This window comes from Sciurus carolinensis, chromosome 5, assembly GCF_902686445.1.
Source record: "Sciurus carolinensis chromosome 5, mSciCar1.2, whole genome shotgun sequence".
NCBI lineage: Eukaryota > Metazoa > Chordata > Mammalia > Rodentia > Sciuridae > Sciurus > Sciurus carolinensis.
Genome location: NC_062217.1, coordinates 157,940,045 through 158,200,990, shown reverse-complemented (window position 1 = coordinate 158,200,990; position 260,946 = coordinate 157,940,045). Strand labels below are relative to the sequence as shown.

At 43.6% G+C, this 260,946-nt stretch overlaps 2 protein-coding genes, 3 long non-coding RNA genes and 3 other non-coding genes across 8 annotated transcripts in view; 4 read left to right on the top strand and 4 right to left on the bottom strand.

Moving 5' to 3' along the window:
• The first annotated feature begins 12,205 nt into the window (after window positions 1-12,205).
• On the top strand, window positions 12,206-14,830 carry LOC124985482 (uncharacterized). The gene is made up of 3 exons (XR_007108865.1): window positions 12,206-12,875; window positions 13,367-13,534; window positions 13,861-14,830. It is a non-coding gene; the product is annotated as an uncharacterized LOC124985482 (long non-coding RNA).
• A 12,171-nt stretch (window positions 14,831-27,001) lies between these two features.
• Rbm20 (RNA binding motif protein 20) lies at window positions 27,002-204,746 on the bottom strand. Its single transcript, XM_047552872.1, has 14 exons — window positions 204,152-204,746; window positions 79,172-80,258; window positions 77,663-77,724; window positions 75,963-76,054; window positions 75,538-75,626; window positions 63,926-64,066; window positions 61,750-61,881; window positions 53,360-53,439; window positions 51,030-51,696; window positions 44,813-44,917; window positions 43,059-43,719; window positions 41,383-41,517; window positions 34,255-34,376; window positions 27,002-29,982 (listed from the first exon to the last, which is right to left on the bottom strand). The coding sequence occupies exons 1-14, from the start codon at window positions 204,325-204,327 to the stop codon at window positions 29,872-29,874; spliced, it is 3,660 nt and encodes a 1,219-aa protein (XP_047408828.1). The 5' UTR covers window positions 204,328-204,746; the 3' UTR covers window positions 27,002-29,871.
• Trnaa-ugc (transfer RNA alanine (anticodon UGC)) lies at window positions 64,700-64,774 on the bottom strand. The gene has a single exon. It is a non-coding gene; the product is annotated as a tRNA-Ala (tRNA).
• On the top strand, window positions 73,658-75,196 carry LOC124984817 (uncharacterized). The gene is made up of 3 exons (XR_007108751.1): window positions 73,658-73,763; window positions 73,907-74,040; window positions 74,745-75,196. It is a non-coding gene; the product is annotated as an uncharacterized LOC124984817 (long non-coding RNA).
• On the top strand, window positions 89,979-90,085 carry LOC124985984 (U6 spliceosomal RNA). Its single transcript, XR_007108914.1, has one exon. It is a non-coding gene; the product is annotated as a U6 spliceosomal RNA (small nuclear RNA).
• Window positions 204,747-207,256: 2,510 nt separating the features above from the next.
• LOC124985411 (uncharacterized) lies at window positions 207,257-214,573 on the top strand. Its single transcript, XR_007108853.1, has 4 exons — window positions 207,257-207,398; window positions 208,056-208,159; window positions 210,937-211,124; window positions 213,786-214,573. It is a non-coding gene; the product is annotated as an uncharacterized LOC124985411 (long non-coding RNA).
• Window positions 214,574-217,365: 2,792 nt separating this feature from the next.
• On the bottom strand, window positions 217,366-217,442 carry Trnas-uga (transfer RNA serine (anticodon UGA)). Its single transcript has one exon. It is a non-coding gene; the product is annotated as a tRNA-Ser (tRNA).
• Window positions 217,443-240,676: 23,234 nt separating this feature from the next.
• Window positions 240,677-260,946, bottom strand: part of Smc3 (structural maintenance of chromosomes 3) — a 31,450-nt gene continuing 11,180 nt past the window's right edge. The window contains exons 8-29 of the mRNA XM_047553482.1: window positions 260,416-260,533; window positions 259,319-259,494; window positions 258,979-259,059; window positions 258,367-258,531; window positions 257,936-258,057; window positions 256,808-257,021; window positions 253,839-253,942; window positions 253,560-253,659; window positions 252,996-253,156; window positions 252,486-252,627; window positions 251,104-251,254; window positions 248,686-248,838; window positions 247,598-247,749; window positions 246,320-246,478; window positions 245,510-245,617; window positions 244,981-245,089; window positions 243,819-244,066; window positions 243,520-243,732; window positions 243,031-243,222; window positions 242,696-242,873; window positions 241,677-241,783; window positions 240,677-241,083 (exon numbers count right to left, since the gene is read on the bottom strand). Coding sequence (XP_047409438.1) covers window positions 241,012-241,083; window positions 241,677-241,783; window positions 242,696-242,873; window positions 243,031-243,222; window positions 243,520-243,732; window positions 243,819-244,066; window positions 244,981-245,089; window positions 245,510-245,617; window positions 246,320-246,478; window positions 247,598-247,749; window positions 248,686-248,838; window positions 251,104-251,254; window positions 252,486-252,627; window positions 252,996-253,156; window positions 253,560-253,659; window positions 253,839-253,942; window positions 256,808-257,021; window positions 257,936-258,057; window positions 258,367-258,531; window positions 258,979-259,059; window positions 259,319-259,494; window positions 260,416-260,533 — 3,225 coding nt within the window. The 3' untranslated portion in view covers window positions 240,677-241,011. The remainder of the gene's footprint in view (window positions 241,084-241,676; window positions 241,784-242,695; window positions 242,874-243,030; window positions 243,223-243,519; window positions 243,733-243,818; window positions 244,067-244,980; window positions 245,090-245,509; window positions 245,618-246,319; window positions 246,479-247,597; window positions 247,750-248,685; window positions 248,839-251,103; window positions 251,255-252,485; window positions 252,628-252,995; window positions 253,157-253,559; window positions 253,660-253,838; window positions 253,943-256,807; window positions 257,022-257,935; window positions 258,058-258,366; window positions 258,532-258,978; window positions 259,060-259,318; window positions 259,495-260,415; window positions 260,534-260,946) is intronic.

Below are 260,946 nucleotides of genomic sequence, written 5' to 3'. Positions count from 1 at the left end.
TGGGCCTCCTGAGGGTCCCTGACTCCATTTCTGGGCAGCCTCAGGGGAATAACCCCAACCTCTCCAGTTCCTTCTCCCAGCGGCCCTTGCTCACGCCTTGGCTCCTACTCTGTGCAGTCCCCGCGCTAAGAAGTTTCTCTTAACGAATACCCACGACCCTTTGAGATAGAAATAGTTCCCATTTCACAGATAAAGTGACAAAAACTCTTTGAAGTCAGTTTACAAACTAGGCAGGCTGCTGGGGTTCAAATGCACACATTCGGAATTCCAAGGCTGGGGCTCTCAACCATGCCTGCAATTTCTGTACTGTAACAGTCTCCTGTGACTGTTCTCTGTGACTTTTCCTCCTTCCTGCCTTCTCTTTGTCTTTTCTTTTCCTCATTCTTTCTAGGTCGCTATCTCCTGAGGGAATGTCCAGAACCTTAAGCTGTCTTTCTGCTCTCTGGACTCGGCCACAGTCTCGGGCCGGATTTTCCCATTGTCTAAGGAGCAATATTTGAGTGTTGTGTTGGTCTCTCCAGAACCTAACTTCCTCCTCCCCCACCAGCTGGCTCCTTCTCCTGATTTACCCTTTTCTACCCGTCTCACTGCCTACATATCACCTCTAATGCTATTATTGCACAAAGAAACATCCTTCACTAGTTTCTCATCACCTTCTGGAGTATCAGAACCTCAGCCAAACATTCAAGGCCCCACAGCGTGACTTAAAGGCTTTCTGGCCATGTCTCTCCACGCTCTTCCCAGTACATTCCCACCTTTACCGCAACCCACTTGGATCACTCACTGCTTCATATGCTTCCCCATCTCCTTTATCATATCACCTTGAAATGCCCCTGTTCTTACTCCATCTCTGCCTGGTGCAATCCTGCCCATGCCTCATGGCCCTGCTCAGTCTTTATTTTGCCGCTTGGTTTACCTGATCTGTTTTCCTGTCCCCTGATTTCACCCAGTACTGGAGGCACTGATCACATTTTACCTAGCATTATTTTATGAGTCCCTGTCCTAGCTCTTCTCTCCCTAACAAGAATGTAACCTTGATGAGGACAAGATCTGTCTCACTCGTTATTGTTGTGGTGCCTAAGAAAATGCCTCATACACTTGCTGCACCCATACAATGAATACACCTTGATATATGAGTTCACAGAGGTTCTCAGCCATTGGTTGTCACCCCATCTATTAGGCAGGGACCTCAGAATTAGCCTCATGAGTCAACGTTCACGTTTTAAAATCAGAGCTTCCCAGACACTCAGTTTTATTTTATTGTTTTATTGTTTTTGTTTTTTCATCATCTGCAGTCCTCCTTTCCCTTCTCAGTCTCCTTTCCATTGAGAGGCACTTAAAAAAAAAAAAAAAAAAAAAAAAAAAAAAAAAACCTCTCTCTTTCTCCATATTTTTCCTTCTCACTTGATTTTAGTTCTTGACCCTTTCCTTCCTCCTCCCTCCAAACAACCTCCTCTTTAACTCCTGCTGGATGCTTTCATTTACTCGTTCATGCTCATTTAGCTCATTTATTAAGCACCAGTGTCATAACCATGCTGTGCTAGGCAGATGTCCTAATATCCATTACAAAAGAATGGGATATAGTTACCATTTTTAAAGAGCATCCCAAATACTCTCCTTTTTAGCAAATCACCCCCAAAAGAACTCATAAGGGAGTAAAAGGTTCACATCCTTTTTGCCTATCATCTCAAACACTACTCACGATGTCTGGCATCCCAGGACCCATCTTAGGGTGCAAATGACCACTTTGGACCAGATAGGAAATGGGGTTCTGGTTTCAGTTCCCCCACTAACTTTCTGTAAAACTTCAGCCCCTCTCAGAATCTCTGTTTCTGCACTAGTCCAATTCAGAATTGGAGTTCAATCAGTAGTTCCCACAGTAGTTTCCAAAGAACACAAATTTTGCAGAACTTTAATAGATATTATGCAAAAAATGGGAGAGGGATTGTTCCATGGTCAAAACCTTGGAAAGAACCTCTTTGAACAAACTTAAAACTCTCTTTCCCCCCAACTCTTCACAATATCTTTAATAAACTATGCACCTTTAGATTCTTGGAGGACGGGGTAGGAAACTTAATCACATTTCCCAGTTCATTTGAACACAGAATCATTCTTTTTCCCTCAAGATACCCCAGAATTGGTTTTACTTAGAAACCAGCTTGGGAAATATAGATGACAGCAACTGTCACCAACATTCCTTCCAGCTGTGTTGAACCCTGGTCACCTATGCCTTTGTAACTAAACATAAAAAAAGGATAAAAATAAAAGAACAAGCTGAAAATGGAAACATGTCCAACTGCCAAGAATTTTGGCCTACCAAGTCAATCCACAAATATTTATTGTGTGCCTATTCTATGAAAAGCCCAGAGTTGATCCAGCTGTGTTCTTGGAAAAAGACATTATTCTGTCTTAGGATAGGTAATACCTGAAACCAAGCGCTGCCCAGGTTCTGGGTCACAATATACATTTTCATTTCACATTATAATCATGCATGAACAGGCTTTCCATTACTTGTAGCCCTGAGTCCGTGGGCTTAATGTTAATTTAACTGTTGGATAAGAGAGTTCTTCCCTTTACCTCATTCTGTTCAGAATGATGGAATTGCAATTTCATTTCCTTGCAGAATGACTTATTCCAAGGACTAAGGAGAAAAAGGGCCACCACAGTTACCCAGGATGAGAGAGCTGTTCAGAGGTGGCAACAGGTGTACCTCATCTTTCCTATGCACCTCAGGTTCAAGCACTGTCAGGATGTGTAGAAGAAAAGAGTATTTGGCTTGTTAGAGTGTGTGGGATCAACGGTAGAAGATAGTTCTATTTTTTGCCTCGGGAGTTATTGATTTTTCCCCTAATTGTATTGCTTTGAGCATTTTACTTTTATTTTGTGAACCAGTTGAATAAGTCAATGTTCTAGACTATCAAAGACAGAATTACCCACTGCAGGGGGGATTTGGGAAGCCATTCGTTTCTGCATTCTGGGATGCTGAGCAGGGTACTTAGGTGGCATGCAGAAGTTCTGTGAACAGGAGTCAAGAGATGAGTTTGCACTGGTGGCAGGAGAGGATTCTGTGAGCTATGGACAGAAAAGTACTGTCACTCTCAAGAAGGGGCTTTCTCTGGATGCAGAGCTCATCCCAAAGCTGGGAATGATGGATGACTGTTGTAAGGTTTGGAGTGCTAATGAGTTAATGTAGGTAAAACACTTGGAAATACACAGATGAAAGGCAAAAGATAAGCACCTAGAATTACTAGTATTACCCTTGGAACTCTCTCCAGTCTTCATGCTTTGAGCAAAGCCTCATTTTGAGAACTCTGATTCTTAGTAAGCACTGTTCGTGTGTTCTCATGAGCCTGAGAAGAGGCCATTTTTCTGAGGACCAATGTAGGTCAAGCCCACTTCCTTCCAAAGAACTTTGAGATGCTGCTGCCATTTACAATAACTTCATCTACCTGAACTGACATCCTTCTTCCTTTTGTCAAACCAAGACCTGGATTTTAGGAATTCCTATAAGGCAGAAATTGTTCTTTAGCACAAATGGTAAAAGTCAGTGAAATGTGCTTTGAAGAGAGAGCTGCAAAAAGAATTCTAATGAGAGTTAGCATTTGCGTTTTAAGGCTTACTGAGCGCTTTCACGTACACTTTCATCACCTCTCTGTGAAGTGGACAAGACTGTGCATGCTTTAAACATGAGGGAAATGAGGCTTAAGCAGGTCGCTGGGAACCATAGAACTTTTATGCTAAAAGGAAATTTGGGGATTCTCTAGTTCAAATTCTTCATGTTACAAATGAAGGAATAGAGACCCAGACAAATGCAGTGTGCTGCCCAAACCCACACAACTAGTCACAGTATCAGAGTCACAAGGGCAAATGCCATTTCAGTGTACCAGCCTTGTAGGGATCCTGTAGACAGGGGGAATCCAGACCTTTGGGCACCCAGGCTGAATTCTTTCTGTCACTCAGCCTTCAGTCTTCTGAACACAAATCAAATATCTGCACCCTTTTCTGGTTCAGAGCTTCCTAGGATCAGATGAATCCATTTAAGGTCCTGGAAGTAAGAATGAGGGACAGAAGGAGATGGAGAGAATTTATATGTTAAGAAACTATTCGTAGGGCATTTTCAAGAGTCTCTTTCCTGGAGTAAAGAGCATGGAGTATGTGAATCATAGCACAAAGAAGTACATGCAATATTTTAAAATAGTACCAAGAGGTATTGAAAGAGTAATAAGATCTTACTTCCCCAATCAGGTTTTGAGTGGTTTTCTTGGTGCATTTGTCTTTTGTGGGTTTTATCCCCTGCCAAAGCACTCCTGCTACTTAAGGATTTAGAAACAAGTTCAATTAGGGTAGAAGAACTCCAGTAAGACATCTGTCCTCAAAAAGCCCATAAATTTTTACCACATCTCCTATACCTGGCCTGAGTTCTAAGCCTGTGCAAACTCCAGGCTTCTCAGACTTTTGCAATCATGGACCAATTCAACCCTGCACTTTTCAGTGTTTCATATAACTGCCACACCCTACGTTTAATTATGATTAGTTGTGCTCCTCCAATTGCATCGTAGGGGGCTTTATTTGCATTCTTCTGGAACACTGGGTCCTTGGCTAGGCTTCACACATCTCAGACTGAACCTTCTCTTCTCCAAAGAGCCCTGGATGCACTTAACAACCTTTATGTCCTCTTCCCCTCTGTGTTTGCAGTTTCTGCTTGCCTCCCAAATGCCTTTCAGAGTCAGAGCCTAGGGATCATGGGATAGAAATGAGGGCCTTTCATTCTGGAACATAAGAGAAATCAGTGAACTGTGATTAAGAGAGGCAACTCTATAAGGAAACATAGAGAAGGCTGGAGAAGGGTGAGGAGTGGGCTCAAGAGATAAAAGCTGGTTAGAAGGGAACACACAAAGAAAAAGAAGCTAACAGATTGAACCTATATTTATTTTGATAAAAAAGAAATATAATGGTGGCGATATGAACTGGGAAAGCCAAGAGAGATTTTTGTTTGTGTGTTTTTTTGTTAAATGTTTATAATAAGAATGCAGTCATCCCCATGAAAAAAGGGCCTGAGAGATGACCTAGTGTGGCCAACTTGTTCAGATTATAACCGAAACTGAGGTCCGGAGAGCGGGGACAGTCTGGCTGCAGGCAAGTTACAGTTAGAGCCATAGTACCTGATCCCATTATCTGTAGCCACCTTCCTTTTTCCAAATGATTCTCTGCTTGTGCCTTGTCCTTCTGTCCCCGTTCTCTTTTTTTCCTTTCTTCTTTCTTCCTTCCTTCCTTTCTTTTCCTCCTCCTCCTCTTCTCCTGCTCCTCCTCCTCCTCCTTTTTTTCTTTCCACAAAGCTAGCAGGGTAGCTTTCAGAAAAAAAAAAAAAAAAACTAAGACTGGCACTTTTAAAACGCAGCTCCAGGAAATCCCTAAGTTCTGTAACTGAGCACAAACAAGGACATGATTGGCAACTCGTCAGCACAATAGACAAAGCCAACAACAACAGGAACTAGCAGGCCATCCTCCAAAAACCAAGAATCCAAAAGAAAGGAAAACAAATAACTGCTGAGGGGCAAGTGACAGTTTTACCACCATTTCTTGTGTTTTGTCTTTGTGTGTGTGTGTTGTTGTTGTCGTTTTCAGAAAGTTCTCTGAGAGCAATGAATCTAGGTTGGCAATTTATTGATGGCTTCAAAGGGCATATGAATACCCTAAAATTTTATCAATTTTTATTACAGATATGCATCTGATCTCATAACAGGTCCACAACTGTTTTTCGTAAGACGCCAAAAAGAGTCCTGTCCCCAGAGAGATCAGGAACTTCTAGAAAATAGCATAGTATTGCATTTGAGTCCATGTTTAGAGTAAGCATTTTACCAGGAGAAGCCACCAGACTTTCTTTTTTGTGTCAAATCAGATGTAAAATTGGAGTGTGTTCAAAGTAACCCCACAACAGCAAAACAAAATAAAATTGATTTTTAGGACTGTAGTGGACCTAAAAAGAGATGGAAATGCCATCTCACCGATACCTCATGGTCAGGTATGGCATTATGGTTGACTTCAATAGGTCAGAAATAAAAGTTGAATCTCCCCAAATTTCCTAAACAAAAGTCATAGCTCCATCACCATCATTAAAAATCTTTGAACTTATTAAAGAAAGAAAGCATGGTATGATGTCTCTCACAATATGCTCCACAGATGTTCTGCCACAAAAAGGTACTAGGAGGAATTAAGTTTAGGAAAACTGCTTATCATCTTTTTACATGTCACAAGTAAACCCATGTGATTTTCTTGAACCCCATGTTTGCTGAACTTACTTGACCATGGCACTCTTTTGTGCTTGTTTATCAATATCTTTTAAAGTACCTTGGGAAACACTGAATCAGTAGAGTAGGATCTGGTCTAGAAAGCCAGAGGCACAGTTTTCAATCCTTATTAATTGGATGTGTGGCCTCAGATCTTTTAACTACTCTGAAGCTGTAGAACCTGAAAGGTCTCCCAGGTGCTTTCTGGGATCGTGAGGTCTGGGTTGGTTGCTGGTCTAAGATTCTGCTTATAGCCATTTGCTAGGATTACACTTATTTTCATTCAGCAAGCTGTGTGGTACAATGATTTTGCTTATGAGTTACCTTCTCTTAAGAACCCTTTGGAGAGACAAGCAAATGTCGAGGCACTAGAACCAAATGGAATCACCACTGTAAAGCTGGGTCAGTATTATTCACTGTAATGAATATATGTAGGAGGCCCAAAACCATAGTCTTCAGCAAATGCAGGTTGCTAACTGTTGGCCAGGGCATTGATGGAACTGGTTTTTACAAACTATACAAGCTCTTTGAAACCAGCAAGATTTTACGAGGCATGATCACATGATCTTAAAGAGCAAATGCTTCTTTTCAAAAGACCAAAGTTATTCTGAGAGGAATTGTTACTGTCTGGGAGAATTCCCCATCTCAGAGGAAAGGAGTGCTGACCACACCTCACTCTCAAAGGTGTTTCAGTGAGTAATAATAGCCCTAACTGTGGCTTTCTCAGGGAATACTAGAGGCCTGGGAAGACTTGAAGTACCACCTGTGAACTGTCTTGAGCTCTTGCATAATCAGAGGGGACGTAGCCTAGGGTGATGCATTAAGACTATACATGCTTTTTGCATCCTAGGCACAGGAAGCTCTATAAAATTTCTGCAGGCATGAGGAAGACCTTTAAAAGCAGAGGCCCTAAGGCTGCAGGGAACAGGGCCATAGATAAGTTGGTACTTGTCCTATGGGAGGACTTTTTCCCAGTCACCACTATAGCAATATATGTGACCTTGTTTCTAGGTGAGGCCACATGTTCAGGTGTGCAACTTCCTACCTCCTTTAAGGAATCTTTCAAAAACAAACCCATCTTATCGTCCCTTTGCTCCTTGGTGCCTCATGAAATCTAAACAGTTTAGCAAAGCATACCTATGTCTTCCCAGATGAACTTTGCCCTATGTTGAAAGCCTGGGCTCAACAAATGAAGTACTAGTTTTGAGCAAGTTACTTCACATTCTCTGATCCTCAGTTTCCGTGCCTGTAAAATAGAAATAAATACAATCTTTGTTGCACTAGGGCTGTTGTTTAAATTAAATGAAATAATGTTGGTAAAGTACTTAGCAAGATATTTAATACCATATTTTAAGTACCTAATAAGTATACTTTGATTGCTATTGATATTATTTTTACTAATTGAATTCTGACTGATCCTTCACAGGAGGCAAAATACCTCCTGTGAGAAGTTTTCTCCAGACCAGGGTAGAGTGAAAAGTCTCCCGTTATTTGCCTGTCTGTTCTCAGGCTGGTCTCCCAGACTCAGTTTTTTTTTTTCCGCATTGACTCCCCATTGGCCTGAAAGGCAAAGCCCTGCTCTGCAACAGGCACCTGGTAGGTTCTTGTCAATAAATGTTTGGTGAAAGAATAAAGGAACTAATAAAATTTCTGTTTTCTGTGCAAGAGCCTGCCTGGGCTGTCCTTGGAGTTTCACTTCCTGGTTTAGCTCAGCAGATGCCTGTCTGTCATTTGCTGGGCCTGCAGGGAGCTGCTCAAGAGAATAAAATAAACCACAACCAGCAGCCTTCGGGGCTCACAGCTGAAGCCCGACCTCGTTGTGAACGTGCCAGAAGGGGAACTGTGGCAGTGCACGAGGGCCCCCCAGGAATGGCAGGAAGCTGGAGTTTCCCTGCCACGCTGGATCCTGGGCAGAGCATGCAGACTCCGCCAGATGTCTGGGGCTGAGGCAGGATTAATGCCTCTGCCTCAGCCCAGGGGTCAGGCTTCTATCCTCGCTGAGCCTGCTTCACTGGGGTGAGGCCTGGTTCAGAGGAAGAGCTGATAAAAATAAAACCAGAATGGCAATGAGCTGTGCAGGAAGTGGCAGGTCTGAGAGCCAGAGCAGAGCACAGCTATTTGGGTGACATACCACAAGAAAAGCTGCCTGAAGATCAGACCATAGGACAGAACCCTGACTCTATTTGCATTTGGGGGTTTCTTCTTTCAGGAGTCAAGCCCGCAATGCCTGTGGTTGTCAGGCAGTTTAGGCCCAGGTTTGGCCTCTGCGCTAACAGGTGGGTTGGGGTAAACAAATGGCCTCTCTGAACCTTGTTTTCTTGTCTAGGAGTCATAGACAAAAAACTATCTAAAGGATTAAGTGTCTACATAATAAATACGTTTCTTCCTTTCTTTGCTATTGAGCACTATGGAGGATAAGAAGGAAGTTCTCCACAACCTTAGTATAGGCTTAAGATGCACCACACACATATATACACAACACATACATACACATACCACACACAACCCATGTACACACACCCTACACAGTCACGCACCACACACATACACACACATTCCCCATGCACATACTAAGTTGAGAACCTTCGTGAAGCAACAACTCTATATGTTATTTCGTTGGCTGCTCCCTAACTAGAAACAGATCATCTTCCCCCAACTGTTTCTGGGCCAGAGTTCCTCTAAATGTGGATCTACTCATGGTGATTTCATTTTCTTTTCTCAGTCCATAATCATTTGACACATTGCCTGGGTGTTCTCTGCAGTCCTGGCCTTTGGTTAATTCATAAATCTAGGAACTGAGGGAATGCTTATAAAAATTCATAGAGATTCCACCATTTATTAAGTGACTACTGTTTGTCCAGCACACCCTACATCTGCCTGTCCTTGTTACACCCAGCAAGAGACTGCTATTAACCTTCTCATACAACAAATGAGGAAATGGAGACTCAGAAAGTTCAAAACTTTGTCCAAGGTCTCTCAAGAGTAATGGGCAGGGTTGGGATTTGAATGGCAATGGTCTATTGGCCTGAGATATCTACTGCCCACTGCAGCCTACAGACATAAGACCCAGTTCAAGTCCTGGAGAAATTCCTCGTCCACTGCTCTGAGGACCACCCAGGCAGTTGCTCTCACAGGTTTTCACTCAGGTTCTGCTTGCCCAAGGGTCCGCTCCTTCCTTTTGCCCTCTTGGAGCAGAGCCCCACTGGCAGAAGCCTGGAGGCCTCCACTTCCCCTGCCCCCAGCAGTATGACCAACACAAACTCCTGACTGGAAAACACCAGGCCCTCTGGACAAGGGCTCTGTGTGATGCTCTAGTACCTGCCTGGTGTCTCTTCTGTGAAAAGCCCCAGCTGGGGTAGCTGGGCTGCCAGGCCTCAGACAGGCAGAGTTCATAAACAGCTTCTCCAGTGGTCCAGCCATGAAAGACTAGAGCCAGCTGCTGCCTGCCTCAGCGCCTACAGTGTCCCAGGCTTGGCCAGCTACAACCATTTTCTGGAAATCCAGCAGGGAGCCCGATCTTCAAGGGCTGAGGCTGTGAGCTCATTCACAGGAGAAAGTGGGCTTTGGTGTCAGTGAGAGCTAGGTTTAAATTCTAGCTCTTCCACCTTCTACCAGTCTGGTTTTAGGAAAGTTGCTTCTGCTGCCCAGACCCCTGCTTCTTTAGCTATAAATGAAGTTAACAACATCTACTGTCCCTAACTTAGTGCTATCTCCTTGTCTCTGAAAAGGAAGAATTGGACCTCATGACCCTGAGGCTTCTATCCTAAATGCTGTCTGTGCAGGCCAGAGTGAAAGTGTCATCCTATTTCTGGGTTCAGTGGGGAAGTTGAATGCCTCCTTGTGAGCTCAGTCCTCTGGAAGGTTTCCTTGTTTACCTCAAAAATTTTATTAAGCACCCCACAACTCACCCCATACTTGAGGCCTCAGGGTACAAAGATAACCAAGCAATAGGCCCCGCCCGTAAGGAACACACAAGAATGATAAGACCCATAAAAATAAGTATTGTATGCAGTGGAAAGTGATAAATGCTTTAGGAGGGGCACAGATAAAAGGCTACAAAGGTTAAGAATAGAGAAAGGGTCATTCTTAGCTGGGGAGACAGGGAAAGTGGTGGTCAGTCCATGAAGGGTCTTCAATGGTAGTGTAAACATTAGAGGGCCAACTCTTGGCAGATCCGAACCAGGGGGGTTGGAGCCTTTTGTTAGTCTTCTGGAGAACATGGACTATAAAATTTCTAAAAGGGAAATATCAGTTTCCACCATTTTCCCAAGGGCCTTATTCCCTGAATGAAACATTTCAGCATTTGCATAAAATGTGTAGTGGTCCCAGGCTGCCCCTTCTTCCTGGCTGTGAGTGTTCTGCAGTCTGATGCCCATCCTCACTTTCCTCTGCCCTCTCACCCAGCCCTCTCCCTGCATGAAAGACATGAGAATAAGGCAGGTGGAGCAGGAGATAGGTGTCCAGATCAAGGAAATAGTCCTACCTCCACAGACAGAGGGCCCTGGGACCTTTGTTGCCCTGCCAGCTTGCCTTGGCCCAGATCTCACCATTCTGGGAAGGAGTCAGCCTCTTGAGGAAAGGAAGGATGTATCAGTGTCAGTTGGCTCAAGTCACCTGATCTTTGTGTGTGTGTGTGTGTGTGTGTGTGTGTGTGTTCAGGACTAGGTGTTTTGCAGCAGCTGATTTCAATCTGGGTCAGAATTGTGTAGCCCTCAGCACGCTGCTATCTAGAGAAGATTAGCTTGAACAGTCTCCTGCAGGCCTCAACTGCAATAAACTAACAGTCTTGATATAAACACAGCTATTTGCCAAACTAATTCCTGATGATGAAGGGACCTACTTCATTAGCAAAGAAGATCCAGGTGGGTTGTGGAGTTGGTTAGACCTCCCAGACAGACAAGGGTCTGAGTCTGGTCTTCCCAGGAGGGGTCCTGGGAAGATGGGTCCCAGCCAAGCTTTTGGCTCATAAGGCCAAACCTTATGGAACCACAAAATGGAAGACACACGTGTTTTAGTGCTTGTTCTGTCCCTCATTTGCCATGAGCCCTTGAGTCAAGTCATTGTGTCTCATGGGCTTGCATTTCTTTATCTGCAAAGTGGGACAAGAGCCATAAATAAGCAGAAGAAACGACTCATCTCATCTGTCCTATCTCTCCTTTGCTCAGAGAAAAGACCCTTAGATCTTCTCCTGGAGCCCAAGTTTTCTCAGTTCATGGAGTGAGGGTATGCTTGGTTTCCTGGCTTCCTAGCCTACCAGTAGATGACAATCATTGATTAGCAGGGAGTTTGTCTGCTCGAGATAAGCACACTGATTACCAATGGAAACACACAAGCAAACAGGAAAGCAAGGGAAGGAAAAGAAAAAACATGGGGGAGAAACAAGATCTTTAAAAGTCACAGGGGCCAGTTAGTCCTAGGGCAAACTGTTTGTTCATATCAACAACTCCAGAGACCATCATGCCCAGGAGCCTAGTGTGATAATTGATATAAGGGCTTTCCCAGCTCTCTGTAGTTACAGTTTAGCAAGGCAGAACTTTACAGAATATTATTTTAGGAAAAGATTTTTCAAGTTAAAGATGTTTGGGGGCTTACATGGGGGAACTCTCCAACATGCTGAACTTCTAGATATCAGAATATACCTAAGTCTTCCATGAGTGCTCTGGAAGTCAAGGTTATTATGCCAGTTCTCCTGCATATCAGAGTTTGGCCCATAGATCAAATTAAACAATGAGATGCAGGTACTACTGAAAAGGCTTAAAACATTATCCAAATTATCCACTGGGACAGTGATGGGTAATTACATTGGTCTCAGATTGCTTTTGAAAACTGTTTAGCAATGATCCTAATGAATATGCTTGTTGATGAGTTGCCCTAGGATGTAAATTCATTTTGCCTTTACTTGTGTTTAGACTGTGAACTTCCAGCAACATTTGTGGGCATGTGGCATACCAATGATGCGGGAGAAGGAAGAGGAGGAATTTCCAAATACAGATTCCTGAAATACACACACACACACACACACACACACACACACACACACACACATATATATATATATATATATATCCCTAAAAGTATTTGTAGAAAGCACAGGAGACTAATTATGTAACATCAGGATGGAAAGATTGCTTAAGCAAGACAGGAAACCCAGAGGCCATAAAGAAAAAAACCGACTGTTTGAATACTGGAACATTTTGAACTTCTGAATGATGAAATATTTGAAACTTTTAACAGAGGAAGGATGAAGATGCCTCAAGTCAAGCACAGACCCCTGGAACCCCGTACCTGCTTCAGACTCTGACTCCTACTCCATCCCTGGGTGTTTCAAAACACATGGTCTTGTCTCTCTGCTGACAGATGTCCATGCTTAATGTACAAAAAGTGCCTACGAATAAGAACAACTTGAACATCCCAACAGAAAAATAGACAAGGAATATAAACAAAGAATTCAGAGAAGAAAGGCAGATGGCTAACAAGCATAAAAAGATGTTTGACTTCACTGTTGTCAGAAAAATGCAAACATTAAAAAATTAATAGAGCCCAGTACTCACAAAGATATATGGAAGAGTACTCTCATAAACCATGAATGTAAGTATCCATCAGCACAACTTTAGGAGTGAAGTAATTTGGCAGAATCTACTAGAATGTACATACTTTTTGACCCAGAAATCTCACATTCAAGGAATTGAAATCATAACACAGATTCATAAACATACATGTCCTTTGCAGCAAGATTTGTAGTAGAAAAAAATCGAGCCAAGCTAAAGAAAAACATCAGTATGTTGTGTTAATTACCATATACCTATGCTAGAAAATACTATTTGGTCACTGAAAAGAGTGATATTTTATATGTGTTGACTTGATACGTACGATATGTTGTTGAATAGGAATAAAGCAGGACACGTGCAGTAATATTAGATCTGTAAAAATGTGCATGGGGATGCATACTTATCTGTGTCAGTATAAACCTTGGGAAAAGTCTGGAAGTATTGAACCAAGGTATTAATAATTCACATCTGGATCAGGGGATTTGTTCGATGAAGAAGACTGACTTCTCTGTTTACATATGTTTTTAATAGATTCGATCACTATCTCCATTTTATGTGGAAGTTTACTGAGGCTTATAGATGTTATCACTCGCCCAGGTCAAATAACGAAGCTGCTACTGAGTAGCAGAACCAGGACTGCAGTTGAAGTCCACCTGGTCCCTAAGCCCGTGGTCCTTCCAATTGCCATGCTGCTCCCAGGTAGGTTCACAGAAATAGCTTACGTTATGGGATTCCACCTGGGCTTTTATGGACCCGGGACAGACAGGAATCGGGCTATGACAGTCCCAGAACCATTTCTTGGGTGGTTTCTGTTAACAGAAGAGGAAGTGGTAAGCTGCAGGGATGTTCTGGGGAGGTGCTTTGCTTCCAACCTAGGCCTCTGTTTTGGGATCCTCAGAATTCTATTTCAGGTCCTGGGGGTGGGGAGTGGCCACTGAGGCACCCAGCTTGTCTCTCTGGGCTGTTGCTTTTTGAGAAAAGGTCACATGGTCTAGGTGTGATTTACTTCCTACCTGTCACCCTAGAAGTCAAAGGGGGACTTGGAGCATCAACCAGCATCATTGCCTCAGACGGAAGGTGGTCCAGCTTCACCGACAGGATCGCCTCTGTGTTCCCCTTGTGCCATATCCTCAACTGCAGGGTGTGAAAAAGGTGATGTGCCTATGGCCTTATCCACGATATTCTGAGAGAAGCAAAGAGGTGTTCCTGGACTCTTCTGCTGATGATCATGGCCCCAAGAAAAGACAAATTCCTAATCTAAAGGAGGGAAGTCAAGACTGTGACCTCCTTCCCCTTCCAAGAGGACCATCCCTGCATCCTTGCAGAGCTGAGAAGTCCTTGAGCCCTGTTGTCCTCTACAGGGAGTGGAGAAAAGGCCACAGCACAGAATGTTTTGCTCTGGGCCCCGTCTCCTTGTTTTTCATGTGCTGGTGCTGTTTTGGCTAATTCCCTGGCCTCCTGCCTGAACCAATATAACAGCGCCACCCTATCCTGGTTGACATCCCGGACTTGGCTTCTCCTCTGTGGTCTCATGGTGCTCACCTGATGCTGTCTTCCTTATACACCCTTCCGGAATTTCTCAGTCAGGGCCCTTCTGGATAGCCCTGTCCTGCCTGACAAACTGACACTGAAAATTCCAAAGCTCTCAGGGGTCACTTTGACTCAACATCCTATCCCCCTGCACACACGAGCTGGTCAACTTATAATGACCCACCTCTGGATCATAAATTCCCTGTGAGGGCACTGACCATGTCTGCTTTGTCCACCAGTGGTAGGGCCTTGTACATAGATGTTTCCCATAAGACTCTGGTGACTAAATGAATACTGGATGAATCCACTTAGATTCCCTTCTCCCCTGCCACATATGACAGCTTACATCTTTGCAGATAATCCGCTTGAGTAGTTTTTCTGTAAGTAACCAGCTAATAAATATTTTAAGCTCATAGGCAAGAAGCAAATTCTAGGTTCTTATATAGGTACTTGAAAGGCAAAAGAGAAAACAAATATCTACAAAATTTTTATTGATGAAATTCAAAATATAATAATAATAATTGAGTACAGTTTGTTGGTAATATAGGTCTCCTAATGGTAAGAATAAAATTCCTTTTTGAGGAATAACATTTGGCTTAATTGAGATTCAAAGTGTCTCCTATCGTTAAAATCTATTGCAAGTGTTCATCTGTTAGTACTGATGTGTGACAGGATTTTATATGTTTCATCTTTGAAAATGACAGTTGAATTTCACATAATTTGCACATGTCATAAAATCTTTTTTTAAAAAAATGATCGCAGCTTGCAGGCAGTGTAAAAACAGGCAGTGGCTGGTTTCGGTTTCAGGTTGTTAGTTTATCAAGGTTGCAGGCTAACAGAGAGCAGGGTCTTGGTATTCTTCCTCTTGCCTCTGTCCCCCATATTTGTGCTTTGTAAAACCTTAGGGCTTCAGAGACTCTTTCACTCCCTTTCTTAGTGCCTCTTCCTGAGTTTGTCAGCTCCAGAGAAGCGCTCCCGGGGCTTCGTTATTGCTCAACTGCCTCAGATCAGAGTGGAGGCAGACTGCTGTAGGCCCTTCCTTTCCCAAAGCTGGCGTTACCTCTTTGTCAACTGCACAAAAACCACTGGGAAGGACTTGCTTGTGGTTCTTCTCCAGCCCAAACCACACAGAGAGAGGAGGCCTCCAAAAGGCTGGGTTAATGGGAACCAGTTGTGCTTGCCCGGCCTGCACACAGAGGGAACGAATTCAAATGCCTAAAATCTCTGTACATCCTGAAAAATGTATCATTTGGGGAAGGCAACTGACCACAGCTCAGAATGCAATGCGGGCAAAATGACATAAATAATGCACTGCGAGGACCTCACTTTTTGTAGATGTAGGGAGTACTAAGGAGATCAGGGACTTGAGAGAGCATCAATCATTCATTGACTCATTCATTTATTCAACAGATCTTTCAAGGGTCTGTGATGTGCTGGGCTTATATCAGGTCCTGGCACACTGCAGAAAATAAAGCAGATACAGTCTCTGCGCTTGCATTCCCCCCTCTTGGATACCCAAACCCACAAATGTCCAAGTCTCTTAGGTAAATAGCATGGTATTTGCCCATACGCTCTACACACACTCCCACGTACTTTAAGTCATCTCTAAATTACTCATAGTAACTAATACAATGTAAATGTTATGTAAATAGTTGCTATATCATATTCTTTAGGGAACCATGACAGGAAAAAAGGTCTGTACATATTCAGTACAGAAACAATCTTTATTCCACATGTTTTTGATCTATGACTGGTTGAAACTGTGGATGTAGAACCCATGGGAATGAAGGACTCTTGGGTAGTCAAGAGAATTTGCTGGAGCCCAGCACTCTATGGCATATTATCAGTATTCCCTGAATTTAAATGATTATACCAGGAACTAGTTGGGGATAAAAAGAACTAAATAAAGTAACCCAGGCAACTTTACAGTGAGACATTAGAACGTTTATTGTGCAGATTTCCATTGAGAATCTCCAAGAGAGGATATAAGAATGCAGCCTCCCCAAGCTTATTTAACTGTGACATCCTTTCACGAGTTGTGTCTTGTGGCACTGGAGTCACATGGAACATAGTTGGGAGCACAGCTCTCAGGGTCACTGAACAGGTCTAGTGAGATCACTCACAGACACCATGTTCATGGTACCCTGCTGCTGTACGAGGAGTGAATTTGACTTTGTCACTAAAGGGAAGCACAGGTTCACAAGACCCTGTAAGCCTCAAGACCTGTTGGGTCCCAATTCCAGAGTCAAGCCTGACCAAGATAGGAAACAGTCACACCACACCACCGTTGAAAGGAGCCACAGCTCCTTGCCTCTCAGCTCTTTCCCACAGAACAGGGAAGGTGCCAGTATTTATCTCCGTGTGATTCTGAAAATAGTTTTGACCTTGTGCAGAGATCTAAAGACTACTATCTTCACTGATGCACAGCTAGCAAATCTTGGAATGAGAGTGTGTCTTTTTTAATGGTTCTGGTAGAATCATGGGGAAGACTTTGGTGGGCCCATTTGGGCCATGCTCCTCTCCCTGAATCAATCACTGTGACCGAGAGGATAAAGTACTCTGATCAGATCTGGATCCTATTGACACCTGTCTGAGAAGGATGGGACAGATCATTACAATCCAATCAGAGGGACTGGGTTCCTGTAGTTAGCAGTGATTTCCTCATAGGAAGACTAGTGAAGAAATACTGCACAGGCAAAAACAAATGATAAGTGACTCATTAGGGTAAAAGAAGTCGAAAATAAGGCTTGGGGCAAGGACTGCACCCATTCTTGAGGGGTCCTGAGACCAGAACCAAGCAGGAAGGGGATTAAGGCTAAGAAGAAGGTTCTCAGGCAGGAGCATGTCCCTGAGGGCACCAGCTTCTGGAACCAGTTTGACAGCATTTTAACTCAACTCTGCAGGCAGAGCCAGGCCACCAGTTCCCAGATGGGTCAGACTGTGTGTGTGTTCACAGAGGTAGACATTTCCTTCTACGATTCCTTTCAAGGATGGTGGGGTATGAAGGTTTCTATGTTTCCTATCTGGGTCAGGCCTGACTCAGGAATTGAACCAAGTGGGTCTTCAGAGATGGTTGGTGGGGCAAGGAAAAGGAAATTCAGAAGTCAGAGCTGGGAATAAGAATGACTGTCCAGACCATCCATCAGTTTATAAAAATGAGTCAAGTCACACCAGGCACAGTAGTAGTAGTAGTAGTAGTAGTAGTAGTAGTAGTAGTAGCAGTAGTATTTTGGTACTGGGGATTGAACGTGTGGGTACCTTACCACTGAGCTATACCCCCAGTCCTTTTTTTAAAATTTTGAGACAGGGTCTCACTAAGTTAGCGAGACTGAAGTTCTTGCTAAGTTGGCATGGCCGGCCTCTACTTTGCAATTCTTCTGCCTCAGCCTCCTGAGACATTGGAATTAGGAACAGGCCTGAGCCACTGCTCCAAGCTCAGCTACCCCAATTTTTTTTTTTTTTTTGCATTTTTAAAAAAAATTATTTATTTTGATTCATTGAACACAAATGGGGTACAACTGTTGTTTCTCTGGTTGTACACGAAGTAGAGTCACACCATTTGTGTAATCACACATGTACATAGGGTAATGATGTTTGTCTCATTTGTCTCATTCTGTTATTTTTCCTTTCCCCCACTCCCTCCCCACCCCTCTCACAATAGCTAGATTGTGGAACCAACCTAGATGCCCTTCAATTGATGAATGGGTGAAAGAAACTGTGGTACACATACACAATGGAATATTGCTCAGCCATAAAGAAGAATAAAATTATGGCATTTGCAGGTAAGTGGATGCAGTTGGAGAATATCAGGTTAAGTGAGATAAGCCAATCCCAAAAAAAGGCCAAATGATCTCTGATAAGTGGATGATGATACATAAGGGGGTGGGAGGGAGGCAAGAGTGGAGGAAGGATGGATTGTATAGAGGTACCCCACTTTTAGAATGGCATTCACTCAAATGCATTTCTACCTAAGTTTTCTCACTTTTACCATTTTCGACTCTGCATCTTCTACTCTCTTACCTTCAGAATCACTGATGTGATCCACTAATTTGAACTTTTGGGAGCAGTCTCCTCTGGTGATCCAAACTTCTCCCTCTTGAAATACTCCCTTGGGTTTCCTTGATGTCATAATTTCCCAGGTTTTCTCCTGACTTTCTGACTGCTTCTTCTTAGATGCCTTTACGATCCCTTAAATGATGGCAGTCTTTGGAGATTCTTTCACAAAACCTCCTTTCGTCCCTTTAGGCAGTCTGATCTGTCCCATGCTCTCAATTTGTACCACACTTCTTTCTTTCTTAGAACCATTGCAAACCGATCCCACTACTGCATGCACACATGCATCCTTTGTGTGCGAAGTTTCTTCTATACTTTTCTCAGGAGCCTGGGATCTTCAAAGCAATTTGTACATCATTGGCACCAATGCCATCATAAACCCAAACATACACAGGGGAACTGAAACCAAGTCATTGTGACCACCCAGATGTCCAGCAAGTGGTGTGGGTGTGGGGGATGGGTGGGGGTGTGCATGTGAGCCTGTTTTTCTATCCATCTCTCAGATTGTCATTTAAATGGGGGAAAAAAAATCTGTGAAGACTTTCGGAAAGACTTGGCTGCAGCTTTTAGAAAATGTGGTTGCCTCCGTACAGTTTAATTGAGTAAAAGAGTCCCTCCTATGTGCCTGACACAGAGAGCAGGCATCGTCAGAGTTCATAGTGAAAATGGGTGGGGAGAAAGGGACTGATACAGACACACCTGTAGTCAGAATCAACTTCAGAGTCCCACAGAGTCCAGTCCCAGACCATTGTTGCATCTTAAAGAATCTAAACTAAAAGTACTGTATTCATACATTTTAATACATACAATGATTTTTTTTTCACATTTTAACATTGATGAAACCAGGATGCATCTAACAAATGAGTCATGTGTTAGGGTTTGACTGATGGTGTAATTTTTCCCCTTCATTGTTCAAAATATAAAGAAGAGATTTATACTTGATGCTCTTTGATTAGATGAAAAATATTACTTGGATTCCTCAAAGAACATGAAGTGAGATCAGATTTGTCATTCACAACAATGCCCTGTTTCTGTTTAATACCTTAAGGGTGCCCCAAAATCTCTCTCTATCCCTATCCCTTCTCTCCCCACCAAAATGCACAAAATCCTCCCTGCAGTCCAGAGGGGGTGGGTGGGGAGATCTTTCTTCCTCTCCCTCCTGTTGTCTCTCCCTTGATTCCTGTGTCTCTCTGGAGTTCATTTCTGACACTGTAATGGACACCTCCCAGCCCAACTCCTCAGTTTCTTCTCCCACCCTGATGGTGGCCTGCTCTACTTAACGGGAAAGAAAGAGAAGGAAACACTTGGTAGGTAGAATGTTCTTTAGCAAGGAAGGTGGGAAGGAGAGAGGCTTTGAACATTCCCGCAGGAATAGTAGTTGTGCCCCGAGTGAGGACACAGGAGGCTGGAGGTGGATGCACCCTTCTGCAGCAAGGCCCAGGTGCCCAGGGAGTGTTTTCTACCAGGGACATCCCAGGAAGGCTCAGAAGATAAAATCTCCAGCTCTCCAGGCATCGTGCACACTCACACACATACCCATGGGCACAAACACACGAGCATGTGCGTGCGCTTGAACAATAGACCAAGGCCTTCCTCTGCTACCTCATATCACACCAGAAGGAAGCAAGGCAGGTCCAGAATGGCTGCTCCTTTTCTAGGGATGAAGATGCCCAGGAAAGGGAGAGGGAGGTGGCAGCATCAGGTCTCCCAGCAAATCAGAGGAAGAGGCAGGACAGAAACCTGACTCCTGTGTTCTGACCAGGCTGGCTCAGATGGGAAAAATGGCTGCCTAGAGCTTGGAGGAAGGGGGTGGTCTTGTCCCAGAGCAGAAGGACCTTGTTAGCTTGGCTGGCTTGAGGCCAGAGCACCAGAGGAGCTGAGTCCCGCTCTATCCCTACTCCCCCACAAAAAAAGTCACAAAAGGCAGACAGCATGTGAGAAGAGTGGCCTCGTGGGATGAAGACGACCTTATAACTCTGGGGAGGGGTGGGACTGGAAGGAGGAAGAGGAGGCAGAAAAGTGGCCTCTGGGGAGATCATGCTTACCAGGATGTAAAGAAAATAAGGGAAAAGCTGGGAGGATGAGTCTGTAGAGGAGGTAAGAGAGGAAGCCCCAGTCTGTCGCCTAGCTGCATTCTGGAGTTTGGGTCCTCAGCCTCCAAGGTCTCCAGGGGCCGGCTGGAATCTCAGGGATCTTGTGATGGGAGAAGGACCTCTGGGAGAACCTGAAGGTCCCTGATGATGGGACTGGGCTGTAGTCTGGTTGACCAGCTCCCTCCTCTCCGAGATGCACATGTTCCTGTGCCAGCATCAAGGAAGAAGCCAGTCCAAGGCACGCTGAGTGTGCCCTGCCCTTCTGCTGGAGGCTGGGCGGTGGGACTGTAAAGAAAGGGCGTGGCTGTGCACAGGAGCTCAGAAGGGAATCCTGCATCAACACAGGTGCAGAAGTCCTGTCTGATCTGCAAATCCAAACCCAGAGCAGACCCGCCAAGGCTGGCTGCACCCTAGGAATGGTCCAAGCAGCTCAGAGGTCAGAGCCTGTGGGAAAAATGGGGAAAGGTTTTCTTTGGCAAGATTTGCAGAGCCAAGGTAGAGGGGCAGAAGCCCTGAGTCTAAGAGTCCTATGTCCCTATTGGCTTTCAGATCTGGGCCCCTTCTGAACTGCAGAGGCTCCTTTTTTGTCTCTGCTTTCTGCTGATTCCTGGCTGTAGTCTGTGTCACTGGGAACAGGTCAGGTTTAATTATTAATCATCTGACCAAATCAATCAATCTAGACCAAGGTCTCTCTCTTCCAGGGCTCTTCCACTTAATGGTCCAATTCCCTCTTCCCTCCCCAGTGCCTTCTAGATTCTAGAAAAGGATGCCAGGAGCCTTCCTGCAGCCCCTGGATCTGTGTGGGCATCAGGCAGGCAGGTTTCCAAGGTGCAGGGTGAACCAAGGCCATCTACCCAGTGTTGACACAACTGTCATAAACCTGCTTTGTTCCCAGCTCTGCCTGAGAAGGTCCTGGAGAACCGGGTGGGCCTGGCTAGGTGGGGATGCCAAGTGAGGACAGACTGGTTCGGGGAAGGGATGATGGGGAGGCCCAGACAGATGAGGCCGGCAGAGGAAGCCCAGCTCCGTGGCCGCAGAAGAATCTAACTGTTCAAAGTCTGAGTTTGACGCCCAGTGTCAGAGTCAACTCCCAGCCTGGGTTGGGGGACCTGGGGAGGGAGGATAGGCAGGGGCAAGACGGTTGTGGGGTCTGGCACTCCTCCCTGGACTGCGGCAGCTCCTGCAACCAGCCAGCTGGATCAGTCCTCATGGTACCTGGTGACCGGGCGGAGACCTGGGACTGAGGCTCCTGTTACTCCGCCAGTCCCAAGGATGGGTGAGGGGCTGTTTCGTTCTTCAACTCACATCCACTGATACTGGCCCTGTGGTGCGCACAGTGGAGCAGGACGTGCTCCCTGCCCTCGTGGACTCAGCGAGTGCTGAGCGAGGCAAACAAGGCAACGTGATAAGAGCTATAAAACAGAAGCCTCTGCATGTGTGTCCAGGGGAAGGGTCAGAGGGTCCCAGGACACGGCCAGGAGCAGGAACACCTGGGGGAGGCCACAGAGGATCAAGGAAAGCTTCGTAAAGAAGGTAGCATTTTACAACACTAAAGTCAGAGTCTCCAAGTAGTGGAAAGGGGAAGGACGTTCCAGGCAGTGGGAAACCCACATGCAAACCCAAGGAACTGAGAAAGGCCAGTTTGGGGACCAAGGAAACATAAGCATGGCTGAGCCACAGGCAGAGGCTGGCAAAGGGATGGCGATGCTGGGGGCGGGGCTGACAGCCAAGCTAAGGCATGTGAGGCGCACATGAGGCCAAGACGGAGAGACCAGGGTAGCCGGCCCTGACGAAGCTGCTCCACAGAGCCGTTTGAGTGCTCCTGATGGCAGACACCAGCTGGGCGTGGGAGGATGGTCACAAGGACCACATTTCCCACACGCTGTGGCTCCTAGTACTGGGGTTATAGAGCTCGGAAGTGACCACCCCAGCCCCACTTTTGACGGACAGTGAGTCTCCTCCCCTGTCTTTCTTCAGCTCCAACAACCTCAGGCAAGCACAGAGCACATATCAGAGGTACAGATGAGAAGACCGAGGTGCCCAGGGGTAGACATTGCCCCAGCCTCAGAGTGAGTTCATGGTGATTTGTCTCAGGGACTCAAGGGTCCTGATTCCCTGCAGTGACCTATGCCTAAGCCAGAAAGCTCTGTCCCGCCTAGGCTTGCAGACAATGAGGGTGAGAGACCTCGTGGGAAAACAAGGCTGCCCTCTGCACCTCTCCTCCCCGCCAGCCCCAGGGTACCTTATCAGACAGGTGCGAGAGGCAGTTCCCAGGCTGACCTGAGGGAAGCACACTTCCCAGACAGGCGACGTTCCCTCTTGGTGGCTGCCATCCTTTGAGGGGAGGGGGAACCCAAGAGTAAATGCTGGGGAATAGTCAGGACATAGTCAGGCAGAATCCCTTCCCCTCATACCCTCTCCCCCAGCCAAGCTCTCGGGTGTGGCAGGACAGGGCAGTCAGACGGTGGGAATGACAGTAGCCTCCCCCTTGTTCTAAGGACATTAGTTCTCAGAAGTTCAGTCACTTAACGGGAGAGACTTGAAAATGAGTTTGAGAACAAAACAAACAAGCCCACAAACTCAAGCCAGTACATACTCTCAGATGGGCTGGGTAGGCATGAGCCTTTAGACACTGAGAGGCGTCACCCTGACATCAGCCATCTCCTCACACAGATGAGGAACCCTCCTATTGTCCCCTCCAGAGGCATCTCCATGTGCTTTTCTCCAAAGTTGGGCTGTCAGGTACCTAAGGACTTTTTCAGATCATTAGTGCCTCAGTACCTCTACCCATACACGTACCATCCCACAGAATTCTTCTAGAATATAGATTCAGGAAGAACAATCTCCCCAGGTAAACTGGAATGCTGCCTCCATTCTAACAAGAGAGTCATGCAAGAGAACATGGTTTCTCTTTTTGCCTTGGCTCCCAGGAAGCTCATTTCCTTGGCCACTACTCTATCAGCCCATACAGATTACATATTTGCTACTTCCAAACTTCTTCCAGTCTTATCTACAACTTTTCTGTTGGCTTAATCTGATACATCATCTCATTTCCTTGTAAAAGAGATGGCAGGTAAAAAACAATCAAGTTTCACACAGGAAGGTCAAAAGTAAAAACTACTAGCTGGCATTCTGGGGTCTTGGGAAATCCCCTTTTGATCACACTCCTCTACCCCCAAATCCTCAGAGAGCAGACATCCGGGGTGCTTTCCTTTTCTCCCCTACCCGAAGCAGGAGGAAGTTGAGCAGCCCCCTGGGGGCCCTCCTTCCTCTTTTCCCCAGAGACCCTGCTCCCCAGGCAAAATCTCCAGAGGAAAGAGTGGGAAGAAACGCTGGCCCCTTTGTTCTTTCTTCCTATTTCTCTAGTGGCTGAAGGCCTTTCTCCATCTATGTTCTAGAGAAAGAAGGTATTGGGGAGATCAGTTTCTAGAATTTAATAATTATGATATCTGCCACAGGTTCCTTGAAGTGTAGCTCAATTAGGATGTTTTCAGTCCACCCAGACCCTAAGGGCTTCAGGGAGATGCAGAAACAGAGGAAAGCCCTGGCCTAGACAGGCAGGTGGGACTAGTGGTGGACAGCATGGTTTGAGTCATTGAGTGGTGGACCTGGGTTTTCCTTTTTTTGTTTTATTTTGTGGTACTGGGGATTAAACCCAAGGGTACTCTACCACTGAGCTATATCCCCAGTCTCCCACCTTGTCTTAATATGCTTTATTTTGAAATAGGGTCTCGCTCAGTTGCTGAGGCCAGCCTTGAACTTGTGATCCTCCTGAGCTGCTGAGATTACAGGCGTGTACTTATGCACTGGGCATAGGCCTGGGTTTGAATCCAACTCTGCTGCTTACTGCCTGTCTGTCCCTTCGCAAACCACTCTGTCTCCAACTTTGGAGGAAAGCACAGTGGAGATGCCTCTGGAGGGGGCATTAGGAGGGTTTCTCGTTTGTGTGAGGAGGTGGCTGATGTCAAGAGTGATGCCTCTCAGTGTCCAAAGGCTCATGCCTACCCAGCCCATCTGAGCCTCATTTTCCCCAGATATGAAATGGGAAGGCCAGCAGCACCTGCCTCTCAGCTTGTCAAGAAGTCAACGGACAATGTCCCTGCAGAGTACACACTGGGTAAGTCACGTGGACGGGCTCAGTAATCAGCAAGGCTAATGCTGGTCCTAAGAGTAGCTCACGGAGGGCAGGAGAGAAAATGCAAGTGAATCTCAGCGTCCCCGATGCGGTGACGTGGCTTTGGCCACGCCACTGTTTCCCATCACTGCAGTCTCCCCAGTAGGACTGCAGGCACTGGGCAGTTCTCTGTCCACAGGGGCAGACCTCTCACCAGATCTCCAGGAATCTTCTTAAGGACCTCCGCACTTTCAGCCATTAACAAAGACAAAGGGAGTAAAGACTGGCTGTCCTGAGTGGAGTAACTAAAAACATCCTCCACATGCCGCAAACCCAGTCTCATGACCACCCCCTCCTCCTCTGCTAGCTCCCATCTCCATCTGCCACGGGTAGGCTGATCTCCTTTTTCTTCCCCTGCGTCCACTGTATCGAGCCTTTTTACACTAGAATTCCCTCTACCCTGAATGGTCTCCATTCATATGGTCTCTGGCACCCCACAACCAGTAAAATAAGTGCCCCTTCTATCCCAGGAGCCTCTGAGGAAATCCTTGCTTGACATCTACGGTAGCATGGTTCACAGTGTGATTGGTGAACTCCACCTGCGCTGAATCTCCCCCAGAGTCTTGCTAAAATGCACATATCTAGGCCCTTCCCATGACCAGAGTCTTCACAGGAGAGGGTCAGGAATCTATATTTCTAGCAAGCTTTCCAGGTGATTCTAAAGCATGAGCCCAGATGTCCCACCATTACCTAGGAGGAATACTTGATATTATTATTCAAAAGGTAACAGGTCTCAAGCTAGATAGGGCCAAGTTTTGTATTCAGGTGACCTGACCCAGTGGGGCACTGTAAGCAGCAACCCCAGTGTCCAGGCCATGACAGAGCAGGGGCAGTCTGGAGCTGACCTCTGGGGGGAGGTGTGGGAACAGGGAGTGGAGGGAGGGGGCTGTCAGGGTTCCACCCGAGGGGTCTGGCTCAGAACCAGCCTGCGAGTCCCACCGGCACATCAGAGAGCAGAGGGGAACATCCCTCTGTTGTTCCCTCAGGCATGGGGAACAACTGCTCAGCTCCAGGGGCTGCCATCTGGTAGGGTACAGCGTGGACCGTGCTCTCCAGAATCGGGCCACCTAGAGCAACGTGCTGCCATGAGGCCCCTGGGCATCCTGCATCCCAAACTCAGGGCAGCAGGTCGGCTCTAGGCCCATCCCCTACTTCTGCCAGCTAAGCAGCTGACAGCAGCTGCAGGGAAGGATGCTTCTTTGGTTGAGAACTGGAGGCTTCAGCTCTGCCAGAGGATGGCCACCATGGGGTAGGGATGAGGCAGGGGCGGAGGTGGAGCAACAGGCTCAACAGGAACTTTCTTCAGGTCAGCAATCTGCTCTTGGTAATTATAGTAAGCCTCACTCTGCCCTCTGGGTCCATCTGCCCAGCCCCTTCCCACTGACTCTGGGGCACTCAGGGAAAGGCCTAGAGAAGGATCTAGGTCTTCTGAAGGAGTGGCCAACTGAGCCCAGCAGATTGGCCTTATTTTGCTAAAAGAAATAGTTGAGCTGTGCTGGGTGGCACAGTCCTGTAATCCCAGTGGCTCAGGAGGCTGAGGCAGGAGGGTCATGAGTTCAAAGGCAGCCTCAGCAATGGCAAGGTGCTAAGCAACTCGGAGAGACCCTGTCTCTAAATAAAAAGATACGAAACAGGGCTGGGGATGGATGTGGCTCAGTTGTTGAGTGCTCCTGAGATCAATCCCAGTACCAAAAAAAAGCGAGAACTTAAGAACTTCGGACATGTGGAGGGTTGATGCTCACGGCACAGACTGCAAAGGTAGGTAAGATTTGGTGCCTTACAGAGTATCAGATGCTCTCACCATAATTATCTAACCCTGGAGGGGTCATTGCCCCTTTTACACCTAAGGAAGCAGCCTTAGGAAGTCACAAGGCTAACAGTGGCCGAACGTGGCCTCTGCTTGGCCCACTGTGTCCACCACAGTGCTGACGACCAGATCTTCAGTGTCATGGGTCATGGAACCACCAGAGGTGGCCTGACTATGGTGCAGAACAGCTGGGTTCAGTCACTGGAAGCTGGGGTTCACTGGGTTTGTAAGAGGACAAGAGATTGTTCACCTGAGCTCTAAAAGGGACAGAAGCCTCTCACTTCTTCAGGCTCATTCCCTAGAGCTTTGCCCCTGAGAATCTCTGATTTTCTCTGATTTCCTAACCAGAGCTCTAAATGGAAACTGTTTTGTCCTTTCTCTTCAAGTCTTTAAATATTCATGAATCAGATAGAGACCAGATCCCAACTTTTGCGCCGAGTGAGCTACCCCCAGCCAAATGCTGAAGGACACCCACATGACCCGCATGACACACGGTCACTCACTTTTAAGCTTTCAAATTCGCTTTATTAAAATCTTTTCCCCCTTTTGTAAAAACAAACACCTTGCGGTCAGTTATACAAATCAGGAAAAACGGTGACAATTTATAAGACACTCAACAAATTTCCAATACTTTACAAGTTCAAACTTTAACTAGTGTTTTTGTTTTTCTCATAAACTCACAAAACAAACTGGTCCAGTTCAAGTATAATCTAACAGATCACTACCTCGGACTGTCCAAGAATGGAAACCCTGATATTAATGGCTGCTGCTCACACCAAGTTCAACAAATTCTTTGGGAGTATTATCTGGATGTATTTTATTCCAGGGGTTAACAATGAAAAGAAAATGACCCAGGTCTTCTGTTGTATTAACCCAGGGCACAAATGAATCTGTTGCTCAAGGTAGCACCCTCTCTTGAGCAACCCTTTCAAGGAGACACTTTGAAATGGTTGACAAAAACACTGAAGAAAAGCTTTACAAAAGAAATCGTTATTTTCCTGGTTGCCTTTAATACTGCATTGTGTGTGACATACATAGGAATAAAAAGTGCAAATTATAGGGTCGGTGATGGGCCATGCCAATGGAATTGTATAAAAATAAATAGAAATAAATATGTATATATGTATATATATACGTACAAGTACAGAATCTCAGATGATTTTAAACTGAAGGTTCTGATTGAATGCAGGGACACTCTCCTCTCTCCCTCTTGGGGGTTGTCCCCAACTTTCCAATATGAAGGTCAGTCTACCAGCAAGGAGCCATTGCATTGTACAGGGACCTGCAATCTGGATTTCCACAGAACACTGCCAGGGGTGGGGGGACCTAATGCAGTCTGCTCCCACTTTGCTGGGGGTGAAGCGTCCAGCCTCTCTAATAATGGTGCGCAGCTCCAGCCTCTGATGGAGGAGGTAGGCTTTTCCCAGCAAGATTCAGTGAAGAGGCCAAACTGCTGCTCCCAGAATCCTCTCCAGTGGGAATAAAGACGCACAGGGTCAATGGTTTTCTGAGAAATGGAGGAGACAGCTGGTATTCAGAATGTTGTGGGGTGAGCCAGGGGTACAGTCTGGGCTGAGCCACAGTCTTCGGATCTTTTCTGTTTGAGATACCAACCTTCCTGAGGCCTCCTGTGGTCTGCTGGTGGGCTCTGGTTTCTTGCTTCTTCTAATCTCTCCTCACCACTCCTGTCCAAACTGGTCTGTTTTCCTCTGGTAAGCGCCTTGACTCTTCTCTCTTCACTCAGGGACTGTGTGCCTCAAGGTTTACACATGATCCGCTTACGATTCTACATTTGTTTCTTCTGTGCCTCAGTTTCCTCACTGGTAAAATGTTGGCATTGAACTAGATCATCTTTTCACCTTTCTTGCATTCATGGAGAAGACAGCATGTGCAGAATAAGGGGGGAAAACCCCACATAATCCCTGCCCAGTCTCCCTGCCCATGTGGAGGAATGGAAACAATAGGAAGCTCCCAGAGGAGAGACATCCATCTTCCTTGTTCCCCGCCCAGGGGACTAAGCCTTGGAGGCACCTTCAGGGGAGTAACTCAGCTCCTGGAAATAGCACTGTTCCCTTCTTCCTGGGCTCCACTCGTGGCATTAGCAGAGTATCATTTCTTCCAGCACCTTTGTCCTAAATCCTTCTACTAGAATATCAGGCTGAGACCCTGCAGCCCATCTGGGGCCTGAAGGCACTGACCCCACTGGGAATAAGGGCTCTTCTGTTCCTATAACATTCTGACATCAAAGTCTGCACATCTGGTCAGCCCAGAGCAGCACTCCACCTTCTGCCTGGTTGGAAAGAACCCACCTTACAAATACCTGGCAAACCTCAAAGCCACTCTTCAGTCCTGTGGCCTTCTCTTAGCTCCCTGCTACTGAGGGATCATTTTAAAACCTCCCCACTGTGAGGTCCTTGGACCCCTGAGTGCAGGCACCCAGGGTGAGTCAAGGACAGTCGCCTGGTTTTTGCATCTCTCCAGCCAATGCCACACAGCAGAGGCCAGCATTCAACCAGAGCCCACACCAGCTGCTGTTCAGCTAGAGGGAAAAGACACTTCTGTCCTCAATTTTAGTTAAAATGAATCTATACCAAAATCACTGTCCCGAATAGAATAAATCCCGACACCTCCTGAAATCAAGAGGTGGGATGTAACTTTGGAATCAATCAGAGCTTTAACAACGCAGGGCTCTTTTCTTCATAAAATCAATCTGCTTTTACTTTAAGGCATTTCGGTCGGGTGGATTGCTAGAATCACTGCGAGGAGAAAGTTATTTAAAATAGGAACTTTTCAAAAACATGGGGTCCAGCTGAAAGAAGCCGTTAATGGAGCCACTCTCTGCTTCTGTCAATGGATTCTCTCTAGAGGCCCCTTGAGGACTGGGCTCCCTCCCCGGCTCCAGCACCCAAGGGACACACAGATGCCAGACTGAGACGCTGCTACAGATTCACAGAAGTAGCTCTCCTGACCCAGGGGTCTCCATTAAGCCTCTTCCTTGCATGACTCAGTCTGGCCTGACCTGTTCTATCCTATCAAGAATTTAAACACTCTGAAAATCCCTGAGAAGTCGGATTTTATGAAAAGAAAATGATTCTTGGCACAGAAGGAAGGAGATGGGGAGGGAGCAAGAGGAAGAGAGAAAAGCAAAGTTGAAAGATTATGAGAGAGAAACCGGGGTCCAGAGGGAGAGAGCTGAGGGTGACTTGGCTCACGGAGACACTTCAGGGGTTTTTAATGAGCCCCAGGCAACGTGCCCTGCCTGGTTTTCCTTCCTCTTTGCTTCCGTCCTGTCCATCCGGGAGGCTCCCCCTCTGCAGGACTCCTCTCCCCGCTTTCGGAGGCAGAGGCGGTGGCGGCAGCAGCAGCAGCAGCAGCAACATCAGAGCCTTTTCCTTTCAAAGTGAGGCACAATTCCACTGTCCTCAGGCCTGGGGCTGCCTGCCCCCTCTGACTCCTTCAGGCCCTCCTCGGCCAGCTGGGACAAGTATTTCTGTGGTGAGAGACAGGGACAAAGGAGGCAGAGAGATGTCAGTGGTGGCCTGCTGGGAGAGGAGAGAAAGGGGTGTGCCCAGGGCCCCTCTCCTAACTTCTGTACCCAGTGAGTGGACCACCCTCTACTCTTGCCAGTTACTTGTGGGTTACAGGACCCCATTATGTTAGTTTACAAATAATATGAATCTCTTAGGGAAAAAGGAGGAAGTGTAGATACAAACAATAGGAACCACTGCCACTTTCTAACTGCTTGGCTTGTATAAACTCAATCCTCGCGACAATTCTATCTGCCATCCTGAAAGAGACCAGTGTCCAGGCGGCACGTCCACATGTAAAAGGCAGAGGGAGGGAAGCTGGAGGGTGGGACAAGACCAGCACTAGCCCAGCCTGACACTGGAGACTCCCAACAACCTGTTTCCTGTCAGGGCAGGCTAGTGGGGGAGGGGGGAGGTCCTGGAGGTCTGTGATGGATTGAAATGGGCCCATCTGCTCTGCAGCTGGAGGCCACCTCCACGGCTCACAAGGCACTCACAGTTAATGCTCTGGCCAAACATGAAGAACCAGCTGGGGCTGCCCTTGGATATCTGGAGTCCATGCAGAGACACAGGAATAGGAGAGACCTGGGAACCCAGCTGGGTCCTCTGACTGTGTCAGGGCAGCAAGGACAGGAGAAGGAGGTCTGAATTAGAGGTCAGAAAGGGTTGGTCCAGCACAGATGTTAAATGTTTAGGCTGTGCCATCTGGTGACCTGGGTTCAAATCCAGGCAAGTGACTGAAGATCCCCGACATCTGTGAAGTGCAGGTGACAGTGGGAACCTCACACAGGGCTGCTGTAAAGTCCCTGAGACAACACAAAGCATTTAGCATGGCGCCAGGCACAGAGTGAGCGCTCAGGAATATCAGTCTTTCTCATTAGCAAGGCTAATGATCCGGGGCAGTCCCTCATCTTCTCTCAGCCTCAGGCTCCTAATCTGTTAAGTGGGAGCAGTGGTGTTTTCCCCACCTCTCCCCTGGGATGAGGCTGTGGGTTTTGGAGATGGGTGCAGCCTGACAGGGAGAGGGGCTACTGCAGGTGTCGGTGGGCCTGGCTGCTGCTGGGGAGCCGGGTTTCTCCTCTGCCTCAGCCCAGGAAGGGGACATGGCCAATGGATGAGAAGGATGCATGTGGGCCGGCTCCCCTCCAGGTTCTGGAGCCAAGCCCATGTCCACTTTCTGTTTGGTGCAGACTCCACCTGCCATTCCCCATCACTTCTGGAGGATTCTCACAGTGCGCAGTGGGGCACAGCAGGGGCTGCTCGGAGAGTATGGAGGCTCCTTCCACCTGCTCTCTGCTCCCACCATGATCCCGACCCCTGCCTCAAGGCCTCCTGGTGGGTGTTAACTTTACAAGTTGCCTGACTTAGGTGTCAGCCAGCACCTCTGCTTGGGTCTGAATTCTTCACTTTTCACATGTGCAATCTGGAGCGGGATGGGTGGGGCTGTATGGACATAGGCATTCTGTCAAGGCCCCTGACAGAAACCCTAGCTGGGAGGCCTCTGATGGAGGCTTCCGGCTCTTGACAGGTGCTCCAGGGAAACCTGAACTGTGGCTGCTCCGCATGAGGGGCTTAGCCAGTGTCTGCACCTGTTGGCATCTGGGGACCACAGGAGTGGCTCTGGCCAGCTAGGGGAGGGGAGTCGGCCTGGGGTTTGGCACAGAGGCACAGAACACAGTGCAGTCTACTGCCCTGAAAACAAAACAAACAACCAAAAATAAAAACAAAAAACGAAAAACAGGCCCTGGTAAGTCTGAACTCTCCCGAACTTTCTGAGGGACAGTGAACTGCTTGGTCTCCTTGGGGGCTACCCAATCCCACTGAGAATGCTGGATAAAATAAAAGATTCTCACATCAAGGTGTCAAAACTTGCTGGAAAGATTATTTAAAATGCCCAGCCTAGAGGCAATGAATCACCCAGAGGTGGCAGGTGGGATCCAAGAAGGTGTGTTTTTAAAAGATGCCAGCAGGGACAAAGACTATGGTTTGGGAAAACCAGGACCAGATGATCTCCCTGACCCTCCAGCTCCGCTATTTTGTAGGTTTCGTTGTGCTGTTGAAAGGACAGCAATGTCTTCAGGCTGGACAGCTGTCCTTGGTTGGCTCTGTGGGTCCCAGTCTGAATCTCCTTCTCTGGCTGAGACAGGTTTCTCCCCCGACCTCCCAGGAGAGGTTGGCCTTGGTCAGAGCAGCTGCTCTGCTTTCCAGAGGGAAATCAAGAGGCTTAAGTGGCCTGCATTTGGGCACAGCCAATGACAGTGACTTACAAGTGTTGACTCAGGTCATGAAGTTACCTGTCTCAGTTTCCAAGACCAGTTAATAGAGCAAAAAGAAGAAAGTGATTAAGAATCAGGCAATCTGGTCCTAGGCCCTGTCACTTACTATCTGCCTGGCCTTTGACAAATCATAGGCTTCTCTATGATCCTATATCCTTATTATAAAATGAGAGTCAAACCACATCTGAGTTTTTAAATTTTTTGGTACTGGGTATTGAACCCAAGGGCACTTTACCTGAGCTACATTCCTAGATTTGAGGTTTTTTTTTTTTTTTTTTTTTAATTTTGAGACAGGGTCTTGCTAAGTTGCTGAGGGTCTAAGTGGCTGAGACTGGCCTGGAACTTGCGATTCTCCTGCCTCAGCCTCCTGATCTGCTGGGGTTACAGGCAAGCACTACCACACCCAGCTGAATCTCTCAACATGGAATGCAGATTCTATCATTTGGGGAAATTTCTCTAATTACATATTCCTGTCTTCCTCCTGTCCCTAACTCAACTCAGCATCTGACCTGTACATGTATTAGTACACGTTCCTTCAAAATATTGTCCAGGTGATTCCTGTTCACATCCCTGGTTAAGAACAACCAGGTCAGTAACTCTAACAATTTAACTGAAACAGTAATGCCTGGCTTGAACTAGGGTGCAGACGCTGTGGGGACTTCTCGAGTTGAGCTTGTGGAGCAAACCACTGGCTTGCTGCTTGTTTTTTTTTTTTTTTGGTTTGTTTGTTTTTTTGTGGTGTTGGGAATCAAACCCAGGGCCTTGTGCTTGCAATGAAAGCACTCTACCAACTGAGCTATCTCCCCAGTCCCTGGCTTGCTGCTTATAGTAAAACTGGGAAGTGCCTTGAGATGCTCACACCTGGCTATCATATGCCTGTCTCTGTTATGTTGCTAAAACCCAGCCTGTACCAGAAGTTAATCACGAAATCCACATTCAAATATCCTCTATCTTAGGTAGGTCTATAGTACAGAATACACTATCACAGTTCATTGATTTTTTAAAAAATAAATTAACATCTCTGAAATCACAATGCATTTTACAGTTGATGGAGTTTACTATTGAATTCTCAGCATAGCATTTTCTAGTTGGTATCAAAAAATGGTGTCTTGGGTTGAAGATGTAGCTCAATGGTAAAGTGGGTGCTTGCTATGCTCGAGACCCTGTATTCAAACACCAGTGCTACACAAATGAACAAAAACAGTGTCTTATGAATGATGGCAGATTAAATGGGATGAAATATATACAGTATATTTTTATATGTGATTTTTCATATACTATATCCACATTTATTTTATTTGTTGTTTGTCTCCTATACTAAAATGGAAGCTCCAGGAGGACAGGGATTTGTCTGTTTTGTGATTATATCCCCAGTGCCTAGGACAGTGTCTGGTACATAATCTACCTGTAGTTATTATTTGCTATCTGGATGAACATTTAACTGGAACACAATCATGATTTTTATTCTAGCAAATAGGGCTACCTGCACAGAGGAAGAGAAACAGAAACATACCACCATAGTTCATTGATATTAAGACACCTTAAGGTCAGACCAGGTGCAGCGGAGTTGGACCCTCCAGGTCTGGTGGGAAGGGTCAGCCCCAACCCGGGAAGGAGAACTCAGGCTCTTCTGTCTAGCTGGGGAGGAGATATTTAAAAAGCAAGCCCAAAGGGAGGGATGTAAGTTCTAAAGGTGAGACAGATGCTCTGGAGCCCACAGGAGGCAGCCACTACGTGGCACAGCTGGGCCAGGCATTGTCCACATGGTAGAAGGACATAGAAACTCATGGAAGTAGACTTGAACGGTGCGCTTGGGGAATACAAGTCTCTGTGCCTCAAGTTCGCCTCATGGGTTGGGGCTCGGATCAGAGGCAAGCAAGGCCGAAGACTCAGGATGCCGGGCCTCAGCACAGACTGGGGGACCCCACAGAGTGCTGAGCCAGTTAGGCTGGCAGTTACCTGTAAGTTCCTGTAGTGGACAGCGCTGCGACAGTGGCTCACCTTCGCCGCCTCCTCACTCGTGTAAAACAGCCCACACAGCTTGCAGTAAAATCCAGTCCTGGGAACCACGAACTCCACGCCTGGGGGAGAAGTGGGAGGAACAGGCAGGCGTTAGGAAAGCCAGCGGTGGGAGTCCCTGGGGTCCTGTCAGCCGCCAGAGGAACCGGGAGCCAGGAGCTCCACCCTGCTTGCTATTGACTTTGGCTGGTTCCCTAGCTTCTCCAAGCCTTACCTCAGTCTCCTCATTTGCAAAACAGTCATGAAGAGGCCAGCCCCTGCTTCCCTCACAGGTGGCTGTGCTCCTTGGGCTGGTGAGCACTTGGCAATTACACGCTCTGCATCTTGCCTCTGGGAATCTAGGTCCAGACTCCCCTACATAACTTGCTTTCAGGGAAAGAGGGAGGAAGGGCGGTTCTGACATTTCATTGCCTTTGGACTTCATTTCTCCACACTGGACCCTTCTCTGAAGCTACTGTGACTGGGATTTTGAAAAAAAGTCCTCTCGACTTCATTTATTCCAGAATTATGTTCATTAAAGAAAAAAATGCTTAAATAATTAAAAGTGAAGGGAAGAAGGTCACCCCAAATCACTCCAACTCAGTTTCCTTCCATGTGATTTATCTTCATGTAGGGCGTTTTACTTTCTACTTGTTTGGGGTTTTTTTTGGGCAGTTTTAATCACACTCCACATGCAATCCTGTAGTCTCCTGTTTTCACTGACAAGTGTATCTTACACACTTTCCCATTTTCCTCCCATCTTTATATCTGATCCATCACTTAACAGCATTTCCTTTGTGATTTTTTAAAATGTAAGTTCCAGAATTCTGGGAGGCCTTTTGATACAGAAGACCTCTCTCCCCCAACCCCGCCCCCAGTCGCAGTGAAGTGACAGTGTCACTCCCGGAGGATTCAGTTTTGAAGCACTGGTGGCTAGTCCAGCTCTGCGAAGGTGTTTGGCGGGTCTTGGTTCCCCTCTTGAAGACGTGGTCAGTGGCGTGCAGGGAGCCCAGATCCGAGAGGGCCCGGGCCAGCTGCTCAGAGCCCATGCAAATGGACGAGTCAGCTGAACCGCTCCCGGGGCCCAGGGTCCTCTCCTGAAAGCCAGGGCACCTGCTGACGTGAAGCTCCATCAGGAAGCAGGGGTGAGGGCTGTGACCAGCAGGACCCCAGGGAACTAAACCAGAGGGGCCAAGGCTCAGGCACTCGGGTCCCACCTGCAGGTTGGGGGCAGGCCCCCCTAAGTGTGAGCAGACACCACGGCTCCTCTGCTGAGGTGGGCAGAGCGTGGCGATCAGGTCACCCTGGGCAGAAGGGAGAGAGGGGACACAGCAAGTCCTCACAGGGCGTTGACAAGGGAGGGGATGACCAGGTCTCCACTAATGAGAGCCTTGAGTCCACCTCCTGGCCACAGCCCCGGCTCCTCCTCCGCCTCACTTTCCTCCTCTTGCCTTCTGGGGACTGAGCTAAGTGCCTAGGAGACCCTGTCACAGAGAAACAGCCCAGACTTGTAATTAGAACTTTTTCCATCTCACACAGCCCCTTATTAGAGTCAAGGGGCAGCCCTGGCGGAGGAGCGGAGCGCGGGAGGGCGCGGGAGGGCGCGGGAGGCCCTGGCTGCCTGCAGCTGCCTTGACACGGCTGCCTCCCCGGCCTGGGTTTTCTCTAACTGCCACGTCGCCGGCAGGCGAGCCCTCAGAGTCAACAGCGGCAGTGACGGGTGTCACTCGGGTCCAGCTGCCCGGCGGGGGCTGAATGTCCTTTCCATTCCCCCCCCCCCCGTCCCCCGAGGGCAGAAGACGGACATTTGGCCTTTTCGGGGCCACTAGTCCCTTCACCCAAACAAGATCCTGCTGTCGCTGGGGAAGGAGCTTTAAGCAAGGCCAGCCTCCTTCCCCTGCAACAGTTTTGGGCTGACTGCTGCTCCATGGGAGCTGGGACCCCCACAATCCAAGAGAACAGCCACCAACAGAGGGCTTGGATCAGTCACGCCCTCTGTCCCAGCCCAGGCCCCGCAGGCCGACAGGGTGGTCCCAGGAACAGAGTCCTGCAGTTTCCTCAAGCCCTGTCCTGGGACCCCCAGAAGGGGTGCAGCTGCCTCAGGCTTCCCACAGAGCCCGAGGCAGGAACTGAGCGGCCAGCTGCTGTGCCTTGCAACCTGAGCTGCACAGCTACCATCTATGGGGTTCTGGGTGAGATCTCACTTCAACAAAGGCTTCCACTGCCAAAAGAGAAAGAGAAAAGAAAAGAAAAAAAAGACTTGGAAGAAACCACAGCATAGTGGAGAGAATATGACACAGAGAGTCAGATAAGCCTAGTTCTTTTACTTACGCTGTGTGACCTGGGGCATATTAATTAACCTCTCTGAGCTTGGTTTCCTTATCTGTAAAATAGGCATAATAATACCACAAATGATACCATGGGGAAAAACACCTGTCATTGTTCATGGTGCTGAAAAGCGTATTCGTTTGTACACATATTTCCAAACTATTTCTTCCCGAAAGCCAAGTGCCTAACTATTGGGCCTCTTGCCTGCCCCTGCTCTCCCCAAGGCCACTAGAGAACCGGCCCTACAGTTTGCATCGACTTTCTTTTCTGGCCCCGCCCAGTGGTTGGGTCAGTTCCTACAGTTCAAGGACAGGGAAAGAGGATCTAGGGCGGGAGAATCCCCAAAAGGCTGGTGGCCCACTTATGATGCAGTGGCCACACCACTGCTTCAAGAGGCCTCTAGGGTGTGGGAACATGAGGCGGCAGCACCGGGAAACACTGCCGTGGCCCTGACGAGCTCTGGAGCCGCTCGTCCTCCCACTTTCCAGCCTCTATTAAGTACAATCATTAAAGCTGCATTTGCCTTCTAATAATAGCTCCTGGCACGGGTAATTATGACTGTGTCATCCTAGCAAAGCCCGGTGTGCAGGGAGGGGGAAGCTCGCTTTTTGCCAGCAGTGCTGTTTGGTCCTGGTAGGAGCAGGCCTTGGCAGGCCCCGGCTGCCTGGGTCACACAGAGCCAGCCCGGATCACATGAGCAGCGCCCTTCCCCACCGTGCCCGCCCTAGCACCTGGCAACAGGCCTGTCCTCCCTTTCCTCCCAGTGGGATGCCCAGTTCTTGGCACCCCTCATTTTACCTCCCTACTTTACTCAAAGTCTGAAAATGATGTCACCTCCCTGGACATTTCTTTGCAGGCAGGGACCTGTCTTGGAGGTGGAAGGGTTCACAGCCCGTAAGGAGCATAGTAGGTCTCAAAGAATAAACAGTAACAATAGACAAGCCTTAGTAAGTACCTCCTCCTGGAAGGCACCAAACCCCACACATATCCGTTCCTTCAGTCCTCAAAATAACTCTGCATGGCTGGTTTCTATTACTGTGATTTATAGGGGAAGAAACCCAAGTGGAGAGGTGAAATGAGTTACTCTTTGTCACCCAGCCATCAGGTAGTAGGATCTGAACCCAGGGACTCAGACACCGAAGTCTGTGCTCTTAACTTCTGCACTGTGCTGTTGGCCTGGAGGACGGGAGGGCAGGGTGGACAGAGACCAGACATCCTGAGTTTGAAATTGAACTTGCTGTACGAACTTGAGAAAGTCTCCAGATTTTAGTAATCTCACCTCTTAAACAAAGAAAAATAGAATCATGTCCTTTCCAGTGAGCTAAGGGGCCTCTACGCTAACCCAAGGCAATCTGTCCAAACTGAAAACAACCCAAACTAGGTAAATGAATCAACAGAATGTGATGTATCCACATCCAACCCCAACAACAGAAAGAAACAAACCATCGACATGCCCAACTATGTATGTAGATGCCCCAACTATGTATGTAGATGCATCTTCTTTTTTTTTTTTTTAATTTTTTTAGTTGTCAAGGGATCTTTTATTCAATTTTATTTATTTATATGTGGTGCTGAGTATCGAACTCAGGGTCTCACACATGCCAGACAAGCGATCTACTGCTGAGCCACAGCCCCAGCCCTAGATGCATGCATCTTCTTATTAGGGGAAATAAAAGAAGTTGGGCAAACCCGACAATATACTCTAGGGTTTCCTTTATATAAAACCCTAGCCAGGCACGGTGGCACACGCCTGTAATCCCAGTGGCTCTGGAGGCTGAGGCAGGAGGATGGCAAGTTCAAAGTCAGCCTCAGCAAAAAAGTGAGGCGCTAAGCAACTCAGTGAGACCCTGTCTCTAAATAAAATACAAAATAGGACTGGGGATGTGGCTCAGTGGTTGAGTGCCCCTGAGCACAATCCCCAGTACCCACCCCCCCCAAAAAAAAGCTCTAGAAAATGTGACCAAATATTTAGGGACAGAAAGCAGATCAGAGGCTGCCTGAGGATTGAGATGTGAGGAGGGAACCTCAGGAAATTTGGGGGTGATGAACATGTCCAGTACCTTGACTGTGGTGATGGTCTCGCAGGTACATGTATGCATCAAAACTGATCACACTGTACCCTTCAAATATGTGCACGCCACTGTGTCAATTATGCCTCAATATAGCAATTTAAAAAAACGGGATACCATTTTCCTCATAACAGGCTGGCAAAGATTGAAAGTTACAAACACCAAAGTTGGCAAGGAGGTGGGGAACAGGAACTCTCCTTCAAGGTAGCAGTGAAAACTGATACCATCTTTTTGAAGTGCAATTTTGTGACAATTATAAAAATTTTAAATGCAAATGCAGATGGCCCCACAGTTCCCCACCCACCTGCTAGCACCCTGGCCCATAGCAATGCTGGCTGGCACACAAAGGTGACCTAAGAAGACATCTGCAAGACAACAGGGACAGGGGTAAGAACATACTTCTAGAATTTTGAATCCTGACTCCAGTCTTTGCCAATCATTAGTTTTGTGAGTCTGCATCCCAGATTTCTGAACTATAAAGAAGGGATAAAGATGCCACCTGCCTCACGGGGGTTATGAGCAGTCTAAGTGAAATAATACATGCCAAGTCCTGGAATGCCGTCTACTAGGTAAGCGAGGACAATAAAAATAGCAATTACAGTGTTTCATCATGGAAAGAACCAACATGGAAGACAACTGAAGCGCTCACCAGTGGAGGGAAGAATCGACAATCTGTGGTACGGTTTTTAGGATGGCATATTTGCAGCAGTTAAAAAGAATATGTTGGGCTGGGGGTATAGCTCAGGTGGTAGAGTGCTTGCCTAGCATGCACAAGGCCCAGGGTTCAATCCGCAGCACCACCGAAAAAAAAATAGAATATGTCCTCTGTGTACCAACTCACAGAGATCTCTAAGACCTGCAGTTAAGTGAAGAAAGCAAATCATAGAACATCAGGTGGATAGTGTGATCCTATTTTCAGTGGGCAAGACACTGGCTACCTGCAGGCTGGGGAGAGGCTGAGAGATGAGCTAAGGCCTTTAACACTAGTTTCATGTGGTTCTCCTTGTTTGAATTTGTTTCAATAATCCTTTACAAATTTTGTAATGAAAAACAAAAATAAAAAGACAAGAATTATAAGGCAGCAGAATTCACCTTTAAATTTTTGCTTGTGTTGATTGAATTTCAAGTTCTCGGGTGACACAAGACTGGGGGTACACTCTTGGTTGGTTGCCCCACAGTGCCCAGTTGGGTGTCAGGTTGTCCAGTGCGTACTGACTGGATGACTGAGTGGACTGTGGTCTCTGAGGCAGGCGTGGCAAGGGTTTTCCAGGTTTAAAATATCTAGGAGCATCATGATTCATTCTAATGTCTGCCTTTTTCTTCTTATTTTTTAAGTTTTTGCTTTGGAAGATGGTATGCCACAAATTTATCCCTTAAAGAAAAAAATCTGACTCTTCACAAGTGTACAGTACACTTGGTGCAAAGAATCAGTCAAAGTTCTTTGTTTCTTTTTAAAGAAGAAAACGAGAAACGTGGATGGAAGGGGTGAGCCCCCCACGGATGAGCCCTTCCCAAATGGGGGACATGTGTTTGTCGGTGCCATTGGCTTATCACGCTTCCTGGCGACACTTCCCCAGTGACATCTTCCCAATCTCTCCCTCCAAGCAGCTGCTGTTCCTCCTCCTTTCCAACCTGTCAGGGTTAATGCAAAGACTCGAAGATGATTAGGCTGGAGTGAGTCACTGGTGGCAGCAGGGAACACAGGGAACTTTCTTTTTCTTTCTTCCTTCCTTCCTATTTTTTCCCTACTCCGCCCCACCAGGACTGAACCCAAGGGCACTGTATCACTGAGTTCCCAGCCCTTTTTATTATTTTGAGATAGCTTCTTGCTAAGATGCCAGGCTGGCCTCCAATTTGTGATCCTCCTGCCTCAGCCTCCCAAGTTACCAGGATTATTGGTGTGTATCACCATGCCTGGACCAGGGAACTTTTTAAAAGTATCTTTCCTCTTACTGTGAGCTGCTACTTAACTCCCCTTTTTAAAAATATGTCCTAGGTGGTTCTATTATCACACTTCCTCCTGCCCTGTCCCCATATCCACCCTTGAAAAACCACTGATCAAGTCCAATTCCATGTTAACAGATGAGAAAACTTGGGCTCAGGGGGTATGAATTGTCTGAAGGCACATCATCACCCATATATGGAACAGGAAAGACAAGGACCTAGGTCTGTCTGTGTTCAAACCTCCTTTTATCAGCCGTCTACTCTGTCCCAATCACAGTCTAGTCAACATCACTGAAGGTCTCAGACAGGCTGGTCCTTCAAAGAGAAAAATTGTAGCAGTACTCCGGGAAGGTCAGGGACAAGGAGAAGATAGCAGCAGAGGAGCTGTATTTCTGTTAATTGTGTGGAGGCTGCTGAGCCTCTCATCCCTGCCTGATTAGGGACTGAACTTAGCCTCTCTGGAGGTCAAGAATAAAGCATTCTCTGACAGGGAAAACAGGGCTCTCTGAGCTCTGAGTCCCTGCACGGTGCTGTTCCAAGCCTGGTTCCATGGAGTATCTGCTCTACCACGGACACCTGAACTTGCAAGAAGTCTTAAAGGAACATTTTGCCCATCTGGGTTATGGCACCATACTTAAAATGACAAGGACAAAATGACAGAAAGCCCTGGGGTGTTGGGGGTGGGGTCGACACGGAACTGTCATATCCTGGAGCCAAATTTCAGGAAAGACTGTGCAATTTCACCTACCCAGAGGAATACTAAGTTCACTGAACACGTCTTCTGGCTCCCAGGAAGGCAGAAGAAGAGGCTCTTTCAGCTCCACTTCAGGGTAGTCCGGTGATCTCACGTCCCGCGATTTCACTTCCACGTACCTGGGGTTTTCTGCAAAACATGAGCCAAGCCAAAGGACTAATGAAACACAGCATGCCTCAGAGAGTCCCTGTAATTCTGTCCCCTGTACTGTGTGATTGGGAACTGTCCCTTGGACTGCTAAATCACATGAGGCAGGGCTGCTGACTGCTAATTAGAACCAAAGCGCTGTAATTAAGAGCATTTTCCACTGCCAAAAGAATGCCACACACGTAACACTCGGCAAGTCTTCACGCTCGTCCCGGGGGATGGGCTGCTGTGGCCTTTGGCTGGGGTGATCCACATCCCCTCCACCCACAGTGTCCCCCAAATCAGAATCGCTCCATCTCTGCAGGCACAGGAATTGGGGAAGGGATCTGCTGACATCCACTGAGGCTGGGACAACAGGTAACACCATTCTCCCCCCAGGCTTGCGAAGCGGTGTTATTAAACGTGAACTCCAAACACTGGGTACGCTAATGAACCACGGACACTGGAGCATGAGACCTAGGCCGCAAAACAAAAGGGGCTGGATCGAAGAGGTGAAAATGTCAGCACCCCTTTATTCCCGCCTCCTCTCCACAGTCTGGGTCTCCTCGTTCCTCTAGCCACAAACAGGCAGCTTGCAGCAGAGTTTCCATGGAGACTCAGATCCCAGCAGGTGAAAAACAGCTCAGGTCAGCTTGACATGGAGGAGGAAAGTCCCATCCCCCAGGTCCCGACAGCTTGGGCCACCCACAGGGTCTGGGTTGAATTGTTTATTTTTCAGCCTTTCCTCTGTGTTTTCTGCCCCATGACCCTCACTTCAACCTTGTTACACCGTGAGCGTTCTGTAAAACGAATCTCTAGTTATTTTCACTATGAGACTCTCCAGGGCTACTCTCCTTCCCTCCCCCGCAGAGCCCTTGATAGATCTCGGTTTCCACTTGGCAGAGGAGCAGGGGCTTAGCCTATTTTAAACTCTCTGTTTCATGATGTCACAGTGCCCAGCATAGACACAACATCACCTCCGGTGGAGGCAGAGTCCCTCCTGGGACGAAGCTCTTATCGCAGTCAGACCCTGGGGGGAAAATGGGTCTGAGATAGTAAGAAGGAGAACAGCCATACCCCTCATCAGGCCCTGTTCCTTCCCTGTCCCCTCCTTGCTCTCTCTTCTCCCACAGTCCCTTTCCCATCACAGAGAAAACAGCCAGGGGAGTCCCCCACATGCAGACGGGAGCGGCTGGCTGATCCCAAGGAACCCAAACCCCTTTTGCTCAGAATTCAAGCTAACTTTAGATGTCCAAGCCCATCTAGGCTCCCACAAAGGCAGAGTGATTTAGCCTGTCTGAGTTTGCTTCCCAGAGCACATGCCGCCACCTATCTGATTTCCTTTACAGCATTTGCCTGAAAGCTCCTAACAGTTTAACTAGGCTTTTAGAATTTTGCTTCCGTTAGTAAATGACTTTCTGCATTGGCTTCAAGGCGAGTTGAAAGCTCACTTGGTTTTGATCCAGCCTGCACATGCCCATCCTTCTTGAGGGAAGCAATGGTCCGATCCACCCAACCGCCCAGGAGAAAGGGGAGGTAGTTACCCTCGGTCAACACTCCTTGGCAAGGCTGGCTTTGGAGGTCGGTCTCAGGAGTGGGGCTGGTTTTCTCCTCCAGGAGGCTGCCTTCCCCAGCCCCATCTTCGGGGGTCCCCCTGGCCTTGCAGTCATCAAGAACTGGGCTCTGCTGTCGGGCCCTCTCCTCGGCTGGCTGGGGGGAAGACATTTGCTGGGCTGTAGGGGCCAGACAAACATCTGAGCTCTGCGCTCCCTTTGCCTCCTTCTCGTAGCAATCCGAATCCTCCAGTGAGAGGCCTGTCTCCCGTTCAGCTGGCTTCCGCTCAGCGTCCAGATTTAGGCCAGGCATTTCCACGTCCGTGTCACTGGGACAGCTCGTGGAAGCCGAAGGCAGTTGTCTGGACAGCTTGGGGCTGATTTCTGCAGCCCCGTTCCCTACGGTCTTGACTTCCTCCCCGGTGAAATCCTCGGCCAAGTCCAGATCTAAGGTGGTGGTCACACAGGGACACACTTCAGGGCAGATTTTGTCTCTCTGGGCAATAGGTATAATTTCTTCCAGCTCCGGGATGTCTGGCTCCATGATAAAATCTTCTTCTTCCCCTACCTCGTCCACTGTGACGAGCTCCTCCATATTCGTGGGGTACCAGTTCTCCCCCTCTGCCTCACTTCCACTCTCCCAGTCTTGCTCCTGTGTAAGAACGTAGAACGGAGGTCAGAGAGTGGCTGGGTATCCAACCGGAGGACACAAACCTTGGCCATAAGGACACCTCAAACCAGAAAGATCCTCAGCATTCTTCCTTCTACCTGGGAAGGATTACTGGGTAATGAGAAGCTGTGAACCACTTGAGTCCCACATCACCGACTTGTGCCGAGGATGAGACTCAAAAATGGCATACCATTTGGAATAAATGCTTCATGCTTGATCTACCATGTTGAAAACAAGACAAAGAATTTCAATTCCTAGTTCATAACAGATGCTTGATAAACAGGTTTTGAATGAATGAATACATTATAAATGCTAAATGCCTGCTGGAGCTAACTCCTTGTCTGTGGGGACACCATTAAAAGTAACTGTGGCAAAGTCTCACAAAATTCCTCCAAGCAGCTTTTCACAGGAAGGCCACCATCTCAGTAGCCAGAGCAACTTCCACCCTCACCCTCGACCCCTCCTAAGGTTTTCCTCCCTGCAGCCCATGAACTCAGCAGACAGATTTGGGGGATCAGCTTCTCCTGCCTGGAGAGGCACAAAGCCAGCCATGTTCCAAGAACTTTTTTTTTTTTTTTTTTTCCGGCTGTGGAAGCCCCAACCCAGAAGGACTCTAACTGGTTTTCCTTTTTAATTAAATAAAATGGCCATCACAAGCACAGTAAGTGTCCTGCTGTTCCCAGGGCCTGGGCCTGCCGAGGTCAGGACCCCAGCTCGAGTACCTGAGGCGGCGTCTCCCTACCTCCTAAGGGACCTGCTTATTTTGAGAGACTGGCTCTGAAGCTGAGTCTTTTTTGGGGCACATGTTCTCTCTCAGGAGCACGGCCAAGTTGCTGGAGAGCGAAGCGGAGCCCAGGCAAGTCAGTAAAGATCTTCTCAATAAAGATAATCCAAAGATCCCAGGCAAAGCCACCCACTCCAAGAAAAGGTGAGGGGACTAGGTCACTCATGGAACCAACAGTGGGGTCTCAGACACATTTGATAGAGCTGGTCATTGCCAAGCAGGGTGGGGACTCTCATGCCTCCTGGCTGAAGCACAGATGTGACTACACTGCTAGTATCTGGACAAATTTACCTTCTTTGTCCTTGTGTTTTCTGGATCAGAGGACTCTGTCTCTTTCTCCTGTCTGCCCACTGACTGGGGGCTTCCTTCCATGCCCTCCTGCTCCTCTTTTCCAGCCTTACCGAGGGAAGAACAGAACAAACAGAATCGACCGTGAGCAGAGGCAGGGCAAGAGGGGGCACCAGGAGAAGAGTGCCACCGAGCGAGCGCAGCTGGCCGCTGCAGATGCACCTCACGCCCATCACTTCCTCTTTCTTTACAGAACCCCTCAAACACAGCTGTTGTCATCACCCTATTCCACGGAGGAGGAAACTGAGGCTCAGAGAGGTTAAGTAACTTGCTCACAACAGACAGAGGCAGAGAAATGTCTTTAAAAAAAAAAAACCACAATACCTTTGTTTTATTTATTTGTTTTTATGTGGTGCTGAGGATGGAACCCAGTGCCTCACACGTGCTAGGCAAGAGCTCCACCACTAAGCCACAACCCCAGCCCAGAGAAAAGTCTTAAAGTCTGGTCTGACGTCTTTGTAAACTGCATATTTTCTGCAGTGAGGGTAAGTTGAAGAAAACAAGGGTGAACTGAGTTCGGGTGACCATCCTGGTGACATCTTCCCAATAGACCCATCCTGCCCATAAAAATATCACAAGTGGCCACTTGTGGGCAGGAAGGGCTGTCACCCAGCCGGTGCCTCTCACCTCCTTTGCCCTGTCTCTGTTCTATAACCTTAGCCAAGCTCACACTCCCTTTCTAGTCTCCCTCCTTCCATTCCTTCCCCATTTAAGGTCCTCACAGTAGTGTCCATGAATGAGAAACAGAACACCTGAAAGCAGCTGTTTGGCTTGAGAATTTAGGCTTCCAGCCTTGTACAAGGGTCAATCATCGATAATCCACAGGCCACATTTGAACTGCTGCCCATACGTGAGCTAAGAGGGGATATTATAAGGTTGAACAGTTTCATTTTAAACAGTTATATAAGTACCCACATAAAATCCTGTTTTGCCTTTTGGCCCACACAGAATATCTACCATCTGATCCTTTGTAGAAAAAGCATGCCAATCCCTGCTTTAGAAGTTTCTCCCATGACTTAAACTTTGACTACTCCTGGGACTTCCTGGGGGCAAACTGCATTTTCTTGACATTTTTGGCTGAGACTGGTTCAAAGTAAATGACTCCAGCTCTAATTACTTACAACCAGACACGCCCCCTTGGGCCGACAAGGAGTCAGCTGGGGCAGGAGCCCAGGGCTGACTGGTTTAACCTGTTACAACCAGACAGGAACAGATCTTCAAATTGTCAAGCCCTTGTTCTTCTCAGTGTTTGGAGACACAGATTCCACCAAAAGCTTCAGCTCAAGTCTTCTGACCCAAGTATGAAGTGGCTACAGATGACCTTTTCAGCCATGGGAAGCCACAGCCTCTACCATACGGTGACCACTTTTCTTTATCTCCCTTAATACATTATTCATGGCCCTCCCTTGCCAAAATAAATAGCCCTTATCCTTCACAAGCAGTTCTCACAGAAACACACTCCTAAAAGCAACAGTCAAGCTGGGAGAGGCAGGGAACCTGGCTGGAAGTCCCCAAAGAGGGAGATCCCTGCTTCTCCCTGTAGGTAAAGGAGCAAGGTGGTGCCATCTCAGACTTCCCTCTGCCCTAGGGTCACTTCCAGGTGAGAGACAAATGCAGTCCATGCACCCAACTGCCCACACTGGTTAAAGACTAAGATATTAGGTTCTAACAGTTCCCAAGAGGGCTCTGCCCCGGACTGTTGCTAAACTATCTCCTGACTGGTCTCCCACTTCTGCTCTGAGCATCCCCCAGATCTATTTTCCTGTAAGGCAATCAAGAATGACCATTCTAAGATGCAACAACTATCATATCTTCACTTCCTTGACAAAACGTTTCATTTGCTTCCCGTCACTTTAGGATAAAGGCAAACATCTCGAATCTGCCTACAAGGTGCATGATGCCGTTGCTGTGGACAAATCAGCCTCCCCTCCCTGACCGTCTCTACGCCAGCAACACTGGCTTCTAGCCACACAGGGAGCCATGGCATAGGCTGTTCCCACTGTCCAACCTCCTTCCTTTTCACCAAGGAAATACTTACCATGCCTGCACATCCCCACAGGCACATCCTGATCCAGGGACGCCTCGGATTCCTTATAGGTACTAACAGTGCCACAGACCTCTCTCCTCGGCACTTCACAGTGATACTCTTCTGTTTATTTGAGGAATGACTTCATTAACAAGTCCTTCTACTAGATGACTGAGTTAGGAGATCAGGAGTCAGTTCCGCTTCACACACAATTAGTGACCGTGGATACTGGTCAATACAAAACAGATCTGACAGAAGGGGTTGAGGTGAATAAGAAACCTGCACCTGCCTCAGAGCGTGCTAGGGTCTCTGTACTGAGTGGTTTTTCCATTTATTCCTCTTACGGATTGTTTATACTAGGGGTTGCATTCTGAGGATCTCTGGGCTGCAGGTGATCCACAGACATGTTTTCGTCTATACAGTTTGGAAAGCATGGGAAATTTTATACAGATATCTGGACTTGGGTCTTGCTCCAAGAAAAAGAGATCTAATAGTAGGAGGCAGGCATTCCTAAATGACAATTATAGACTAGAGCTGAGCAGCTGCTGGCTGCCCCCCGACAGACAGGCACCAGAGATGGTCTGATCGTTTCCAATTGGCCCCATTTTTCCATCCTTTCTGGTCCTGCCTGGCTTCTCTAACCTGGGTGTCTGGGTCCAGTGAAATGGAAGACTTCTTTCCCATGCTTTTTAAAATCAGAGACATGGTTTCTTTCCTTCCTCCTAGGGTGCTGTGGTCAGGGCTAGGTTTCATGTGTGGACTGGGCCACTGAGAACACTGAGTAAGTGCACACTTGGGCTTCTCCACCACAGACACTTTCTCCAGAGATCTCTGAAGACCTCTGCTGAGCACACCCTCATTAAAGTGCTACAGCAGCCTTGTGATCATGTCCATTTTACAATCAAAAACAACGAGGAAGAGAACAGGGTGTGCCCTGGTTCTCAGAAGCCAGGTCTTTACTGTCAGAGTCTTGGCTCCTTCATTCATTCTTTCAACAGTGCTTATCAAATGCCTCCTCTGTGCCAAGTCCTATGCCATGAAACAGGACACAGCTGTGAACACAACAGACTAAGATTCCTGCCTCATGGAGATTACACTTGGGGGTGAGGGGTGAGGATAGATGCTAAATAAAATAAAGAGGCTAAGTAATTAGCACTACCCAAAATAGGAAATTGGAAAAGGGAGAGAAGTGGGTTGATGTGTTGAGACTTTATGCAGTGGTAAGGGATAAATTACAACCAAGAATAAAGACAGAGGAGGTGGGGAAAAGCCCAGGTGGAGTCTGGGGTGGTCACCTCCTTGGCAGGGAGATCGTGTGCAAAGGCCCAGGGGGGAGAGGAACCTGGTAGAAATGCAGAAAGGACATGTCCTCAGCCTGTCCCTATTGTCCTCATTTTGAAGTTCAGTCATTTCTTATTAACTGACTTCTGGGACAGTCCTGTACAGATCTGGGTTTTTCTCAAGTTCATAATATGGAGTTTGAAAAGAGTATAGAAAACATTTTGTTCTACTGTTATTCCAACACACAGCGTTGGGTTGCCTGGCTCCAAACCCACAGAAACAATCTACTGGGGACCCTGACAAATACTTAATGACTCCCCTCTGAGGGCTACAGAGACAAAATCAACTAGAAGTATAGAATTAGGAAAACTTGGGCTTTTCTGGGAATCTTTCTGGCTCTTGGGATGACTCAGTGTGTGTGTCCCTTAAATGGATAATAATATGCAATGAAGCAGGGCAGGAAAAATCAGGTTTCCAAAGAAGAGTCTCAGAAGTGTGGGTAGGCATGCAAGGGGGCAGCTCTACCCCTTTGCCAAGGGCACATATGAGGCCTGAGCTTACACTCCTGCCAACTCCTGCTCTCTGCTACTCTGAGCCTTTTGTTGAGGCACTGACCCATCCACCAGCACCCTGAACGCTTCCAAGACAATTCAGCTATACTTTAGTGTCCATGGGGATGTGTCCAGAACTCCCTTCCTGCACCAACATCTGCAGCTGTTCGAGTTCCTTTCATAAAATGGCACAGAATTTATGTATGACCTAGACACATCCTCTCGTGTACTTGAAATTGTCTCTAGATTACTTATAACACCTAATGCCATGTAAATGTTACTGTGAATAGTTGTCACACTGTATTGCTTAGGGAATAACAAGAAGAAAATAAGTCTGTATATGTTTAGTACAGACTTAACATTTTTCTGTCAAAGGTTTCAATCCACAGTTGGTTGAATCTACAGATCCAGAACCTGCAGATTACAAGACTGATGGTACACTCTTGTTAAAAACATCTGCTGGTCGACTAGGTCCTCCAGATTCGTTTCAAGACCTTAGCAAGACACACAATATCCTTCATGAACCCACTCTATCCATTTTCCTAATCTCATCTCCTGTTCCTCCCCTTGCTGAGTCAGTCAGGAAAACATGTGACCACTTTAAATCAGGCAAAAAATTTACTAGGTATCCTTTCAATAGAACACTGGGCATTTGTCTAGCACATTCTTCCAGGGTATCTGATTCTCCAGGGGTTAGCACCTTTCTTGTCTTGAGCTGAGCTATTTCACAACTTTGTAAGTTGCAGAAAATTGATCAAGATACGAATAATTCTTGTTCAGAGAGATGCAAATGGATTTTACCTGACAGAGATGCAACTGATTCCCCATCCTCTGTGGAAGAGGCTAGTTTTACATCATTTGCAAATTTGTTTCAGCATTCCTGATTGCTTATATGCTTGCCAGCTCTTTGGAGTCTCCTTTGGGCTGACTTTTACCTCTTATGGGTCCCTCAGTAATGAATGAATTGAATAAAATCTTTAGCATGTGTTCACTATATGTTTACACCAGAGTTATGATTTTACTTTTTAAAAAACAATCATCTTAATATGCCCTAAAGATGTAACCACATGGAGTATCTCCAGGTTCTTAAAGATAGTCTTTCATTTTCACTTTTGCCCTTACTACTGCTTCTTCCAGGAACCCCAAGCTGCTTTTTGTCCACATTTAATACCCAGCCCAAATATCACCTTCTCTGTGCAATTTTCCTCTTCTCCCTGGGCAGAGTTGATTGCCCAAACAGCCACTCGTTCACTATAAATTCCAAGACAGGTTCTGTTGTATGCAAATTATTTTATAGGTCTGTCCCTACCATTAAACCTTCCATTCTGCATAACACAGGCTATGTCCTATTCATCTTTGAATTCCCTGTGCCTAGCATACCACCTGGCAAGATGGCGCTGCACCCCTGTGTGTGGGAATGAAGAATGAAGTATCCAAAAGTGACCTCCTGGTGTTTGTGGAGTTGAGAATTGGGTGCCTTATTTGGACTTAGTAGTTGTTACGAACTCCTGAGTCAGGGTGGCCAGAAGACATGCATGGAGGATTTTAAAAAATCAGGTTGCTTATCAGTACCTTAAAAGTAGAAGGTACTGGCAAGAAGGAAGCATAAGCCAACTCAGAATACAAACCCGGTACCCAGAGTCCTGCCCATGACCCCCACCCTCTGTGACGACGAAAGCAGTGTGGCAGGGCATAAGTCTTCTTGACACCTGGATGGAAGTGCCAGCCAGTTGCCATGCATTTTCATTAAAATGGAACTAAAACCTTGTGGGCAGTGTCTCCAGAAAGATACCACACCCTGGGTACCCAGTATAATTTAGTGGGTAGTGACTCCTTCTCATATACCACTCTCATCAGAACTCCAAGATTGGCAGATGCTTTTGGCAGCAGAGAGGACAAAGTGGACCAAAGATCTAATCTCCTTTGGCAGACTCTGTGGATTCAAACACTCAGGGTCACTCTACCCAGACAAATAGGACTACAGAAGGTCTTTACCCTACGTCCCTCCCTAGCTTCCTGAAAAGGAAACAAAGTGTCATGGGCTTGGGAGCCAGGTTGTCCATAACGATTCTGGCTCTGTCTTTCACAATGAAAGTCCTTGGGTAAATAATGTAGTTCTCTGTGCCTCAGTTTCCTCATTTGCAGTATCAATGATACCAACCTCTCCAGGTTGCTGTGAGCATTAAGTGACTTAATTGAGAGCACATGTAGAGCAGAGTGCCCGGCAAGCTCACTCATTCAGTAAATGCTCAGAATCGTTACATTCTCCTCCCCTTACCAAGTGAAGAGATGGCATCATTACCTCATTCTCCGCCATTTTGCTTTCTTTTCTTTCATCAGCTCCTTCTTGGTCTCTGTCGGGTCTCTTGGTTTTATTCTTCTCATTCTGCTTGGATGTGGCACTCTCAGGGGCCCTAGTGACCTTGGGCCCCAGCCCATCTTCCTTGCCAGAGTCATCAGGGTAGAGGTGTCTGCTTTCCCGCAACCTGGCCTCATCTTTCCTCCTGGACCTCCCAGGGGCGTCCTGCTGCTTGAGGTACTTGTCCAACTTGGCCTTGGGCTCTTTCCTGTAGTAGCCATCTTCCCGACTTTTGTAGCTGGATGCAGAGTGGAGGGGGTTGGGGGACCCAGACCTCAGGTACTTTTCCCGGTGGCCCCTCCCTCCTTCAAGTCGCTCATCCAACTCAGCTTTGTCCAGCTGTCGGGGATAGTGTTTGCGATCATGTGCCCATGTGTCCGTCCTGTCCCTCTTGTCCTCCCCGTTCTCCCTCCAGGGGACTGGGTCTCGCTCCTCCTCCCTCCTGGCAAAGGGAGAGTGCTCCCACGAGTCCCGGCCATTGCCCCAGTCCCCTCGGGAAGGGACTGGAGGACTGTGAGAAGAGCTGCAGGAGGTGAAGCTTGGAGTGTGGGACCTTGGGGAGAGTGACCGGCTCACAGGACTGCGAGACCGAGGACGTTCTGGGCCATATCTGTGAGGGAGCAAAGGAGCAGGATTTAGAATTTGCATGCTCCCCACCCCATCCCACCCCAACCCACCCTGACATACTCAGTCTGTCTCACAGATATACTGGGCATAACCCTACCCAGCTGGACACTCTTCAGTCACAACTGCCCAGAACCACAGGACATGGTCCAGGAGAAAGACCTGTCCTGCCTACTGGCTTCTTTGAGGTGGGACTTTCCCTAAGGGTGGTATTGGCCACTCTCTACCCTTTGCTCATTCTGTTCCTGGGAAGAATAATTAGATTGGTTTAGTTCAGTCGTATCCTTTATCTTCTTGGAAGTGAGCTATGCTCAGAGACTCAGGGACTCTCCTCCTGGGGCTATGGATGTGGGGACCAGGGGTCCAGGCTGTCTTGGTCCAGCCTGAGTAAAGCTGCCTAACCCTAGTGTTCAATTAGTCAATCTCTTTATAAGACTTGAAGCCACCCCTCTACTTGGCCTCTATCAGAATACAGGTGACCTCTTGGCTTCTACTTTTCTCGTTTGGTGCTCATCTTAATTTGTTAAGATCCTGGGTGTGAGAGAAGCATACTAATTGTTAGCAAGTGGCAGGGCGTAAGGGGGAGCCCAGAGATTTCAAAAACAAAGAATTAAGCAGGCTTTAAGGGTTGAAAGAGACCCCAAAACCAGGACCTTCTTGTACTCGAGATGAAGAAACTGAAACCCAGATCAGGATCCCAAAATGCCTGACCCCCCTCCACTCTATCTCAGAAGTGCAGGCCACATGATGTGGTCTTACATGTTGGTTACAAACCCGAATTTTTAAAAATGCACAAACATTCTAAGCATGAACACTTAACACACATACACATACCCACATACACTCTGAAGCCTGGTATCAAGCAGACCAACCGAGCCACATGTCTGCTATCCTAAAAGGATGGGCATTTTTCATTTGGTTCTCAAATGTAGGACAACCACACCGCCCTTACTGGCCAGGGGACACATGTGTGTCTTCCTAGGACCAGGCTGCCTTGACCATCGTGGGAGACAGCCTGGGCTCTGACCTCCACAGTGAGGTCAGAACACCATCTGTGGCATCCCTGGGTAAGAACTATGGGCTGTGCTGGCCTCGTGCCCCCTCCTGCCTGTTTCCCATCTTGGTTCTCTTCAGGGCTGTCTTTACAAGGGAGCGACCCTCGTCAGCTTGTAGCTGTACCTTGATCTGGTCACCAACTTCAATTGGAAGAAATGACTTGGAAAACCGCATGCATCCTATGTTCAGAGTAAGTGTGCAAGAAGCTGGGTGTCTTGAGACCATCTGTATTCTTTTCATTTGTCTACATTCAGCTCATAAAAAAACAAGAGCTGGCTCTAAACAGAAACCACACACACCACATGTATGCTCAAACTGTTCTAGGGGAGAACAGACTTGCCTCAAAGGGCCACGTATTAACAGACCCTTTTTTCTATTCCTTTCCAACAAAGGAAAAATGGCCGAGCTTTTGCATTCCCTTGAGGTTAACCTGAGCAGCCCTTCTGGACTGGTGCTTTCCATCAGGAACACGGACAGGTAGGATCCAGAAGGGAGGTGGATGGGGCAGAAGCAAGGATAGGGCTTGGTGTGACTCAAATCCCAACTGCAATGTTCCAACTGCCTAGAACCTGCCCTGAGACCCGAAGCCTCACCTGTCTGCTTCCCGGAACATGTCCCTCTCCCTCTGGGAGTGGATGTCCTGGATGATAGCGGCCACAGTTTTTCCAGGTTTCTGGGCAAAGTTAGAGAGATCACCATTAGATCAGAGGTGGCCTCACCAAAGCCAGAAGGCAGCAGCAGTGACTCTGATACAGTCTACCAAAGGGGGGAAAGTGCCTTTCATTAGAGAGAAAAAAAGGCCTAATCCAAGTGATGAGGAGGGTGAGCATCATACCAAATGAGGTAGGTCAGAGGTCCTGAGAGCGTGGCATCCATGGAGCTGGGGATAAAAGGAACCTGAGTTCATTGCCCACGTGCTAAGGACAAGCAGGGTCCCTTAATCCCCACCTCTTTCCTCCCAAATTAAAAATAAAAATTAAAAAAAAACTTAAAACATGAGGGAGGGAGGAAAAGGAGGGACATTATAAACTTGGAAAGAGATCTGAAGGTCACTGGATGCAGCCTCCGCCTTTTATATGTGTATAAACAGACTGGGGTCGAGGCAGATTCTGCCCTTCGTAACTCCAGGACCACTATTCACACTGTTTCCCATGCAGATGGTGACTCCCAGAGTTGAGCTGGGTTCAGGGTCAGAGAGTTCAAGAATCTGAACTTGACAACAGACACTTTACCTCCAAGTTCCTTTCCATGACGCATGACCCCTTCCCTGCCTTATTCTCATGTGTTCGTACATAGAAATCATCTGGTATTCAAGGTAAACTTGTGAGGTGAACATGGAGAGCTGTTTGGAGCCTTTCACAGCTGAAAATGCCAGGCACCCCAAGGCTCAGCCCTTTCCAGAGTCACTGTGTGCTAGCTGTGCCAGAACAGGACCAAACCAGCCCCCCAATCTTAACCAAAGCCCTTTCCTAAATCCTGGATAGACAAACAATAACAAAATAACAAAAAGTTAAATGCTTTCAAAATATAAACTTATGAGCACCAAAGAAAGGGCAGAAGCATTTCTCAAAAGACTAAAGAATTCATCCATTTAATAAACAGGTATTGAGCAAGGTGACTTTTAGGGTATATAAGTTATGTTTCAATAAAACTCATATAAAAAAAAAAAACCAGGACAAAAACCCCTCAGTCTACAATGTCAAAATGTGATAAACATTTTTATTGAGAAATTTAATCAGTTACTTTCTTTTTTTTTTTCTGGACTGGGGATTGAGCACAGGGGTGTTCTAGCACCATGCTGTATCCCCAGTCCTTTTTATTTTTTGAGACAGGGTTTTACTAAGTTGCTGAGGCTGGCCTTGAACTTGTGATCCTCTTCTTGCCTCAGTCGCCTGAGTAGCTGGGATTTCAGGTATGCACTGTGGTGCCCAGGATCTCAAGTATTCCTTTTCTCCTCATGTACTTCTACAAAACCATAAAAGTCATTCAAAATCAGGTACCATCATGTATCTCATAGTACAAATGGGAAAGCCAGGTTCAGAGATGTGATGTGGCTGGAACTAGGATCCAGTGAGTACTCTAAGTGGATAAGCTGCTAGCCTGTGTCACTGTGGAAGTTGAAGGCCAGGCTGGGAAACACACAGAGTAGGTGAGAATGAAGAGCGAGCTGCCCATGGTTTCAGGGTGAGAGGTCAATGCTAGGACACAGGGAACAGATATGGAATGTTCAATTCAGGGGGGGATCTCTTATCAGCTCAAGATGCAAAAGGAAAGAAAGTGGAAGAGAAGGCAATTGGCCCTACCACGTGAAGACACAGGAGGTCAAGAAACCAGTCAATTCCTGTACAACAGCAGGTCTAAGAACTTAGCACTAGTTGGGACAGCCACCCCAAAAGGCACCTTGTAGCTTTGGTGAATGGCCCCTCTATGTACAACTATAGCTATAAAAGTTGACCCTTTATGAGCATATGAAAAGTGCCACTTCCACTAACTAGGTCACCCAGAATGCATACAGTCAACCAGCACCTCACCCTCTTGAACTGGGCCACACACAGGGACCAGGGATGAGCAAGTGAAGAGGCTGGGGCTGCTGTCCTGGGCTGAGAAGGCTGCTACCCAAGCGGCTTCCTGTCTCCCTCCACCCCACCACCCGACTTGAGACCACCGGTTCTTCAGCCTGAGTAATTGGTCACTCCCTTGCTGTAGAAGAAGGAGGTGACTGTATTTAATGTGGATTCCACTGAGTGGGTCTCCTCCTGCCTGTCTACCTTGAACCTTACAATGGAAGCCAGCTACTGTATCATCAAGGGAAAAGCCAGCTGGGATGCTAATCCACAGAAAGACCCACTACAGTGCTGCCCTCACGCGGGCCAACACTTAAGGAGCAGGGGAGCTTGAGAAAGTTGGTGGGAGTCATCAGGACCAAGTCCATGTGATGAGATCTGCCATTACTCCAGAGGACACATCCTGGGTCCCAAATCTGATGTTCACACTACCAAGTTAGAATAGCAGGCAAAGGCCAAAGAATGTACTCCAAACTGGGTAAAATGTACGTTACGATTTTTCAGAATATAAAAGTAAAAATTCCCTGAGGTGGTTAGATGGGGGACTTTTGTCCAAGGTCCCAACTATCTTCTGCTCTTTTGGAACCTCAAATCTTCCCGATCATTCCTTCAAGTCCAGACACAGGAGGTCACAAGGACTCATATGGAACAGGTGCCCCATAATACCAGCTCTGAGAAGAATGACTGGAGAGTCAGAGGGATGGAGATGCAGAAAATTAACTGGCAGAGACAGAATGCAAATAGGACATGCTGGGGCTAGTGATTACAGGCATTGTGTCCCCTTCTGAGGATCAGAGGGTCAGTTCCACTATTAGAAGTGATAATGGCAAATTGTTTGGCACTCTCTGGTCCAAACACCCTGCCAGCTGCTATCTGAGAAGGGGACAGAAATGACCAAAGATTTTCAAATAACAGAATTGACTTCTCAAAGCTCCAAGAAAAGCCTGTCAACCTTTCTTTCAGGGCAGCTTCTGCATTCTGTGGTTAAAGGTGTAAAGAAGGCAGATGGAACAAAGTTGTCAACACCTCAGAAAAGTCAAAAGGGAGGGAACAGAATAGGCCTATGATGAAACTTGGGGTAACTTTTTATTGTGGTAAATTTTGAACACAGAAAATAGAGTGAATGGTAGATGGAGCTCTATAAATCCCCTCCCCATCTTCAACAAATCTGTTCAATCTTTTTGCATCTGTACCCCCACTTACATGCCCCCCCAATTATTCTGAAGCAAATCCCAGGTGTCGCTTCTTTTCATCCATTCTTTGATGATACTGATGCAGTCCAACAACCACACAGGGGCCACCCACGGGGCTCACAATCAACACGTCTTGCTGCTTCTAAGACAGGGTGGTTGATTCCAAGTCCCATGTCGTGCCACAAAAATGCTGGCCCACTGAGAGGGAGACACCATGACTTGAAATCTCAACCCAGAAAGAGCAGCCCCGGCCCTGCCTTCCACTGGCTGGGTGACCTGGGGTCAAGACTGGTTGCCTGTGGGAGACTCACTTTCTCCACCTGTAAAGGTGGGATAATGAGGCCCATCTGCCATCCACCAAAAGCAGCGTGGCAGGCTGCACCCACGAGAGTTGTGGAGTGCTTGGCAACATAAGAGGAGCTGCTGGGCAGTTTTATGTCTTCAGACGGCTCCGCAACTGTGGTTCATACCCCCAGCGTCTTGGGAAGATGCTGAGATCATCCAGATGAGCCAGAGTCCATCAGAGCCAAGTCCTACGGAGGCAGCCCCAATTGTTTCTGGCGTTACTGGACATCCCAGCCTCTCCATTTCCTCTCACCCGACTCCTGCCTAGAAACTCCCTAAGTAGGGTCTCCTTGGAAACTTCTCCTTCTTTATGTTCCTAAATCATGCCAGCATTTACCACTGAACTTCTAGTAGCCCCCATGCTTGTGGACTTACCTTTAAATCTTGTATCATTTTACACAAGAATAACTACTCTCCCAGTTAGATAGTAAGCCCTCTCCCACCCAGGACCGTGTCTCAGATCCATCACAGCTGTTAGTGCCATGTGCACAGAGAAGACCCTCAACTGTCAATTTCCCAATTTAATCTTCTCAACTGAGAGCATCGCGGGCCACTCATAGGTCTGCTTCTCATGACCAGAGGCCCTCTGCAGCCAGGAGGCTGGCAAGACCAGTGACTCTGAAACCAGGCCCTCTGCCTGCAGAACCCTAGGACTGTCAGTCCCACCCCAAACCTACTGAATGAGAATCTGGGCATGAGGACCCCAACACTCCCTCGGCACCTCTCAGATGCAGTAAGTAGAAGACAGTGGTTTAAATTCTACCTTGGAGACATTATGACTTTATACTTATTGAAGAAGTCTCCAGAGAACAACGCAGAAAGATTCCAGTCATCCTGTCCTGGTCTGCAGCAAGGCTGACACTCTTTAGAGGCTGTCTTTCTTATTCATTCTATGGGTACCTGATTTATGGAAAGCTCTACTCTAAATCCCCTGAGGAACAGAATCCCTGTCCAAAGAGAGTATGGAGAAAGAAGATATGGGCATAGGAAACAGCACTCAAAAGAGATGAAAAATACTTTAAAACCTATTCTTTCCCTCCTGGCACTTTGCCTCATGAGCAAAAGGCAAAGTTAGAGCAGAACCATGAATCAAAATTTGCCCCCACCTCTACCTACCCTGGTGGGGCAGGATGTGGTAACCCCTTTGACTCAGACACAAGGATGTGGCGTTTTGCCATCTGCCTGCCCAGTAGCCATTCTCCCTCCTCTGGTAGGAGCTGTTCCAACACCATCTCACTCCAGAGGTCTGCGTAGGTCCATCCCTGGCTCTGAGGATGTAGCAGGAGATGCAGCCGATTCAAGTATGGCCTTCTCCAGGCCACAGAATAGGCTAAGGGACAGGCACATGCACTAAGCTAAAGAAATCGGAGTGACTCTTAGGACTTTTTTTTTTTTTTCTGTGGTGCTGGGGATTGAACCCAGGGCCTTGTGCTTGCCAGGCAACACTCTACCACCTGAGCTATCTCCCCAGCCTGACTCTTAGGACTTTTATGGGAGCTACTAGGAAAATCCCTGACTCTCTCTTGTTGAAGGACATGGGGACATGAGGAGCCAGAGCTGCTGAAGGCACTGAGGCTATCATGCCATCTAGAGGAGAGAGACTGGGGCTGCTAAGGGCCATCCCAGGAGGCACCCAAAAACCAAAGCCAGGACAGCAAGAGGCAGAGAAAAAAAAAAATCAAGTTCTAATGATCTCATGAGGGTCCTGAATCCACCCATACCTGCAGCCAAGAGCTATTCCTGGACTTTTACTTTACATGAGCCAATAAAGTCCTTGTTTTACTAAGTCCATAGACTTAATTGGAATGAGTTTCTGCTGCTACTTACAGGGAGAATTCTAGCTGATTCATGTCAACAGAGGAGCATAAGGAAAGCATTACTATGTAGTTGAAATGCTCTCATGTAAATTATCCCATGAGACTGTCACATTGACCCTGAGAAGCCGTGTAACAGCGTGGGGAGAAAAGTCCTACTGAAGATCAGAAAATAATGTGCTCCAGATCCTTGATACTTCAGGTGTGCTTCGAGGACCAGGAACATCAGCATCTCCTGAGAGCTTATTAGAAATACACAATCACAGCTCTGCCCCAGATCTGCTTAGTTAGAAATGCATTTTGACACGAACAGCAGGCGATGTGCATGCACCTTGGAGTATAAAACGTTCCATTAGAATGCTATTTTTGCAGTTTCCTGGATGGATGACTGTAAGCAAATTACCTTATTTCTCTCTCTCTTTTTTCTCATGTGGACAATGGAGATCATAACAACATAATATAACAATGAAGACAGAGTGCAAAACCAAAACAATGCTAGGTTTTAATCATGCTTCTTCCAGTAACTGTGATCTTGGGCAAGTTACTGAACTTCTATTAGCCTCAGTTTCCTCATCTATAAAATTGAGATAATAATACCTGACTGACAGGGTTGACGTCAAGATTAAGTAGATAATGTATGCAAAGTGCTTGGTTCATCACCTGCCCCAGAGTACCAGGACTCAATTAAAGGTATATGTTATTGTTGTACTCTTGTAATTACTGTTATTATCCACCCAGCATACTTCATAGGGTAGGGTGAGGTGAGGCCCAAAAGAAGATGTATGAAAAAATTTTTTTTGCTTAAAACCAAGGAAGTCAAGGTATAGTAAATTCCTGATCTGGATGCTGAGGTTCACAGAGGTTATGCAACTTATTTAAGCTCATTAGAGTGGGAAGGAGCAGAGCTTGGGTTGGCACCTCCACCCTCCAATCTGGCATAGGTCACATGGCTATCTATGGTTCCTTGTTTCCATGTCTTTCCTCCTGCCAGACTGAGCTTTCTGCAAGCTTGCTCCCTCTATGTCCATGGCATCTGGCCTAGTTCCTGCCCATAATAGGCACTCATTGAACATCTGCTGAATGCAAACTTGAACCATTTGACCTCTTTAACCCATAGTTTTTGCATCACCCCAACCTAAACTATCTCTCTTGGTAAAGTGCCTTTGTACTTTAAGAAGCTGATTACTGCTGTTCTAATTAGAAACTTGTGATGACATCTCATTTGGACACCAAAGCTCCTCCGGGAACATAGTGCACAAACTCAATTCCAGCTTTCAAGGAAGAAGCCAGGAGAACAGGAGCTGGCATGGTACAGAACAGGGCGGGATCTTCTACTTGTCTGATGCTTTCATTAGGAAAAAAAAAAAAATAGCAGATTCTGCCTGAAGCAGAACTGTTGGCAAAGAAACTTCAGAGGCAATAATGCAAGCAAAGCAGAATCAGGACTTGGGAGACAGGTTGACATGTTCTCCATTTACATATGTAGACTTGTTGGAATGCTAGTCCTAGCTAGACACTACTAAGCCTTTGTCTTTTGATGTCAACCTTGAAGATGAAGGGCAGATTAAGGACTGTGAGTCTTGAACAAAATAGATCCTAAGTAAACATGGAATGAACTGGAAAAATTCCTATTAAATGGGACAATAGAAAGCACAAACTCGGAGAGTAGATTGAAACACAAATACGGCATTAATTACAATAAATCCAAATGGACTAAATGCTCCAGTTAAAAGAACTCCTGTCAATCAATTAGAAGACAATGCAAAAGAAAAGTATGGGTAGATGGCTTTAAAACAACAACAGCAACAAACCAAAAACAAACAAAAACTTCCCACCAAGAAGATCCAGATGGAATAGTCAATAAACATATGAAAAAGTGCTCAACCCCAACCAGTCGTCAGGAAAATAAAAATAATGGTAAACTTTACACTGTCCCCAGACAGGCAAAAACTATGTACATGTGTATCAGAATTACACTTTTAAGAAGGATATCAACATTGTCCCTAATATCCTAAAACTAGAAACAAGTCAAATGTCCATCGAAGTAGAATGGATAAACAAACTGTACAGCCATAGACAGAAACATATATACCAGTGAAAATACACAACATACCCAGTGACAAGGAGGACATAATGTTAAATGAAAGAAGCAAAATCTGAAACAAAGTGCACAGTATGATTTCATTCATATAAAGCTTAAAAACAGACAAAACTTCAACTTCTCACCATTGATCACTGTTTAGGGAGTCATGAATGGGAAGTAGAACTAGAGAGAAAGCACAGAAATAATTATTATTGTCCAAGTCGGGGTGAAGAGGGAAGTCCCCAGCATGAGGAGGGACTCTCAGGGGCTTCTGGGTACTGACCATATTCCTTCTTGACTTTGGTGGTGCTTTCATGGGATTTAGGCAATTTCCCCAAATATTACTTTTTACATTTTATATATAAAATTATCGTCTCTGCTGATATTTATTTTACTTCTCAATAAAACAAGAAAGAAAGGAAAAAAAACAAGAAAGAAAGAAATGCAGAATAAGCTAAAACAAAATTGGAGCACGGTTTGGAAATATTTCAACTCATCCCCGTGTTCTTCCAGTGGTCAGGTTAGTCAAGCGCTACTGAGAAAGACTTCTGTGGGGCTTAGGACACAAATATGGAAGAGGGAGGAAGCAATAAGAGACCAAGGTGGCGTCAGAGGAAGAACAGTTACTGAGGGCCTGTGTACTCAGAGCAGAAGCTGTCTTCAGGGTTTATGCCTACCTCCCCCCACCAAAAGGCAGCCAACCACCTTTCCCACTGACTTCCTCCCTCAAGACTTCCTTCGTAAACATCTTCCCCTGTAAAATCATCCTTTGCCCATGTAGTCTCAGGCAGCCCTTTGCATTTGGCACTTACCTCAATGAACACTTTTCTTGCTGCCTTTCCAAGTGATATCCTCAGAGTAGTGAGTAATTTTTTAATCTCTTCCTGTACTCTCCTTCCAACAGCACTTAGGTCAGTGCCAGGCAAGAAGGAGAAAGTCAACTGCTGTTTGTTGAATGACTGAATGAATGAGAGGGTGCCTTACCTTCAGCTGCAATTCCTTATATCTCTTGGACATCCGAATGAGCAACTTTTCACCATTGATCACAGCAGATTTTTCTTGATAATACTGGACCATGGCCTGGGCAGCTTCTGTGTAAGCCATCTCTAAAAAGGCCTAGAAGAAATGGAAGGACATACATTGAACTTGACTTCACTGGTCTTGAACAAATTTCAGTATGTGGTATGAGTCCATGTAAATGAAGTTCAAGAACAGGCCAAACGGATAATGACAGAAGTTAGAACTGAGCTTCCTTTTGGAGTGGGGGTGGGGAGATGACTGGAAAGGGGCATAAGGAAAACCTTCTGATGTTCTGAAAATGTCCTGTGTTTTGGCTTGGGTATTAATTACATGGATGTACATATGTAAAAAGAATGAATGGAGTTGTACACTTAAGACTAGTGTACTTTATGCACTTGAGAACATCTATTTTATAACTCAATAAAAAGAAAAAATCAGTATAAGGAAGAATTCTCTTTGATCTCATCTGTTCAAAGAGACCTTTTTATTAACTTTACCCAAAGAGTTCATTAGAAGATGGCCCCCTCTCCTGATCTCCATGGTTACCAAATTATTATTAATTATGTATGTCTGTCCTGGACTACATCACGCCACGGAAGCCCCTCTGGGGTGGGAGGGCCCATTAACTCGGAGCTCCTGGTTTGGGGGCTGTTGCCCATGTGGCTTGGGCTGCTTGTTGGTGATGAGGAGGGCAGGAGATGGAGGCACACGCCACAGTTGTTTGAGCTCTCGCTCTTCTTACAGAGAAAGAAATATATTCCAAACCTTGGGCCTCGCAAGCCCTTGGGCTTGAAGGAAGGCTGGGGCACAGGGAGTTCGAGAAAGGAAAAGACCCAACCACGTTTCCACAGCACCTTTCCTCTATTTGTTCTGATGAAACATGGAGAAGAAAGCCCCTTTCCACTCAGTTTGTGTCTATGGAGTTTCTAAATAAACTGTTTCCATAGACCTGCCAGTTCCCTCCACTAGCTGCTGTAGCAAGTTTGCTGCTGAAGTTTCTTAGATATGTTTGGTTTGTACTGATTCTGGCCCCTCTATGTTGAGAGGGAAAGATGGTTTTCTCCCATTTTCTGAACTGAATGGGACGCAAACTCATTGACCTTCCTTCTCTCCCAGTTGTTGGCTAATCTCAAATGCCTGGTTTTCTTCCAAGTTGTCACAATCTATGACAGAAGTGTGTGCAACTAAGAAGTCAAGATTCTTTGGAGTTTATTTCAAATTCTGCACTTGGTTTTCTAAGGGCTTCTTGCTTAATATAAACATGTTAGTGTCTGCCTGCCACTAGTAAACCAGGAATAATACTAAAGTAGACAATCTCACTGTATTAATGTTGCAAGCTAAATTTTGTACATTTACCCAAAATAGAATTCCGGAGCAGTGGAAACAGAGACTCAGTGGTCTATGCCCAGGTTGAAGGAAGGAGGCCCTGAGAATCTGCTGTGGCTTTAAGTCTCCACAGTTCATGCCTTAGTTGGGAAAATAATTTTCTTCTCTACCTGTTCCTTGGATTCATAAAGCAAAAATTTTTATTAAAATAAAATAGAAAATATTCTGACTTTTGACCACTCCATGTATAGCACCCCACCCCCACCACTCTGACTTTAAAAATGAAGACAAACATATTCAGTCCCCAAGGGCTCAGTCAATTCCCACAGGTTAAGCATTCTTAGTTCTTTAGACTTAGGAGGCTTCTAATGATTCCCTCCTGCTCTCCTGCTGAGACCCAAGGGCCTCATATAGAACAGAGGACGGTTCTTGGCTGACTCCAAACCTGAGCCATCAGATGTGATGAGCCTAGATGAGGCTGTAGCATACGCTCAGAGGATTGGCAACACGGATGATCAAGTCCACAATCCCTATTCTGGGGCCAATTAGCTTTTCTGTGTTACTGAGCACCTCATCCCAAAGCACCTCCCCCTCCCTCTAGGCGACTCACAAAGGCCTGCACTCATCACAAGAAGGGCGGTGAAACATCAGGAAACAAAACAGCCCCACAGATAAATTCTGCTGTGCCAACAGGAGCCAGCTGTGAATTGCCTCTTCACGTTAAGAATAGGCTTTTTTAAAAAAGAAAAGTATACAGTGCCCTTTCACCAGTTAGACCATCCCGTCCCCCCAGAGTGAAAGTCCCCAGGTCTACCTGGTTAGTCGACTTCATGAGGATGTAATTAGTGACCTTTCCAAAGGGCAGCCCCAGGTTAATGACATCATTCTCGGTACAGCTTCCTTCAGGGAGATTGCAGATGTGCACCACACGGCCAGCACCTTTCCGCTGTGCAAACTGATGGAAAAAGAACAGTGGCTCATCTTCAACGGGCATTTCCTTCGCCTCCTCTATTCCAGACAGTCCTAATGGTTATCCTCCCCCAAATAATGATCGGAAAACAATCATTTGCAAAATCAATGCAGAAAAGGAATTCACTTGCAGGCACACATAAAGTGTCAATTCTATTCCCTTTCTTTACAAAAAGAATTCACATTCCTAAGGAGCAAGAACACCCAGGGCTGGTGAGGATACAAGGAAATGAGCGTATCCATATGTGGCTGGTGAGGGAGTGTGTCTCCAATCTTTTGAAAATACACTTTCTCCATGATCCTACCATCCCAATTTTGGAAATCTATCTTACAGAAATTAAAATGTCAATATAGACTTGTGTATAAAAACTTTTACTGTAGTACTTTATGGGGTGGTAAAAAATTTTGGAAACATCCTACATGTCCAACAATAGGGGAATATTTGAGTGCATGATGACTCAAGCATACAATGGAAAACACAGACCCATAAAAAGAAAGAAATGTGCTCATATGGAATAATTTTTAAGACAGCTTGTTAAGTAATAGGTTGCTAATTAGTATGCACACTATGAGCCTATTTGTGTGTGTGTGTGTGTGTGTGTGTGCGTGTGTGTACGCACGAGAACACACTGGGGATTGAACCCAGGGTCTTGTGCTTGCAAGGCAAATGCTCTACCAACTGAGCTATATCCCCAGCCCTCCAGGTCTTTTTATTTTTTATTTTGGGACAGGGTCTTTCTAAGTTGCCCAGGCTGGCATCAAAGTTGTCATCCTCCTGCCTCAACCTCCTGAGTAGCTGGAATGACAAGCAAATGCTGTCATGCCTGGCTCTACGATGTCATTTTTGTAAAACAAAACCGTATAAGAACAAGATAAAGAAAGAATTATAGAATGTTGATAATTGTTGGAAGTGGTTAGTTAACAGGGGCTCGCTATAAGTCTCTATTGTTTTCTATGTCTGAAACTTTTTTGCAATGAAAACATTTTAAAGGCTCTCGCCACAGACAAAGGCATGGAGTATACTTATCAACCTGTCAGTGCTGGTCATCTTCAGAGGAGCAGAACAGGAAGGTAGCAGGGGACATGTATTGAGTCTGTTTCATATACGCCTCAAATTATTTGACACAATTTAAAAATTTTCCAATAAAGAAAAAGGACATAGAAAGGTTTGTGGGAACCTAATATGTATGCATAGACATTTGCAGCAACAATCTGTGGTTTAGGGCATTGGTTTTCAAGACTTTTTTTTTGCCTTGGAATCTTTTCTTCAAATAAAATTCTATATTCCAGTCCAATATATTCAATAAATAAAAGGGCAGCTGTTCTGGTCAAACTTTGGGGTCTAGCACCCTACTACCTTGCCCCAGGCACCTCTAAGGCACAGAACTTGGAAGCCAAGGCCTGTACCTAAATCAAAGCTCGTAGAGGAGAGAAGTGTGTTCCTTAGGCCTGGTGAAACCTTAATCAGCCTGGAATCCCCTGAAGGTTCAAGAATTAGTAACCATAAGCCAATTCAATGTGGAAGAGAAGCATACAATTTTCCAAACCTATAACATATTCTAATGGCATAGCCTACATTTGCAGTCACAATTTTCTATAATAAAGTGAACTTCAACATCTCATTACACTTGATGTGAATCTGACTCTGCCAAAGTAATAGACAGGCATGTTTGAGGTCTCATTCCCATCAAGTGTGAGTAATTCTACCACGAAAAGCCCTCCCTTGTCTCACAGGGCTGAGGATAACTGGAGTCAATGAGAATTTCCATTCATGGTTCAGTCCTGAATTGGAGAAGCCCAATTGCCCCTTTCAGACTTCCCCCGTGATAGCATCCCAATGTCAAGCACCTTCCCAAAGGGGAATAAGAATTCAGTGTGTGGCATAGGCACATCCCCTCCCCAGAACATCCCTCCGTCTTCATGAAGTGCAATGGACTCTCAGAAAGCTGAAAAATTGAGTCTAAGTCTGGGTAGCAAAGAATGCGTCCTTTCTGCAGGGACGATGGGAGAAGGGCTGTCAAGGGCAGGATCTCTGCCTTCCATTAGGGTGAGCCATTGACATAAAGACACAGACCCAGCTGAGCTTTCAAGCACAGGCCAGTGGCTGGTTCTCTGAGTTTATCAGCAGGAGGGCTGGGGCTGGGCGAGCTGCCTGGTCTCTTAGCGGGGCACGTTTCTGCCCCATGTGACTTTGCTGTGGTTGGTCTGGGCAACGTGTGCTTGGACAACAGCACAGACACACAGGGCAGTTCTGAGCCAATCCCTCTCCTGGCCTGTCTAGTTGCCTAGTGACCAGGCACTAGGGCCAGCACTTCTCTCATTGTCTCCTCCAGCCTAAAAGGAGGACTCAAGAGGCCTTTATCTGAGCACAGCAGAATAAACAGGAATTCACCTCCCAGAGAATAAACACCCTCCCAGCTGCCAGTCACCAAAGGAGACAGGAGATGTAGTCATGCTGCAGATGTTGTTGCCAAAAGCACTAAAATGAACAGGCATCAATCAAGGGTTTCACTCAAACTTTAAAGATATACTCCCCTCTCTGCAAGGTTCTAGTCTGAACTAGAAAGTGAGTCTGACTGATTCCTGTGTTGTAATTTAGTAAGATAACCATGAGATTTTTAGCATTCTTCCAGTTAATTATATTAATTTGGAGCTTCCCACTTCGCGAAATGCAGATGGGTTTTAGGTACACTTGGATTCCCTCAGGCAGTGGGCCAACTACCTCGAGTGCCCAAGAGCAGCTTCTGCAGTTTATCATTTTCTAAGTGAGCCATGAAATGTAAACCTTGAGAATCTCAAATATTGAGAACCACTGGATTAACTGTTATGTGTTGTGTCTGCTTCAGGGGATGGGATAAAGTCTATCCAATTAGAGAAATTATTTTTGTATGTTAAGTTCTTTTGTCAATATTTTACTTAGTAAAGTTCAACCTAACTTTTTTTTTTCTATCATTCATATAAAATATCCTTCTGTTGTTAAATTCAATTTAGGTTCAGGACCATGTTTGGGTCATAAAAAAAACTGTAGGGTAATAGGTAATTATCATGCTAATCCTGAAATAATTTTATACAAATATGGTTATTGTTTACCCTATGCCCTATGGGAGATCTGAATGAGAAGGGAGAAAAGGAGAAGGAAGCAGGAGTGAGGTCCCTGGGTAGCACCTCTAGGGTAAAGTTCATTCCCAGCGGGCACTGATAATCCTAAGTGCTTTTGAGAAAGTGGTATGACAGAATTATGTAGTAATTCCCAACCTGAGTTCTCTAAAGCATTTCTGAAATTAATAATACAGTAGTAGTATCCCTTGTCCACAGGGAATATGTTCCAAGACCCTCAGTGGATACCTCAAACCAGAGTACAAAAATGCTGTTTTCCCCCATACGTACATATGATTAAGATTAAATTTATAAATTAGGCACAAAAAAAGATTAACAATTACTAATAACAAAATAGAACAATTATAACAATATGCTATAGTAAAAATTATGAATTTATAATAAAACTTTTGAATTGTTTATTTCTGGAATTTTCCACTTAATATTCAGACCAGGGTTGACCTTGGGTATTGAAACCACAGACAGCTAAACCAAGGACAAAAAGGAACTATCATATTGCAGTGGTGTCGGGGGCTAGATAATATTTTTGACATTCAAAAAGCTAAATGATGTCAGATTTTGAGTTCCTTTACGCTCTTTATTTAGCAAATTTGTTTCAAATCAAACTAAATTTGGCCCAAGGATGCCTCTATACTTTGGGACCTTACTTAACACCGCACAACCTAACTTACTATATAAACTCACAGAAAGTCCAACTTAGGAGTATACTTTTGCAACAAATAGCTGAATTTCAACCAATCACAGCAGCTGAACTTCAGTCAATCAAAGGTGGTCAACCAATTGGAACAAGTTCAAATAAAGCAAATGGCTAGTGATAACCAATCCAACTGTGCCTTCCTCACTTCTATTTCCTGTCCATGAATGCTGCCTGCCCACCTGGTGGAGTACAGCTCTCTAAACCCATCCTGATTCTGAGGGCTTCCTGATTTCTGAATCGCTCTTTGCTCAGTTAAATCCTGTTAAATTTAAGTCATTCAAAGTTTTTCTTTTAACACGGTTTAGATCTTAGGCTGATTGGTGTGTCTGTATCTTTGATTAGTAAAAGTGGGTAACTAGTTAATTACTCATTAATATACGTACTTGACAGGTAAAATCTTTCCAAATAGTAGATAGGACAGGGGCAGCTTGGGGTAGGAGTAAATAATAAAAGGGACTTTGGGCTATAAAAAGCATGGGACTTCCTGACATAAGTGGAAAGAACCCAAGCCTGGAAAACAGAGGACCTGGGTTCCAGTCCCAACCCAGCTACTGATCAGGTGCATGACGAGTTTCCCTTTCTGGGCCTTAGTTTCCAATGTCTGACATGAGGCAGGTGCCTATATGTCTAAAGTCTTTTCCAGATGTAAAGGACTGTGTTAATAGTTTCAAGTTCTAAAATTTTACTCCTCCCAGAAGCCTTGAAGGCTAAGCCCTAAGACACAGGATAATGATACCTTTCCCCGTGGGTGCTCAGCATAAACAGGAAAGCCCTGCTCTCCACCTCCGTCCCAGCGAGTGTGCTGTTTACCCTCTCTGTGTATGAGCTCGGCTGTTCAGCTGCACATCCACTTACAAGCTTGTTCACTTTTCAGGCATGCCTGTCTGTGCTGGTAGTGATCTCATCTTTCCAGCACTGAAGATAAGCTCTAAGTTTATCTTCTTGTTTGTGAGCTCTGCTGCTCTCTGAATCTGCTGCCATGGTACCAGAAAGAGTTGAGATGATAGATACATTGAGATGAACTAAACACTCAGGCCTGGTGCTTCTCTGACCACAGAACCACACAAGGCACCAGGGGCAGGGCAGTGGGGGATCAGACAGACCCAAGTCTGTGTCTCTGCTGCCCAGTTACTGAAGGCCAGCATAGGCCAATTACTGAATTTCTACAGATCTGAGTTTGCTTGCCTCTAAAACTTATTCCATAAAACTTATTCCATGGGCCTGTTGAGAAAAGGAAACACCACGAGGCAAGTTAGATGCCTTGGTGCAATGCCTGGTATCAGCAGGCTCCCATGAACACACACTGATCTCCTTTTCTCCAGCAATTAAACGATGAGCCACGATGATGATCCTAGATTGGGGGAAAATATTGCTATAATTACGTAAGAGAAAGTTCATGTTCTTAGGAAATTCACACCGACATAGAGTTCAAGAGGTCCATTATCTCCAACTTACTCTAAAATAATGACTCAGGAAAAAATGCACAGCTGCCTAAGAGTGACAGGAAGAGCGAGCCATGTTTAGGGGATGGGCAAAACGTGAATCTGGGCAGAAGTTATATGGGAGTTCCTTAAACCTGCTTTGTAACTTTTCTATAAATTTAAAATGTATTAAAAGTTACCAAAAGTACATTTCAAAAGATGAGTAGGTGGATTTAAAGAGAATGGGAAGAGCTCACCGACTTGAATTTTCGGTGTGCGCACTGACCGGCTCAGTCCACAACCCCCGGCTTGCTCTGCCTGCTGAGGGCTCAGTCCACATCTCCTGTCTTGCTCTGTCTGCTGAGCTCCCAGGAGGCACGAATGCAACAGGTGCATTTGAAACTCTCCAGCCCAAGGTCAGATCTCTAAAAGAGCTAAAGTGTCAGGGTTGTAACCAAAGCCCTAATTACCAACCTAGAGGGAAAATCATCCTTTCCCAGCTGGCAGAGGCTTCGGCCTGCCTGCAGGCCCACACTAACCTCGAATGCCCCCCATGGGATCACAGTCCTGGGCTGTGCATTTTCACTTGCTGGGGCTGCTCGTTTAAAACCAGATGCTGCTTCTAATGGTTCATATGGCTGAGTCCCAGACCTCCCAGCTCACCCACAAATCTTCTATAGCTAGGCGAAATGTGAAAGAGCAAACAGACTTGAATATGACGATTCTGAGACCTTACAAAATACCCTTTGGTGCAAGTAGGAACAGGTTTTGCATACGAGTTCAAAGAAGAGGCCCAGTTTAAATAACTCAGAGTTTCAATCAGGATGTGGCTAGGGCAAAGGCCTGTCAGGTGAGAGAAGCCTCTCAATGTGATTCCTAGAACTTTGGAGCACAGATTCAACCTTCAGTAAGCGATATTTGCGCCTCAGTCCCTTCTCTTTGGGTGACCTCATTTCATGTGGCAGAGTCTGCAGACCTCTGCTGGTTGTGTGCTAAACACCTATGGACAGACACAGGGCAAGTGTTACTCCTCATGATGTTGTTCTGAAGGTGAGATTGCAGATGGAAATGGGCATGCATTTCATTGCTATGGATCTTAGTTTAACTTAGAGGCCTTTATTGACACTTTCAAATATTTTATAGAGCAGATTAGCTTTGACTTAGAGTGAATTCACTTTACTGGTGCCAGACTTGCCTGTGATCTTGGGTGGTTCACATGCTGGCAACTTTATCCCCGTAAACTTTGCAGTCATGGGATTAAAACTGGAGGTCAACCGCCCTACAGCCAAAACTGGATGGGAGGACACTGAAGCCTGGGAGAAGATGAGGAACTGAAATCTGTGGTCAATTTAATAGTGGTAGATTTGTGATTAAAACTCAGGACTCAATGAAAACTCTATCGATCACAGGCTTAATGAATTAAGGTAAACATATAATAATGACGTTATAAATAAAAGAAGACTTTATGTTCTGATATGGGAAGGTACTGGAAATCAATTAAAATATATAGTAAGTACTCATGTTAAGTGAAAAACACCAAGTTGCATAGTAGATTATATGGCATTATCTGACTTGTGCAAAAAATATACTTTTACTCATTCAACATGTATACATCCATCAGCTAAAGTTATATGTAGTTATAGCAAAAGATATTTATCTTCAATTTTCTCAGCAAAGTAGGAGTTTGTTTTTTATATTTGTTAATGTTAGAACTATTATATATATATATATATATTTTTTTTTTTTTTAATCTTGTTTGATTACTTTTTTTCCCCAAAACAAAAGCTATTCAATTCACAAGATGGCCACTCACAGAGATGGGAGAGCAAGGGTTGAATCCACCTCTTGTGTTACTTCTGTTTGTTTTTGCAGTCCTGATTAAACCCAGGATTGCTCTACCACTAAGTTATATCCCCAACCCTTTTTATTTTTCATTTTGAGACAGGATCTCACTCAGTTGCTAAGGCTGGCCTCAAACTTGAGATCCTCCAGCCTCAGCCTCCCAAGTAGCTGAAATTACCCCTCCCATGTGGCTGGAAAATGCATAAAATGGCCCCTACTGAGGGGTCAGAAGCCATGGCAGCTGGAATGGTGGGACAGGGAGAGGGCGCAGGTAGAACAGGCCACATTGTTTACAACTACTCATGCTCAAGAAGTCAGGATATTAGAGTACTCTGAGCCATAAACTCAGAAGGACAGATAGATATTCTAGAGACAGCCAGCGTAGAAGGGACAAGCTATGACTTAAACCTTTGGTCTTCCACAAAGATTTGTTTCCCTGAGTCTCAGTTTCCTTTTTCATACAAGTCCCCAGAGTGCACAGACTGGTGAGAAAGAAATAACAAAAACCATGTGTTTTGTTCAAGGCCAGAGAGGCCCATTCATGGCACCTGCACTAAATAAACTCCAAGGTGGCTGTGAAAACGGGGAGACAGTTTTATGGGGACAGTCACCGGCAAAACACACCTTAGGCCGGCACAAGAAAACTATTTACAACCTGAGAAGGCCCCAACAGCACCTCCCAGAAACCTGATTACGCTGTTTATGACTACTCAGGAGGCCAAGGAGAAGGAGCCTCAGCTCTGTCAGATGGCGGCAGCTTAAGTGAAAGGGAACACCCATCTCCGAGACCCTGGAGGGAGGGGCTAGGGACAGACACAAATACCCTGTCATCAGCAAACACAGCACACTAGTGTCACTCCACTGTCAAAAATAAACATGGAGCTGGGCACAGTGATGCATGCCTTTAGTCCCAGTGGCTTAAGAAGCTGAGACAGGAGGCTCGCTAGTTCAAAGCCAGTCTCAGCAACTTAGTGAGGTCCTAAGCAACTTACCGAGATCCTGTCTCTAAATAAAATACGAAAAAGGGCTGGGGATGTGGCTCAGTGGTTAAATGCCCCTGAATTCAATCCCCCAGTACCAAACAAACAAACAAGCAAACAAACATGTAGAACCAGGCACAGTGGCACATGCCTGTAATCCTAGCAACTGGGGAGGCTGAGGCAAGAAGATTGCAAGTTCAAGGACAATCTCAGCAACTTAGCAAGGCACGAATCCATTGAATATGGAAAATGAAAAATTCCAAGAGAGTGTGACCTGGGAAAAGGGAGTGAAAAAGAAAACCCTACATTGATAGCTTTCATCCCTTTCAAGATAAATCCTTTTCAGATGCTGGCCACTGGCTGGGAGAAAGTGCTTCATCAAACCTAGAATGAGAGTCTCTAGGACACACCTCTTCCAAAATGAATCCTCTCCAGGTGCTGACCACCAAACCCCAACTCCAAAACCCAAATTCCTGAATGCCCAAATGGACACATTCACTAAATCACCTCTCAGGATAACCTATATAAGCTCAAACTCCTCCTTTGACCAGGGGCTCATTTCCCACCAGGAAAGTGGGTCCATCAGAACCACAACTCCATTCCTGAATAAAGGTTTTTGGCTGATTCATGAATTTTGTGTTTGCCCTGGTCTTTCTGTGCTAACATAAGCAACTTGGTGAGACCCTGTCTCAAAACAAATAATAAAAAGGGCTGGGGGTATGGCTCAGTGGTTAAGTGCTCCTGTACCAAACCCCCCCCCCCAAATCCCCAGTACCAAAATAATAACAACAACAACAACCAAAACAAGAAATAAACATAGAGAGAAATGTTCGGACTCCAGCAGAACAAGTCAAGTTTAAATTCCGCCCAGCTGTTGCCGGAAGAGCTGGGTGGTGGTAGCAGATGTTTTTGGTGGTCAGTTCAGATTCAGGGCAGTTCAGATATGCTCTACAGGCTCAGTCCTGAAGCCCTGTGTGTCTTGGTTCTCCTGCTTAAAAACAGGGTGCTTCAGAAGCAGTAACTGCTGTTTGCTCCATGGACGACAGTGATCCCACAGAGGCAGATTCCTGGAGGCACTTGATTTTACCCAACAAAATGTATTTCTGAAAAGATGGCCCATGAATGGTATTCAGCAAAAGAACCTGGTGCAAAACTGGGACACGCCTGTAGGGGATAATGCACCAAAGCCCTCGCGAGATCTCTGACGGGGGTTTCCCTCTCCTCTCTAAGGCCTTCTTTTCTGTTTGAATTTCCACCATAAGCATAAAATTTGTATGCAGGAAAAGCCAGGCTCTTGGCACTCACTGGAGCCTGGCAAAGTGCCCTTTGGAAACAGCATAGTCATTCTTTGATGCCTGCTTGTCTTTGAAGATCAGTATTCGTACAAAGAAAAAAAATCAATAATCTATCTGAGGAACTCTCTTCCTGTTTAAAGGAGTGCTGAAAAAATGTTTTTGAGTTGCTGATTAATCAGCTCTTCATTTCTCAACTTGTCTTCAAATGTTAATATGTTTGCATTTCAGGTTTTCCAGAAGAGAGATATAGGTGCCTTCAATTTCATTTGGCAAAAATGGCTAACAAGGTTCCAGAATCCAACAGAAGGGTGTAAATGAACATCAGCCCCTGGTAAGGCAGGAACTGGCTGGGGCAGCCTTTGTTCTTGTCCCCCAGATGTCTTTGGGAAGGTTCACATGACCAGCAAGATTTCAGAGAACATATAATGATAAAGTCAGTCAAATAATGCTTTTCCCCTTACATGGATTTTATAGAAAACACCTTCAAACGCCTGAGTTCATCTTGGGAATGCTGTCCCAGTACAGAAGAATCTGGATGCCTCACATGACTGGCCTCTTTATCTTGCTCCACAGTTGCTGAGGCCAGGGAAATCCCTGCCAGCCCCAAGGTAAGCTCAGATCCTCCTAAGCAGCTTATGGGGTGAGAGAGGGGAGAAGGGGGGGTGCTTACTAGGGAGAAGAACCACTGTGGGCAAACACTGTCTTTTCCACTGAGCTACATCCTTAGTCCCTCCAGTTCCCTTTATAAGGGACTCAGCTGATGCCAACTCTATGTCTTTGCCCAGACCTCTAGAAGTGGTCCATGTACAAGCTCTGGTCCCTGGGCCACCTGTCACCCAGCACAGCCCTCCCTATCTCAGTCACAGTCCCTTCTACCTCAGTGCCTGGTGTAGGGGTCCCAGAGCAGCATGTGGGCACAGGTGCCTCTGTGACCCATAGGGCCTGGAAACAGGCCTGGGAGTCAGGGAACATGTTGCTAGGGGTCTGTCCTCAGAGACACAGGATGGGCCTCCCTGAAACCAGCACTCCACGCTCCCTGGGACTGACCCAAAGCTGCCACTGATCTGGACATGGCTCTGAGTGGTGAGGACGCAGAGGGAAACCATCAAATTCCCTTTCATGAAAATATGGGCTTCCTGACAGGTGTCATCTCGAAGCACTTCTCCCACACAACGTCACAAAAACAGATCCGGACAGACAGACACCTGGGCCCGGGTAGGCCTCACATTTGGTGATGAAGCTCCCTCCTCCCCACTTACCCGCCTGGGTCTAGAAGCTACACTTCACAGCCTGCTCTTTCCCTGTTTTGCAGGAATGCCCCAACACGTGGCGGGAACAGCACGTGGAGGCCTGCTGCAGAGCGCTTGTGCACAAGAAGAGAGAAAGGCTGCAGCTTTGCTCCACAGAAATTGAAAAACGCAGGCAGAGGGGAGAACACTGGACCAAGCGCCCGCTAGCTGGGTGCAGCCACGCATGGTTTGCTTTGAAGCCAGTTTGGCCTCATGTCCCACCAGCCTTTGGTGTGCCAGGGGGGAGGCTGCACATAGCAGGAAAACCCGTGACGTGTAAGAAAGGGAGTCGTCACAACCAGCGGGCAAAGGAAGGATGAGGCTTTAGGGATTTGGGGTACTAAGTGCATGTTACGTAGAGAGAAGAACAAAACCAAAGCCAGAAAACAGAAATCATTAGACAGCACCCACCATTTCCCCGAGGGCTCCGCAAACATGATTAGTACAGGGCCCCTGCTGTCTCTTTTTGGCTCAAGTTTCAGAATTACCCTCACATAGGGAATGATCCACTTCAATAAAAATCAGAAATTATTTTAAAATTAAAAAATAAAGAAAGCTCAGACCTTGTTTTCTAAACCAGTGCTAAATGCTAGAAAGTCAGTGAGTGCCTTTGATTTGATGAATTTTGTCAGCTTTTTCATCCATGTTTTGATACTAGCTGGACTAAGTGAAGCAGCTCTTGACTCTGTCTAGGGAGGCTTTTCCGAAGGACACAAAGTCTCATCCTCAGAGTTGCATCCCAGCCTCCTCTGCACCTCTAGGCCCAGATGTAGCAAGTAAAGCAAATGACAATGGAGAAAAGGCTTCTGTACTCACATTTGTCCCTGAAGGAAATGCAGGATTTGACTGAGCAAATGACCTTGCCGGAATGGCTGCATACGATGTTCCAAGATTGGAGGCATAATCTAAATAATAAGTGACACAAGCCAGGTGAGAACTTTAGAGTCATGGTAGGGACATACATGGGTTGAGAAAACTGAAAATTAGCTTAACATATTTATTAGTGACTGACATGATTATATCTCTGGGCGTGTTGTAATCAGCAATACTGTAAGTGTGAAATAGCTCAGAGAATACTGATGGGGGAGACAGCAGACCCGTTGCATGTTGGTGGCTTGGGATCTGTTTGCTTTATAAATGCATAGGAAGGACACTTCAGAGAAGTTCTGGTTCTTAAGGACAGGACATAACGAGGCTGCAGGAGCTGACTTCTGCAAACTGACCTGTAGGGCTATGCTCACCTTCATTCCCAGCGGGGCTATAAACAGCTGTGCTATTGGGGGAGCCACACAGCGTTCCCTCTGCCGAAGCCAGTACACACCGGATGTCAGCACTGGAGAGGGGTGAGAGGGTAAGTCAGTTTCTCAATAAATTAAATGAAAATTTACCATATGCCCCCAAAATTACACTCCTGGGTATGGATCCTAAATAGTTGAAAACAGGTCCTCACACAAACACTTGTTCATAGCAGCAGTATTCACAACAGCAGACCATAGAAACAACCCAAACACCCATCAAAAGATGAATGGTTAAGCAAAATGTTATATTTATATACGCGTAGTGGAATATGATTCAACCATAAAATGTTCATATGTGTGGATGAACCTTCAAAATATTATGCTAAGTTTAAAAAGCTAGTCACAAAAGGTCACGTAGGATTCCATTTACACTCCGAGAGGCTAATCCTTAGAGACAGAAAGCAGGGGCTGGTCCAGGGGGCCAGGGGAGAGCAGGGGGCAACGGCAGAGATTGCCTAACGGGGATGAGGTTTCCTTTGCGGGTAATGAATATGTTCTGGAACTAGATAGTGGTAATGTCTGCATAGCCTTCTAAATGTGCTAAATGCCACTGAATTGTAACTTTATTTTAAATTGTGATAAACCACGACATTAAATTGACCATCTTCACTATTTTGAAGCAAATGGTCAGTGGCATAAAACATGTCCAGTGCTGTTGTGGGGCCATCCATCTCCAGGACTCTTCATCTTGCAAAAGAGAAACTCTGTGTCCATGAAAGACTGACTCTCAGCCTCCCACGCTCTGGCAACCACCATCTGTTTTCTATCTCCATGAGTCCATCTTCTCTAAATGCCTCATACAAGTGAAATTATGCAGTATATGTCCTTTTCCAACTGGCTTATTTCATTTTGTACATCGTCCTCAAAGTTCAAGCATGCTGTACCATGTGTCAGAATTTCCTTTCTTTTCAAGGCTGAGTAATATTCCTTCGTGTGCATAGACCACATATTATTTACCCATTCATCTGTTGCAGCTGCTCCTGGCCTTTGGCTGCTATGAATCATAAGGTGAGATCTTTAAATGCACACATTTCAAACCACGGAACCCACTTGTCTCTTCTACACCCTGGAGTCTGAGCACATCACTGCTTTGCTCAACCCTCCGATGGCTCCAAGCACACTCACAGCAGCCCTGAGTCTTCACAGTGACTGAGGGCTCTAGCCTGGGCTCTGCTACTTCCCTGGCTTCTCTCTCTGCCTTTCTGTCCTGGTCACATTGGATGCTGTCTGGCATCCCAGGTCCACCCCAGCTTCAGGACCTTCACACCTGCTGTCCAGTCTGCCAGGAATGTGTTTCCCCCAGACAGCCCCAGGCTCATTCCGTCCTCTCCCGAGGTGTCCTCAGTGAAGTCTCTTCCAAATGCCCTCTAGAAATGCAAGGACCAGCCCCTTGTGCCCACATGAACGCACACACACTTCCCACTCCTGCCCCAGCGCTGCTTCTGCCTAGCCTTTACCACCAGGAATGCTAACTTATTGTTCATTTTGTGTCTCCCCTGCATTAAGCGGAAGCTCCTTGCAGACAGAGACTTTGCCTATTTCTCTGTGGTTTCCCTTGCACCCAGCACAGAGCACAACAGACAACAGGCGTTACCAATCTTGTTGAGCACATGCATGAATCTAATCTCCGGAAGAGCACTTACTTTTCAGAGAAAAGCAGGCATTTCTGAGCATGCAGCTTCCCCTTCACATGCAGCTCCCAGTCCTAGGCCAGAAGGAAAGAAAAATGACTAAAGTAGAATTGCATCCATGGGGAGGCAGAGGGTGAGTGCAGAGTAATCATCAGGCAGGGAACACTAAGTTCCCAGAGGCTGGACCAACCCTGCAGACTCACCTCTTCCTCTGCCTCCTCCTCCCCCTGCTCCTGCCTCCCCACTCTGCCCTCGCTCCAGGGCCCTGGTCCGTACATCCCACGCCCATCTTGGACAACAACCCAAACTTGAAAATCAGACTTCTTCTTCCCCTTTCAGTGAACCCTGGAACCCACCTGCTGCACCTTCTGTTCTTGCAGAGAGACCACTCCTATTTCTGTAGCCAGCTGGGAGATTCTGGCCAGTGGACTCACCAGTAATAAGACCTCAGAAGAGGCTCAGTCCTTGGGCATCTCCAGAGTTAGCCAATCCCCTCCCCAGGCTGGAGGTGAAAGGGTATGTCCCACCGAGTCACAGGGATGCTCATGGATGATCTGACCCAGGCAGAGGAGAGTAACACCCTGTGATATGATTCCCACTAAGGAGGGACTTCATTATGTTCTGCAACTGGGTGAGAAATGGGAGACAGGACAGTCCAGCACCTAAGAGGTGCAGGCCTGGGGCAGGTCAGACACATTTTTGGGTTTGGTTTCTGCAGTGCTGGGGATCAAACTCAGGACCCACCACTGAGTTACATGCCACGTTTGAATCTCTACTCTGCCACTTTCTAGCTGGGAGGTCTGGGACGAGTCATTTCATCTCTCTGTGCCTCCGTTTTCTCATTTGTGAAGTGAGGATAATCCCAGGAGCGACCTCATAGAGTTATCCCGGCACACAGAAAGGGTTTAATATGTGAGTTATTATAATCATCATTGCTTTGGAATATATCACTGCATCATCAATACATTTTTGGGGGGGAAATTATACTATAATAGACTTTTGTTTGTAGCGGTATGAAGCATCTTAAAACCAGTGGGAAGGTGTCTTGAGGCTCTCTCCATATTGCAAATTTTGCAGCTGAGGTCCCCTACAATAATTTGTCTAAGTCCCATCTGAGAATTGCTCCCGCTCATGACCCTAAATTCCACCTTTTCTTCTCCTTTCAAACTCAATCCAACACATGTACTTGAGGAGTGGTGGCTTGTAGGCCCACCACAGAAGAAAAGCCCTCCTCAGGGAGGCAGGAAGCCAGTCCCTGAGCCCTTCTCTGCAAACCTGGTTGGGGTCATTCCATCCCCTGGGTCTCAGCTTGCTCACCTATAAATGGGCATTAAAGTAAGGCCGGGCCTCTGACATACTTGTGAAATTCCTTTGGGTTTTAATACTTCTGATTTTAATCAAGGGTGCTGACAAGGCTCTGTTCCCTAGACCCCAAATGTTCGCTCTCTGGGCCAGCTGGATGATGGTGGGAGCCAGAGCGGGCTCCCGGTTGTGGCTCCCAGCCTGCCCTGGACAACTCACCTTCAAGTCAAACACCTTCTTGTCGCACATGCTACAGATGTGTGGCAGATGGAGGGGCGCCACGCCGTGGAAGTCATTCAGCTCGTGAGCCTGCAGGGGCCGCACAGACAGCATGGCCTGCTCCTCCTTGGCTCTCCGCCGGGCACCGCTGAAACCCTGCTTGCTGTTGTTGAGTCGACCCCCAAAGGAAGGGGGGGTCCTGTCTGAGGTGGGTTCCTCGGGGTCGTACAGTTCATAGGGCTGGCTGGGGGGTGGAGGCCACAGGCTGGGACCTGCTGTGAGGTCGGGTTTGTTCTGGCCAGAGAACCCAGGAGGGCTCTCCCACTGGCTGCTTGCACCCTGCAGCAGGGCCCCTACCTCGCCTTTCATGCCCCCGGTCTGCTCGGCTGGGAATCCACCTGCCACGTGGGACCCTTGGGCGTTGGGTCCATAGAAATCTTTGGGAAAGGCGGCTTGGCCATCTTGCCCTGTGTGGCCATAATGCCCTTCATAGGTCACACTGCCCGAGGCAGAGGCTGAGGCTGGCAGGAAGCCGGGCTGACCGTCTGCTTCGGAGCCGAAAGCCTGGCCAGTGCTAGCTTTACCATACTCGTAGAATCCCGTGGTGGCCGGAGCGGCCCCGGCCTTGCCGAGGCCCAAGATGACTGCTGGCTGGGCAGGGGTCTGAGGCATCACTCCGCTGAAAGGATGCATCACCATGGCACTGGGGGGCTGGCTGGGGAGGCTCACGGAGGCTCCTGGGCCTCGTGTCTGGCTGGGGGGCGAGAAGGCAATCGCACTCGAGGGAAACCGAGCGCTGGGTACGGCCCCAGCATGTTGGGGCACTGCAGTGTGGCTGTGGGGAGCACCGAGCACGGACGGATGCCTCAGCTGGCTGAAGAGAGGCTGGGACATGGCCACCTTGGAGAGGACCTGGTTCAGCACGGTGGCAGCCGCAGTATTGTTGGTGACAGCCGTCTGTGCCAACTTCAGCCGGTGGAGGGTGAGCTGTGCCTGCAGTTGGGCCAGCTGGAGACTGGCAGGCGAAGGCAGCAGAGGGTTCGGGTTTCGCACAGAGAAGGGCTGCTTGTCCAGGAGCTTGGCGGCGCTGCAGGAAGACGAGAGGCCTGATGCACGGCTGGTTTCGGGGAAGGGGCAGGGAGCTGTTTTTGCTTCTCTTTGGTCCCCCTCCCACATAAATAAGGCCCTTCCATGTGAGTGTCACAGACAAGTGAGTTGAAAACACCTGGGCTCACAAATTTTAAAAAGCCATAACTCCAATGGGAAAATTATGTGACAGAATGTTCCATCTCCCCGTTAATTAGAAATACAAATTAAAACCACTAGAAACAAATATTTACCTAGCAAAACAGCCAATATTAAAAATAATGATGACAATGATAATAATAATAATGATAATAATAATGATAATGATGATAATAATAATAGCGCCCAGTGCTGGAGAGATTAAGTGGAAGTGATACCTTTTTTTTGGCACTGGGGGTTGAACCTAGAGCCGTATGCATGCGAGGCAAGTGCTCTCCACCACTGAATCACTGAGCTACAGCCCCAGCCTGGGGAGATGAAATGAAATAGACACAATATCGGTGCTAGTCTGAACTCATATCACTTTGGTAAAAGGTAGTCTGGCAAAATGCATTCATCACACTAATATTTTTTACCCAAAATTCAATTCTATAAAACTATCCTAAGACAAAATACCCGAAGATGTTTAACATTACATTGTTTGAGAGTTCAAAGTTGAAAATGACAAGCATCCAATAGTGGGAAAATGGGGTTTGAGTTGAGTAAATTATATCTACATAATGAAATATTAAGTAATCATTTTCCAAAGACATTTAAATTTCTACATTATTATGTAAAATTTAAGACATCTTTAAAAAGTCTATTTGACCAGACTCAGTGGCTCATGCCTGTAATCCCAGTGACTCAGAGGCTGAAGCAGGAGGTTTACAAGTTTAAGGCCAATCTCAGCAACTTAGCAAGACTCTGTCTAAAATTTTTTTTCAAAATTTTACAATAAGGACTGGGGATGTAGCTCAGTGGTAAAGTGCCCCTGATTCAATCCCCAATCCAAAAAAAAAAAAGTATATCCAGTATCAAGCCTAAGACAGAAAACATTCCAACATGCTAAACCCCTTTAGGGCCCTGCTCTCCCCAACCCAACCTGCCCCATCATTGCCAATAATAAGCACTGTCTTGAATCTTTTAGGTAAAGTCACTGGTTACAAAAACAAAAAATTAAAAAAAAAAAAAACACTTAATGACATGAGAAAATCCATATGCTCCAATGTTAAGTGAAAAAAAGCAGGTTTCAGATTTGCATGCAGAGTGAATTGTATGTCTATCGGTGCCAAACTTATTTTCATCCTTGTCCTCATTTCACATCCAAGAATAACAACCCAGCTCTGAAACCCAACTAGCATAAGCAACAACCCAAAAAATTACAAGTGAAAAATCTAAATTTGAGGTAGCAGGCAGTAGTCAGCTCCCACAGAAACTTATGGGGCAGGAGTTAGGGCAGGGGTGGTGTTCTGCCTGACATGGGCCAATCGCGTGGCCTGTGTTGGTTGCTTATGGTGTTTTGTGGACCCAATGAGGACACATAGTCTGGAAACGAGATAGACTTTGCCAGAAAGTCTGAGATGTGTGATTACCAGAGTCAAGGCTCTGGGGTCTTAAGGATCCCTTGTGTGAAGGGGGTATAATCAAGAAATGTGCTCGAGATTTGATGAACTGGACTCCTAAGACATCTGAATGGGAAGAACAGGCCTGTGAAATCTGAAATCATGACTGCCACAGACAGTCCAGGCCATACCGTCAGCATACTTATGAATGGTAGAGGGGGCAGCAAGTCCCCAGCTGGGACGGTTTACTCTCCTCTGTCTCCGGCACTATGCAACAAAAGTCCAATGACAATGAAGCTAAAAGAGAGAGAGATCGACTGGGGTAGACCGAGGTGACGTGTGGCAAGCGGGTGGCACGTCACAGCTTTCCCTTTGGAGATAGGCCTGTTGCAGCTCTTCCACATTAGAGTCGAAGTCGGCTTCTGCTCAGTTTTGCGCTTGGCATTGGAGGTGGTGTGGAGGTGGTGGGAGGAAGGGGAGTAGGCAACACTGATCACATTTATTATGATGCAACTGTGTGGCCAGTGCTTAGCCTGTGTCACCTCATTTGGTCATTTTCACCCCAATTCTGCAGAGAGAGAACCTACAGCTTGGTGGGATTCAGTGACCTCTTTACTGAACACTCACTATCGGTTGAGGGTGGTGAGGATTGTAGGATTCAAATTCCAAAGAGCTTTTGAAAAGAAGAGAAGCATCAGGCAATTAGAGTACACAGCTTCTGGGCCCCTTTGATAATCCTCGTCGGCTGTTTCCTGTCTTGTTTGAAGTGAGTTCTCAGAACATCAGACACACCCACATTCAAATACAAGTACAAGACACATCTCAGAGCCATGTAAACATGATGCTATAGTTTGGATGTGAAGCGTTCCCCAAAGGCTTGGTACCCAATGCAGCAGTGTTCAGAGTTGGGGCTTTGGGGAAGCGAGGGGCTCTTGAGGGCTCTGACCTCATCATTTGATAACTGAACAGACTTCTGGGAGGTTGTGGAAGGTGGGACTTGGCTGGAGCAATGAGGTCACTGGGGGCATGTCCTGGAAGAGTATTTCTTGTCCCCTGCCACACACACACACTCTTTTCCCCTCTCCCTCCTTCTTCATCTTCCTCTTCTACTTCCCTGCCACTATGCAGTGGGCAGCTTTCCTCTGCCACATCCTTCTGCCATGATGTCCTGCCTCAGTTCAGGCCCAAAGCAACAGAGTTGACCAAGCCTGAAGAACTGACACCTCTGAAATCATGAGCCGAAATAAATCGTTCCTACTTTAAATTGCTTTTCTCAGGTATTTTTCACAGTGACAAAAAGCTGATTAACACAAATGATCTTGTTGTTCTTTCCCATTTGTGTGAAAAATCAAAAACTTGCTGTGAAGTTGTTAAAGAAACACCCAGCCAGCAGACCTGCTGAGCTCCAAGGGCAGAACAGGCTGGCGTTTTAAGATACTGGGAAGGTCAACATTAAAGGTAGTTATAGACCTTTTCTTTTTTCCAGGGAGATGGAGTTGCCCTGTTATAGCCAAGCTCTGGGGACTTTAGTGTGGCCCAGCACAAATCTTGGCAGCAATGAGTAGGAAGGTACTAATTGCCTACACAGATAAGAATACAAAAGAAGAGGATGGTCAAGTTTGGTGATAGATTCTAACTTGTGTAGCATTAGGTAGCTCCGCTTTAGAAGAGCAATTAAGCTTAACTCAAAACCCTGCCTACACAGGGCCAACTCTTCCTACCAAGTTTGTCCATCACACAGACTGTCCTTACTAACAAGGCGATAATGAGGTGCCAATTTGGTTTCCATGACCAGAGTAAGACAAGGTTGGTTATGTTTTTTCCAGAGAAGTCAGCTGTATTTCTCTACTTGCATTCTGAGCTGAAAGGAGCTCTTGCTGGAGACTCCTCTTCACCTTTAGAAAGCCACGGGAGGAAGAGCTATGTTCCCAATCAGGAAAGCTGACCACGCTGGGCCTATGTAGGTCAGTGACAGAAACGAGTGCTTTTCAGAGTATGCGCAGGTTGCAGGAACTTACCACTCAGATCCAATGTGAAGCAAGAGGACTAGGTGGCATTGCCTAGTCCAATACCTATTGTCCCAAACTATATTCAACCTTCACAAGAAGTGATTTTCTATGAATCATAGCTGAACACCTCTTTTGAACTAAAATCTTCATTAGGAAATGACACATCCTATTAAAGAAAAAGAAAGACAAAAACCTAAAACTCTTAGCTTGCAAGAGTTAACAACCTGAAATTTCAATGCATCTAGTGAAAGAGAATAATCCTTATGAACTGTTTTGCTGTTTTGTTTGAAGTGAGTTCCCAGAACATCAGGCCCACCCACACTCAAATACAAGTACAAAACACATCTCGGAGCCAGATAAAAATTACTTTGTTACCCTTTCCCATATGTGTGAAAAATTAAGCTCCACAAAAGAAGGGATATGTTGGAGATAACTTAGGTTTTTCAGCATGCTATCTCCCACTTGGAGGACACTCTGAGTCTGCCAGGGACAGAATGAAGAAGGAAGGAAATGGCCGTGGCTTTGATGAGATGTGGACATCTCATGTGAGTACACATTTCTGTGAAAAAAGGCCCTTGAATAGTTCAAAAAGGAGAATCTAAATAAACCCAGAGAGCAAATGGATTTTGCTGTTGTACAGCTAAGCATGTGAATAGGTAGATGGTCACCCACCTAGGCTACCTAATTTCCCATTCCAGCACAGGAATTTAAATACTCTTCTCCCTAAGTCCAGGTTTTGGAATTGAATAGATAATATAGTTACAATCCACTGAAGATATTCACCTTCTAAATTCACAGCCTGTGACTATTACCTTACATGGTAAAGAGGACTGTGCAGCTGTGATCAAATTAAGGCTCTCGAAATGAGAGAAGGTTATCCTGAAATTATCTAGATATGCCCCATGTAATTGCCAGTCCTTAAAAGGTGGAGTGAGAGAAAGAAGGTGTGGAGGTCAAAAACAGGGAGGATGCTCCCCTGCTGGATTTGAAGGTGGAGGAGGGGCTATGAACAAAGGAATCCAGGCTGCTTCTGGAAACGAGAAGAAGCAAGAAAGCAGTCTTCTCTGGAGCCTCCAGAAAGAACTGGCACTGATTCCCGCCCCCCCCCCCCAGCCACGGCCCCGACTTTAGTCCACCAAGACTTTAGTCCACTTCAGACTTCCAGAACTGTAAGAAAATTAATTTGGTGATAATAAGCTACTAAATGTGTGGCAGGGCACTGCAATGACAATGGGAAATTAATGCAATCTCCAAAGATACTTAGATGCCAAAGAGGCTTCACTCAGAGCAGCGGGGGTCAGAGGCACTGACTGGATCTGGTGGGTATGATCTTATTTCCCCAGGGGCCTTGGGGAGCACAAACCGCCTGTGTGGGCATCCCAAGACCTCCGGGAACTTGGCCAGGAGCCAATTCTACACAAGCAGATAAAACCTAGAGGTCTCTTCCTTTGAAAGTCAACTTTCTTTATTCAGCTGGAGCAGTTGCAACTAGGGGAAGCTTAGAATTGCAGGCTCTTGGGGATCAACTCATCCAACCTCCTCATTAACACATAGGGAAAACAATTTGTCCCAAGCCACACAGCTGGCTGGTAGCAAAACCCTAAGGAGAACCCGGTTCATCCAACTCAGCATCCAGTGCCCAGGAGAACAGCTTTTGCCTCTAAAAGGCCTAGCAAAGTCACAGGACTGTCTATCTCCTCACTCGACGATCAGGCCCACCCATACTGATTTGTGCTTTGTCCTGCCACTCAGAGAGGTACTAAGGCACTCACTGAGCACTGGGGAAATGCAAAGATGCTGGCTCTCTCTAGAATCCCCCTAAGCTCCAGAGTCTATGACAGCAGGGATGCCCCCGAGGGTATATGGGGAGGGGGGAAATTCTGTGCACATTTCCTCTTCCAAGCCTCACATTGCAGTCATGTAGTCAAGCCTGGGAGCTGCAGAGGAAGAAGAATAGCACAGTGAATTACAAAGCTGGACACCAGGCACGGAGTGAGAAATCTGTTTCACAGCCACCCCAAGGCTGATCCACACTCGCACATCAAACAGTACACTGTGGGTGCACTAATCCAGCCAGGCCCTGGTTAAGGCTGGCTGCCCGGGGCTGAGCTTTCATTTCTTTTTTTGTTTGTTTGTTTGTTTGTTTGTTTGTTTGAGTTTTGTTACAAAGAATTAACAGTGTATAATTAGTTTAAAACTCTGGTTCTCTATTTGCTTAGAAAGATTTTTTTTTAATATTTAAATTAAAGCAGCATTTCTCTCAAGAGTCTTAAAGATAAAATATAACATAAAGGAGAATGCTGGAATGTTTGAGAGAGGCAGATGAAAACTGTTTCTAGGGGTTTCATTCCATTGTGTGGAAAGGACACGAATCTACTGATTCCAGCAGGAGGGCACAGCAGCTGTCTGGGCTCCACAGTGCTCCTGGTTGATCCCAAATTTCTTGTGCCTTTTATTTGCAGTCCCATGCATTCATATTTGACCACAAGGAGGGGGAAAAAGTGTCTTCGGTTTGTGGCAGAGTGCTGGAAATTCAGGTGGATTTTTGTTATGTCCTTCATTCTGTTCTAAAAAGAAGGGACGTGTCCCCAAGATACAGGCAGAGAAACCATCAGAGGGCCAAAAGGATGCTCAGGAGTTTGCCCGTTCCTGCATGAATGGAGTATCTATCCTGGGCTGTGCAAACCTGCCAATACCTGAAGATGGAGAAGGAGAAGCCTCTCCAATACCATAGGAGAGGCAGAACATAATGCACAGGTGAACTGAGGCAAGCTGAGGCAGGACACAGAGGAGGGGGTTCACAGCGCAGAAGCTTTAGGGAAACTTAACAAAAGAAAGAGAGCAATTCAAGGGCTGTTCCTGAATGCTGAACAAAGACCTATCAACACTGGGCTTGTTAACTCAGCCACAGATGTGAGGATGCATCGGGATTCGTGATTGGCAGCTGGAGGGTGAACTGTGGTCACAGACCTGGGCCTCCATCCACCTGTTTCGGGATGTGAGATTGGGGGAAAGTTGCCTAATTTTTCCAGCCCTCTGTCAGGGACCAAGAAGTTCTCATTCTGAGAACATTCTGACCTTTACAATAAGCAGCAGCGCCCCTCCCCCACTCCTGGCTGATAATTCTGACAGTATGGCGCCTATGGCGCCCACGGCTTCTCTTCCGGGACTACACTTTCCCGCCGGCGCGAACTTCACCTTCCCGCCAGCGCGAATTTGCACCCTATCAGGAACCCAGCAGAAGAATACAACCAACCAGGCTGCACCTCGTCATACCCCTCATTCCCTCAGCATAAATACCCGTGAGAACAATAAAAATTTGCAGCTTGATCAGAATTCCTGTCTTGCTGTCTCTCCCTGCGTCTCTTGTCCCTTCATTCCTTCTCTCTTAGGTTTGCCGTCCGCGTTGATGTCCCGCGGGTTGGGACAGCCCTCAGAATTTTCTCATCTGTAAAATGGGAATAGAAAGCCCCATGCAACGAGTCTCAGACCCAGGCAGTCAGAGTACCACACCCTGCTGGCCACAGTGGTTAGTTCAGGAGGGTCACTCCTTGAAATTTCACTGGAGCTATCAGGAAAAAGATACTCTGTCCTGCCTGGTTGCTAAATCAGTTGTTAAGCCTCCACTTAAGGAGAGCCTGCTTGAGAATAAAGCCGGCTGAGAAGACACTGGCTGCGAGACAGGGTACAGGCAGCTGCTGGGTGGCCTCAGGGAGCACCCTGCCCTGGCTTTCCCTGGATCCATTCTGGTCTCTTCTGCACATGAACCAAGACATTTCCTTCATTCGCTTAACAGAAGGAATAATGCTAAAAGAATGCCAACCTACTTCAACCACCTGCATGAAACTCCCACAGTTCCCGATTCCTCTGCAGGGCCCACACTGACTCCCACAAGATTCCCTGACTCTCTCCTCCAGGAAGTGGACTCACTACAAGGACCATGGGAAGCTAGAGCAGGAACTTTGGTATGAGCATCTGCCAACCAGAGAGCCCTGCTTCCTGAAGGTTCAGGAAACAGAATGTTCCTCCACCCTGCAGATAAGAGCCCCACCTCAGGGTCACAAGGCCAGGGAGAAAACAGTGTGGGAGGAGAGGGTGTGGGCTGGGGACAGCCTTTCACAGGTTCAGAGCTCCAGCTCTGGACACTCAGGTGCCCCTGTGAGCAAGAGAAACAGCACCTTCATCCTCACGGTGGGGGTGTGGGGGTGGTTCATCACCCTCCACACCTAACAGATCACTTTTGCTGCACTAAGAACTGATTTTGCATTGGTTATCCCTCATGGAGAAAAAGATCTTTAATAAAAAATACAACGGTTCTTCGGTCTTCTCAGTTGGGGCACAGGGGAGTATACAGGGAGTGCCTAGGGGCTGTGGGCAGTCCTGAATGAATTAGAGATAGGACTGGGCTCTCCTCTCAACGCCTCAACTTTCTGCTTGTCAGCTGTGTGACACTGGGCAAGAGACTATATCTTTGAGCATCAGGGTGCCCGTTTATAGAATGAGGATCTTAGCAGTACAGTTGTCAGAGTGCTCTGTAGACTGCTGGGTGCCAGAGATGTAGGGTGTAACATTCTGTGAAAGATTAGTGGACAGAAGACATATTCTGTGTGATCAGACACACATTTTCCTTTCAGAAAATATCCCTCTATACAGGAAGTGGTATTTATCACTCACACTCTTGAAGGTAACCTCATTGACACTATTATGGTTTAGATATGAGATGTCCCCCAAAAGCTCACATGTGAGATAATGCATGAAAGTTTAGAGGTAAAATGATTGGGTTACGAGAGCCCTGACATACCCAGTGCATTAATCTACTAATAAGGACTGAGGCATGCCTTCGGGGTATATATTTTGTTCCTGGTGAGTGGGACACATTCTCTCTCTCTCTCTCTCTCTCTCTCTCTCTCTCTCTCTCTCTCTCTCTCTCTCTCTCTCTGCTTTCTAGTGGCCATGTCCTGAGCTGCTTTCCTCTTGCCACGAGGTTCTGCCTCACCTCCAGCCCAGAGCAATGGAGTTGGCTGATAACCTGAGCCCCCAAATAAACTTTTCTTCCTCTCATTGTTCTTGTCAGGCCTTTTGATCACAGTGGTACAAACATGGACTAAAAAAATCAGCAAGGTTCAGGGTACAATAAGTTAACATCTGTTCAGTCATGTCAATGGGAGTACCCATCATTTCAATGTGATTCTTCTGTGCATCACAGCTGGAAGAGAAGGGACATTGCCCAGAGGCTAAAAGCACATTTCAGGGTTAGTACCAACCTGGGTACAAATTCTAATTGACTATTGAAAAGCTGGTGGCTGTGGGCCAATCCTTCTCTTCAGTGTCATCGTGGTTAGAAGGCAGTTGTCTACATCTAAGCTAGGGGCTCACTGTGAGTGCTGAGTGACAGGGGTGCATAAATTGTTCAGCACAGCTCCTAGCACACAGCAAGCAACCGCTGCTCTATTATTTTGACCGTTGTCATTATCATTGCCATTACCATTAGTCATCACCCCATCATTGTTACCCGCAGGCGGGCTGCAGGTGCGCTCTGCCAAGGCAGATGAATCTTCCTCGGAGATAGAAATGGATGACCAGCAATACAAAGCAATGAAAACGTGAAGAGAAGAGGAAAGAAGGTCAGAGGCAGAGGGCTGCTGAGAGAGGAGAGAGCAGGGCTGGGGCTGGCGCTTGAGGGGAGCAGAGTCGTAACAGCTGCTTTGTGAACCAGACCAGGAGTCAACAGGACACAGCTGAAGTTCCGAATTATGAGCATTTGCAGACTCAGTCACTAGCTGTTCCCTGGGTGATGTGCAGCCACCCAAAAGCAGAAGCCAAGAACCACGGCCTAGAATATGGCAGTGTCTAAACCAACCTGACCAAGCCTCCTGCAATACACACCACGGCTTCCCAGGTGACCAGCTCAGGAATTTAAATCCACTCCCAGTTTAATTCAGTTCACTTTCCTGCCTCAGAAATGAATATTCCATTTCTTCCCTTGTGCTAATATATAAAATATAATCCCAGTGAGAGGATTCATAACCAGGCAAGAGAATGTTTTCCAGGTTTTCTCACGTGGCCAAATCAAATAAAGCACCAAGCTCAGGGTCAGGTCTGTGCTGGGCCCTGCCCTTCCACGGTCTGCTGGGAGCTGAGTGTCTTCTAGAGCCTAGTTTCTCAACTGTGGTCCTCACTTTGGCAGCACAGATACTTAAACTGGAACAGTGCAGAGAAGATTAGCAGGGTCCCTGTGCAAGGGTGACACAAATTCGTGAGACACTTTTCCTTTTTCTACAGCACAGAATAGTTCACAATAATCTATTAGTTTAAGAAGAACTACAAGAGAGGAACTTAGAGTCCCCAAACAAAAAGAAGTGATAAAAAGATGGAAATGCTAATTGCCCCATATGATCAATACACAATGTTTACATGTATTGAAATATTGCACCGGACCCCATAAATATGTAGTTATTATGTGTTAATGAAAAGGAACCGAATCCTCAGCTCTACTGTAGGGCTCTCAGAAGGTAAGATATGAATTGCAGGGGTAGTCCCTACATGCCAGGTTACAAAGACCATAAACACAGGGGACCTAAAGTTCAAAGTTAGGCTAATTGTCACAGATTTTAAGAGCAAGAAGGCATATTAGAGATCATTTAATTTAACCCACTCGTTCTACAAAGGAAAAAGTGAAAGCCAGTGGAATTGGGGTCATACATGAGTCAGCCCAAGTCACCCACCTGGATAGAGGAGCTAGGATGGGGACCCAGGGCTGATACAGTGGCTAATGGTGGGACAAGTCCCCAACACCCAAGGCGGGGGCTCTTCTCCTTTGTGGGGAGAGCGGATGGCATGCTTTTTGATGGCGCCCTCTTCACTGGTAACAATAGTGCTGCCGGATCGTCACTGGCTGGGCCTCTGTGACTAATTTTGAGATTACCGGGTCAATGCTGCTAACCCGTGTTTGGACCTTTGCCATGACATTACCATACGATGATTCATGTCACCGTGACAGCTCTTGGAATGATTCATAACAGCAATAATAATCCTGCCATCTCTCTTTTGTTTGGTGTTTTTTATTTGGTGCGTTGATAAGTGTTTCATCTCATTCGTTTTCTGATCTCCAGAACAACTACATGGGTAGTTAAGTCAAATACGATCATTTCTCATTTACGTTGAGACCGAGACCCAAAAAGTGGGATGAACCACTTGAGGTCATCCAGCCCTGAGTCTCTCATAACTGGCTACTTAATCCAGGTACAAGGCTGAGAGTCTTTTCACTGTGAGGCCAATGGTTATTTCCTCTGTTTACACATTTGCTAACCGGAGCTTCCAAAACTACATTGGTGCTCCATCCCAGGTGCTCCATACTACTTTATCAGGTAGAGTGTGATTCCCAGAGCCAGAGCAAGGCAGGCACGAAAAACAGCCAGTGGTTTTGTAACCGAGAGGAGGGGGCCTACCTTTCCTGCTAGAGTTATTAGAAGAATCAGAACATGCAAAATAAAACCAAACAATGCGTCCAGTGCACACGTTCAGCCAGACGGTGACAAGAGAGGCTTGAAGCAAAGAGAGGACAGAGTCAGTCTCACCACCAGGAACCTCATGCTAGTCCTTCTTCTCTTTCTCTTCCTTCCACACTGCTTTTCTTTCTTTAAAATATCATTTATTCACATAATTACTCAATAAATGTGAGTTAAGTGAAAAAAAAATCATTTATTTCATAAAATGATGGTTTTAGAGATGGGGATTTACTTTTAATGTTAAAAAATAGCAGGAGTATAACAAAAACCTATGAACTCATTGCCCAATACCCCAAACATATGCTGCCATAAATGTCATTTTTGACTCAGAAATTTTTTACCAAAACAATTATACAGATAAAGTCTCCATTGTAACTGAGTCCGGTCTAATTCCACTTCCATCTCCCCAGAGACATCCGTGTATAGTATGTATGTCTATCATTCTGTACATCTGTCTACCTACATACAGAAAAACTAATAAAAATAACAGACTTTTCCTATATACATGTGTGCTCATAAAACAGCATGTGGGACTGGTTTCAACAAAATTTATCCTTAAGAAACAAAGGCTTATTCTCCCAAGGGCAACACAATGAAGTGAAAAATTGGTGAGCGAGATCAGAAGACCCAGTTCTGGTCCTACGGTCATGACAGATGTCCTGCGGGACAGTAGATCAATCTACTTCCTGGATCTCAGGGAAGGTTTTTTTTTTTTGTAAAATGAGAAAGCGGGATGAAAGACTTTCTGAGGTCTCTTCCATCTTTGAAATCTGACGACTGTAAGGTTCAATTTCCTCATCTGTCAAGCGGAGACAGTAACGTCCGTCCTGCTCACTGCTGCACAGGACTGTTGTGAAGGTCTAGCACGATCTGCAGGTGCTCTGCGAAGTGTGTGATGATAATAATTATCATTATTCACACGAATTAAGATGTTTTTAAGCTCCTAGGAAAACTTTTTAAAGCAAGCCTTGTTATACACATCTGGTTGGGATGTCTGTGTTACAGGCCAACCAGTGGGTAGTGATTTAATTTCCCATCCCTGTCATCTTGGGCAGGCAGTTCAGCACAGCTCTCTTAACTCCATCCATGAAGGTTCAGTGAACAAAATACCAAAGCTCCTCATTGTACAAATCTCATGACACATTGTACAAATCTCGAAGACACTTCCAGATGGATCCATAGCTTTCAGAGTACAATGAATTTGAACCACTAAGAGCTGGAGTTGGTTTACCTTGAAACACATTTCTTCAGAAAACCCACATTGGCCAGAACTTCCCTGGCTTTGTGTGGGTTAAATTTGAGGGAGCTGGTTTGACCTCTGGGGTTAGAGCAGATCTTTCCATTTTCTGAGTAACATAAGATGGGGTGAATTCTCTACTGAAAAACTTTTCTGGGGAACATCTGAATCTTTGAGATGGAAAGATGAGCTTTTGGGACTGTGTATTTAATAACTATGACACAAAGTTCTCTAAAATGCCAAATTGCTCATGTTTGTACACATGAATGAGATTTAGGGGTTGACAGAGCCTATTGTCCCATGGAAGACAACACACACACACGGGCATTAAGGTCCCTGTATGCACTGGCCCCTCTCTGCACAACTTTCACCAGGAGAACCCCCACCCTTCAAAAGGCAGTTCATAAGTCACCTCCCTCATGCAGCCTTGCCTGACTCCTGGCCCCATCCAGTGGGCACTGGTGGTCCCCTGTATGAGCCCCAGAAACCCCGGCCATTGTGCCAGCCTCGACTCGACTCTCTCTCATAATTGGCTACTTAATCACTTGACTGGCCTCTCAACTGTCCCATGATCTTTTGAAAGCAGAATCTCCATGTTCCGCACCAGGTCAGAGTCTGGCACCTGGTAGATACGTAGAACCAATGCCAACCCTGTCCATGTACGCCCTTGTTCCATGTGCATCCACACGTAGGATATTAGTTGTGTATCATTCTCAATTTGTCTTCCTGGCTAAGCGTTCCCTGTGTGCTGCTACAAAGCTTGGAAGGATGAAGTTCTGCAGAGAATGCGGATTAGATTCAGTCTTTGAACACCGGCAAAATATGTAAATACCGCCAACTACAGCAAGTATATAATTCTAAAACATCCAATAAACAGACTTGTTGTCACATTTTCCCTCTTAGCCAAATCTGAAGAAAATACCACTTCAGTGTGTGATCTGAGCAAATGTGTCTAATCCACATGATTCTGAGAGGAAACACATGCTCCGGAAATTCTCCCTAGGTCCTCTGAATTTTCTTTTCAGTAGTGTATCCTGCCGAGACACTAATTCAAACCAATTTTAAACCAAAATACCATTTTAGATTAATTTCAAAGAATAGAAATTCTCAAACTAGCTGTTCTTTTCCTAGAGTTCCCTGTTAACCTAGGCATTTAACTGATGTGATTAAAGCCAAATACTAGGTAGGAATCCAAATGAAACTGAAGAGGCAAGACAGGCTAATGAAAGGAGAGAGGGGCACTTTTTTGGTTCTCAGTAGACCTATTTCTTATAAAGGCTCTGGTATCAACAGCTATGAATCTTATGAAGGTATGCCCTGTAGATCTTAGTTTTCTCACCTGCAAGATGGGAGGGTCAGATGAGACAACACTGAAGGTTTCTTCAGGCCTTGTGATTTTAAGATAGCAAGGGTTTTCTTTAAGCAGTTATTTATGGCACACGGAGATGTCAGGATGATATGGAAAGAGGTACAGAGACGATTTCAGACTGAGTGATCTTCGTTTCTAGCCCCTGTTCTTCCTCTGGTCCTGGGTGATTTGGGGAGAAGTACTTATCTCCATGTAATTGAATTGTGTGGCTGTAAATGCATGAAGAGACAGAGGGACCCTCAAATTTTGGAAGCCACCAACTTCTGAGGGTTTATGACCAGTGTCTGACCCCAGAGCTCTGGGGTAGGGCCTGAGGATCTGCATTTATAACCAGTCAGGTAACACCCATGCTGCACTCTGTGAACTGCTGAACCACGTCACCTTGAAAAACTTTTCAACTCTAAGAATCCATGGCGAGTTGTACCATGACTTTGGTAACACCTACATTTTTAATGAGCTACTTCCATCTCCTAGCCACCCGGTACACCAGGAAGGGGCTTCTCTCCCCTTGCAGGTTTCAGACACTGCAAAGTGATTTCAAGGGCACGGGTAATTAATCTTATAACCACCTTCTTTTGTGAGACTCAATCAAACATCTGAGCCAACATCTGAATAAAAACACTCAATGTTCAGAAAACCTTAGGCAACTTAGTTGCTTGATGGGCTCCGCATTTTTGGATCAGGTTTCTTGAACCAGAAGAAAGCACAGCTCCATTCACACCTAGTTTACTAATGCTGAGGAAGAGGGTCAGCCTCCAGAGAGCCAAATATTCTTTAGTTGAGCACCATCATTGTAAGGAAAAGGTCCATTCCCACACCCATTCTGTACAGCGTAGGCTAAAAAGCAAACATAGAAGACTATTTAAAATTGTTGTTTTGTGGGGCTGGGGAGATAGCTCAGTTGGTAGTGCTTGCCTTGTAAGCACAAGGCCCTGGGTTCGATCCCCAGCACCCAAAAAAAAAAAAAACTGTTGTTTTGTTTTTGGCGCTGGGGATTGAACCCCGAGGTGCTTTACCACTGAGACTCATCCCCAGTCCTTTTTTATTTTTTATTTTGTGACAGGTCTCACTATGTTGTTTAGGGCCTTGCTGAGTTGCTGAGGCTGGCCTCCAACTTGTGATACTACTGCTTCAGCTTCCCACCACGCCTGGCACAAGACTTTTTGGTGAAGTTACTCATATCACCACATCTCAAACTTGGTGGCACTTCAGAAATAATTGGGGAGTTTTAAAAAATGTCAATGCTTGAGTTACACCTCCAAAGAGTCTGATTCAAACAGGGTATTGGGATTTTTTAAATAGCTCCCTATTGTGAAGCAACGTTCAAGAATCACCAATCTATAAAGAAATAGAGTCCATCTGTTCTTTATTACTTGGTGTCCCTCAAGTCATTTGGACATTCCAAACAGTGTGATCATTTGTATTAAATTACCCTTAAGAATAAACACTAAAATCTTTACAAGTCCACAGGGGGTCACAAAGAGAATGGGCAATCAATAAATATTTCTTAGCTAAGTCTGACGTACCTTTTATACTATTCCATAAAAAAAAAATTTAGAGGGGTACATGCTTGAAATCCCAGTGATTTGGGAGGCTGAGGCAGGAGGACCACAAGTTTGAGGTCAGTCTCAGCAACTTAGTGAGACCCTGCCTCAAAAGAAAAATAAAAAAGGGCTGCAGCTGTAGCTCAGTGGTAAAGTGCCTTGGAGTTCAAACCCCCAGTACCACCAAAAACAAAACAAAACAAAAAAACAAAAAAAATTGTGACAAGACATCCCCCAGAGGACAAATATAGTTTCTGCTGCAGAAAGTCAGGTGAGGTTTGCTGAAGAGGAACTTTTCCTTCTAAATTATAAGTGCTTTGAGAATATTATCCACATCCTAAAATCTTTCAAACTCCCAAGTGCCTGCTTGGTTCAGTGCTGGGCAAATTAGAGGCACTGAACAAACAGTTGTTCAAATGACTTAAATTTCTGACTGTCTTTAAGCTTATGGGAATGTAGATCTTAGCAGAATGTGCTGTTTCATCATAAAGTGTAAGGCATACGTTTCTCTTGGTATTGGGAATATGCAGGGTTTAGTTTAGTTCCCTTACATTCCTTAGACTAAATGAGAACATTAGGGTTGCAACTTTATAAAATGAACTGCATAAATACTCCTTGGGAAAGCATCCATTTCCCAAAGTGAACGGAAGTTTCCGGGGCCTTAAGACACACCTTTCTGACTACAGCCAGCAAAACCCAGGTACCACCTATGGCAGAGAACACATGTAAATTACTTCTGGCTTTTGCCTCTCCCTTATAAAGCTGTGGCCCTGTGAAAGTGACAGCAGAGTGCAGATAAAAGACAACACAGCAGGCCTTAGAGCGACAGCCCATCTCCATTTCATTTGCACGTGCCACTCTCAATATTTTCCCCGAACACCACAAACTAAACCTGTGGTTAACATCCAAGCAGACTGAGAACTGCCTGGGCTGAGGCCAGGGAGGGTAAAACTTGAAGTCTGATTTTTCCCTTGAAACTGCTCTCCAGCACTTGCTCTGCCACCCCATGCATTGCTAATTAGGAGCAGCCAAGGCCTGACATGAACACAGTCCTCTATGGTAAAATTGATTATTATATTACTATGGAAAGTAAGGAAGTCATTTTGTTCAAAATATCAAATTCCACAAAATCATACATGGCAGCTGTTAGTGTATGCATGTGGGGGAAGGGCAAGTGTGTGAAAATACCAACTCTCTCCCTTCAGTTTTCTGACATCTTTGCAAAGATGTGAAAAAAAAAATAGGCAGGAAAAGCAAGAAAAGATTCTAATGCATAGAAGGCAGAGACCAATAGCAAAGCTACATGATGGATTTTTTTTTTTGTAAGACTAAAAAATTCCCATGGTACAAGATACATCACAGGTCCCATTTTATGAGTGTGGACTTGCTTTTACATACATGCAAGCAGAAAACCAGTATTCCTCTACTGCGGGTGTGGAAGCTACTTTTAATTGCATCAGATAAAAAAACGAGGTGAGTCATATTTGGTTGTGCTTGAGGCTGCTGCTGCTAACAGATCATCACTTCTGGGTCCAAATATGTCCTCTAACCTCACTACCGAAGTTTATATGCTTACTTGTTTGCTTGGGGACTATTAAAATAGTTTTGCTTTAAAGTGTTAACTTTTCTTAAAGATACCTAAGAGTTGCTGAAATTCACATTGCAGCCAACTTCAGAGGTGCTTAGAAGCAGCTAGCATTGTCCCTTGGCAAAATCTCCCCTGCTCATGGCTTCTAACCCCGGCACTCCTCCCGCTTCAGAATGAGCCTGATCCTGCACTCAACAGACACGAGACACTTCTTGCCTTTACGTTCATTTTCCCATTGTCAAAAAATTCCAGCAGTGAATACAAAACACCCCAACCCTAAGAGACCCCCATTGTTCCTAAGATTTCGGAATTCTGAATGCGTCCCCTTCCTGTCCCTCCGATCTGGTGATAACGCAATCGCAATCTGTTTTTCCAGTAGCTGCGCGACTTTTCTTTAAGAAAGAGTTTAGTAAGTGGCGTAAAAAGAGCATACAGACTTACTGACATCGGGATCGCGGATTTCACTGGGGTCATGAGGTACTGTTTGAGGTCACATGTTAAACAGCCGTTGTGAATCATTTATGAAAATTCTTTTAAACAGGAGGGGGTGGAGGTACAGACAAAACGCACACTCATGCCCGAACGCTTAGCGCCAAGAATATGGTCAGACGTGCCACCTGGACTAAAGAATAAAAAGAACCCCTTGGTTTTCCCTCGGGCTGGGGCGAGGTAGGGTGACGTCATGCAACCTTACCTTTCTGAAACAGACCAGGGCACCTGGCACGAAGTGCTGACCTGCGGCCACCGAAGCCGGGAGTCATTTTGAGTGTTGCGCGTGTACCTCCCTAGAAAATTCCAACCACATTCTACCAGCTTCCCGCATGCCAATCATGAAGAGCCTCCACTTAGACTCTCACGAGTCTGGGAAGGGGCAGAGGAGTGGGGGATGTAAGCCAAGGAGCGAAGGAAAGAGAAAGAGCGGTCCCAGCCACTGCATACCGGTCTGGAAGGGGAGTCACATGCCACCGGGAGCCATTCCTGCTGCATTACACATGCTGAGTGTAAATGGCCAACAATATCAGTCGATGTTTATGCCACATGTTCTCAGCCTCTTCACATATCAGCACCCAAGCCAGCTCTATGCAGAGAGGTCTCCCGAGAACAACCGCCTCTGCAAGGAGGCTTAGGCTAATTGTGCTGGCCATTTTTAGGAAAATTCCAAAGCTTCCTGGCCTGGTTTACTTCCCCGTTTGTTGTTGTTGTTGTTGTTGTTAAAGGTTTATTTTTAGTTTGCTTGCTTGTTTGTAACTCTGGATTACACAGGTGACAATGAGGTCCCGAAGGTACCCACCGGAACCTTCAGCAATGGAGCCACATCAGACAGACTCCCAAGGAGCCTACCTCCTGCACCCCCTCCCCTCTCTCTTGCTTATTTTTGTGGAACAGGATATGAAGTGAGAGAAGCCATCGCTTCACCTGCCTGGTGGTAACTCAACATCTGTCAAGAGGAAAAATGTTCTCCTTTCCTCTAAGCAGCGGCTGGGGTGATAGTGCGCCCTTGGGAATGCCAGAGACATTTTGGTTGTCAGAACCTAAAGCGGGGGCTTATAACTGGCATCTACTGGGCAGAGACAAGGAGCACCCAAAATATCAATAGTGCTGTGGTTCAGAAACTGCTCTAAGGCTAAGGACTTCAACCAGTGTTAGAGAAAACACAAAAGAAAGAAACAACAAGAGGGAAGGGGAGGGGAAAGGAGGAGAAGAAAGAAAGTTAAAGCTTAAAAGAAAGAAAGGAAAAAAAAAAAAAAGACAAGAAGCTCCTCCCTGTGAAGAAGTTACTAAGGCCCAGGGGTCAAAGGATGGGTCTGACCTTTTTTCACAGTTTAATTACTTACAAGTCTTCCCAGGAGCCACCAGTTTTTGGTTTTGGTTTTTTTGGTTTTTTTTTTTTTTTTACTTTTCCCTTTCCAAAATGCATACTTAAGCGATCAAACCACTTTTACATGATTTTCTTTCTTTCTTCCTTTTTTAGGTACTAGAGATTGAACTCAGGGCCACTCAATCACTGAGCCACGTCCCCAGTCCTATTTTGTATTTTATTTTGAGACACGGTCTCACTGAGTTGCTTAGCACCTCACTTTAGCTGAGGCTGGCTTTGAACTCGTGATCCTCCTGCCTCAGCCTCCTGGAGCTGCTGGGATTACAGGCGTGTGCCACTGTACCTGGCTCACTTTTGTGTGATTTTCTAAATCACAATCTGCTGTCGTAGGTACCTCATTGCTAGGTCATGTAAAGCCATCATCATCCCAATTGGGACAATGCAAAGTTCATCTGCAATGCCTGGCATTTGTTATAATCCCCTTCCAAAATGATTCCACAGAGTATGTTTTTTAAAAAGTAAAAACTCCCCAAGAGCTTATAAACAACTCAGTGATGAAAGCTTACTAGGTTCTCCTACTCTGAGACGCTTGTGAGGAATGGGGGTAGAGGGTGGGGGTGGCCCATCTCCCACCCTCACCTGCTGGGACGCAGTGTGTGATGCTTCCACAGCCTACTGCAAAACCAAAGTGAAAGCGACTCAGATCTGACTGGACAGCCCTTTTCCAGCTGCCCTGGAGGACCTGCGCCCCCACCAGCGCTCCCAGGAGAGCCCAACGGCTCCACAGCCCAATTCAGTCACAGCCCACAGGCTGCCCCAGGCTCAGCTGGCTCTCAGTCACAAACTCAGTCCCAGACACCCTAAGGTGCCAGTCCCAGATCCCGACCTGCAGGACCTAGCCACCCTGGCCACAGCTTCCCTTCTGCCCAGGCCTTGGTCCCTCCCTGATCTACTCGGTTTCCCCAGGGCACAAGGCTCCACTCCAGACTGCGATGGGACATTCTGCCCTCTCTATCTACGCTTATTCTTCATGCCCAGGACTTCCTTGGGATGAGAATTTACTGAAAAGAGTTCCTCCACACACATCCCCAAACCAGAACCCAAGGCTGTGTGCCCACCTGCCCCTCATGGGAGAAGAAGTGGTGTGTAGTGGTTATGAAAAAAGGCCGTGAGGTCAGCCAGCCATAGCTGGCCACAGTAAAGGGGACTGAGGACCACGCCCACCTCCAGGATTGTGAGAGAAGGTACACATCCAACACAGCACAGAAACTTGTGCAGTCAGGGGTGTAACATGATATGCCGAATGTGAACTTTCATTTTATTAAAATAAAAGCAGCCCTGATACATGGCCCATAGTGTGATTCCTGAAGTGTGAACTTGTAATCACATGCAATGCTTGGAATGAGCCCTTCTAGTAGTATGGTCTTAGCTCTTACCCAGAGACTAACCAGGTGACATCTGGCAATGAAGAAGCCTAAACTGAAATTCAATTTAACAGAATAAGCACATGTTGAGTACCTACTGTATACCAGCACTGTGCTATGCAAGAAGGGAGGGAGGGACAAGAGCACAGTTGTGCCAGGCACTATGCTATCTGCTTCACTCAGCTCTCGGTCTTCGAGTCTTAAACAATTAAGGTCACTATCTACACTTTACAGAAGAGCACACTGAGGCTCCAGATGACCCAGTATCTTGTCTAAAGAGCCGAGCTAGTGTGTGGTCATCTGAAACAAGTTCTGTTTGATTCTGAAACACCTCCCAGTGTGCTAGGTGAGTCATAAATGTAAATGATACACTTACAGTAAAATGAACCAACTGCCTGGAGTAAGGTGTGCTCAGAGTACAAGAGCGGGCCCAGATACAGGCAAGACCCAGTGCAAACAAAAATGCAGGGCACTGGCCCAAAACCTGCTAGGAATTTTTAGAAGTCTACAGCAGAGCATTAAACCAATGGAGCACGTGGGCCGCCTAAGTGTGGGCCCTTGTGGAAATGCACACCCAGAGGCCAGTCCTGAGCCCGACAGAAGAACTCGGTCAGATTGGAGGGACCACACTGTCCACCTACCCTGAGAGCAGCAAGAAAGGGAGCAGCACAGCCTGAGGTCTTGCAGATGACCAAGCCAGTCTGTCCCTATTCCCTTCAGCTATTTCTCCTACCCGCTCCAGACCTAGGACTAGGGCAAGAGGTACAACCCGGACTGGGAGGAGCAGGAGGCACAGATGGCCCAAGAGAACCCTGCAGTGTGCTATGATGCTATGGGTCTCTCCAGCTGCTGCAGTGCAAGGGGAGGACCTCTAGGGACATATCCTGTAGTGGGTGGTGCCATAATCCCCAAACAAAGGTGGCAAGGTGGTAAATTTGCCAATGTATGGAAGGACACTCTGGCAGGGGTACACAGTCCACTTTGGGGGAGATAACCAGTGAGCACAACAGATGCTCAGCTTGGAGCTGTGAGATGAGGCTGGGCCTATCGTACACTCACTGTGTGACCCCAGCCAGTTACCTAGACCTTGTGAGTCAAGATGCCCAAGTGCCAAGCCGTGAGAACCTAGGGCTATGTCACAAAGACGTTACAAAGCAAGTCTGCTATCCCCATACGACTTCATATTAAATAAAAAACCAGTGTGCATAACTTTGTATATATAATGGTTAAAGTCCTACCACCCTTTGGTAGGAAACACTTCTAGAGAACACATCAAAAGGTTAACAGGGACAGTGTGTCTAGATGGTAGAACTGGAGGTGATTCCTTTCTCCTTTTGTAATTTTTCCAACTTTTCTTTAATAAACCTGTCTGGTTTCCAATTTAAAAATAACTTTTTATAAGGCAGAATAATTCAGCTGGACTAAGACCACCCCATCCCATGGGACTTATGGGGTCCTCAATTAGACCCTGCAGATTCAAGTGTCTCACAGCCGCTTCCCACCAGGGGGATTTCTCTCCCAGAAACTACATACAAAAAAGTGAAGGAGGCGCACACAGCAGTGAGCGCCCACGTGGGGCACTGCCACGTTTGTCCCCACAGGAAGGCCAAAGCGTGTGATGCAAGTGGGTTTTCCCACTTCTGTTCCGGGAAGGCCTCTGCAGAAGGGGGCAGACGCAGACTTCTGCTTGCAGAAGCACATCATTCAGGGATCACAGAGGTTCATTGTATAACCTTGGACTCCTCCACCAGAGGGGTCAAGATCGTCAGTACGGAGAGGGCTATTTGGTACCTGCTACAGCCCGAGGGCCATAGCCTCTGTCCTTTCCTCTTGCACCGCCCTCCCTCCCTGCCGCCCTCACCACTGGTCTGAGTGAATTGCAGAGAGTCAGCCAGGACCAAGGAGAAAAGGGAGGGTGGTCATTCGACCCGTGGAGGTGGGCTCAGTCCTGAGGTCTCCAATTTAACATTTCGATCCTCTCTGCTGGGTTTTGCATGACTTTGAGGGAGGTGCTGGGTCATCTTTTCTTTGGGGTATGCAAGCACAAAGGAGGAGTGGCCAGTGAAGACGGCGTGCCAGTCCAGGATTAGGGGCTGCGTAGCAGGGCCCCTCTAATCCGCAGCACGCTGAGCCAGGGTTGGCTATCTGACCTCTCTTTTCTCCTGGGAATCTTGTGGAGCTGAACCTCCACCCACGCTGGATGGGCAGAGCTGGTCCCTGCCATGGCTCTCCCTCCTCCTCCCACTGCTAGGACCCGCCAGTGGCTGCCTGGAATAGCCCAGACCTTGGCCAAGAATTATAGAAGCTTCCAGGGCCTGAGAAATCTCAATTCATGTGTGGCATGTGTGGAAACCACTGGAAATAACCCTGGGGCGTCTCCCCTCCCCTTTCCTTCCCTCCCCTCGCCTCTCTTCTTTCCTGTGCAACGCAAAGTGGTAACTCAAGGTAAAACTATCTTTAAAACTCGGGCTGACTGTGCTATCTTTATCAATGAGGGGAAAAAGAAAATCCAGAAAAGATGAGGCCCCAGGGATGGACAGGAGGCAGCAAGCTGAATAAGGAGTGACCCCTCAACAGAGCCATGGTAGAGGCCCTAGCCTCTTGGTACAAGAAACTACAAGTAAAGAACAAAGACAGGATTCGTTCCCAGAATGAACAAGCTGGGCCTGTGGAAAGGCTGCATCCTGCACAAAGGCCAGCCACAGCCCGCTAGAGTCGAGAGTGGTGAGTCAGACGATGTGGGCATGAGCCCATCGGGGGAAAGGAAATTGGTTCTTTGTTGAGCAGGGTTTTCGTTCCCATCTGGCTAAGTGTTATTCCTCTGTAGGTTCTCCTGGGGCCCACAAAACAGAAGCAGGAAGCATCAGTGAATTCTGCAGATTTGCCCTTTAAAGACTGAATGTAGCTTCTAGACATAAATCTCACACTCGGGCTATGTTGTGACCATTTTCTCAGGACCTCTGCACAAGCTCTTCTCTCTAGCTGAGCTGCACTAAGGGCATTACTTACTAGACACAGGTAGCAATTTAAATTATTAACGTTAAATAAAATTTAGAACTCAGTTCCTCCATTTCACCAGTCACATTTCAAGTGTTTAACAGTCACATGTGACTGGAAGCTACCACTTTGAATAGCAGGGAACATAACATTTTCAGCATTCTCAGAGTTCCATTGGACAGGACTGCTTCAGAGCTTCACATGACTGACAACCTCAGTTGTCACTGTCGCCTTCTCAAAGAGGCCACCTTGCACCTAGGAATCTAAGGCAGGACATTGAGTCACTCTCTGCCACCTTCCCTTAACCAACCTTGATCACCATGAAATTACCTTGTTTTTAAATTCTGGGCTTTATTACCTGCCCCTCCCTGGAGTGAATGCTTCAGAACAGAGGACCTCACCTGTCTTTTCTACTGCTATGTGCCCAGTGTAGAACAGTAACGCGTTCCTCCACGTGCACAGCAAAACAGGCAGTGGAACGGGATGGCTGGACATTGTTGAATAAGTGGTTCCCAGCACTCTGGGATTACAGGATGCCAGTCACTCCAAGCAGCTGTAGCTTGGTTCCCATGGACCAAAATAAGATACATCCGAGAGTGGGTCCCATCAGCAGCATCTGGGGAGCCTGAGCATGGAGGACCTGCTGAAGTAGTAGCAGAGTAGCTGAAAACAACTTTGTCCACTCTCCCCCGAGAACCCCGTTGCCTTTTGCTTCTCTGTCATCAGTCCACAGCACCGTGTCCAGCACTGTGCCCCGTCTTCCTTCTCTGCTTTTGTAAACGATCAAGACAGCCTCTCGCACAGTAGGAGACGTTCCCCACAGGGTGTCAGTTTTCCTCCACATGTGTACACAAAAACAACTGGATGGCCAGGATCCTAGGTTAGAGGCGCTGGTATTTCCGTACTTTGCATAGTCTAGGGCTGCTTTCTTTTTTTTTTTTTTTTTTTGTGGTGCTGGGGATCGAACCCAGGGCACTTTACCAACTGAGCTATCTCCCCAGCCCTCTAGGACTGCTTTCTGATGCCCCCTTGGGAAGAGAAGGAATCACTCCACTGCAACTTTGTTTTATTACTGACTTCAATTAAAAGTTGAATGGCAAGTGTAGGACAGTCAGCAAAACATGACCCCGTGGCCGAGCACCAGAGTATAAGGATATAAAAGCTGGAAAACAGATCATGTGAAATGTTTTACTGATCTTTCTTAACACGTTGAGTATAAAAGTCACCTTTGTTTGGGATCAAAATATTCAGCCAGGACATCAGAAAAACAGGGCATAGAAGCTGGGTGTGGTGGTGCACGCCTATAATCCCAAGTACTGGGAAGGTTAAGGCGGGAGGATGGGAAGTTCAAGGCCAGCCTCAGAAACTTAATGAGGCCCGCAGCAACTGGGTGAGAGCCTGTCTCAAAATAAATAATAAAAAGCACTGGGGATGTAGTTCAGGGGTGAAGTGCACCTGTGTTCAATTCCCACTAAGAAGAGGAGGGGAAATAGGGAATGGAAAAGCAACATGTGCTTGGGAGGAAAGTAATAAACAAATAGAAAGCAAAATAAAAGGAGGTGGACTCTGTGCTCTGAACAGTAGGAAGGGACCCTCTCTGTTAAGGAAAATGTGGGGCTGGAGGCGACAACCCTGCAGCTTGCCAAGAAAGGGGGACAGCTATGTAGAAGCTTTTTGGCAATATACCTTGCAATTCTTACTGAGGAAGCACATCTGAACCTAAGCTGGCTTCCCCTTAATGAGCACACAGCAATTTTCTGCCCAGGGTTTAACTGAAGTCTTTGTAGCATTAATTAGTAAATGCACCAGTCTCACTTGTGTAGCGACACTGCGGAACATCGAGTTTCAAGAGAGCTGGCAAGGAGATGCATCTTTCACCCCAAAGTTTTATGAACTCAAATTCCAATATACATTCTGAAATGATTTCCAGGAAATCAGGTCCGCTGCAATCTGCAACTCATGGATCAACCATAAGATTGCACAAACTCCGGCGACAGGCAGCAAGACTGGTTCCCACTGTCATTTTGTCTTCTGCTGAGTCTTAAGCCACCTCCATTCCTTCACCAAATGACAGTCCCCCTCTGGGAGGGAAGGAGGCTGGACACTGAGGGGTGAGGAGGGAAGAGACACCAGAAGCCAGATCGGCACATCAACCCCATAAGCAACAGGATGACAAACATCCAGCAAAGTCACCCTCACAACCATCCCGAGCAGCTCTGCTAATCTCAGTCCTCTCTCAGCCCACCACACAGGAGTTCCCCCCACACAGGACAAGGCTGAACTCTCCAAGGGCAAGGTCCCCACCCCACCCGCAGGGCGCTTCCCACACAGAACTCTGGCACATGTTTTCTGAATCTGCCAATGATTTATAGGCTTTTCCTCACCTTGAAGATATTTTCAGAGATTTTCATCTAAGTTTGGGATATGAAGACCAAGTGGTCAGAAATTCAGTCTTGACATTTGGGATTTAAAGTTTTTAAATCTTGATCCAACACCAACTGGTCAAAACGTGACATTGTGGGTAGGCCAAAGACGGGACTCACAAACCTGAGTGGCCCAAACTTATCCACTGACACATCCTAAGCCACGGTCAGCTAGGAATCGTCCTTCACTGTCACAGACACACGTTGCAGCATTAAGGACCAGGGATGGGAGAAGAAGCCGCTGACTAATGCTGTCTCCATAGCCCGAATCGAAGCCAGCTGCCCTCATAGCCACCCTTGGAGAGGCTGGACCTCAGCCACTGCAGGGCAACTCAGGACCAGCCGGGCGGCTGGGAAGCGGCTAACTGTAGTTTTCCTTAGGTGGTCATTTTTTTTTTTTTTTTTTTTTTTTTTTTTTTGAGGCAAACATGAAACTTATTGACCAACCAATTAAAGTTATCCCTTGGGAAAAGAATAAATGGGACCAAGCAAAATGGGCTTTTCGATTTCATTATGTTCATGTTAATGTTTCATAATGTTAGTGGGCGGCCAGCAAAAGTCTCACACACCCTCCCCGCAAAAGTCCGCACCCCATCAGTCTCCCATATGGCTACTAATCTCTTCACACAAATAAAAACTTGTGATCCTACATTCCCTTGATCTTTCTGCACTTGAAGTTTCTGAATTTCCTAAGGACAAATAGAGTTGTTAAACACACAAGCATAATTTTATACAATAAAAATGTAATAGGTTTTTCCCATAAGGGCAGGTTGGGTAGGTTGGGTTATTTGGATCCCAAATCCTCTGGGTGAAAACAGCTATGGCTATGTCACCTTAAAAGCTCTGAAGGGCTGTAAAGCTAGCACAGTCCCGCCAGGGCAGTTTGAGGGGAAGTATGAATCCAGACACTAGTGGAGCCTTTGAGTACAAGGCCCAGAGCACACCCAACATGAACACTCTCACAGGGGACCTTTACCTCACTAAGCTGGGTCTGAAAGGCTACACCCTCACAGTTAGAATAAACCAGAATCAACCTGGCACTTCCTGTCCCTCCCAACCCCAAAGCCCAGGGAGAAAACTAAACAGAGCAGGAAAAGAAAAAGGAAGCGGGTAGAATACCCCTGGAAGATCTGGGGATGGATAGTACAGCTGTGACTTCTGTTCGTAGGGACTTCAAAAAAACAGACTCTCAAAGAGGAGAGTACGCTTACCCCAAGGATCCAGGAGCTCCAGAGATAATTTCTTATGGCCAATAACTAGCGAAGTGGTAAGCATCTAAGGGAATGATTAATCAGGAGTCCTTAAAAATAAGCAATGTGAGTGAGGACCAGTGTAAAGAAGAGGGGCAGACACAGAGCTGGACCGGCTTCCCATACGGACTTACTGGGTTCATCTGTGGTCACCACATGAAAAGGTAAACGATAAGCATGGCAGTGTCTGCAGGGAACAAGAAACTCTTAAAAAAAATCTTAGATTTTGAAGAGAATAAAATGGAACTTTGAGAAAGGAACCACTGAATTACAAATAAAAATCTTAATTGAAGTGTTTGGCTAAAGACGAAAACTGAGAGATAAATTAGAACTAGAGGTCAGATCATAGGAAACTCCTGAATACAGCATCAAATAGCAAAAATATGAAAGGCTTAGAACATGCAGGACATAGTAAGAAGGTCCAACACACATTTCACAGGGGTCCCAGTAGAAAACAATGGGGATGGGACTGAGATAATATCAAAGCAATAATTCCTGGGAATTTTTCAGAACCATTGAAAGACACAAGAGCTGAAAGAACACAGAATCCCAAGCAGAATAAACATAAAGGAATGAACACTTAGGCACATGAGAGCTGCCAGTGATCACAGTGAACAAAACTAAAAGAAAAGCTTAAGGGAAAAATATTTATTACCTTTAAGGAATGACAGACAGAAAAATGGCATTTCAACATCAAAAACAGGAGCCAAGGGACAGCTGAATATCTCTAAAATGCTGAAAGAAAATAATGACTAACTTCTACACTGATGCAGAAAGATGAATAATGGCTTCTGAAGATATCCAGGTCATGGTCCCTGGAACCCGTGGATGTTTCCTTATATGACATGGAAATAAAAAAGGACTCTGAAGATGTGTTAAGCTGAGGATCTTGGGATGGGGAGGTCACCCTGGACTATCTGAGTGGACCCTAAGTGCAATCACAGTGTTATTTCAAGAGGGAAGTTGAGGGAGACTTGACGCAGAGGAGAAGGTGATGTGATGGAAGGGAGACGTCTGAAGATGGTGTGCTGGCTGCTGGCTCTGAGGAAGAAGCAGGAGCCTCCAGTCAAGGCATGTAAGGAAAGCCGCTCTAGAGGTTGGAAAAGGCAGGGACTCCCCTCCGGGACCTGCCGAGGGAGCAAAGCTCTACAAATATCTCCATCTTAGCATGATGAAACGGACTGGGTTTCTGTTCTACAGAACCACAGGAGAAGTTGCCAAGTTTGTGGCAACTGGTTGCAGAAACTGTAGGAACCTAAGACAACTGTCAAAAGTACCCTTCCACATTGAAGGTGAAGTCTAGGAGTGTTCAGGCATACAGAACCTGAGAGAGTTCATCCTCAGTAAAAGAGACTCTAAAGGTTGCGCTTCAGGCAGAAAGCATCCCATCACACGTGGAAGGTGAAACACGAAGAGGAAGGAAGAGCGAAGAGTAAGAAATGCAGCAGGCGAGGTACGAATGCCCAGCGTGCAGAACCATGCATTTTGCGGTGCTCTCTAAAGTGCAGCATTAAAACACACAGCAAGGAGAGAGAGTAAGTTGGGAGAGGTTAAAGGTTTTTAGAGTGTTCCAATAACCTGGTATTACAAAACAGAAAATGAAAGTTTTTATGCACTCTAGATGCTTATGATATGCATAATTTCTGGAGAAGAGAGAGTGTGTAACTTTCTAACTAGCAGAGGGGAACATAGGTAGTAAAACTACAGAGAAAAGCAAGGACTCTACCACAAAACTGCAAAAGGAGGCTGGGATGGATCAGGGGCTCAGTGGGGCTTCTGGGCACCAGGGGCTTCCCATTCGTGGACCAGTGATAGTTCCTAGATGTTTGCTTTATTTGCTAAACTCTACATAGCTGCTGTATTTTTTGATGCATGTGTATCACTTTACAATGGAAAATAGGATTGAGAACAACCACGCATATATGTATCCCTTTCAGTTACATTCTATGTCCAGACTCTTTGTCTCAGTGTTTAGTAAATTAAAAATCCATAGATATGGTCATACAAAAACCTGCACATGGATGTTTATAACAACTTTGTTCATAATGGCCAAAACTTGAAAGCAACTCAGATGCTTTTCATTAGGTGAGTGGATAAATAAACTGTGGTGCATCCAGACAATGAAATATTATTCAGCATTAAAAAGAAAGGAGCTGTCAAGCATGCAAAGACAGGGAGGAACTTTGAATGCATAGGACTAAGTGAAAGCAAACAATCTGAAAAGATTACATACCGTCACATTACTATGTGACATTCTGGAAAAGGCAAAACAGTGAAAATGGCCAGGGGTTGGTGGGAAAGGGATGAGTAAGGGAAGCACAGTGAAAATATTCTGCACAATTGTAAATGATAGCTACATGTCAGTATGTATTTGTCCAAGTCCACAGAATGTACAGCATCAGGAGTGACCTCTGCTGTAAACTACAAGGGTAAATATGTGTTGATGCAGGTTCACCAATTTTAAGAAAAGTACCACTCTGGGGGAAGATGTCGATAAACAGGAAGACTGCATGTGTGGGGATATATGGAAAACCTCTCTACCTTCTTCTCAATTTGGCTGTGAACCTAAAACTGCTCTAAAAAAAACAAAAATGGCCTTAAGGAAAAAAAAAGCTTGCACAGCTGTAGTCCCGGCAGCTCAGGAAGCCAAGGCAGGAGATTTCAAGTTCAAAGTCAGTGACTTGTGAGGCCCTTAGCAACTTAGCAAGACCTTGTCTCTAAATAAAAATAAATAAATTAGTTAAAAAGAATGGGAATGTGGCTCAGTGGTTAAGTACCCCTGGATTCGATTCTCAGTTTCAAAAAAAGAAAGAAAAAAGTATTTGCTGTGGGGGATCATTTGCTCTCTCCCTCTCTCCCAATCTCCTTTCCAAAAGCCAACATCAAAAGCGTTTGTACTTTTGTACTTTATTTGTACTTTGCAGTTTTAATGCTTTCACCAAGTAAACGCTGTATTTAAACAACAACAAAAAAAAAATCCATAGACAGGTTCTCCAGAGACTAACTCATGCAGCTTCTAATAAGTGAATTATGATTACACCCAGTTTATGGATGATGCAACTCAAATCTAATGAAGTTAAACAATTGATCCAAAGTCAGAGTGACTGCATCTAAATTGAGAATAACTTTCATGTCCATTTCTCAACAAAAAAAGCAAATTTAATTTTTACACTCCACCCCCAACCACATACACACCCTTTATATATCACAAACATCGGAAAGATTTCCCATTGTTGGTCTGCTGTACTGACATGACATAGTCCCAGAACTAAGCCTGCAACCTTTTGCCTGACTAGTCTGCATATTTAAGAAAAACTGCCCATGGCCACAAATGTGTAAGCGCCTGTAATTAGCAGTACCCTTGCAAGACTCTCCCTTAATATTGATGCAACCATACAATTCAAGTGGCACCACAGGAGGGATGGAAAATACAGGACCCATAATCAGGCCTGGACTTGAATGTGGCTTCCCAGGGAGATGTTTGCCAAAAAAGATGCTGCTGAAACAGCGAAAAAGTACGTATTACACCACAGGGACAGCAGCATGCTAGAGAGGAACACTCATTGCCCCAGCCCACGGAAGGGAGGAAGCCCACACAACTTTCCCTGCTGGGGGTCACGGTGGAGGAGGGGAAGCACTAACAGTGGCAGTGGCTTAAGAAATAGGTCTGCACAGAGCTTTTAAGAAACCAACTTCATCTTAATACAAATAAATTTAAAAAGCAACTTCATTTGTTACTAATTTTCTGTATCATCTAACAAAATAAAACAACTGGCATAAAGCACAAGTTTTTCAACACTGGTCAGTGAAAACCTAGAAATTGCACACTTGCCTCTGGCAAACATCTGCATTTCCCAGGTCCCCCTGACTCTCGACTTCCGCTGCACAAACTCTATCGTTTCTGTGGACTTGCTCGACCTTAGTTGAATGGTTACTGTTTTGATGTATGTCAACAAACTGGTAATGGAGCTAAAAAGGTACCAAGTCAAATCACTGCCTGTGTTTCAGGAACCACAGTTTTCAATCAGTGTGGCCATCTTCACTAATATTATCCAAGTCACAGAGAGCCACAGGGAGTTCATTAGGCATCCCTAGAACATATCCTGCAAAACAATACGGTGACAACTGCATGAAGCCCGTAATTTTTCAAACCACCTTGCAGGGAAAAAAGAAAAACAAACAAACAAACAAAAAACAGAAGATGCCAAGAAGAGATAGCAAATGAAATGAAGAAATGTCTCTTCTCCCAAGAAAGAGAAGACAGAGGAAAAGATTAGAGTTAAACCATGACAGAAAGAAAAGAAATTTCTTGTAGAACACGCAATGGAAAGAGTAAGTTGAATGAAGGCAGCATGTTTATTTATACCCCGATCTGATCCTTCCTCTCCAATTAGATTCTCAGTAGAGTCTTTTAAAGTTCATTCCCATGGCACAGAGGTACCATTAAAGAGAATGTTCTGTCTTCCAGCTCTGATTCTCTTGTCATCCTTTGTGCAGACAGATTTTGTAGAGACATCCTGTGCAGTTTGAAGGATCTGTCCGCACACATGTGATTTAAGATCACTCAGATCCTGGACATACTCCCTGCTGGATCAACAGCAGTGAAAACTATAATCAAATACTCAATCGCAGTGAAAGCCATACTGCCCTCTTCTCTTTGTCTTCAAATCTCTCTCTCTCTGCAGGTCAAGAGGAAATGACTCCCTACATTTCACTTTTCTCATTGGGTGAATCCCATTTCACTGATGAAAAAACTCAGGCAAGCCTGTAGGTGAGGCAGGACTGCAACATCCCTTCTTCAAATCAGCAGCCCGAGAGGACCACCTTGATCAAAACCCCTGTCCTCCCTAGAGACCCATCACACCCTTCCTCCTCCTCATCCCATCAGACCCAGATATATTTCTTGGTTTTTTAAATCAGGCCACTTGATTGCAGAGCAATAATGAAGACCAACAAAGCTGGTCAATATGAGCAGACGCTGTCCCAGCGGATCAAGATTCTCTGCCACTCAGTTGTGAGCATCCTTATCACTACGAGGTGCCCAGATTCACCTGTCAAGGGAAACAGCAAGGTCTGGAACTTAAATGAAGTCAGGCAGGGCCTGTGAATTAAGAGGTTGGGTGAGTAAGACTTTAGTGCCCCAAGATCACTTCCCTGGCCTGAACAGAGCTGTGTGCTTGTTCAGCGCCCTTCCCAGGTCTTCTCCCTTCTCCGCTCCACTAGTAGTTTCCACTTCTCCCACAGAAGGAAAAGAGAGCCCGCCAGGCAGGGGGACCTGTGCGTGGAATCAGTCATCTCTCGTCTAGAATTCCAGAGCAAGAAGTCCCCGGGGTGCCACTTGGGAATGATCATGCTAAGACCAGCATCTGTCTTTGGAACTGCCTGGCAATTTCCCTGACACAACCATGGCTCCCCTGTGGCATGCTGAGGCTGGTGGTTGCCTTGTGCTTCCTTGAAAAAAAATTTTAAATACAAAAATATTGAGGGCTGAGGGTGTAGCTCAGTGGTAGAGTGCTTGTCTAGCATGCCCAAGGCCTTGAGATGGCACCTAGCACCACAAAAGAAAAAAATAAAATAAAAATTTAGAGTATATCAAATGCTTGTGCATCTACCATTCAGAATTAACTAATGCTAACGTTTTGTCATTTTCAATATTATGGATAAGAGAGGTGTCCTCGCCCCATCCTTCCCCCTTCCTCTCTTCCAGAGTCAGCATCTATGTGTATACTTCTAGCCATAATATCATACTGTGCAACCACAAATAATGACATTTTAACTAAGTCAAATTTATCAATCTTTCCATTCTGAATTGAGTTTTTAAAATATTTTCTAAGAAATGTCTTTAAATTTTACATTGACACATAATTGTACATGTTCTTGGGGTACGGTGATGTTTGGCATATGTATACTATGTGCAATGATCAGACAAGGGTAATTAGGATGTCTATCACATCAAATATTTATCCATTCAAAACGCCTCCCTACTAGTTGATTTGTAAAATACCACCAGTTACTATGGTTACCCTGCTGTCCTATAGAGCACTAGAATTTAATCCTAGTTTTGTGCCATTAACCAACCTTTCTCTATCTCCTCTTTGCCACCTCCCCTCCCTGTCTCTGGTAACCTTGGTTCTATTCTCAACTTTTATGAGGTCAGCTTTTTTGGCTTCCACATACGAGTGAAAACATGTGGCATTTGTCTTTCTGTGCCTGGCTTTCATTTAACACAATGTCTTGCCGTCTTATCCATCTTGCCACAAATGACAGGGTTTCGTTCTTTTCTATGGATGAATAATATTCCATTGTGCGTAGATACCACATTTTTTTCCAATCATAAGAAATTCTTTTTGACTCCTGAGGTCATAAAAAATATTCCACTGGGGCTATCTTCTAAAGATATTAAAGATTTGATTTTCACATTTTGGTTTAACTGAGACTTATCTTTGTATACATTGTGAGATATAAATCTAGTATTTTTCTATAGAAATCCAGTTTTCTCAAAATGAGTCACTGAGGAGGTCAACCTTTCTCACTGGTTGATAATGCACAACTACTGTATGCTTAATTCACAATGATTATTTTCCAGTTCTCAAATTTTTTTTTCCTGATCTCCTTACTGTTTTTCCCCCAAGAAGCATCAGATCTATTAATGTATCTTATTCTTCCAAATGAATTTTAGAATTGGTTTGGGTAATGGCAAGAGAAATCCTATTGGCATTTTAATTGAAATTGTCTTAAATGAGATGCTTTCATGTTATGAGTTATCCCATCTATGAACATATTATCCATGAATTACACGGTCTGAAAATTTAATGAGTTTTTCCATTAAAGTCTTATGTTTTATTTCATTTACTTCTAGGTATCCTACGGTTTAGTTGCTATTGTGAATAGTATCTTTTTCTATACAACCTTTCCTATAGGTTATTGCTATTCTATAGAAATGATATTACTTTTTGTAGTTGACACCATATCCTGTCTTTCTGCTTACTTCTTTTATTATATGTAATCCTTTGAAAGTTTCTGGATTTTGAAAATATACAATCATGTCTTCGTATAACAAGAACTTTGTCTCTTATTTTCCATCCTCTTGCTTCATTTATTTTTCTTGTCTTGTTGTATTGGCAGGGCCCTCAAGCACAATGTTGAAAGCAGTGGTGATATGGATTCTGACCTTATTTCTGACTCTAATTGGGAATGCTTCTCAGGTTTTCCCAGTGAGCACGATGCTGGTCATAGGGTATCCTTCTTATGTTCTTATATCACATCTTCCCAACTAGTAAACTTCATCATAGCAAGGTTTAAATCTCATATCTCTTCCCATCCACTGTAGCACAATACTCACCACCTGCTGGGTTCACAATAAATGTTTGTTTATATAATCCTAAACTCCATTACTGTAGTGCTGCTTGTATTGACACTTCCTGATTTTCTGACCCCGGCAAATGTGGTAGATGCTGGGGAACCATTAGGCCTGAGGGTTGTAGGATGAGTGCTGAATACTCTTCAAGTCTGTGTGTATGTGGTGGGGGGTGCATTGTAGAGATGGTAGTGCATTTAGCTGTGCTCTGGGATTTCATGAAGAAACAGAAGGATTCTGGTTTTTAAAAAGTGAATTCTGGGGCTGGGGTTGCAGCTCAGTGGTAGAGCGCTTACCTAGCATGTGTGAGGCACAGGGTACAATTCTCAGCACCCCACAAAATAAATAAAAAATAAAAAAGTCCATCGATGACTTAAAAAAAAAAAGGAATTTAAAGAAAAGTGAATTCTGCCAGGGTTGGGGATTTGATATAACCTGAGACTGGTGATCCTTCATTGCCCTCCTTGTTTATCCCAAATGAACACGGATTATCTGGAGAGATTAACTGGTCCCCACATGGGTCACTGACTTTCAGATATAGAGGATCTGCTCCTTTGTGCAGAGCAGCGACTTCAGAGGCTAGAGGCCGCTGCTTACTCAGCTCAGCTGGAAAGATGCCACACACTCCGGCTTCTCAGAGAGAATGCAATTCCTGGAATGTGGCCAGCACAATCCCCCAGAGGCCGTGCACACAAAACCACCAGGAACTCCATTCAGTCCCGAGGAGAAAATGCCTGCGTGACAGAAAGCAAAGCGCCGCCCAGGCTCCCTTCTTAGGCTCAAGCCTCCCCTGGCAGCTGGCTCCCTTTAGCAAGGGTGGAAACTTTGGCTGAGGTGGAAAAACACACTGGCTACTGGCCAGCTGTAGCTCACCTGCCTAAGGTGTGCAGGAGAGGAAATGGCGGGGCCAGGACTCAGAGGCACTGTCACCCCCACCTGAAACTCTCCTCCGCCTTGTCCAAGCACACAGCCAGGAAGAGGGGAAAAGGAGTTATGCTGCACACCAGGGTAAAATCAGAACAAGTGGAGGCAGTTTCCAATCCTCAGTTGCAGAACGTGCACAGGTCAAGTGCAGGGGCCCGTGGCACAGGGAGAACATACTCCCCTGGAAGTCAGAAGACCCGGGCTCAAGCCTCAGCCCTGCCAGCACTTTCCTTATTGTCACAAGCAACCCTTCAGCCTCTAAGTACCTCATCATGGGGACAATTACTATAGTCCAGAGTCCTCTTCCAGCATGGGCCAGATGTAAGAGACAGTCTGGTTAGTTCCTGAAAAGTCCCAAGGTCCCTGCAGGGAGTTTGCACTAAGACTAAATATGGAAAATCCCTGATGGTTGGCTGGAAGGACTGAGAGCAAGCTGTGAAAATGGGAAAAGCCATTAGCCGGGCTTTATGGAGGCACATAAAGCCTTCCCTTGTTGTGTCATAAAAAGTCGTTTATCACTTACAACCAGTCTCAAGACATACCCAGACCAGTGCAGGACAGGGCAGGCAGAGTCTCCATCGCTTCCTCATTATTCCCACTGCCACAGCCCTGCTCAACATTTCTGCCTGGATTATTCCAGCAGCTTTCCAATCTGTCTCCTAATACCCCTTTCTCACCACTCCCAACCCAAATGAAGTTCCATGAAGCCACCAGAGCTGTCTTCCCAAAAAGCAAGGTGGAACACGTCACTCCTCTGCTCAAAACCATCAGTGGCTCCCACTTGCCAGGGAGTAGTCCAGACTTCTCAGAAAGGCACTCAGCCATGCTAGCCTCCCCTCGCCCTCATCTATCTGCAGGTCTTACATGTCAGTCACCCGCCACCTACATTTACCCAGACACATATGCACCCTTCGGTCCCTGAATCCAGGTCATGTTGGCCCTCTTCCTGTATCACTAGTGTCACAGCCTAGTATCAGAATTTGCTGCACGTATGCCCCTCTTCTCCAGCAGACAAGCATCCTAGGGGGGTGAACCATGTTTTCTTCTTCTGCTCCTGCCCCACAGAGTCTTTTACAGCAGATTTTCAGAATATAAAATGAAGGCTGAACAACAAAGAACAACCATGAAAGTATTAAAAAATAGTGAAAGAAGCCATCTACAAAAGGCCATCTACTTATGACTTCGTTTGTATGAAATATACTGAGTAGGCAAACCCATTGAGACAGAAAGCAGACTAGTGGTTACCGGGGGAGGGGAAGGAGGGAGTGATTGGTGAGTACAGGATCTTCTTTGCAAGTGACAAGTTTCTGAAACCAGCCAGCACTGATGGTTGCACAATACCATGGATGTACTTACTAGCATGGACCCGAATGCTGCAAGACGGGTTAAAATGGTTAATTTTATGATATGGGCATTTTATACACACACACTAAACCCAAAACCCAAAATAGAGGCAGAAAAAATATAAGTAACTAATCTAGGGGTATACAGCTCGTAAGTGTAATTAGAAATATCCAGGTTATCACTGCAATTTTAAGGCAACAGAGAGCTACCTTCCATGTCTACATGCTGCCCAAGGACGGTACATTCTTCCCAATACCTCTGGAGTGACCCAGGCCTCATAGCCCTTGTTTCTAGAAACACTCATTAATACCTGGCCCAAGAGCATAGCTGCCATATGTCGTTCACTGGCTGCCTGGAGTGTGCTGGTTTCAACTCCAAGGTCAGCTAGGTTGTGAGCCTGGAGGCCACGGCCTGTGTCACCGCCTCTCTGGGTTTGCTGACCAGACTGGTGTGGTAGATTCAAAAAAGCAATGTTGAATGATGTTGACACTTTTCACAGTTTTAACTAGCATTTTAGCTGGAAAGTTCTCATGGTCTTTTGGTCGGCAAAACATAACAGTCTCCTTTTGCCAGTGATTCAATCTCAGGAAATTCCTTCTTCCCACAGACGGACTAAACCCACTGCGGCCCATTGTTTTCTCATTGATGAAGGAAAAGTTAACACCGCTTTCTCCACGTATCTGCAAGAGAAAGTGTCATTTCTCCACTTCAAACACTACATGAACATTAAAAGGTATTATAAACTGCATTATCATAGAGCAAGTTAGTAAATAAAAGCACATGAAACTACAGCTTAAAGAGTTTAAAACATGTCAAGTATAAAAGAAGTTTCATTTCACTCGAAAAAATTGTTTTTCTTTTTAATCTATTTAAGAATTAGCAAGGGATGCCTAGATTAAAAAATCTAGCTTTGGGGGACTGGAATTGTGGCTCAGAGGTAGAGCACTTGCCTAGTACATGTGAGGTACTAGGTTCGATCCTCAGTGCCACATAGAAATAAGTAAAAGAAAGGTGATAGCGAGGGGCGGTGGAGGCACTAAGCAACTCAGTGAGACCCTGTCTCTAAATAAAATACAAAATAGGGTTGGAGATGTGGCTCTGTGGTTGAGTGCCCCTGAGTTCAATCCCTGGTGCCAAAAAAAGAGAAAAGTATTGTGTCCATCTACAACTAAAAAAAAAAAAATTTTTTTTTTAAATCTAGCTTTGGGTCTACTACTTACTTATCCCTGGAAGTAAGTTTTCCTCTCCACAGATGAGGATAAAAATGCCTTCCTGTGAGCCTCGGAGGAGTGCTGTAAGATGTAATCAAGACAAGCAAAGTGTCCTATCAAGGGACAAGCCCTGGATATAGGGGAGACACTTGACCAGGCTCTCAGAAAGGCTGCACACAGATGTACCTGTGCATCCTGAGCACCAGGCCTCTATTCCACGGCTAACCCGCCTGACCAGCAGGTATTCTGTGTCCAGAGCGTTCTGCAGAAGAGCCCCGAGAATCTAAAGGAGTGAGAAGCCAGTGCCACTTGGCCAGAACAGTCAGAAAAGCTTTTCACATCAACATTCAACTCTTCTTTCACACAATAATGAAAATACCAGCAACGCACACCAGGCAGGACTTATTTTTGACAGATGTTTTTCATTTTTGTTGTTTTGTTTTTGCTTTCTATTCCAAAATCATTATAGACTCACATGAAGCTGCAAAAATAGTACAAAGAGGGCCCAGCTTCCCCCAATGGCTGGCACCTTGTCCAGAGCATTTGCTCCCATTTTCCCCCATTTCTCTTTCCATGGGTTTGGCTACCACAGCTTTAGTCTTCTGCAATCTGAAAATATGGAGTGGTAAGTTCCTGTAGTAAACAATTCACAACGTTTGAATTGTGCCATTCTGAGTAGCATGATGAAATCCTGCCCAGATCGTGAATTGTACGGTATATCCACACGGTATATACTACCTGCCTGTTCGTCACCTCATAGCAGCCTCACTTATCAGATCAGCTATGGTGGTATGCAGTGCTTGTGTTCAAGTAGCCCTTATTTTACCTAATAAGGGCCTTAAAAGGCAAGAGTAGTGACGCAGGCAATTTTATCACTATTTGATTAGTAGCTGCTGTTGATCTCTTACTGTGCCTGCTAATAAACTTGATCAAAGGTATGTATGTCTAGGGGGAAAAAAAGCATGTATAGGGTTTAGCGTTGTCCATGGTTTCAGATATCTACTGTGGGTTTGGAAAGTATCCCCCATGGATAAGGGGGACTACTGTAAATAAACTGGATTATCCAAACCAAGAAATTGTGATTAATACCATAAAATGAACTAAACTACAGACCTTAATTAGTGCATGTGCTGCTTTTTAAGTTGACAAAGGACAACAGTGATGCAGAAGGTAAAGAAAGCCCTAGTATAGAATTATTTACACCATGACCATGAAATCAATACAATATGATTTCGATAGGCAGTTTATGAGTAAGCCAGCATTGCTTTATTGCAATGAATATTTCTTTGTGATTGTTCCCACTGTGATCGGATGATATTTGCAGTAGAAACGGCAAGATTCCCGTGGCTTTTATGGGCATATCCAGGTAGAATTGGTGCAGGCCTTGAAAGACTCCTGGTCGCCTGAGCAATGCCACCATCTGGTGGCCAGGCCAGGAACTAAGAAAGGCCTAGACAGTGGGCAGCTCTCCACTTGTGGGCCTGGAGAGATGAGTTGAGTCACCTTTAAATCTATGCCAGGAGCTGTCCTGAATATTGTAATAAAAAATGTTTTGTATTGAGAATAACCACTCCCCGGCAGATTAAAAATAAATTTTCCGAAGTCCCTCCCATGAAGAGGTGAGTCCATTTCCCCATCCTTTGAATCTAGGCTGGGCTCCTGGCCGGCCTTGAAACAGAATGCACAGGAAGTGATGCTGTGCTACTGCCAAGCCTCCCCCTAGGGGGCCCTGGAGCTTCCTCTGCTGCCTCTGGACTCTGCTGCCTTGTGAACAAGCCCGGGCTGGTCTCTTTTGGAGAATAACACTCACATGGAGAGAAAGGGCAGGGGGCAGCTATCTCAGCCACTTCTTCTGAGGTCCCAGCCCTGTGGGTGAGGCCAGCAGTCTCTGAGAATCTGCTTCCCAAAGTGTCAACGAGTGAGCCCAGACAAGATCAGCTGACGCCAACCCAAGTTGTAACCCACAGGATCTTGAGAAATAATAAATTGCCATTGGGGCATGGCTCATAATGTAGCAGTAGACAGCTGATACACACTCTCAAATTTACGTTTAAAAAAAAACTGTTCTGGATTACAAGCTGAAGTTTATTCTCACTATTTCAGATTAGGGGGAGGGGCACGGCACACATGGATTCTTCCAGGTGGTGAATCTTAACTGTGGCTCACGTGTCGAATGGGGCATGCTCTGATGTCATCTCCAGCCCTTGCCACATGTTACCATCCATTCATTCATCGCACTAACTAAACATGTTGAAAGTCAGGTACTAAACACTAAGGACTTGACATTGAATTAGATACGACTGCCCTTGAGGTCACGGCTATTGGCAAAGATGGGAGAGCAAATGCATCACAACGACAAAGTGTTGTTAGATTAGAACAGAGGAGTGACCTCCCTGTGGAGTAAGGGGGAGGGGTCATACTAGTCAGGACTCAATGGAGGAAAGAGAAACCACTCCGGATTTCCTTAGAACAAAGGGAATATAATCCAAGGAATATTTTGCACAGGCAAAAAGCCAAACAAACACCCGTAGGGACAAGAGTAGGAGCAGAGCCCTGGGAAATGCTCAGCCATTGCCAGAGACTCAGCCACAGAGAAGAGAGCATGGAACACCCAGCAACCCCCTTCCTCCGCTCCCATCTCCTGCCATTGTCCAGCACTGGTCAAACCCAGGAGCCTAGAAAGAGTCTGCAGGGAGAGGCTTCATGACCCAGGCAAGGCAGGAGTCGCCTTCCGGGATGAACAGATTATTCCGGACACCTGGCCATTCTTCTACCTCCCTTCCCCTTCCTTCTCCATCCCCACCCCCAGAGCAGGAGGAGTCTTCATCCCGGCATAATTATGGATGTGCCAAGAAAGAGGTCAAAGCCACCACAGCACAGGTGACTTCTTTTGTACACACATGGGTCTTTCTCAAAGAAGAATCTTACCAAACATTTGAATAAGGAACTTGAAATTATATGAGGTGAATGACAGAGCATCTGTCTATGAGCCAAGATGTTATCCAGAGGTGAGACCATGGAAGACCCTGGGCTCCCCCTCTGAACAGTAAGGGCCCTGAGCTGATGGAGGGGGCTAAGAACTCTTGTGGGTCTCACATCCTGTGACAAGGCTGTGAAGGAGAATCCTGAGTACCTCATCAGCCCCGTGAAGCCTGGAGACCCTGGCTGGAGGGTGGACAGGAGCCCCAAGGGTTCAAATCCTGGCTTTGCTTCTTGCTATCCCTGGCCTTTATTTCCTAATCAGTAAAATGGAGTAATAATTCCTCATTTACAGGGTTGTGAGGAGGATGGCATTTCAAAACCCACTGAACACCTCCTGGATGCACAGTGTAGTCCCTGGACCAGAAGCATCAGCACCACCTTGGAACTGTTTAGAACCGAAACTTCTGGAGCTTCACCAGAAGAGTTGGGAATCCTGGAAGAGCCCTGGTGTTGTGTCTGAACAGCCCTCTGAGGGATTCTGATGTCTGCTGAAGTCTGAGAACCAACAGTCTAACTCAAACACAAAGAGCTCTCAATACATAGCAACTGTTATTACTATTTTTACAACTTCAAGGAATAAGTTTGGAAAAGACAACATTTCACACATCACCAACAGCTATAGTCACGTGAGATGAGCTGGAATTTGAAGACACTCAACACTGTAAGTTCCAGTACCAATCGTGAGTGACTGAAGATGCACCCATCATCTTCCACACAAGGCCAAGACCAGCCCCACGGCCCAGATGACCTCACGCACCGACTCCAGCTGAAACAGGCTGCCCAGGGCTGTTAACCATTCTACCTACTCAGGATGAGATTTACCTCTGCACTGCAGAGGAGTCTGGAAATACCGCAAATGGGAGGAAGGAAAAAGACATGGGTTTTCAAGAAAGAGAGGAAGAAGCTACCAAAGCCAGGAAGACATACATATTCAGCTCTAGCAAAGTGGAAGTGAAAATCTGGTAGAGAAAGATCTCTACCCAGAGACTAGGGGACAAGAAGGTTGAGAAAAGAGGAAGAAGCAAATGAGAACAGGTACCTAAGAGGCACGTGGTGCCCAAAGAAAGCACAGAACATGGGGGGATACAATGGCTTCCTGCTTCAGAGAAGCAGGAAGAAATGGAAACCAACACATCAGAAACTGAGTAACTAGGATAGCATTCTTGAACTGCCGCTTTCCTGCCGACGGTGGAGAAGGAGCATCCTGAGGCTGGTCTGCACCAGGAGGAGCAGCTCCCCGACTCCATCAACCAGCTGAGGTTATGCTCACGTGTCCTCAGACGGCTCAGCTGCCACTAGATGGGAGTATTTTACTAAACTGGGTGGGAGATGCTTTTTGATGTTGCTTTGCTGTCACACCATTTGGACACAGGAAGGCAGAGGTTCCTATTCAGGCAACTGCTTTCAACACCCATATAAACAGCAACTAGGAGAGTGGGAATGTGTGAGAGCAATGCTGGCACCGTCAGGAAGAAGCACTGCAGCTTCTGAGGAGCAGGAACAACATCTTGCCTTTGCTTTAGCATTGGGAAGACGGTGAGATCAAGGCCATGCCTTCAATTGTCCTGGCCACCAGCTTCTCTGGTCCACATGCTGGCTACTGGGTTTTACAATGAAACAGGAAAGAACCAATGTGAATTCACCGCCCTCACTAGAAATATCACTAAGCCCCTGTAACAATGGATCCTCTCCTTTTCTTGGTACAAGCGTACATATCTTCAGAGTTCTACCTCAATAGCTGCATGTACAATCGCAGTATATTTGAAATGAAATAAAGACTGATTTTTAAAAATCCCAAACTTCAGCAGCCACCAGAATTATCCAGAGGGTTTGTTCTAACACAACATTGCCAGCATCACCCCCAGAGTTCCAATCCAGCAAGTCTGGAGCAAGGTCCAGGATTTGCATTCCAATCAAATTCCAGGTGCTGCTGCTGCTGGCCCAGGACCACCCTTTGAGAACCAGTGTTCTAAGGCAATAACTTTCTCCCAGTTCTTTGAATTTCCTCCCCTGGAGAGTCAAAGGGTCCAGAGTGCCACCTTCAAGACCCCCCAGAGTGGCATATCACGGTCATAGGAGCCTCTGGCATCCTGCAAGCCTACCATGGGCCTGGTACTATTTCATTTACCCATCCTTATCCTCCCGCCTGCATTTTCTCTTTATGAAGAGGTATCTGAGGCTCAGAGGGGTGAAGTAATTTTCCCAAAATTATCCAGTATGCAAGTGGAAGACCTGGGGATCAAATTTAGGAAACATGACACGGAGTCACATTAAGAGCATGAGTCCTATGCACTTAATCTCTCTGCTCTTTCTCGTAATGAAAAGAGGCCCAGAGCCCTCACTAGTGGTCCCTGACAAATCTCTCAGGCAAAGAGAAGCTGATTCCTCCATAATGGAAGACTAACACCTCAAGTCATGCAGGCAACGGGTGGGTGTGCAAACTCCAGGTCAGGAGGCTGGGACAAGGTGGGAAGAGGGACAGGCTTTGGAGTAAAGCTGAGCAGAGTGCAAAACCTGGTTAGTTCCACTAGCACCCTCTGCTCCTAGCAAGCCACTCACCCTCCCGGCACCTTGGTTTAATGACAAGCAAAACGAAGTCATTTACCCCACTACAGATGGAGAGCATTAAGTGTGGGCTTATAGGTGAAAGCCTCTATTTATCCCATAAGCCTTTCTTTCCTTGACATTTGGTAATATACATACAGTACAAAATTTGCCATGTTATCATAAGCTTTTAAAAAGACTCTGGAAATGCAGTTGTCTTAGCTCTCTAAACGGAGTTATCATGAAACATCAGGTTCTCAGAACCTTCCCAGGCTTTAGCTGCTCTGAGAGTGACACTTGTGTCACAGCAAGGAAGTGTCAAGCAGTTCACGTGGTGGACCCCAGAGACAGCCCCAGGCCTGCTCTCAGATAACACATCCTTCCCAGGTCCAAGCTCATCAGAGAGTGAACCTTTCACAGTAGGAGGTGAAGAATGAGGCTAGAGAAGAATGGAAATGAATATTTTTCTGTTCCTGGTATGGGCCTTTGATCAAGAACCAGAGGAGTCTGGTTTCTACAAAGGCAGCTTTAGGGGGCTTAAGACATTAACAGAACTTCGAAGCTATTACCCAGGTGCTTTTGAAATAGAAAACACTGAGAAGAGCTATCAAAATACAGTTACTAGAATACCTTTGGGCAAACAGCTTAGTACTTGAACTTGTATATGAAGTTAGGTTCTTTTTTCTTTCAATATGTCATTTGTAAAGGAAAGAAGCAGTGTTAGGAGAAAATAAAACTTCTGCACAAGAAGTTTATGGATGATGAAAAAAATACCCAGTTTAATCGACTTCTTACCTTTAACGGCCCCAGAAAAAAATCCAGGTGAACACACTGAAAGTCCAGGCCCCACCTTCAAGATCAGGTTCAGGTGAAGATCAAGGTCAAAGGGTTCATGCTGCTAAAGATCCTGAGACTTCAGTGGCTTATGCAGCCAAGTTCTCTGTCTTCTTCTCTTAGGGTGGTGGGCCTAGAAAGTTTGTATACATGAGATTCAGGGAAGAGCCTCCAGCCTGGCAGCTAAGAAAGGAACAGCCCAGTGAGCCAACAGGTGGGCCCAGGAGTGGATGGTACAGAAGGTTTCTGAGATGAGGAAGTACACATGGGAATGTCATACCAGAGCCAGCAGAATCCCATGGCAAGTAGCAGAATATCAGAGCACAAAGGAACTTGGACTTCCTCCTAGAAACGTCTAAACTACAAGAAAGAATGGAGCACTCACTGGGCAGCAGAACTTCATGAGTGGATGTACCAGGGAGAAGGGAGGTGATGGAGAATAAGGAGGCCAGGGTGACACATGGGTCCCTGGTCTTTGAGTTGATCGTGAAGTTATGTGGAACATGAAGACAGAAAACAAGAGGATGAGTTCAAAGAAAGACATTCAAAGTTTGTGGTGCCAGGAGACCTAGTATGGAAACAGATGGTGGTCCCAGGATGCCCACTTCTGACACAGGGAAGATGGCAGACCTGAATTCCTTATCTGTGCTGTGTTATATCCATAGAAGGTTTCTTCTCTTACCTATAACCACACTAAAGTATGCCAAATACTTCTGCTTTTTAGCTTATCCATAGGAGCTTCTGGTCTGGGAAGGGACAGAAGAGATCCCAGATGTAAAGCAGTAGACAAAGGCAAGGATGAAGAATGTGGAAACAAAAGCTGGAGGAAGTGTTGGGAGTAGCTGAGGGAAACTCGGCCTGACCAGGGATAGGGTTGCCATCTTGAATAGCCAAGAAGACAAGGAAAGTCAGGTTGGGTACCACAGAATCAAAAGGACAAATGCAGATAGCAAGATAGGGAAGGATCTGCACCCTGGATAATAAAAGCACGTATCCCTGGACAGAAGTAACCAACATAAGGAATCTCTATGAATATTTCTCCCAAGCTGGGTTCATTTGGCTTCAGCAACCACCCTGGGAGCTCACAAGAGCTAATGTGGATGTTCTTGCATCTGCTGAACAATGCTCTCTCAATGAATGTATTTACATGTTTTCACACAAATGAAGATGTCGTATCTGGACCAGGTGTGGTGGCAAACACTTGTAATCCCAAGTACTCAGGAAGCTAAGGCAAAAGGATTACAACTTCAATAACTTTGTAAGACCCTCTCTCAAAATAAAAATAAAAAGGGCTGGGGATGTAGTTTAGTGGTAAAGCACCCCAATACCAGAAAAAAATATAGGTGATATCTGTGACCTCCCTCCTGAGAAAGGGAATGGATGAAGGTAAGAAAGAACCAAGTTACCTTAGCCAGGGAAGGAGTCTTTTGTCTATTTGCAGGGAAGGTCAAAGTGAACACAAATTGGCTTTCCTCATTCAGGCTAAGCCCTGGTGGGAGAGGAAGATGTGGAAGGGACAGGAAAGAAGGTGGGCTCATTTCTCTGGCAGATCTATAACCTAGCTCTGTTGATAGGCAGTTCCCCACACTGGGCCCCCACAAGCTCCTCTGTCCTTCCCTCCCAGCTGGGCCTTGGCCACCCTTCTCTTTCTTGTCCTTGTCCATGAGACACTCAGACTAAGCTGCCACTAACCCAGTAGCACAATTAGGGTTTGGCTGATATTAAAACCCCCCCAATCTCCAAAAAAAAAATTTTTTTTGTCTTTGTACCACACAGATTCACACCTACACTCCACAGTCCCACCAGAAACAAAAGCATCCTAATCTTCCAAGGTCAGCGCTGCTCCATCCCAATTCACGGAGAAGGTCATCAAATCCACACCTAAACAGCAGATTTCTACAAAACTCTAAATGGGCTTCTTTTCAGAGCCACAGTGGGGTCTGTGACCAGACTTCCTCCCTCAGCATTGGTCTTCCTGATGAACCTGTTTGAACTCAGCATTTGGGCGGGAAATGCTAAGCTGCCTGGCATCCAAGTTCCCAGACATGTCTGCATTGCTGAGGATCAGGGAAGGCTGCAGCAGGACTGGGCACTCGGAAAGGGAGGGAGAAGGGACAGAACAGCTGGGGCGGGGAATTCCCAGTGAGGCAGGAGATCCAGCCAGGCAGGGCCACTGGGTACAACTTTCTCATGTTTGTGGGGTACATTAATCATGCAGGTGGCTCGGAAGCCTCACACTATCACAACCACCCCACTCCGAGGCTAGTGTTTGATCTGCTTGCTCTCAGTTCACTTTCACAGTTCAACCCCCAGTACCAGATTATTAATCCCCATCAGAGTTGCCAAAAACCACAGCCCCAGGAGGTCACCGCTGCCACAGCCCCAGGAGGTCACCACTGGGGTACTCAATCAATGCTGCCGCTCTTTCCTGCCTTACTCTCCCCCACACCCCCTCAGGCCTCAAGCGAGTTCTGTCTGCAAAGGACTGGAAAGTTGGCTCCCAATTCCCAAATTCTAGACTTTCTCTCCTCTTTATGCCCTAACGTAAAATTCTCTGCAGGGTCAAGAAATCCAACAAAATAATTCGGTTTTGGGAGAAGACTGGGGATGGATGCCAGCGTCAGAAGGGAATGTTGTCTGTTTTGTTCACTACTCAGTCCCCCACACTTAGGATGGAGCTCGGCACGGGTTGACAGGCAGTGTGTGCCCGATAAATGTGTGTGGGAAAAACGCCCTCCCAGACTGCAGGAAGTTTTCATGGTTTCCTATTCAAATCTCATCCTAAAGAGAAGCCTGCAAGAGCTCTCAACGGTACCAAAGCCACTACATACACAGTCTTACCTGGGTATGTGCAGTCCTCAGTCCTCAGGGGACCAGGTCCCCTCAACCCACACAAAGCTGTCTGTCATCTCAGTGGGGTGAGGTCTCGGTATATTAAAAATCTTCCTGAAGTAAGAGTTTGAAGGGATTGTTGTAATGGATCCAAGCTAAGATTTCACCTTCCTGACTTTCAGGATAAAATTATCTCACCCATAGGTTAAAAAAGGTACATAAGCTACAACATCAAATTCAACACAGATGCAAATTCAGTTTTAATGAGGAGGAAGAGACTGAGCACAAAGAATCATTTCCAAGGACACCTGAACTTGGATGAAGATTCAAGTCACATCTGAAAGTGAGCAACTTAAAGGTTCCAAATTGGTGTGAGCTCCTGGAGCTAACTCTGAGTTCATGTCCACACCAATGTGGCTCTGTCGTGGTTCTCAGTTTTCTTGTTCCAGTCCTTTCTCTACTCCAGTTTCTTTTCCTACAACCTCACCTCCCTTTTCTTCAACATCTGAAGAGTGGATCTTCACCTAAGGAAGCACACACCAGCTTCTCCAAGGATAGAAATGAAATCCTCTTTATCGCACTCTATAACATTCTAAAAACCAAATCCATCAAGAAGATGTTTTTATTTTTATAATTTTGTGGTGCTGGGGATCAAATCCTGGGCCTTGTGCACACTAAGCATGCATTCTACCATTAAGCCACATCCCCAGCCCTAAGACATGTTTAACTTAGCATAACTCTTTTGCCCAAAGATGAATAATTCAAAACAGAATGTCAACCATCAGTGGACGATGAATATTATTTCTTCAGTGGGTGGAAGGGAGGGCTGCTTTCATTTTTACAAAAAAGGAAGAAATGGATCTAATTAATATGATTTAACAGATACTCCCAGGTATGCTGAAAAGATACGGGAAAGGCAGGCATTAGTCAACATTACTCCCACACATGCTAGCCAAGTCAAGTCACCTGTGGGCATCTGTGAGAACTTTGTTTTGAGAAAGGCCCCCAAGAAGAGCAACCGAATTTCTGGGGATAAAATTTGTCCATTACCTTGCTTTAGAGGCGATAATCTTTAAAGTGAGAGTGAAAGTAGCTGAGAAAGCAGTTCCTGGACATTCTGCAAAGTCACAGGGAAGTGCCGAGTCATGCAAGTGAGGGAAATCTGTGGCCAGAGCGAAGCCAGTATTTCTCAGGCTAAACAGAAACCACCAGCAAGATCCCCAGGGATCCCGAAAGGGGCTACACCCCTGCTTTGCCATGAACTTGATCAAGGCTCATGACACCAAGAAGCAAGCCCTGCATGGACAAATCTATTTATAGTAACCACAAATCATGGTGTCTGCCTCCTCTCTGTGTCTGGAGATCATTTATCCTAAGGTAGCATCCTCCAGAAACACCGGCCAGGGTAGATGTTTGGATGTCACATTGACAATCCCTCCAGCCGCACACCTGGCTCTGTGCTTTGTGGCTTTGCCTCCTCATCTTGGTCAGCCCCACAATCCAAGCAAGAGGTGAGGGGTGGGAAGGGGTCACTGATTCTGCCCTAGAAGAAATGTCAGGGTTGGGGACAGGGATGGACAAAATTGAGATACCATGAACGAGCTCTGGAGCTAGGACAGAAAGAGGTCCCCATTTGGCGGTGGCTGCAGGTATGTTTCAGAGTCTTACAAGTTTCTCTCCTGCGGCATTTTTCAGCGAGGGATGATTCTGAGACAGAGATGAGGAGGGAAGAGAGCAAAGAGTCTTGACAGAAGTAGGATGCCCAGCAGGGAGCGGGGTGCCCGGAGGAATTGATTCTATAGGGAAAATACTGATAGGAGTCAAAGGAGATTTTCTGAGCCTGGTATTCCAGACAATTCTAATGATGAGCTCAGTCATTACCAATTCCAGTCCCAATTCTGCTGCCTGGAAAGGTTTCCTAGTATCCCCAGGGTCTGCTATGAGGAACTGGTTCTGTGCTAGGTGATCCCAGGTTTCCAGTAGGGTCTCAAGACCTCTGAATTCAGAAGACTGAGTTCTCATCTTGATGTTGTCTCAGTCGTTTTTTCTTTTTATTTCTGGATAAAGGGGGGGGGTTACTGGGGATTGAACACAGGGGTGCTTAACCATTGAGCTACATCTCCAGCCCTTTTCATTTTTAACTTTGAGACAGAGTCTGGCTAAGTTGTTGAGGCTGGCCTCAAACTTGTAATCCTCCTGCCTCAGCCTCCCAAGTCACTGAGATTACAGATGTGCACCTGTCTTGTCTCAGTCTTCTTACAGCAGGAAAAAGAGCCAGTTTCCCTTCAGAAATTCTGCTCAGCAATCCAGCAATGGGGTGTCAATACCAGCATAGATGGACTTCGAGTGTCAGGGGCTCCATTTAGCTCTGAAGGCCCTATGTTCCAGGATGCAAAAACTGAAGTTTATGAAAGAAAAAAGTATTTAGGAAATGATTTCAGGACCTGCCAAAAATGAACCTGACTTCTGGGGACATAGCAATGACCTGAATGTGCCCTCCAAAATTCAGTTTTGCCTTCATCAATCCGGATTGCTAGGCAAGTAATGTTACCTTTATCTAGTAGAGAAAGGAAGAGCTTCCCCCAAATTCTTAAATGAAATCTGAGAGAGTAGAATAAGGAAAGAGATGCCTGTTTTCACAGGAAATAACTCTTATAGAAGCGATCACAGAAGTATCTGGAAAGAACTATGGCCAATGGTAGGTCTGAAAAAGAAGGTTAATGCTCACCTCTCGAACAGAAAGAACAGGGAAGAGCAGGAAAAGGACAGGGAAAAGCAGAGGTCACAACCATTCGAAAGACGAGCACACCAAAATTGCAGTATAGAAATATTGAAGGCTTCTGAGTATAAGAAATACACTGGAGAAGACGACCAGACTGGAGGGAAAAGAAGATCAGAATTAGAAATGAAGAATTAATTCAGGCCGAAACTGGCAGTTTTGAGATATGTAGTTCTTTTAGAATTAAAATGGGTGAGAAGAATGAGAAGAAACGGCTGGGTGTGAGTCGCACACAGGAGCAGGATGGCTTTACACATGCGATCCAGAGGCATCCAAGGTCAAGTGCAAAGGGTGAGAATTCTAAAAGGTCAGATGACTATCTTGCATCTTACTACCATTGTATATTGAGGGGAGAAAGGCTGGCATTTTGCAAATCAAGATGAAGAGAACACCTACTCAATGGAAAACTAAGGAAAACTCTCGCAAGAAGCCGCTTCTCTGAAGCGGACAAAGACAGGTAGCTTTTCCTTGCAAGCATTCTAAGCTAACATAAGAATTCTATTCATTATACACTCTTGGAATATCCTCAGGTGACCTAGCCTACAGACAAAGGGGGAAGAAGAGCGTTTTACAAATGTATAACGTAAAGGACTGCCGGAAGTCATTTTAAGGACCCAGGTGAAGGTGAGGGAACACGTAGAAGATGATAGAGTCGTAACTAGAGCAGGCTCATTATATGAATTCAGCTAACTGGGGTGAATTCCTGAATTTTTCAGAAAATATGGGATTTGGCGGAGGGAAACCATGGCCTATTGTACAAGCATAAGACAATATGGATAGAAAAGCCCTATTCTAATGGGAATTCCAAATACAATTCAGCACCTCCCTTCATCCATCCATCCTTTATTCCCCAGACCATAGGAGTTGCCTGTCTTCCTTCTTTTCTTCTTCTCAAGGAAAGGAATCAAGCAGAGGAAACCGCAGCTCCTTTGATTGCTCTCTGGCTTGCTTGTATTTTGTTTGAATTTGAGGGCAGGGCTGGGGGGCATGAGAGGGAAGGAGTCTCCCAACACAGAAGGACCAGCAGCCTAATATGGAGAGAGCTGGCCTCATGCAGAGTTAACAAGGGTGAAGATTACCTTTCATACTAAGAAAGCATGACACTAAACAGCCTCCGACCTCAAACTTACCCAGTCACTGAATGACACCCTGGAAATCACTACCAGAAACAGTGCCATGCAAGCATGCCGGTTACTCAGGGCTAATGGGGGACCCAGCACACAGGTTTCCACTGGGGCATGCCTTAGAGGGGTCTGACCCTACATGCCTGCTCGAAGCAGGATGGCAGCCTGGAGAGGGAGTAGAGATCAGAAAGGATTGTTTCCCCACAAGACAGCGCTTACACTGGCCATGCTCCACCCCACCATGATGAGCTTTGGACAGGAGGATGTGCTGACACGGTCTGAGGGCTGACCACAGGCGACACTCTGCTCATTTTACAAACAAGGTTCCAGCAGCTTAAAGCCTGTCAAGGCCACAGATGTCAAGAGCAGAGCCAGCAGGAGAGCCGCACTGTCTGAATCCCCTCAGGGCAAGGCTGCCTGCCTCTCCCGGGGTGGAGGAGTCCCCAGGACCAGCCCCGGAGCTGCGCCCATTCTGCTGGAGGGGCTGCAGAACTGATGGGGGTTCTGGGGTTGGACACGCAGGGAAAGGGGACGGGGAGGGCCAAGTCAGGATTAACGAGGCCAAAATCGGGAGCCTTCGATTTCACGTTCTTAACTCCTTCCCACAGGTTTTGCCTAGGTGCCACTGTGCTGATGCACCATCAGAAGGCAAGCCGAGCCCTTCTCGTGTGTTCTAAGCAGCCAAGGAGCCAACGTGGGAACCGCTCTTCCAGCAGCACACAGAGCTCCTGGCCAGCACAGGCAGGCCTCTGGAACTCCAAACTAGTCTGGAAAAGGAGAGGCAGTGACATCAATATCCCCAAAGAGGGAAAGTCAGGAGATTGCCTCTCAGTATTACAGCATCCTATTAGGGTATAGATGGGTAAGAGCCCCCTCAGGCCTTCCCACACTGCAGTCAGGACACAAAGGCAGTGATCCTAAAGCGAAGGATGACTGGGAATCAGTGGAGCCTCTACGAGATCCCACCTGGCTGCTGTTAGCATAGCGAGTGGCAGTGGCCTGCAGGAGAAATAGATGTTAATCAGACTGTGTGAAGCTGGTGTTATTAAACGCTTTCAACAACAAGGTAAATGAGGGGGTGTGAACCTCAACAGGAAGCGGCTGGAATCTGAGAAGTGCAGGAGTTCACTGGGTGAGGAGGAGAGACAGGAAGGGCAGCAGAGGGGGCCCAGGCACCAGGAACTGAAGGCAGAGACGCCCCCAGACAGGAGGGAGCTTGAGGAACAACCAATATGTAGAGATTTAATCCACTGGCAATCATCTTTGAAGAATCAATGATTGTGCTGCAAATGGCTCTGTGTTGGAGACCTTCTCAATCCGCATCTCCTACACACCTAGCTAGCAAGATGCTCCAAGTGGCTGCCATCGAGTTACAACATGGTAATGACAGTGAGCCTGGGCACTGTGAGGTCCCACGTCCCCCATCGCCTAACAGTCCCTTGCACCGCTTATCCCATGTGATTCTGTCTTTTTGGGCAGGGGGACGGTAAGAGGATCTCCCGAATTCGCACAGCCTGCATGTGGCCAGGACCATATCTGAGCAGGGACCAGGCCCAGTTGGTTCAAGGTTGTCACTCAGGAAGTCAGCCAGAGGATGGAAAGACGCCCGGGGACAACATCTTTACCCCTAGTGTCAGTCTTGAGATGTGGTGACTCTGCTAGCCTCCCATGGCATCACCTGCCTCACCTGTAAAGCAGGATAATGACCTTGTCTGTCAACCTCGTTGTGGGATTCAGACCAACGTGTGTGCCCGACAGGTTTAAAACATGAACGTGAGGCTTTGTCATCTGGCAAAAGCTCACCCTGATATTAACTTCCCATAGGCAAGGTGCGTGCCACCTTCCCAAGACCATAGACATAATCAACAAGTAGAAAGAGAAAGAAAATTGAAGCTACATCCCTCACCTTGACCCTGGGGCACAAAACTGAGCACTAGCAGAAATTTCCCTAAAGTCCACTATGCATCTGAGGCACACTGTCCCTCTCCAGGAAAGAACTAAGCTTCCCCAAAGAGAGGCTTGGCCTTTGGCCTCCCTCAGCTCTGAAAGGGGTCCTTTAAGTCCTTGGATCACCCTGTCTAATAGTCAGGACTATCTGTCCTGCAGATCGTCTAACAGAGTGGTTTATGATAGGGCCCTGAGCCAAGCAGTACCAGTGTGGTGAACCCAGAGACTAGAGACCAGGTGTGAAAACTTTCCCCAAGGCCAGGTGAGCTTCCTGGTTGGTAATGCTACATGTGTGTGGTCACACACTGTTTCCAGAAGCTAGCACTTTGCACAATGCCCCAGGAAAGGACAACCAGACACTCCATGCATGGAACTCACCTCTGCCCTTCTTTCCTCAGCTTATGTTAACCTGTATCAGTTCACTGTGATAAATCATAATTGTGATTACAAGAGCTTCTAGTATATTGTGTCTTTCTAACAAATGACACACCTGAGTAGACCCCTAAGTATAGACCCCTAAGTTTGCAACTGATGTTGGATGATCTTGAACTCTGAACTCTGTGGTTCCTCTTCAAAATCATTTAGTCCTCACATAGATGCAAGGAAGCAGGTGTCATTCCCACCTCAGACAGGGAAACTGAGCAACTTAGCAACTTAAAGAAGCCATCACGAACCATGATCCCATATTCAGTGGGTAGGAGAAAGGGCTCAATCTCAAGTTGTGGCATCCGTGACATTCTTACCTGGCCACTCAGTGGTCCTGCCTCCATCTGAGACCACATCTCAGGCTGTCTGAGAGTGGCAGACGAAGTGAGTAGAGGGTCTTCTGTCTATGTGGACCCATGCAAGGGGAACATGATGGGGGATCTTAGCAGGTGCTTTAGTAAGGGAAAAATAGGATGGCATATAGATGCTGGGAGGCATCGTGAACCAGCTCCAGCTTTCAGATAAGCCACCTAGGACAGAGACACCCACAGCAGCCCTGAAACCCAAACCTCAGTCCTTTCATGGTCAAAGAGAAACCAGCCATCCGGAGCGGGAGGTTGGACAGCAGTGATGCAATGCCTCCCGGGACAGGACATTCTGCTGAGAAGCCGGTCAAGGGGCTGCGTCAGGGGTGGGGGGAGGGGAGATGCCCAGGGAGAGAGTCCAGGCAGGAGGGGCAGATGGGGTGGCCAACAGCACATCTGTCCAGGAGACAGGCATCGCGTCTGTCTGCCCCGCACCACTGCCTGCCAGGATGGGGGGTGGGCAGGAAGGAGGCTGCACACGCAGCAGATTCCACCCCCGCCCAGAGACCAAGCTGTGGCTGTCAATCCTGCCTCCCATCTCCCAGAACCTGGCATGGCCAATGTCCTCAGCCGCCTACGCACACGCCACCCCAGCTCTGTGCCATAAAATTAGTTTTACAAGAGTATGGGATTTAACACTGCCCCCCCAACCAGCTTTGTGAACTCTGCAACCCCCAAATATGAAGTCAGGCAAGAAAACATGCCTAAAGTACAAGTTTTTATATTTACATATATATATATATATATATATATATATATATATACACACACACACACACATACATACATATATATATATATGTATATATATACATATATATATATATGTATATATATTTTAAGTGTGTATATATATGTATATATATTTTGTATATATATTTATATATATATATATATTTTGTATATATATATATATTTTTTGTATATATATATGTATATATATTTTAAGTGTGTATATATATGTATATATATTTTAAGTCTACTTCTATGTAATTGCTTTCTATTTTATTTTAGAAACGTACACAAGAAGAAACAAATTGCTATTTTATTTTAGAAATGTACACAAGAACAAAAGAAACATCTGGTCAACTAGATTACCTTGCTTTTGCTTTCCTTAAGAGTTCATAAATCTGGTTATAAAGGACTTAAGCAAATGAGTTTTTAAAATTTAATTGATACATATTTATTGCACATGTTTAATATTTATGGGGTACAGTGTGGTTTTCCACTCATGTGTATACTGCATAAAGATTAAATCAGGGTAATTAGCATTCCCATCACTTCAAACATTTATCATTTCTTTGTGTTGGGAACATTCAAAATCTTCTTTTAAGTTCTTTTGAAATATACAGTCAATTGTTGTTGCCCTTCTATGCTGCAGAACAGCAGAATTCATTCCTCCTATCTAAATTTTGGTACCGGTTATTCATCCCCTCTCTATCCACCTCTTCCCTAATCTTCCTAGCTTCTAGAGACCACTCTTCTACTCTCTGAGATCAGCTTTTTAGCTTCCACATGTGAATGAGATAGTGCACCATTTGTCTTTCCATGCCTGGCTTATTTCACTTATTTCACATAATGTCCTCCGGTCTCATCCACATTGCCATGAATGATAGGATTTCATTCTCTTTTTGTGGCTGAACAATAATCCATTATGTAAAAATACTACATTTCTTCACCCATTGATTCACCAGTGGACACCTGGACAAGTGATTTTTTTTTTAAGGAGAAAGATTTTTAACCTAGAAATAACTGAAAAACATAGCTACCTTTAATAAAAGTAATGTGAATTGCTAATATTATGAATTAATCTGGGACTATAAAATACTCTTGAGGGGATAAGCTTTGAAACAGGTTATTAATCTAGAGATCCCTGCAGGGGTCTATGTGCGGTTTTCATGAAATTGAAATTGCGTGCGAAACCACGTGGGTGTGCTCTCCAGAGTAATCTTTCTGAGGTGGAAGTCTGAAACTTTCATCAACTTGTGAAAGGGATTTCTGAATCCCCAGTGTGAGAACTACTAGCACATTCACATCCAGCACGTCATGGTCTCATTTACTTCCAAGACATCTTCATGAATTAAATAGAGTCAGGATGATTATCCTGCTGGGTAGACAGGGAAGGGGAACCATACCCACATTCCCAGAGCATGTGTGTCATTTTCTTCACAGCTTGGTGACAGGGTTTATCACAGTTCACCTTGCTTGGTGGTCCACATGTGTTTCTCCACCTCAAGAATTTAAACTTCTTAAGACTGGGCTTCAATCCCAAATGCCTAGCATGTGCCAGGTGCAGAGTCAGGGTCTGAGAAGTCGAGTTCTAGTGGGGGATGCAGGCAGACCAGAGCCAGAGGCAAGGCTGCTGGGCACCGTCTTAGCAAACCTGGGACGCTTAGGTAGGTGCCTGACAAATGTTTGTCAGTGATAATGATGATCCTGCCTCCTTCGCCTGCTATTCTCACTCCTCAGATGATTCACACGCTGCAAAAATATCTGCTTTGGCTACAAAGAAAGAATGTACCCTCTCTAAGTCTTGAAGTGCCAGACGGCTGGCATGACAACAATATGACCCAGCACACCCAAGGCTGCAGGGATGTTACCGGGCATTTTAAGGTAGCTATTTGGAAGGAGAAGTCAAAGATTCAATGGAAGAATGTGGGAATTGGAATAACTGATCACTTCTCTCTAAGTGCTTCAGTGATTCAGTGATTCCCCCCTCTGCCTCTAGAAACAGAACTGAGACCGTTCTGATGAAGCACTCTTGCAGAACAGGAGGTTATAAAGATGAGGCCTCTGGAAACCCCTTGAAGTTCTCTTCTTCAACAAAGAAGTGGCCACTCCACTGTACAGCCACTTCACTTCTACAGCTCCCAGCAATTGAACTTGAGCAGCCCGGTTGGAGCAGATGCCTCCCTCATTGCCTGATGTGGCGCCTTCTGTAACACCAGCTTCAGCTTTTGACCACTGCCCCAGGAAATGGCAAATGGGATTTGTTTGTCTGTTTTCACCATAGTTTTGTGTTTTTGGCAAAGAAGGGGAAAGAAGTCAATAGACTCAGCATGGTTTCTCACTGTGTAACTTCGGTCTAGTAATGTAAACTTTCTGAGCCTCAGTCTCAGAAGAATTATTTTAAAAAATAGACTATTATGTATAGCTATGATGCATTTAAAAAGAGAGGAAGCAAATTCTATGTAGTCTGGCACATACTCGATGCAAATTAATAGTAACTAGTATTATTTAGACATGGGAAAGGAGATATGCCTACATTCAAAGTAAAACTCAATTCTAACGCTTGAGAAATTTCATAAGAACCGAGAAGCTCAGAACCCTACTTTCTTGGTCCACTGGCCCAGAGGAAAGGTTCTGCATTTGTACAACAGGGTAATAAGTGCAATAAAAAGACAAATAACCCCAATTGAAAAACAAATGACTTTATTAGACATTTTTCCAAAGAAGATAGGCAAATGATCAATAAACAAACAAAAATATGCCTAATATCTTGATCATTAAGGAAATGCAAATCAAAGCCATGATGAGATTCCCCTCATACCTACTAAAATTAAAACAGCAGGCAACGGTAAGTGTTGCAAGAATTGGAAGAAAATGGAACCTTCATTCACTGCCAACAGCACTGTAAAATATGCAGACACTTCAAAAAACAATTTGCTCATACTCCTCAAAATATTCAAGGTAGAGTTACCCTAAGCCCCAGCAATTCTATTCCTAGGTATCTACCGCAGAGAACTGAAAACATACATCCACAAGAAAACTCACACATGCACAGCCAAAGTAGCATAATCTATAACAGCCAAAAGTAGAAATAACCCAAAGTAAACTCACTGATAAATGAATAAATAAAATGTGGTTTGTCTTTACAATGGAATTTATTCAGCTGTCAAAAAAATTCACTGTCGCCCACCACAACAGGGATGAACCTTAAGACATGCTAAGTAAAGAAACAGTCACAAAAAAACCACATGTTGCCTTATTCCATTTATGTGAAATATCCAGATCAGGCAGATCCATGAAGGCAGAAGATGAATTGATGATTACCAGGGAATGGGAAGGGGAGAGAACGGGGATAGGGCAAGACATACAATGGGTATGCAGCTTCTTTTTAGGATATGAAAATGTTCTGGAAGGAGATGGTGATGACGGATGTACGACTCTGTAAATATAAAGAAAACACCGCTGCCTTGTATATTTTAAAGGGTGCATTCTATGACATGTGACATATCTCAATAAAGCTGTAATTAACAAAATGGCACTCACCTCCTATCTAACAGGGTTGCCATGAGTTCATGGACACAAAGCCCCTGGTACATGCCCCAGACCTAGAGCTCCTTCATCAATAGTCCTGGAGTTAATAATGAGTATTGTCACCCTGCATCTAAGGTTACCTGAGGTCACTGGAAGGACACAATGGAATAACATTGATTAATTCTGGGACAGGCTCTAAGATTCGAGGTGGCAGAAAAAGAAACTTTAGTTTTGTTTTTTAACAGAATGTTTAAAAAAATTTTAAAGCAGAATACATTCATATATTACTTGGATAATTACAATTTCATATTAGGGCATGAAACTACTTTGTATGTTACTATAATGGTGGACATGTATTATGCCCTTGTCTGAACACACAGAATGTCCACCAACAAGAGTGAATCCTCTGTAAACTGTGGGCTCTGGGTGGTACTCTGGTGTCAGTGTAGGTTTATCAACTATACGGCATTGATCACTCTCGCAGGAGATATCAGTAATGGGGGAGGCTGTGCCTGGTGGGAGGTGTGTGTGAAATCTGTGCACAACATCAGTTCTGCTGTGACCCTCAATCTGGCCCTAAAAATAGAACTATTCAAAATCGATTTTTAAAAAATTGCCTGCTACTATGCATGAAGTATATCTTTCTTTATTAATCATTTCAGGTTGCCTCACCTAACAATCATAATTAAATGCAGAGAGCAACTAATGTTCCCAGGACACAGGAAGTCTCTACAGAGGAAATGTCACCAAAAGAAAGTTATTGGTAATATAATTAGTTGCTCTAAATTTTACCCCACCTCCTGCCCCCAAAATTGTTCCAAGACAATAGTCAGAGGTGGAGGTGGAGGGCAGGTGCCTAAGGAGGGAGCAGAGATCAAACCCAGGGGCCCCCAGGCCTCATTTCAGCCTCTGAGGATGCAGGGACCCTGCCCGCCAGAACTGGTGTGCACTCGTGTGCTCTGGCTCTAGGTGAATCGAGGAGGGAGGCTCTGCAATAAACTGCCTTAATCTACTTATCGCACCTATTTTTAGCCTCCATTTTATAGCTTGGTGAAATGAGAAGGTGCAGGGAGGTCCAACTACCAGCTACATTAAGATGTTTCAGGAGAGGGAAGGAGACGCTCTCACAAGCACGACTGGTCGGAAGCCACAGGTTGTTTTTGAAGATGACGCCAATTAGAGAGACTGCTGAAGAGCTTGCTGAGTTGCCCTTTGGTCATGCTTTGAGGCGCGGTGTGGTCTGTGCAGCGATGATTTACTGCTGCAAGGACCAGGCCTGGATGGACCCAGAGACAGACACCTGCACATCCGACCTGTCCCGCTCATGACTGAGCCCGCGGGAAATGACATGAACAGGAGGAAACGTTCACACTGTCCACTTGGTGACTGGCCCATAGGGAGGTCACCCAGGGTCTAACAGTAGACTGGGTCCTCAACAGAACAAGTCTGGACTTGATGTTTCTATCTTCACTTGTCAAACAGGTGAGAAACTTCTATGTGTCTAGTGTGGCTCTGGGGTGGAGGGTCATTCAGCAGAGAACAAAGTCTCTCTCCTTGTGGAAGCTACATTCCAGTTCAGGAAGAGAAAAAATATATATAAATAAATGTATAACCTGTCTGGCAATGGTCAGTGCTCAGAGAAAAAGAGGGAAAAGCTACAGAGCACAACGGGAGTGAGGAGGGGTGTGTGAGACAAGGCCAAGGAAGGGCTCTCAAAAAGGTGACGTTGAGTGGTATCACATGAAGGGAGAGAGTGAGCCCTGCAGGCCCCAGGAAGGAGAGGGCTCCAGAGAGCAGGAGCAAGGCCCAGGGTAACCAAGGAAGAGCAAAGGGACATGAAGGAGGAGGTCATGAAAACACCTCTGACTCTGAGTACAGTGGGAGGGTCTGGGGCATTCAGAGCAGAGGGAAGAAATGGCTGGGTCTGCATTCTGGAAGGTCACTCTGGCTGCCGTGGGAGAGGAGATCTCCAGGGCAGAATGTAACAGGCACTGCCATGACCCAGATGAGGCATCGTGGCCTGGCACAGGTGATGGTGGATGAGGTATGCAGAAGTGGTTGGGTTCCCATGTGTCTTCAGGAAGACCTGAGACATCTGCTGATGGACTGGGCATGGGGAGAGAGAAAGGTGAGGGCCCAGGATGACTGCAAGGGTTCTGACCCGAGACTATGTTCAAATCCCACAGCTGAGCAGCAAAGTGTGAACCAGAGAGCGGACGTGGGGAGCAGATGTCACTTTTCCAGGGCAGCAAAGATGGTATGAGGTTCTAAGGATTCCCAAACATTGTGCCCAAATTCCTTGGCATCAAAGGAAGCACCCCAATGACTCCCCTGTGAATGGAGTGGGCTTGTCCATTTGTGATTGGAAAGGAGGGAGGTGTTCTGAATGTCTGTGTCCCCCACATTCATGTTGAAACATGACCAATGTGATAGCATCAGGATATGGGGGGGGGGGGGTCTTTGGGAGATGCTTAGGTTGTGAGGGCATGACTGGGATTATGTCGTTGTAAAAGAAGCTCCAGAGCTCCCTCACCTCTCCCACCCTGTGAGGGCACAGTGAGAAGGTGCCCTGAACCAGGAAGTGGGCTCTCACCAGACTTCAGCTCTGCCAGAGCCTTGGTCTTAGACTCCCCAGCCTCCAGAACTATGAGAAATAAAAGTGTGTTAAGTCACTCAGTCTATGGTGATTTGTTACAGCCACCCAAACGGAATAAGGCGGACAAAAAAAGGGAGGCAGGACCCTTTATACATGCTACCCACTAAATCCTCAGAAAGTACATATTAGAATTCTCACTGAGAGTGAGATAAGATAAAGATGAAGATGCTGAATAAATATCTAACCCTTAAAATATGCACAGAGGAAGCACTCTGTAATCTGGGGTAGGAAAAGTCCTTCCAGGCAAGACACAAAGTTCAGATGCCATGAGGAACAAGACCGACAGGTTGGGATTCATAAAAATTGAAAACATCTGCTCAACCAAAGAATAACAAAGACAAAACCTAAAACTACACCCACATACACCCACGAGACAAAAACAAAATAGATCCCACTTATAAACAAAACTAATGGCAACACCTAGGAGAAAATATCTACACCAGCACAGTGCAGGGATGTGTGGTGCAAAGAGAATGTAAAGTCAATAAGAAAAAGACAACCATGTTTTTAAAAACTTTTTAAAAGTTTTTAACAAGGGAGCAAATACAAGAGACCCAGAACGTGTGGGAGGCAGAGCAGAATTGAACAAGATCTGAAGTCACTACCCAGGGTAGCATACCTAGTAAATGGCAGAGATGGGATTAAGATCGACTGTTAGAGACCTCAAAGCCCATGCTCTCTCCATTTCTGGTTCAGTGCTACTCTAGGCAGCTAGGGACATGGGTCCCATCTCTACAGTAAGCCCTACGTATGTGAAAGGGGCAATCAGAGCTTGGCATCCCAAAACTCAGTAAACCCCTCACATTTTTTAAATTCCCTGCAGATTATCACTCTTAAAACAAAATGAAACTTGCACAGATGGAATTTTGCTGGAGGGAAGGAAGGGAGGACATGGAGGGGGAGAGGGGAGCAGTAGAATATTTATGAGATATGAAGGGAAAATATGAGCTAGGTCCCAACAGTACTTCTAAAGAGTGGGAAAGTAGGAGGGTATAGTGAATTAAATATGAGGACTCCCTATGGACCACCTTCCCCAGCTTCGTCATTATTAAACACTGACTCCAAACTGCAGAAGGAGCATGAAAGAGGACAGGGCAGGCATCCTGCAGCTCTGTTCTCAGAAGCCTGCAATTGAAGATGGCCATGCTGGTGCAAGAGTCAACCTCAGGATGTGGAGATAAGACAAAGATGACATCAGTACAGCCAACCAACTTCGCTTTATGAGAACGCACACAAATAATGAAAAAGCTCAGTCAACTGATATTTACAAATACAAGTACAGGAAGAATAGGCGCAGTTGTAAATTGAAATGTTCCATATTTTAAAATCCTTTTACTCCATACTCCAGCAACTTATTTAACAAATGTGTGCTTCCTCAAATACTCCTGCCTTCTGAGTTCTGACAATCTTTCCTGTGCTCTCATTCCAAGCTGGGACATAATCTACACCTTGTAATATTAAATCACTGAGATCACTCTAATCCCAAATCACACTCTTTCAAAGATGGAAGAATGGATTCAGGCAGACAGTGCACTTTTTAGATTACGCTGACTACAGCATAAGCAAGGCTGTGTGGGCCTGTGCGACAGGAGAAGCCAGGCTCTGTGGTGCTCTCGGGCAGGTGTTCCACGGTTGGAGCACTTACTAAATGGCAGGAAATGAGGTCAAACCTTGCTCTGGGTTGAGGCTTCTAGAAGATCACCTGCTCAGAGGGCTGTTTCTGCTCCTAACCACTCAACTACCATTCTATCCCCATTACAAGGAAAGGGAAAGAAACAGAGACTTTCATACAAAGGGTGCTTAAGCTACTTATTACTAATCTTTTCCATGATGAGCAATTAATGATATGTACAGTCATTCCTCAGTACCCACAGGGAATTGGTTCCAGAACCACCAGGATACCAAAACCCATGGATGACAAAGCTGCTCGTATAAAATGCAGTAGTATTTGCATATAATCCAGGCACTGCCTCCTGTGTACTTTAAAATCATCTCTAGATTACTTATAATGCCTACTACAGTGTAAATGTTTTGTTGGTAGTTGTTTTACCCATCATTTACGGAAAAATGACAAGAAAAAATAGTCCATACATGCTCCATTCAGATGCATTTTTGTTTTCAGATATTTGAAGCCACACTTGGTGCATCTGAGGTACAGAACCCATGGATACTGAAGGCCGAAAGTACTTCACTTTTCATTATTCATGTTCTACCTCTTTACAAATAAAGAATATGAGCTTTCCTGGGAGAATTTTGCTTCAAGTCAGAGAGAACCAAGAACATAAGAAGCTTGCATTATGACTTCTGATGTTCACTCTTGTCCAGTTGTTTCCTTCTGGGCACATCCTTACCTACTCACTTCGAAGGTAAGTGTGCCCATATGATGAGTTCTGGCCAACACGTTGTGCGTAGAAGGAACATCACCTCCAGGCTGAAGCATTTAATTCCTGGTATGAGACCTGTAAGTACTCCTGCCCTGTCTTAGGGATCAAGGTGGTCACATATTCCAGTTAGTACAGTTATGAGATAGCAGAGACTCGGTCATCCTGGGTCCCTGAGGCACTGTACGGAGCAATCTTTCCAAAAGTCCCCATACCAACACAGGTAGGAAAGTAAATGAGTGAAAAATAGTTTTATGTTATATTAAACTTCTGGAATTTTGTGGCAACAGTATAAGCCTAACCTATCATAACTTCCTTAAAAACAGTTTTTAGTCTAGCAGAAGACAAAGATGTGCCCATAAGTAAGTAAAATACAATAAAGGAAGACTGACATTAGCCTGACCCACCCACAGTATTCCATCGACGTCTTGGGACAGAGTGTACAAATGACTGACACAGACATGCTTTCGAGGGCTGGGCGTGTTGCTCAGTAGAACAGCACTTCCCTAGCATTCGTGAGGACCTGGGCTTGATCCCTGGCATCATGGAGGGAAAAGTGCTACAGCTAGTACAGAGAGAACCATGACGGGAGGTGGAAACTTTCACTACCATCTGGGAGTGAATCAGTAAAAGTAATGAAGCAGAAGAAATAGTACAAAATAAATACTTCTACAAACGTACTGGATCACTGATATTTTCTTCAAGTTCCTCTGGGAAGGTCTCTACAATAAGGACAATCTTTTTCTCCTAAGCCAGTCTCCACCAGAAACTGGAGGACCAAGTAACAATCCAAGTCAGCTACCACTCCCAACCTAAGCTTCCAGGTCTTGCACCCAGCCAACTGATGGAAAAGGATTTTTCTGACTCTTCTGTGAGGATGATCTAAGATGACTGGCTATTTTAAGGTCCTCTGCACAGAGTATAACAGATATGCTGCTCATGGATGTGCGGGGGAATTAGACAGAATGAAATTCCTGACGCACAGGATTATTTAGTCAAGTGGAAGCGAGGTAACATTCCCCCAAAGCCTTCACTGAGAAAGAGGTTTTAAGATGGACCACATTGTCCTTCTTCAACAATTCTGTGGGGCCGGACCACCAGGAAGGACTTCCCCAGCCTGGCCCTCTTACCTTCTGCTCCCACTGGTGGCTGTCACTGGCCTGGGCCACCCACAGCTCCCCATTGCTTCTCCTGCTCTCTGGGGGCAGCAGCTCCTCCAGCCAGCTGCCAGCAGCTGCTCACCGGCAGGTGTCTCAACAAGCCCTGGTGGCAGAAATTCCTGCTCTCAAGTAATGTGATCTTCCAGGGGTGCCTCAGATTGGTAGCCCTGGGGGTCCTCAGTGTCTTACCCCTAGGCAGCTCCTGGGGGCTTGGGTGACCATATGGCTAGCTCTAGCATGACTGCTACCCCTGCAAAGAGCCTCAGACAGGGGACAGTGCTACATTAGCAACAGCGCTACATTAGCAACAGCGCTACATTAGCCATCTTTGTTGCAGCAACAGCACTGGTAACATCTGCCAAAGAATTAACTCCTTAACAAAACCTCTTCATTGCCCTTTCAGGACTGCAGATATGGTTACATTTCTAGCTGCCCAGCACTGGCAGGACCAAGGCTCTTGAGTAGGGGAATACTCTTCTTCTTAAGAAGGTCTCCCATCATTCCTTAATCCCAAATTTGCCACAGCTCAAGTGTCTTCTCAGTGGGCTTGGCAGAAGCCCCAAATTCCTCTTCCTGCATTCAGTCTGCAAGATCAGGAGAGCCTCCATGCCTCTCACCCAGGCATAGACCTGCTTAACCCAGGCCCCCTTAGTAAATAGGTAAATTTCATTCCAACAACTTCCTGGGGGATGATCCAAATGACATGCATCTTCCAGGGAAGATATCCAAACAGCATCAGTCTTCACAAGGAAGCGTCTGACTCTTCCCAGCAGCCTAACAAGGCACACCTTAGTGGCATGGAAAAGGCATAGGAAAAAGGAGCCCTGATTCTGGTCCCAGGCTTCTCCCTTACTAGCCAGGAAACCTGAAAAATAACCACCACCCTAAGCTTCAGGTTCTTCACTTGTAAACTGGATTAAATCTGCTCTGCCCACTTTAGGAAATGGTTATGAAAGTGACATTAAATTAATGAATGTGAAAGCACTTTCAAAATACTCTACAAAGCTTGTTTAAAATGTTTAGTTGGCAAGTAATGCATAATTTAATTAATAAGAGGGTCCTTATCAATGCTATAAATGCTGAGACTGCAATACTAAATTATTAAATAAATACTCTATCCCATTAATGAGCAAAATATCACGAAGAGCCCAAGAGAGTTAAGGCTCAATCCTTGCTATCCATTTGGATTATAATCTAATTAATTTTACTGCATCTAAAATGAGAGTGGAGGGCTGGGGCTCAGTGGCAGAGCGCTTGCCTAGCATGCGCGAGGTACTGGGTTCGATCCTTAGCAACACATAAAAATAAACAAATAAAATAAAGGCATTCTGTCCATCTACAACTACAAAAAAAAAAAAATTAAAATAAAATAAAATACAATCAAATGAGAGTGGATCCAACTCATGTACCTCACTTAACAGGGAGGAAAATCAGGCCCAGATTAACTATTAATGAGCAATGATTTTAATATTAGCTAACATTCAGTGCATGTCACTTGCATAGGACCACACAGCAGGCCACACCAGGCCTGAAACCCAAGTGTGCAGACCTCTTGGCCAGGGCTCCTCCCATGAGTCTATATATATAAATCCACTTCTCTGCATCTGCTGTTAGTCCAGCCTCTGTGTCAACAACTTATGTTTTATGATTCTTACACGGAAAACCCAAAAAGGACAAGGAGAAATGAAGAATGAGCATGAGACAGTAGGCAGACAAAGGAACATTTATAAGAGGTAGCCTAGGGGAAACGAAGGCACTCACAGAGAAAGGAAAAGATACTTAAAAATATGAATGCCAAAGTGAGGGTGATCTAAGATGACTGGCTATTTTAAGGTCCTCTGCACAGAGTATAACAGATATGCTGCTCATGGATGTGCGGGGAACTAGACAGAATGAAATTCCTGACACACAGGATTATTTAGTCAAGTGGAAGCGAGGTAACATTCCCCCAAAGTCAAGATCCCCTCTCCTCCTCCTTCCTTCCCTCAGGTGGGATTTAACTGAGAAGAGGACCGAAGTGCAGGAAAGCAGCTCTGGGAGGAACCCCAGTGGGGCAGCCCCAGTAGTCAGTGTTCTCTAAAGTCAGAAGGTGCCAAGAAATGGAGCCAAGAGCACCTGCCTCACAGGGTTGTCATGAGGATGACATAAGCAGACAGGTGTGGTTACAGGCGAGGGTAAGCACACAGCACAGGCTAGAGAAGAGTTTTGTTGTAATCTGGAGTCTTGGCTACATCCTTCTGAGCACAAACACTACTGTTAGGCTAAAAACAACCTCAAATGCGAGGGAAAACATTCAACGTGGGCATAATCCAACTCCTGGTATCTGCTTCCACTCGTCAACACACATGTGAGGACTAAAGAGACCCTAGATGCCAGGGGCCAAACAGCAAGGGAAGAATTTGGTCAAATACCTTGTTTTTCACACTTGTACTTTATAGCAATGAATTCTTTCTTGATGCAAAATCCTAGATGGGAGTCTCAAACATAATGCTGATGTGATCAGAGCAGGTCTGGGAGGGGCAGGGTAGGGACCCAGAGGGGACCTTGATCCTATCCTGACCCTTTGTAGCAGCCCCCGGGGTTCTAAGGAACTCAGGTTAAAAAATAAATTCTCTTAAACTCAAATGGGTTTTGACACGGTTCTACTTAAAGCCTTTTAATTTTTGAAATTATAATTCAACTTTAAAGTTATGTTTATGATATGCAAGGACCTTTGGCCAAATCGTTTCTGCCCACAGATAGAAAACTAAGAGATGTTTCCCCTCCTGCACCATCTGCCTTGCCAGAGTGGGCTGAGCCCAGATTCACAGGCTGTCTGCTCCAGGGCTCTCAGCAGGCCAGCGGGGTTGCCCTCTCAAAGGCAGACGTCCAGCATCAAAATGCCAGGGTCATCCCTTAGATCTTTGACTCCTGATCCCAGCATTTAAATCCTGGCCATTTCACAAGCAGCAGGAGGGCATCAGCCGTGCCACATTGTCCAGTGGGGAGGAGATGTCAACAAGGGTTTAGAATCCCAAGCTGTTTATCTCCCATTGAACCTGACCCCACCTCAGAAGAAGGCTGGCTCGGCCCTGGTTCACAGGCGAGCTGCAGTGGGCCAACAGTTGAGGCATGAGGAAAATATCAAGAACCAGAAAGAGCGTAAAAACAAAGGAGCAGCTATTGATAGCCAAGGACTTAAAATGAAATAAAATTCCATCAATGCCTTGTGTAAAACTGGATACTGGATCCAGATTATCCCCAAGATTCCAAACACCCACTAAAGGTTTCTGCCATGAATAGCCCCACCCACCCTTGGATACCATCCCTCCCTCCCAAAGCCATTTCTCAAACTTCACTTTTTCCTATGATTGGTTTTAGGAATAGAAGCCCCAGGGAACCAATTCCCCAAGACTGTCTTCCAGAATCAAAATCAAATGCACAGGGTTGTTGTTTCAAATCTTCATTGTCTCTCTCTTTTTTTCCCCCTGTTAATAACAAAAATAACTCTTGCTTGTTATAAAAACTCAAACTCAGAGACATAAAATTTAGAAAGTGGAAAGCCTTTGAAATCCCAGACCCCAGCTATGGTCATTATTAACAATTTGAGAAACAAGAATTTGTCTTGCTTTTGTCTAATAAAATATAGAGAACCTACATATCTTAATAGAAACTGGCAAGAAATGAGATTTTAACTTTATATTGTATGCAAAAAAATTCAAATGTTCAAAAACACTGCTGAATACTTGGAACTTTGCAAACAGTTGAAATGTATCTAAATTCATGTGTAATGTACTTAAAAGTTTATAATGTTTAGGTAGTTAACAAATCGGACTGGAAATTTCAAACTACAGAACTAGTTGGAACTGAATTACCAGGTAGTCAATGCATAGAACCAACTTCATCATTTGCAGGGCCCAATGCAAAACAAAATATGGACTTCAAATTATTAAGAATGTCAACACTGCAACAGCAGAGCATTAAATCAACAAAGAGCCTTCCCCCTTTTTTGCAGTAATGGAGAGTGAACCCTTCTTTGTTCTATCACTGAGCTATATTCCCAGCCCTTCTTGTTTTTTGAAACAAGGGTCTTGCTAAATTACCTAGACTGGTCTCTAATTTGCAATCATCCTGCCTCAGCCTCCCACGTAGCTGGGATTACACGGAGGGGACTCTACAGTAAAGCCCGCTTTGCTGATGCACATGGATTAAATATATACCTACCAAATGTTTACTTTATATTTGTATGGCTTTAAATCTAGCATGTTTGCCTTTAAAGCCCCATTCTGTTTTCTAAGAATGTTTAACTTTTTCTAGGAGTAAACTGGCAGATTGGCAATAAAGGCCAGGAAAAACGTTTAAAATCAGGATAACTTAGCTTGACCTTGATTAAGTTTTGTGTATATTGATGTATTTTCTAGTTGAAATGAATCGCCATGTGGCTAATATTATAAAAATGCACTACATTCTGAAATATCAGTTAGCAAAAATAAAATCTTAAGCTCCATTTTATATCAACGATCTACCTCTGAGATTATTTACAACGTAAGGTATTTTGTAGGACGGATTTGTAATACGTTTTCAATTTTTTTTAACTTTAAAAATAAAAAGTACTTCCTTTACATTACTCCCAATAAGTCATCACTAAATAGACTTCCATTAAAAAAAAGAAAATCTTAGCACTCGGCAGATTAAACTGCATAAAATTAAGAATTCTCTTTAGCCCCTTTTAAGTACAACAGGTTCATTTTACAACACAAAATTGCCATGTAGTCATCCCAGAGCCTCCCTGGGTCACTTAAACATATTTCCCATTCACCATGAGCTGTATGGTGCATAAGAATAGCTCAGTCTCTTATACATGATAAGAATACCGAGAATTCCTTCTTAACTGCTATAAAAGGCTCCCGGAAAGCCACCAAAAGGCCTGGACCACATTCCTTGGTGATTATCAGTAGAAGGAGGCAGAGTTAGGACAGAGAAAGAGGGGAAAGTGGCTTATAAACAGCCCGGACCACAACCAAGCCTCTTCAATTAGGAGAAACAGCTGCAGAGTCTCGGCTCCCCCAACCAAGGAGTGTCACTTTGTTTCTGGGGTTTGCCAGATAGACAGCTCAACACCATTCTGAAACTCCTCACCCTTTCAGCCCAGGAAACAGCAGTGGAGATCTCTCCACTTCTAATGGACACATCTCAGATGCCCAGAATTTGTTCAAGATTCCTGGCGTTCAAGGCAGTCACTCAATGAACGCTGCTTAGAGAGAATTGCTGATTCCTGGGAAAGGTCAGAAGGGACCAAATGGGAGGTAGCTCTGCGACTGGTCATCCTCAGCTCCCTCCTCCAGGTGCACAGCTATCCCAGAGACTCACTGCAGATGAAGAAGGAAAACAGTTCACATTTTTTTTTTTTTTTTTAGCTTCATAAGATATTTTTTAATTGTTTGATCTAAAAGGAGAGATAGACAAATCAGCAACAATACAAGATTTCACCACAATTTAATAAATGCAAGGACATGCATAAATGTTCTTAAAGATATTTAAATTTTAAACATCATTAACACAATTGATCCATTGATGTAAAAGAACAGTGCATAAAATAACTAAAAGGTCCCCATTATTTTGAAGTGCACAAGAAACATTTTTCAAAATCTTTGTCAAGTCATTGCTAACCACAGAATTTTTCTCTAGCATGTAAAGCAAATCACCCAGAACCATAGAGTTCAACAGTGTAAACACATGTCTCTTCACCTAGAATTAATTGAAGTAATTAATCCATAATGAAGAATAAATTTGAAGATGAATTGAACTTTGGAATGGCCTACTAAAGGCTGAGAAATGTAGATACTTAGAAGACCCCTCATTATGTTTGAATTATCATGTACACTTCGCACCATGTATCTCTGTGAGATGTTATCCTTACATTAATGAACATTCCCCCATGCAGCCTGATACTTTGTCCTTCTCCATTCCAATATACCGAATGTTAATTTCCCCACACATTCTTCTAATTCTTACCCAAATATATCATTTAGCTTCTGCAATTTTAATGGAAAAATCTACATTCTTTTAGAACAAGACCATATATCCTAGTTGCATTCTAGTGACACCAGAGCCTAATTATTGAAATAGAGGTAATATGGGACTGCTCTGCATAGCATGTGAGTCCTTTCTGAAGTGGGTTTCTGCAGCTTGTGTACACCTCAAGGAGGATTACATCAGAAGGGTACTAACAGCAGTCATAACTGGAGAAATAAATCCTAAATCCTTCTTTTGTCAGTGGTCAGTGGGGCAGGCATACTTCAGGGAGATTACATTGAGTGACTCTTCCTTCCATGAAATCTCTGTAGCATGCATTGATTGTTGATTGCAGTTTACTCATAGTTGAACTTCTTTTGAAATTGGAGTCAGTGTCCTTCAATCCTGCCACTGCAGGATGAATTATGCAATTTTCTAAATCATTCGTTGTCCTTCCAGCAATGTTCCAAACATCTTCGCCAGAAATAGACTCAATCTTAAGAAATCACTTTGTTTTTCTCTTATTCTTTTTTTTTTCTTTTTATTTTTTTTTTTATTTTTTTTACGTTTACATAGGGTAATGATGTTTATTTTATTTTTCCCCTCCCCCCCACCCCTCCCACCCCTCTTTTCCCTCTACACAGTCCTTCTTTCCTTCATTCTTACCGCTCTCCTTCGCCTAACTCTAAACCTAACCCTAAACCTAATGCTAGCCCCTCCCACCCCCCATTATATGTCCTCATCCGCTTATCAGCGAGATCATTCATCCTTTAGTTTTTTGAGATTGGCTTATCTCACTTAGCATGATATTCTCCAATTTCGACCATTTGCCTACAAATGCCATAATTTTATCATTCTTCATTGCGGAGTAATATTCCATTGTATAAATATGCCACAGTTTCTTTATCCATTCATCATCAATCAAAAGACACAGACTGGCAGATTGGATTAAAAAGAAAAATCCAACAATATGCTGCCTGCAAGAGACTCATCTCATAGAAAGAGACACCCATAGACTAAAGGTGAAAGGATGGGGAAAAACATACCATGCACACGGACACAGCAAAAAAGCTGGAGTATCCATCCTCATCTCAGATAATGTGGACTTCAAACCAAAACTAGTCAGAAGGGATAAAGAAGGACATTACATGCTGCTTAAGGGAAGCATAAATCAGCAAGACATAACAATCATAAATATCTATGCCCCGAACATTGGCTCATCCACGTACGTCAAACAAATCCTTCTCAATTCCAGAAATCAAATAGACCACAACACAATAATACTAGGTGATTTTAACACACCTCTCTCACCACTGGATAGATCGTCCAAACAAAAATTGAATAAAGAAACTATAGATCTCAACAACACAATCAGCAATTTAGACTTAACGGACATATATAGAATATACCATCCAACAAAGAACGAATACACTTTCTTCTCAGCAGCACATGGATCCTTCTCTAAAATAGACCATATTTTATGCCACAAAGCTACTGTTAGCAAATACAAGAAGATAGAGATACTACCTTGTACTCTATCAGATCATAATGGATTGAAATTAGAAATAAATGACAGAATAAAAAACAGAAACTTCTCCAATAACTGGAGACTAAATAATACACATTTTTTAACAATCTTCCAAGACTCCAGGCACTTTGTGTGGGTCATATATTAATCCATACAAAACCTGCCGTTTTGCAGAGGAGGAGGCTATACACAGCCACTAAGCTAAAGGTCAACAGCTACAGATTGGCAGAGACGGGCTCTAAACTCAGGTCAACCAAACTCCCCAAGTCCCTGACGTTTGCACTGCATTAGTGGTAAAACCCAGGGTGGGCTGCCCAGTGCAGACACTCAAGAGGGGGTCTTGTCTCTAGAGAATTTTAAAACGGTAATAAAATCACTAAAAGTCGTCTCCTTGTCTAATTATCAAGCATCAGCAGTTATAAACAAAAGCAATTATTTTGTGTGTTTAGGTTCTAAATAATCATTGCAGTTACTGTTGAACTGTGTATGTGTGTGTGTGTGTGTGTGTGATTTTCTATTACTTCTTTAATAAGCATGGTATTTACATGAAAGTTATTTGGAGAACTCTTAACTTTTCAGGTTCACACACAAATTCAGAATCAGCTATACACATTGATTGAGAAAATAAATTCTTTAGAGTTCAGAATCTTCTAATTCCACCTTGGACACAGTGTCTAAGATCTGTGCAGTGCTATATATTCTTGGGTTTAAACAGATTTGAAACAAAAGTGATAGCAGTGATTGTAAAATCAAAGAGAACTCTATGTGACCAGCCGGCACTTCTAATTGTGTTTAAAATGCAACACAGTAAATCAGCAAACTTGCTTGGTAAGCACGAATTTTAATTCAGATGTGAAGCATTTATTGAATTTGAGTAGTATCTTTAAAACTTAAATGTATTATTTAGAATCATTCTTTGTTTACAAACTAAAGGCAAGTCAAGAAAATGCTCACAGCAGCTTTATTCACAAGAACCTCTCCATATTTCAGTTTCTTTCAGAGAACACACAGCAAGTTGGGGCCTCTGAAACCAACCCAGGCAGTCTAGATCCAGAACTCTCTCCCTTAAGATGTCTACATTTCACCCCTAAAGGTAAGCAGGTGGATGAGATTCTAAATCCTGAAGGTCCCCAAAATCAAAGAGAAGGTATGACAAATCTTTAGGCTCATAAACCCAGTCATAAATTCCACATGCTCTCGACTTCAAAGGAAGTAAACAGAATTATTGGATTCCAACATAAAACCTCCTACCGACTGTGTGGGTGGGGGAATATTTTCAACACTTGAGAGCAACCTGCCACTTTTGCCAGCAGAGGTTGGAAAACAGAGAGAAGCACTGGGCAAATTTGGGGACACATTTCAGAGGGAAAGAGTGAGGAGCCATAAAAAGCAAATGCATCTGGGAGTGGATAAGAAGGGAAAGCTGAGGCTCACTGAATCAAGACCATGTAATCAGTTTATGCTTCACACTCAGTCGCCTGGCTCTGCAGCCCTCCTGCCCTATCACCAAGGCCCGTATCTCTGCTGGCTCTCGTTCTCCTGGAACAGCCCTCCATTAGCTCCCTGACTTATCAGCCGCAAGCCTGCAGGTCTTATGAAGGCTCGCCAGTGTGAGTCCTGGGCACTGAAACCCCGAGCCCATGTGGCATTCCAGCAGGCCTACAGTGAGGCCATCTTGCTCAGAAGATTTTCAGATTATCAAGTGGGGATAGCGGGAATGTCACGGCCCCTGTGGATGGACATGGGGACATTCATCAAAAAGACAGTTACCATGAAATCACTGTCCCCATTTCCCACTGGATGGTGTAGAGCTTGGGTTTGTGCGTATGCCTGGGTGTGGGGACAAGCATGCATACAAACCCAAATTACCGTCATGGAGAAACCATTTCCCAAGTGGGGCAAAGTAGGGCTAGGCCCAAACTTCTCAAAAGACAAAGTACCAACCAGAAGGACACTGTAACTTAATGCTAATTGGGAAAGTGCTGGCTCGCACAGTTTCCAATGGATAAACGATGTGAACGGCATGTCCCGTGTGGTCCAGGCTGGTGCCATGCACCATTTGGAAAACAGGGAATGGTTACCAGGAGGAAGGACCAGACCTTGTCAGTTTCTAAGGCAGGCACTCAGAGATTCTCTGTCAAACTCTGCCCAGCAGTCGATAAAAATTAAGCCCAACTGTGAACTCTAGGCTGGAAGATACAAGGAGGAAATGAGATTCTTCACAATCTGCGATTCTGAGATAGAACCCTGGGATGCCATTGAGAATGGTGACAAGGAAAATGGAGTCTCGGCTCACTGTCATGGCCCAGAAAGACACAGGTCAATGTGTCAATATTCATACATAAAGGGCATTTCCTTTGCAACAAGGTTCTGAAATTTTCCTCTACCAGATGAGACCGTCTGTGTTGCCCACTCGCCCCTCCCCATTCCTTGCTTTGGTGCCTGGGGGTCATGTGACGAGCTGCTCCTGGAGCCCGTGTCACCATCTATGTCAAGGAAGCCACAGGCACAAGAACAAAAACACGGGATGTGCAAGGGAGAAGGATGGAGAGACCCTGGTGCCTAAAGTCCCGGCTGATCCACCACACCAAGCCTGGGTCATTTGTCCCCAGACTTCTTGTTAAGTAGTGATAAATGTTCCTCTGGTTTAAGCCACTGTTTGTTGGGTTTTATCTGGTGGCCAAACATTTACTTGATACAGCTCCCCCATAATGATTTTGGTCAATAATCATAGTCTCATACCAGTGTTACTCCCTAACTGGCCCAAGTCTGCAACTTGGATGAAACCTCTAGTTCTCCTTATCCTATTACCTAAATCTCAGGCCCTCACGGAAAAAAATGTAGCACCATCAACCTAGCCAACCCTGTCACCTGGAAGTCTGCTATGGGTGCCAAAGGCACAAGAGATAAACACAAAGACACAGAAATGAGGGAGAGAAGGGACAAAACAGGAGTGGAGAAGTTGAAGGGGGAAAAGGAGAGACAGGAGACAGATGCCTTTTAAAAATGTGTTTTTGCTTTTTTTAAGGGATGTCCTCATGCTTTTTAAAACTCAGCGTGTTCTGAGTGAAAAGCTATTGTGTGCTGGCTCTCCACCATCACATAGTTCTGGAAAGGCTGAATCCCATCAGTTGAGCCCCTCAACCACATGGTACAGGCGTGTGAATGACCGATGGCTTTTTGCGTTGCCTGTGCATGACTTGGCGGGGCAAAGCATATTTTACATTAGCTTAGGTCCTGACATTCTATCATGTTCCCTGTCGAGAGGCCAAGTAGTTCTTGGAACCCTGCACACCAAGTGACATATCACAGAACCCGAGCAAACGAGACGGCTCTTTGCCAAGTGCCCTTAAACTAAAGGCTCCCCTTCCCTCTGTCACCTCCGTCGCAGCGGTCTGGCTGTCTGGGCTGAGCAGAAACCTGCTAAGAAAAGGTCACCATCCTCTGGCAACACCCAAGTCACTGTTCAGGGAGGCCATGTTACAAAGTGCGGGGCTATTTGCAATGGAGTCGCCTCTGGCAGTGGCTACCACTGCATCAGGGGCTAAAAGTGGCACAGAGCAGGGTGCTCTAGGTTCTTGAAGGAATGTGGCAGGAGGCTGAAGGAACAGCCATCAAAATGACACCTTCCCAGTCCAGCTCCAAGCTGTCTGCACTCAACCTTCTTCTGCCACTCCGAGGGATGCTCCGTCAGGCTGTAAGGGGAGAACCTCCAAGGCCACCTCACATGACACTGTCCGGAATGCCTGTGGCCGACACAGGAGCATCAGTGCCCTCATCACAGGGTGTCAGAGCTCTCCCAAGAATGACGGGTCCTCAAGGACAGGCAGGCGTCCCACCAAGTTTCCCGCCGCAAGGGCACCGCCTGGTGAGGAGGCCGGTATTCCTCTCCACTGCCCTCCCCTCTGGCCTCCCCCACAGCCTCTTCTTCTAGGACTTGCTTCATTCCCAGTCCATCGCCTGAACCATCTGCGCTCAGAGCTGCAGGGTATTACCCAGCAACGTCCAGGAGTGTAAGGCTAGCTTCTGCCCATAGAGCGTCTAAGAAACAAGATCTGTTTGGGGTGTTTTTTCCCCTCTTCTTGTTCTTTTTCAATTTGAGGAATAAATGGTGCAGACCTGCCTGGTGGTGTGGGAAATGTATGGACGAGAGCTCAGAGAGCAGTAGCACAGGAGAAGGCTGGTCGGCAGAGGCTTCTTGGAGGAGGTGGGGCTTGAGCACAGTCTTGAAGGTGAGATGAGGGCCCAAAAGGCAGGACAGAGTGGGGGATGGGGACAGCAAAAGTGTCATGGTTATTAGGGACACTGTGGGTTCTGGGGCCAGAAAATAACCAGGATGTTGGCTCCATGGCGGAGTGAGGAGTGGACTCACAGGTGGGGCGGTGCGACACTCTACACGGAAGCTGACGGTGCACCAGTCCTTCCACCGTGAACACCTGTGTTTCCCAACACCTGGCATGTGCCTGGTTCATAGTTGGTGCTCAATTAATGCTAATGAAGGAAGAAAAATTACTAAGCACCCTCAGTCATGCTGGGGGACCCAAACCAAGAGTCAAAACAATACTCAAATGTAGGAATTAGAAACTCAAATGTCCCAATGGTCAGGAGGTAAAGGTGTAGCTGGCTGGGAAAGAGCAGTAGGGGCAATGGAAGAGTGGACACCCATCTTCAGAGGAACAGTCCCCACCTGACTTGAGTCCAGAGTTGCTGCCAAGGGCTGTGAACCCAGTGCTGCCCAGTCTTTTGATCACTATGTGAAATCTCCTGGTTCTCAGATGTTAACAACAAACTCTCTTTTTCCTAAATCATAAACTTTTTGAACCAAAGAAAACACATCATCAGAACCACATTCAGCCTGTTGGCGATCTTTGGTTCTACAGAACACATTTTTTTTTGGTCCAAAAAGACTATAATCTAGAATGTCCCCCCAACAAAACTAAACAGAAATGAGAGTGGAGTTACTTTTGGAGGCAGAGGGCTGGGGATTGGAAGGGGTATCTGGGAGCCTTCTGGGAGGCTGCAGATGCCCCATATTTAATCTGTGTGGTGATCACAGAGGTGAGGACATATTTAAAAATTCATTTAGCTGTGAGCTTAGGGGTTGTACACTTTACTATATGAAAGTTATAACTCAATTTACAAAATAAAAAGGTAAGTGGAGTCCCCAGCAGCTGAACAAAACACCCTGTACAGAGATACAAGCAGTGTTGTTCCCCTGGCTTCAAATTCCCTCGTCACCCTGTTGTCACCCGCTGTGTCTACACTATAAAACACTCCTGGCTGCATGTCCTCCAGGAAGCTTGTCCTACCCTCCCCCCAGCCCAGCTCTGCTGTTGGCCCATCTGGGTGCTCCCAGAGCCAGCCCCATGAGTGTCACTGTCACCCCCAGGATCTACAAGGTGACCCTCCTTTATACCTCTGTCCTGGGGACAGGACTGTGCTCACTGTAGCCCAGGCCTAGTGCAGTGGGCTTTCAGCACATGTGTGACAAGATAGCTCTGGCCATCAGCAAGCAGGAGGAGGCCTCCTACCCCGTCTCTATTTCCCCAGAAGTCCCAGAAGTGGCTGAGCATAGAATCTGGAGGAAAAATGCACACACACACACACACACACACACACACACACACACCATGCCAGAGGGCTGATTGAGAGAAGGGAAGGCAAGGGGCAGGGTGGGGGGACTTGGGCAACTAAGGACTTAGCATTCTCCTGCATCAGCCGCAGGGACTTGCTACTGCGGAAAGGAGACAGTGTGTGCCTGTGTGTAATTCTTAAATCGTCTCCCCGGCTGAAAAAACTTCTAAGCCAAACTTCAGCAGCATCAGAATCCCCCGAAGGTCAGTAAAAACAGATTTCTGGGCCCACTCCGGAGATTTGGTGAGTGGGAACCGGGCTGAGAACTCGACTTCTAGCTAGCTTCCAGGTGATGCAGATGCTGCTGGTCCAGAGGCCCCGGTGCATGGCCCAGGGCCAGACGCGACCACCACGAGGAAGCAGGAAATGCCATGGCGCATGGCATTCTTTCATTTGCTCATTTAACAGGCCTTCTTTAGACGCGTGCCGTGTGCACAGCCGTGTGAATGATGCAGACATAATTAGAGCCACTGGTTGCGCCGTCACCTTTGGTCACCAGAAAATGAATTGCCACTTCTCTGTGCCCTTCCCAAGATGTGCTGTTGAAGCGGAAAACGACACCCACTTTCGGCCACTCCCCAATGCTCAGATGGTCTCAGATTCAAACTCATGACTCTGAGAAGAAGGTTTTTGAAGTCCACTCCCATCAGCAGAAGCATCAGCTTCCCCAAAGGTCTCCTGTTAAACGAGCCATTTGCCTGGATCTGCCTTCAAGAGATCGCCCCTCATTCAACCAAAGCGAGATTGACTATAGTTTGCATCCTCCGACTGGGCAGGGGGCAAATGAATTTTCCCAGAGACTACGCCAGCAAAGGGTCTGCAGAAGTGCCAGAGGGCAGAGGCAGCCTTCCAGCAGACAGGCAAGCACACTGCTCTGAAATAGCACCCTTCCCCTGTCCCGGGCAGGAGGCGCGTCCTGACGTATTCGGTTACCAGTGAGTGCCTGGGCATTAAATCTAAATGGCCCATGATATGGAATGCCCGGGCAGCATGCAGTTGGATTATTTATGCCCTCTGCACCTGTGGAAGACGAGATTTAATTATTTATTTCGTGTTAAGTTTCCAATCCTGGGCTTCCCGTCTGCAAAAGAATAAAGCACCTCAGTTAAACTGCAGGGGACTTGGGATCACCACTCAGCAGGGGCTGGAAAACTTGAGGACTTTGGCACCGGGGATGTCATCTTCCTCCCTGCCTAACAAGAGCCTAGCAAAATTCAGTCATGTGTGGAAGTTTTAAGAACCCTTTGAAGTGACAAACCTGAAAAATTCAGCTGTGGCCTCTCAATGGACATGTCATTAGAGAAGCAGAGGCGCCACCTCTGGACCTCAGACATGGCCCTCTGCTGGAACATCCTTCCTGACACAGTGGAAGGCCCCCGTCCTCACTTAGTCTGATTTCTTCCCAAATGTGGGTAGCAAGTGTTTTGTTAGAATTCTCAAGTTCAATGTCACTGGGCTTCTTGTGTCTGTTTAACCTTTTAAGTCCCAAATTTTTTATTCTGTATATATATTAAGTCTTCAGATATTATTTCAAGAATACCATACATGGTATGTTTGTAGCCCAATTTAAGTTTCTGTGGGTGTCCCACATCTGGGATGAAGGGACAAAATGGGCCATAGTGCAGTACTGTGGAATGATCGAACAGAACTAAATATCTTCTTATGGTTAAATCCAGTTGGCAGATGTCAACAGGCCTGTGGTTTGGAAATTACTATTTTCAACCCAAACCATCATAAGCTCTCCACTTCAAGCAGAGCTGCTAGTAATTCAGACCGCATCTTTTCTCGGACCTGCCTTTTCCTTTATTATTAACTTGAGCCCAATCTCCTACAGTAATTAAATTATCAGATTTCCATCTTACCACATTTTCTCCTTATCAGCCTTCATGTACAATTCTAGAAGGTTCCCAAGGCCCTACAGAAATTTACCTACTGCTCCATCACAGTCCCTGTTCCTTGAGCAGGTGGCTGCTCAAGCTCCCAACATAAGGGCCAACCCAGACCCAGCAAAGCGGCAGCACCTGAGAATGGATTCACTCTTTTAGTAGAAACTGGATTAAGTGTTATATATTGTACAATTTGAATGACAGATCATGTTCTTTTTTGGGACCAAGGCTGCCTTTTGGTTTGGGTTTTATTCCTTGATTCTGAAAATGCATAGGAAGTTGCCTGTTTTGTGTGCTTCTGTGTTTTGCATCATGGGTACATCGATGGTTACAGTGGTGCTTGGCACACCGCAGTTACTCAGTAAGTACTTATTGAATAAATGACTCTCCAACACCCACCCTCAGAAGAAAGTCACAAAACTTTCATACCACATAGATGCAGGTTGCTTCTTCAAGCTCTGTCTGACCTAGTTACTGAAAAGTACTCTAGAGAAATTTAAACTTAAGCCAAATATATCACTCATTTATTCTGTTGTACAAATAAAGGGGCCAAAGACCATATAAAACAAAGTCTGTTTACCAAGATTAGGTCACTTATTAATAATATTTAGCCCAAACTTCCACAGAGGCCCTATAGTCTAAACTACATCACTAATAAATTAGAATAATTTTTAGATAGCCTGATAATCTTCTTATATGCATGTTCTCACTTTTAATGGGTCACAAGATACACAGTAAAATATTTTATTAAATGTTTGGCAAAACCAGATTACATATTGCATAGATAATAATCTATACAAGCAAAATCCCTCATGTTCCTTGGTACTTCGCTTTGTAAAGAAATTAAATGCCATTTAAAAATGAGTTTCTGTCTGAGATAAGAAAGTAATTCAATAAAACTGAGAACAGTAACAAATTTGCTAACAGTTTCATTTTTAAATGGCCATGGCTAAAATGGACAAATACCTAGAAGCATACAACCTACCAAAACTGACCCATGAAGATATAGAAAATATAAGAAGACCTATGACAAGTAAGGTAAGTGAATCAATAATCAAAAACCTCCTAACAAAGGAATTCCTTGGACCATATGGTTGCCCTAGTAAATTCTATCAAACATTTAAAGAATCAACACAACTCCTCAAACTCTTCCAAAAAAATTGACAAGGGAACATTTCCTACTTATTCTATAAGCATAAATCTAACATCAAATCTAGACGAAGACACTCCAAGAAAAGAAAACTACAGAACAATGTCCCTATGAACTTGAAGCAAGAATTCTCAACAAAATACTTACACTGAATTCAGCAGCATCTTTAAAGATTTATACACCATGACCAAGTGGGATTTATTCCCAGAACACAAGGATAGTACAACATTAAAAAAAAAAAAAAAAAAAAAAAAAATCAGTAAATGTAACATGCCACATTCACAAAATAAAGAAAATACAGGAACATCTAAGTGATGCAGAAAAAGCATTTGACAAAATTCAATACCTTTTCATGATTGAAAAAATAATATACTAGGAATAGAAGAGAATTTTCTCAGCATGACAGAAGTCTTACATGAAAAACCTGCAGCTAATGCACGTAATGGTAAAATACTGAAGGCTTTTCTCCTAAAATCTGGAACAAGACAAGGGTGCCTGCTTTCTACACTTCTATTCAAAATAGTACTGAAGACTAACTACAGCCATTAGGCAAGAAAAAGAAGGGAAAGCATTCAAATTGGAAAGGAAGTCAAACAGTCCCTATTCACAGAAGGCATGATCTTATATGTAGAAAGCCCCCTAAAAGCCTGGTGCAGTGGTGCATGCCTGTAATGCCAAAGGCTTGGGAGGCTGAAGCAGGAGGATCACAAGTTCAAAGCCAACCTCAGCAACTTAGTGAGACCCTGTCTCAACATAAAATATAAAATATATAAAGGGCTGAGGATGTAGTTCAGTGGTTAAGCACCCCTGGTAAATCTGGACCTCATCAACTTCTGTGCATCTAAGGATACTGTGAAGAGAGTGAAAAGACAACCCACAGAGTGAGAGAATAATACATCTGATAATGTGTTAACATCCAGAATATAGAAAGAAATGCTATAACTCCATAGCAAAAAGTCCACTTCTAAAGCAGGCAAAGGACTTGCATCATCCCCCATGGAACTGGGTGTCATGGAAATAAGGCTCTTCACTAATTTTGCTCAAAACAAACTTCAGATTTTTATAAACCCATGACCAGAAAAACACTATGGATTTACAACAAATAGGACATGAAAGAGTTACATGTAAGCCACAGATTTAAATGTTTCCAGAGCTCCCATCTACTGTGCTGAGAGAGAAGGGTGGCCCAATTCAAAAAAGAAATGGAAGGTCTAAGATAGTCTCTCCAAGGGTTGGCGTGCTTTTTCTTCACGGCACTTACTAGCTGACATTATATTGTCTCCGTACATGCTGACTTGTTCATGTCTGCTACCTGGAAGTTAAGCTTCTTGAGGGCAGAGGTTGTCCCCCCTGCTCACCCATGTACCTACCCCAGGTTTGGAGCGGAGTCTGGTCCATGGGTGAGGACCAGCATGTGTTGGACCAGGAGAGTGCAAAAGTTACGTTGGATGAGGGGTCTCTATCCTGATTGTATCAAAGCCAGTACCCACACTGATGTGGGACTACAGTTTCAAGAAGTTATCACTGGGGGAAACTGGCTGAAAGGTATGTAGGCTTGCTCTGTTATTTCACACAACTGCATGTAAACCTATAATTACTTCCATGTAAAAAAGTTTTTAAAATTTGAAGACAAAAATGTACACCAACAATTGCCTAAAAGATATTCCACAGAAGATCTGACTTACTCTTCAAAGCTGAAAAAAAGTTACAAAAATAATAAAAGATCCAGAAACCGTTACAGATTGTGGGTGACAATGAAGAAATGAAAGTGTCATGTGGGATCCTGGATAAGATCCTGGAACAGAAAAAAGACAGTCATGGAGAAATCTGAATAATGCCTGCTGTTAATAGTATTGTTCCAATGCTACCGTCTTAGTTTGACAAATGTACCATGGTTATGTAAGATAATAACTTAGAGGAAGCTAAGTAAAGGTATGTGAGGGTGCTGTACTTTCTTCACAGCTTTTTATTAAATCAAAAATTATTCCAAAAGAAACGTTTATTTTTTTTTTTAAATAAAGGGGTAGAAAAGAAGTGTTTCATAACGTACCAGGTAACTAACTAAAACTGCATCTGCATTACTTTTCAGATAAAGATCATATAAAGCGAAGCAATAAAAGAACGAAGGCATGAGTTGACACATAAACAATTGTGTTTCCATTTAACACATGACCTTCCATTCAAAATCCTTAGGACCAGATTTGCCTTGGAATTTAGAATCTTTCTTATTTCAAACAATGGGTAGGACCCATGTGCTGCACACTGTACCCCAGAGGGCCCAGGGAGCGCCGTGCTGTCAAACACATGGACGTTTCTTCAGCAAAAGGCATGAAGTCCTACAACATGAGATAAATGAAGTCAAGACTGTGAGTACCCTCTCCTCCTTTCAAGTCAGGTTTTGTTGCCAAGAAATTTCACTCAAAATTAACCAAAAGGACTTTTTAATTTACAGAACTTTTTGGATTTCAAAATTGCAGAGAAGGGATTATGGACTGGATTCAGGGGATTCCAAATGAAGGAAGCTTTTGATTTTTAATCTATTCAATTTCCAAATTTCTAAAAATTGTCACCTGAGTTCTTTTCCCTCTCTCTCCTTAGGGGTAGCATCCGTGATGCAAAGGAAGGAGAGGGGGCCTTCTAGGATGTCAACATGTTTTGTTTTGTTTTTTGACTTGCTAACTGACATAAAATATTTGTGCTTATTTACAGGGAAAAGCATTATAATTTGATACATGTATAAAATGTTCAATGATCAAGTCAGGTTAATTAGCATTTCCCTCTTCTCAAATACTATGAAGCCTTTTGGAGAACCTTCAAACACTACTCTCTAGTTATCTTAAAATGTACAATCAAATGCTGTAGTCTCTCGATATCCTACTTTGCTGTAAAATTAGAACTAATTTATCCATCTAACTATATTTTGGAACCTGTTTTCCAACCTTTGTTTTCTCCTTCTAACCTTTAGAGACCTCTATTCTATTCTTTATTTCTATGTTCCCAACTTTTTTTTGGCATCCACAAGTGAGTGAGAACATGTGGTATTTGTCTTTCTGCGAAAGTTTAATTTCTTAATCCAGGAGTTAGTAAGAAGGGTGAGCCTTCAGTGAACTATGTGCTTTTAATTTGTGCACTTTTCTATATGCATATTAAATGTTAATTCAACTTTTTTTTTCTTTTTTGGCAGTGCTGGGGATCAAACCCAGGTCTCCCATATGCTGCTAGGCAAGTGCTCCACCACAGAGTTATGCACTCTGCCCCACATTTTTAAAAGCAATAATCATTGAATTAAAGTCATAAAAATGTTAAAATACTAACATAAGAAGAAATCTGCTCTCATCTAAGATATGCAGTCAAGTTCCCTGCCATGCACAGCTCTACAGTGAAGTGACCTGCCCAAGGTCACAACAAAATACCGGGGACAAGCAGAGACGCCCAGCTTGAGGACTTCTAGTCTGTCATTCAAAAACACAAGATTTCTGTTTCAAACCATTTGTTCTACAATATGTGTTACTAATTAACTGGGAAAACTTGTAATACCATCACATTGGAGTTAATACCAAAGCATTTTTTGCTCATTTAGATTTATTTTTTCCCATGAAATTACTGAACTGATGTCTGGATCAGATATCTCCATTTAATTTGCTGTAACTATGCTTCTCTCTAATAATGCGTAAAACCATCAATGACCGTAAATATGATATAAGCATTTTGTCACATCATCCAACTTAATCACTCTGCTATAAATACATCATGGATGATTTAAATCACATTGATTGGACTCATCACTAGAAAAAAAAAATCTTAGCCCTCCGGTTAACTATGACATTTTAAGGATGGGAAGGGAAAAATGATTTAGGCTCCTCTGGATTATGTACTTTTAACATCTTACTGCTTTCCCAGTCAGTCACTGCCATATGACTCAGCTTTTCCTTTTGTTTAATTTACAACCTTGCTTTTGATAGCTTACCATCTTGCAAGCCATGGACAACTGAACTGGGCTAGGATTAGAAAAGCACTGAACTTATCCTAAGAACACAATTTGATGATTTCTTCCACTGTAAAAAGTAAATGATCAAGAAAGATGCCTATGGGGGAGGAAGGAGGTAAGGGAAAAGGAGAAGAATGTGAACTGAAATTGAATTCCATGCATGTGTGATTTTATCGGGATGAACCCAACTACTGTGTATCACTATAATGCTCTAATAAAAAAAAAATGCATACAAGCAGAAAATTGAAAACAGGGGTTCTTAACTGGACATCAGAATACAAGACAGACATTCTGTGCTAAATTGCATGCATGTGTGTGTGTGTGTGTGTAAAGAAGGCCCACTTCATCAGAATCTCAAAGAAAATCATGACCTTATATGCAGAAGGGGTGAGGGGAATAATCACTAGTTATCATAAATAAATAGAAGAGAGTGAAGTTTGGGCGTGAGGCCCCTCGTTTCTATCACAGCTTTTGTTAAATACATAAAGGGTCACAGCAATGTAACTGGGCACTGCATCTTGGACCCTCAAAGGCAGGCAGACCTGGCTCCACTCTGCAGCTGCAGATGAACCTGTCAGAGCATCACAGCTATTCAATGTGGACACAGGACCTGGGATACAGACAGCATTTAAATCTGTCACCATCAGTCACCTTCAGGTTTAGGTAAAACACCTTGGAGGATTTCGAGGGTCTCTTGGCAGTTCTTTGATCACGGGAGGCCTCTGCTGCGTTTTTGGGTTTTTTTTTTTTTTGTTGTTGTTGTTGTTGTTTTTTAACAGAATGAATTTTGATTCATTGTACATAAATGGGGTGCGACTTTTCATTTCTGTGACTGTACCATTGTATTTTTAAAACAAAGACTCCACATTATATTATAGCATTAAAGAAATGCAATACTTAGTGCATGAGTTTGAATTTATGTTTTATAGATCATGCAAAAAAAAAAAAAAAATCTGCCCTTGATCATTTTAGTAAGTGGTCATGATCACTCCACCCCACCTGCCGCTGCCCAAGGCTGCCTCAAATCCAGCCCGTTTTCCATTTCCTTCCAGTTATTCCCTTTCCAGGCACCAAAACCTGTTGGGTCAATTGCCTATCAGGTTAACCGCCTGACATTACCCTGAAGTACAATCTTTTCCTTCCTACCTTCCCAGAGGGCTCGCCTTTCTTCTTCCTCTCTTATTAGGGGCTATCAGGGACATGCTAACCAAAATAGTCAAGACAAATACGTTCCGTTGCCCTCTTCCTATCTAGGTGTTTAAATGCCAGAGTTATCTTGCAGCTACCCCATGACCATTCTGAACATAGACACAGCTGTCAACAGAAGAATGGAAAACAAGAAAGCCCCTGTGCGTTTGACCTGACAGAAGACAGCTTTGTCACAGGTCTCCAAGTCGAAAATAGATCACCCACCACTCAGAAGGGCACAGGACACTTTTCCACTCTTATCTCAGCGGCCTCCAGCAGTTAGGTGAAACGCACTCAGCACTTGACGGAGTGAAGTGTACAAGCAGTGACGTGCTTCTGAAATGACTTCTTTTTGACAGGCCCGCCAAGGACAAGATGACAATGACTCTGTAAGGTCACGTATATGAATGTGCTAGCATCCACAACAATCCCAAACTCCAGAAAGGACAGCACAGGCCCACACCAACAGCTGGTCCAATTGCCTCATTTACTGACCCAAGCAAAGCCACTCGCCACCACAGCCTTTTGGGCCAGCTGCTTTCCTTGGGTTAAACTTTTGCAAATATATTCACAATGCATTCACTTCTCAAGATGTCAGGACACCCCACAGTCCAGATACTTTGCCAGCAGCTCTCTGTATGTGTCTCATCCACATTTCAGGGGGTGAGGTTTTTTTTGTTTGGTTGTGTTTGTTTTGTGTTGTTTTGCTGGTGGCCCTAAGCTTCAAGAGGTCTTCATGTGACCCCAGCACATGACTTCACATGACTGATGGGAAAATACGTTGTGACAAGGTCTGTGGTTTTCTTTTGTAATTTTTTAAGTATTCAATCAACTTTTTCATCCAAATCTACAATCAGATGAGGTCAACATATCATGTGTAAATGTCATGCCAAAATTCAGGGTGGTTTTCATTCCTACCGGGAACCTGCCTGAACTTCCAGAGGGTTTGTAGCACACTTGTTTGGGGGCAAAAGAAGGCAAAAGTTATACCACAATATGTGAGGCTTTGAATTCTATACTAGGGCAAATAAAATGCTCCCAAGATTTCTTTTGGTTTTTTGTTGTGTTTGTTTGTTTGTTTGTTTTTCCTTTGGGGGGATTTTTTTTTTTTAATTTTTTTGCTCTAACAGTGTCTGGGGGCAAGTAACAATCCTTATCTTTCAATTTTTTCCTTCATTGGCACTGTGGGAGAATTTCTGACACACATTTCTCTAAAAACTAAATGAATTTATTCACCCAATCCACCCCCCCAAAAAAATATTAAAAACATTTTCAAAGTAAGGAACACAGCCTGTCCTTAGTTGGGGGATATGCCTTGAGTTTTCTCTCTTCCTTCTATTTTGATTGACCAGAGAGCCCTAAGTAAAAACGTGTTCTGCAAGTACATAAAGATCTAACAGATTGGCCATTCACCTCATCTTCCACATGGTTACTACGGGAACAACTTCATTCCAAGATGAAACTGAACTTTCTCCTCTTTTAGAAAACTGATTCAGCCCATTCACTTTGTTTTTAAAAGCAGATTGAATTTTGAAAATGGAATTGGAAGCCTGATTGGGTGAACTCCCCACTGCAATCTAGCAACGAGTGTATAAAGCCAGGAAATTCTATTTACTTTTGACAGCACAGCAACTTTTCCACTCTCAAATAAACTTTCCCAACAAATAACAGATGAGCAAGAAAATTCTCAAAGAGCAAGCAGGGAGGGAGGGCCAGTCACTTGAAACACACTCTCAATTCAAACCTGACCTAGAGTTGACAAGAAAACACTACAAAACTCCCCCTGCACACAACGGGATCAATGAAAACCCAGGACCAGCTCCAGAGACGGCGACACTGACTCCAGGCAGCTCAGCCAGCTCTATCGCAGGTTGAGACCGCACATTTGGCTGGTGCATTGGGTTGAAAAATAAAACTGCCTTCTGCCATTAACAAGTTAATGAAATGCAGACCCATTAGGTCTGAGGCCACAGGATGCCCACAAGGTTGTAATTAGAATAAAGCCGACTAGGAAACCTAGAGGGTAGTCAAAAATTAGATGAGACCAAAACTTCAAAACTTGTGACAATCATAAGTTGAAACATAAGAGAAATAGAGAGTCCACAATGATATAAATAACTTGATAAATAAACAAAGGAAGGAGAAGGAATAGGCTAATCCTTGCAGAAGGAGTCCAAATGATGAATGTAGAAGGACTAAGAGAAACAGAAAACCACCAACAGAACATGACAATGACAGCTGGGTGTGGTGGCACACACCTGTAATCCCAGCTACTCAGGAGGCAGAAGGAGGAGGATTGCAAGTTCAAGGCCAGCTTCAGCCATTTAGTGAGGCCCTAAGCAATGTAGCGAGACCCTGTCTCAAAATAAAATTTTAAAAATTTAAAAAGGATCGGGGATGTGGCTCAGTGGTAAAGTACCTCTGGGTTCAATTCCCAGATCCAAAAATAAAAACCACAGCAGGGATAACGGGTGCAGGCAAACTCCACAGGTGGATGCCAAAATTAGTAGGTGAAAGTTTGAAGAGAAACTGGGGATTTGCATAATCCTACAGTATCTCTCCAGAAATATTCTTCATTACAAAGGAAAAATAGAAACTCTTAAACTTTGCAGTTAACAGCACCTTAAGCAAGTGCTGAAGTAAGTGACTCATGGAGAAAAGCGCGATGCTTCTCATCAACAAAAGCACCACCTTCATCAAATCATGAGAGCACATCAGAGGGCTGCTAATCCAGGGACTGGTGAACCACAGCTGGGGACCAAATCTGAACCTCTGTTCCATTGCACAAATGAAGTTAGACTGGAACACGGACCTGCAACACTCCTTTACGCCGCATCTGAGGCTGCGATGGTGCCACAGCTGAAGATTGTGTTGCAACAGAGACCATAGGACTTGCAAAGCCAAAAATGTTTACCTGGCCCTTGACAGAAAAAGTTGGCTGATTCCTGTTCTACCAAACATAAAACTTTTCAAAAGAATCAAGGTCATAAAAGACAAGGGAAGACTAAAGAACAGTCACATAGTGGAGGAGACAATGGGGACATGACAATCAAATGCCAGGTGGAATCTGGATTGCATCCCAAAATAGAATAAAAAAAAAAAAAAAGACATATTAAAAACCTGCTGGCCTGGGGCAGGGGCTATAATCTGATGACTAGTATCCTACCAATATTCCTTTCCTACTTTTGATAAATGTAACATGGTTGGGCAAGATGGAAACTCTTGGGGTTGCAAGGTGAACTGCATATGGGAACTTTATGAAGTACTTTTGCAGATTTTCTGTAACATTATTTCAAAATAAAAAAGTTAAGTGCAATGAACTCCTCAGTCTGATCTCAGGCAGAGAGGGAGCAGCTGCTGCTGCCATCTCCAGGCCAGCACCGACCTTCCAAGGTTTATCTTTATGGGGTTTAAAACCAACTGTAAAAATAATTCCAGTGTCACCAAGACTTCAGGCCAGTGCCCTGAAGGAGACAGGATTAGCAGAGAGCATTCCTTGCTTCAACCAATAATGCCCTTAAAAACATCTTGCAGTTTGGGGTCCCCTGCATTCAAATGCAAAGCACAAACACAAGGATGGCCTGAGACATCTAAATCTCTCCCCTGGGGTCTACTGAAACCTAAACTAACCCCGAAAGACAAAGGGATGTGAACATTTTCTTGGAAGTCTTGGTAGGGGGAGGTTGGATGCAAACCCCACCGCAGAGGAGACAGTCCGACAGCAGAGGGAGACAGTGTATCCCTAGGATCCAGGGCCAGTCCTGTCACCAGCTTCTTCAGCAGCCCCGACAAGGAGAGAAATGCCTTTACACATGTGTCCCTTCTTCACTTGCTCAAGGGCTGTCCCTGCATGGCCAGCAAGGAATGTGAGAAAAGAAAGTGCCCACATTTCTCTCCCCCCAATCAAGACAGGCACAGGCCACCCAGACTCAAGGCTTTTCATGAATCACATCCCTAATTATGCCAGAACAGAGAGAGAGAATCAGACAGAGCTGGTAAGGGAAAAGGGGACGGGAGAGAGATGCAAAGGGACTGGGTGAAGGGACAGGGCGCACACGGGCGGCAGGAAGGGAAAGTGTGAGGGCAGCTTTCCTTTGCAAGGAGCAGCTGAGCACACCAGCCCTGCAAAACCAGCTGCTCAGCCTCACACAGCAGCAAAGCCGGGACAAAAAGGAAGGTCCCAACACACCAGCCATGAAGGCCAGTGGGCGCCCCTCCTGCCAGGTGACAAGCACTGAGTAGCCCTGAGCCGGGCTCGCTAGCTGCATGTGCCAGTCCTGGAGCTGGCCAAATGCCCTTGGCAGATCCTAGCTCACAGCTAAACACGAGACCCAGGAGGAGAGGAGCAGGCCGTCTAGCACACCAAGCCCGCGGGCTACAAACAGGAGGCCCACAGGAGGAGGCTCCTACCCTGGGAACTGACGGGGCCTCCTCCCCCTTTGCAAGAAACAAACCCCGAGGTGGGGAAGAACCAGGCAGTAGCCAGTGCCATCTGGAGAAGGAGGTGGCAGTGTTTTATGAATGGACCATTTGGACAGGAAAACAGCCCTTCAGGCTGCCCCGACCAGGGCCATCCCTCCCCTCTCTGAAAATTCCTCCAGCCCCATCTGTTCGGAAGGAGGTAACACACCCAAGAAGCATACCCACCACCCACTCCCGGGCTTCCGCCCTCACCAAGAGCATTCCAGTGGTTTTGCCAAACAAACTAATTGCTCTCCCCAGGGCAGACTGCGTGACAACAGGTGCCCGGCTTTAATGCCAGGCTTACAGTTTCTGGATTTCATTGTTTTGTTTTTTTTTTTAATTAGCCTAAATAATTGTTTTTCAAGTCATTTTAACACAGTGTTGTCCTACTCTGCCCTTTGCTAGAAATTTCAGAAGAGGAGGTTAGAAGCAGCAGTGGAACCGTCCTCGACTGCCTCTGGCGCCAGACAGCATGAGCAGTGAATGACAATTGCCAAATGAAGGTCTCCGTGGCCATCTGCACTGGGCCTGCACGCTAGATGGGAAAAGTGTGGGCATGTGCCTCAGTCGGTCAGGGCTGGGGGAGGCAGACCTTCCTCCCAGCCCACGGCCACGCCCAGTTGTGGACAGACAGACCTCCAGCATTCTGTTTTCAACTGCCCTGTCCTTCCACCTAGCCTGGGGGTAGCGGGGGGTTCAAGATTCACTAAGGAATTCAGCATGACTACCCTTGATTTTTCACAACAGTGCTATGAGGCAGGCACAGCAGACAGGAAACCAAGGCATAGGGGTGACATGATGTGACCCACTAAAGAACAATAACAGAAATCATGATAATTAAGAAGAAGAAAAAGGCCAGCAAACATTTATTGGGTACTTCTTATATGCCAGGTACTGTGCTAACCAATCTACACAGGCTTCTTCCTGGCCCCAACCCTGGAAAGAAGGGAGTGTTTGTAAATGAGAAAGAGGCTCCATTTTATGGATTTGAGACTCAAAGAAGCCCATTTTTCTGCCCAAAGCCACAAAGCTATTTAGCACAGTATCCTAGGTTTGAATCCAGAGTCTCTCTGCCTCTAATGGAGGCTTGTAGCTGTGTTCCAAGCCTGGATGAGCAGAAACCAAGTCTCTCCAGGAGTCCAAGGTATTGCTGGAACTTCCGGTCTCCTGGTGCAAAGCTCCTACTGCATCATTCCACAGAAATGTCACATCCTGACTAAGCGTGAAGTGATTCTATCGTACACATTCTCCTCCTGCTCACTGCCTCTACAATAAAATTTGGAAAACCCATTATGGCCATCAAGCTCAACTTCTTCACGTTCCAGATGTGAGCCTCCAAGTCTCAGCAAAGTCAAGCTGGTTGGCAGAGGGACTTTGAGGCTGGGCAGAGAACAGAACCAAACTGCACCTTCCCAGAAATGAGTAACAAGGGAGAAGTCACAGAAGTGAGCCCTTTGCCTGGCTAGTCCCGACTCTGGATGTCCTTCGTAAGTGACAAGGCCATAGGTATACTGCTGCTTTAACCAATGTGAACCAATTACAAGCAGTCTCAGAGTAGTTATGGGCTCAAAGATGTCTTGAAACAGAATTCCAGGTTGTGAGACCCTCAAAGCAAGTCAATGGCAAATTAGCTACTTTAATGTCTTCACACCTAAATGTTTTTTTCGCATAATCATTTTTAGTCTTTGGTCTTCGCTGAGTTTTCACAGAAATCTCTTTTGTATGAATAAACTTTGGGGTATTCTTGTGGCTGTATATCCCCAGCATGTATTGAAAGAAATTCTTTATCCTCAAATATTCATCTCCATGCCTTTATCTTATGTTATTTGGTTTATGTGTCTTTTCCACACTAGACAATAAGACCCACTTGTAAGGATCCCACCTATTCCGTTCATCACTCAGCAAACAGACAGCACCTAGCAGGTAGTAGGTGTTCAGTTACTACTTCTCTCTGACTTGAATTAACTAGGAATAAAGTGTCCTATGGGTTAGACTGGGAAGGAGCAAGCTCTGGAGGGTGGGAATCCTCTTTGCTTCAAGTAAAACAATTTGGAAAGCTAAACAATTTTCCTAGTCAGGTTAACATCATTGTCTTTGGACAGACCTCCATTACAGAAGACTCACCATGTATGATATACACGATACATAAATATATAGCCATCAAAACCACCGACCTAGTATTTAAGATCCCCTGTTACAAAACACACCTATGAGAAAATTAGAGTAATTAAACATTGGGTAACCCTCCGGTTTTTCCAAAATATCACTTAGCACCAATTAGAACTAAAAAAGAAGAAAAATCCAATTTTAGCCTTATTTGAAATTTTAGACACAATGATTCTGGGATTTTAACAAGATTTTCACATTTTCAAATGGAGTACATATTTTTTAACTTTTATTTTTCTTTATAGTCTCTGTTTTTTTGTTTTCTTTTGTTTGGGTGGGGTTGATTTTTTTTGTTTTTCCCCCCACACAAAACCTGGGTCTCACACGTTAGGCAAGCACTCTGTCACTGAGCCACACCCCCAGACTCTTCATAGCCTCTTTCACCCCCAATTTCAAAACCATATTGGGTTAGCAGGAAAATAAATAAAATAGTATTTGGTGGTTCCCAAAAAGCCAAGTTCACTATGTCAAGGATATAGGGACTTGAACAAAGAGGTCTGCCACAACCAAGGAGACTTAAAAAGAACAAGAAATTATTCTTCCCTATCAATGAATTGTGGTTTTTGAAATTCTTGGATAAAGTCATATAAAGACAAACTCTACAACCACAGAGAAAAAAACTGCATGTAAACAGCTCAAGACGTGCAGGGACTCAAGTGTGAGAAGCACTAAGTGCCGTCACCCCTTGAATTCTGAGCATGTTGTTTCTAATTTGCATTTCATCTAAGAGCACAGTTTTTCTTCACTGGCTTCTTCTTTTTTTTTTTATCTTCTTCTTCTTTTCTGTGTTTTGTTTAAATGTCTCTGTCTTGGTTGGAAACATTTCATGCACTATTTATAGATAATTGCGTACACTGCTTTCAAATGTCCTTTTTCTCTCTGAGAGATGCAGAGCTCCTATACATGATCAGCACCATCAGGAAGCTGGAACCGGCAGAACAAGGACACCAATAATTTCAGCAGATCCCAACTTCAGTGCCTGGAATGCACAACTGCCACCAGATCCTGTGCCAAATCCCAGTACAATGGCAGTGTCCCGGCTTTACCCTCCAAGTTCTGGAGGACAAAGTGAAAAGCAATCAGTTCTCAGAGTAATACAGAACCATGTCTGGAATGGATAGCCCATGCCTGGGCTGCTCCAGCAGGAATCCAGCACCTGGTATCTGTGCCGACTACGACTGCAGGTGATTCTGTCTGAACCACGTCTTGCCCTCATTCCTTCTCATTCTCAGACGCTGTGTTAGAGTCCCACACATATCTGAGAAATGTAAGCCCAGAGCAGTTATCATTTCTGCCTGCTTATCTCTGCTGGGCACTCTAAGTGATTGCATATATTACCTCATTTAATCCTCCCCAAACCAGTAGAATGGGGTATTGCTATTTCTTTCATAATGAGAAAACTGAAACTCAGAAACCCTGGAAGCAAGGTCACAGCTAGTAAGTGGTAGAGCCAAAGGCGAGCCCCTGTCTGTCTGATTTGAAAGGCTAGACTCCCCAAGGACCCAAGGGGAGACCATGTTAATCCCATCAGGAGCTCACGATGATTACTAAGCTGCAGCATTAAACAGTGGTGAAGCACACAGACTCCAAAAGGAAGCTAGCTCCCTCAGTCCATTCAAACTTCAGCTCAGCCTCGCACCAGCTGAACTCAACCTCTTTATATTTCAGTTCCTCTTCTGTGAGGTGGACGTAACAATTGTTTCATAAGGATGTTTGAGAATTAAATAAAGTAACACCTGTAAAACCCTCAGAACCACCACATAAACACACAGTAAATGTTAACTGATGAAGATAATGGTGGTAGTGGTTTCAAGGATAGGCTCTGTTCTTGACTTTGGAGGCTCCCTTCAAACCTAGTCCACCATCCAATCTAACACTTTGCCCATGACAATTCTTCATAAATCTTCTTCTTCCAAACACATATTCTTCTCCCTTGTTTCCCCAAGTTCTTCTCTGATAAAATTTCAATGACTTCACTTCCACCAATTAAAACCTCTCACTCATTCACAGCTCCTTCAAATCCCACCTCCTCCTTGAAGTCTTCCCCAAACACTAAGCCCATTGGTCTTTTCCTTCCAGACAATTTGCATCCCAGAGCGTTGGTTCTTAGAGTGGCATTAACAATCAACAATGTACTATGTATAGAAAATTAAACCCTGTCTTGAAATATTCATTAACTATCTCAGTTATGTTCGCCTTATCACAACTTGTTTGCAAGCTACCAGAGGATGGAATGTGAGATACTTCATCTCCACATGCAATGACACAGAACTGTGTCAGACACACTCATACCCACACACATACAAAATAGACATATCCTCTGGCAGAGGAATCCTAAAGTGATTTGCTTAAATTATTTCGGATTACAAGGATACTGAATGAAATCAACAAAGAGCCTTAAGAATATAGCACACCAACAACATTAATACCAGACCCTGTATTTGATCTCAAAGACTTAAGCAGTACTCAGTCTTAATGCCTGCACTTATTACCAACTCGTTAATATGCAGGGCTCCTAATGCAATTAAAACTATTTGGATTAAACAATTCAAAAGCACGAATCCAGTGAGCTGCAAAGTGATCCACAAAGACTTGGGCGACATTACTGAGCTTGTGTCATTATGACAAAGACTCCAGCTACTGATTATGTAATTCAAGTCCTCTCAGCAACTAGAAATGGACTGGGAATTGGGAATAATTCTAAGAAGATGGCTAAGATCTTGTTTAAATTGTAAGTCACTGGAATCCTCTAATCTAAAAGTAGTAGGACAAACACAGAGCTCCTGGTTGTAAGAGTTCCCTGCCATGAGCAATACCCTTGCACGTAGGAGCCAGGTGCAGAACGCATAAACTGGTGAAACGGTACAGTCTCTAATGGATGCTACAGAAAATAAGACTTGACTACCCGGCCAGTTCACCTGTTATTAAAGCCCAGCCCAGGGACTGAAATGCACCCTTGGAGACTTTTTTCCAGGCATCAACTTCAAAAGCAATGGCAAAATAAAAATGCAGGAGAGGTTGTTCAGAATAACCTCATGTCTGTTCCTTGCCTCAGCAAGTCAATCCTCAAATTGCCAAGAGAAAGCCTCTCCTCAAAATGTTTAAGAAGCCATCCCCAGAAGGTGTGTCTCACACACACACACACAAACGGCATTTCCTCTCCATGTGATAGTAGCTCACAGATTACTAAGTCATGACAGTTTGCATCAGCTCTCCAAGCACACCAGTTCAGGACAAGCCCCAGAGTCACCTGAGTCCTGTAAACAACTTGAACCACATTTGCCCAGATTCTAAATAGCCCCAGGTCTTCACCATGTAAAGAGCTGGAATAAGTGGGTTACAGAATGCAGTTCTAGATTCCAAATCACACAGGCCCCCACAGCCTGACCTGCATCCTCCCCTGCAGCCTGCGCGTCAGTACCCACTGAGGATGCCAACACCCAGCGCTGGCAAGGCTGACCTGAAGGAAGCACACGGCATAGCTAGCAGCAGGGAATATCTGTGCAGCTTCTCAGAAATCCACTGAAAATGTTAAAAAGGGGTTGGGGATATAGCTCAGGGGCAGAGTACTTGCCTAGCATATGAAAGGCCCTGGAGTCAATCTCCACTACAAAAAAAAAAAAAAAAAAGTAACCTGAAAATATTAAAAAGGCAGGGTACAATTGTGCCTGCCTATAATCTCGGGTCCTTGGGAGGCTGAGGCATAAGGATCACAAATTTGAGGTCAGTCTGGGCAATTTAGGGAGACTCTGGTTGAAAATAAAATTAAAAGAAAAATTGAAACATCTGGGGATGTAGCTTAGTGGTTCAATTCCCAATACCACGCACATGCAAAAAAAAAAAAAAAAGAAAGAAAGAAAAGGAAAAAAAAAAAAAAGAAAGAAAGAAAAGAAAAGAAGTGAAAATGGCTGGGGAGTAGCTCAGTGATACAGCACTTGCTTCACATGCATGAGGCACCGGGTTCAGACCCTTGTACTGGTGAATGCAGGGAAGCATTTCCACACTCTGCCCTACTATAACGGGCTATAATTTAATATGGGGGAAAATTTAGGCAGAAAAGAATTACCACATTTTAAAAGGAAAAAAAAACCCTAAATAAATATTATGTAGTCAATATGTACATTTCTACAAGTAAGGATAAGGGGAAAAAGCAAAATCCAAAGTTGACCATTATAATACGATTAAAACTGGAGGGGAAAAGAGAAAAACGATCACATATATATATACAAACGACTCCCAAACAATAGCTGATTTTGGAGAGTGGACCCAGACGGTTTTTCACTCTGCTTTTCTGTTGCCCTATAAAAAATACAAACATTATTTGAAAAAAAAAAAAAAAAAAGAAAAGAAAAGAAAGAAAAAAAAAATTCAGGTACAGCCATAAGCGGTGGCGCATGCCAGTAATTCCAGTGCTCAGGAGGCTGAGGCAGGAGGACCGAGAGTTCAAAGCAGCCTCAGCAACTTAGCGAGGCCCTAAGCAATTCAGTGAGACCCTGTCTCTAAATAAAATATAAAAAAGGGTTGGGGATATGGCACCGTGGTTAACTGCCCCTGAGTTCAATCCGCTGTACAAAACAAAACGACAACAACAAAAAGGCTACGGTAGAGTCCACTGCACAACCCAGCACGGTAGGCGCATGGGCGCTCCAAAACGAATCGCTTGCCCACCGCAGGGGAAAAGCCCAGCTCTCGGGCGCTGTGAGTCCCCGCTCCCCGCAGCGTGGCAACGTCTCCAGTCGGGATGCAACCGCTGCTGGCCCCCAGGCTGTGTGCCGGACGCGGTTCTCCTCCCCGGCACCGGGAAGGAGGCCCTACACAGCACACTGGGCCAGCGGTTTCGCTGTCCCTAAAAGATCCGGGTCCCAGGGAAGGCGGCAGATCCCAAACTCGGCGGGACTGACGCAGGGTCCCGGCGCCCGTGACACGGGGCACAGGGACCTTCCCCTTGCTCGGGCTGCAAGATTTCTTACACTTCCGAGTTTTAAAGCACACACAGGGTTGGATTCTTCGGAGCGCTCAGCAGAAAACCAGGATCCAAGAGGAAGGGATGGGTGGTCCAGTCAGAAACTGGCCAGGGTGGCCGCCCTCCCAGCGGCCACTAGGGGCGCCACCCGCAGAGTCCCGGGCATCGCCTCCGGGCGGGCGGGAGAGGCGGTTTCACGTGCAGAGTCACTAAACCGTACCCCATTGGTCTCCCTGAAACCCCGGGTAAAATCAGTCTGAGCAAAATTGGATTCTCTGTGAACAGCCACCCAACCAGAGAGGAAGAGGAGTCCCCACTCCGGGCCCTAAAATACCTTCAGGTTGTCCCTCTGGTGTGAATGTGAATTCCTTGAAGAGGAGTGGCTGTCAACCTCAGCACCGGCCCCAGCTGACATTCTGACCATCAGAACTGACTCAAAAAGGACTTCAGAACAGGACTCAGTTTTAAAAACCCGAGAATTCCTAGGGAATATGAATAATCACGATAGGATGAATCTGCTGTCAATTAACATTTAAAATGGAAAAAAGACTTAAAGGGGACGTTTCCTGGGAATACAGTTAATAACTTGTAAAAAATACTTTTTTAAACATCACATCACTTCTATTCATTTTTTGAAATCTTGAATTAGAGGTACTTGTTTAACAAACACACAGTGCATAATACTTGCATAGGCACTGTTCTGGACACTATACAAATATTTACTCATTTCTAATAAAAACCCTAATAATGTAGGTGGATGATGACTCTGTCTCAGTCTGGTTTTTGTTGCTATAACAAAATATCTGAGGTTGGGTGCTTTATAAAAAAGAAGAGGTTTATTTAGTGCAGGATTGGGCGAGCCTATAGGTTTCACTTCTGGTGAAGGCCATTAGCTGCATCACAACATGGCAGATGATGTTATGGCATACAAGAGGGAGAGATCACATAGTAAGGCCAGAAGCCAAATGGATTCAGGAAGCAGGTTCCTTCTTTTATAACAACTCATTCTCCCATGAGCACTCATGGGCATCCCATGAGAACTATATCAGTCCCTTCAGAGGGCAGTGCCCTTCAAAGATCACCTGCCTTCCATTAGGCCCCACCTCTTAAAGGTTCCACCACCTCTCAACTTCACCACCCTGGGGACCACACTTCCAGCACATGAACCTCTGTGGGACACACTCAAACCTTATCCAAACCATAACACCCCCATTTTACAGAGGCAGTAACTGAGGCATAGGGAAGTTAAGTAACTTGCCCAAGATAACACAGCAGGTAAGTGGCAAGTGGCAAGCGGGGATTCAAACTCAGTTAGAGTGGACCCAGAGACCACTAAGCTGTGGTGAAACCAACATCCTCAAATACTATTGTTGACTTTTTAAATTGGCACAGCTTTATGGTGAAGCAATATGGAAAAAAAATATCAAGAGCAATAAAAATATATTCTTTGACCTAGAGTTCCCACTATGGGACATTGTCCAAAACTAAATGCATGAGAATATCCATTACAATATTGGTAAGAGTGAAAAACTAGAATCCTAGCTGCCCATCAGCAGATAAATATTAGAAAAATATTGGTTGTTTGACTCAGTGGAATAGGGAGCAATCACAAAAAATTAAACTATGAAAATGATTCAACTGCAAGAAAATATTTTTATATATCATGTTAAACAGCAGACTGGAGGCAGCTCAGCAGTAGAACCCTTGCCCACAATGTGCAAGATCCTGGTTTAGGGGTTGGGGATATAGCTCAGTTGACAGAGTACTTGCCTCACAAGCACAGGGCCCTGGTTTCAATCCCCAGCACTGCAAAAGAAAAAAAAAAAAAAAAACCATAATATAAAGTAAAACAAGAAAAACAGAATGTGGTGAAATCAAAGGGAGATCAGTAGAGTCAAGGTAAGAACCAGGACAAGGGAGGGCGATGAGAGAGAAAAGAGAAATACTGTGGAATGATACTGGTCGAATTATAGTTATATTGTATGCATGCTTGAATATGTAACAACAAATGCTGCTACTATGTATAATTATTATGCATTAATAAAGATATGAGGAAAAAACCCACGTCAACAAAGAAAACAGAAAGTGAAATTGCATGCAATACAGTGATCTCTTCTAAGCTGTAGTTTTGCTTTCCACAGTTTCAGTGACCTGCAATTAATTACAGTTTGAAAATATTAAATGGAAAAGTCTAGAAATAAATAATTCATAAGTTTAAAATGGCAAACTCTTCTGAGTAATCTGATGAAATCCCTCCCAATCCTTCTCTGTCCCGCCAGGAATGTGAATCTTCCTTTCATTCAGGGTATCCATGTTGTATATGCTACCCAACCATGAGTCACTTGGTAGCTGTCTTGGTTATCAGATTGACTGTCACAGTATCACACTACTTGTGCACAAGTAATTCTTATTTTAATTAATAAAGGGCCCATCTCATGAGAACAGTGATGCAATGGAGGCACCAGAGCATAAAACACGGAAGGACAAATTAACTGTGGAACTGTGTAACACTACAGACCATGGAGAAAAAAACATGGTGTGTTTAGGGTGTCAGGCATCAACTGGGGGTCTAGGACATATCTCCTGTAAATAAGAGGGGACTGCTGTATTTTAAAATACATGTACATGTCCAAGAATAAAAGGCAAATAACTGAGTCTGACAAAGAGATTATTGCTAGTATTTTTATTTCAATTTTTTTCTTTTATATTATTACTATATACTATTACTATATACTATATATGTAATATTATTCTACATAAAACTTGGAGAAAAGAATATCTCAAAATATTTATAAGACTAAGCCAGATTTTCCCAAACCCTGAGCATTCAGCAGGAAACGTAACAGGGAAGGAGGACTAGGCTATCGGCACTGGTCTCATTGGCTGTGCTGGGGAACTCCAGCTGAGACCATCACCCTGGATTCCAGGTCTCCCATCAACCTCCACAATCACAAAAGCAGTGAAAGAAGGGAAGGCTCATGACCCGGGCTTTTCTCTTTCTTTTTCTTTTCTTTTTAATGTGGTCCTGGGGCTCAAATCTAGTGCCTAACGCATGCTAGGCAAATGCTCTACCACTGAACCCCAACCCCAGCCCAGTGCCTAGGGCTTTTCACACACAAGTGTACATCTAAAGAAGCACAGTTCTGTTGAGAGAGATCTAGGCTCAGGTCTCACCAGCATACAACTTAAGGATGTGACACATGCCTTTATCTATCTAAGCCAGGTAACATACAATGGTCCCTGGGAAACAGACAGAGTGATCCAGACCATTGCTTGGATCCACTTTGAAACTCCGAAATGTGAGATCCTTAGACTCCTAAGACATCAAGTGGAGACAAGGGAAAAACAAGACAAAAATATTCTCTTTATCCCCAGCACCACAAAAAAAAAAAAAAAAAAAAAATTCTCTTTAGCCAGAACAACCAAACCAGGTGAAATCATAAGGTTTCAAAGAGATATATCAATAGGCTCACTAAATAAAGTTCAGTCGTGGTAAAAACCAAGCAAAAATATCTTGAACAGCTAAACAGGATGAAATGGAAGTATCAAAGAAATGGCATATTATTTTAAACTCAGCAACTCTTTTATCGGGAGTTTGTCCATTCAAGTCCCAAGCCTTATCTAGAAGACAGCAAGAGCATCCTTCAGTCACTGTGTGCCTAAGGACTGTGGCAACACGCAGCTTTTCCCACCCCACCCTTTCCTCTTATGAGTTGAACAGACCAAAAACAAAAAACAAAAAAGCCAGTTTGACAGGCAGGGCCAGTTCCTTTAAATTTACTACAACCAAGTGAAGACTCAAAGTTTGCAGATTTGAAAACAATCTGCTGAGCCTAAATGTGTTGTAATTTAAACCAAAGGTTTGGGGTGTGTGTGTGTGTGTGTGTGTGTGTGTGTTTTAAAGAAACATTAAGGTAAGTGGTTGATGTGGAACAGCAGACAAAAGCCCAGGAGCAATTTCTCAGACAGACTGTAACGGCCTGTAAACACATCAAGCTTCAAGTGATTGCTTTTAACAGAAAATGCAAATCATGTATGGAAGGAGCTCAGTGTTCATGTATCATTCTTAGTCCCCACAAGTAAAACGACTGAGCGCACGCACGCACGCACACGGCTTCCCAGTGCTCCTCTCTCACGCTGTTCTGCAAACATTTTCATAGTTCTCCAGCCACAGCCAACCTCACCATCTGCAGATTAGCAAAAGCTATTGGTATTTTAAATTAATCTTCCACGTATCCTCAACCACAGTTTTGCCATCACACCAAAAGAGGGAAGTTTTTCCTCTAGTTAAAAACAACATCCTAAGGGGGTCCAGGAAAAAAGCAGGGGGCGGGGGGGGGGGGGTGTCCAGGAAACCATGAACTCAAAACACATCCGTGTGTAAATGTGCAAGGGGAAATAACACAACTTTGTCTGTAAATACTTTTGCATATAAATCACCTTTTTTCCCTTTATTTTCTGTTCTTTTGTGTAAGACACCATGTTGCCGGGCAGGCCTCAAACTCAGTTCTCCAGCCTCAACTCCCTGAGTAGCTGGGCCTACAGGCAGGCGCTGCCACACCCAGCTTTTATCAATTACCATTTTCAGAATCACTTTAAAAAGGGGGATAAAGGCAAAACAAAGCAAGGGTCAGGACTTATAATCACCAACAGGGGTTTTTCAAGTGTTTTCTTTTTTTAAATGTCCATAGGGAATTACCCTAAAAAGTTCAAAAAAGACCCTATCTGTCCTTGACTTCAAGTGAAACTCTAGGCCAAAGAATCTTGAGAGCCAGGGTGAACTCTGCCCTCTCCCCTCCCCTGTTCACAGTCCTCAAAGAGCAGACATTAAAAAGACTTCCAAGAGGGAATTTAAGAGGGTTTCGGAAAGTTTCCCCCAGGGCTCTGATCACTCATCAGAAACACTCTAGGCAGGAATGACACTAACTGTTAGGTTTCTTTCTCTCCCTCATCCACCTGTTGTTCCCAGTCTCCCCGCAGGGCCAGGGCCATTGCAGTTTCTGCCTGAAGGACAAGGTTTCCCCTGCAATCCAGTAACTCCCCTTCAACCAAAGTGGCTGCCTCTCAATTGGAGCCCCCTTCAAAAATATGTGCCACTGCGGGCTGCCTTACAGCCAAGCATCTGCAAATACCCACAGGTGGTCATTTTGTCCTTGACTTGTTTTTCTTTTTCAGCAAGATGCTGGGCTCCATCTTAACCTTCTAGAATATGTGGAGCTGGGATGGGTGAAGGCACACAGACTCAGAGAGCCAGGGGTTCGACTAGTTGTCCCTAACTTCCCGTGGGGCCTCTGGATTCAAGGTAGACCCAGCCACAGTTCTGGAATTCCAGGCAGGGATGCTTGGCATAAGTAAGTAATTGAGTTAAGGGAGATCTAAAGAAAGACTTCACGTTCACATTCATATGCTAAACTCGGTTAAAAATAGACTCAAGAAGGCCCTGACTTCACTTTTAATTTTAGCCTGGTGATGAACATGCCCTAAAGACAGAAAGTCACCAGGCATTTTCCTGAGTGCAGTGATCTTCATATTTTTATAAAAAGGAAATGCAGCATGTTCTATTAATAAAAGTGCTGTAGCCTCAGTTAAATCTGGACAGTTCGTAAATCTTAGCTCCCCTGGCCAGCCGCTCACTCACACCCAAGCAGGCAAGTGGGCAGGTCACATGCCTGGGGGGAGGGGGTGGCCCGGGGATCAAAGGCCACATGTGATCGCTTTGTGATCAGCAAGGCACTACAAGGCATGGCCCCTGGACACCTCCCAGGTGACCAAGTGACTCAACCAAGTTCATCGGCCAGTAACTTTTAAAGGGCGCGTGAAATGATCCACATTGCCAGGATGGAGACCTGTGTGGTATGAGACTCAGAGACGAAAGGGGGACTGCGCTATAGCCGTGCGAGGTAAACAAACCAGCAAGGCGTGACAGTGCAGCGCTGGCTTCAGAAAGGACAGGCCATTTTGCTTTCTCCTGCCAGTCTCCAAGATGGCAAGGTCAGAGTTGGCGGTCAGCTCTCTAGCTCTTTACCTTCCCATCCACCCACCTGGGAAGGCCCTCCCCCCGCTGCCCATGCCTATCAAGCCACATAACACAACTAAATGAGACCCAGTGGGAAAATTACCACCCTCAGAGAGTAGCGCCTCCACAACCAGGCTACCCCACAATTCCACTCAGGCAAGGCTGCCCAGGTCCCAGGAAAGTGCTGGCGCCCAGCACGGGTGTCCAGGTCACAAGCACTTCCACACACAATCCCCAGCCTGGCTTTGAGATTCTTTGGGTCTCAATGAAATACACTTCTGCTCTCTTCCAAATGAACATCGAAGCCTTCCCGCTTGCCAGGCGCTGTATATGCTCAGAAAGGACAATCTCACATCCTCTTCCTCACAAGCAAGGTTGGCCAAAGAACCTGAGGCACAGAAGAGCAAGACCGCACACCCAGTGAGGATGGCCCCGCTGCTCTAACCAGGCCCTCTCAGTCCCCAGCTCAGGCTGGGGTCAACAAAAAAAAGTCCCAATAAGATCAAAGGGCAGAAGGTCAAGGTGGGAGTTAGGCAGTCTATTTCCCTTATCTGGCCTTACTTACACTTGGGTAAATTTCCCTCCCTCAAAGGAACAGCTACTTTTCTATGTTGGTTGAGAGTTTTTTTTATCTTGTTTTGCTCTTGCCTCCATTTTCCCATTTTTATATTATAACTATTTATAAAACCTTATAAACCCTCCATTTAAACAATAATCTGACCCCTAAGAGGAAAATAAAATTCTACAGAGTAAAATGGACCATAAGTTTTGGAGTCAGATAGATGTGAGTTTGGATCCCAGCCCTTCCATTCACTGACCAGGATATTTTGAGAAGGGTAACAAGCCCAAACTCAGGGATGTCTGAAAACGATGAAAAAAACAATGAAATTTGTTTTAACTTTTTATTGTAGAAATTTTCTAACTGTGCAAAGGCAGAGAGAATAATATAATGAATTCCCATGTACTCATTACCCAGCCTCAGAAAGTATTAACATATGACCAATCTCATTTCCTATAATCCCACCCCATTTCTTCTCCCTCATTATTTTGAAGCAAATCCCAGACACATCATTTTATCTAGAGTATATAGTTCTAGAGTATAACAACTTTTAAAAAGCATAATCACAGTATTACAACAACTAAATACATGAACAAATATTTTCTTAGCCCCAATATCCAGTCTACTAGAATTTCTCAGGTTATCATTCATACACACACACTCATTCGTTTGTTTGAGCTAGGATCCAAATAAGGATTATAGACTGCATTTTGCTGATAACTATTTTAAGTTTCTTTTAAAACTACAGATAATCCCTCTGCTATTTTCATTCTTACAGTATATTTATTGAAAACACCATATCTTCTGATCTGAGGAATGCCCCACATTGGTGATTTCGTCTCCATGGTGTCTTTTTGACATGTTCTTCTGTCCCCTTTATCTGGTAATTAAACCTTCAGCTGGCATAGATTCAGAGTCTATTTTTCATGGTAGTATGTGCTTCCTACACACCTTAGAAGCCATATGCCTAGAAGCTGCCTCATTTTGTGACATTAAGAGTGATCGACCAGGCATAGTGTTGCAAGCCTATAATCCCAGTGCCTTGAGAAGCTGAGACAGGAGGATTGCAAGTTGAAGGCCAACTTAGCAAGTCCCTGTCTCAAAATAAAAATAAATAAATAAAAAGAACTGGGGATGTATCTCAGTGGTAAATTGCCCCTGATTTTAATCGCTAGTATCAAAAAAAAAGATTGACCAGCAAGTTGAACGTTGCCAACTTGATCCATCATTTACTGTGAAATTTTTCATCAACCTCACCTAATCGTTTGGCAGTCATTAACCACCATGCTGTCTAAACTCATTGTTTCACTAGGGACTGTAAAGTGGCAATAGTCTAATTTTTGTCATGTCTTCTGTGTTTATTAGCACTCTTCTACATGAAAATTTTTCTCTCAAAATTTTGCTGTTTAAATACTCTAACCATTAAGAAAGGTCAGAATAAATACCTAATTCTCCTCCTTTTTTGATCAGTTTTTAAAATAAATTGGTTTCTCAGCATCCTACAGTAAGATCTACTGAATTGTTTAACTCATAGATTTTACACATTTTAACATCTGGTACATATCAATTCACTATAGTTATTCTACTATTCAAATTGTACAATACTTGAGCACTAGGAGCTCTTCAAGTTGGCTACTGAGTTCTTCCCACATTGCTACCAAGCAAGGACTCACTGCCCAATACACACAGAAGCCAATACAGGGCACTGGATTTTTGTAAAAAGAAACCTTCCCAGCACCACAAAAAGGAAAAAAACAAAACAAAACAAAAAACAAAAAAACACTTTATTTCACAGCTGACCTACAAGGAGATCAGGAGCTGGGAGCATAAATCTGCCTTCCAGTCTGTTGGTGGTGGCGGAATTTATGTTCAGGTGTGTGCAGGTCTTTGCTGGTTTTAACATTATACGTTGGCATTTGACAGTTTGCCTTCTGGTACAATAAGCTATTCAAGTTCATTTTGTACATTTTTAGCCCAGTTACTTTTCTAAGAATTCTTAGATCCTTTTAAGAGTAAAATTGTTTTAGAAGCCACAATGTGAATGTTATAGGTGCTTATTGCTACCAGGTTGCTCATTATTTCAAGGCTGTTAAGTGGAAAAGGTTAGAAAATAGTTTTTATTTAAGAAAAATACATCAGAAGTTCATACTTATATTTCCAATTCAAATTTGGCATTACAGGATTTTCAGTTAACATCTTTGACTATAAAATTGGTCTTTTTTTTTTTTTTTTTTTTTTTTTTTTGCAGTGCTGGGGATTGAACCCAGGGCCTTGGGCTTGTGAGGCAGGCACTCTACCAACTGAGCTATATTCCCAGCCCAGTATTTTTTATATACTGAAAAATCTTGATTTTTCACACACACACACGGGTGTGGATTATACAATTAGGGTTTTTAATCAAATCATTGTGTTTTAAAGTTACCTGAAATAATTCTGCACCAACTTAATACATAAACGTGTTTCATTTTTGCTCTTGATTTGGGGGATTACATTTTTTTCCATTTCAATTTAATTACTTATAATTAAGAAAAACATGTATAGAATTCCAAAGTTAAATCTCCCAAACAAAATACATTCAGTGTCTACCTCTGACCCGCCCCCCATTTCTTTTGCACCAACAGTTTTCATTTAACAGCACACCCTGGAGGTCATTCCATAGCAATATGTATCTTCCTCCTCCTTTTCTCTGCTACATAGAACACACTGTATAGATGTCCTTTCATCCCCTACTGATGGACACCTGTATTACTTCCAGTCTTTTGCTTTATTAGAAACAGTGCCATGAGGGAGCACCTTGTGCATATGTGTTATTTTTGCCTGTGTATCTTGGCGTAAAGCATATAAATAGGATCGGTTGGTCAAAAGGTAACGCACATGTTATTTTGCTAAATTATTGCCAGATTTTCCATAGAGGTTGCGTCATTGCACATTCCCATGATGGAATGAGATGTTTTACATACTGACTTTATTTTTTTTTTTTCCTGAAATCTCTGGAGCTTAGTTTAAAATCTTTGGAAGGGATTTAATTAAAGCTGTCTAACCCAGTTCTTCACATCTGGACAAAGGAATTTCTTCTGCAAAAGGGCAGCGCTCAAGGATCTGCCTCGATCTTCCGCTTTCTCAGACTGGCACTCTACACACATTCTCTGATGTCCGAGAAGTCAGGCCCTGTATCACATATTCTGATTGAAAATACCACAGGTTAGTTTGGGTCTTTGTGCACTGGAAGTAGTTTCCCCATTTGGAAAATGAAAGATCATTGGGGTGGGAGGAGCCTCAGTGCCTTCTCTCCTAATCCCCTCACATCCTTTCTAACAAAACACAGATTTGATTTGGAATTTAATGGCACCACAGCCAAGTGCTGGCTCCTATCCACACCACACCACTGAAGATCATCTTCCCAGCGCTTCCCTTGACCCAGTCCCCACCCAGTGTCCGAGATTAGGCAGCTCATAGACTTTGATCTTCCTGCTCACCCCTACTTGGACCATCTTTGAAAGCTGGCCCCTCCGGTTATAGAAATATGAATATATGTCCATCTTCCTCCCACCCTACTCATACAAGATAGGCAACATTATATTATGGGGACACACTTTTGTCCCTTAATAATGCAGTTCCGAGAGGTCTCCGTATTGGTACGCAGAGATGGTCTGCATAGTACTGAGAGGATGGAGCAGAGTTTATTTCCAGTTCCCTATTACTGGACACACAATTGTTCCAAGCTTGGGGTCCTCTACTTCAAGGGACTGCAGCCAAGCCTGCTGCTCTCCCTCTGCCGTCAAGATCCCACCAAATACACAGCTCAGAACTCAACCGAAGCGGGTCCAGCTAGACGGGCAACTGCCAGAGGCAGGCCGCAGCAGGAGCACCAAATCCAGCCTGCCCTATGTTTCCAAGAATCACACAGAAGCAGAGGCTGCAATCCTCTCTCAGCAGACACCGTCAGTTTCCAGAATCACAAAACTCCCATGTGCACCCATATAGCCCAACTTGTAGAGTGCCTGCCTCGCATGCTCGAGGCCCGGGTTCGAGTCCCCGGCACTGTGGGATTGTGGAAATAATAAGCAAATGCAAAACTCCCACTTGGGGGCTGGGGAAATAGCTCAGTCAGTAGAGTACTTGCCTTGAAAGCACAAGGCCCTGGGTTCGATCCCCAGCACCACAAAAAAAAAAAAAAAAAAAAAAAAAAAACTCCCATTTGGTAGCCAGCAACAAACATCACAACCCCATCATCACTAAAGTTGGGATTTTTTAAGAACGGTTCACTTAACCATTCAACAAAGTTTACTGAGCCCCATCTTGGTTCCAGGAACTCTTCTTGGGTACTGGCAGGTAAATCCTTGAATAAAAGTCCCCTGCCACTGTAGGGCTCATACAGAGGGGGCAGACGGAAAGGGGATGTAACAGACAACAAAAGCACAACAGATAAGTAAAACACATATGTCATTCAATCCGATGGAACACAAGAGTTAGAAAATAGAGCACAGTAAGGGAGCTTGCCCAGGAAGTGACGGACTGAGGATGCAGTTTAAATAAGGCGGTCAAAGCAGGTCTCGTTGCGAGAGCATGAGCAATAACTGCCACAGTCACCTGTGATATCAATGCCATCATTAAACTGTTATTATCACACATACCAAGGCAATAATAAAGAACTATCTTGGCTGGGCATGGTGGTACACACCTATAATCCCAGCGACTCAGAAGGCTGAAGCAAGTTCAAAGCCAGCCTCAGCACTTTAGCAAGGTTCTAAGCAACTTAGAAAAACCCAGTCTCAAAACAAAAAATTAAAAGGGCCAGGGATGTGGCTTAGCAGTTAAGTACCCCTGGGTTCAATCCCCAGTACCAAAAATAGATAAATAATAAAGCAAAGCAGTATCTCAGTGTTGCAGGTACAGTTCCCTTGAGTTATTTTAGATATTGCTTGGAATAAGCAGAGTGCTAGCTTAGGGTTTTAAAAACCTTATCAGTGAACCAGAAGTTTTTTTTCATTGAAAGCTTTTTTTTTTTCTTGTTTAATATAAATCATTTAAGAGTTTGTTGTTTGAACAAGTATCAAGGAAAGTACAATGGATGAATTATTCAACTCCACTAGACTTTTGCTTTTCTTTCTTTTTTCTTTTAATATAGTGATAAAAATAAGTCAAATTATAGTTCATTAAAAAGTAATTATGTAAAATAAAATAAACTTCATTTGGTGTCTTCCAGTCTTTAGCAGTAGAATTGTTCAGCCACCACCTAAACACTCTAAAATATATTCATAAAATACTTCAAAATGAAAATTATTAAAATAATATTTGTCTCAATAATAATCCATTCCCTAGTTCATAGAAAGTTTTGATACAGCCGGGTTTAAGGAAAGTTCCAACGTGTTCCTAACTACCCTTTCTCCCATTTGGATCAAATCTCACAGAGGGAAATTCGGCCTGGAAGTCGCCTATACAGAGTTAGGTCCCTGGCTGGGGATGACCACGTGGGGCAGAAAGTCGGGTTACATTTGACACTAATCTAAGGGAAGGAAGAATGTGCGGGTAGGGAGGTTTATTGACAAAGCTCCCCTCATGCAACTTTTAGCTCTCCCCTTCATCTTGCCATTCATGATTTCAGCCCTAGTTAGTGTTCATCTTCTATTTCTCTGCAAAACAGGATCTAATAATCCATCAGGAATCTATTCTCATAGACGAAATCCCATTTCATCTTTCTCATACAATTTAAGATTTTCTGGGTCTTCTTTTCCTAGTACCATTTCCACTTAATGCTAAGTGGTGAAGTGGAATTTATTATCCCCTGATCTTTCAGGATGCCTGGAAAATCCTGCTCATAACCTCACCTCGTATCAAATCAGAATGATGATGCCTATTTTCCTACGCACCTTACAATCCATTCCTACTAAACTAGGTGTTCTAGTTCTTGTATTTTCAATCTTAATCCTAGTAACTATTCCAACATGGCAGTTGTTCGAAGGAGACATAATATTCAGACCACTATTCTACACCAGTGCTGATTCAGAATCCTAGTAGCTTATCTTCACTATACTCTTTTGAATCAGACACCAGTAGACTAGCTTTTTATTATTATCAAACAATTAGCATCCATCTCATAATTCCTTAATATCCCCAAATTAGTACCATTTATAAACTTAATTGAGAATAAACTCCCCAAACAAAAAGTCATTGCAGTACATTAAATTACTCTGGTCCTTCTGTTCGGTACTTTGTTCCTATCAATATACATTCCTGTGTCTTGTCACCAATTGTGAGAACAAGCCTCACACCAATAAGGAACCTGCTGTCCCCAGGCCCTGGTGGAGCTTCAGGAGCTATGTGTCTCACCTTGGCACACAGTGGGGCCGGTGGAGCCCAGACTTTAAATCTTTTGAATCTGTGTTCCCCCATACGCTGCCTTTCCATATATAAAAGTCTATCTAGTCTTCCAGACGTGCGGCGCAAGTTGGAGAAATCCAAGCTTCAGTGTCACGGCCATGCTCACCTGTGAGACCACCCCACGTGGTCTTTCTCACCCCCAGGTCAGTTAGGTGGAAAACCAGGTTGCAGTGAAGTTCTTCATTCTAGTCTATATTCAACAAACTGCATCAAGGACCTCGTAGGTGTGAAGCTGCCAAGTGGATGGCACAGGCCCTGCCTGTGGAGTCTTTTTGGAGGCGTGGGGTAAATACTGCAATGAGATCACAGACTCCTCTCCCTGCTCAGGGTCAAGGAAAGCTCCCTGGAAGAGGTAAGGGCTAAGGAGAACCCACCAGGATGAACTGGAGTGACCTCGTTGAGGAGAGGGTCTAGGTAGGTAGAGGACGCAGGAGGGCAGCCCAGACAGGACGGCAAGCCCAGGGGTTGGAGGGCTAAGCAGGAACAGATCTGAAAGGCCCCTCGAAGATTCGGAAGCCTGGCCTACAGGCAACAAGAAGCCCAGCAGGGCTTTCAGCAAGCTGAGGACAAGAGGAAGGCTGCCCTGGTAGAGAAAGAAATGTCTGAGCCCAGGCCTGGCTGGAAGCAGGGGGAGAAATGGGAGGCCTGAAGTAAGGGGGTGGCAGTGGGCAAAAGGGAGGAGGGAATGCAAGTTGGAAGAAGGGGAAGGCCTGGCCCTGAGCCTGGGTCCTCCGGTCATTGGCCGGGGGACCCTGAGCCACTACGAGCCACTTAATCCCTACCTACTTCACAGGGTTGCTGGAGGATTAAAAGGGATAACCTAGGAGGAAACAAAGTGCCCTGTGAATGCAAAGCACTGCATACATATGCAGGTCACACCGGCACTGCTGCATGGGCAGAGTTCACATCACCCGCACAGGCACGGGTCGCCCAGCTCCACTGAAGGTCTCCGAGGCTCAACGGCCTCCTATCAATCTGGGCTCCAATCCCCTCTTCTATAAAACAGGAGAGCTGAAGCAGATGGCCCTTCTAGCTTGAAGTTCTGTTCTGTTGTCTCAACCTGCATGATAATACTTATTTGTCAAATGAAAAAATATTGGAGGAGGATACATTGATAGAAGAAAAAGAAAACAAGCTAAGGAGTGACTGATTCTGAAGACAAAGATGAAAAAGTGTGTGCTCTTTAAATGCCTCCATGGGTCACATCTACATGCTAGACTTGCAAAGAAAGGTTCACACCAGCTTTATCTGTAACAGCCCAAACCGGATAAATGGAAACCTGAATGTCCATCAACAGAAGAATGGATAAGCAACTGTGGTGTAGCCATGAACAGCATACTATTTGGCAAAAAATTTTAAAAAGGCCCTGCGGATGGAACCCAGGGCCTCACACCTGCTAGGTAAGTGCTCCACCACTGAGTTATGCCCCCAACCCTTTTTAATTTTCATTTTTTATTGAGAGGGTCTTGCTAAGTTGCCCGGTCTGGGCTCAAACTTGGGATTCTCCCACCTCAACCTCCCAAGAAGCACAGCAGGCCTAGACTTCTGAAGTAAACACCAACTCAGGTAACCTCAAAATCATATGCAAAAAAAAAATCCACAGAATGGGAAGAAAACATTTGCAAGTCATTTATCTGATAAGGGGCTGGTATTGAGAATTCATAAATAACTCTGACAATTCCACAACAAAAATGCAAACAATTTAAAAATGGATGATAGACTTGAATAGACATTTCTCTGAAGAAAATACACTAACGGCGGATAAGTACATGAAAAGAAACTCATTAACCACTTCATGCCCACTAGGGTTGCCATAAAAATAATAATAAAGTAACAAGTGTTCGCAAGGATGTGGAGAAAATGGAATCTGCATTTACTGCTGGAGGAAATATAAGATGGTGTAGAGCTTTGGAAGGCAGCTAGGAGTTTCCTCAATAAATTTAACATAGAATTACCTATGACCCACCAGTTCCCCACCAAGACATAGCGTCAAGAGAACTAACATTCAAATAAAAACCTGTACACCAATGTTCACAGCAGCACGATTCACAATAGTCCAAGGAAGAAACAACACAAATGTCTACTAATGGGTGAACAGATAAACAAAGTGCTATCAATAGAACATTACTCAGCAATAAAGAGGAATCATGTACTGATACACACCCCAGTATGGATGAACCTTAAAAGCACTATGCTAAGTGAAGAACTCAGTCACAAAAGGCCACTTGTTGTGTGATCCCACTTATCTGAAATATCCAGAATAGGCAAGCTCACAGAGACAGTAGATTAGATATTTTCAGGAGCTGGAGAGAGCATGGGAAGTAACTGATGAATGGGTACGGGTTTTCCTTTTGAGATGATAAAATTGTTCTGAATTAGATGGTGGTAATGGTTGCCCAACATTATGAATGTAGTTGGTGTCAGATTATACACTTGAAAATATTAAAGGGTAAACGTGATTGCTACAGTTCCAATGTGGCTTCTCCTCCCAAGAGTCATGTGCTGGAAGCTTGGTCTGCGGTGTGCTAGTGTGGCTCTGTTGTGCAGCTGGAGCTTTAAGAGGTGGGGCTTAGTGGGAGGTCACCGGTCATTAAGGGTGCTGTCCTCAGAAGGAATTAATATAGTTCCCCTAGGACTCTAGTTCATTCTCCCAAGAACAAGTTGTTATAAATTGAGGTCACCCCACACATTTGCCATCTTCTGTATGCAGTTTTTTTTCCCTTTCGACTTCTCTGCCTTGTGGTGACATAGCCAAGGAGGCCCTCACCAAATGCCAAACTAATGGGGTGTCAAGATCTTAGACTTTCAACCTCCAGACCTGTTAAATAAACCTCTTTTCTTTATAAAGTAACCAGTCTCAGATATCTTGTAATACCAACAGAAAATGGACTAATACAGAAATGTATGTGTATTTTTATTGCAATTTTTTAAACATATTCTCCCCAAAATCATTTGCTGATTGAAAGAAGCCAGCCCCCCCCCAAAAAAAATACAAGTTTTGATTCATTTGTATAAAATTCCAGAAAATACAAACTAATCTGTAATGACAGAAAGTACTGGTCAAGGAGAAGAGGAAAGGATAAAAAGCATGAAGAAACTTTGAGTTTATTATTATCTTAATTGTGTGATGACATGCAGTTTGGTGTACTTCAATTATACTTCTGTAATACTGGAAAAATTTAAAGTTTTATATAAATTATCATTGCATCTCTGAGTCACAGAATTATTGAATTGCTACATGAAATACACATCAAGGAACTCACTGTTTCACTGGCTCATACTGCAAGCCCTTCTGCAGATCAAAAGCAATCAACCTTTTCCTAATTTATTGATTCTCTTCAATCTGGCTTTTACATACCATGGTTTCTTCAAGCAAAAGAGCACCTGTAAGAATGTCTGAAAAGGCAGCTCAAGAAGCTTGCCTGGCAGAGACTGACAGCTCAGGGTGGCCAGGTTTCAAGGCAGGAATGCCTTTTGCTATTAATAGGACCCTGCGACACTTTAATCATTGCTGAATCCTGGTTTTCTGAATTGGTTCAAAAATGATCTGGGAGAACCTGGCAGATGTTCACTTTGCAAATCAAACTATCATATCTGTTATTATTTTAGCACATGCTGAGAGGATTATAAGTGTTTATATACTCTCTGTGAGCATCAAATTCAGGTCTGGCCTAAGACGCATAACAAGCAAAGTAAGACAGTGAATCAAATGCCAGAGTCGGATTTGCTCATGGAATTTAAATTGGGATATGGATTTCACTTTAAACTAAAAGGCACACTTAGAGCTAAAAGAAAAGAAAAAGTTTTTAATTGGATTGCTTAGTTTGTCTCAAATTAAACTTGACCTACTTTCAAATTTGTTTCAGCCATTCTTTTCCTGTCTTTTCTTTGTAATAGATTTTCTATAAATTATCTTAAGATATTTACATATAGATGACTTTAATAATCTCTATTCCTAGCCCCACTCTGCCAGTTCTTTAATAAATACGATTTTCTTAGCTTGTCTGAGTCCTTGTAAAGTTGTGAGTCAGTGTCCTCATCTTATTAAATGGGGAGAATAATAGCACTTCATAGATTATTGTTGGATTAAATCACCAAGTAGATTAAATGCCCATAAAGTGCTTAGAATAAGGGCTGGCACACAGGAAGCACTGAACAAAAGGTTAATAGTTATCTACTATTGTTCCCTTTTGCAGATGAGAATACTGAGGCTCGTGGCTGATAGAGGCAAAGCTGAATCTAGAGCACAGAGCATGCCTCCTCCTGATTCCTTTTGCCTCTCCACACCACTTTCCCCACCAAGACATATTCTGTGTATGAAAATAAGAGTACCAAACAGGAACAGGCAAAAATAGACACGTAACTTAAATCTAAAAAGCATAAACAAACTGGTAGTCACTGACCAGCTCCCCGACTCACTGGTTGAGGCCCCAGGGTAAGTCATCAGTCATTTTTAAAGTCAGTTTCATATGCTTTTTTTAAAAAAATATTTTTAGTTGTAGATGGACACAATACCTTCATTTGTTTTTTTTTAAAGTAGTGCTGAGGATGGAACCCAGTGCCTCACATGTGCTAGGCAAGCGCTCTACCACTGAGCCACAACCCCAGCCCGCATAAAGCCCTTGAAAAGGGAGATGGAAGATTTTTTTCAAAGAACCAACACTGTTTTGAGAAGATGCCCAAAAAAATCTCATAAGCTAGTAAAAAATACATTAGCATCCACTTTCTGCAATTAGCCATTAAAAGGAATTTATAGTCACCCTGTATGGACATTAAAAAGCATGGCAGCTTCCTATAGGAGTTAAGTGGAAAGTGGCTGGTCCATCAGTTGAATTCTTTCAAGTCACAATGGAAAAATCTAGAGACTCAAGTTAATATCTCCAGGCTGGTAGAAGGCAAGCATATTTGCAAGGCTGTTCAATTTGAACTCTAAGTCCAAACTCATCCATTCTAAGGTGATATTTATTGATCTTTCTAGTTCCACATGTTACATTGAAAGTGTGGTTTTTAATTTGGTCCAATTAAAAAAAAAAAAACCACTAGGTGAAAGTTTATTGGGAAACAGGATATCCAGAGGCCTCATAGTATCACCCCTCAGACTGTTTACAAGCAGTCTGTCGACAAGCAAAAGATGTCACTTTACAATGGAGAGAACTGGGTGTCACCATGTTAACCAAGGGATGGAACTCAGATCTATATCACACATGGTGCATCGTCGCCAAAGTGCTCACCCTGAACCTGGAATGAGGAAACAACAGTCAGCCAGTTCAGTAGTGTTCACGCTACAGGACAACTGGCCTGGAATCCGACACGAAGATCACAGAGGTAGATACACCTGGTAGGCAAAAGAAAAACTCCTGGAACACTTATGAACCAAATCAGGGGGTTAGACACCTGCTGAGTAAGACATCCTGGTAATTTAGAAAAAGTTAAAAATCTAGTGTTTGTTAGATAACATTTAAATAAGCCTAGTTTCCTCAGATATAATATCATTATGTAACTCACTTTCAAATAGTTCAGGGGAAAAATAGGAGAAAAAAAGAGAATGCACAAGAGCAAACAAGAACAGAAGTGTGGCTTCCTAAAAGCAAAGTATAATACAGTCAAAATTATATCCTTGGTTGAAACAAACTTGAGGCAGAGTAAGTGAAGGACGGGTGACAGAAACAACTGGCATTCCTATTGTTGGCTGGAGTTTGAGAAGTAAAATATGTTTTACTTCCTTTAAATAAAAATATGAGCTATGTTCTATACTTGAAAAGCTTCATCTTTCCACCACAGCTTAAAGGGTGTCAGGAGGATGCTTCTGTGTGTGGAAGGAAAGCAGTTATTGGGTTTTTCCCTATTACGGACCCAGAATAAAGTAATCTTGAGCCATGAGCCCAGGAGAAAAGGTGATGCTCGGCTTCTGTTTGGCTGGAAGACAGAGTGTGAGATGCCCTGCAGAGACCCGGTCTCCTGCCAGTGGGGGCAGGGGCACAGCTCAGGGAGGACAGACACACCCAAGGGTGCTCTTCTCCATCTTGTAGGGGGTATGAGCAGACTGGAGTCTGAGATAGATGATGAGCTGACAAATGGCCTTCACTTCTCTCTCCTCCACTCCCAGGCAAAGTAGAGCCCAGCAGAAAACACAACAGATGAGAAGTGGGGATTCTCATCTCGGCCTGGCCACTATGTGACCTTAAACAGTTCAGCTGGCCTCTCTTGTGTTTATTTGCCTTACCTAGAAAACCAGGAGGATGGGCTAAAACAGCTCTCAGAGGTCTTCCAAGATGCTAAAGGGCAGCACAATCTTGAAGACAGTGTGATACCAATGTGAAATGTCTATTCCCTTTTGTTTTTTAAAAAATGAAAGTATTTTTGTCTTCCCTGACTGCAATGAAATATATATTTTTTCCCCATATGGAAAATTATATATTCCATATATATATATATTATTTTCCATATGGGGAAAAAATAAGATAAACCACTATATTTCACCACCCAGAGTTAGAACCATGGTCATGGTCCACAATTTTATACTTGTTCCTTAGCCGCTTTTCCAAACTTCGAAGGGCTGACACACATACTCACACACATTTTTTTAAAACACAAAATCCTTGCATTCTTGCTGTTTCTAATTGTTTTTGGTTAACAATATTATATGATCCTTGCTTCATATCATCAATGAAAGCAAGATAACACCATTCCAATGGTTAACTGGTGCGTGCTATTATACAGACACCATGTTTTTTCCCAGCTGAGAAATTTAGGTGGTTTCCAATTTTTTGCTCTTCTAGACAATGTTGCAATAAATATCCTTCCATATGTATATCTTCATTTATGTACATTACTTAGACTATATATGTCAGGATTTAATCACACAACTAGTCTCCTTTTTTATGCAAGGTTTAAAAAATATCAATGTCAAATAAGGTTTCTCTATTCCCTGCTAGCCTGGGAGCACACAGCTCTGGCTGAGGGGCCCATGTCCTTCAGAAGATCTGGAAACATTCCTCAGGTCTCTTGATTCAGTGAGGCCACACCGAAATCTGAGGCCCAGCTTTAGGACAACCACAATTTCTGCAAGACGGAAAAGAGTTTTTAGGGCTGCTCTTGGCGGGTATTGGCTGCCCACCGAGCAAGCGGCCACTGTTTTCAAAGTTCAGGCTCCACAACGCTCCTATTTCATGTTGGTGGCTCCTTCGTTTATGTTTCTGCCTTTAAAATCAATAATGAAGACAAACACATTCCCGCCTGCCGGTAACATATCAAATTCAGACACGAAAAATCAATGGATCTGTCTCCTAAATTGAAAACAGTATTCTCTTTGCAAACCCAAGGATTTACTTTAACACTGCAAAATAAGCAACATTCCAAAATAATTGTTTTATACCTCCATTTTAAAGATTAGAAAACCGTTATTAAAACTGGTATTAGCATTTACTCTTTTGACTTTAAATCATGTTCCTGATCCAAATATTCTTTACAAATGCTCAAGAAAGCATTTCATTCCTTTTGTGGTGGTTGTTTTTGTGGTTGCTCAATCTCACAAACATGTACCTACACCCATGGCTGAAATTAAATCAACAAGGAACATATTCTCTATCAGATGGGGTGGGGTGCAGAGAAAGTCATTCAGCAATACTCCCGAAGACTCACCTCATTTGAGTCTTGGAAGAAATTACCATCCATCATTTCCAACCCCTGGAGAGGCTGGATTAAGAAGGTTAATTCGGCTTGTCTGGGTCACCCGCTCCCAGTCCAGGGTTTTTTCCTCTCTGATCCTCCTTCTCAGAAACTGAATAATTAATTTAAAGCAAAGACACTCATTTGATACTCAACAATGTCAGGCAGATCCTAAATAATTCTGTTTAATCACGAACTCAAAATAAGCCTCCCCACACACACACCAAAAACAAAAAATAAAAGGGAGAGAGAGAGATTAAAGCATATTTATAATATATTTCACCTTGTAATTCTCCTAACACTGGAGGTCAGGTATAAGGGTTGGTCTAACAAAATTCAAAGACATATTTGGGGGGCTGGGGTTGTGGTTCAGTGGTAGAGCACTTGCCTAGCATATGTGAGGCATTGGGTTCGATCCTCAGCACCACATAAAAAATAAATGAATAAAATAAAGGTACTGTGTCCATCTACAACTAAAAAAAATTAAAAATAGGGAAAAAAACGTATTTGGGAAATTGTCTACAGAAGAGTTGCAAAACTGAAAAGTATTAAAGATGTGCAGAAAACCTCAAATGGAGTTTTCCAGGTTGGGAACAGAGAGAAAAGTGGTGACTGAGAGCCGATGGGTCATGAGTGTGACCGAGAGAAAGCAGGTGCAAAGAAAAGGCAGCAACAAATGGCCCCGGTGCATCCTTAAAGCACATGCCCACATTAAAGCCAAGAAAAGTAGTGTGAAAACCATCTCCATGGGGTGATAACCCCCCTACACACATGCATGACCCCCAGCCTTTGGTTTCTGAATGCATGGAAAGATTTATTATGCAAACTGAGCTGCAAATTACTAACGCGTCTTCACACAAGCTGCCTCGCTGCTCCCTTTTTGCCCATAAAGTACATTAGCATTAATACGTGCTATCTCCCCTACAGATCTGCTGTCAGCAAGTTGGAAAACTTGCCTTGTAAACCATCAGGGGACTTATCTTATAAAATCCAGCAGGAGTCGTAGGAAAGAAGGGGATCAATTAACAGGACTGTAACTCCCAACATTGTAAAGAATTTATCATATTAGATGGATATTTGCAACATACCCAAAACAGGAACAAAAATAGTTGGGCGGGGGGGCAGGCGGGGTCCTTCCCTCCCACCTCCTCCTCAAACATCTGGCAGTGATGACTGGTCCCCAAACTTGCCTTGTCAAAGACTGAAACCTTTGTATAACTCCTCAGATGGGTGAGATTTAAACGCGACCACCCATTGGGCCCATGTGTGGTGTTAGAAACCAAATTCACATTGGGGATTCAAAAATCTGCCTTCCTAATCAGAATCAGGATTTCCCTTTCACCGGCGGGGATGAGCGATAGCACGTATTACAAAGATCCAGGAAGGGTCATTAACCAGGGAAGGGATAGCCATGGGTTCTTTTCTACAAATCACTATTTACCATCTTTGCTTTAATTCTTGACTACAGGTCATCTTACTTTTGGCAAAACTTTACAACACTCAGTTCTAAAACCACAGCAACCAATCCTTTACACCTACTATGGCTTCACAGCAACTCTCCCTGTTAAAATATACAAAAGATATTAGGTCATCCCCAACTAAAGCATTACTGTGGCCGGAAATTAAAATTCCATTAAGTAGCATTTTGTGGTAGAGGAGACTGGGTCAAGCCTTTGTCTGGCAGGGAATCAGGGCTGATGAAGGGACAGGGGATCCTGCTTTGGAATTTGTCTTTGGAGTTTCAACTCCACTACCTCACCTAATTTCCATGTTCAGTTTAGAGCATCTTAATTTCCGTCCTTTGGTTAGAGCCCAGTTCCCAACTCTTTGTGTATTTTTGTTTACCAAAGTTGTGAATTGAGCTATATCAGTTTGTTTACTTGAAACCTGGCTGTCTGGGCAGAGAAGAAATATTAGTTTAAACTGAAGTTAAGAACCTACAGCCGCAAGAAAAATAAATCAAGGGGAGAGAGAAACTGGATAATGTGGGATCATTTCACTGTGAGTCAATCCTGGTTGGGGACTTTTCCCCCCTGATAACTATCAGGATAGGCAAAGAGATCTTAACAGATCAGAATTCACATGCCAACTGCCAAATTTAGGCTTTTTAAATTATCAATTTGATAAACTACTCAAGAGGCAGTAAGAGAAGTTGACAGAAGAATAAAAATGGGAATCAAAACTTTTTTTCCTCATGTAGTACTGGCATTAGAACAGCTCTGTGTGCACCATATGTAGAGTCATTTAGTGTGACTAATGGGAATAATGTACTACATTTCATAATACTGATCTCTTGGGCAATTTGAGAAAAACTCGTAACAGGAAGGCTATATGCACTATCTAAAAATACTTATCACAACGAATCCTCCAGCAAAATTTATTTAAAAAAAAAAAAAATACCTGAAAGAGGACGTCTAGGGGAGCAAATAAACTTTTCCAAATGCTAAGAAAAAAGCCCGTCTTCTCTCCTCCCATTTCAGTAAACACTTAATCCTCTCAGATGTTTTCCCCCTGCCGAATGCTTGTCTTACGTGCAGTTTAAGATGGTGTTTAAAATTTTCAAAATTCTTTCTACAAGTGTATTCCTATTTCCCCTAAAGGAGGGGGGTGGCGGGGGCTCAAACTGATGTTAGAAACTGGCACAGATGTTAGAAATTCCATCCTCTTTCCAGAAAAGGACCAAATATGAATGTGAGGTAATATCCCTTTTTAGCAAAATTTTTATTTCCTCTCTCTGGCTCTGGATGTAATTGTCAATATGCCCATCAAAGTGGGTGGACATCATGCCCTAAGAGTGATGTGGTAATCCCTCCCAATGCAGGATGTCTATAAAATTATCTGATATCAGAGCTGCTACTTATAACATCTTCTATTCTGAGTCAGGGAAGTCTGCAAACAGAGAGCAACAATTTAACGCTATCTGGAAGATCATAGCTGGTTTTGTGTCTTCAAAAACCACCAACACTAGCACTCAGGTGATACTACCAAATGCTAAATCAAAACTTTTGCTATTTTTATAATTGTTTTTTATTTGTTTAAAAAAATGAGTTGGAAAGGAAAAAATTAAGTCTTCTGGGCTCAAATATGCAACCTGATGCCATCAATGAATCAGGAATACATTACCTGTAAATCAAATAATTTAGGAAAATCACTTATGTGGTTCACTTCATAAAAGGTGTGTTTAATTTTCAGCATGATTACTAGCACACTTTGTAGTCCCATCTGACAGCTGACTTCAACATTTCACACAGAATTGAGTGACTTTGTTTTCATTCCGATAAGCATTTTAAAACTTGCTATCTAAAATGTAAGTACATGGTGCTTATCAAGATTAATAAGTAACTTCCTATAGATTAGGGTTAGGTTTGCTTTTAAAGCACACAATTGAAGCAAAATAATCTTGGAAGTAAAACATTAATGTTTGAGGAGTTAAATCCTTATAAAATACTAACAAACAAATGTTTTCTTATTTCTGCTAGCATGGAAAATCCATTTAACTTTTAAGTTCTCTGTTCTGATTTTCTAAACTCATCCCAAATCTCCTTCTAAGCTCTTATTTATATTTCCCGTTGCCCAAACAGCTAAAAAAAAAAAAAAAAAAAGTTTTAAATGTTTTCTGTTATTTACTATAATACTCCAGACTGGCCAATTTGGAAAATCCACATTTCAAACAAAAATTGTACAAAATATCGTGTGTCTATAATTTGGTGGATAATCTTTACAGGTATGCTAATTTTGGTTAAGGGAATGCAATGGGTATATATAAACCTTAACTGGAACTAAGAATGCAATAAGAAAGCAAAATATTCCTGACTAAAAAAGCACCCCCAGAAATTCAGTGTAGATGCAGTCTCCATAAGCACTGAGACCGTTTTAGTAAAACAAACACCCAAACCCGTCTCATTATTCATCGTTGCACTTCATGTGTTTAGCTACTTACGTGCAGTATTCAGGCAGTTCTCTTAACACCAAATACAATGCACGTGGATAGGAATCATTTTTATTATGATCGTTACAGTGGTTTTACCAGAGTCATTGACTTCACCCAAAATGAAAGCCATTACTAATAAAAAACAGCATAACACAGACCTTGAGAACTGCAAGGAGTCTTGTACTCCCTAAATGCTATGCTACATGAAGATTGATGTGCCCATAATTTTGAAAGAAATCAAAACTTCTCCTCTTACACTTTACATAATGACTGAAATAACTAGAAAAACTAGAGGTTCCTAGTAATATCTAATATATGTTTCATTAGAAAAGAACTTCATCCAAAGCTTTCGCTCACGGAAGTCTCCAAATTCAGAGGCGGACAACTCATTTTGCCGCTAAGGACAGTCTCACCGCTACATTTTCTCAAGGATGGCTGGTGCAAACGAACGGCACCACCTCATCACTACATAAAAATGGTTGCTGAGATTAAATTATGCAAACGTGGTTTCAAAATAAGCTGCTCAAGTTTCAGCGCATTAAAGATGGACCTGCAAAGCCATTTGCCATGTTGCGCCTGGTTCCAGCGGAATTTCAATGGGGACAGAGGGGAGCACAAACCCCAAATCATCCTTATAAAGAAAGACTCTGAAACATAAGCGCCCGAACATCAAATCCCATGGGCACATTCACTGGCCTTGGACCTGGTCCCTGAACAGCGATCTGTCACCAATGCAAAACAAGACAGAGCCATAAGGTGCTCCTTGAGATCTCCATCCTGGGCTGTAAGCAGAGGGGGCCATCTTTGAAAAGCTCAGTTCTGTCTTTTAAAATAAGATATTCCAGAGAAAGAATTTTCAAAATGGGGGAGAAGTTTTTAGGATAAATTATTAATTATAGGAAGTAATTAAAATCTATGTTAAATGGCCCATTTGCACAAAATGGCATTTATTTTCCATCTGGCATCATTTCATAATCAGACACCCATCTCCAAAGATTTTTCTGTGAATATGAATTTCCTAGTTTTCTCCTACTGAAAAACAAATGATAGAAAAATGTAGGAAATTACAATACCAAAGTAAATTCCATAAGTTCCCTATGTACCCTAATTTCAAGGCACAAGCCAGTGGCTGAGTGAGAAGTACATCAGATGTTTCCAAATTAATAATTGGTCAAAGTGAATTTTTTTTAGTAAGTAGAATTTATATTTTTAATACTTTTTTTCTTTCGGTTTATATTTATGTTAAGGACTAAAGAGATATGTCAAGTAAGGAGTTATATAAACTATCAATCATATTTAGTGTTAGCTGAAATAATCTGCAAAACAATAACATGAAATATTTCCATTTTAAATAGTTGGAAACAGTAATTAAAAGTTATATAAAATAGCAAATTTTTAAAGCAAAAAAACTTTAAAAATGGAGCTTTACTATTCCAGTCAATAAATAGGGAACCATTTTGTACTGAAATATGAGACCAGCATTATTGATGTCAAACTTGAGTTTTCACTCTATTACATAAGTCGGTTTTCAAGACTATAAATATTTAACTGCTATTTGCTTCCACTTACACCCCTCACTGATTACATCTCTTGCTACATTTTAATAAGTTTAGTAACTCCCAGCATCAATACAGCAGCTCCATGCGACAGATTTTTGCTGTACTTATGTGCAGTTATTGAGTGCCGCTTAGTTTCCCCAAAGCGCTCACCATTCACTTTCCTACACTTCTTAAACTAGTATTGAGAACTTCGTCACAAGCTAACTAAACCTTTAGGAAAATAAAGATCCTTCAAATAAACCAGCATTGTAGGCCTGAAACTGTCAAAATCTCGCTAGGAGGAAGAAAACAAAACATCACCATTTTACTTTACGTTTCCCAAAGGGACCGAAAGAGCTTCTCGGGATCTACTGCCCATCCCAACCAACTCACGCATTGGGACGACAATGCAATTCACGACCCAAGTCGCACAGTTCACCCGAGTCACAAGATGGTAACATTCATGGTAAACTGTGGTGCGGCCGAGAGCCCTTCGCAAGGGCCTTCTTGAAAAGTGTCTACACCTCGGGGCAAAGCCAAATATGTTGTTTACAAGCCCTCATCTTCTTTGCCACCCCAAAGTCACTGGTTGACTCCAGGCCACCATTAAGGGTGGTTTCATTCGTGAAAGCATTTCACTTACGCACCCTCAGGCGCGCGCACACTCACGCCCGACTCTCCATACATTCCAGAGGCCTCCGGGGACCAGAAAGATGAAAAACAGTCTCTGGGTCATTTTCCCCCAATTTGAACTATTTTGGTTCAAAAGAGTCAACTAACATCCCTGAAAAGACAGGGGATGAGGAAAACAAAAGTACTTCCCCCAAATAACTTTGCTTCTTCCTCCCCAACCTTACAGCCAGCCAGAATGGCACCCCAGAGAGAGAGCTAGAAAACTTCAAACGCAAGGGGGCCAGGCTAGGTTTAGCAGGGACCGAAGATGAAGCCACAAAGAGGGTGTCCCAAGCGCACCCACCGTTCCGGCTCCCTTCTCCCTCCTCTTACTTTTGGATGATCTGGGGTAGGCCGGCTTGGGGCGGCGGCGGAGGCGGCGGCTGCATCCCTCGTGGGCCCGGGGGCGCCGGGGACGCCTGGGCACCCGGCACAACGCAGGCATCTCTGTCCGGTTGCTCCGGACCGCTGGGGTCCGCGTCCTGGCTCATGGGTGCTGCCAGCACCATACGGGGCGAGACCCACCCGGGCTCGCGGCGAGGGAACGCGCGAGAGGGGCGGTCCCAGGGCACCGGCGCTCTCTGGCCGGGGTCCCCGTGCCTAGTCCCCTTGTCCTTTTCGGTGGCGCGGGGAGGAGACGCGAGGGGCGGGGAGGAGGCAGTCCCCGCGGCGCCGCCTCCTCCGCCTCCCGCCGCTCCCGCTCAGCCGGCCTGGCCAAGCGGGGGCGGGGGACGGGGGCGTCTCCCGGCCGGCGGGAGCTGCTTGGCGGCCAGGGTCCGCTCGACGCTGGGGTGGCCGGGGGAGCTCAGCCCGCTGCCTCTAGGCACAGCGAGCCGGGAGCGCGGCGTGAGCCCTCCGGTCCCGAGCCTGGCGCTCCGCAGCGCAGCACACGGCGTGAGAAGGCGGAACGCACGCCCGCCAGCGGCCCGCCGCCGCGCTCTCGCTCTCCCGGGAGCAGCGAGGCCTCCCGGTTGTCCCGGGAACGGCGCGCGAGGCCTGGCACCCCTCCTGCCAGGCGGAGCGGACTGAGGCCCGGGGCGTCCGCGCACATCGCTGGTGCTCCGGGCTTGGCATCTTCCGGCGCGGCTGGAGTCCCGCCAGCGCCACTCGCCTTTGAGGGACCCGACTCCTTAGAAGAAATATCCAGACCCTACCCCAGGCCGGTGGGACCTGTAACCTCAGGTCTTAGATGACCAGGCCCGAAGGCTCTCCAAATTGGCAATTCCAGCTGCTTATCGCAGGGGTCCCCAGAAGCAGCGGTAGTGGTTGCGGTGGGTTTCCGCATTTCCTTTTCTCCTCACTGAAAAGACCCCGCGAGCGCAAAACCAAAATCAAGCAGACGTCCTATACTTGCTACTTATTGGCAAATCTTAGTGGGACTATAAAGGGTACAGAGGGGAGCGTCGTCAGACGTCTGCCTTCGCCGCCTCTGGATTTCTGCCCCTTGCTCAGGAAGCCTCATGCGCGGCCACCTGTGCACCCGAATGCTCGCCGTGGGCGTGGACAACGTGCGCCTCTAAAGACCCAGGTGCAGCTTAGTATCCTGGGGCGCGGGTGCGTGCCTAGGAAGCACCTGGTTCCGCAGAAATGTCTAGCAGCTGGGCAAAGACCGGGAAAGTGGCTGTCCAGGGGCTTCTTACTGGCTGTCGGGCTTACAGGCATTCCAAATCCCGACGCCAGCAGCCCCGGGAAGCGGAAAAAAGCGTGTCTCTGCTGCCCGGAAGCCAGAGCGCTCCAGACGGCCCATGGCCTAGAAAGGAGTTTGCTGGGGTGCTGAAGCAGTGTCGCCACCCTCCCATAGCCACGAGGAGGGGAATTCTGGAGGTGGATCTCAGACCCAGCAGCTACTGAATTCCCTTTGGAATGTTTTCTCATCTCGGTTGGGAACTTCCAACCCAACCTCAGGAAGCTATGTCTGCTCCTCTCCATTTCTGCCATCCTACCTGTGATGTTCTCTTTCTCTATCCCCTTCTTCCCTCACTTTTTTTCCCCTCCTCTGACAAATGAAATTATATGATCAATTCTTTATATTCATGAAGCTCAGATCACAGTTCAGAAAATGGAGTCTCGCCCTCCCCCTCAAAACAAACAAACAAACAAATCTCAAGTGAATAGGGATTGATTGCTGTTCCCACTTTACAAGTGAGGAGGTTGGGGAGATTTGTCCAAGGACACCGGGCTGAGGCTGTAGGAACAAAACTCCTGTCCGGTTCTCTGAATGATTGGTTCATGGGTTATCTTCAGTTTCTATTGCTAAGTCTTAACTATGGTTTCCATAAAACCCTATCGTCTACCCTCACCTCCAGATTTCCTTGGTGGAAAGACATTACCCGAAATGAACAGTGCAACTCTTCTAGAAAATAAATTAAATCTTTCTATATATTTGCATCAAAATCTCCCTCTGAGAATACTTAAAAACCTCAGGGCAAAGGTCTTTGTAGTCACCAAGACCTGATTTTGAGTCCAGATTCTACAATTTACCAATGGAATGACAGCCTCTGTCAGTTACCAAGTGCTAAGCAAATTGGGAGTAAGGAGACCCTAGCTCCAGAATATCCCCCAGGAGTAGGGGTGATGTATCTTGCCTATTTGGTGCAGGAGGTGTTCCATGTAGCATTTATTATAGGTATGATTCTTTACTTTACAGTATTGTAGCCAAATAGAACCATAGATTTCAAATTCCAGGAAGCTGAGTGCTCAGAAGTCACACCATATTATTAAGTCTAACCTCCTAACATTTTTGCAGAGAATATTATGTTCTTTACAATTATCAACTTTTAATTTAGTTTTATTTTTGTGGCACCAGGATTGAACCCAGGGTGGCTTTGCCACTGAGCAACGTCCCCAGCCCTTTCAATTTTTTTTTTTTTTTTTTTTTTTTTCTTGTTTTGATTCAAAGCCTCCTGAAGTTGCTGAGACTGGCCTGGAACTTGGGATCTTCTTGCTTCAGCCTCCCCAGTCGCAGGGATTACAGGTATGCACCATCACACCCAACCTAAGAGCACATTGTACAGATGAACTCTCTGCACCACAAGACTAGCTTATGTGACAAAATAAGAAACAATGTATAAATCTAGGTATTCTTTAGGCTTTTCGGTCACCCTTTCCATAAATTTGAAAATTTCAAAATAAAATCAGAGAAAAATGAATGTTTCACAAGGTGTTTTTCAGAAATCCTATTTCCATGATTTATGTGTGCAGTTCATGTGTTACGTAATCACCAAAATTGGCATTGGAGCAGATCCAAAGGGAGAGGGCAACACTGGCAGAAATCTGAATCTCCTCCATGTCCTATCTCAGATACCCCCAAAAGTCTTCCAGGATGATGTTGGACAAGCATTTCCATTATGCAGATCAAATAGTAAGTGCATTAAACAGTTCCAGTGAAAAAATTTTTTAAATTTATCTTTTCTCTTTTCTTTCCAGAAGTAATGAGAAAGCATAAAGATACTAGCTGGGATTGCAGCCCTGCTTTTTCTGCACTGTCCCCTTCCAGGTCGCTGAAGGGTGTGCTTCACAGTAACTGAAGCAAGAGGAAGACTGAGTCACTGGTTTCACAAATGGGAAGTGTGACTGCAAGGTGAGGGCTGGTAACATCTCTGTGTTCCACTCTGCAAGGATGTCCTGTCCCTCCTTGACCCACGCACTACCAGCAGGCAGTGAGGCTACTGGTGTTTAACATGTTGAACACCTAACTGGAATCAGCTGCTTAGGGATTTCATAAGTCACCTTCACACCCATAGTTACCCCATGAAGTGGCTACCACTATCCGTATGTTATAATTGAGGAAAGAGTGTCAGATAGTAAGAACTTGCTCAAGGCTACCCTGCTTTTAAGGGACAAATAGCAGGATCGCAGGTAATCAGTCTGTCCAGAGCTCATCACCTCACCCCTTAACTCATCTCTCTTGTGATGCTGCCTGTGTCTTCCAGTGAATGTAAAAGGCCACCTGCTTTATGATTCAACTCTGCCACTCTTGTCTACCCAGATCAGTCAATTAGTAGGAGATATCTAAATTGATGGTGCAATAAGAAAATGTAAAGAAATGAAGCAATCCGAAGGAAAGAGAGGGAAATAGCACCCAGGTCTCTATTACTCTAAGATCATTCTCAAACTTGCTGGGACTCTGACCTCTGGCTTGCTCTCTAGTATTAATAAATAAATGTTCACCGAGTTCCAGGCTCTAGTCCTAGAAGTCTTCTTGAGCCATATTTCATTTCATATCACCACTTTGCAGACAGAGAAGTTTGAAGAACCCGTGCAAGAGAGCTGGAATAGGAACAGTGGAGTGGAGGTTTAGACTCTGGTCTGAACTCCTGGTTGTCTGTCCTGTATTCAAAGGTGAGAAAGCCCACCTTTGGGGCTGATGGTAAGCATTCTTCCCTGCAGATGAGATCATTTAAGATGTGCTATGGTTCCATTATGTGTACTATTACTGTTATTTTTTAGATAACAGTTTACTTAGTAGACTGTAAAGTTTGCTAATACCCAGAGCTGGTGAAACTTTGAAATGCATTCTCATACACTGGGAGAAAGCAAGAGTATAGGTTACTGCAACCTCTTTGGAAGGGAATTGGAATTGACCATTAAAATTCCAACAAGGGGGGCTGAGGCTGTAGCTCAGTGGTAGAGCTCTTGCCTCACATGGGTGAGGCACTGGGTTCGATCCTCAGCACCACATAAAAATAAATAAGTAATAAAAAAAAAAAAGTTTTTAAACTGCAACAAGGGAAATTGACTCAACAGTACCCTTCTGGGAATTTATTCTATGGGTTTATCTATAGAGCTACTTGGACAAGGGGGTTGATTTTTGTCATTGTTACTAAAAAGGGTGAGAGTGCCTACCAGTTAGGAGGTCTGCTTATAGAAAGATGGTCCCACCTATGCAGGATTACAGTGTAATCTGCAAAGGGAGGAGGTAGACCTCCATACACTGCTGGGAAGGAACTTCCTCCAGCTATCATCAGGAAGAACATAAAAGGTCCTCAGTAGCATTGTAGTATGTTAAATTTGTGTAAAATCAGAGTATAGAACTTTCTGGAAATTTTCTACAAGTAATTATTACGGCAAGTGCCTCTGGAAATTGGGACAGGGCCCAAACCTTTCCCTTTAATGACCTTGTTTTTTTAAAATAATGTGAATGGCAAAAGCATTATATTTTTTTGGTACATTACAGTTGTACATAATAGTTGGATTCATTTTGATGTAATCATTCTTGTGTGGAATTTAATTTACTCCATGTTAGTCCCTAGTTCTTTTATGACCTTCCATGTTGTTTGAATATTTGAAATAAAATGTACTGAAATGCATATTATTTAAATCTTCTTATGGACATTGTTATTTGTATTAACTAATGACAAAACTTAATGATTCATATTCAACTAGTAATTGTAACAACACTTAGTACATTAATAGGATATTTGCTTTTAAAGCAAAAATTCATCTGAAAGAATGAAGAAAGAATAATATTGTCCAGATTTAAACTCTACCCTTTAGATATTCTAACAGCTCCAGGAGAGACAGTTAAATAATTAAATAAGAATTTGCCAGCAGTTGAGTTGATATAATTAATTACAATCTACTAATTTAACAATTATGGATATATACCAAGCAACCTATCAATTTTAGCTGTAACATATTAACCATTATTGTGTTAATAAGAAGTTACCATTTTTTAAATGTTACTGTGTCAGTCTGTCTTCAGCACATAACATTTCCCATTTAATCCTCACAACCATCTTTTAGGTTGTTATTTTCTGCCCATTTTACAGAGAAGAAAACTAAGGCTCAGTGAAATTCAGCCCCTTAGCCAGCTGGTGAATGAAAGAGCTGTGCATCTAACCTCCGTCTTTATTACTGCTAGAGTTGAGTTCTTAAATTACTCTATCTGGTGTTTCTTGGTGAGATGGGGCTTTTGATCCTGGATGCCCCTCTCTAAACACTCAAGGTCTGATCCTCTCAGCTGTCTAAACGGTTCCAACCATTGGTTTCCCTCCAGGGCTTCTCTTTTCTACACCCCTAAGTTGAGCTTTATCTGTTTGTCATATCTCTTGCAAAACCAGAATATAATCTTGTTTTTGAACTCCATGGAATCCCTGCAGATGTTTAAAAACAATCATAAAATAAAACCCCATCCTGGTTTCACAAGGGATCACCTCTCTGAAAACCCAGGAGAGACAGTGCTGAAGGATGCTGTTTAAAAATAATATGGTTACTCATGGAACTGGATGCACATTTGAATTTGAAGGAGACAGTCAGGGAACTTTAGCTGAGGAAAAGTGAGGACATGACCCATGAGGCTCTTTTCTGCCCGACAACTCAGAGAACGTCCCTCATTGGCTGCAGGGAAAAGCTTAGCCTCCATCTCCTCTGGTAGGGGATTTATCAGCCAGAACCCTGGTCCTCTAATAAGCCCCACAGGTGTTGTATTATAATCAGAGAGGCAGCGGGGGAGGGGGGGATGTCAAGAACTCCAGGTTCTGGACCATTGGGCGTGTTCATTGTCCTGGAACAGAAAAACGATTATCCCAAATCACAAGTGACATGAGCATCTTTGCCTCCCCCAAAACCATCATTGTCTCAAGCCTCAGGGAGTAAGAACTCTGTCCTTTCACTACTAGCTTAGTACCTGGCAACAAACCAAGTGCAGATTGAGTCTAGGATCCTAGTGACTCAGGGCAACAGAAGAGATGGCTTCCTTGATGGTGGACTTTGGAGTTGTGCTTGGGTGAACCAGAGAACCAGAGAACAACATGCTCACATGCTGTTTCCAAGATAAAGCAAGGCAGGTCCCAGTACTAGGCTCCTACATGTTATAAAACTAGTTGCAACTGAATTTCTTGGGGTGGGGGGATAGGAAGTGATGGAGGTATGACATGAATGTGGGGGAAATGTCAGCTGGTGACTAATTGCATGATTTAAGTTCCATAGGGCTCTGCACCCCCTGTGGAGACCCAGCTTCCACACTACATGCTTAATCCCTGGGGAATGTCACTGTCATTCAGAAGCCCGCGGTGTGACTCCAGGGCCCAGCCAAGCAAAACAGCACTTCTCAGAGAGAGGGGGTTCCTTCATGCAGCCCCTGCTTAGTGGCCTCTTCTGTCTTCTCTTATCATCAGCCTGTCTGTCAAGCCAGTTGGTCTGCGGAGAATAAACATCTCAGGCTCTGTGCCCACCGGCTCTGGGATCAGGTGACCATTATGGAAGGCTACACCGGAGGCCTCTGCATGCCAGAGTGACGCCGGGAACAGAGAGAGCCTGTGACATGCTGACCTCATGGAGTGGGCACCCATGCAGCTGGCCCAGGGTGAGTGCCACTCCCTGGTGTGGCCTCTTTGATCATCTTCAGGCCACCCCCTCCAGGAGACCCTGCCCAGTTCCCTTTTAACACAGACTCTGGAGTCAAACACCTAGTGCCACAGCCTGCCTTCCTATGTGGTACTGACTGAGTACTTTACCTCTCTGTGTCCCCAGCTGGAAAAGGACTGGTGAGGATTAAATGTAAGGTACTTTGACCAGTGTCCTCTGGCATGACTGGGCCCAGTAAGCCATTGTTGGCTGATTTTATCATGATTCCTAGACTTCTCCAATGAGAAGGGGGAGGTCAGTCGTCCTCAGCATTAATAAGATCTAGGATGAAAAGACGTAGTCACAAGAACAGGTAAACAAAAAAGAGGGTATTGTCAGAAGAACACACTGATTAAGAAACTTACAGACTTGGGTTTGGGTCCTGGTTCAGCCCAGTGACAGTGAGCAGTTTACGTAGACTCTCAGTCCTCAGTTTTCAAATCTGCAAGATGGGAATAACAATCCTTTCCTTCCCTGCTGTTGTGAGGTCTGAGCTCAAGCCTAGCCCAGAGTCACCTCTCAGCACATAGGGCTATGATGACAACTGTATGCCCAGCTATGCGACCCCCACCAACTCTGAAAACCCAAATCTGTTGACAGCAGGATGCCCAAGAGAGTGAAGGGGGTGACAGTTGTGGTTTTGTTTTGTTTCTCAAAGTAGGGGATTTGGTAGGGATGGGGTATACCTGCTCCCTGGACTGCTTTCCCGAAAACTTGACTTTTTTTTTTGAGATTATAACTTTTTGAGACTGACTTTATTAACCCATTATAAAGCTTATGATATTCACCCAAGTTGTTGCATGCATCAATTATTTGTTCCTTTTATTATTGAGCAGCATTTTGTACTATGGTTGAACCACAGTTTGTTTATCCATTTACCTGGGGAAGGATCTTTGAGGTTTTTTTGCTTTTTTTTTTTTCAGGTTTTTTTTTTTCTTTTTTTTTATTAATTTTTTATTTGTTCTAATTAGTTGTACATGACAGTAGAATGCATTTATACATTTTGATAGATCATACATGAATAGAGTGTAATTTCTCATTTTTCTGATTATACATACTGCAGGATCACATCCGTCATGCAGTTGATTAAAAAAATTCCAAGGAAAGTCTGTTGGGATTGGGGAAAGGAGGGAGTTGCTAGCATATGTCCATTTTACTCTCCTTGCTCCCCAGGAACCCATGAACTAAGCATAATAAGCATGCCTTGACTGTCCGAGGGAGGGGTATGGTTGAACTGTGTTCTCACCAAGGATACACTGAAGTCCTACTCCTATTGCATGACAAGGTGATCTTGTAAATAGGGTCTTTGCAGATGTAATCAAGTTAAGATCTGGTCATTAAGGTGGGCCCCCATTCAATGTGGCTGGTATCTTACAAGAAGTGGGAGGTTTAGACAGAGACACACAAGGGAGAGTAGCAGGTGGTGACAGATGCAGCTGCAAGCCAGGGAACACCAAAGATTGACAGCCACCACCAGCATGCAGAGAGAGGCAAGGAGGGATCTCTACATAGTCTCAGAAGGAGGGTGGCCCCACTGACACCTGGATTTCTGACTTCTGGCCCCAAGAACTGTAAAACAATAAGTTTCTATTTTTGAAGCCATCTGGTTTGTCGGACTCGGGGATGGCAGCTCTAGGAAAACAGCACAGAAGGGAAGGAACAAGAGAGAGGGAGGAGCCAATAGGCTTTTGTTCCTTGATCGGAAAGCCCACAAGGCTAGAAGGAGGAATGCATAGCCAGAGGCCTTCTCCTCCATCCCATAAAGGCTTGACCCCCAATTCCAATTCTAGGGCCACCAAGTATCCTTCCAAGGAAGGCAAACTATTTGGACCAATTAAGACATGGGGTTAGGAGACAAGGATCTATGGTCTAAGAAGGAAGGATTTGGCCATCCAAGCCTCCGCAGCCTCACCCTGGTCCAGCCTGTGGGTCAGGCTGGAAGAACACCTCTGCATCTGTACACCCACCTCCTCTTGTCTGCCTCTGGCTCCTGCTGAACGCCCCCTCTCCTTTCTCACCCTGACCCTTCGAGCTGACTCCTCCTTCCATACCCAGGAGCACCTTTCTGGATTCTACTAGTCCAGAAATCTCTTCCCTTGTTGGAGAGCATATTGCATTTCAAGGTCAACACGTCCCACTCTGAAACTAATTGTGTCTTCCCTGATAAGTCACATGCATTTTTATTTGATGATGTGGTCCCTTTTCACTGCTTCTTCATTTATTTTTTCTGTTTCATGTTTGTCCCCCTGACAAGACCAGGGATTCCTGCAGAGATTGGGAAAGAGCTTCTCGAAGCTCTTTCAGCCTCACTGAGATCTGCCCACACTATGATATGAACGTGTTTCTTTGATTCAATGCAAGAATGTTAACTATGGAGACTTGGAAATGGGAGTGTTTTGTAGTTCTGTGGTTGATTTGCCTGTAACACTATTTTGGGCGGCAACAACTTTAAAATCAGACAGATTATAAAGCATGTGTAGGCTTAAATCAACCCTGATTCTATTGATTAGTAGCTAGCAACTTGGGCAATTTGCCTAACTGCTATGTGTCTCAGTTTCCTCACCTATAAAATGAGGTGTGTATGTCACAGGAGTCACAATTTGTGCTTGGCACTTTGTAGGTGCAGAATTTACCTCTGGAATCAATAATGTATATAAGTGCTTAGCACCATGTCTGCCAAAGTTCGCGATGATAGAGTGGAAAAACAAACTTTCTCCAACTGCACATTCACAACAGAGACCGCTTCTGTCATCCCCAGATGTGCTTCCTCCCCATCAGCAAGCAAGCCAGCAGTTCCGCAGAGGATGCCAGTGGGCATCCTCTAATTCAGTTCAGTTCTACACTGTCTACCTGGAGACAGCATCAGAGCCCTCAGGTCGATGGCTAGGTCTACAAGACTGCTCCCAACTTCAGGTGCTCATCCCAAATCCAGGCTTCCAGCACTTCCAGCTCTTCTGACCAACCAGCTACCAACTGGGGTTCCCATCCCCCTTCCTTAGGCTCAACTCATTTAGTAGAGCGACTCGTAGAACTCAAGGAATTTAATCTACCAGCTTATGATGGAGGATATTTTAAAGAATACAAGTAAAGAGATGAAAAGCTGCATAAGGTGGCGTCTAGAAGGGTCCCGGGCAGGCGCCTCCAGCGCTGTGGAGCTGCAGCGTGCCCCTTCCAGCTGTGCAAGCCTCCAGAAGCTCTCCGAACCTTGCCCTTCAGGTTTTCTAAGAGACTCAGTTGCACAGGCATGATGGCAGCCTGGACAACTGTGGAGTCATGTGACTGGGCAATAAGGGCATGATGTAATGCTCAGAGACTGGGTGAGGGGCTGGCGTTGTGGCTCAGTGGAAGAGTGCTTGCCTAGCATGTGTGAGGCACTGGGTCTGATTCTCAGCACCACATATAAGCAAATAAAATCCATCAACAACTAAAAGATATTAAAAACAAAAACCAGCAAGGCCTGTGTGTTCAGATTTCTTGGCTTCTCTGGACAGCATTCCTTCCTCCTGGCTATGGAGCAGGACTCCTGAAATGGAGGTCTTATGAGCTAATATCAGACAGAGTAGGTCAGAGAATTGATTTACGGTCAGCTCTAAGAAGAAAGGCAGGGGCGATTAGAGTTTCTCTGGACTTTCTTGGGAAGAGAAATTCTAGTTTTCTGTGACATGCTTTGGACAAGGAATTATGGGCCAGAAACCATGAATGAAAGTCAAAATGTCTGTTTTAGTCAGTTTTTTTACTGTTGTGGCCAAAAGACCCGTCGAGCATAATTTTAGAGGAGGAAGAGCTTATCTGAGGGTTCATGGTTTCAGAGGTCTCAGTCCATAGATGGTTGACTGCTGGGGTCCAGCCCTAGCAGCAGTAGGGGGTCCTAGGTGGATGGGAGGCGTCGGCATGGTGGAGAAACAGCACACAGAGACGCCAAGTGTTCTGAGGTGGAATCTGAATCTTTATTATTCACAGAATCTTTTTGTATGTTTTTTCTTTGGTATTGATTACATCATTTCATGGTTAATACAATGAAATGTTATGTAAAAAAATCTTTAAGGGGCTGGGGAGATAGCTCAGTTGGTAGAGTGCTAGCCGTTAAGCACAAGGCCTTGGGTTCAATCCCCAACACCACAAAAAAAAAAAAAATCTTTAAGAGTATAATTAATGATCTTTTTCAAGAAACATGTTCTTACTGTATGATAGCTTAAATTAAAAACAAAAAACAAAAAAAAAACAGTTCCCAGCAAGGTAGAGGGCAGTTTTAATTTTGTTTAAATTTTCCTGAAAGAATATGTCATTAAGTTTCTACAGAAGTTACCCTTTTCAAGAACTCTAATGTTAGTTATTAACAGTGGAAAGTTTTTGTTATTACTAACAGAGAATAGAGGAATCAGCTTATAGTTAATATTTGTTCTATTTCATGTACTCAATGGCAGACTAAAACTCTATTTTGATCTTTAAAGAACTAGACACAGGAAGAATACAAATTGTACTTATGATTAACCTATTTATTTTTTTATTAAGTCAGAAAAATATCTTTAAGCTTAATCATAAACACTAAGAAAGCAATGAAGATCAAACACCACATCAAAGCTCAGAGGAATACATTCTCATATACCTATATATAACTTTTAGAGAATTTGTATATTAAAGAAATTACAGGCTCCTTACAAATTGAAGCAAATCATAATTGCTTATTTATGATTTCATCTAAGTATTAATATTAAACTTTATTGTATGTTTTTTTGTGTCCCAGCCCCATGAAATCTCCCCAGTATTCTCTATAATCTGAATCTAAGGATATACTGATTATTAGTATTAAAAGCAACTGCACATGGAGACATGCCACTCCTATGGCCCCCAAGAGGGAGGATGATCTTTCAACAGAACTGTGTTAAGTGTCGGATCCTCTACTCCAACAGAACCGTGTCAAGTGTTGGAATGGTAGGAAATAGATGCAGCATGACTCCATTGCTCTGGACCCAAAGCGTGGCAGATGGTGGTGAGAGACTCTGGCAGAAGAAAGTGGCTTAAGACAGGGCACCACAAAGAAGCAGAGAGAGCTTCTCTCCCCACAGACAAAATATCTACCCCAAAGGAACACCCTGAAGGACCCACTTCCTCCAGCCACACCCTACCTGCCTGTAGTTACCACCAGTTATTCCCTATCAGGAGATTAATTAGGTTAAGACTCACATAACCCAATCATTTCACCTCTAAACTTTCTTGCATTGTCTCACATATGAGTTTTTGGGAACACCTAAATCTAAACTATAACAATATATATATATATATATATATATATATATATATATATATATATATATATATATATATCAGTTAGATTTCCTGGGAGATTTTGAGATAGAGAGGGGGTTCAGGATTATTTGGAGTCTGTGATTAACACAGGTGGAGGGAAGCAGGACTGAGCAGAAGACATAATTGAATTGTGGTAAGTGGCAATAGAGACCTGGGCCACCATGGAAATGCTAAAACCGTGGTGCCCCGTCAGAAGCAGCATAGAGGCTCTCAGCATTTCCATGTCCACATCCTCCCAGGTTCAAGTCTGAGGGAAAAGTGAGCATGCCCCTCTCCCAGTGGTCCTCAAAATTACATTTCACAATTTTAAGTGGTCCTCCTTATTATATTTCTCTGCTCTGATTGGGTCAAGAACCTATTCATGAGCCAATCTACAGCCAGAAAATGTGGTACTCTCCTTGGGTGCTCCTGGTGATGTGGACTCCTCCTGAAGCGTGCAAGTTGAAAATCAGAGTTGTGATTCCCATAGTAGAAAATCGAAGGGTGCCAGGAATGAGTTGGCGCTGGACCTTAGAGGTCTGCCAAGCTTCTATTCTTCAACTGAAAAAGGTGTGAACTCAGCCTCAGCCTTGGGTGTGGCAGGTGTATACTGAGCAGGAAGGATAGAATGTTATGAACTGCGACAAGCATGTCCGGGTGTTTGACGCACAGAAAGGTATTTGAAAATGTTTTCTGAAAAAATATAAATAAGTGGACCAAGTACACATAAAGAGAAAAAAGCAGGCACTGGTGATCCTCAGGCTGAATTGAATCTCAGCTCCAGAGAAGCGGGTTGCTGGAGTGTCCTTCCTCTTAAGAAGGGTGTGGTTTCATGAGTATGTTCACTTTGTGGGGATTCACCAGCCTCTACATTTATGGATCTTTTTCTGATAGATTTCACTTTTTTTTTTTTTTGGTTGTGCTGGGGATTGAACCCAGGGCCTTGTGCTTTCAAGGCAAGCACTCTACCAACTGAGCTATATCCCCAGCCCATATTTCATGCTTTAATGAAAAGTTTCCTTTAAAAATTAAAGAAGGAAAAAGGATCAAAGAAGTGTCACAGTCTCAGGCATGGATAATAAAACTACATTCTTTCCTCATGTTCTAATCTTTTCTTTCCGTCCATAATCTTGGACAAGTTACAACCTCTCCATTGCTGGGTGTTTATTGCTCACAGAACCATTTCAACCAGGATGATTTTCATGACAATTCAGTGTCCTTAGAAACTTCCCAACACCAACAATAAAGATTGGGGTTTTTAAACACGTATCTTGAAGATCATTATTAAGTGAGAGTCTTTTAAGATGTGTGTTTTGTATTGAGTTTCAAGAATTCCAACAACTAATTTTTTTCTGAGCTACTTGAAAGTCATTTGTAGATACCACGACAGTTCACTTCTAAATAACAGTATTCCCAAAGAAAAAAGATGTCCTCCTCTATAACACTGAGACACCCAAGATGTTTAACATTGATTCAACAACACAATTTTCTGTTCATGTACAAATTTCCTCAATGTCTAACTAGTGTCCTTCATACTTTTTTTGCTTGTTTGTTTTTGTTTTGTTGGGGAGGATATTGGATTTTTGTTTGTTTGTTTGTTTGTTTGGGTTATTTTGTTTTTTGGTGGGGAGGGGTTAGGTTTTTGAAGAGTCCAGGTGAGTTGTTTATAGAATTCATATTCTGGATTTGCCTTATCATTTCCTCATTGCTAAATTTAGTTTAAAAAATTTTAGCAAGAAAACTACATAGGTGATGTTGTGTCTTTTCTGAATTACCAGTAATTTGTTCCATTACTGGTAATGCTAAACTGTCTTGCTTGTTTAAAGCAGATGTTGTCTCTTTCCCTTTGTAATTAAAAATACTTTTTGTACTTATACTTTGAGACTATGTGAATAGTCATTCGTTTTAGTGTTCATTATTGATCCTTGCCAGAAACAAGAATTGTAATAACAAACGAAAGTTTTCTAATTGAATCCATTCTTCTACATTTATTAGTTGATTTCTTCTGTAAAGAGGTCACCCTTTTTCTCCTCTCTCCCCTCTTTCTCTTCTTTTCTTTTTCATTTTTCTTTTATTTTCCTTGATCTTCTCCTTCTCCTCCTATTCTACCATCTCCCCCTCCCTCCACCCTCCCCCTCCCTCCCATTCACACATATTCTTATTTCTTCTTCCCTCACAAAAAGATTTTAAATATCATTGTTCATCTTCCTTCAATGAAAGATTCTCTTTTGCCCTTTTCATGTTGGGTTTTTTTTGGTCCCTTTGTCTCTCCATTTTATGAACTTTTTGTGTACTAGGGATATTAGACCTTTATCTCTGATAGAGAATACAAATGTTTCCCCTTGGTTTTTTATTTGTCTTTGGACTTTGCTCATCGCTTTTTTTTGTTTGTTTGTTTTGTTTTGTTTTTGCCATAGCAGTGTTGCTTTATTGTGACATAATGAAATTTATCAATCTTTCTTTTGTTGAATCTGGGTTTTGAGTTAGAAGTTTCCCCACATTGAGATTATATTTTAAATTCTCATGTTTCCTGCTAGTGCCAGTATGATTTTGTTCTATACAGTAAGATGTCTGACCCACTGGGAGTGTGTTTGATGTAGAGTGTGAGGCATGGGTCCAATTTTATCTTTCTCCAAATGGCTCCCAGTTGTCCCAACACCACTTGTTAAAAGGACCAGCTTCAAGATTTGAGATACCAGCTTTATCATATGCTCAATTTCCATGTGTACTTAGGTCTAATTCTGGACTTTCTATTTTATTCTAATAGTCTGTTCATTTACCATTTTTAATTGTTGACTGTGATATCATTTATTATTTGACAAGCCTCTTCCCTTCTAAGCTCTTCTTTGGGGGATCCTGTGGCTATTTTTACATGTTTATTTTTTCATGTGAACTCCACAATCAACTTCTGGAGGTGGTGGTGTGTGATATTTTTAGTAGGATCACATTAAAGTTGTATGTTATCTTGGGGGAAATCAAATCTTTGTGATGTGAAGTTATCACATCAGAGCAACGGATGTCTTCTGCTCTGCCCAAATCGACTTTATGACATTTGGGAGTGTTTTAAAGTTTTCCTCAGAGGTTTTAATGATTTTAGCAAATAAAACACTTGACATTCCAGCAGATCAAAGCATAAATTTTACTACAGAAAAAAATGATACTAGACAGGAGGTCAGAGCCAAACCAATCGCCACACTGATACAGCTCCCAGACTTAGAGTCGGGAGGCACAAGGGACCTGGAGTCAGATGGACAGTCCATCAAGCCAGAGGGTGGCACCCACAGCACTTGGGACCAGATATTGCCTTCGTACTACCTGAGCTTGCGACACCAAAGGGATTCCTAATTAGTTATATGAGTGACCATATTTAGAATGAAGCTTGCCCATTATATTCCATGTTCCTTATTCATGACTACTTGAATCATTTATCAGATGCTTACTGCCATATTGGATTTACAAATCGCTGGCACATTATGTTAGAATTCCCACATACATTTCTTCTTAGTTTGTCCCTAAACATCGTCTATATTTTTGTTTGAGAATACTCTTATTTATACAATTTAGTTTCATCATGAAAAATCATTTTCTAAATTAGTCGCTGGGAAGACATGCACTGTTTTTTGCAATACCTCCATTTGAACCATGGTACCAGAATCTCAGGACCCTGTCTGAGACATCACAGCAAATGAGTTAAGCCTTAGAGTTAGTCTATCAGCTTTTATTCCTACTCAGTCGTACCTATTTTTAAATTTTAAGGAACATTAGAATGCTTTTATTGGAAGATACCTCAAGTCCTTTACTTAAAGTGACAAGGCGGGGGCTGGGGTTGTGGCTCAGTGGTAGAGCACTTCCCTAGCGTGTATGAGGCCCTGGGTTTCATTCTCAGCACTGCATATAATAAATAAATAAAAAGTTCCACTGACAACAGCAAATATTTTTTAAAATAATAAAATAAAATAAAATGACAGGGCATAAGTAGACTAAACATGTAACCCACCACTAGCACTTTCAGGAAAAAGCAAGCCGTCTCTTCCACTGCTCTTAAAAGTTAAAATGGTGTGACTCTCACAGTCGGACAATGACTCCTTCTGTGTTTATTAGTAGGCTGAACCTGAGCAAGTCACCTAACCTCTCTGGTTTAGATTCCGACCTAAAGATATGAAGGTAAAAATTTCACCTTTGGGGTCTGTTGTGAAGATCAGTGAAATAACATTTAAAAAGTACCTAACAGGAGGAGAGAAGCTCAGTTAATGAGAGCCATCAGAACCAGCACCACGGAGCCATGACCAGCCCCACCCCCTCCTCCTCACCAGGATGATAAAAGCATGAACACCACTTTGGCCTTTGGCCTGGGGATGACCAACAAATCTTTGACAAAGTGACTATAGAAAGAAAATAGTTTGGGCCTCCAAATGCTAATGTGTCTACTCCTGAGATCTCAGAGTCTCACATTCCAACAAAGTATCTTAGGTGACTCATGTTTGATGATTTTTTTTGTTTTTTTGGAACCGGGAATTGAACTCAGGGGCACTCAACCACTGAGCCACATCCCCAGCCCTATTTTGTATTTTATTTAGAAACAGGGTCTCAATGAGTTGCTTAGCACCTCGCTTTTGCTGAGGCTGACTTTGAACTTGCAATCCTCCTGCCTCAGCCTCCCGAGCCTCTGGGATTACAGGCATGCGCCACCACTTCCGGCATGTTTGATGATTGTCAGTGGTTTTTGTGTCTGGTAAATTGGTGACTATTTAAATAATTCTACTCCTCCTAAAGAGATTGCCTCTGGTCCTAACCAGCAGTTATTCTTCTGACATGGTTAGGATGGGGCAGTGTCCCTGTGTCCCCACAGGATCCAAGACTGCCCCCACCACCACCTTGTCTTATTGCTGCTTGCTGGTTGCATTTGTAGAAGACCATGAGCTGCTCTGGGAAGTGAAGAGTTTTTGTCTTGCTTGCCAGTATATTCCTGGATATAACACAGCACTTCACAGAATCGTGGGTGCTAACTAAATATCTGTTAAAAAAAAATGAATGAATCTTATTGCCCCCGCCTCTTTTAGTCGTCACACCTAACAAAGCAAAAGAAATTAAATGATGAGAAGCAAGACTAGTATGCAGCAATGAAAAATGATAATCATGAACATTATGTGGGAACTTAAGAAAAGGATTCTGTGAGAGTGTTAAGTGATGGACAAGTTACTTGAATTTGTTTTGGTCTTATCTAGAAAATAAAGCTATTAACATCTACCATATTGGTTCATTGTGCTAATTAAATGAGAGAAAACAGTAAAATGTTCCACATAGTACTCACTCCAAACATGCGTTTGATAAATAATAGTCATTTTGTTGTTGTTTAGGATGATAAGTGAGTGAAGGAAAAACACAGGACAAAAATTCCTTTAGGGTTGGTGGGCTTATAATTAATAAAACAGATCATTAGACAATTCTTTTGAAGTAGCTGAATCATGTGATTTTTTTTCTACAATTTCAATTTTTTTTCAGTACTGAGCATGGAACCCAGTACCTCCCAAATGATAGGCAAGCACTCTGTCGTTAAGCTACACACCCAGCCCTTTTTAATTTTACTTGAGAGAGGATCTTGCTATGTTGCCCAGACTGACCTTGAACTTGTGGTCCTGCTGCCTCAGGTTGCTGGGTAGCTGGGATTATAGGCATATGCCACAGCATAAGTTTAAACATTTTGTGATTAAAATCAAACTAACGAGTGTATTACTAGTTCTATGACTCTGATTAATAAAGTAAAATAAGTATTATGCCCTACTTGCTCTGCAGGGCTTCAATGGATCCTCAAAATTTCTCTTTGAGTGTGGTTACCTGCTTTTATTGAGTTCTTTCTCCTCTGCCTTAATTTCCCCTCTGCTGTCCTGTGAACAGCATGCTGGTCAGAAGGGAGACCCTGAACAAAGGAGAGTTGATAATTCAAGTGACAACCAGTGAGCAGCGGTGACTTCTGAGACCAGGGAGGGAGCTGGGGAGCAACATGGGGGTGCAGATACCCACAGAAGAACTGTGGATGGGACTGGGAAGTGGAGACAAATCGACTTTGCCCGATCCTGGGTTTGGAAGGACTCAAGTGCAAATGACATCAAGACCCAGGAATGTAAAAAAAAAAAAAAAAGGTGCTGGAGGAAGCGTCCTTTGATCTTCACTAGAGCTCAACTAAGACATCTGCCCCAAACCAGCTATAGCTCCCCACCTCCCATGCCTGAGCTCCAGGCTATTATTACCTCTCGCTGTCTGGATCTGAGTAGCAGGAGCCTTTGACTCTATCCCCCTGTGGAGAAAGCTGTAGGTCTTGCCTTGTTAATGTCTGCAAATTTCCAGAGTCATGACAACTGATCAGCACCAGGAAGCCTACTACTCCTGCTGCTGGATTTCTCCCTTTCTGGCTCCAGAAATAGCACACATTCCCCGCCTCTGTGTGTTCGGCCCACTCCCTTCTGAGAACACACAGACAGAATTGGATTAAGGGACCACTCGTGCTAAATGTAAACAGTCATGTGTATTCGGAGTCCATTTGTTTTCAAAGTCCAGCAGCCCCCTCTGCACCTGTTGGCGGAGTATCGACTTCCTCTCTTTCATTCATGCTGCATGGGAGAATCAATCATAGTTTCAATTACAAAGTCAACAACATTTGGGAAGCCGGGCGAGGCACTTTCACTTAATCCCCACAAAAACCCTGCAAAGTTATTGTTGTGCCCATTTGGGGGACCAGAGAACTGAGACCCAAAGAAGTTCAAAAACCTGGGCAAAAATTACACAGCAGAGCTGGGATTCAGAATAAGAGCTCTGGCCTGTTGGGAGCCTGGCTCCTTCTGATACCACCTACTCTAGAATGTTGGGCTTCAGAGATTTCTCTGTAAGTTTATGCTTTGAGGCACAACCGCTGCTCAAAGCCCATTAGATAAAACATGAGAAAATGTAATCTTTGTTCAAAAGCACAATGAACATCTTCCTGGATTACCCAAAAGGAGCTTGAAAGTCAGCATTTTTAAGCATATGAAGGAATCTAACCCTAATGAAGAAAGCCAACAAAATCAAACAACGGGAAAGAACATTTAATACAGATAAGGTTAAAATAACAAGATCATCTGACAAAAAAAAACTTTTTTCAAACCTCTAGGTTGTGCAAATGAAGAAACAAAATAGCTACAAGAACAAAACATGAGTCAAAACAGGCCAAAAAAAAAAAACATAAAAAAGGAACAAGAGAGTAATGAAAGAGAACCAACTGGAAATCTTTTTAAAAATCAAAACTAGAGTTCTTACTTTTGGCCTGGATGGAGTAATAGAGATCAAACTTATCCTTTTTGCCAGAAATAATCACAGGAAAACCAGAAGAAGATATGAAACAATGACTTTCAAGACATGAGGCACCAAGAACAGTGATCCCCAGAATGGGGATCGAGGCGGCCTGGGTGGCTGCAGCTCACCCCTTGACCGAGACGCAGCCCGCTTCGTGTTACAGACGAGAAACTGAGGCCCGGGGAGAAGGGACTTTGCATAGAGCACACATGTTACCAGGGTTCAGGTTCTGGACTGTCTGAACGTGGAGGCTGAGATCCTTTCTGGTCTCTGAACACCTGCAGAAAGGGGCCCTCAGAGGACGCCCTCCCCCTGGGAGGGAGGGCACGGGCAGCAGGAGACGCCTGTCCAGTCAGAGCCCACATCTTTGGCTCTTGGAGTCAGCGAAGGAGATGGTAAAAAGTCAAGACCACCACCAACAGGGTGGATAGGGAGCTCAGCCTCACAAGCTGAACCTTGGGAGGAGCTCCTGAAGGGTAACTTGCACCCCTCCAAGGCTCCCCGCCTCTACCAAGCAAAAAAAGAGCTAAGCCCCACAGACCCCGTGTCCCCAGAGGTGGTGCTTCCGGCATTCGGCATCTCACTGACAGGTTGGCTTCCTGTTATGACCCCCATAAAGTGTAGCAATACCAGTGTTTGGCCTTAGTTAGGAACCTCTGTTTGGAGGCAGGGATAGGATGAGCCTGCGCAGCGTGGTGATCCGGCTCAGGGTAAAGCTCTTGCTCTCTGCCCACTCCTGGCACCCCACCCCTGGACTCTCTTAGGTACTGGACGAGGCCTCGCTCACTGCCCTCACGACCTTCTGAGGTCTCTCCATGCTATAGACAAAGCTTCCCCTGGATGTGACCCAAGACTCAGTGGGTACCTTGTGAAAGCACCAAATCCATACCTATGATAAAGCTGGATTCATAAATTAAGTCAGAGATTAGCAATAATTCATAATAAAATAGAAAAATCATGACACTATGCTGTACTAAGTCATATGAAAACTCTCTCTCAAATATCTAACTGTACCCTAGTCATTCTTCCCGTGCTGACGTGAGACGGTGGGCATGGTGCCCGTGCAGAGGACGGAAGCGCAGCTCAGTGGTCTTTTGTGCCATCAGTTGGAACACATTTTCTGTTCATCTCTTTCACCCCCAAATGCAACGCCTCTTCCATCTTAACTAAATACTCATCACACGCGGCCAATGTAACCTTTGCGGTTTGAGGTGTGAGAGAAAAACTAGCACACGTTTCTTTTTTTCCTTCTTCACAATTTTCTTGGAGAGATTTGTTCTTATCATAGACATTAGTAACCTCAGCATATGATCTTTTTCTTTCCTAATTAACGTGAGAAGTTCCACCTTTTCACTTAAAGGAAGCACTTACAGCTTCTCTTTGGCACATCCAAATTGCCACAAGAACTCCTCTCGTGCTTTGGGGCCATTAAGATAAGGGTTATTGGACACAAGCACTGATATGCTGTGCTGGTTGGTTGATCTGATAACTGGAGCTGCCATTAAGTGACTAACAGGGGTGGTGTGGACAGTGAGGAGACCCTGGACAAACCGATGATTCACATGAGGGTGGGGGTGAGAATTCATCATGCCACACAGAACGGCACACAATTTAAAACTTAGAAATTATTTATTCCTCACGTTTTCCATTTCATACTTTTGGACTGTGGTTGGCCACAGGGAACTGAACCCCTGAAAAGCAAAACAGTGGATAAAGACTATTGTATCCTGAATCTTTTAGCTATGCTGGTGGATGTGTACTGGTAGCTCTTGATTTCCATTCACATTATCTGAAGACTGTCAATGTGTATTGGCTTTTGTGAAATGTCTGTCAAAAAACCTGTGCCCATTTTAAAAATTAACTTGGGTTGTCTGTAGGGTTTATTTCAATAATGTGGAATTGAGTCATTTGTGGGATATAAATGTCAGAATGCTTAGATTTGTATTATTTGTGCAAGTTGAGCATCTTCATTGGTTTAAGATCCACTTGTATTTCTTTTTCTGAGAGTAGTCTTCATCTTTTGACTATTTTTTGTTAGGTTTTGGCCTTTTTGTTATAAATGATTAGGGACTCTCTATATTATGGAGATTAGTCCTTTGTCTTAATATCAGTTAATACTAAACAGTCCCCTACCCCATCTTGTTGGGGTTTTTTTGGTTTTGCTTATGGTGTACTTTTGAGTCAGGTAGGGTTTGTTTGTTTTTAAATGCAGTTGAATTTATCATTTATTTTATGATGTATGGTCACTTTTAACTCCAATTTCACTATTATATACCAAAAAAATGTGAAGTTAGGCAAGGTCTAGCCACGTTGCTCTGAGCCTGAGGAAGAAAATGACCTGGAGGAGAGGGGACAGGGCCTCAAGCTCTTTTTTCTGCTACCTAGTAAGTGTAGATCTTTGGAAAAGTCAGTTTATCTCTCCTTGGCTTAGTTGGTTTCTTCATCAACAAAATGGAGGTAATAGGGCCCACCTTAAATAATTAAACGAGGGTGTATGAAAATCACTTAGCACATGCCTGGAACAGAACACAAACCCTCCACACAAGGTTATTTCTCCTCTCAGCGATTTTTGGGCAGGTGTGTGAGTGTGTAACAGGTGTAAATGAGTGTGTGGGGGTGTGAGTGGGAGGAGGCATGGCTGGGCGGTGGGATATAGTATACAGTTGGCTCAATTACTCATGGCCTCAAAATAAAAAAGCTGCTTGAAGTATTTACAGGCCCCAGGATAATTGTAAATCCCACAGCCCTGGCTGCAGGCCAGAATACTCCTTGCCCACCCTCCCCCACCTTCTCACTGGGAGAGCCTGCGGCCTCACTCCCTCCCCAGCCTAGCCCACAGGCACCCAGAGGAAGGGAGACTCCAGGGTGGTCTTGAAGGGCAGAGGCCGGGACCGCCTCGGTCTGCCGGGCTCTCTGGAAACCCTCACATGTACTGCTTGCCTGCTCTGGGGACCTTGCCAGGTAGGAGATCAGTCTAGAACACTAAAGAGAGGGAGGCGTGGCCCTGGCCTCTCCCACTTTGTACTTTGAGTTAGCCAGAAGTGCCAATTCCAAGTCCCTCACACGCTGAGGTCCACAGAGCAAGTGGGTCTTTATGCCTGTGTTTCTGAGAAAGGGCCAGGAATTCCCTTTTCGGTACACCCATTCCTGTTCTTGGCTTCTGGGAATGCTGTGAATGTCAACAGTCAGCCCACCTCTTCCCAAGTGAGTTTTGTAAAGCTGTTTTTCCATGCCTTGGCTAAAGATGAGAGGCACACAGGCACCTTTAGAACCAACTGGAAAGCTGACGTGAGCCAGGTAGGCATTTCCCCAGTAGTGCCTGTCAGTCCTATGGAGACTGGTGCTGGGAAAAGGCCACGGGCAGCAAATCCAAACTTCTCATCCTGCTCACAGGGCACTAGGTGTTGAGAAAGGGCATGACTTGCCTGACTCCAGCACATTCGAAGCTGGTCCAGGCTGAGACCCAGAGCCCCGGAATACTAATTTGTCCCCCTTCAGGATCCCAGCTTCAGATAAAGGGCCTTGAATATAATGGAGCTCAAAGTGACAGTTGGCTGGACTCAAATCCAGGTTTCCTGGGGGCCAATCCAGGACTCTTTCTATTCCTCCAAGATGCCACTGGAAAATTTCTACAGAAATACTTTGCAAGACCCTTTTTGAGGGTAGTTGTGGTAGATTAAAGATGACTGCAAAATCTTGGCTGTTCCTTCATGGAGAAGTGGGGCCTAATACCTCTTCTCTATGGAGCGAGACTGGGCTTAGCAACTTGCTTTACAAATTGAATGATGTGGGAGTTAGGATCTGGGTCTTTCGGGGCTGGGGTTGTGGCTCAGTGGTACAGCACTTGCCTGGCACGTGTGAGGCACTGGGTTCGATCCTCAGCACCACATAAAAATAAATAAATAAAATAAAGGTGTTGTGTCCATCTTCCATCTTCAACTGGGAGGAGGGGAGAAGATCCAGGCCTTTCAAAATTAGGTCACTAGCAGCCTAGCAGCATCCACATTAGCCATTTGTTGTCACTCATGTAAACCCTAAGCTTTCTTGTATGAAATTCAGCCACCTTGAAACCGCCAAGACAGAGAGATCACTTACAGGCCTTTGGTTGACAATACCAGCTGGATCCAGTCTTCTAGTCACCAGTAACAATGTGCCAGACAGGAGTGAAGCCATCTTGGATGCTTCAGTTCACATGCAGCTCAGTCCCACTTAGGTGACCACCATTGAAACTACTTGCCTGGATTCCTTGACCCACAAGATTGTAAGATATAGTTAAATGGTGGCTATTTTAGCCTGAGTTTTCGTGTCATTTTTTTACACAAAAATAGATATGTGTATGATAACTCTCCATCCAGAGGAGCTGGCTCTTGAGTCCTTTCTGGAGTGAACACACATTCCCTGGGTCTTATACACTTTGTCAGCACACTCTTCCTTTCCCTTCCTTCTGTCCTCTTTTTCTTTCTTTTCTTTCTTTTTCCTTTTTCCTCAAGTAATCCTCCTACCTCAACCTGGATTTTTTAAAAGCTTTTTTTTGGGGGGGGTGGTGGTACTGGATTGGACCCAGGGGCACTTGACCACTGAGCCACCTCCCCAGCCCTATTTTGTATTTTATTTTGAGACAGGGTCTCACTGAGTGGCTTAGTGCCTCACTTTTGCTGAGGCTGGCTTTGAACCCACGATCCTCCTGCCTCAGCCTCCAGAGCCACTGGGATTACAGGTGTGTGCCACTGCACCCAGCTGAAAGCTTTTCTTGAAGCTGTTTCTGATCCCAAATATCATGACATAACTTGGACGTTAACTGACACAAAATATGTAGCCTCATTCTCATGGAGCAACCCCTGTATGAAGGTGCTCCCTCTCCATTCCCCAGCTGCCTCTGAAGAGGCTTTCACATGGTCTCTGAGTTTGAACAGTGGAAATGGAGACAAGGGTTAGCAAACTTGTCCAAAAGCACATGACTTTATAAAAAGTGCCAGCCTGAGGTTCGAAACCCATACTCTTCTCCTGAGTCCACATGGACTGTCTCCTTCAATGGGTGGGAGCTTCCTTGGGCCTCTCCACCTATGTGGCAACATGCCCAGACAGGCTGTTGCTGACATTAGAGGCCTTTTGGAATTAGGGTCCCAGCACCCCTGGAGAGCTGCCTGCAGGATGATGGATGGGCACAAATCTGAGCCCAGCCTTTCTCCACCAAACAAGCCCCCTCCTCAGCCTCCTGCAGCAGCTGCCACCATCGCAGCCTCTGATTCGGTTACAAACCCAGAGCCCCCACTGCCTCCTCCTCCTCCTCCTTCCAGTACACAGGAGGCAGGGACCCACCCTTCCTGGGAACAATGTGGAAGCTGAGCACGAATCTGTCAAAGGCACTGCCAGCTGCCTTCCCTGCTGTGGGCCCGGTCTTTGAGCTCAGTCTCTGGGCTCTAAGAAGGCTGGTGCTGAGGAGGGACAGGCATGGCAGCCCTGCGGTGGGGATGTGTGGAATCCCACAGTTGGCTGTTTCCATGCGCAGTGCCACACCGGGCCTGGGCTCTGCACCTGCTGCTGGAGGCGGTCACTTCCTCCCTCCCTCCCAGCGTGCGCGCACACATGCACAGTCCCGCCTCTGCTCCCCCTCGGGCCTTCTGCACACTACTGGTTCAGGAACGCAGGCCTGGATGAACTCTGGCCTTCCTTCACCACTTAGTCTGGTGACTCTGGGGCTGTTCCTAATCTAAGCCTGTTTCCTCAATGGGAAAATTGGTTAATCACAGCGCCAAATTCATAGGGCTTTATATCCCAGATCCTCACCGAATAATTCAATAAAGCCAGTCATCCCCCAAGTCTACCTACTCTTCCTGTGGTGAGACCCCAATCCCACTCTCTTCCATGCTCCCTGTTCCTTGCACCATTCCCACACCCACCCAACTGGACTTTGGCCTGAGTTGTTCTGTACCAGGCCTCTGCCCTTCCAAGCCTGAGGATCCATGAGCTTCTTTATTCAGGGCCACACTTTGGAGGGCTGAAGTGAAGAGTCAGAAAAGTGTCACCCATCACACGTTTAGAAAATGTATCCAATACTTGGAAGCAAGACAAGTGCACTGGATACTCTTTCAAAGCCATGCTGAGGGCATGGATCAACAGGCCCCCGAAGGGTCACTGACTCTTCTGGAGAAGGTAACTGTTTGACCCTGTCTTTTCCACTGATTAGGACTCAGATTCTGTAAAATGAGATTTTAACTTACAGAGGAACAGAGGATTGGTAAATTGAAAGTGATTCTTGCAAGAGAGAAAAGTTAACCCAAAGGTTAGTTTTATTGCCCTGTAGGACTCCTGTCTTCTGGTGGTCCAACCAACAAGATTAGTAAGTTAGACTGCTCCTTTTGGTTTGTTTTCAACTTTATGAAGATTATGCTTCAATTCAGAGCTCACGTTTCAGGGTTGGGAGGGCCCTTGAGAGTGGAAATTGGGAGGAAGACTGAGGTGACTGTGGACGATGACAAGCCACGGGATGTTGAGGCCGAGCTCACTGGGGAAGTGCACCGCTCTCCTGAGTGGATGACGCTGAGGGTGCGAGTGCGGTGTGGATGTGTAGGGGTACAGGGGTTGTGAGTTGGGGGTGCAGAAGGAGTGGCAAAGGCATGTGATGAAGGCAAGTGGTGAAGAATGCTTACTGTTGTGAAGGGTGTTGGAGGCGGCGGGGGAATGTGGCAGGTGCAGACTGCAAGGCCCTGCTTCTCTGGTCCAGGCCTGGATTCTGGCTGCTGAGTGGGCAATGGCCGGTGGGGTTTTCCTTAGTCACAAGGCTCACACTGGCTGGACTAGAGGATACAACCACTGATTGGGTCATGCTCAAGGCTGGCTTTCACAAAACTCCCTGGAAACCACTATAAGGATTTTTTCCAGGTTCACAAACATGGAAATCTTTTGTTCCAAAGGTCAAAGATTTCAGCAGGTCTGACCTTACTTTTAGATTTCCCTGGTGAGCAGGTCTCACCTGTGACCCTCCTGGGCCCTGTCCCAAACCTGCTGATTTAGAACCTCTGAGGGGAAAGACTGCTGCTCTAGGTAATCTGATGATAAACCCAGGAAGTAACACAGGTCAGACCCTCTGGCTTGCTAAGAAGGCACATGGGTTCTGTATACATTTCTACATGTCCTGGTGAAGCCATCCCTCCAGTAAGGTAAAGTGGGCCCACAGAGTGCAATTTCTCTCTAGTACTCGATCCCCATTGCTCTATGGGTGGAACCTAGCTAAAGAGAACCATGGCAAAGACAGAAACAGTGTGGAGAAAAGTCACTGAGGGGACCAGCAACCTGGGGTGTGACAGGAGCTGGCCCACCTGCAAGAAGACTCCTTTAGTAATGGAGAGGCACCATAGCCCTATGGATCAGAGGTGGACAAGCCTGCCTTGGAATCTGGCCTTTACCTCTTAGAGCTGCACAGTCACAGTGGGTAATAACCCCTTGACTGGGTACTTTGCTTTGGAAGATGGGGAGAACAACAGGTCCTCTTAGGGCTGTTGTGAGGCTTGTCTGCTGAAACAATATCAATCACTCAGCATGGAGCCTGGTACATAGTGCCAGCTATTGTTATCATTCATTTATTCACTCAGCAAAACCTCACTGCATAAAAACGACAAAAACAAAGAACCAAAAAATGGAAAAATATCGTCATAACACACATAGGACTTCCAAGGTAGAAGGTCGTTAAAGGAACATTTTACTCTTTAAAACAATGAGAGGAGGGTTTGGTTTGCTTTTTAAAGTGACAGGAAAGGAATTGTGGGGGAAAGCACAGGCTTGAGTAGATGAGAGTCTGCCACTACTACTTCTTTGCACTCTGTTGAGAGTAAGAGCAGATTACAGAGGACCCAAAAAAAGGGGCATGCTTACTGCAATCTGTCTTCAGTTTTGTAGGACAAATCAAGTTGTCATCCTGCCCCTGCCCTCATGTGTCTCAGTTTGGTGACCTGGAATTATTCTTGGTTCTGCCAGCTCCAGACACCTCCCTCCCTCAAATGCCCCAAGTTTCTTCTTAAAACCCTTTCCACACCTGCTAACTACAAAGTGAGGCACAATTAAATGGATCTGAGTACCAAAGGAGAAAAAGGAGAGGGGGCAGAACCCAGTATGTTCTTTAGAGCTGGGAGATGGGAGTAGGACTGGGCCCAGGCTCCTCGAGGAAAGCTGAGCTCTCTGTGGCAGGCTCAGGAAAGGGCACAGTGTAGTGGCAGTGTGCCTCCTTTTAGATTGGGAAGAGACGGGGGGGGGGGGGGGGGGGGGGTGGTGAGTAGAGTTGAAATTTAACTACCAGAAAATAGCAGAATTCATGGCACTTGGTCAACAACTTACTAGCAAAGATGCACAAGGGCCCTGCAGAGCAAGGAGAAGGGACTCTTTCTCAAGTACCACTTGAAAGAACTTCCACACTCCACCATCTTGCTAAAGCCTCTACTTCTGTGGCATGGCATCCCTAGGGGTGAGGGCAGTAAACTGCAGGAAAGATCAAAACTCTACACATACCCCCAGACTCGTGAACAGCTTAGAAAAGAACTGGATCAGGGGCATCCCACACCCTTCCTTGTGGCTGCTCCATCTGCAAGTGTTGGCACTAACTTCATTTTGAGTTGAAAATGGCAGCTGGGGAGTCTGGAGAAGCAGGATAAACCAGGGGTCTGCTATCAGTTCCACCACTTTCCAACAGAAATTTTTAGGCAAATTACTTCACCCTCAAGTAAACAATTTCCTCTTGATCCTGGGGCTACCACCACCCATTTCAAAGTTGCTGTCTCTAAGTGAGATGATTAAAGGACCTAGCTGGTACCTTGTAGGTGCTTATTAAGGTGTTCACACAGATACATCAATACACAGCAACGATGCTGTCTCTGAAAGATTAATCCTCATGCTTTTGCCCCATTGGACCAAGAAATCACTTGTTATCAAATAAATGTCTTTTTCTTCTACCCAGCCAAAGTTAGAGGTCAGATGGACAGAAGAAAAGGGTAAAGTCACTGGACAGGCCTCTTTGGCACCTAGCTTCAGTGATTTCTCCTTTTTGGGTTCCTCTGAATATTAATCTCACAATTGGGATGAAAGACATTCTCAGAACAGAAACATCATGTCACTTATCTCCTGTACCTTACACACCACCCATCACAGGGCCATGCTCAATGGCAGTATTTGTAGATGTAGCATTATGAAGGACAGTATTTAGTCTGCTGTGAACACAGCCGAGGCACAGGCATGCACACATGCTCCTACACACCTCCTCACAGTGGGGATGCGCCCTTTTTTCTCAAACAGCACAGACTCTATACTTCTGGAACAATCCTAAAGAGGATAAGAGTGTTTTCTCCAAAGCTACAGGGATTCTAATAAGATTTTTGATAAGAAAAATCAAGAATTCCCATCACTCTAAGAAAACATGGGAGACCCCAATTCAGACTCAAGTGTTCCAGTGGGCAGAGGACCTAGAAATGATAAACTAAAAATCAGCTTAACAGGTACAGTCACTTTAAGGAATGCCAAGTTACAGACAGAAATGGTGGATAAGAAAAACTAGAGCCAACTCTCCTGGGTTTAAACAAGGATTCAGAAGGCACTGGCAGAAAATACTGCCCTGGGGTCAAACAAGTAGGGTTGTTGCAAGAAAGGCTTGCCATTGTGTTAACAAGATTCGACTGAACAGCTCTCCTGTAGCTTTCTGAATAGTAGTACAAACTGTTGCAAAGCACTAGGTACCTTTGGCCAGAAGTATCCAATTTAAGACTGAGCTGCAAGTGGTAAACACTGAGTTCATAAACTGTTGCAACAGAGAAACCTCAAGAATATCACACCTTGTTCTTATCATTGCTCCTGGAACTCTAATAAACTAGTTTGAAAAACTAGACTGAAAAACTGGGGAGCTGGTATGTGTCAAGGGCCCCCTCTAGTGGTTCTGGATAAAAAGAAATAATATGGAATTTAGAATACTGGGAGAAAAAGCGTAGACAGAGCCTCAACCTTACCAATCTTTGCAGTCATTCGTTTCTAATTCTGAGATGGCATGAGATTCCTGTGTCTGAAAATCTCTCCCAGCAAGGGTCTTAGAAGTAGCATTGACTGTTACTATATTACATGTTAACTGCCTCTGTAACCTTAGTCCCAAATGATTGGGCCTTAAATCCATGTCTCTTGAGTTCAATTTTTCTATGGTAGTTTTGTTTCCTTCACACCTTATATGTACACTTCCTTTTTTGCAGTCTTTTTAATGGTTGAACTTATGAGGCAAAGCTCCTACACACCTTTGTGTCACCACACACTTTGATGAGCTTGATAATCAGCTTGCCAGGCACTGGTCTGAACTACATAAGAATCCATAAAAACCACCATTCAGATGCTGTCTCTTTGCAATAAACTGATACTAACCAATGTGATGACTTGAGAGAGTAAATATATCCATGCTCTCTTTGCAAACCTAATCTCCATGCTGCCTCATAGCCCTCTGCAATTACTGGCTGCCACAAGGGCTCTTACACCCAGGAGACTCTCTGTCTCTAGGAAGGGGAGACTGAGTGCCACACGATGGCAGATTTATGGAGCAACACTGGCATCTTCCATGAAGGAGACTGGCAGTCAGCAGTAACCCAGTCCCCCTAGGACAGGGAGACAAGTGACCACAGTGTACCTAAATAGGTGAGGTTTAAAGAAAATGGGAGAGTGGGCAGATAAAGGGCAAAGAAAACCAAGGATGGTAGTGCCTTGTGCCCTCAAAGTCTGTTTCTGTGTAACATGTAGGATCAATCAATACTCTACAAATATGATATGTCACCACCACTTTCACAGTTAACTTAAGAGAAATAAAGAGCTCATGTATTAAAAGTCTGCTCTAATGAAGCAGGAAAGTCAGGACTGGTTCTGGCTCTGTCAATTTCTAAGTGTGCTCATTTATTCAGCCAGATTACTCATCTAATCTGGGCTTCACATTTCCTCATCTGTAAAATTAAAAGTATTAGACTAAAAAAATTATTATCTCTAGATCTAAATATATCCTAAGGGCAAGGTCTTGATATTTTTAGCTTGGACAAAGTGTAAACAAGAAAGCCATATTTAAGAGGATATGCTTTGCAAAAATCTGACTTCTTGTCAAAATAAAACTCCTTCTAGAAATGTTAACTCATAATCAGCCCCCTTTAAGAATTATTTAATGTGACCAAAACAAAGGCCATAAACACTTCTGGGCAATAGACTATTGAAACAGATTTTGCATTACTGTCACTAATGAAAACAAGAAATACCTGTTTCTCCCAAAAGAAGTATGAAAATAAAGGAGTTAAGACATCCCTATTGCTTAATCCTCACACAAGAGGATAACTTAACTAACTAAATTATCATTTTTTATTTATTTATTTTTTGGTACCAGGGATTGAACTCAGGGGCACTCAACAACTGAGCCACATCCCTAGCCTTTTTAAATTTTATTTAGAGTCAGAGTCTCATTGAGTTGCTTAGGACCTTGCCGAGTTGCTGAGGCTGGCTTTGAACTCAATATTCCCGCCTCAGCCTCCCGAGTTGCCAGGATTACAGGTGTGCACCACTACGCCAGGTCTTACATTATCATTTTGAAGTAGAAATGAAAAAAATCCTCAAGAACGATCCTCCTAACGTACAGGTGGTAAAGTAACAATTTGCTGTCATAATTTTTAACTGCATTAATGTGCAACTAGTTTCCATTTACACTTTCAACGCTTAACACATCAGACTCAGCATAAATATACAAACCTGGATTATTTATTAGTGTTCTAGGACAAAGAGATACAACTGAGCAAAAGACAGATAAAGAATATCATTCCTATTATGGTAAATTGTTGAAGCAGAACACATCCCAACCCTTCTGTGGCAGGCATCCCAACACCTCCATGTTGGGCCCTATGAAGACCATTTTCTGGGTGACTGTGAAATCTTAATGTTTTTCTCCTCCTGAACACTGAGAGTCTTCATTTGAGGGAAATGAAAGAGCTAATTCTCTACCTAAGTTGTTAGAAAAACTCCTCTTAAGAATTAAATATTTTCAAAAACAGGTTTGCTATTAATACTTCAAAAAGGAAAACTGGGTATGGTGGTGCACACCTGTAATCAAAGTGACTCGGGGGGCTAAGGCAGGAGGATCACAAATTCAAAGTTAGCTTCAGCAATAGGGAGGCCCTGTCTCAAAAAGGGCTGGGGATGTAGCTCAGTGGTCAAGTGCCTCTGGGTTCAATCCTTAGCATCAAAACAAAACAAAACAAAACAAAAAACCCTCCAAAAGTCAGTTTCTACTTTTTACCATTTTATGCTTTATACAATTCATAGTAGAATTATTATTTTTATAATCTAAGAAAATTACTTTAAGTAGATAAACCCTAACTCACTTATACTCTGATCATGTTTCACATTTCTAAAAAAGATACAAAAATTATGCAGAAAAATTTTTAACATTCTGACAATTTATAGGAGGAAAAGTTTACTTGGGGGCTCACAGTTTCAGAGGTCTCAGTTCACAAATAGCTGGCTCCATTCCTCAGGGCTTGAGGTAAGGCAGAACATCTTGGTGGAGGAGTGTGGCAGAGAGAATCGGTTCACATGAGATCAGAAAGCAGAGAGGCTCCACTCACCAGATACAAAATATATACCCCAAAGGCACTCTCCCAATGCCTAACCTCCTCCAGTCACACCCTACCCACCTTTAGTAACCACTCAGTTAATCCCAGCAGAGGACTAATTCACTGATTGGGTTAAGACTCTCATAACCCAATCATTTATTTCTTCTCTTACCTTCTTGCACTGTCTCACACATGGGCTTTTGGGGGGATACCTCACATCCAAACTCTAACAGCATCCAACAGGATACTGAAGGAAATTATATTTCTATTTGTATATGGCTATCAAAATTTTACTTCTGCAAATTTTAAATAGGAATATTTCATATTATACTACTAAGTGAAAAATCCAGGATATAAAGTTACACATCTAGTGTAAACAACCATAAAACTTTTTAAGGTTTGAAAGAAATCCCCCAAAACGTTAATAGTGGCAGTCTGGCTGGAAAGGCAATTTACAACCCTTCAAATCCACTATGGCAAATTTTATCAATTTATAACAAAATCTCCAAGTGGAAGAATCAATACTACTGAGGAAAGAACTATCTAGCCACAAAGCAGCTCATATTTATATGTTCTTATGAGTCACTGGTGAATATCTGTCCTTTCTCTAAATTTCGAGGCTAACTATGCTCAGGTTTTTCATTTTTTCTATTCAATCTCATTAGAATTAATAATCTATGACTAAGATAAAGCAAAGGGTATGGATTTTTAAAAACATTTATTTTGTTTCACTATTTTGGTGCTTTATTGTTACAAATTCACTGAAGTTTCATTGTACAGATTACTTGGGGAGATGCTTAAGAACAACACTAAAAAGCTATAGAATGTATCTCCATAACATCCCTTGAACTAAGTCTTAGATGGATCTTACATTACACCAATTTCTGTATTATTGGAGGGTTAGAATTATAGAAAAGCTGTAGGTCATACACCATACACCAACCATTTCAAACTACATAGTTATTTAGTAACACTTGATGAATACTGGGTAGATGCATCAGAAACATTAGGCATATTAAAAAGGTATTATGGTTATATAACCCTTTTAATGGTATTTCAGAATATATACTGGCTGAATATGCCCTATCTGAAATGCTTAGGATAGGAAGTGTTTCAGATATTTTTGGGGATTTTGGAATATATGTATAAACCTTATTGAGTACCCCTATCTGAAAAATCCAAAATGCTCAAAAATCTGCAACTTTTTTGGATACTATGTTGATGCTCAACAAGTTCAAATTTTGGAGCATTTTGGATTTCATTAGAGATGCTCAACCTATATACCAAATTCTCTTTTACAGAAGATCAATTTTAGTATAACAAAGTTATGGAGTATAATATACTAAGCATTTTAAATCTATAATCAACTTATCGAAATGAAAATAAAAAGTGATTGCACATTTATAATTCAATATGAAGTCTCATTAGTATTTTATTTTAAAGTGCCTCTTTAGGTATGAAGCCTCATTAGTATTTTATTTAAAAAGTGCCTCTTTAGGTACTTCTGGCTTCCACTAATGCATGGGTAGAACCTAACAAACTCTCCTATAGGTAACTATAAACTCTTGGCAGAGGTGGGATTGGGTGAGTCAACAGGAAAAGGAAATTAAAGGTAAATACGCTGGAAAGGAAGAAATAAAACTGCAGATGACAAAACTGTCTATATGGAAAATTTTGAAGACTATGAAAAAAGCTACTACAACCATTAACAGCATTTTCCAAAGTCACAGGATACCCTCAATGTGAGCTGCACTTAGTGACATACTTTCAAAGAACACAGCATGGAAAGGGAGGAAAAGTACAAAATGACAAAATCTAGCAAACATAATCTTGAGGAGGTAATCAAGATAACATCATCAGTGATAAAGCATGTTAACAATATGTACTGCTGCTGTAAGTGATGCAGATACTTCACTTCTGTGGTATTATTTAATCCCAGAAAACCATGAGACGAACCCAAATTGAGGAACATTCTACAAATATCTGAAAAGTATTTTCCAAAACTGTCAAGGTACAGGCTGGAGTTGTGGCTCCGTGGTAGAGCACTTGCCTAGCATGTGTGAGGCACTGGGTTCAAGTCTCAGCATCACATATGAGTAAGTAAAATAAAGTCCACTGACAACTAAAAAATTTTTTAAAAAACTGTCAAGGAATGAAAAACAAAGACACAATGATAAACTGTCACAGACCACAGAATACATGACAATTGAATATAATGTAGTATCCTTTGTGAATCCGAGGAAGAGAAAAAGGGCATTAGTAGAAACATTAGTGAAATCTGAGTTAGTTGAGAGTAATGTTGGGTGATAGGCATACTATTGCAGTTGTTAGGGACTGAATTGTGTGTCCCTTTCCCCAAATTCACATGTTGAAGGCCTAACCCCCAATACCTCTAAATATGACTATAACTGGAGATAGGTGATTAAGTACAAATGAGCTTATTTTTTAAAAAATATGCTTCAAAAAGTACCATTATAAGAATAAAAGAAAAAAACAAGTCATAAAAGCTGTGGCAAAAATTTATCAGTATATATCTGATAAGGGGCTTGTATTCAGAATATATAAAGAAATAAAAATGCTGTAATACAAAAAAAATTTGAAAATAGGCAAAAGATACAAATAGACATTTTAAGAAAGAAAATATACAAATGACAAACACGTGAAGATACTTAACACCATTAGTCATTAGAAAAATGCAAGTTAAAGGCACAAGATACCGCCCCACACTCAAGAATGGCTATGAAAATACATAAATAACAACAGAAAGTGATGGTGGGGATGTGGGGAAATCCTAACTCTCATGCATCTATTATACAAATGAATAAAAAAGGGTCAGCACTTTGGAAAAGTTTGACAGTTCCTCAAAATGTTAGTTACCATATGAACCAATATTTCCATTCCTAGGTACATATCCAAGAGATGTAAAAACATGCCCACATGACAGTTTGTTCCCAATGTTCACTGTAGCATTATTTATAGTAGCAAAAAGATAGGAACAATCCAAGTGTCCAACTGATGAATGATCTAAAAAAAAAAAAAAAACCCATGGTATACACTCATATAACATTATTCAGCAACAAAAACTAACACATGCTACAACATGGAAACACCACAAAGTTGAAGAAGCCAGTCACAAATGAACACCTACTGAATAGTTTCATTTATATGAAATGACCAGAACAGGCAAATCTATAGTACAAAACAATGTCAATTTGGTTGCCAGGAGCTAAAAGGAGGGAGTTGACTGCTAACAGGCACAGAGTTTCCTTTTGTTGCTATTGTTTTTGGTACTGGGGATTAAGTTCAGGGGCGCCTAACCACTGAGCCAACATCCCAGCCCTTATTATTTTGGGACAGGGCCTCACTATGTTGATAAGGTTAGCCTCGAACTTGTGATCCTCCTGCCTTGGTCTCCTGAGTTGCTGGGATTACAGATGTGTGTCACAATGCCCAGCTCAGGGTTTCCTCTTGGAGTAAATGGGTTCTAAAATTAAGCTTCAGAACTGGCTGCACAATTCTGTGAATATACTAAAAATACTGAACTGAACTAGGTCACATGGGTGAATCTTATGGTGTATGAATTATATCTCAATAAAGTCATTTAAAAACATAAAAAGTCCCAAAGATCCCCCCAGGGGGTCAGTTTCAGTAACAAAGTCTTCTAAAACTATTTACTTAGCCAGAAAAAAACAAGGAAATTATACGACTTATTTTTTTGGCTTTAGTGTTCTCAATTACACTTAGAACTACCCTCAAGGACAAAAGTTCTATTAAATACACTGACATCTTAAATAATTTTTGAAGAGCTCATTACCCTGAGTTAAAGCAAGGGGCTCTAATTATCACTGAAGATCAAAATCACCACAAGGAACTTTAGAAATAGCAATGACTGGAATCGCAAACCCTTAAGATTTTGATTCAACACCCAGCAGTTATATTTTCAAGTTTCCCATGGTTCAAGCACACAACTGGACAGAGAATCACTGATGAAATAAACCAAAATATGGAAGTGCATCTTTTAAGTGAAAGTGACACTTTCTTAGGCAAAGTAAAAAGTATATATTTAAATTATTACTGTTATTATTACTAATGTGTGCAGTATAGAGGATTGAACCTAGGGGTACTCTACTACTAAGATACATCCTCAGCCCTTTTTTATTTTTTGAGACAGGGTCTCACCAAGTTGCAACCCACCTGCCTCAGCCTTCTGAGGAGCTGGGATTACAGGTATGTACTACCAAACCCATCAAAGAAAAACTGGTTTCTAATCAGTGAAATGACAAAAAGCCACATAAAACACTAAGTCATAAAGCCAATCATTTAATTGAAGCTATAAAAAAAAGATGCAGTATAACTGACAATAAGAAAGAATATTTAGAACGTTTAAAAAGATTTAAAATAGGAGCAGGGCACTTTACAAAAAGCTGTGTGAGAAACAAAATTTTTAAACTATTAGTAGAAATGTAACATTACAGAGTATCTTATAAAATACAAAGACAGAAGTACAAAAGGACTATGTGTGTTCTAAGTCTGAAAACAATAAAGACCAAATATTTAGCTTTAAATTTACAGTTCCTGGGTATGAGAACCATATTATTATTTACATCTTCCAAATCTGTTGGCAATATTTTTCAATTAACCATGTGTAGTATCGTCTTCTACAAAGTCCTTGGCCATCTCTGCTGTGATCACATCAATGTGACTAACCTGCAGAACAATGTTAAAAACATTACATCTTAAATAATTGTATCAGTGTTTACACTATATAAGGTAATGTTTACAATATATAGCCTAGTCCCTAGGCTTTAGAAATGATTCTAAAGCATTATCAAAACCTTTATTTACAATAGTGTTTGTTCAATGGATGGGTTTAAAATATACTTTATGTTTTAATGCTCTGAAGATATAGGTAAGTACTTATGCCTATCCATCTGAAGTTCCTTTTTGTTCAGGTTATATTAGTTTGCTATTTCATCAAAATCTCAAGGTTGGAAGATAACAGTTTAGAAGAGCTGTATGTGGTATATAGCCAAATAGAAATGTATATAATTGTTAAAGGCTGTGCATTCAAGAAACATTGAGTAGACCTGACAGGAAGATACTGTCTCTTAATATTAATGAAAATAAAGAAAATTGAAACAAAAAATGCTATACAAAATCTGCTAAACCTCATAGATATTTGGAAAAAAATTTTCTTCACAAAGACAGATTAGTAATTATTTATCTTCTTTCACAATTTAACATAAAACCAGAATCCATCAAATATAATGCTTGTTAGCAAACTGTGTAAAAAAAAATACCTTATTTCTGAACTTTACACCATAGAATTTATCAGCAGACTCAAGCAGTTCAGGCCTAAAAGTAGTTGTAATAAACTGAGCATGTACAGCAAGTTCCATAATCATATCTGAAAAAAGAAATAATTTAATAAATCCCTTTCCTCAGGAGATCTAAAAATTTAAAAAGCAGCTATTTTACTCTCATCTAAAATTCAAAACTGTCAGAACAGTCTGCAACTTTTTTTTTTTTTTTTTTTTTTTGGTACCAGGGATTGAATCCAGGGGTGCTCAACCACTGAGCCAAATCCCCAGCCCTTTTTTGTATTTTTTATTTAGAGACAGGGTTTTACTGAATTGCTTAGGGCCCTCACTAAGTTGCTGAGGCTGGCTTTGAACTGGAGATCTTCCTGCCTCAGCCTCCCGAGTCACAGGGATTACAGGCATGTGCCACAGAGTCCAGCTGAGCCTGTGACTTATATTTGCCATGCACACATCTGCAAAAACTATCAACTTAACTTCTTCAATTAGGAACAAAGCTTTAACCCCATACCTTAAAGCTACAGAAAATAGATTTTATTTACTATAAAGAAACTTCTAGGAGTATTACAAATAAGAGCAAAGTTTCTCTCTCTCTCTCACACAAACACACACACACACACACACACACGCCCTCTTTCTTCTACTGCCCACTCCCCCAAAAACCTTTCGGACTTACAAGATCAAAATTAGATTTTTTGAGCATAAAACTGTTTGACACAGGTACTATTCTAATGCTGAGCAAACCAAGCAGATTTTAACAAAATTTAATTAAAGTATATTTTCAATTAATTCAAAGTAGTACATCTACTTCCCACATAACTTAACTGAAAAGCAAATACCAAACTTTAATAAAAACTATTAGAAGAGAAATTATCTTATTTACTGAATATATATCATTTACTCTCCCCAAATATCTCAGGCAACAAAAACTATGATAATAAAAGAGGTAAGGAATCATCTTTAAGCAGGTTCTCATTTTAAGTACAAAACCAAAATTATACCTGACACAGCCTTTCGGTGCTGAGCATCCAGAGCTTGGTCAATCTCATCAAACAAGTAAAAAGGAGCTGGGTCACATTTCTGAATGGCAAAAATCAGAGCAAGAGCTACCAGGGATTTCTGTCCACCTGAAAGCTGTTGCATTTCCCTCATTTCACCTTGTTTTCCTGTAAATGACACCTAATAAAACATAGTAAGAGTTAATATTGCAGGGGGTAGCACAATCACTATTACTTCTTAAAATGAAGTTGCATATGATGTATAATTGAGATGTACAAAAGATTCTAAAAATTCTATGGTATTGTACTGAATAAAAATGAAGATACAAGTATTTTACCCTAATTCCAACTCCTGTGAACTGGTCAACTGATGGGACACTGCTTTGTGATCCAGAACCCCTCTCACTTTCACCACTCCCTTCTCCTTCATCCTGAGACTGACTGCCTTCCACATCTCCTTTCTTCATCACCAAAGTAGCTTTGCCACCAGGTACTAACTTCTGGAATACTTCACTGAAGTTCTTGGATACCTTAAAAAAAAAAAAAAAAAAAAAAAAAAAGAAAAGTGTCAACTCAAATATAACTTTTGCCTAAAAGGAATTATACATACTATTGCTTTAAACAAAGTAATTGGGAATATTTTTTAATATTAAGAATAAGAACAGATAAGATTCTTTTCAGAGCTATGTAAAACATTCAAATTACTACATGTTAGCAACCCATACACTGGATTTATTCAAGTATATCAGATTAACTATTAGATTAACATTACTGAGGAACAGATGAAGTTTTCATCTTGCATGTTTTAATAATAAGCAGAAACATACCTGTTTGAAAGTTAACTGAATAGCTTCATATTTTCGAAGTTCAAGTACATTCATCAATTCCATGATCGATTTGTACCCCCTATCCAACTCTTCTTGACGCTTTATTAACTTTTCTTTCTGCTCAGAGAAATTTACAAACTGATCTAAAGCTTTTTTGTTAACATGGCTGTACTTCTTTAACTCAGTGTTGCACTGCTCGAGTTTTCGAAATAACTACAAAGAAAAGAAAATATGTAAATAAATCCATATACTACAGGTAAATCTGCAATGAAACTTCAAATTTAAATCCAACAAGTTACTTGTTTGAGGCTCAGTGTCTGGTACTTTTCAAATGCTTCCTGGGGAAGTGATCCAAGTTCTCGAATTTTCTTCATACATTCTTCTTTCTTTTTTAATAGCATGCCTTGTCGATTTGTCATCTTTTCCAGTTCTTTAGTATCATGGTTTATAGCATCCATGTGTTCTTTTTCCATATTCTTCCAACGCTCCATACTCTTCTGAAGTTCCTTAATTCCAGCTTCTGTTTTATCAATGGAATTGTCCAAATCTAAGATGGGAAAGAAACATAATTAGACTTTAGACCATTTTAGAGCCGGAGTGTTATTTGAGCAAGATTTTTAAAATGACCAAATATTCCAAAATAAATAGGTTTTAGCCTTTTTCAGTGTTTGTTTAACTTTTACTGTAAAAATGCACATACCACTTAAGTCAGGACAAAATTAGAGGTACATGTGTCACTCAAGAATAATCATGAGCACACCTATAATCCCAGCAGCATGAGAGGCTGAGGCAGGAAGATCATCAGTTCAAAGCCAGCCTCAGCAAGAGCAAGGCACTAAGCAACTCAGTGAAATCCTGTCTCTAAATAAAATACAAAATAAGGCTGGGGATGTGGCTCAGTAGTTACGTGCCCCCGAGTTCAATCCCCCATAAACTCCTCTCCTCCCCTCAAAAAAGAAGAATCATGAGGGTTAGGGTTGGAGCTCAGTGGTGGAGCACTTGCCTAAGACATGTGAGGCACTGGGTTCAATCCTTAGCACCATATAAAAATAAATAAAATAAAGGTATTATATCCATCTACAACTAAAAAAAAAATTTTTTAAAAGAATCATAAAACTGTCCATTACATAGTTTTGATTATTTAATGTTCATATTTATAAATAGCTAAAAAAATTACTTCTTTTCAGTAACTAGGTAGTAAGAAACTTGATTCAGGAATTTCATCCTTTGTTAACTAAATGAATAATTACAGTTTCTCATAATATTGTCTGAAATCTATCTCAACAAAGTAAAGGTTACACTTTATAATTAACCTACTAAACTCCATTCACTATTAATTGCTTATGATGATGGAAAACAACAAATTATTAATATATGCTTTTGCCTATTTGGATATGTCATTTTGTCGTAAGCAAGTTTATAAACTAAATATCATAATTTTTTTGCTATGCAGAAATTCACCTTCTGATCGTGCCATAGTATCTTTGACTCTTTTATTAATGGCTTCAAGTTCTGATGTTGTAGCAGTGAGAACAGTACCCCCTTCTGTCTCTCTCAGTTCATTAAGTTCCTGCAACACAAAGGGACCTCTGGGCATTAAACCTTAAAAGAGGAATTTTGTTAATTTCAAAATGTTGACTGCCATCAGTTGCTATAGCTATTCTCTAGTTTCTACACATATAGTTCATATGACTGCCAATATTTAATAGTATACTAAAAGGGAAACAAAATAATGTAATTACTAGAAAATTGCTCAACATGACTTTAATGAGGAAATATTAACTAACATTTACTGAGCATGTAGAATGTGCCCAGACAGTAATTATATAAAGCAGATACTACTATTTTACACAAAAGGAAACAGAAATATTAGATGACTTGCCAAAAATCACACACTAGGTGGCAGTGCCAGAACTCCAACCCAGAGTCTCACATATAACCACTTTTGATAGGTTACAGTCACCACAGAATCCTCAAAAAAACCACATACCTGTTCTACTTGGTCCAAGCGTTTCCTCAGATTCTCATTGAGATAAGTCTCTACTCGAGTAATAATACCTTCTAATTTAATTCTTTCATTTAGTAACTGTCTGTTTTCCTAAAATTAAGAATGAAAAATTAATTGTCTACCTAAGCATTAACATTTCACACATTTCTACTGTCTGCTCCATTACTTGTGTTGAAAAGAGCTAAGATGGAGTTTTATATTTTAAACATTTACAAGAAGTTCTATATTTTAAAAATTTTCTCTTTCTCATCTATTCAACAGAATGCTAAGTTTGGAGCCTGGTTTTTAGGAGACATGGTGCCAAGAAGTTTTATTTTCTTGCTTTTCATTTTTTGGGCTAAGTGTTGTTTATAACTATGCATTAAAAAAAATCAAATGTTATTCAAGACAATACTATTAAATATATAATGGTAGTCAGATCAACATATTTATATTTGAATTAAGAGGTTCCATTGTACTAATGAAAAATGTGCATTAAATAAGAAATGATTTCTTATATAATTCTAACATATACAGAATGGCTTAGAAACACTTATTAAAACCTTATACTCTTATGAGTATGAAAAGTCCAAGACTCATTTTTCTATTTTCTCAATATTCTTTTCTTTTATATTCTATTGGTTCACTCTCGTTATACATAAAAGTACTATTTACTGTCACATATTCATACGTGCACATAAAATAATTTGGCCAATTTTCTTCCCCAGGGATTCCCCTTCATATTTTTATTTGGCAAGAAAGGTGATTTTCACAACAGCCAATGCATTTTTTTCCTTTATCAGGTGTACTTGCCTGCTGAAGTTGACGAATTTCATCATTCAATGCATCTACCCTTTTCTGATCTTCCAGACTAAGTTGAGAAAGCAAATCAGTTCCCAGTTCTGCTTTCAGTGATTCTCTGGTGGACTCCATAGCATGCAAACTTGCTTCCAAACTTTGTAAGCTACGTTGCTACAAGACAAATTATTCACTTCTTAATAAAGGTATTAATCATTATTATTAACAGTAAAAAACTAGACAAAAAATCTATGATATTAAAGTGAACTACAATAATCACAACCCAATTAAACATTAGGTGCTATAATGTGTTGCTGAGCTATAATGTTCAGTAGGTTAAGTGTATTAAATGCATTTTGTGTTGGGATATTTTCAATTTATGATGTTTATCAAGACACAACCCCATCACATAAACTAAGGAGCAACTATACTACTTTTTTCTTCCTTTTTCTTTTTAGTGGTACTGAGGAACTGAACTTAGGATCTCAAGCATGCCAGGCAAGCATTCAACCACTGACTTACACCCCAAACCCTGCACTAATTAAATTTGATAATTGGGACCATGTAAACAAGAAAAACATTTACAAGGGGAAGGACAAACTGTATTTCATGGTTAAACTATACAAAACTTTTCAGAAGTAGTCACAGGAACAAAAAGAATGCTTTGGAACAGTATAATTGTGAGCACTTCTTTTTTTGACTCTTTCTTGTCTCAGTACCACTAATACTCTAATCACAAAGTTTTTGCCCAAACTGCTTCAAGTTTATGAGACAATAATCAACTGTTCTTTGTACAAGTCTGCTTCCTATTCACTTTAATACAATCTGGACAAAATACAGTGAAATATTCAAATAGTTTCATAATGCTTTCCAGACAAAAAAGGATAGACAAATTAAATACCAACTATTAGACAGCACTATTATGCCATAGCTCAAAATGTTTGTCTATCCAATTAGAGTAGGCAGCCTGAATACAACCTACAATCAAAGATTCTGGGTACATATGAATGTAAGTATGGTATAGACAGATGTAGATGTCTAGAAGTAGGGGTTCAATCAAAAAATGGAACATAAGAGATTCAATGATAACTCATGTAACATATGATCCACCCCAATTCTATATAATCACAAGGATCCTTTTCGTTTTTTTCCTGTTATTTGCAGTGCCAGGGGCAAACCCAGGGCCTCTGCATATGTTAGATAGGCGATCTACCACTGAACTACATCCCCAGGCTACCACCCCAATTCTATATACTTAAAACAAATCTATAACAAAAGACATACTTAACGGACCTTAGGCATAAAGGTTTTCTCTGACTGCTGCCGCTTCTCTTTCAGCATCTTCATTTCTGATAATATGCTGTCTCTGGATGCTTTAAATTTCCTTTGTTGGGTTTCTATCTGCTGCATTTGGTTCATCAACTGATCAATTTCATTATTAATCCATATACAAGGCTAAGGAAAATTCTTCCCAGGTTATATGTCACATGTTCTAAAAGTATGAAATGTAGACCCTGGCTATGTCAAAGCTAAAAAGCCCAATTGTTGCTTTATTTGTGTTGCCATTTACACTGATAGCACAGAAGCTATAAATTCAGTTAAAAAAAAAAAAAAATACCAGTTTTACTGGTATTTACAAGAATGTCCTTGTAGCAGTAGCAAATAATTCTCAATGATCAAGTACTTATATTCATATTATATGTCAAAATAGGAAGCATACACCAAGTACTTATCTTTTCCAAAGCGCTATGACTGTTTTTAAGAAAATGCATATGGCACAACTACTTCTGTTGTGAACTGAACTAGGCACTCTCCATGTTGCACTATTCATATTTCGAAGAAAAACTATGGTTATTCAGATTTGCCTACTTCATGGCCATTTCCTCCACTAACAGTAAGTCTGTACTTGCACCAAGTGACCTCAAAACACTAAGTTCTAATGGACATTTTTCATTCCTTATATTTGACATCTGTACATTATGGGGCATTATTGATACCTCTAACCCTCCCCCTTGAAACATTACCCAGATCTTCCTTCCACAATTCACTGATCAATTCTTGGTTTCCTCTTTGCCTGATAACCTTTAAATTTGGTGTTTCTAAGGTTCTTTTCCTTCAAAAGTAGACACGCTGGTATTAGCTACTTAATAATTAAGCAAAGAATCAATATAAAAAGTAGTTTTTAGTTTTTTCCCTCTAAGTCTTCAGAAGCTAAATAGACAGACATAGCTCTTCTGCTTAAATAAAAGTCAAAGTAAAACACATTTATATATATACATGCATGTATATATCACACCAAACATGCAAAACATTATAGGTTGCAATCAAAATGTATTTTTTTCTCCACAGTATCCATTATTACACACAAAACAAAAAGATATTTTCAATATTTCTGCGCAGGTTTTCATTGAGCTTTGCTTCAAGCTCACCCAGTTCTTCTTCTGCTTTTCTAACATCTTTCTGTAATTCAAGTCGAGATTTCCTTGTGTCATAATAACCTCCAGTTAGAGCACCCCGATGACTGACTTGGTCACCTATAAACAAAACATAAGAAAGGTAGAAATTCCGTGTGACAACTTTATTGAATGATAAAATGACTATAATCAAATACTATTCTAAAGGCTTTAAATTACATAATATGAATTAAAGGAAAATTTAAGAATTGTAGTTACCCTGAAAAACTTTTGCTTCCCAATGCTAAAATCTGCAGTCTTGAAAAAAAACATACTTTCTAAGTAAGCCTGACCATCTGGCAGAAAGCACAAAGTACTAGATTAACGAGGACATATCAATACAACACTAAGACCTAATCTGGAACTCCACTAGCTATATTTGGGAAAATCTGAGCATCAAAAATAATAGCAATGTGATTAACACTGAATTTTAAAAAAAGTCCATGAATCACAGTGATACTTAAAAATAAAATAAGTAGCTGGGGACACTGGCATACACCTATAATCCCAGCAGCTTGGGAGACTGAGGCAGGAGGATTGTGACCTTCAATGTCAGCCTCAGCAACTTAGCAAGACCTTAGCAAGCAACTCAGTGAGACCCTGTTCCTAAATAAAATACAAAAAAGGGCTGGGGATGTGGCTCAGTGGTTGAGTACCCCAGAACTTAATCCCCAGTGCCAAAAATAAACAGACAGTGCTCTTCTTTATAAAAAGTAATAGTTAATAAGTCCAGAGGCAATGAAAGAATGTTTAAGAATCGCTATTTCAAAACCCCAAGAATAATAAATGATTTAGGCAAGGGTCAATAAAGAATGCTAAAAAAGTTGTTAGGGAACCTAATACTGAGTTTTAAAGAACAACTGCACATATATAACTTAGTTACAAAGGGGAAAGGCACCTTTACTGTTACCTGAGACCTGCTAGGGATCAAACTTAGCATCACTGAGAGTGAGACACAATAAACAATGCAGTAAAAAGTACACATCACTCATGCAAGCATTCACACCAAGAAAGTTTAACCTGAATTTAACCATAAGGAAGACATAAAGATAAATTTAAAAAACAGGACACTCTCTAAGTCAATTTCAGGGGGATAGTGGGATGAGAAAAGGGAACAAAAAGAACTGTCTTTTAAAGGGTCTAAAAAGAAGACATTGCATGTATCCTTGATTGAATCCTGAATACAAAAACGTGTGGAAATAACCAACACCATTTGAATGTGGTTAATTTTTAGAGGTCATTATTAGGTTAATGTTCAATTTCTTAGGTGTAAGAATGGTATATGGTGGTTACAATAGAAAATGCTTTTATGACACTACATGATTAAGTTTTAGAGATGAAGCACCAAGATGCTTACAACATATTCTTAGTTGGTTTATCAGCAATGACAAGAACAAAATGTACACATAAAGCTGGGGATGGGGATGTTATTTTTTTTCCCCCCAACAAATTATGAAAGAAAAGTTAAAAAAAAAAAAAAAAAAAGTGAGGCCAGGTAACTGACATACCAAGCATTCTTAACCAGTATTTCACAGATAAAATTCAGATCTGTGACTTGGGTGTGAAAAAAAATGTACATCTTTATTTAGCACTTCCTTCTATAATGAATAACAATGGTATTTTAAGTACTCATAACTTTGTTATCAAGAGAAACAAAGTTATTTTCATGTGAGATTACACTTGTCACACATCTCAAAATTTTGCTTACATGCACGTGTGCTTCAAAATCATGGTAGTTACTAAAGACATTGCTATATCTTGTCTTTTAATACAATTAAAAATGTATTACGGGCTGGGGTTTTGGCTCAGTGGTAGAATGCTTGCCTAGCACATGTGAGGCACTGGGTTCAATCCTCAGCACTACATTAAAAAAAAAAAATTTTAAAAAGTATAGATTTATTTAAAAAGAATATATTACTATATATTTTTAAAATGTGATACATGCCAATATAATGGGTTTCCTTTGTGATCCCAAGTATTTTACTTTATGCATTTAAACTTTGTGAGAAAGGATCCATAAAGCTTCACCAAAGAGCCAAAGGAGTCCACCATGCCAAAAAGATTAAGAACCAAATTATTTATAGACCAAATATTTTTATTAAAAAAAAAAAATCAATATCAATGCCTGTTTCTACTCTTGCTTGAACCCACTATTTAAAAATTGATAAAAAATTTGACATGGATTTTTGAATATTCTTGAAACTTTGACTTTGAATTACTATGAGTAAGATATACTCATCAAACATGCATACAGCTCAAGAGACATGTTATTATACCACCTGCTATATGTGTTTAAATGATTTATTAGAGTTTATTGGTTCAAAGCTAACCATTACTATTACTAACCTTCCAAAGTAATGCAGTCCATAGTGAAGGCACGGGCCAGTTGGGTTGAAACTTCCATGCTACGACAAATAAGCGTCTTTCCAAACACGTGTTTGAAAGCTTTGTCAAATCTGGGATTGTACCTCAGTTTACTGATCATAGGAATAGCATCCTAAAAATGATTATTTCATTAATAAGCAAAGTGATGACAATACAGCTAATTAAAAACTGCATAATTATGACTTTTACCTTTATAAATACAAACACAAATATACTTCAGAACTACTAGTTTTTATATTGAAGATGTTAAAAGAATCATTCTACTGAAGTCTGGAGGGTTGGGAATATAGTCCACTAGTAGGAGGTCTGTCCAGCTGTTCAATTCCCAGCACCACACAAAAAAAATAAAATAAATGAAATATCCTGGATATTTTACACATTTAATCATCAAAGTTTTCAATAGTAGAGCATTGAGATAAAAAAAACTTACTAGCTCTGGAGCCAGGCTGCCCAAATTCAAATCCTAGTTTTGCCATTTAGCAGATGTGTGCTCTAGATAAGCTGCTGAATTTTCCTAGATAACATTTACTCATCTACAAAACTTCAAAAATAAGTTTTTTCCTTTTAAAGTTGTAAAGATTAAATGAGTTAATAGATGCAAAATAATTTGTATAGCATCTGTAGATGTCACTTATTTTCATTTTTTCCTCTTTCCTAAACTTATCAGAATAGGATTTTTATAGATTTTTCTGAATTATGAAATGTCCTACATATACAAAATTGTAATATATACATGTTAAGCTTAAATTAATAATTATAAAGAGAACACCAACATAACCACAACACAGCACAAGAAACAGTACACTATTGACAGTCCAGAAGTCGAGAGCCCATTTCCTAATCAAACAGTAGTTACCTGTTGGAGGTTAGCACTATCATGACTTTGGGCTAATCACTTCCTTGCACCTCTTTCTAGTTCTATTATCTAAGTTCAGTTTTGTGTATGTTGTACAAATGGAATCACACTACAAGCATTCTTACATGTCTTTCTTCATTCATACATCATGTAAGACACAATTTTCCTCCCCAACACTTAATAGCTGCTACTATTATCAACATTCTGAGGTTGAAGACCTCAAAATAATGACATTATTTTCAAGAATGATGTCTAAAGACTATTTTCAATCCATTTAAACTGTGCTAACTAGTAACAAAAGCAACATTATGCTTTCAGTTTAGCCTCTTCCAACCCCACCAAACAGTAACTATGCTCCATGGGAAGAAAGCAAGTCTATCTTATAGGCCAGTAAATCTCCACATATAGTACCCAGGCACTAGAATGTATTAAGACTCTACAATAAAAAGTAGCTCAATGAAAGAGACCTTAACACACATTGACTCACATTGGTTTCAGGGTAGGCGGTGTCCCTGACATCTAACTTGTTAAGAGGCAGAAAAGTGACCTCTCCGGGAAGATTCATTTTATTAAACTCCATTAAAATCTTCGTGCTGACTTCATCTGAATCAACAATGTGATAAAATAACCTACATATGAACAATAACAACAACAAAAAAAGACATATTCATTGCTAGATTTCAAAGTGTTGTAAACATTTAAGCATCAAACAATTCAGTGTTTTTCCATGCAATTCAACTTGTACTGAAAAAGATTACACAGAATATTCCAGTGGACAGGAGGGGAAGTCCAAAATAGGGAAAGTTTTACTTCATACAATTAGAAACAAATGCTTGGTACCTACTTCTTTGATTAAAAAGTTAAATAAGGAACTGAGGATATAATGGAAGACACATTATACAAAAACTACAAAGAGTTGTTTCTTAGGTTATTCTTATTCTCTCTTTCCTCCCCAAACCCCATCACATAAACAAACAAACAAACAAATAAATCTCACCTGTTTCCAGCAGTGACTTCCACACATGTGTAGAAGGCTGGCTCACATTCAAAGTTATTCATCACAATGCCATGATAGCCGTTTTGTACATGCTGGTTTATTCCTTTTCGACGAAAATGGTCCAGCACTTTGTTTATACTGTCTATTCCATTTAAAATGGCCTATAAATTGTTTAGTGAAAAATATCAGTCACATCAATGACAATCTTGCTGGTTAAGAAGACCATCACATCATACATTCAAATATATAGCAGAGTAAATATTCTCCTTGTCAAGCACACGCCCCCTTAAAATGTCAACTACATTAAACACTTCATATTATGGGTCTGCTCTGTGACACTAGGGTGAAAAATGGGTTCTTTGCCTAAAAATCCAAAGGGCTATTAATAACATGGCTGCTAGTCAGGATGCTTATATAATCTACTGTTTCACATTTGTAGGATAACTGACTTGGACTCTACTTCCCTATTCATTACTTAGAACTTAAGACTACAGCTTGAAAGCTATTAAATTCTTGCAACAAGGACTGATTCAATAATTCAGGTAATGAAAAGAACCTGCCCACCTTTCCTGTTGCCGCTCTAAGAAGTTGCTGCTTTTTTTCAAGATCTTCTCTTTTAGCAGCAAGTGCTTGCTGTTCTGCATTCTCCTCTCTCCACAAGTAACTAATTAATAAAAATTAGATGACCTTTAATTTTAAACACATAAGATGGATTTACAATATACACTTTAGAATAAAATACTGAAATCAAACTTACATAGTTAATTGATAAAACAAAGACCATGTAATAATCAGTAATTAGCATTATTCAAAAAATTTAGGCATATTTTAGTCTATACTAACTTTCTTTCACTTTGTAATTCATCTTTCTTATTTTTTACTTCATAGTATTTTCTGTCCAGTTCTTCCACTCGAGCTTTGACTTCATTGAGATCCTGATCCAGTTTCTATGGAAATAAAAAACAATTTAAATTTAAAATTCAATTTCATAGTGACAATCCATAGTGACATTATGAAAGCAGATCACCAGCTCTAAAAGGTAATGGAGGAAGGAATTACCAAGGGGAATATGAAACCTTTCTGAGTGACAAACATATTCACTATCTTAATCGTGATGATGGCTTTACAGGTAATGTACTTTTTTAAGTATGTATAATTTATTGTATATTGATCATACCTCACTGAAGCTACTGAAAATTCAAATTTTAATTTTTAAAAGGAGTAGGCAGAGTATAGCACAAGAAAACACAAACCATAAGATGAACTATTTTAGAAAATATTGCTAAAAAGAAATTAACTTGTGGGCTGGGGTTGTAGCTCAGTGGTAGAGTGCTTGCCTAGCACTCTACCCAGCACCACATGAAAAAACTAAATAAACAAAATAAAGGTATTATGTCCATCTACAACAAAAATATTTTTTAAAAAAAGAAATTAACTTGTTAATTAATAACCTAAACCTTACTACTTCTGTAATGTACTTTCCAGGATTTTAGAAAAAAGAAAATACAGCCTGGGAAAAAGTAAGAAACATGCTGCAACTTTTATCACAGCTATCAGAGTTTCTCCTCCATATCAGTTACTAAGACCAAGATTACTAAGATTCACTAATATCAGTGAACAAAGTCTAAATTTATTTTAAGATACGCAGAAATTATACTACATAAACTAAACAAACTAAACCATGATAAAACTACCCAAGACATTTTTTTATAGAGCAGGTATTTTTTTAGTAATAGGGATTAAACCCAGGGCACTCTACCCACTGAAAGCTACATTTCCAGTCCCTTCTTAAAATTTTGAGACAGTCTTGCTAAATTGCTTAAGATGGGCTCAAACTTGCAGTCCTACTACCTCAGGCTTTTGAACTGATGAGATTATAGGCATGCACTATTGCCTGGTGGACTGATGAATTTGTGCCTGTATAGTTCTGGGGATGGAACCCAAGCTCTCATGCATTCTAGGCAAACACTCCACCACTGAGCCACATCCGCAGCCCCAGATGTTAAAAATACTGCAGAAAAATTAATTCAGAAAACAAATGGACATTTTACATAGCACTAATGCATGTAAATCTGTATCTGTACAGAATAAAGGACACTCTATATCTTCACAAGTGGTCACTCTGGAACACAAGGTGTAGCTAAAATACTGAAAAATAATAAACTTCAAGTATGAAAGAATGAATAAAGCTGCTCAATGGAAAATCTTGATTTATCATCATTCTTTCAAAAATGGCATCTGCTGATGTTGGTGGTTCCATAAAATCAAGATGAAATTCACTATTTTAGTAAAGTATGTGTGGCTATCACAACTGACTAATTTCCACATAAATGACTACCTTGCTCAACCAGTGTTTACCACTTCCTCTATAAAATATTCTGAGTAAAGCCCATAAGCACAATGTGACTTTCAAAGGCAATAAGCCACAATATATTACTCCTTGTCACTTTTCCAAATGATTGAGTTGTTCATGCTTAGAGTCAGTTGTATTTGCTTTTGTTTTGGCTGTATAATTATGTTAATGAGTACAAAGAAAAAAGTTGTTTGCTTTTTTAAACGTGTTAGCATTTGGACATATTCAATGCTGAGTCACTAAAAACTGAATTTAACATAATTAAAATGTCAAGTCTCACACACATACAAAAAAGAAAATCAAGGGAAGACTGAGGAACTGGACTGGTTTAGAACAGATAAGAGGGACATGACAACTAAATGAAACACATGATCTTAGAAGAATCCTGGATCCTGTTATCATTCAACTTTAATAAGAAATGTATTTACATGTGTGGTCATATGAGAAAATTCCCTCAGGTCTTACCTCAAAAGATTGGCACACTAATGGACACTGATTCGCTTAAAATAAAATGCTTAAGATATATATGTGTGCGTATATTACAAACATATATCCATACATTTTAAAATTTTATACTTTTAGTGAGCTTTTTTGATAAACTAACCAATAAACTGGTGGAGACTGTACCACCCCTCCTCACCCTACACCGTCTTACATACTCCCTATTCGTCAATCCCATCAACTTCCACACCCCTGCACACAGCGATACATACATATCACTTATGAAAGCTTTTACCCACCATTTCTTACTTCAAATAAAATGATATATTCCTTACTCTGGAAATATTCTATCTTCTACTTCCATTTTTAAGAAAGTGGTAGCTAAATATGCACAGTAAGTAATGCCAAATTCATTTAGAAAATGCTTATAAAAATCACCATTGTTTTAACTAACAAAAAATAGTAAGTTATTGGCAAAAAATTTAAAAAATAGAAAACATTTCCAAAGTTACTAAGTTGTTTTAGACTTTTTTTCATGTTAAAATCAAGGGTAGATCAGGTACACACTACCAATCCATAAAAACATATTTTAAATATACTTAATCCCCATGAAAACTGACATGAACAAAATATCCTTTAAAAAAAAAAAAAAAGCCACATGTGACAGCTCACGAATCTCAGCAATTCAGGAGGATGAGGCAGGAGAACCACAAGTTCCAGGCCAGCCTAAGCAACTTAGTGAGAACCTTTTCGAATAAAAAATAAAAAAGGGGTGAGGGATGGGATGTCACTCAGTGGCAAAGCACCCCTGGGTTCAATCAAAAAGAGAGAGAGAAGAGAGGAGGGGAAAAGCACTGCTACATATATATTAAATTGTGCTAACCCTTTCCAAAGAAGTATATTTTATGTATTTTAATAATAGTAAGCAAAAGTTATCTAAAAATAAAACCAAGTAGCTAGAACTGTGTATGTTTATGTCTTCTGAAAGGTTTCTCAAAGCCATTATAGAAGTTCTTACGTTATACTGCTCCAGATTTTTCTCTTTGTTTGCCTCAGTGTCCTCCAAATCCTTATGTATAGCCGCAATCTGTCTTTTCTTATCATTAATAGCCTGATCTAAAGACTTAAGTTCCTTTTTAATCCATTTATCCCTTTCTTCTTTTGATGTAAACTGGCTCCCTCGACCCTGCTTTGCATAAAGATCCGTTCTTTCCTGGGTAGCTTGAGCCAATCTACACAAGATATAAGAATGGGTTGAAACAAGAACAGAAAATAAACAAGTTTAATCACAATCAATAACATCAACCATACATAGAAACAATAATCCATTTTTAAAAAATGACATTAAAAAAGGAATTAAGTGAAAAAGCAATTGTTGTATAATAAAGCACCTTGGACTAGCTAGTTGTATTAACGTAACTTTGAAATAATAATTCAAGTTAGGTAAATAGCCCATACGTAAGAATTTCAGGCAGACCCAATAGTCATTCCAGGTCTGGGTTAGTCAGTTAATCTAGAGAATTATAGTGCCCCATTTTAGAAACTTTAAAAAAATGTTACGACTACATTTAGCTACATAAACATCTTCAGTCTTTGTAATAAAGACACTATATAAAGATACGGAGAAAATACTTTCAACATATTGTAAGGAGAAAAATGAACAAAGGCCATACACAACTCACTAAAATGAATGTGTATAGACACTACATCATGTGTCTATACATGCTTGCGAATGCTGGCAAGTTCAATTTATAGACAAAGAAAAGTTAAAACAGCATTAAGTGAAAAAGGTACAGAATAAAAATAATGCTATCAAGATTAAAAAAAAAAAAAAGCTTGTTTTAAAAAAGTCTAACATTTAGTAATGTCATCTTGAATAAGTGATCAAATCTCTCAAAGCCCAAAGTTCAAAGAATTTAAAACAGGGTTAAAAGTCAATTACCACTTTTGAGTAGAAATAATGTAGGCAGTATGTGTATAATAACACTTGATCCAAAGTAGTTGTTTAACATTAGCTATTACTACTTTCAAGAGCACAGTTAACTTTTGCCCTTAATTATTGTGCCAGTATCTTCTTAACCCATAGATGTGCATGTTTTATAGAGCAACTATGTAGAAAATTAAGCGCTGGTGAAAATTTCCAAACCTCGCAATTCCTCGCTCTTCTTTTTCTTTTACGCTGTTAAATTTAGGTTCTGTTTCTGCCAGTTCTTTCTGCTTTTCTTCTATTTTTTCAAGCAATTTCTGTCTCTCCTTTAATAAACGTTTCTGTAAATAAAGCAAGACAAGTAAAAGAGCAATTTGTTTAAAATTTTTTTCTAAACTTTAAAAAATCTAGCATAAAATGTTTTCTCGGGGGGAGGGGGGGAAAACACCTCATGAGAAAAGCAATCCTGCAACATAAAACTAATTTTTTGAAATGAAAGAAATAAAAAGACAGTACTTATACTGTGCTACTTGATAATGTGGTAAAGTTTTTATAAAACATTCAAGTATGCACCCCCATCACAGAACTATCTTCTATAGTTCTTACTAACCTGAACATTTATGTCTTTCATTTTTAGCATTTTGACTTACCCTTTGTTCACTATTGCCAGCTAATTCATCTTGTAAATCCTTAGCTTTAAGCTCCAGTTTAGTCCTCTGCTTGATTTGTTCTTGTCTTTCAGCACTGAGCTGTTCTTTTTCTTCTTTCATAGCTGAAATTTTTGTTTTCAACTCTCTAACTTGGCGCTCAATATCCTATCCAAAAAGTATCAAACAGAAATGAGTCAGGAAATTAGAAGTACAATAGCAGAACTGTGACACCATTAATTCTACCCATTCTCTTTTTTTCACTCATGCTTTTAGTTACTACCCTGTCTTTACAAATCTCAATCCCTTGGACTTCCCCTTGTGGCTATTATTCCACAGTTCTGGTACAAAAGGATTTACTATAGTCGAAAAATCAAGTAATCAAGCACAATAGCACACACTTGTAATCCCAACTACTTGGAAGACTGAGGCAGAAGGATTACAAATTTGAGGCCAGCCTAGGCAACTTAATGAGATTCTGTCTCAAAATAAGAACTAAAAAGGGCTAAAATGTAGCTCAGTGGTAGAATGTCCCTGGATTCAAATTCAAGTACTATAAAAAACAAATTAAAAAAAAAAAAATATATATGCCTAAACCTTGTTCATAATTCTTACCTCCATTTTATCTCTTGCATCCTGCTGGGCATCCCGCAATTGTCTTGATTTTTCTCCACTAGTTTCTCGCTTAGCAGAAAGCTGGAAAAAAAAAAAAAAAATTACTATTTCTAACTTGTTTTATATTTATCTAAAATTTCATAACTTCTAGTAAAATTTCCAATGTCTACTAAAATAAACTAAAAGTAACCATTCACTTCATGGTAACTGATGAATTCATTAAGAGGTTTCTAATTTTTTCAAGTTTCTATTAAAAATCACTGAAAAGTATAAATATAGGTTGAGTTTAACATATTCATAAAAATAAAATTCATTTGATTGAGAAAGGTAAATATTTTACCTCGTCAAGTTTAGCCCGAGTCTCATTAAGTTCCTGATTGTAAATGGTATATTCCAGTGCTCGTCTCATTTTATCCCATTTCTGATACTGAGCTAGTTCTTCCTTTTCTTCCTCTAAAGTATGTAATCTTTCTTCAATGTATTTTAACAACTCATTGATTTTTTCCCGTTTGCCCTCTTTAAAAAAAAAAGTTATGTAATATCACTTCTCAAATACACCATGAATTTATTCTTAAGAACTATAGCACTGTTTATGTGATATCCAAATCTAAGATACTAAAAGGGCAATTAAGATGTTTTTATGAAAGGCAGAGAACAAATTTACACAATGTAACGAAGATCCTCATATTACAATATAGTAAGGACCTATGTTTAAGTTTCATTTTTAAAAAAGTCAACATACTGTCCCATAATGTTAAAAAGAAAACAAAAAACTAATATCACTGGTGATACTAATTCTTATTTTTCATTAATAAGAGCATTATCTGTAGCTACCATATATTGAATATGTACTACATTCCAGTCATGGAACTACCCGTTCCTCTATTCACCTCCATGATTTACAAAACAGTGTTTTGTAGATGGGGAAGATTTAGACCAGAGAGATCAAGTCTAAAGTGATGTCAGTTAAGTATAGGATTTTGAACCCAGGATTGTCAGACTCTAAGCCACAATATAACACAACACTTGAAAAGCAAAATAAGGTTTCATAATAAATGTACTAAGGTAGATTACAAGCTCAAAGTTTTACATTTACTTGTTCCTGAACAATTTAAAACCTAATGCCAAGTGATGTTCCAGTATTTGGGAGGGGATGATGAATCCAAATTTGTTGTCCTCGCTAACAACAGCAAGGAAGGTAGAGTCAAAAGTAGTTGACTTACAAAGGCCTTATTGTTCAATCCTGACACTTACTTATTCAAAATTAATGAATTATGGAAATCTTAAACTTTAAACTGCCTCAAACTAATTTTGTCTTCACACAATACATAGGCAAATTATCATAAAATATATTTTGAGAACAGACATAACTTTTTAACTGTAACACAATGACAAAGTAATCTGCAACAAAAATAAGTACTATCATATTTATTTTACCAGTTTCTTTCATTAGGGAGATGCTTTCTTCTTTTCGTTCATCATATACTCTAGTACCAGCTACTTCTCTTAATAGTTTTAGTCTCTGAGAATCTGGTGCTGTTGCCATTTGATTGATCTAAAAATTTTAGAAAAAGAATCATTACATAGTTATCAACTGCTCTTTAAGAACTCAACCTTAAAGAGTTCTTAACACATGTATTCACATGCAGAGTTTGAAGATTATGATCTGGCCAATGTAATTTATATAGCACATATATCGATGTATTTGTATCTCCTTTATGTAAATGAAATTTAACAAAAGTGACTCATATCTAAACCTCCTTTATGAATAAGACTCCTTTATGAATAAGAACATACAAATGAAACACCACCAATTTTTCTTAGTCATTATCATAAATTATAAAAGATGAGTTCATTTTTAAGGAACAAAAGTATTTTTTACAAAGGTATAATATTTAAAAGTATAACAAAATTGGTGTTAGAGAGCATGGTACAACCTGCCATGTGACTTAACATATTAAACATTAC

What these genes read in the sequence shown, in the direction of transcription:
- Rbm20 (XM_047552872.1), bottom strand. Translation starts at nt 204,327, where the DNA reads ATGGTGCTGGCAGCACCCATGAGCCAGGACGCGGACCCCAGCGGTCCG. An exon ending in AGAAGGTGTTTGACTTGAAG is followed by an intron (nt 77,725 to 79,171) that starts GTGAGTTGTCCA and finishes CTTCTGGCCTAG; the next exon opens with GACTGGGAGCTGCATGTGAA. An exon ending in ATGTTCCGGGAAGCAGACAG is followed by an intron (nt 51,697 to 53,359) that starts GTGAGGCTTCGG and finishes GCTCCCTCACAG; the next exon opens with ATATGGCCCAGAACGTCCTC.